This window comes from Ursus arctos, unplaced genomic scaffold, assembly GCF_023065955.2.
Source record: "Ursus arctos isolate Adak ecotype North America unplaced genomic scaffold, UrsArc2.0 scaffold_34, whole genome shotgun sequence".
In the NCBI taxonomy this organism is placed as follows: domain Eukaryota; kingdom Metazoa; phylum Chordata; class Mammalia; order Carnivora; family Ursidae; genus Ursus; species Ursus arctos.
The window spans coordinates 3,650,490-3,926,088 of NW_026623030.1; the positions used below are offsets into that span (position 1 = coordinate 3,650,490).

The following is a 275,599-nucleotide window of genomic DNA, read 5'->3' on the forward strand; positions in this document are numbered from 1 at the left end:
TGGATTTAAGTAAGGCAAAGTGCACAATCTGGATATGCAAATGGTGTGATTGGGTGGATTCCAAGACTTTGCAGAGAGTTGATGACTTCCTTCTCTGAAGGGAGTGAGTTCATTGTCATTGGAGAAGTTCTTTCTGGAACTGCATGCTTCCTTCTGGGATAGATTCTTGGGGGATTGCAGCATAGTGTGAACCTCTGTGCCCCTAATTTGAGATTTGATGCTTGTGTAATAGAAAACAGGACTTCAAGTTCTTGGTGTACTGTGCACTAGGATTTAGGGTAGATGGGACACTGAATTTCATTTGATTTTCCTCTATGTATTTGTGAGGATAATGTGTCTAAAATAGAACAAATAATGAATGACTGTACAGTTAGGTTCCTGGCAGGAAAGGTATAACGCAGTGAGAATACGTACTTTGAGGAGAATCTTTCAAAAGGTACTATCTATATAGCTGTGGGCAGGGTCTAAGGAAACCACCAAAGGCAGTGCAGTGTTGTAGCATCTGTGATGTCTGGTACCCTTTAACGCCCATCTTGGAAGGTGAGGTGAGGGAGTGGTTCCTAGAAGTTGAGAAGGCGGCTTTATGAAGAGCACTGACTGCTGAAAGTTTGTGGTCTTAACACACTCAAGGAACCCATGGCTTTCTGGCAGGGAGGGAGCCAGGGAGTGAGCACCCTAACCTCCCAGTCTCCTGCTGATGCCTGCCATTGGCTAAAGCAACCAGAAGCCAGGGACAAGGAAGCCCTTTTGATGCAGTCCACGTGGGCCAGCATTCCTGAGCACAGACCTAGATGGAGAAAAAGAGGGTAGATGTAGACGGGTAGATAGAAGACACACATACGGTGACCGGTGCCACTTGAACCGTGGTGACCCGTGTCCCAGTCCACTTTTCCTCCCCTAAGTCTATATTACCTGTTACCCTGTCTTTGGACAGGACACCATCAAGAACTAATATTCTTTAGATAGTAACTATGACTAGCCATAATGCGGAGTTTACTATTGACAGTACGTGTATATTAGCAAATACTTTTGTACAGGGGTTCAGTCTGGCACTTAGTACCTAGGGTGGTTTAGAGCATCTCAGTTTTCACAGTGACAAAAGGGTCACATAAGCCTTCTGGGAAAGGCTTGTAAAAGCTTTAGACACTGAAACATACATATATATGTTACTGCCATATATATGTTTTTCATGCCATATAGTGCTGATTGCCTTGCAAACAAGGAGGTCTCCATGTTTGTGTTCTGGTTCCCAGCGCGAGTGCATCTCTATCCACGTGGGGCAGGCAGGTGTCCAGATCGGCAATGCCTGCTGGGAACTGTACTGCCTTGAACATGGAATTCAGCCTGATGGTCAGATGCCAAGTGACAAAACCATCGGCGGTGGGGATGACTCGTTCAACACGTTCTTCAGCGAGACTGGGGCTGGCAAGCACGTGCCCAGAGCAGTGTTTGTGGACCTGGAACCCACCGTGGTCGGTCGGTACTGGGGCACTTGGGCGGCTTTCCTGGGACAGTGGGAGGGCCTCCTGAAGCCCCGTCCACATCCCCTGTGCTCCTTTGAACCCTTCCACAGAAAGGATGGGACGTGCAGGTATAACCCTGTGGCTGTGTTAGGTGAGAAACTACAGGGTTAGTGCTTCAAGGCTCCTCATTTAGGAGAACCTAATGTACAGAAAAAAGAGGGGCTGGTAATAGACTCGCTCGTGGCCACCTCAGACCCAGGCAGGTGGTTGCATAGACCCCCCCCCCCCCCCCGCAGGGTGCCTGGTCACGGCTCCCTCCTTAACCCTGTGCACATGGCCATGCTGGTGCACAAGAGTCGTGACCTGCATCTTAGACACAGAAGGTAAATAGAGGACATTCCTTGGGATCCTCCAGCTGAGAAGCCTGAGGTGGTGGTCAGGGAGAGCTGCACAGAAGGGCACCTTTCAGTGGCCACCCAGGAGAAGACAGAACGTCAGCCCAAAGTCTGTGAGACGCAGGCCCCCTAGGGTGCCCTGACGGGACTGCCTGGCGGAAGTCATGCTGACCTGGTGACCGTCTAGTATGTCAGGGCTTTTTAGTCACACTCTGACGTAGCTACAGTTGGGGAGAAATAATCACGGGTGTGCGGGTGTGAGCGCATCCCCTTCTTTGGGCACCAGTCAGAATGGACCTTGTACCTCCAGTTGACTTCACCTGCTAGAGCCACAGGTCGCCATTGTGGTCTGCATGTGACACAGAGACGTTTGCCGTAAGACACTGATGCTGCTGACCGCAAGGCACAGCATGTGTGTGGTAGATGCAAAGGGTCCCCGAAGCCCTCCCCCTCGGTGGGCTAACAACAGGCCTTAAAGACCCGCGGCCCACGCGTCCTCTTTGCAGATGAAGTGCGCACGGGGACCTACAGGCAGCTCTTCCACCCAGAGCAGCTGATCACCGGGAAGGAGGACGCAGCCAATAATTACGCCAGAGGCCATTACACCATCGGCAAGGAGATCGTCGACCTGGTCCTGGACCGGATCCGAAAACTGGTGAGGGGGCGCCGAGAGGGCTTCCTGTGGACGTCGCCCTGGACGGGAGGGTAGGCGGGGATGGGGACCGGGAGGTCACTTTGGCCAAACCCCAGGCCAGAATCTTGAGTCCACGTCTTCCTTCACGGGTGACTTCAGTGCAGCCATCGTCCGTCCATCTTAACGTCTGCCTTGCTTTGCTTCTGAGTGTCACGCGTGTGCGCTGCAGACGATTTGAACGCGTAGCGTCCTGCAGAGCAAAAGAGAAGTGACCGGGTCATTGGAGGTTGGGGGTGTGGCTTCTGCAGGCACTGACCCACGGTTTGTGATTTCTCTCAGGCGGATCTGTGCACGGGGCTGCAGGGCTTCCTCATCTTCCACAGTTTCGGGGGCGGCACCGGCTCTGGGTTCGCGTCTCTGCTCATGGAGCGGCTGTCGGTGGACTACGGCAAGAAGTCCAAGCTGGAATTTGCCATTTACCCAGCCCCCCAGGTGTCCACGGCCGTGGTGGAGCCCTACAACTCCATCCTGACCACGCACACGACCCTGGAGCATTCCGACTGTGCCTTCATGGTGGACAACGAAGCCATCTACGACATATGTCGGCGCAACCTGGATATCGAGCGGCCCACGTACACCAACCTCAATCGTCTGATCGGGCAGATCGTGTCCTCCATCACGGCCTCCCTGCGATTCGATGGGGCCCTGAACGTGGACTTGACGGAATTCCAGACCAACCTGGTCCCGTACCCCCGCATCCACTTTCCCCTGGCCACGTACGCCCCGGTCATCTCTGCCGAGAAGGCCTACCACGAGCAGCTGTCCGTGGCCGAGATCACCAATGCCTGCTTCGAGCCGGCCAACCAGATGGTCAAGTGTGACCCTCGGCACGGCAAGTACATGGCCTGCTGCATGTTGTACAGGGGGGACGTGGTCCCGAAAGATGTCAACGCAGCCATCGCCACCATCAAGACCAAGCGCACCATCCAGTTTGTGGATTGGTGCCCGACTGGATTTAAGGTAGGACTGGGCGCTGTGCAGTGGTTTTACCTGTCAGCAACAGCAGACCGAGCGCAGAATGCCCTTTGTGGGGCATACCCCCGTTCCTTGGCAGCCAGCCCCTTGGTCATAAATTAGTGAGCCAGAGTGAGAATTTATTCATTGGTGCGTTTTGAACTTCCTTCCTGAGTTATCACACTGTATACCTGTGGTGAGAATTTTTTTTAACAGAACAGGAAATTTTGGAACAATTTTTGTTCCTTTCTTTGGGTGGTGAATTAGAGTGTGGAAATGTAGTTTGGATTTAGAAATGTAGACATTTTCAAGGCATTTTGATAGTTTATGTGGATATTTGAAATTGGGGCATTACTATAAACATTGCTCTCACTAAAACCTACTTCATTCCACAGGCATATAGAAATTAAACCCAATTTAAATGTCCCATGCAGTGTTTGATTTAAAGAAAAACCTTGATGAATGTTTTGGGGGGAAAATGGCAACATATTTATTTGTCTTTTGGTAAGCTCAGCAATTTTGGCCTGAGTTTGCCTCCACCATAGTTTGTACCAACCTTCCATTTGATACAAGATAGGAAATTTGCTGTCATTTTGCAGCTTTGTCCAATACTTGAATACTAAACCCTGTCAGTGTTCTCCATAGGGTAAGATGGGCTTCTCTCTGCCTTGCTTTTCATGCCATCTCTGCTGGCTCAGACCTCACTGCTTCCTTAGCTAGCACTTTCTACTCTGGGATCAGGGGTCGGCACGGTTGGCAGACCAGCCACCTAATTTTATAAAAAATATTTTATGTGAACACAGCCACACCTGTTCATTGGTGTGTCATTGTGGCTGCTTTTGTACTGTATAGACAGAATTAGTAATCGTGACCGAGACCATGTGGCCTGCCCAGCATAGGATATGTGCTGTCTTGCCCTTCATAGACAATGTTTGCTGAGCCCGGTTCTAATTAATTGACCCTGTGTATTGCTGCCGAAAGCTCTGGTCACATTGTCCCCTGGTTTGGGAACTTGGAATGCCTCCCCTTTGGTCCCAGCCCTTGAATATCCCCTCCTTTCTCCTACTTACACACACATAGGCCACCTCCTGTTGCAGCGGTAGCTGACCTCTGACAGCGTTCCTGTCGTCCTGTGATGCACAGGCTGGCTCACTCGATGGGAAACGGGGGTATGATCTCCCCTCGTGATAAAACCTTAGCGCTCTGACTCGAGTGGAAGAGGTCTCAGCTACAGAAATGAATCCCCATCTGTGGAGAAAATAATATGTGAAAAATAGAAAGTAGTATCCCTTTTTAGAAGAAACAGTCCTGTTACCTGAGCATGTCCCATGGCTCAGGTTCTGGGATACAGCCCTTCAGGCAGCTTGGGCCTGAGCCAGGCTGGCCGGCTCCAGGGCTCTTTCTTCCCCATCGTCCTTGTGTAGAAACCAGCAGCCTGCTCACCTGACACCTCACCTGGCATGAAGAAGGCACCTACATGTCTTCTGTTTCCATGAAAGCAGCCACCATTTCTGGGTTTGACTGAAGCTTCACAGACTGCTTTCTTCCCCTTCTCTCACAGGTGGGCATCAACTACCAGCCCCCCACCGTCGTCCCCGGGGGGGACCTGGCCAAGGTGCAGCGGGCTGTGTGCATGCTGAGCAACACTACCGCCATTGCCGAGGCCTGGGCCCGCCTGGACCATAAGTTTGACCTCATGTACGCAAAGCGAGCCTTTGTGCACTGGTACGTGGGGGAGGGCATGGAGGAAGGGGAGTTCTCTGAGGCCCGGGAGGACCTGGCAGCTCTGGAGAAAGATTATGAAGAGGTGGGTGTGGATTCCGTGGAAGCAGAGGCCGAAGAAGGGGAAGAATACTGAGTGGGGGCGGGGCTGGCAGGTCTTCCTCTCCTCCCACCCCCTTCTGCCCCCCAGCAGCACATCTTGTTTCCAGTTGTTTCCAGTTAAATCTTCTGTACAGGGGGCGCCTGGGTAGTGCAGTCGTTAAGCGTCTGCCTTCAGCTCAGGGCGTGACCCCGGCGTTCCGGGATCGAGTCCCACATCGGGCTCCTCCGCTGGGAGCCTGCTTCTTCCTCTCCCACTCCCCTGCTGTGTTCCCTCTCTCGCTGGCTGTCTCTCTGTCACATAAATAAATAAAATCTTAAAAAAAAAAAAAGCTTCTGTACAAAACCTCTGTGAACTGTGGTGCACAGCAGGGCGCACTGCTCTGCCTCCAGGGATGGGTAGGACCGGAAGCCTGCTGGGCCACGTGGAAGGCTGTCCCAGGCTGCACTGTAGGACTACAGGGAGCACTGCTTACATCTGTAAGGAGCCACTGCTTATGTGACATGACCTGGGGGAAACAGTGTTTTCAAATCAAGGTTTCAGAGCCCAAAGATTTCCTACATCTAGGAAAATGGAGTTAGATTTTCAGTTGTGTTTGTCATTCCTCAGGTTTCTGTTAACGGCACATGGTATGAGTTTGGAACTGGAGTTTGAACATCTGAGGTCTGTGGAAGGGGTTGTTGACAAAGTCCCTAACGCTGTTGAGTCAAATGTGTAGGGTGAGGACATTTTTTAGGGGGGAAGGAGTCTTACTGGATTTTGCATGGCATTCGCAGCCCACGAGGTGAGCTCTAGGTTACAACACAATTCATCTTTGACTTTGCTGTGCCCGTACCCTGTATGACAACATCCCCCCTCCACACCAGACCCTTGCAGCTGAGCACCCTGGGAACAGTCTCAGCGAAAGCACTGCACCTTTACCTTTAACAAAACATGTTGACATCCATTTATAAAAGACCTAGGAATACAGTTGACCTTGAACAACAGGAGTTTGAATGGTGCAGGGCCAACTGTATGTGGATTTTTTACAGTATGGTAGTGTAAATGTATTTTCCTTATGATTTTCTTTTCTTTAGCTTCCTCTTATGGTAAGAAATACAGTATATAATCCATATACAAAGTACGTGTCAATCGACTTCATATTATTGGTAAGGCTTCCTGTTAACAGTAGGCTTTGGGGAATCAAAAGTTATACTCAGATTTTCAACTATGCAGGGGGTTGGTGCCCCTAACCCATGCGTTGTTAAAGGGCCAACTGTACAGATATTTTCTCTCCAACCTGACAATAAGGTACAGAAGGGTGAAATCACTGGTTTAAGTCACTTGGTTAGTTCAGCTGTAGCACAGCCAGGCCTACCAGGCAGAACTGATTGTACATCTTTACATATTAAAAAGGTAATAGAAAACAGCTTGGATGGACCCTCGGTTTTTCACAAAGCTTTATTACCAACTGGGGGAAGCCTGCGTAGCCTCTGCTAGGAGGCTGGCGAAGCCCACAGCTGGGCGGCGGGAGAAGTCTGCCCGTCTCAGGTGCTGCTCCGAGTGGGGCTCTTCCCCGGCCCGCCCCCCTTGGGCAGCCTGGTGGCACTGGGTTGTCGGGGCATCCTTTGGCCGGATCCTTCCCGGCCACCGCGCTCTGCCAGTGCTGGGCCTCCACTCAGAGCCGTGCTGCCTTTGTTTCTCCCTGAGCAGACACAGAACACAATCATTAGGAACCAGGGCAAACTCCACAGTGGGCACATTGACTACATTTGTGTTCTTTGCACATTACGTCTAGCACATCTCTGTCCGACCTTTGAGTCAGGAACCCTCTGTCAGCCCTGAGCCCTGAGGCTGAGGACTGCCTGGAGATGGCACATCCGAGAGAAGTCCTGGGCAGAGAGCAGGAGGCCCTCGGGCATAGGTCCTAGGACAGAAGCAGTGCAAGGAGCAATGGGGAAAGTCTGCAAGGCCCCTTTCGGGAAAGGTGAGCTCAGCTGGTTGACTCCTGCCCTGAAAAGTGAAAGGACTCGGCCGACCACCAGCAGTGCAGGAGGGCTCACCAGCTGGGCTGCTGCCTCCTGCCCCTCCTGGCGTTCCCCGCTCCAGATCGCCCACAGCTGAACTGATTGCAGTGATGGTGCAGGAGGCCCAACCATCAAGAGTGGAAGTCAGGCTTTTGGATTTGGGTCTCGGAAGCTCTTTCTCACAGGCGTTTCCCTACCTACCTCAAAGTATTTTGCAAACATTCGGAGGTCAAGCCTCTTGCTCTCAAGTTCAGCTACCGGATCCTGTGATTGGGTTCCTGCCAAGGCCTGAGTGCTCAACGAGACTTGCCCTGACCACAGGTAGTCACGTTCAGATGGAGACCACTGGCACAGATATCCCTTGACTTGTAATTTACTTACCTTACCCTCTTTCTGTGAAGACAGGAAAATCTGCAACCATACTTGGGCCAGAGCTTTATTTTAAAGGAATGGCTTCCCTGGCCTCAGGGTTTTGACAGCATTCATAAGACTGACAGGACACCACAGTAAACAAAACGTGCCCAGGGAGCAGGCTCACCCACTGGGTCAGTCACGGTCCATCCCTTGGCCAGGGCTCTTTTCCAGCCTGGCAGGGTCCACCCTGCAGACTCTGACCAGAGGATGTGTCCCGTGTTTGACCCTCAACTTCAATGTCAGTAGTCAAATAAATAGCCTACACTGAGGACATGTAGGTTTTTGGAGAAAAGACACCATGAGTTTTCTTGGGGGCCATGTGAAGTCATTCCTGTTTTCCTGTCTGTCATCTTGAACAAGGGGAGGCACCTGCATTTGCAGTACTGCAGACCCTGGCTCCTCCAGGACATCACACTTGCTTTCCAGGCTCTCTGCTACAACCACATTCTCCTCAGGATTCCTGCAGAGATGGGATAGCCCTCCTACAGAGCATTTCTGAACAGTTCCTCTCCAGAGCACAGGGGGTCTCTGCTGCCCAGTGGGCTGGAAAGGGTGACAGTGTTGGCACACTTGAAATTCTGACAGCTCAGATTTTCCCTTGCTTTGCCACCCTGAGCTTCACACTCAAGTGCTTGCATACAGTTGATTCAACAAAGATGTAATAACAGGTTACCCACGGCTGAGGGCACGTAGTGGGGTGAAGCTGGGCCAACTCAGCCTGCCGGTTACTCATTGAAAAGACAGACACAAAGTAGAGAGCTGTCACCACACATTTCCTTTTTCCTTTACAAATCCTGATATTCTACTCCTCACTGACTGGTCAGTGGGCAAGGATCCCGTCTCCTGCGAGGGCATGAGCCCCACCGCCTTGTAGCTCGCAACATGCTGTTGCCTACTCTGAGGCCATGTCCATCTCCAGGCTGGACCAGGCTGACTTAACTCCTATGTAGCCCCTGGCTTAATCCAGGGTACTTAGGTGCCCCGCAAACTCAGCTCGGGGCACTCGCTGAAGGACTTGCAAGTACAGCTCACCCCAGCAAATGGCAGGGTGGATCTCAGATGTGGGCCTGAGTCTGAACGTAGCTTTTCTTCAGCACGCCACACATCGGAATTTCCTCTCCCCCTCAGTATAGTGACCAGGGCCCTTCTGGAAACTCAAGGATGAGATTAAAGGAGAAAACAGCAAATAATGTTCATCTTTAACCTTGATGAGGCTGATAATCCCTGGAAATAAGACACCAATGTAACTTTGAGCCATAAAAGGCATTAAGAGCACCATCTAACAATGAAAGTAGACCATTTATCCAGCCCTGTGCAATTCTTAGAACCTTCAGGAATCATGTGCTCTCAGTTAGTGGGGAGACCCATGCAGGCCTCATTTTATGCAGAGCTGGGGAGGTTGAGGAGAGTGACATTCTGGTCTCAGGAAAATGGTGTGCAGGGCCTATCAGTGGTCAGACCTGCTCAGCCATGCACCCCTGGACCCTGCAAGAGACTTTCTGGAGCTGGTCCTATCTGCCCCAGGTCCCTGCATGGGGTAATTAGGGTCAGAGGGAATGGAGGACCAAGCTGAGCCAAAGGTGGGAGGGGTGATATGCCCCCAGGCCCCAATACCTGAGTGTCCCTCAAACAGTTGAAGACCATGACCACTGAAGGTTAAAAAGTCTGGCTTATTGTGTTATAAAGTTGGTGCTCCTCCTACCACTAAAATCTCACCGCATCCCACCCCAACCAAAACCCCAAATGCAACCCGAAACACATACCCCACAGCCGGGGAGCTGGCCCAGCCCGGTGGGACCCACTGTACCATTTACTTCTGGTGTGGCCCATGTGATCCTGACTCCCCATCCCCCGAAAGCCCTGCCAGCAGAGCTGGGGGGCTCAAGGGTTCACAGAAAGCCTGAGTGTGGACTGCTGCTCCCATCCTGCTTATGGTGCCCAGGAGCAGCCCTTCTCCTTCATGGTGCCAGTGCTCCCTTGTGCTCAAATGGGCTGGTGGGGCCGTTGAGGCCAAATATTAGTGACCATAAGTGCACCCCAGAAGCATACTGTGTGAGGAAGGAAAAGAACAGGGGCTGAGACAGCACAGCAGGCGCCCTGGATGGCTGACAAGGTCTGGTGGCCAGGGTGAGCGTGTGGCCAGGACCCTCCGTCACTGCTACTAGAGAGCCCGTGGGCAGGTCTACACCCACCAGCCAGTCCTGCTGCCCTTTCTGGCGGAGCACACAGGAGGAGCTTAACACATACAGAACGCAACGACAAGGACTCGTGTACCGTGGGCATGCACACATGCATCTTTAACGCTTACTGTAGCCTGTTTCTTGGGGGGGGGGGGTGACCCTTCCTGCATGTGTACATACAGCCCTGACTCAGAGTTTCGGGCAAAGTGTCGCCGTGATTTTTCTAGAATAGTGCTGTCCAATAGAAATATGATGTGAGCCACACAGGTCACTCATTTTCTTTTTTTTCTTTTTTTTTTTCTTTTTTAGGTCACTCATTTTCTACTAGCCACATTCAAAAGTGAAAAGAAACAGGAAATTAATTTAAATAATGTATTTTAATTACCCCAAATGTGCAATATTACCATTTCAACATGTAATCAGTATAAAAATTACTCGTGAGGTATTCTCTTTTTGTGCCAGTTCTTTGGCATCTGGGCATCTGATGTGTACGTAACCTTGCAGCGCGTCTCAGCTGCACCAGCCTTGGGGGGCCCGTGGCTTCCATACTGGACAATGAAGCTCTGTGTCGGGCTCACAGCTTCTGTACACCAAACTGCATCTTACATGCTCTGGGGGAACATCTTTTTAAAATACACAGTTTCCCTGGGCACCTGGGTGGCTCAGTTGGTTACATGGTCTGCCTTCGGCTTGGGTCCTGGGATCAAGCCCCGCGCTGGGCTCCCTGCTTGGTGGGGAGTCTGCTTCTCCCTCTGCCTCTGCACTCCCCCTGCCTCCCCCCCCCAGCTCGTGCTCTCTCTGTCTCAAAAAAATAAATAAAATCTTAAAAAAAAAAAGTATACAGTTTCCCTAAACTTCAACAGAGAACACTCAACCGAATTTTATTTTTCCTCAGTGACCACACCCCCACCAAGACAAGCATTTACGCCTCTGTGCTCTTGGGGTCTTCTGTTTCTCCATTTTCTGCCTGGTAAAGGCAGAAATGAGTGAGCTTATCAGCAACAGTCCCCAGAGGCCACCTGGATGGCCAGGGGACAGGAACCCAGATGACCTGCTGTGCCTGCTGCAGCTTATCAGATCAAACTCCTGAGTGGGGCCCTAGCCCCTGGTCTGCAGCAGCTCCACACCCAATTCCATGGGAAACCTAAGGCCAGTTAGCCCCAACAGCCCCAAACCTGCATCACAATCCTAGGCTACCACAGTCCCCCAGCTGATCACTCTGAGAACTCCCCTCGTTTTCTCCACCCTAGACCCTGCCCAAGCTCTGTGTGGATAGATTCTGTGCATGTGGCCTCAGAGCTCTTGGTCTCTGACAGCCTCTTCCTCTTGGCCACCACACGCTCCTGGCATGGCCTCTCAAGTGCCCTGTTCCCCTTCAGTGCCTCCCCACCAAACCCCCTTTCCAGGCTGCCCTCGACCCTCACTTGACATCTCTCCACAGCCTCCGTGTCCTCATATCCTGGTTGCTGGCTGCCCAACCCAGCAGACCCAAAGCCTAAGCACTTGAGAAAACCTCATGGGCCCCAGCACTCCACATGACTTCTATTCCTGTGCTTGGGCTCTCTCCCCACCTCCCTCAGAGCCCCTCTATGCCAGTGTTCCCAGTGCCAAACCCATAGTACCTCCTGACTCTCTCCCCTCCCCTCCCCTCCCCTTTTCCCTCCTCCAAGCTCAGGCCCACTCCCACCAGGGGCTTGGGCCTGCATCTCTGGCTGGGGCCCTCCCCACTCCCCCTACCTCAAAGGGCTGCAGGGCAACAGGACTCTGAACCCGCTTAATTCTTGCTGCTCCAGCGACACCAGCTACACTGGCTTCCTCCCATCTCTGCCACCACTGATTGATCTAGCCATCTCCCTCACTGGAAGGAGGACCTGTCCATCTCACAGCCCCCCTGAGTCCTCAGCCCTGAGAGCCAGCTTGGCACCCAGTCACTGGGTAAGCGAGCGGCAACACCCCCTCCAATGACGAGGGCTGTTTCCGGTTTCTCCCTCCTTCTGCCCATTGATTCCTCAACTCAGCCTTGTAGTCTACCCACCTCTGTCCTGACCTGCCCCTGGGCCCTCCCCCACCTGGCCGGCCTGAGCTCCAGGCAGCACCCACGACAGCAAGGTGGGTGACGTGAGGAGGAACATGGAGAGGACAGTCAGGGCACCCATAGGATCTCAGGCCCTCACACACCCCTGGCTCTGGGGCTCCAGCCTCATCACACGTGGCAATCCCTGGAAGGTACCCTTGGCTCAGGAAGCAGGCAGGAAAGGGCAATCCCAGCTTATCCTCTAGGCTACCTGTTCAGGTGGGCAACAGCATCTAAGAGGCCAAGGCATTTCTCACACCTAAGGCTTCATTCTCTATATCAAAGTAAAGGCTCTCCTGCCCCTCTGCCTATTGTCCTCCTCTGGAGTGAGGGCACCTCCACAGAGTACAAAGTCTCACCTCTGGGGAGCAGAGGGTGTTGGTCCCATTCTAGAAGTACTGCAGGTTGTCTCTAATAAACTGAGCCATGAAATCATGTCCCAGCCTCTAAGCTGTGTGGTAGGAATGGCCCATAAGGTCCTGCCCTTGCAGCTCGTCTCGAAGCTGCTCTGACTTTCTGGGGGCCACAGCAGTTTCCACAGAAACAAGAAAGAGCACCAACCCCCAGAGATAAACCAATAAACGCAACCTGCAAAAGGAGAGAACAGGCAGCAAGAGAACCGGAGGGAACCGGGGGGCCCTGGAGAGAGAGGCGAGTGCGTGGCAGCTGGGCCGTGGAGCAGAACCGGAGAGGCCGCAGGCCGCGGGGCCGAGGAAAAGGAGGGCCTTGCAGGGGGACTACAGTTCTTGGCAGAGAGAAAGGAGGCCTCTGGAGGTCAGAGAGAGACACAAAGAGAGTAGACAGAGCGTGGATCAGTAAGGAAGCCTGCGCTCCAGTGCCCAGGGCCTCTCAGGACAGGGGGCATGGGTACCCAGGGCCCTGGCACTCCCACCCACAGAGGCCCAGCCTGCCCCCAACCTGAACACCAGCCCCTTCTCAGGATGTCTGTGAATGCCTGAGCGCTTCTGGCCAAGCATTCAGAGCATGTCTGAAACTGGGAGCAGATGTGACACACCAGAAGGACGCAGCTGGAGCTCCACTGTGACACCCTTGTTGGCAGCACCTGCTTAGCCCCCAGTCGTGACTCTCAGGAGTGAGGAGGTCCCTGAAACTTGAGCCCAGTGTTGTGCCCACTCAGGCCTCTGTACCCCGTGTGTTTAGGGCAGCCTGGGGCTGCCATGCTGACCCGTGTCCTGCAATCTGAGAAAGGAAGCTCAGCTGCCTACGTTCCTGAGCAGCACCTGGGCCCAGATAGGGTACAGGCGAAGAGGGGGCAGGAAGGCCTCACCCTGGCCCACTCCCTGAGCACTTTCCTTGAGGCTGTACACACCATGAGAACAGGAACCAAAACCACCTTGTTCCTGTCTTTGCGGAATGGAAGCTCTTCTCCCCAAGGAGGTAGGCAGAAGCCTAGATGAGGCCTAGCCTGCTTGGGGCACCCTGGACACCCATTTTGCATCCACCTGATCTGAACTCGCACATGTGCACTCTCAAGGGTAGCAACGAAGATAAAGCTGGGGACTGGAAACCAAGAGGGGAGCCCTTGGATGGTCCCTGCGGGTCCGGGGAGAAGACCCACAGTAGGACCGGGCCACTCAGGGCCAAGCCTGCGTTGTGCCTGGCGCTGCCCACTTCCCTCCCCTGCCACCCACCCCCTGAGCCGCAGGGGCAGGGAGCACCGGGCCCAGATCTGACCTCGGGTCTCGGGCACGCTTGATGTGGGCAGAGACACGGCCGCAGGGTCCTGGGGCTCGCCCGCCAGCCTCTGCCCAGCACACATGGACTTGAGCATCTGGAAGACGGCGAGGGGCGCCACGTTCAGCTTCAGCAAGTCCACCAGGATCCTGGAGAGAACACACGCGGTGGGCAGTGAGCCCTCCTGACGCTCAGGCCTAGGAGGGCCACCTCCCTCAGGACGCCAACTCTACTCTGGACACCCAAAGGAGTCGGAAAAGGGCGGGAGGGCTCCTCCAGACCAAAGGCAAGGGCTGGGGGGCAGGGGAGCGGGGGAGCAGAGGCACAGGGTCTCTCGGGGTAGGACTAGCGCGCACTCCCACCGGCCCGCGCTCACTTGAACACGTCGGGGTCGATGGCGCCGCCCGCCGCCTGCGCCAGCTCGTACAGTTCCATCTCCTCGGCGCTCAGCACCTTCTTCCGCCGCAGCGCGAGCTTCTGCAGGGCCGCCTCCAGCCCCGGAGGCGCTCCCGGCCCGGGCCCTGCGCCCGGCGCAGCCATGTACCGGGCCAGCGGGAAGGTGAGCGCCTCGCTCTCCCCTCTGCCGCCGCCTCCGCCGCGCCCCTCCGCCGCCCCCACAGCGCCCTCTACTGGCCCCGCCGGCCTTTCCTTTCCCTGCGGCGCCGCAGAAGGCAGGGACCGGTTTGTCTCCTCTCTGCTCCTTGATCCGCGTTTACCTGCGGGATTAGACGGGATAAAAGCAGAAAGATGTTCATCTTTAGCCCCCAAGGCTGAACTATAACCTGCATAGTTTTGATAAGGATCAAATAAGTACCGGCTGCTACATTCTTGAAGGGTCTCATGACTGCCTGTATATCTCATCGACAGTTAATATCGCGCTGAATGATAAGCACCAGAGAAATCTTGCGAAACTAGCTTTAGGACCAGAAATTCCAAGAAGACATTTATGATCTAATACTGCCTGCACGCCTCCTCCGCCTTGAACACTAAGCATATAACCACCGGCTTCATACAGCAAAAGTGCAGCAGTTTCTGCCTATGGGTCCTGTCCCTGTGCTACTGCAACGAACTTTCTAAGTTGCACCAATAGTCTCAATTCTTTCTTGACGATTGCACTCAGTGATCCTACAATAGGGAGATATGTTAAGCGTGGGGAATACCCAGGCGGACCGCAGAGACCCGTTTCTGGGCCTTCAGGGTCAGACTGCATTGGTCATTATCACTTGGGCAGCAGCACCCAGCGCAGTGCCTGGCATATAGTAGGCGCTCAATAAATGCCTGTCCGAAGGTCAGTCATTGCAGCGTATAATTATTCTACGCCGGCTCCCCATTAGGGGGTGCTCCTCCAGGACCCTAATGAACAGCTTCTCCTTATGCGCATGCGCGCTCCTTACAGCTCCTACAGGCCGGAGAACTCAGGGTTAAGGGACGCTGCTGCCCTCGCTGCGCACGCGCCTTCGGAGATGTAACCCATAAACCCGGCCGGCCTTCACTTTGCGCACGCGCCTTTTGAGTTAACTGCCCGCGGCGTTGGTGGTGCGTTTCCCGCCAGGCCAGGGGAGGCGTGACGACAGGCGCAGCTTGATGACGACATTTCGGCGCCGGGTAGCCGAATGGCGGTCTCCGTCCCGCAGGCAAGCGACTTTATGGGCTCCACAGGTACGTGGTGGGAGCCGCGTGCGGGACGGCCGCATGTCTCGGCGGCCCCCCGAACCTCCGCTGAAGCCATCTCCGTTCCTACACGAGCCGCAGGCCTCGGGCCGGGCGTTGGTGTCTGTGCCCCGAGCCTGGCCGGTCGGCTGGAAACCCAAGGGCCCGGTTGCGCCCTCATTGCCATCTTCTTGGGCTGCGCCCTCATGCCACCTTCTCGCGCGCCTCGCACACCCGGTCCTGGTGGGTGCTCGGTTAACGTTCGTTGAAGGAGTTGGCGGAAGGAGAGAGTCGAGTTAAAGTTGAGCCTTGGGCTCAACAAGCTGTATGGGAGGAAGAGCCGGGTGTGGATTCTCACCGGCTTCTTCTTCCCTGTGTGGGTCGACCTTCCTGAGTCTCCGTTTCTTCATCTGTCATATGGAGATCCCGATGCTCACTTCGCAGGGCAGTCGTGAGCAACAAATGGGAGCATACTCCGCTTCTCAGAGCGCAGCCAGAGGGAGGCCTTGGCAGTAGAGTGATTTGCTTGGCATGATTGGCGTTCCCACTCTGAGAAGAAACCTCAAAACAAGGTCTGAAGCAGCCATTGAGGAAAGTGGCTGTAAAGTGGCGGATGAAGGGAACACTTGGTACATAGTGGAGAAGGGTGTGATGGAGGAGCCTGGCAGTGGCAGGGTTAGAGAACAGGGTGTTAAGAAACACTGCCCTCTCTCGGAAAGACTGCCCCTGGGTTTGGGGCCTCTGGGCCTGGGTCCTTGAGCTGATGCCAGTGTAGGCATCCTCTGAACAAGGAGGTACTTCCACCTCATCATCTCTAAAGCTCTGCCCTTTGCAAACAGGCCAGGATTTTATGCTGCTTTGACCATTTTGCTTTGGTCATTTTAATCCCAGTGTTCTCTTGGTTCAGGACTGAGGCCTTTTAGGTCTTCCTTAAAACTGAATTTGATAGCCTTTGTCATTCAGAATTGAAAAAACCCGGGAAGTGTTTCTATTGCCAAGAGGCAGAGATGCATCTCTCCTCTCAACTCCTCCACTGCCTCACAGCTTCCTTGCACCTAGTCTTTTCTTATCCACATACACTTCCGTTTGCTACCTCAGCACCTTACTCATGCTGTGGGCAGAGCTATGCCAGGAAAGCCATCATCAGTGGGACTGATGTGGCAGGCTCCCTTTCTGTTTAATCCACATCTGGATATTTTCAGTTTCTGACCTGGGTGGACAGAGATACAGGAATCTAGAGAGTTGCTCCTGATTTTCTGATGGCTTGTTCAAAAGGTCCTTCCGGTGAGCTTGCTTGTCCCCTCCATTCATTCTCATAGAGCACAGGTGACATACCTGTCTCTGTGGAAGTATGTTAGGAAGTCTGTGTATTAGAGTCTTGGCTCTGCCATCCACCAGCTAAGTGAGGCCAAGTGATTTACCTCCTCTCTGCTTCCACTTCTTTCTATCTGTATTGACCTCGGAGAATTGTTGAGAGGATATATGTATTTTCTGTTCCTCCTTAACAAACTTAGCAGCTTAAAATTGCATCCACTTATTAGCTCACAGTTATATAGTGCAGAAGTCTCAGCAGGCTCCGCTGGGTTCTCTACTTAGGATATCACAAGACTGAAATCAAGGTGTTGGTTGGCTTTGTTCTTTCCTAGAAGCCTTTGGAAAGAGTCTTTTTCCAAGTTTATTCATTGTTGCTGGCAGAATCCAGTTCTTTCAGGTTGTAGAGGTAAGGTCCCTGGTTCCTTACCGGCCGGCAGCTGGAACTGCTCTGTATCTTATGGTCTGCCCCCTTGAGACTTCAGTCATAACTGCAGAATTCCTTCATAAAACCTAGATGAGCATTTGACTGAATACGCAAGGATAGGAATCTTGGAGGGCTATCTTAAAATTCTGCCTACCCCTGAGGATTAAATGAGGAAATATACGGAGGGTCCTTAGAAGCAGGCATGGCACCTGGCAAGTGCCATACAAGCATCACCAAAGATTCGCCGCTGCACACTTGGCTCTGAAGCTGGCCACCGTGGACTGCGTCAGACTGGCATTTCTGTAAAACGTGGAGTTTGGCAGTGCAGACGTATTGAGTTATACGAATACTCTCTTGGGCATTGTGAGGCGATATAATCTGTTGTGTGGCAGATGTTGAGGTGTCACCTTTGTTTTTTCACAGTGGTTTCCTAAGACAGCCATTGTCAGTGGCCCCCAGGAGGCTGCTATGGCGTTCCCTCACCTGCAGCAGCCCAGCTTTCTTCTGGTAAGTACCAGCTGCCTGTGGGAGCGTCAGCCTGATGATAGTTCTATAGCTCAGGGACTTGCGAGTTCTTTCCCCTGACCTGAACTTCCTGCTGGTGGTTTTTTGAGGGGGTGTGAAGGAACTTGGCCTGGGAGTTAGAATCCTTAGACTTCACTCTGCCCCCTACTGGTGCGGGACGTTGGGTTTACTCAACTTCTGAGCCCTGGTTTTCTCATCTACAGATGAGTTTCTCACCTACAAGGTACGTTGATTGAATTGCCATTTTCACTAATTCCTGGGGCATGGGGAGGCTTATGTGAAAGGATATACATCAGAATTTTCACATCTTGTAAATCTTTACACACTTCATGGGGTATTGTAATAATCATAACTGTCATCCTGGGAAAATGGCAGGACCACACTCTCAGTATTAAACATGGTGCCGGGAAGTTATGTGTGAGGCAGAAGCCATGTTGAGGAGTCCTAATTTCAGTTCCCTCCCAGGAGATACTTTCTGTAAGCATTTATTCAGAAGGACATCCTGCCTTGGTGCCCCTTCTAGAGCCAACCATGCAATGCTACTGGCATCCAGTGGGTAGAGGCCAAGCATGCGGGGAACCTTCCCACAGTGCATGGCTGCGACAACCCAGATCTGTATCTCTGATTGAGACACCACCCTCATTTGGAGGTGGCTAAGACCTTAGATATCCTTGGGCAAAGCCCTCTAGGTTCAGATTCTGGTATTTTCTCCATATCTTAATCCACACCCCACAACCTTGGGTAGATTTTCTTCATTCTTGTCTTGAATGTTTCCCGGCCTGCCGCCTTCACAAATAGTGTCGACGTTTGGTTGAAGTCATCTGTCATTTCTATCCTGCCTTGTTTCTTAAGGTAACGAATTCATTTGGCTCATTATCTACTGAACAAAGGACAGCTTGATTGAGAGGGCTTCTGCTGTTTTCCTTATTTTGTTGGGCATCCTCACTGATGATCACAGTGGTGTCATCACGGGTGGTCATCACAGGGAAATTTCCAGGTCGTGTGTATAAACTCAGGGAGTACTCTGTGGTCTGTGAAGGGTGCCCTACACAGTAAGGGTCCTCTTCTGGCTGTGGGGCTGATTCTGGAGCTGACCCCCTGCTCTGGATTGGGTGGAATCCTGAAACCGTGTAACACCCTGCCGTAACTGGGGATACCTGACAGGGTGCAGGGAGGCAGCCTGAGAGTTGGCTGTCTGGACAGCAGAGTACCCCCACCTCTCCTAGTTGCTTCCTTTAGGCCACTGACACACGCATGACCTGACGCACAAGGTGCTGGGGAGCCATGCCCATGGTGTGTCTGACTCCTGCCCTCCACTTGGCTTTCTGTTTTGATTCGAGCCAGAATAACAGCAAAAGCTGCCAAGTGAATATGCTCATGATTTTTTTGGTTTGTTCTATCTTCTAGGCTAGCCTGAAAGCTGACTCTATAAATAAGCCGTTTGCACAGCGGTGCCAAGACTTGGTTAAAGTCATCGAGGATTTTCCAGCAAAGGTACAGTTCTGCTAGCATCTTTTTGGGGCATGTCTCATATACTCTTTGAAAAACATTCTTGTAGCCCCTGATTCCCAACTCTGAGCACTGCCCTGCACGGAGGCCTGACGCGATACTGTGACTGTCACCTTTATGGACACATTTAAACATCTCAACATGTGGACCAGGTGTTCTCAGCCACAGGTGCTTCTGTCCTGCATGAGACACTTGGCAACGTCTAGAGACATTTTTGGTTGTCACACAGGGGAGAGTGTTACTGGCATCGAGTGGGTAGAGGCCAGTGATGCTGGTCACTTTCCCAAATTGCACAGGACAATGCACCCCAACAAAGAAGGGTCCAGCCCAACAAATTGAGAAACCCTGGCTTTCCCACTGAAAACGCATATTTTATTTAAGTCACACCCAGAATTATCAAGTAGTAAGTGTAAGCCCAGGAAGCCAGCCTGGACAAAGATTCTCACCCTGGAAATTTCCAGTTCATGTGTACACATTCAGTGAAGGAAGTGGACAGCTTGGGGTGTGAGGCTGGACTGGACAAGAGGCCCACGTGGCACACAGCCCAGCAGTGGGCACTGGTCCTCAGCAAGCCTGCCCAAAGCCTCCCCTGCACACCATTTCAGGAGCTGCACACCATCTTCCCATGGCTGGTGGAGAGCATTTTTGGCAGCTTGGACGGTGTCCTTGTCGGCTGGAACCTCCGCTCTTTACACGGACGCATGAGTCCTGTGGAGTACAGCATTGCAATGGAATTTCTAGACCCTGGGTAGGTAGGTTTGTTACCTGAGAGGGGCTGGATGTTTCCTCACGGTGATCCCACTCTTAAAGCACTATATTTCTCAAAGAAAGAAACCATCAAAGCAAGATGGTTTGCAGTTCATTGCCCTCTTTTTGTTGGTTTAATTTCGTGTTCAGTGGCCCAATGATGAAGTTGGTTTATAAGCTTCAGGCCGAAGACTATAAGTTTGACTTTCCTGTCACCTTCCTGCCCGTAAGTAAGCCGTGGGGTGAGCATCATGCTTTGGACAGGGTGCCCTGCACAGCAGCTGGGGTGGTGGGGGCTGGGCAATGCTTGGGGGGCTGCGGCCCCGTGGGCAGGTATGCCATGGTGTCTGCTCAGGGCCCAGGAGGCATCATTCCCAACTCCGCCCATGGAGAAGGCACCACGCGAACTGGTTTGTTCCTGGCTGAGTGGCAGGCAGGGCTATGTGACCAGTTGCTCTATTTTTCTGAGTTTCCAGTCCTTCGGGTAAATTGAGGAGTGACTTGCTTGGTGGGTATGGGAGGCAAAGAAGATGGGGAACATGAATCTCTGGACGGGGCTCGGAAACTCACACAGCTGCTGCCCTTGCTGTTTGAGGGTCTTCCTGAGGGTAGTGTGAGTGATTTAGAGTGGTCCTCTTGCCCCAGTGCTACCCAGAGGACAGCACTGCTCCCCCAGGCGGGGTCTGTGTGCTGGTCGCCTCGGCAGCACCACTGCACGGGGGTGCCCTGCCGGAGCCTGCCCACAAGCCCAACGCCCTGTCTCCGCAGGGCCCTGTGAAGGCGTCCATCCAGGAGCGCGTGCTCCCCGACAGCCCTCTGTACCACAACAAGGTCCAGTTCCCCCCGACGGGGGGCCTCGGCCTGAACTTGGCCCTCAGTATCCTTTGTCAGCACCCCAGGGGTGGGGAGGCCCTGGGTGGCCGGGACATAGTACTGGGGGTGGCCCAGTAACCCTGCCCGTTTGCCGCCTGATGCTGCCATCAGATCCGTTCGAGTACTACATGTTCTTCTTTGCTTTGAGCCTCATCACGCAAAAGGTACGAGAGGGGTGCCCCCGAGTAGCTTTTCACCGAAGCTCCTGTGAAGGGTGGGGGCTGTGGCCCAGGATTTTCTTTATCGTTCACTGCTTTTCCCTTCCCGCCTCATTTCTCCGGCTCTTCCTTTGCCTCCTCCTCCAGCCTTTGCTCTTCAGGCCATCCTCACTTAGGATGACAGGCCGGTGGGCACACTTGACAGGCCATGTAGGGTGACCTGGGCACCTCGAGTGGTGGTTGGGGGGGCTTCCTGTGGGAAGTGCTTGCTGGGCACAGGGGCAGGGCAGGAAGCTTGCATGCTGAAAAGGACTTGGGGGTCTCGTCAGGCCTCCTGTGGTGGGAACTTTTCTCCTGGTGCTGCCCAGGGTGCTTGTGGTCCGGCCCCTGGGATGTGGCCCGTGTCCCAGGGCTCGTGTGCATTGATTTGAGCCCTGAGGCCACTGGAGTCCGCAGCCAGGGCGGCATCCAGAGCCACACACCAACGCAGATTTGCTTTTCCAGCCACTCCCTGGGGCTCTCCACATACGAACTTCAGACTGTGCATATTTCATCCTCGTGGACAGGTACCTGTCATGGTTCCTGCCCACAGAAGGCAGTGTGCTCCCCCCGCTCTCCTCCAGTCCCGGGGGGCCCAGCCCCTCACCAGCTCCCAGGTAAGGCTTTCTGGCTGCCCTGACTCTTGGCCTGGGGAGGCCCATCCCTGCAGCTAGCCTGTAAAGTCTGGTCCTTCCACAGGGGAGTGGCCTGGGCAGTGGGCGTTGCTCAGGGTGCCTCAACCCTAGCTGCCCTGGCTACAGACCAGAGGGTGGGGTGAGGAGGATGTCTGTGCCTGGGTTTTCAGTGAGCAGGTCGTGTGGCCCCATGGACAAGGCCTGGGTTTGGTTTGGAAGTGAGCTGTGTTCTGCCCATAGCAGCCCTCCCTACGTGTGGCATCCAAGCCCCACACGGAAGCAGTGGCAGGGGTTCGAAGCGATGTTGCCAGAGCTGATCGGTGGCACTGGGCAGGTGGTGCTGGAGAGAAAGGGCCTGCGGGCAGGCCACAGTAGGGCTGACGTGTGAGGATAAGAACAGGAGGAATCCGTGTAGGCTGCCGGACCAGGTCTTGGCCTGAGCCAGAGGCCCTGGGGTAAAGAGCCTTTTGTGCCACTCCAAACAGGCTGGGCTGCGGCTGGATCGTGCAGGAAGGGAGTGTGCAGCCAGCCTCGACCCGAGGGTGAACTGAGGCCTTGGGAGTTCTATAGCCAGGGGCCAACTGGCCACCTCTCCCCAGGAGACACTCGTCACCCGGGAGCTCCCACTTATGCTCCTCACCGTCCTCAGCCTAGCCGGTGCACCTTCTTCCCTGGGGGGCAGGTTCTTTCCTGCCAGCACAGGAATGCCTCCAAGGAGGGGGATTGAAAGGAGGAGGTGGGGGCATGGAAGTGGGCAGAGGCTGCCCAGGCATTGGTAAAATGCTGCAGCCGAGAAGGACCCCGGCTGTCCAGGTTCACGCCCTCTCAGAGGCAGGTTTCAGCTGCCAAGCTGCTTTCTGGGCCCAGTTTTGTTGACTTATTTTAATCTAGAATTTCAAACTTAAAACTTGCCATGAATAACAAAAAACTTCCATAGGTCTTTCACCTAGGTTTCTGAGTTGTTTTATTCTTTGTTTATCTGTATGTGTTTTTTCTAGGCTATTTGAATAAGTTCTAGGCACAACGCTTGGTATTTTTTAACATTTTGAAGTGTATTTCCTAAAAGCGAGTGTATTCCCCTACACAGCCACTGCGCTCTTATCCGAAGCAGGAAATTAGTATTGCTGCTAGGCCGCCATCTCATCCTCAGACCCCACTCGTGCTGCTCTGGCTACCCCACTAATGTCTGCTACCTGGCTGGGGTCCAACGCAGCCTCACTCACTGCGTTCGGTTGCCTCTGGTCCCCCTTTAGTCTGCAACAGTCCCTCAGCCTTCCCATGTCTTTCCTGACCTTGACACCTTTGACGCGTGCAGCCTGGGGATGTACAAAATGCCCTTATCTTGAGTTTTCTGGTGTTGTTCCCTAGCGATTAGGCCCAGCGGCCGTGGAATCTCTGTGCTGGAGACATTGTCTTGGTCACCGGGCCAGGGGGGTGTTGGCCAGATTTTCCTACTGTGAAATTAAATGGGTACTTTGTGCCAAGTTAATTAGCAAGAGGGATTTGTTGGGAAGATACACTAAGACTACGTTATTATTAGCGGTGTTAGTGTCCCTTGATTGTCGCCGGCCAAATCAGTTATTAATAGGATGGTTGCCTGAGGGCGGTTGTCTGCTTTCATCCCTTACATTGATCAGTGCGTGCTCTGCGTTAAGGAAGACTTTTCTTGTTCATTGATTGTGTGTGTCCATATGGATTTGGGGGCCATCCTGTGATTCAGCAGGTGGTAATGGCTACCGTTGCCACCAGTGTTCACGTTCAGATTGCCCCTGGTTGGGATCGGCAGGAGCCCCTAATGAAGGCCTGTTTCCCTGTGTCCCTCAGGACACCAGCCATGCCCTTCGCTTCCTATGGCCTCCATCACACCAGCCTCCTGAAGCGACACGTCTCTCATCAGACATCTGTGAACGCAGACCCCGCCTCCCATGAGATCTGGAGGTCCGAAACTCTGCTCCAGGTGAGAGTGAGGAGGCCCTTCTTGTCTTCTATTTCAAAATAAACTGCCTGGCCATCTTCCGACCCAGGGGCAGAGGCGTAAACACTGCCCTCAGTCTCACAGTGCTTCTACGTTGTTGGTTTTCCTGTTTGACGTGTAGAAATCAGAGACTAGAAGAAACGTGCCCACCTGTCTAAGCTGGGTGTCATTGGCAGTGCTTTTCATCCCGGGGTTCGCTGTCTGTGGAGTTTTGTCTTTCTCATGGTGGTGTGAGTGCTGGTCAGTTTCCAGTGGCTCCACATGAAGGCTTGCCCCACGCCCCACGCCTCCGATCTGCGCCCGCATTGCTGGAAAGATTTCCTGTGATCACCCTCATTGGCATAATAAGCCCCTGGCCCAGTAGCGTTTTTGTAACCCTGGCCGGAGAAGGCTTACAAAGCCTCCCACCTTGGCTGGCCGGCAGCCCCTATCCCTTCCGGGTTGGGGGATCCACGTGGGAGGTGGTAAGGCCCCTCGTCTGCCCTTGTGCAGGCTCCAGCCTCCCACGCAGGCTTGGGCTGGCACACTCCCAGAGTGCAGCGCTGCCCACCTCCCAGGCCAGGCTGTCTCTTCCAGACACGCCTTGGAGAGGTGCAGTTGTTTCTGACGCTCGACTCCGGGGCTCAGTTGGTAGCCATGAGCATCACTTACTGACAGCCTGACACGTGGATAAGATGGGATTCTGTCCTTCCTGCCTCGTCCATAACTCTTGGTGTATGGGCTGCTGTGCTTTCAGCGGCCATCGTGTTGTTGGTGAGACAGCACCGGGAGATCAGCCGGCTGGACTCGTCGTCCCTGTTTGCAGAGGGGCCCTGGTGCTTCAGATGGCTCCCAGCTAATGTGGACTCTGGGCTGTGCCAGCCCATGAGGAGGGCTGGTGGCCAGGACACGGGCTTATGGGGCAGAAATGCTGGAGGGTTGTTTTCTACACCAGAATGCTAATGTTTTGTTTTTTTTTTTTAATTAAAAAATTTCTTTGAATTGTAGTAAAATATACGTAACATAAAATTTACCTTCTTAAGTATTTCTTAGTATGCAGATCAGTAGCGTTACGTATATTCATATTGCTGCGGAAGGAATCTCCAGAACCTTCTCATCTTGTAACACTGAAGCTGCGCCCATTAAACAGAAGTTTCCCACACTCCGTCCTCCCAGCCCCGGGCCCCCTCTACTCTGCTCTTTGCGTGTAGGATTTTGACTACTCTAGGACCTCGTAAAAGTGGAATCATACAGTACTTACGCTTTTTATGACTGACTTATTTCACGTAGCAGAGTGCTGTCAGGGTTCATCCATGTGGGAGTATGTTGCCGAATTTCTTTTCTTTTTAAGGCTCAATAATAGTCTGTCACGTGGATCTACCATTTTCTGTGTTTCCGTTCACCTGTGGATGGCCACTGGGGTCGCTTGCACGTTTCAGCCATTGTGAATCGTTGTGTTGTGAACACGGATGTATAAAAGTCTCCTAGACACTCTGATTTCAATTTTTGTGGGTATATACCCTGAAGCAGAACTGCTGGATCGTGTGGTAATCCCGCCTGATGTGCTGAGGAAGCGCCGTACTGTGTTCCTTGGCGGCCGTACCTTAGAACGTCCCCATGTCCCCATGTCCCCACCGGTGGGTGCACAGCCATGATGTTCTGGTTTTGATTAGAGCGCCCCTAGCGGATGTGAGGCGGTGTCTCCCAGTGGCTTTGATTTGCACTTCCCTCATGGTTGGTGATGTTGAGCGTCTTTTCGTGTCCTTATTGGCCATCTGTATGTCGTCTGGCGAAATGTCTGTTCAAGTCCGTTGCCCATTTTTTAATTGAGTGGCTTTACTTATTTGTGGTTGGGTTGTAGGAGTTGTCTATATATTCTGGATATCCATTCCTCCTCACATACGTGATTTGTAAATACTTTCCCCCATCCGGTGGGGGGCCTTTTTCACTCTGGATAGTGTCTTCTATGTGCAGAATTTTTAAATTTTTCACGCAGTCTGATATACCTGTTTTCTTTTGTTGCCTGTGCTTTTAGAGCCTTAGCTAGGAAATCGCGGCCAAATCCAATGCTTTCTTCTAAGAGTTTTATAGTTTTAGCTCTTCATGTAGGTCTCTGATCCATTTTGAGTTATTTGTTGTTATTGATGGAAGGTAATGGTCTGGCTTCATTCTTTGCATGTAGATATCCAGTTTTCCCAACACTGTTTGTTGAAAAGAACTGCCTTTGAGTGGTCACAACACCCTAGATAAAAATCATTTGACCACCCAATGCTCTCTTGCAGGTTTTTGTTGAAATGTGGCTTCATCATTATTCCTTGGAGATGTACCAAAAAATGCAGTCCCCTCACGCCAAGGTACGTTGCCGCACTTTTTCGTCCCGTCTGCTCTGGCCCTGGTGTGCCTGGTCCACCTGCTACTTCTTGTCCTTTATCTCAGCTAGTTTTCAAGGGCTGGATGGTAGGAAGCAGAAACTCCCCACCACCGCTTACTCCAGTGCTGGGCAGCAGGTGGGTTTGGTTCTGTGGTGGGCTTCCACCGTGAGGGCTGGAGACCTGTCCTCTCTGGGGTCCTCCCCATGCTATTTCCAGAGCCCCCTCCCCGGCAGCTGGAATGGATGACGTTGTGGTGCTCGTGCTCTGGGGGCAGGAGAGTCATGGATGCCTCTGGGAGTCCTAGCTGGGTCTGTCCCCTCTACCGTGACAGTGTCTCCTGCTTTCCTGCTGAGGTGGCACCTGGCAGACCTCACTCCCCTTGGTGCCCACACTGCCCTCCCCCTCCTCCAGAGCGGTGGCAGGCAGCCATCTGTGCAGTGGGTGGGATCTGATGCCTTCCTGCATGTGGCCTGGCCTGTCTTCTCCTTTCCTTCCCCTCCCTCACAGGGCAGCATGCTCATTCGCAGAGGCATGGAGGCAGCTCTGTCCCCGAAACCTTCCCTGGGTCGCCGTCCCCAGTGCCGGCTGCCCCCTGGACTCGTCAGGGTAGAACAGCTCTGTTGGTTTAATAAGAGGCAGGGTGGGCACCTAGGTTCACGTTCCATGAAACAGCCTGAAATGCGCAAACCGGGCCCCTACAGGCCATCGGCCTGTAACCAGCTGCGCGATCCACGGCTTCTGTGCGCTTCTGGGCTGCCTCTTAGACGTTGCTTTTGTCGATGCCAGATGGAATGCTTGAGAGATTCCTTAAGAATTCAGACTCTCGGAGCCTGAAATGCATATGGGTGGCCCGTGACCTTCCCTCTGCGATCCCAGCACGGAGCAGTTGTTTTCCTGCTACAGAGTCTCGGGATCCATCTCTGCTTCCCTACTCTCTGCCGAGTACCGGTCTGGGGAGCAGCCCCCAACTACTGTTCTCCTAAAGTGCAGAGTACCCCAAATCCGTGTCCTTGGCTCCCCATGGCACAGAGGGAAAGCCAGGACTCCCTCGGGCCTCTTGCATCACTGAGTACCTGTGCTGCGATTCCTGCTTCCAGAGCAGGCTTGCACGTTCCCGGCTGGTGCACAGTGCTCTGGGGGCTCACGCAGCCCCTGTGCATGTGGCTTGGTCTTGCAGACGCAGAGGCTGTTTTGCTGCATTGCCTTCCTGGCCGCTCATGCTGTCTTCTGAGCTGGTGGGAGCTGTAATTTTTAGTGGATCTGCCGGTCACACAGGTCCTCTAGGCTATCTGTCACCTGGGCCGATGGTGGGCTGTACCTGCTGGGGCAGGGGGACCTTCCCCTTCTTCCCCACGTTTGCTTCCTCTTGGCCAGAACACAGGGCGGGTGAGAGCTGCTCAGAATGACTGGTAGTTGGGGGGACGACCGGGAAATCCCTACCAGGCACCCGGAGCGGGTTTGTATTTTTTGTTTGGGTTTTTTTTTACCTCCTATTGAGGCTGAAAACAAAACCTAAGTAAACCTGGTACGTGGGAAGTGGAGAAAGAAAGACAGCTGTGGAGGTCTCCTTCGTCCCAGGCTCCTTACCGTCTACCCAGGCCTGTGATGTGCCATGTGGAATCCTAGCCTTGGGGTCACTGTCTCCTGATGTTAGAGATGCAGGAAGTACAGCTGCAAGAGGTCCCACGGTGCTTCTGTGCCAACCTGCTCCCAGAGTGGATGCCTGCCTCTTAAGAGCCCGGGCCTCTGTTCCACCTTGGCTTCCCGAGCAGGGCCACTGGAGAGGCCGATGGTCACTGAAGTCCACACACTCCTGCAGGCCACTGTGGGGCCTGCCTGGTGTTCCCATAGGCTGGGCAGGTCCCCAACAGGGGAACCATGTGCTCCCCAATTCCCTCTGAACTCTGGCTGAGCCTGGGGTCTGGCCCAGAGGAAGGCCTTGAAGGGCAGACACCGCCTTGCTGTGCTCCTTCCTGCCCTTGCTCTGTGTGTCTCTGGCTGCGCCTGTCTCCTCAAGGCCTGGCACACGCATTCTGACCTCTCCTGTGTGCCGCATGGTCCTCAGTGGGAGGCCCTCACCGGGCTGGGTGTGTGCTTGGCCCTCACCGGGCAGGGTGTGTGCTTGGCTGAAGGGGACTGCTTTAACAGGCCTTGTCACTGCGGGGGGGGGGAGGGCAGAGGGTAGGGCCAGGGTGGACAGCTATGCCAACTCAGCTGTCATCGCCCATGTCCCAGGCTGTCCCAGCCTCAGCGTTCCAGCTGCCTTTGGGTGTGTGTGGCCATGGCCAGATTCTCGGGGCCTGTTGGGACTGGTGAAGGGCTCTGTGTGTCTGGATGCTGGGGAGTCCTGGTGAGGTGGGAGAGGTGGGTCTCCCAGAATTCGAACCCATGAGTGTTTGCGCCACCTTTAACAATTTCTGGAATGTGAGGTGTGGAGGGTGTCAGGCCTGGTGGGCTGAGCCTTGCTTGCCTCTATGCCACCCTGGGCATCACGCCCCACAGAGAGAACCATTCAGGAGGGGCCACTGATTGGATCTTTGATACCTAGGAACTGATCACATCATATATCAACTTGGTAAATTTCTCTTGGGACAACTCAGGGAAGTCCAGTAAATGACATATTTTTCTTTCCTGAGCAGAGAGGTCTCCATTAGGAACTGGCTTCTCAAAAGTTTATTTTCTGAGCCTCGTGGCCTTCAGGGCCTTGGTGGCTGGCGGTGTGTCCCCGCAAGGCCCCCGGGTCCTGGCGGGCTGCATCGCGCACATGCCGCACGCGCGGGGCTCGGGGACGGCAGGGCCTCTGGCAGGAAAGCGAGGCAGGCGGATCTCAGGGAGCTGGAGGGACCCTAGGGCCCCAGTGACGTGGGGGAGGCTGCCCAAGTGACCTTGGGTGTGCTCTCTCTGCCCGGCAGGTGGAGGAGCAGCCCTCAGGCCTGGCTCTGGTCGCCCACCAGCTGGGCCCCTGCGGGCTGCTGGCTGTGGGGCTCTCATTGCGTGGATTGGCACTGATGTGCTTTTGTTTTTGTTTTTTGTTTTCTCTCCTTACTTCTGGGCTCACTTTTGTCTTTCTCTCCCTGCTGTCCCCTCCCGGTCTCTCCCCTCCTGTCCCCTGCCCCGCCCTCTGCCCTCCCTGCCTCCTCCGGCTTCTCTGTTTTGTTGTCTCTCAGCTGGAGGTCCTGCACTACCGACTCAGTGTCTCCAGCGCCCTCCACAGCCCTGCCCAACCCAGCCTCCAGGCCCTCCACGCCTACCAAGTACTGGCTGCTCTCCTATTGTTCTGTTTCACCCCTGCCCTGTGGTGTGAGCCGTGGAGCGCGTGGCAGTGCAGTGGTAAAGCGAGGGGCCGGCTGGGGCCGGCTGGGGTGACTCAGACCAGTTCCAGACAGAGCAAGGCCAGTGTTGCGGGTGGTGGCGGGTGGCAGTCTTCAGCCTGCCTTGGCCCTCAGCTTGGCAGATTAGCCCAGGTTTGGGGTGTGGGGCCGCCAGATCTGCCTGGCCGAGCCCCAAGCCAGCCAGAGTTTGCAAGCTCTTGGGAGTTGGTAGCTTCTGTGCTTGGCCATGGTTGACGGGAGTGGAAACAGTGCAGCCTTTGCAGCGGCCTCCTCACCCGCAGTGCAGGCCTGGTGCTCAGGAGCCGACTGAGCACAGGGAGGCCCCAGGGCTCATGGCGGCGTGGCTCTGCCGACCCCAGAGGCTGTCGATCCCTGGGCACGCCGGGCCCTGGCCTCTTGTGGCCTTGTGCCCTTCTCCAGAGGCGGGCAAGAGTGGGCAAGAGCCTCATGGAGACGGGTCTCCTTTAGGCAGGGGGTGACCAGTGTGCACAGATTTGAGGTTGGTAGGTGGAGTTCAGACCTGAGGGCTGTTTCAGAGCTGGTGGAGTCTGGTAGCTCACAGATTCATGAGATGAACGCCAGGAAGTCTGGGCAGAAAGCATGCGTCTAGGTCCGTGCTCAAGGCTAGGGGTCTGTCCAGCTCCCCTTGGTGGGAGCACACAATAACACTTAACCTGGTGCTTGAGCGGAGGATGAGAAATGGGGTTTGCTGGGATGAGATGGCGAGCACACAGGGTTCCCGCTTAGAAGCAGCAGCTGCTGGGAGGAAGAAGAGAATGGTCCAGGAGGGCCCGCAGGGCAGGCTGAGCACAGAAGCGGGTGCTGGGGAAGGTCTCACTTGGCTAAGAGCAGGATCCCTAGAGAAACGTCCATAGCAGGAGGGGTTGCTTCGCCAAGGGCAGGGCCCAGTGAGAAATGCCACGGGCTTTGGGAAAGTGTCCCTAAAGGGCACGCAGCTGGAAGCAGCCATGTTCAGCTGTGGCCAGGCTTCTGTGGGGATTTGGCTCTGGAGGTGCGGAGGGGGTTGGGGAGGAGGTCTGAAGAAAGGTTTGGCTTCCCTCAGCGGGAAGACAGCCCGAGGGGCTTCCAGTGTGATGGGAAGGGCGTGGGGGTGGGGAGGCTGTTCTGGTTCAGTGCGGATGCTCTGTTTGTTGGGGAGACAGTGGCGGGGTTGGCTAGGGAGCAGGAATGAGAAAGGGGGAGGCTCCCAGGGCGGCGGGAGTTACAACCTGGCATCAGTGCCCTCTGAAATTTCGTGATTATGAAAGTATCTTCCAATTTTTTCTTGACGTGATGCAAATTCATTGCACAAAGCCTTAAACATACAGAGAAGCAGCAGCGGATCCCCTCACGAAGCCCCACAGGTCTCTGTGCAGGTGTACTGAGTCGTGGGGTGTGTTGCCTGGGCCTGGGAGGGCTGAGAGGACAGTGCTGCGAGCTGTGGCAGGGCGGCGGCTGCGTGCCCGGGCTGTGCCAGGAGGCATGGCCTCTGCCAGCCACAACATTGCTCAGGATTTGGACTAGGCTTCCGAAAGCTCCTGCATCAAGTCTGTGGGGGCCCCAGAGGCCTGGGGGGGTGTGAGTGTGGGGAGAGGAGCACGTCTGTCTGGGCGCCCCAGAGCTGGGAGCTGGCAGGTAGCAGGGCCTGCTCGTGCCATCCTCTGCCAGTCAGGAGACCACCCTGTTCTCCATCACGGAACAGCCAGCAGGCAGGCTGTCCTCTCAGGTCTGAGTCTTAAAGAGCCTGTGTGAACTTTGTGAATTGGAACTTCAGCCCGCAAGATTGAGAGTTCTCTTGTCTTGGGGGTCGTGCTGACCACAGGTCCGGTAGCCGTAGAGGAAGGGTCACCCAGGGCCGAGCCCCCAGCTGGCGGGTCCAGGACAGGGAGTGGATGGAAAGGTGGGGGTTGCAGCAGGAGAAGGAACTGGGGAGTGTTTCTGCCTGAAAGGGGGAGCCAGGGGCCCCAGGGAGCGGTCTCCACACACCTGGGAGGCAGCAGGAAACCCAGAGTCTAGATCCGGGGGGGTGCCGGCCTGCCTCGCTCTCTGCTGCTGCTCCGTCTGCCCAGGAGGTGGGGACCCCTGAGGACTTGGACGGGCAGCAATGATCCGAGTCAGCCGCGGAGGGTACAAAAACGGGTTTGAAGTGCACAGGGAAGCCCTTTGCAGGTGTTAGCTCCCTGCGCGGGCGTACTGAGCCGTGGGCGTGTTGCCTGGGCCCACGGGTGCCGTGCGTGGGCTTTGGTGCTCCCCGCAGCTCTCAGAGCCAGCGAGCCAGGCACCGGGAGGGCTCTGGGGGTGGCCCATGTGTCCTGTGGGGGAGAAACGGTTCTGGGCAGGACATGGGCAGACTGGGGGCCCCACCCTGGACTGGCCCGGGTCCTGACGCCACCCCCCCCCCCCAACGTCAGGAGTCCTTCACGCCCACCGAGGAGCACGTGCTGGTGGTGCGTCTGCTGCTAAAGCATCTGCACGCCTTCTCCAACAGCCTGAAGCCCGAACAGGTCTCTCCCTCCGCCCACTCGCATGCCACCAGCCCCCTGGAGGAGTTCAAACGGTGGGTACGGGGCCGTGGGCGGGGCTGCCATGGCCCTGGCTGTCACCGCCTCTTCCTGCACACACATGGCCCGCAGGGACCTGTCCCTGGGGTGCGAGGGACGGCCTGTGAGGCCTCAGCGGCGTGGGGCAGGTGGTAAATCACCTTGGGTTTATCTCCCCACCCCCACCCCGGCCTTTCCTTTGAGCCCTGCCCTCTTTGGTAGGAAGAGCCAGACTGGCCAGAGGGAGGCCCCGTCCTGCTGCCCTGCCTTGTCCCCCGCTCCCCAGCGGTGGGCAGAGTGGAGCTCTGCAGTGACCACGTTCCTCAGAACGCCCAGGAAAGCCAGTGGGCTGGGAGCCCCTTTGCTGCAAAGTGGTTCATTTGTCACTGGAGACTGAGCTCTGTGCCGCGCCCTCCCCCTTCTCTTCCTCTCTGCTCTTCCTCTCCCCCCATCAGGAGGGCTGGGATGGTGGCCTGATTCCTAGGCTGACTGGTGCCAGCAGAGCAGGTGACTCGTGTGTGGCGAGCCAAGCAGACGTGGTCACAGGAGCCTCACTAGATCGTCCACATGTGCTGTGTGTCCTTGGGACGTTACCTAACCTCTCTGAACTTTGGTTTCGTCTTCTGAAAATCGGGCCCCGAAGTAGGAGGCCTTACCTCCAGGGGGCGCCCACCCCTCACCCTTGCAGAGCTGGCCCTTGCAAACGGGAGCCACTGGGCTCACCTAGGAGGGGACCCTCTCCTCTCCTCTCTCCTGCAGGGCCGCCGTCCCGAGGTTTGTCCAGCAGAAGCTCTACCTCTTCCTGCAGCACTGCTTCGGCCACTGGCCCCTGGACGCGTCGTTCAGAGCTGTGAGTGTCAGCCCCGTCTTGCCGCCTTCGCCTTTGCCCTGTGTGTGCCTGGTGAGGGAGGTCCCAGGGGCGGACGCAGTGGGGAATCAGCTGTTACTGCCAAGGCCTGGTGAGGAGGCCCTGGGGGGTCACGTTCTGCTTGTTTGAATTTCCAAAGCCAACCCTCAGGTACAGAAAAGCTCTGTCCTTGCTAACTTTGACCCCAGGTGTCCACGCCGGGTGGGTTCCCAGCCTCACTGAGCTGCACCTGCCCCGCTCGGCCGAGCCAACACTCCATGTTCCGTGCTCCCGGAGGACTAGACGTCACGGGGCCTGACGCTGACGTAGCACTCTGTGTCAGCTACATGCACATTAAAAAATTGTTCCAACTGAAAAAAAACCACATCATGGGAGGGTGTGCGGAGTTCCCTCCTGGGCCCTCTGAGGGCAGTGGGAAGAAGCCAGAACTTGGTGGTGCCCGCAGGGGAACCGAAGCCCCACAGTTAGACTCACCCCCCGCTCACCCGAGCTGCCTCCCGGGAGCCGGGCTCCAGGCTGCGCCAGGATGCAGCCCAGAGCCCCAGGCCCACAGCCCACCGGAGTGCCGGCCGCGAGCCCCCAGCGCACACGTGTCTCCCCAGGTCCTGGAGATGTGGCTGAGCTACCTGCAGCCCTGGAGGTATGCGCCGGAGAAGCAGGCCCAGAGCAGCGACTGCCAGCCCCGCTGTGTGTCTGACAGATGGTGAGCCCAGCCCGGCACGCTATCCTCCCGGCGCGGGGAGGGGGCGACTGCTTCGGGGCGAGACAGGCCACCCCCTCCTTGACTGGGCTGTGTTGACTGGGCCCTGGGATTGCTCTCCCACAGAAACAGCTGGCGGCTCTCCTCTGCTCTGTCCCCCTGCCGTTCTTGTCCGCTCAGGTGTACGTTCACACTCACCCGCAAACCGCCCCTCGACCCCTCTACCCTTCTTCACTAGCGCTCTGCCACAGAGGCCTTGTCTTCGTGCGAAGGGCCTCACCCCGTGGAGGGCTGTTGTCCACAGGAGGCCTAGTTCTCTCCTGCCTCTCTGGCCCCTCAGCCACTGAGGTGGTGGCTGGGGAGAGTCCGGAACCCAGGGAAGAGCAGGGGGCGCCGTGGGAGGTGTGGCCCCTGACGCACCCCCTCGGTCCCCAGGGCGCCTTTTGTGCAGGAGAACTTGCTCATGTACACCAAGCTCTTTGTGGGCTTCCTGAGCCGCGCGCTACGCACCGACCTGGTCAGCCCCAAGAACGCACTCATGGTGTTCCGAGTGGCCAAAGTCTTTGCCCAGCCCAACCTGGCTGAAATGATCCAGAAAGGTAAGCCCTTAGCCAGCGGGGAGCAGCACTTAGAGAGGGACCCACAGACTGTGCCCGTGCCTCGCAGGCTTGTGGCGGCCTGGCCGAGGGGGTGCGGGGGCGGGGTGCAGGTCTGCGACTGGCTGGCTGTGCCTTCCCCGAGGCAGGCCTGTCGGCGGGAGCCGTGGGTGTGTGGGCGGGAGGGGAGGCAGAGGTCGAGCTCCGTCCACCGGTGACTCTCGGCGGTGGCATCGGAAAGCAGTGTTGGTTTCGGTCACGTCTTAGATGGCTCTGTCGGGCGTTAGCTTCTCTGGCTTTCCTGTGTGAACGTCGGCCTCCCCTTGGAGACCGGCGGGGGCTGCAGGGGCCTCGGGAGCTGGGCCCCTGCCCCTTGGGAGCCTCCGCAGGTGCCCGGGAAGCCTGCCAGCGGCGATGGGGTGTTGGGCGCTATGGAAGCTGAAGCCAGACTTGCGTTGTGCTTTCCAGGGGAGCAGCTGTTCCTGGAGCCCGAGCTCGTCATCCCACACCGCCAGCACCGCCTCTTCACGGCTCCCCCCTTCACTGGCAGCTTCCTGTCCTCGTGGCCGCCAGCTGTCACCGACACCTCCTTCAAGGTGAAGAGCCATGTCTACAGCCTGGAGGGCCAGGACTGCAAGTACACCCCGATGTTTGGGCCCGAGGTCCGGACACTGGTGAGTTGGGGCTCCCCAGGGCCACACAGCCATCCGGAAGCTGTGGGAAGGGCAGAGCCGGGGAGGGCCCACGCCCTTGCGGGGGGGAAGGAAGGGTGGGTGTTGCCTGCCCTTTTTTTCATTGAGGTCTAATTTTTTTCTGGTAATAAAGGCAACATTTGTTGGAAAGCTTCACATTTAGAATATACGTGTCTTAGTCTTGAAAACTCCTCGTCCCCTCCTGGCCACCTGGGGGCTCCCCCAGGGCTGCCTGCCAGTCCCCTGGTGGCTGGGCGGCACGAAGCAGCCCCCCCCCCGAGCTGGCTGACCTGCCCACGTGCCCCGCAGGTCTTGCGCCTGGCTCAGCTCATCACGCAGGCCAAGCAGACTGCCAAGTCCATCTCCGACCAGTGTGGGGAGAGCACGGCCGGCCGCCCCTTTCTGTCCTGGCTGGGCTTCTGCTCCACAGACACGAACGGCTGCTACCCAGCCAACGACCTGGACGAGATGGGCCAGGACAGCGTCCGCAAGACAGACGAGTACCTAGAGAAGGCGCTGGAGTACCTGTGCCAGATGTTCCGAGTACGAGCTGTGCGGGCCGCCCCTCCCTGGTGTTCGCTCCCACGCCCCCCGCCCCCGCGCAGCCCGTGGGGGTGTAGCCCGTAGCTGCGATGTCACACCCCCGGGGATGAAGCCCCGTCTCCCCCCGTCACTCGGCAAGTGAAAGGCAGCAGCGCAGCGGCCTCAGAGCGCTCCCTCCCTGACAGCTCAGTGAGGCCCAGCTCGCCCGGCTCGCACTCGCCACGGGGACAACGCGAGATGAGAACGGGAAGAAGCAGCTCCCGGACTGCATCGTGGGAGAGGACGGGCTCATCCTCACACCCCTGGGCCGGTACCAGGTAGGGTCCACGTCCCGGAGGGCCTCTCCCGTCCCCCGTCACCCCAGCAGCCCGTGCAGCAGAGACCACGCCGCTGACGCATCTGCCCGCCTGGCCCGGGTCTCCCCTGGGGCTCGCCTCTCGTCCTGCTTCTAGATCATTAATGGGCTGCGGAGGTTTGACATCGAATACCAGGGGGACTCGGAGCTGCAGCCCATCCGGAGCTACGAGATCGCCAGCCTGGTCCGCATGCTCTTCCGACTGTCATCCGCCATCAACCACAGGGTGAGTGCCGGGGGGGAGGCCGCCCTCGGGGAGAGGCCGGGTGAGCGTGCAGCCCTACCCGCGCCCACGTCCCACGCCTCTGTCTGCGCCCCAGTTTGCAGGCCAGATGGCAGCCCTGTGTTCCCGGGCCGACTTCCTCGGCAGCTTTTGTCGCTACCACCTCACGGAGCCCGGGCTGGCAAGCAGGCACCTGCTGAGCCCCGTGGCGCGCGGGTACGCGGCCAGCCGTGCCCGGGGCCCGAGGCTCAGCCTGCGCTTCCTGGGCAGCTACCGGACGCTGCTCTCGCTGCTTCTGGCCTTCTTCGTGGCCTCCCTGTTCCGTATTGGGCCCCTGCCCTGTGCCCTGCTCCTCATGCTGGGCTACCTCCTCTACGCTGTGGCCATGACGCTGCTGACCGAGCGCAGCAAACTGCACCAGCTCTGACCTCGGGCCGGGCGCCGAGCCTGGCCAAGTCAGCGAGACCGCCCCGCCACCGCGCCCTTGAGCCTGGGAGGCCGCCTCCGAGCGACGGGGCGCTTTCCTGCAGCCACAGAGCCCGTGCAAAAGAAGGAAGGGTGAGAAGTTAAAAGGGGAGAAGCTAGAATAGGAAGGGTGTGGTCCAGGCTTGGCAAGGACGAGTGTGGCATCAAGGGCTGTTAGTTTCGTGGGATAGCCCAGACCTGGCCGCTTGCGCCTCCCTGCGTCCCTCAGCCCCGGGCCCCGCAGTGACATGGCGCTCGAGGCTTTGCTCTGCTCTGACCGTCCTGGACTGAGCTGTGTGAAGCTGGGGAGGCAGCGCTTCCCGGATGGGGCCTCGCCGTCTGCAGGGTGGTAGGGTGCCGCGAGTCTCCTCTCCCTGGCGACAGCAGGGTGGGAGCTTGGCCTCTGGTTCCAGAGAAGAATCCAAAACCCTGGAGGTTCCTGAGAAAGTTAGAGGGTGGTTCTCTGAGTCTTCACTTTAAATCGAGATCCTCCCGTCACATTTGACAAACGAGGGTCACTTTGCACGTGTTCCCCAGCATTCCGGGGCTGGGCCATACGGTTCCACTTTGTAGGAGAAAAGATCCTCCAGGAGCACAGGTGCTCGGTGGGACGGACGTGCTTCGCTTCTGGCTCCCTCCTCGCCCCCAGGCCATTGAGCTTGCCGCTGGGTGGCGGCCCAGCCTCACTGCCTAGTCAGGACAGGCGCTCACGTCCCCTGGGTGGAGGGGACGTGGCAGGGCCGCGGGAGTCAGGCACCATCTGGTCTTCAGTAAAATCAGGTGCAAAGGCCCTAACTCTTTGATGACATTTAATATTCAATTTCATGTTTGTTGTCAGAAGTCATCCCCACGGGGTCTCAGGCACTTTCGTTCATTATACGGGTGACGCAGCAGAGAAAACATCACAACAGAGACTTTAAACCAAGCCCTTGTTTCTGTTTCTGTTTTTAAGTTTTCAAACTGTAAATGTTGAGTTGCATATTTCAATGTAAACTCAGAATAATGGCATTCTGGGGCCTGTGACCAAAAATCAAACCCAAGTTTGTAACGACCACGGATCTGAATAAAACCTGTTTTGTCTCCTGAGTCTTCCAGTGCTGGGGCGCAGTCGCCCTTACGGTCCCCCCCCCAAGATGGTTGGGGATGGTAGCGACCGGGGAGGCTACCGGGGAGGTGCCACAGTTCCTGTCCAGGGGGACAGTGGGTGGGTTTGTTTACATGTCAACAGACGGGGAAGACGGAGACAGTGAGGTGGCCATGATGGCAGAGGACAGGCTCCCCGGAGCCCTGGGAACCAGGCCCAGAGTCGGCCTCAGCCAGCACGGGCTCGAGCTGGGTCAAAGCTGGGAGAATTTTGCCTTCCATTCAGTATATCAGGGTTGGCCTTGATACGAAAAGCAAGTCGAGTTTTCTGTGGCTTCCGGAAGCTTGGAGGGTTGTGTGTACCACTGGGAGCTGAAATGTGCACCCACCAGCCTCGTTTGGGATGCTTGGCTAGGCGCAAGTGTCCCATGTCCCCCTGTCCCTGGACAGGACAGTTGCTTTTGTCAGATTGATGGAAATAAGATGTCATTTCTACAAGTTCGGTGGTAACAGATGAATGGCTTTTGTCCCCAGACTCGTTAAGGGATGTGAGCACACAGAGATGATGGTCTGGGGTCGGATGTCAGTGGCACCGTCTGCCCACGAGGCCTTCCCAGCTCCCTGTGACAGACGTCCACCCCTGCCCCCGAGGATGGGGTGTCCCCATCACCCTCTGCTTTTCCATGGCTTCCCTTGTCCACGTTTCTCTTGTGCCCTTTTTTCACCTGAGAACATTCTCCAACACCCTAAAAAGCAAAAACGGAACACCCCACCCATGTATCCATGAACTTGGAAGCAGCCACCTGCTGTGTGCGCCCTGCACGGAGCTTGGCACCCAGGGGGAACAGGCCGGAGCTCCCGCTGGCCCAGGACTTCGTGGTGTGGTCCAGCAGTCATAGCGAAGGTCAGGGAGGGTCTGGTTCCAGTGGTCTGGGCGGTGATGTCAGGACAGCGGGTGGCATGGGGTCGGCACAGCCCACCGCCCTCTGTGGCTTCCACCACAGGAGCAGAGCTGGTGGCTGGGTGGCTGCTATTCCAGGTGAGGACAATGGGGACCTTACCTTTGCGATGACCCCTCACCAAGTTAGTTTGCAAAGAGCTCTCATGGCACAGTTTGAGGGAGGGCTGTGGGGCAAGGGCAGGGGTGCAGGAGACCTGGAGTCCCAGCTGGGGGAACGGGGGCTGCAGAGCCTGGCTCGGGGGGTCAGATGGGGTTCCTGCTGCCCATGCACTCCTGCCTCCTGGAGTCTCACCTCCTGCTAACTGGCTTGCCCCTGCCACTCCTGCTCACCCCTCCGCCCCAACTGCCACCAGAGGGCTAGCCAAATCCAGACCCCTCAGGCGGCATGCACGGGCCTCCTGGTGGCATTCGGCACAGGAAACAGCTGCGCGACGCTCTGGAGGCTTCGCTCAGCCTCCCGCGCCTCTGAGACTCGCCAGCCTCTCAGGTGAGATGGTTCCCAGGAGCCCACGCTGCCCCACTGCCTTTCGACGCCGACTCCAGACCCCGAGGCTTCAGCCAGCTCCATCCCGGACCCCAGGTGGTTCAGGCTCTAACTGGTCAGTGTGAGAGACCCAAGGACTGAGGCTCTGGATTCAGGAGGAATCTGGTACTTCCTGCTTTGATGTCCAAGAGTAGGTTAGACCCTCCGGATGACCAGCCCTCAGTGATAACCCTGACGTCATCAATAGAGCTGAGAGGTGACTCACATAGCTTTCACTTTAAAAATTTAACTGGCTTTGTTTGACTCGGAAAACCAGAATTCCTACCATAATTTTCTCAAACATCTAGTGACCAAAATAGAGTGAATTATTTCCCAACCTCTCCCCCTCAAGAATTCCTACTTCCTCCCAACTGACAGTCCAGCTATGAGAACAGCCAGTGACTTTAATATCCACATGAGTTGCTACTGCCTTTTTAAAAAGATTTGATGTACTTATTTGAGAGAGCGAGTACTCACGCACACGAGCAGGGGGAGGGTCAGAGGGAGAGGCAGAAGCAGGCTCCCCGCTGAGCAGGGAGCCCAACATGAGGCTCCATCCCAGGACCCTGAGATCTGAAGCCAGACACTTAACTGACTCAGCCACTCATGTGCCCCTGCCTGTTTTCTTGTTTTTTTGCTTTTAAAGATTTATTTTAGAGCGAGAGTGGGGATGAGGCAGGGAGAGAGGGAGAGTCAGGCTGAGCATGGAGCCTGACGAGGGGCTCTGTCTCACTACCGTGCGATCATGACCTGACCCAAAACCAAGAGTCGGATGCTTAACCTACTGAGCCACCAGCCGACCGTGAGTCACTACTGCCTTAAGAGGTCAGAGAAGGGAGCAAATGCCTTCCAGCCTTAGTGTAAGGCTGACTTGGAAGAGCTGAGGCTTATTGCACCCAGAACGAGTGGCGGTGGGCGAAGGTGAAGGTCGGTCAACTGGACAACTGCTCTCACTTTCTCTTTTGTGTCTTCTCGCCACGACACATCTGCAGCCGCCTGCCTTTGGCAGCTGTGCTCACTCTCAGAGAACAGCCTCTTTAGGGAGAATGGGACCTCTGAGACCTGCCACTTGGCACCCATGCCCCCTGAGTGCCGACATGGCATTTCCCAGTGTGTACTCAGAGCACTTATTTCTTGTGATGCGCAGGTGGAAACTGCCCAACCCTGGAGAACTGTGGAATTCCCACAACATGATCTGGGAGGCTCTGACTTTGTGCATCTGAAATCTCATTGTTTAAGGGTCTACGTTCCAGGCGACACAGTACAGAGGGGGGAGCGAGCCTTCTGCCTGGGACGGCTCCAGACAGCCCGGCTCTTACTTCCCGCACCCTACCTTCCTGGGTGGGAGGACTGCTGTTTTCACCACACACGGCTCGGTGCTCCCTGCTGATGTGGACAGTCAGCTCCTCAGGCCAGGTCTCTGAAGGTCTGCTTGGTCCACATCCTTCCTCAGCCAGCTGACTCTCACCCATCCCGGAAGACCATCAGTCTCGTCACTTCCTCTAGGGAACCTTGCCTTGCCTCCACCCCCTCTTCTTCTCGGCTGGATTTAGTGCCCTAAGTCAAGAGGGATTGATTTATCACTTGCTTGGTGCTGGACACTTCGAAGTGCTGAATAAATATTTCTAAATGAATCTCCAGCGAGTGTGTTTAATCCTTGAAGACAAGTATATTTTACTCATCTTTCTAGCTCCAGCACCATGCAAGTACATAGCAGTTCCCCCAATAAGTACGTTTCACAGGATGGGGAGGGGCAGAGGGAGAGAGAGAATCTTAAGCAGGCTCCACGCCCAGCATGGAGCTCAAGCTCACAACTCTGAGATCATGACCTGAGCCGAAATCAAGAGTCAGACATTTAACCAACGGAGCCATTCAGGTGCCCCAACAAATTCTATACCTATTATATACACATCCAGCCCCTGATGCCTCAGGAATCACAGCGTAAATGGCTTGGATGAGTTAATTTCCACATGAGTAGAAAAGGATTGGGGTGGGGGAGGGGCTCTTCAGTCTAAGGTTGAACAAAAATCACTGGGGAAAAACACGATCGGGGCACTGGAAGAGACCTGTCCAATCATTCAGATCACAGACCCAGATAGAGGACCTACAATTATAAAACTGTGAGGAGAAAACGGAGAAGTAGATCTTCACGACCCTGCGTTAGTCAATAGTATTTTAGGTATGACACCAAAAGTACAAATGCCAAAGGAAAAAATAGGTAAATGGATTTTATGAAAACTAAAAAATTTTGTACTGAACAGTGACACTTTCAAAGTGAAAAGACAACCTACAGAATGGGAGAAAGTATTTCCAAATCATATATTTAATAAAGTGCTTATATTTAGAATCTACAAAGAGTTCTTAAAATTCAACAATAACAAAGTGAATAATCCAACTTAAAAATGGATGAAGGATTTGAATAAATGTTTCTCCAAAGAAGATGTACAAATGGCCGAAAAGCACAGGAAAAGATACTCAGCACCAGCAGCCACCGGGGAAATGCAATCAAAACCGCAATAAGACACCTACTTCACCGCCACCAGGATGGCTCGAATCAAAAGGGCAGACGATAGTAAGAGTTGGTGACGTGGAGAAGCTGCAACGCTCACACATTGCTGGTGAGAATGTAAAATGGTGCAACCTTTTTTGGCAATTCCTCAAAAAGGAAACATGGCCCAGCAATTCTGCTCCTAGTATATAATCCGAGAGAACTGAAAACCTAGGTCCACACAAAACGCACACACAAGTGTTCGTAGCAACATAGTCACAATAACCCCAAAGCAGAAACAACCCAAATGTCCACCAAGTGACGAATGGATAAACGACATGCAGTACAGCCATAACATGGGATATTATTTGGCCACAAAAAAGAAGAAAGTGCTGATACACAGTACAGTATGAGTGAATCTTTTTTCTAACTATTAATTAATTAATTTATTTATTTAATAAACTCTATTCCCAACGTGGGCAAACTCACAACCTTGAGATCAGGAGTCACGTCCTCCACTTACTGAGCCAGCCAGGCCCCCAAGTAAATCTTGAGAACATGATGCTAAGTAAAAGAAGCCATTCCCAAGAGATCACATATCGTGAGGTTCTGTTTCTTTCTTTTCCTTAAGATTTTATTTATTTATGTGCTTGAGAGAGAAATAGCGAGACAGAGCGCAAGCGGGGGGAGTGGCAGAAGGAGAGGGATAGAGAGAAGCTAACTTTCTGCTGAGCAGGGAGCCCAAGGCAGGGCTCGATCCCAGGACCCTGGGATCATGACCTGAGCCGAAGGCAGACGCCCAACCAACTAAGCCACCCAGGCGCCCTGTGAGATTCTATTCCTATGAAATGTCCAGAATAGGCAGACCTATGGAGACAGAAAGTAGATTACTGGTTACTTAGGACTGGGGCAAAGAGAGGCAATGAGGTGTGACAGCTAATGGGTACAGGGTTTCTTTAGAAGAACAAAAATGTTCCAAAATTAGATTGTTGGAGTGCCTGGCTTGTTCAGTCAGAAGAGCATGCAATTCTTGATCTCAGGGTTGTGAGTTTGAGCCCCACTGGGTGTGGAGATTACTTAAATAAATAAAAACTTTAAAAAATTGTTTATGGGCGCCTGGATGGCTCAGTTAGTTGAGCGTCTGATTCTTGATTTCGGCTCAGGTCATGATCTCAGGGTCCTTGGTTTGAGCCCTGTGTCGGGCTCCATGCACAGCGGGGAGTCTGCTTGAAGATTGTCTCTCTCCTTCTCCCTCTGCCCCTCACCCCAACTTGTTCACTCTCTCAAATAAATAAATAAATAAATAAATAAATAAATAAATAAAATCTTTAAAAAATTGTTTAAAAATTGTTAAAATTAGGTTATAATGATGTTTGCACAATTTTGTAATATACAAAAAATTGAATATGCTTTTAAATGGATGAATTGTAGGTAAGTTAATTATATCTCAACAAAACCATTTTTAAAATCATGGAACAGGTCAAATCCTAGGGCGTTTTAACTCTGAGATTGTATTCTGTGAACTTTATTGTACAGAAATTTTGCAGTGTTACTTTTTACTTAATTCAACAAATATCCAGATCCCCTAGCGAGTGCTGTGATATGATGGTGAACAGTACCAGACCCCAGATCTGGCCTCCAAAAGTTTAGAGTCAAAAAGCTAAATGTAAAAGTGAAACTTTGATAAACGCTCCAAAAATAGGTACACTGAAGCAAATAATAGGAAGATCTGACCCAACGGTGGATGTCAGAAAGCCCTATTTTTTTCAGAAGTATGACTGACCTAAGGTTTGAAGGAAGAGTATGTCTCACAGCACTGAAGAAAGGGGGATGTGTTTTAGGTAGAAGACGCAGCCCAAGGTGACCCAAGAGGGAGTGTGAGGGGCAGAGAGGATGAGAGGAAGCCTGGAGCAAACCAAGAGGTAGAGAGGAGCTAGCTTGCACAGAACAGTAAAGTCCGTGTCAGCCATTTGGTGTTCATCTTCAGAGCACCAGGAAGCCATTTTTTTAGTTTTAGATGAGGGGATTAATGCCATCAAATATTACTTTGAAGAGATCGCTCTGCCTTCTGACTCTTTCCTGCGGCCTTTTGTTGGCCGGGGTGCGCACAGCATCCATCACGAGGGGTAGTGTATGCAGCGCCGAGTACCCACGCCGTGCCGGGGGCAGCGGCAGAAGCAGAAGGAGGTGGTCATGCTGGCAGAAGGTGAACTTCTGCTTTGCAGGAAGTTTTCTTTCTTTCTCATGAACATAAACAGCTTTTTGAGTACTTTTGATAATATTATTATACTTATTTTTTAAGTCTTTTCCTGGTTGCTCTATTAGCTCTGTTTCCTCATGTGTTCATTCTTTTTATTGCATTTCTACTTTTATGATGTGTTTCCTCAAATACAGGGTGATTCTCTGTATTCTGTGTTTTTAAGGATCCTTATTTGTGGATGCAGCTTGCTGACAACAGCTCTGGGGGAGAAGGCAGTATTCTAACGTTAGAGAAGTTGTACTGGTAGGTTACTGATAAGGGGTTTATTAGTTTTCAGGGCACTTACTGACCTCTGCATCCCGAGTCCACAGTGTCTGCTTCATCCTGACAGCAAATGTCACTGTTGTCTGTTGCTCAGCCCAGTCTGAACCTGGCCGAACTGCTGTAAGAGCAATGCTCTAACGAATCACCCAGTAATTCTCCCTGGAGCCTCTCCAGGCACCTTTTATCCCCCTTGGGAATATACATCCTCCACTTTTGCAGAAGTTCTCTCTTGCACCTATTTTGGGTAAGGTTCCTTCTAGACTCATTACTCTATAAATGTGACGCTGTCCGCTTTCCCTCTTTCGTGAATTTCTCAGTTTTTAGTCTGCTGATGACACTTTCCCACTTGCCAGTGCATTGATAGCTTAGTGAAGTACTGTTAATCCTTGAACAACACTGGTTTGAACTGTGTGGGTCCACTTATATGCAGATTTTTAAAAAAGATTTAATTTATTTGAGAGAGAGAGAGAGAGCACAGGTGGGTGCAAGGGCAGAGGGAGAAGCAGACTCCCCGCTGAGCGGGAAGCCCAAGGTGGGGCTTGATCCCGGGATCCTGGGATCATGACCCAAGCTGAAGGCAGATGCTTAACCAACTGAGCCACCCAAGTGTCCCGCGGATTTTTTAAAAAAAATAAATACAGTATAGGGGCGCCTGGGTGGCGCAGTCGTTAAGCGTCTGCCTTTGGCTCAGGGCGTGATCCCGGTGTTCCGGGAACGAGTCCCACATCGGGCTCCTCTGCTGGGAGCCTGCTTCTTCCTCTCCCACTCCCCCTGCTGTGTTCCCTCTCTCACTGACTGTCTCTCTGTCACATAAATAAATAAAATCTTTAAAAATAAATAAATAAATACAGTACAGTAAACGTATTATCTCTTCTTTACGATTTTATTTTTTTAAGATTTTATTTTTAAGTAAGCTCTACATCCAACATGGGGCTCGAACTCATAACCCCAAGATCGAGTCGCATGCTCTCCTGACTGAGCCAGCCAGGCACCACTTCCTTATGATTTTCTTACTAGCAGTTTCGTTATTTACTTTATTGTAAGACTACAGTATATTATATAGGTATATAATATATTGTATATTATAGATGATATATGTATCATATATAAAATTTTAAAAACATAGGTTACAATATATATAACACACAAAATATGTGTTTATATGTGACTATTTATATTATCAGTAAGACTTCCCATCAGGAGTAGGATATTATTAGGGCTCCTGGCCGGCCAGTTGGAAGAGAATGCAACTCTTGATCTCGGGGTTGTAAGTTTGAGCTCCACATTTGGTGTAGAGATTACTTAAAAATAAAATATTTTGGGGGGCTCCTGGGTGGTTCAGTTGGTTAATCGTCCAACTCTTGATCTCTGCTCAGGTTGTGATCTCAGGGTTGTGAGCTCGAGCCCCGAGTCTGGCTCTGTGCTGGGTGTGGAGCCTGCTTAAGGTCCTCCCTCCCAGGACGCCTGGGTGGCTCAGATGGTTAAGTGTCTGCCTTTGGCTCAGGTCATGATCCCAGGGTCGTGGGATCGAGCCCTGCATCAGGCTCCTTGCTGTTTCTGCCTGTTGCTCTCTCTCTCTTCCTCCCTGACAATTAATAAATGAAGTCTTTAAAAAAAAAAAAAGATTCTCTCTCTCAGCACCACCTCTTTCTGCCCCCGTGCTTTAATAAAATCACCTTTTCTGCACCCCCCCCAAAAGAGAGACAGAGATAATAGGATATTTGTAGCTAAGTTTTAGGGGTTAAAGTGGACTTTCGACTGCTCGGGGTGTTGGTACGCCCCCCAACCCTGAGTTGTTCAAAGGTGCACCTTTGTTTTTCTGCAGCCGTTCCAAGGGATTTTGATTGACAGGAGGAGCTGACACCATAATAAACACAATTTAAATTTTCCTCCATGATATAGAAAGAAGTCTGGAATGTTGTGAATCTTCTGGCGCACCATTATGATGAGCACTTGTAAAGAGTGGCACACTCGGGGTGGGGGGGCCTGGGTGGCCCAGGCTGACTCTCGGTTTCAGCTCAAGTCGTGATCTCAGGGTCGTGAGACTGAGCCCCACGTCGGGCTCTGTGCTCAGTGTGGAGTCGGCTTCAGACTCTCTCCCTCTGCCCCTCCCCACTGTGCTCTCTCTCTCTCAAAAAAATACATCTACCAAAAAAAAACACAACCCCCACACACAAAAAACCACAATGAAGTGGCACACCCTGCAGTAGATCGAATGGCACTAAAAAGAACGTTCTGCTAAAAATAACACGTCCCACAGGAACTATACTCGTGTGCTTTTATAGACGAGGTTTCTTTGCAACATTTCACTGTAACATTTTCCAGGATAAAGCTGTTTCTTCCTTGTCAATACCCTGAGCCTGTAGGCTCACAGTGAAGAATTTCTGCAGCTGCTTGAGCAGATCTGATGATCTTGGCGGGGGGGCGGGGGGCTTATTTACCTGCATTAGCCTCACACACGGGAGTCTTTTGTGTCATCAAGAATGTAACCCAATCTCTCTCTCTCTCTCTCAAGATTTTATTTATTTATTTGACAGAGGGAGCAAGAGCACACAAGCAGTAGGGAAGAGGAGAGGGAGAAGCAGGCTCCCCACTGAGCAGAGAGCCCAATGCGGGGCTGGATCCCAGGACCCCGGGATCACGACCTGAGCCGAAGGCAGACGCTTAACCGGCGGAGCCACCCAGGCGCCCCTATAACCCAATCTCTTAAAATGCATGCAGTGTAACAAGTTGACCCTCTCCCCATGTGGTACCTAAAGCATTTTGTCCTGTATTTTTAGCCTAAATGAATCCCTGCAATCTAAGGGACTAGGACTAGGGCAACCATATAATTTATCACCCAGATGAGAACACTTTGAGGATAAAAGTAGCTGCTGTTTGTAACTACCCCCAGAAAACGGGCAGAAACTGGGACTGTTTCAGACAAACCAGGATGTTCCGTCACCCTGAATGAGGCCCAGGCCTTTCCAGCCTCTGACGAGAAGAGTCTGCTGTGCATGTTACATATTCTTTCTCCAACTCCTTTCCGCCAGTGTCAGTGGGCAGATGAATGGAAGACGGACATCTGTGTACAGGGCCGAGGCAGGAAACAGGAAAACGTCCTGTTTGTATAACAGGGAATGTTTGTATAACAGGAATTATCTACTTATTTATATAAGAGAATGTCGAATGGGAAAATCGCCACTGTCTTTTCAGCCGTATCTTGGGGTTGTGATGTGGAGGTAGCTTTCTTCTTTTTCATTTCTTTGTATTCACGTAAAGTGTTTAAGGTTCTCGTGCATTGTCTCATTGCGTCCTTGAAATAAATTCTGCCAGGCAAGTGTTATTGCATTTCCCATTTACTGAGAAAACAAGGTGCAAAGAAGTAAGTTAAAAAAAAAATCTCTGGGGTCCCTGGATGGTTCAGTCGGTTAAGCATCTGCCTTCAACTCAGGTCATGATCCCAGGGTCCTGGGATGGAGTCCGGCTGTTGGGCTCCCGGCTCAGCGGGGTGTCTGCTTCTCCCTCTCCCTCTCCCTCTGCCACCCACCCTGCTCGCGCTCTCTCTCTCGCGCGCGCGCGCGCGCGCAAAAAACCAAAACCAAACAAACAAACAAAATAAAGAAAAAAAGAGACCAAAAAAAAACCCCAAAACAAAAAACATAGTCTTTTTTTTTTTTAAGATTTTATTTATTTATTTGACAGAGAGAAAGACACAGCGAGAGAGGGAACACAAGCAGGGGGAGTGGGAGAGGAAGAAGCAGGCTTCCCGCTGAGCAGGGAGCCCAATGCAGGGCTTGATCCCAGAATGCTGGGATCGTCACATGAGTGGAAGGCAGATGCTTAACAACTGAGCCACCCAAGTGCCCCAAAAACCATACTCTTTAATACAGAGAACAAACGTGGTCACCAGAGGGGAGGTGGGTGGGGGATGGGTGAATTAGGTGAAGGGGATTAAGAGCACACTTCTCATGAGGAGCACTGAGTAGTGTATAGAATTGTTGAATCACTATGTTGTACACCTGAAACTAATATAACACTGTATCTTAATTATATTGGAATTATTTTAAAGAACACTTTTAATGAAAAAAAAGTCAAATAGTGCTCTGAGATGATAGGGAAAAAATAGCAGTGCAGCTTTCTACAAACAATCCCTCAACTCTTTAAACTGTTTCTTCTGCTATTTATCTCCATGTTTCTTATTTTATTTTATTTTATTTTTTCAAGTAATCTCTACCCCCATCATGGGGCTCGAACTCCTGACCCTGAGACCAAGAGTCTCATGCTCTGCTAACTGAGCCAGCCAGGAACCGCTAGCTCCATATTTCTACATAATGTTCTTTCATTTCTACTTCTTCCTTATTTTAAATATTTTTTACTGACTTCTGGTGGAACATAAGACATTATCACTCTTACAAAAATACCCACTCATCTCCCCGTCTCCCCCCGCCACTTGCACATGACCCCCCCTCCTCTACGGTGTGTCATAATTTCTGGCGAAATTGATATTTAGTATTGACATTACTAAGATGATGTCAGTCCTGTTCACTGACGAGCTATGTACTGTAGTACAATTATATTCCTTCTTATACATTTTGCTCTTCTAGGAGTTAGTAATGGGCCCACCTGTTCATTCACTTCAATTTCTATGGACTGTTACTAAATCTTCCCACACTTTCCCATAGAGCGGAAGAACGCGCCAGTGAGGACAAGCGCATCAGACCAACCGCTGACTCCACTGGTTTTCCCTTTGGGCCTCCTGTAGATTTTGATCCTTATGCCCCATCCGGCCAACCTGGTTCCAGGCCTCTCGCACAATGGCCACGCTAGGATTCCCTCCACCACCAGCCTGTAAATGCTTGGCCCCTTTCTCCTGCATTGGCTTCCTTGTTTCCCAGATTCTCTTTCTGTTTCTTTTTTTCTTTTTTTTTTTTTTTAAGATTTTATTTATTTATGTGACAGAGAGACAGCCAGCGAGAGAGGGAACACAGCAGGGGGAGTGAGAGAGGAAGAAGCAGGCTCCCAGCGGAGGAGCCCGATGTGGGACTCGATCCCAGAACGCCAGGATCACGCCCTGAGCCGAAGGCAGACGCTTTAACGACTGCGCTACCCAGGCGCCCCCCTCTCTTTCTGTTTCTTGGTTTTTGTTTGTTTATGCCCCCCCATTTCCTAATTTTGATGCCGCGTGTCCATCAGCAGCATCCTGAGAAAAAATGGACAAGAAGTAAAATTTTGCAACTTTGCATGTCTGAAAATGTCTTTATTTTACCCTATCGACGAATCATTTAGCTGGGTAGAGAATTCTGACCTGGAAATCAATTTCCCTTTGAATTTTGAAGGCTTTGCTCTATTATCTTCTAGCTTCCAATGTGGCTGTTGATACGTGTTCAATGCCATGCTGATTACTCATTCTTTGTAGGCAATCTGTCCTTTTCTCTCAGGAACTTCATTATTTTTTTAAATTTTTAAAAATTTTAAAAAATATATTTATTTATTTGAGAGAGAGAGAGAGCGAGTGCATGTGCATGCATAAGCAGGAGGGAGGAGCAGAAGGAGAGAGAGAAACAGGCTCCCTGCTGAGCCCCAACATGGGGCTCGATCCTGGGACCCTAAGATCATGACCTGAGCTGGAGGCAGATGCTTAACCGACTGAGCCATCAGGTGCCCCTCAGGAAGCTTTATAATCTTGTATCAGTCAGAGTACTGTCAGGACCATTAGGTATTCTGCGAACGACAGGAATTTAATATAGAATTAGAAACTTCCATGCGTGTTAGAAGAGCCGAAGGAGCAGAGGTTATGAGTGCTGTCTCCAAGTTCAAAGGAGCTATGCTAAAGACCTCAGCCTGAAGCACTGAGGTTCTTCAGAATCTCTGACAAGCTTCTCCCGATCATCTCAGAATTCAGTGATGAAGACGGTAGTGATCCCGGAAGCCACTGTGAATCTCTTGTTTATCCACACACTTGCCTGGGACTGATTCACCTCCAGCTTCCAAATCGCATACGACTTCCTCTCTGGGCTGCTCTACCTCAAAAGCGTATGGGAGGGGCTCCTGCGTGGCTCAGTCAGTTAAGCATCTGACTCTTGGTTTCAGCTCGGATCATGGTCTCAGGGTCCTGACATTGAACCCTGCATCGGGCTCCAGGCTCAGCATGGAGTCTGCTTCTTCCTCCCCACATTCTCTCATAAATAAATGAAATCTCAAAAAAAAAAAAAAAATAGGGGCTCCTGGGTGGCTCAGTCATTTAAGCATCTGCCTTCGGCTCGGGTTGTGATCCCGGAGTCCCGGAATCCAGTCCCGTGTCGGGCTCCCTGCTCAGTGGGGAGCCTGCTTCTCCCTCTCCCTCTGCCCTTCATCCTGCTTGGGCTCTCTCTTGCTCACTCTCTCTCTGTCTCTCAAATAAATAAATAAAATTGTTTTAAAAAAGATTGAAAAAAAAACATATGGGAAAGAAGATTCTGGAAAATACAGTTCCCTGCCTTAAAAGTGAGTGGTGGTGGTGCTACCAACCAACTCAGCACAATCTACCCTTTTGCCAGCTCGGCATCCAAATAACTCCTTTTCGACATTTTACTTCCAAGTAAAAGTATTCAGAACGCCGTGTTTTCACATTGTATGAGTCAGCTTTCCTTCCTAGAGCCAAACCCAAAGAAGAACCTAACATTTATCCATCTCTGAGCAAATGTTCCTTTATTTTCTGATTCTACTACCCTTTATTTTTAAAAAGATTTATTTATTTATTTGGGGGGGGCAGAGGGAGAGAGAAACTCAAGCCGACTCCGCACTGAGCACGGAGCCTAACTCCGGGCTTGATCCCACCACCTTGAGATCATGACCTGAGCCGAAAACCAAGAGTCAGATGCTCAACTGACTGTGCCACCCAGGAGCCCCTGATTATGCTATCCTATAACCTACTAATTTTTAAGAGATTTTATTTATTTATTTGAGAGAGAGAGAGAGAGAGCATGAGTGGGGGGGAGGGGCAGAGGGAGAGGGAAAAGCAGACTCCCCTCTGAGCAGGGAGCCCAATGTGGGGCTCAATCCTGGGACCCCGGGATCGAGACCTGAGCCAAAGGCAGACGCTTAACCAACTGCGCCACCCAGGTGCCCCCTTATAACCTACTATTGAGTTATAGAAATAACACATTAATACTATCAGGTAGGGGCGCCTGGGTGGCGCAGTCGTTAGGCGTCTGCCTTCGGCTCAGGGCGTTATCCCGGCGTTGTGGGATCGAGCCCCACATCAGGCTCCTCCGCTGGGAGCCTGCTTCTTCCTCTCCCACTCCCCCTGCTTGTGTTCCCTCTCGCTGGCTGTCTCTATCTCTGTCGAATAAATAAATAAAATCTTTAAAAAAAAACTATCAGGTAGCATGAGAATGAGAGAGGAGAAAAAGAAAAATATCAGGTTCAAAAGACACGGGGCATCTTTAACCACTACCATGCTTGCTTCCGTGATGGGTCACGTGACATGACTGGTGTTCTCCCACCACCCGTTCTATTTGTCCCTAGCGAGCTCCTCAGCCAGTCATATTTTTGGTGATGGTGGTGGGGGTAATACAGTGGGGTGACCTAGATCTTTATTCTTGAAGTTTCTGTGCCTTCCATGGTCCTGCCTGTTTTAGGTTGTTACAGTTTTCTGTAACAGACTGGGGGGGGGTACTAAGTAAGATTACCAAGAGAATCTCCTGGGTGTCCGGTATTCCTCCTGGCCTCCATTGTCGAGTAGCAAACCAATTTACCCTCGATCATCAAGACCAGTCGTCCCAACCAGCACAGCAACCCTCTTATTTGCCTGACAAAGTCACCAGGTGGCAGTCTCGGCTTCCTGTTCAGCAGGACCAGCGTGTCCCTTCCCATCCCTGGGAACCCAGACCTTGAAATCAGTAGAACCCAAAGTTGTGGGGATGGGAAGCCAAAACTTTACTGCAGGTCCACAATGAAAGGAGCTACTCCCATTTCTACCGCTTGACTCCTGAAATCTTTCGGTATCTTTGCCATGGGGAAATTTCACTCCACATCAGTCCCTGGTTCTGAGTATGTCCTGCGTCTCATGGGACATTCTGCCAGCTCCGCCAAGTGATTCCACCCAGCTGGCACCGTAACCACATCTTCAAAAGTCCATCCCGCCGCCCCATCAGGGCAAGCTTGAGAGTGATGGGAAACGCAGTAAGACCAGAGAATTCCAAGCAGAGGCATTGACAACATCATGCTTTCACGAGCCCCTGGCTACACTTCATTGGCTGTGAAATAAGGTAAAACCCAAAACGAAGATGTAAGATTACAAATATAAATAAGAGGGGCGCCTGGGTGGCACAGCGGTTAAGTGTCTGCCTTCGGCTCAGGGCGTGATCCCGGCGTTATGGGATCGAGCCCCACATCAGGCTCTTCCGCTATGAGCCTGCTTCTTCCTCTCCCACTCCCCCTGCTTGTGTTCCCTCTCTCGCTGGCTGTCTCTGTCTCTGTCGAATAAATAAATAAAATCTTTTTAAAAATATTTATTTGAGAGAGAGAGAGAGAGAGAGCAAGAGTGGGGGAGGGGCAGAAGGAGATGGAGAGGGAGAAGCAGGCTCCTCACTGAGCCACCCAGGTGCCCCCCATTTCTTTTCTAGCTTCTCTTGAACATGATTTCATTCACTTGTTCCTTAATCACTTTATGGGGTTAAACTTTATCTGTTATTATATTATTTGTCTCTTAATAATATGTAGGAATCAGTGACGTATTCTAGATATTAATTTGTTCTCTGTTATGTATGTTGCAAATATTTTTTCTAAGTCTTTGTCTTTTTAATTTTGAGGCACAGGAAATTTTTATAAAGTCAGAATTATCAGTCTTCTTTGTTATGGTTCCTATGTTTTGTATCTTATTTAAGAAGATCTTCCCTAACTGAGGTTAAAAACAATTTTAGAGGCCCCTGGGTGGCTCAGTCAGTTAAGCACCTGCCTTCGGCTCAGGTCATGATCCCAAGATCCTGGGATCAAGCTCCGCATCCGGCTCCCTGTTCAGCGAAGAGCCTGCTTCTCTCTCTCCCTCTGCCTGCCGCTCTGCCTACTTGTGGTCTCTCTCCTTCTCTCTGTCAAATAAATAAATAAAATCTTAAAAAAAATTTTTTTAGGGGCGCCTGGGTGGCACAGCAGATAAGCATCTGCCTTCAACTCAGGGCGTGATCCGGGCGTTCTGGGATCGAGCCCCACATCAGGCTCCTCCGCTATGAGCCTGCTTCTTCCTCTCCCACTCCCCCTGCTTGTGTTCCCTCTCTTGCTGGCTGTCTCTATCTCTGTCAAATAAATAAATAAAATCTTAAAAAAAAAACATATGAAAATCCTTTAAAAATTTTTTAAAAAATATTTTATGCATTCTGTACTATAAATTTTCCTCTGCAAACTGCTTTACCCTAACATCTCCCAAATTTCATTAAGTTGTATTTTCATTTTCATTTAGTTGAAAATAGTTTTAGAATTTCACTCGAGACTTCTTTTTTGACCAATGTGTCATTTAGAAGTATGCTCTTTAATCTCCAAGTGTTTTGGTATTTCCCAGCTATCTTTCTGTTATTGATCCGTAGTTTAATTCCTTTGTGTTCTGAAAGCATACATTGTATGATTTCTGTTCTTTTAAATCTGTTCAGGAGTGTCTCATAGCCCGGAAGGTGGTCTGTCTTGGTGAATGTTATATATAAGCTCGAGAAGAAGGTGTCCTCTGCTGTTGTTGGATGAAGTACTCTATCGGTGTCGATTCGTTGATTTATGGTGCTGTCGAGTTCAACTATATCCTTACTATTTTTCTGCCTGCTGGATCCGTCCATTACTGATAGACCAGCACTGAAATCTCCAACCGTAAGAGTGGATTCATTGATTTCTCCCTGAAGTTCTATCAGTTTTTGCCTCACATATTTTACCGTCCTCTTGTTAGGCTCATATGTATTCAAGATTGGTGTTGTTACGGAACCCCAAGTTCAGTTGCCCATTGCTGTAAAGGCCAAAACTCAAGAGAGGAGGGGTTTTATTGTTGTTGCTGTTTTTGTTTGTTTCCAAGAGTTTTGATTGGAAAGGAATATGAGCTTTATTCAGGAGGCTGGCCACCTAGGGAAAAGGGGGACTCTTGTCCAAAGGCCAACTCCAAGTCTTCTGCCTGGGCCAGAGATTTTGAAAGGGATTTTTTTTTTTTATTAATAATGATTTTTTATTATATTATGTTAGTCACCATACAGTACATCCCCGGTTTTTGATGTAAGGCTCGATGATTCATTAGTTGTGTATAACACCCAGTGCACCATGCAATATGTGCCCTCCTTACTACCCATCACCGGTCTATCCCATTCCCCCACCCCCCTCCCCTCTGTAGCCCTCAGTTTGTTTCTCATAGTCCATAGTTGAAAGGGATTTTTATCAGTTAAGGGAGTGCAGTGGTCTGTGACATTTCTTGATTCTGTGCAGACTCGATGATGTCAGCTACAGAGTCATCTCAGTGCTCAGTGTTGTGACAGAAGGTCTGGTTCCTTGGTACCCAGGGGTTGTGCAAGAGTACTCTGTTCTGGGGCGCCTGGGTGGCACAGCGGTTAAGCGTCTGCCTTCGGCTCAGGGCGTGATCCCGGTGTTATGGGATCGAGCCCCACATCAGGCTCCTCCGCTATGAGCCTGCTTCTTCCTCTCCCACTCCCCCTGCTTGTGTTCCCTCTCTCGCTGGCTGTCTCTATCTCTGTCGAATAAGTAAATAAAATCTTAAAAAAAAATTAAAAAAAAAAAAGAGTACTCTGTTCTTTCTGCAGTGGAGGCAAGGTCTGCATATGTTCAAAGGGAGGTCAGTAAAGTCATTTGTGTGAGCTTAAAAAGGAAAAAACGTTTTGCTACAAGACTACTGTGCTGATCAGAAAGCTAAGGGGTCTTCAGACAGACTTGCTAACCTCTGTGGCCTGGGAATGTCCCCTGTTCTGGTCCCTTACTCCCCAAGGCCAGTGGTCTGCAAATCTCAAAGAAAGTTAAATTAGTTCTGTTACAGACCAAGGGCCTTAAGTCAGCAAGCAACCAGTGTGTTAACCTTAAGACCAGCTGGAGTGCTGTTACAGTATGTCTTCTTGGAGAAATGACTCCCTTATCATTATGTAATGCCACTCTGTTGGCATTATCCCTGTAAATTTTCCTTTCTCAGAAGTTGGCTTTCTCTGAAATTATAGCTACTGTAGCTTTCTTTTAATTAGCATTAGCATGATATATCTTTCTCCATCCCTTTTCTTTTCATTTATCTGTGTTTTCTATTTAACGTGGGTTTCTTGGCACCTGGCTGGCTCAGTCAGTAAAGCACATGACTTTTGATCTTGGGGTTGTGAGTTCAAGCCTCACATTGGGCATTAGATTACTTTAAAAATAAATAAGTGAATGAAGTTGGGTTTCTTGTTAGGCAATATAAAATTATGTCTCATTTTTTTTTTTAAGAGAGAGAAAGAGTGGGGGGGGGAGGGGCAGAGGGAGAGGAAAGGGAAGTATCTTAAGCAGGCTCCACGCCCAGCATGGAGCCCAGTGTGGAGCTCACGACTCTGGATCACGACCTGAGCCAAAATGAGGAGTCAGATGCTTAACCAACTGAGCCACCCAGGCGCGCCTAAGCTTCATTTTTGTCTACTCTGGTGGTCTATGTCTTTCAACTGGTAAAGGTGTGGCATTGCTATTTAATGTGATAGTTAAATACATGTATTACTATCTACCATATTTGTTACTGTTTTCTGTTCATTGTTCTTTGTTTCTCTTTTCGTCTTCCACTCTTTCCCCATCTTGTCTGCTTTTAACTGAGCCTTTTTTTTTTTTTTATTTACTTCTAAGTAATCTCTACACCCAATATGGAGCTTAAACTCATGACCCCGAGATCGAGTCGCAAGCTCTGCTGACTGAGCCAGCTGGGTGCTCCTTTAACTGAGAGTTTTATATTACTCCATCTCACTTCCCTTAGCATGCCAATTATACTGTTTATTTAGATTTACTTTAATGGTTGCCTTTGAGTACACACTGACAGAGAATCCAAGTTCTCTTTAGGATAACACCATACCACTTCATGGTAGTGCAAGACTTTAGAATATTTCCAATTTCTCCCTCCCTCGCAGATAAGACTGCTGCCATTCATTTCACTTATCGATACGCTGTAATTACCAAATGCATTGTTGCTATGATTAAACAAAGCGATTCATTAAGAATATGAAAAAGAAGGGGCCCATGGCTGGCTCAGTTGGTGGAACATGCAGCTCTTGTTCTTGGGGTCGTGAGTTTGAGCCCCACGTTGGGTCTGGAGCCTACTTAAAAAAAATAAAAACAAAAAAGTCTTAAGAATATGAAAAAGAAAATATTTTTTTACTTTCCTTTATTCCTCTCTAATGTTCTTCTTTATGTAGATCTGAGTTTTGGACCTATGTCATTTTCCTCCTTTCTGAAGAATTTCTTTTAACATTTCTTGCAAAGCAGACTACTGGCAACAAAGTTCCTCCATTTTTGTTTGTTTGGGAAAGTCTTTATTATTTCTCCTTCACTTTGGAAGGAACATGTAGCTAGATACAGTGCACTAGGTTTGTGGCCTTTTTCTTTCCACGTGAAACGTCTTCCGTTCTCTCACTGCTTGCATGGTTTCTGAGGAGAAGTCCAATGTAATTCTGTCTTTGCTTCTTCCTAGATAAGGGTTGGTTGGTTTGTTTGGGTGGGTGGTTTTTTCTCCTCTGGTTTCTCTCAAGATTTTCTCCATCTTCAGTTTTCTTCAGTTGGAATATGATATGCCTAGGAGTAGATTTTTGTGTGTGCTTATTCTCCCTAGTGTTCCCTTTGCCTCATGGATCGGTGATTTGTTGTCTTTCATTAGTTTTTTGAAATTAGCAGTCATTATTGCTTTAAATATTTCTTTTGCACCTTTGTGTCTTCACCTTCTGGTATTCCCAGCATGCATATGCTGCACCCTTTGTAATAGTCACAACATTTGTGGACGTTCTGTTCTTTTTCATTCATTCTTCTATTTACATTTCAATTCTGGAAGTTTCTCTTGACATATCTTCAAGTTAATTGATTCTTTCCCCCACCATGTTGAAGGCATTCTTCACTTCTGTTACAGAGTTGCTGTTTTTTTAAACAATTTTTTTAAAGGATTTTATTTATTTATTTGAGACAGAGAAATACAGAGAGAGAGCATGAGCAGGGGGAGAGGCAAAAGGAGAGGGAGAAGCAGACTCGCAGCTGAGCCAGGAGCCTGATGTGGGGCTCGATCCCAGGACACTGGGATCATGACCTGAGCCAAAGGCAGATGCTTAACCATCTGAGCCACCCAGGTGCCCCGGTTACGTTGTTTTTGATTTCTCACATTTCCTTTTTATTCTTAGAGTTTTCATCTCTCTGCTTACATTACCCATCTGTTCTTTCATATTGTCCACTTTTTCCATTAGAGCCATTGGTATATTCATCATAGTTGTTTTAAATTCCCAATCTGATAATTCCAACATCTTTGCCAGATCCAAGTCTAGCTCTGATGCTTGCTGTCTCTTCAAACTGTGTTTTTCGTCTTTTAGTATGCCTTATAATTTTTTTGTTGAAAGTTGGACATGATGCATTGCGTGGAAGAAACTGAGGTAAACAGACTTTTCATGTGAAATTTTATATTTATCTTGCTAGGGTTTGGTCCACGTTTATTGTTTGCTATAGCCATAGGTGTCAGAAGCAAAACATTCCTTTGGTGCCTTCAATTTGTCTTGTTATCTTTGGGTTTTCCTAGAAACTTCTTTTTAAATTAGGTCTGAGGTGGGCAATTCTTTCACTTGTATCCCATTTTTATACAGGAGCCCCACTGATGTGGTGGAAAGGTGTGGAGAGAGGGGAAGGCTTGAGGGGGCTAGAGAGGTATTTCTTTTCCTCCAGGTCTGGTTTGGCGTTTGGGGCCATCCTAGCTTCTTTTGAGGGCAAGCCATGTAAAGAAGAACAGAATGCTCTGAGCAATATTTCAGAATGGCTACTTTACCCTCCTCCTGCTGGGATCACAAGGGGATTTTTTCCCCCATTCTTCCTTGTGAGAATCTGGTAGCACCCCTCAAGGTTAAACTCACAAAGGTGTGAGGGTCCCTTAAGATTGGACCCCCACCTGGGATTTTTTTAAACTTTCAAACTTGTCCACACTGAGCCACACCCAGCAATTCATCAATTACAGTTTAGATCTTCTTCCCCTGGTAGTGTTTCCTACAGAGGTTTCTGCTGCAGCGAATTGTGATTCTGTTTCCGCCTGCCTGTCCCTCCAACTTTGGGGCAGCAGTTTGTCCTGTGATCTCAGTCCTCTGATGGAGCCAAGAAGAGTTGTTGCTTTTCACCTTGTTCAGCTATTTTCTTTCTTGTGTTCGATGGGAGTGATGATTTCCAATGCCAGACCAGGAAACCAGAAGTTCAGAGAGGTTTGTAATTCTAGGATTTCCTTTTTTTTTTTTCTCCCAATACTTTATCAATCATTTAAAAAAACTCTCCACGACCAAGCACTACAGCCATCTTTTTTTCTGTAGATTTTAATCATATTTATTATAAAGTACTTTCCTATAAATTTTATTATCTAGAATTATTTGCAGATCTATTTCTGTTGACTGAATCTGAATTTTTTTTGAATTGTTTTCTCTTGACTCAGTCACATTTGTCTGTTTCTTTGCATGTCCAGTATTTATTATTTATATCGGACATCATGGATGGTGTGACACAGACTCTGGGTTCTGTTATAATTCTCTGAAGAATGTTGAGTTTTGTTCTTCAGGTGGTTGAATTATGGAACATCACCCAAAACTTGTGGAGGCTGGGTTTTAAGTTTAATGAGGGCGGATATATTTTGATTTTGCCCTTAGTTCTACCGCAAATCTCATTTCTAGAACATAGCCTTCCTTCCCAAGGTGTGGCCCTTTTGGGGTTTAGAAGGAAAACCGAGGCTCCTCTGTCAGACTCCAGACTCAGTCTACCCAGGAACTGGTGGCAAATGAATCTCCTCAGCTTTTGGCTTTCCAGCTCTTTGTCTTTCTCCGGAGTCCCGGGAATTGTGCCCACACGTGGGCAGTTCAGGCCGGCCACGTATTTGAAGCTTGTAGCTGCCGGCTCCTCACCCGCAGAGGCTCCAACTTCCCAGTGTTGCCCCCTGTTTCCAGCTGCAGTGGCCTTCCCACCCTCTGCCTCTTCAGCCAGTGGGCCCCTGACTTCCTGTTTGACGTCTGGCTGACTAGAGAGAGCCCTCAGGGGAAAGAGGCTCTTCCCTCAAGAGCTGCCTTCGCCCAGTTTCTGTGTGCGTGTTCTTCCCCGGTGTGCTTTCAGGCATTTGTTTCATATATTTTGCGCACATTTCATAAAGCAGAGGGTTTTGTAATTACTGGAAGTGGAAACTCAACCTTTTTCATTTTTGAATCTACAATCCGTATCATCTATTCAAAAAGTGAACTGTTAAAACAAGCAAGCATACAAAATTAGATATTAAGACGTACTATAAAGGCAGACGACAATCTCACCTTAATTCAGAGGATGCCTTTTAAGTCAGGGTATTCGAGTTGAGGCGGACCTTGACGCAGGCCCCGCCCCCACAATCAGCCCCGCCCCTCGGTCGGCCCCGCCCCGCCCCCGCACGCCCCGCCCCCTCGCTCGCTCCCGTTTCCATGGCGACGCGGCGCTAGGCCGGGGCGGCCCAGCCACCGAGTGGGCGGGCGGCGGCGGCAGCGGCTACATGAGCGCCGGGGTGGCGGCGGCCGGGCAGCGGCCCCCCAGCTCGGGGCTCCCGGGCTCCCGCGGCGCATTGCGCCCGCGCCCCCGCCCGCCCGCAGTCCTCCAGCACCCGGGACAGCACGGCGCGCAGGCTGGGCACAGCGAGGCGCAGAAGCGGATCCTGGACTTGGAGAAGAGCCTGCAGTTCCTGCAGCAGCAGCACGCCGAGATGCTGGTCAAGCTCCACGAGGAGATCGAGTACCTCAGGCGGGAGAACAAGGGTGAGTCCGGGCGGCGGGGCCGCGGGTGGGATGCCCACCGCGGCTGGAGCCCGAGGGAGACGCAGACCTGCCGCTCCCGGGTGCCTCCAGCACGGACACACGCGTGGACTCTAGAACACGGAGGGTTTTAAGGGGGACACAGGGCAGCAAGCCCCACCCCGGGTGCTGCCACGCGGGGCTCGGACTCCCCCCGCCACCGGCCCCCAAACCGGGGTCGTCTTGGGGGTGGGGGTGCGTCAGGGCCATCGCGCCGTCTGGCAGGGCAGCCTGTCGGTGGCATTTTCCACAGTAAGCCCGGCCGCAGTCTCGTCCCTAGGCAAGTCAGGCCCGCCTGTTCTAAAAAAACTTTTTGTGGAAGTAGAAAGTGCTAGCATAAGGGCTCAGTGGTTTTCACAAACTAAACGCACCCAAATCAAGGGCCTACATGCCCGGCACCATCCAGATCTCCCGCGCACACGTGTCTCCTCAGGGCAAGGCCTTCTTAACCTGCCCCGCAGGTGGCTCCTCACCACCACGGGCCAGACCTGAAGGGGAACCTAAGGCCTTTTACTTGGCTTCCCTCTCTCTTCTCCCTTATGTTTTAGCTGGAGCTCCTCCCCCCACACACCGAGTCCTGCCTCAGTTTCTCCCCGCCTTTCTCCTGCTGTCTTTATTTGAAGTGCTAAGTATGAGATCAAGGGTATCCATCGTGTCAGGACTCCCCCCTCTTGACATAAGGAGTTTCGCGTCTCGCCCCTGTCCCTCCCTGATGCTCAGTCTGGATGTGGCCAGCCCACGTCCTGGGTGTCATTTGATCATCGCTCTGACCACGTTGCACATCCATGGCTAGGGGCTCTTGGAGGGCTGGGTCATCCTGACTCACCTCTTGTTCTCCTAGAGCGGGGGGCCCCACCTAGCAGAGGGTGCCCTATAGATGTCATGGGCAGATGGGTGGATTTCTGCCGAGGCTCTCACCCAAAGGCTCTGGCTCAAGAACAGCCGGAGGGATTCCTGGTCCTAGGGCACCCAGGGCAAAGACTTGGCCCATGGGCAGGGTCCTGGCTGCCAAGGTCATGTGTGAAGTCAGCTGGAAGGGAGTGCCCAGGGCAAAGCAAACCTCTTCTCTCAAGTGGCAGCAGCTTCAAAAATGACCGGAGCATGTGTTTGCTTTCAGATCTCCATTACAAGCTAATAATGAATCAGAAGGCAAAGATAGGTAAGATGAGGCCCTCAGGTGCCTGATGGGATGTTACTGGTGCCTGGAGCAGCCCCTGGGTGTCTTGTATCCGCACAGCTAGCCGCACTGGCCTGTCCCAGTGGGGAGGGGTCCTGGGGGACCTGGACAGGCGCCACTGCCCCCAGCCATGCTCTGAGTGACTGTGCACCCAAGCACAGCAGGTGGGGCTCTCGGGGATCCCGAGGCCTGAGGTCTGTGCAGTGAGGGAAGCAGGCGGAGCAGCTGCCCTCCTAGCCTTGCTGCTCTGATGGATTCTTTTGCTTGGATTGCTGCTATGGCAGGCCCCAGGCTCCCTCTGAAACCCTGGCAAGCACTTCCCAGCCCTGTGCCTCTGGTCCATCACTCCTGGCACGGAAGGCTCTGGGCACAGTCCTTCCCGGAAGCCTCCCTGCCATCTCCCACAGTGACCTAGAGGGCTGGGGGAAGGAAGTGGAAACACAGAGACTTACAGCCCCTATCCACGGCCCTTCCTCATCCTGATAGTAGCCCTTTCACTTTGCGGGTTCCCCACCCCAGCCCAGGGAGACTCGGGCTGTCTTGGGCCTGATCTCCCCACTTACCTTTGGGGCCAAGTCTGAGTGGTGCTAGCCTGGAATGCCCCAGTCATGGGGGGTGTCCAGGGCTCCTTTCCTAGGAGACACAGAGAATGGGGTGGTGGTGGGCCCTCCTCTGACAGGGCAAGAGCAGTTCTAGTGAACTTGGCAAGTGGCAGGGCCTGTTTGTGGTCCCAGTCCTGCGGTGCCTGGGGTCCCCAGTGGGACATCAGAAGAGGTCATCCTCCTTCAGGGCTTCTTTGGGTTCAAGCCCCCTGCTTTCTGGATGGCCCTTCAAGAAATCACCACCCCTCCCCACCTTGGCTCTGCCTCACCAGAGTGGGGGAGGGCCGTGCATGAACACACAGGCCTGCAGGGCCAGAAGGCGGGCACAGGTGGCCAGCCCCTCACCCATGGAGGGGAGGGGGCGCGGAAGTGTCTGGAGACACTAGGAAGGAAGTGGCATTCCTGCCATCTCCAGCTGGCCCTGTGCGTTCACCCAGAGGCAGAATTTCCAATTCCAGCTTTCAGTCCATCAAGTCTGTCTCAAATTCGACGTCAGGTGAGCACGCCAGCACCCTCCGTGAACTCAGGGTCAAGGGAGGGGCGCACGCCCCACTGGGGCCCTGGGCCTAATGGCTAGTGCGGGGCGCTGACCAGGTTGTTGAAAACCCCTAGTGGTCTTTTGCTGGACACACCTCAGGGGAGCACCTTTAGCCAGGCTCTGTGGGTGGCTCAAGGGAGCCAAGGAGGGTGACCCCCAGGTACCGTGAGCTGACAGGAGCAGGAGTGGGCTGGGGCAGGGTGTGACAGGACTTTGGGCTGCCCAGAGGGAGGCTACAAAAGCCCGGTGGGTTTGGCTGCAAGGGGAGTGAACACCAACGTGGGGCACAAGGCCCTACGGCAGATGCACCCCGACACAGAGAGAGAGGAACCTCTGAGCCTCCCTAAGTGGTCTTCCAGGGTGGGGCGGCACACAGAAGACCTGGCAGAAGCCCTGCTCATCGTGTCCCCCAAGCAGGCAGGAAGCAGAGGGGACGGCCCTGCCTCGAGTTCTGGGCTCGTGGTGTCCTTTGCAGAGTGAGGGAGCCGATGGCCTCTTCTCCCGCTCGGCCTTCCTGAGGCTGGGAGTCCTCCCAGGAGCAGCCCTTGCCCTTTCTATGCGGGGCCCAGGCAGGCAGTGGGCCTTGTCCTTGGGAAGGAAACCTGTGCGGGTCTGGTCCCAGACCCTCATTCAGTGTCATTTTGCCCAAAATGGGGTGCTGCTTCGGAGTCCGGGAACAGCTGTGGGGCCACCCCCAGCCGTGGCCTTCACTGAGTACACGTGGGGCCGGCCCGCTTCACGGAGGCGGCTTCTACCGCAGTCAGCAGGCGCCACCCACAGACCCTCAGAGCCTCGTTCGGGTCTCCCAGCAGCCCCCCGATGGGGGTTCTGTTACCATCTTTCCTTTCCAAGGCGGAAACTGAGGCAGGGGGCGGGGGGACTTAGGCCCTGGTTCTCGGCGCTCACACTGACTGCCCTGGCTGCAGCCAACTCTCAAGGCAAGGCCAGGACCCAGCTCAGCTTCTCCAAGAAGCAAGACTCGAAAGCTGACGTTCCCCAGAAGATGGACCTGGAAGAGGAGACCCCAGCTGCCGCCCTGTTTCACAACAGCAAGCCGGACAAAGCCACAGGAATGCAGGGGCCGGCCAAGTAAGGGCTTGCCCGGACCCCGTGGGCCCAGCGCCGCACTTAGTAGGTTCACATTCTGCAACCAGCCAGCTGCTTTGCCTTCCAAATGGGCCAGTCTCCTGGTGAAAGCAGTTGCTCCAGGCTTGCCCATCTGGTGAGCACTGCCTTCCCCCTTCCCCTGAGGGCCTGCAGGGTCCCTGTGCTGACCCGAGCCCACGCGAGCGTGCCAACAACAGCTCTGAAACCATTTGCTCACAGAAACAAAACAAAGTAAATTGGCCTTTAAATTAACTTGCATTTCACCAAGGGAACAGTAAGTCGGGCTCCTGGGCTCCCCCCGGGGAAGTGTGCTTGGCCTCTACAAGGCACAGAGCCAGCAGGCCAGAGCAAGACTGGGGCTGACACCTGAGTTTCTGGGACTTCCCTGGAAAGCAGCAAGGAACCTGGACTTTGCATCTGAAACGGAGGCCCCGTTGTCCCCTGGGTAGCGCGACCAGCAGGACAGGCTCCCGCTTCTCTGCACAGTCCTTAGATGCTCTCTCAACCAGCTCCACAGGCGTGGGGTCAGGACTGAGGGTAGCCACGCAGCTTGAACCCCATCTGACCCTCAGTGCACCTTGAGAGAGGAGGAAGGCATGGGCCCAGGTCACAGCTGGCACCGGAGACCCCCACCTCGTGCCGGGAGCACCCCAGTCGGCAGAAGGGAACCAGGCCCTGAGGAGGTGGTGTGGACACCCCTAATCCCCGCACCAGCCTCACACTGGTGCCGGTGTGGCCCGGAAGAGAGGTGGGGGGGGGTTAGACCAACCCTGGCAGGTTAGCTGTGGGCTGCTGCAGTGACTGTTGCAGACATGAAGAAGTGGAGACCTCCGGTGCCGTGGCCACCTCGGCGGCAGGCAACCAGCACAGGGGCAAGCAGCCCCCCGCCATGAGCCTGCCCCCGTACCTGCGCAAGCCCACCACGCTTCAGCAGTGTGAGGTGGTCATCCGCCGGCTGTGGAACGCCAACCTCCTGCAGGCCCAAGAGGTGAGGATCAGGCCGCGGGGCTCCAGCGCCTCTGCGGGCCCCGCCCACTGCCCCTCTGCTCCCTGCCTTCCAGTTGCAGCACCTCAAGGCCCTTCTGGAAGGGAATCAGAGACCCAAGGCTGCCCCCGAGGAGGCTGGGCCCAGCTCTCCCAAGTGAGTGACCCCTCGCAGCCCCCACCCCATCCCAGCAAGGTCTGCTCCGCTGAGGCTCACTGCTGACTCCTCCTTCACCAGGGACCCGGAGGCCCTTCACCCGGGAGCCACGCAGCTCCCTAAGGTCCCCACCAAGGGCGTCCCCAAGAAATGGTGAGTCCCACTGGTGGGGGGAAGGTAGGGTGGCCTCCGAGCCCAGGACGGAAGGGACCGGACAGCTCAGCGCTTTGTCTGGGGCCGAACTGCCAGCCACGTCTCGGCGCCTGCCCCCGAGGGCGCCTGCAGTGACCTGCAGTCCCTCCGCCCAACAGCCTGATTCTGAGCCCGATGCCGGTGGCGGAGCGTTCCGCCCTGCCGGCGCTGAGGCAGACCCTGAAGAGCAGCTTCACCGAGCGGCAGAAACGGCTGCAGGCGGTGAAGAGCCGGCGGCTGCACCGCTCTGCGCTCTGAGGCCAGCAGCACCGGCCCGTCTGCGCAGCAGGGCTCGGCCAGGCCCGTGACCCCCGCTGGAGACGCCCACCTCTCCAGACAGCGCTTAGGCCAAGCGAAATTCCAGACAAATAAAACTCGTGGCAGATAAAGTGCTTGGTCTCAGAACTGGGAAATGTTTTATTTTCTTGCTCAGTATTTTGTATTCTGCGTTTACATGAAAACACGTTATGAAATAAGTATTAGCCTACCTGTTCAAGACTGGAAATAAAGCTTGTTTCTCCACTTGTGCGTCTCACCCCTCACTGCTGTCGGGCATCACTGCCCTGCTCTGCGCCCCAGCTCTGCTCCCTGCAGAGGGGCCGGCTGGGCGGTCCCGGCACGCTCTCCCTTCTCAGAGCACAGGGCCTCCACACTGACGGGCACAGCTAAGCCGTCCTGCCGAGCCTGCCTTCCACGGCGGAGGGCCACGGCCACGGGAGAGCGGTGCTCTCAGGGCTCTGGGGCCCCACCCTGTGACACTCCAGCCCACGAGGGCCTCACAGCCACAGCTTCCTACGGCTCACGGGGCGGTCAGTTTCGTGTCCACCTGCCCCTGGCAGGACCGTGCTCCTGGCCCACTGGCCGTTTCCTCAGTGCTCCCCTCTGCCTCTTCTCGCTTCGGGCAGCAGGAACTTGGCCAGAAACCTGGGTGGGGTTGACGCACTGACACTCACAAAAGGCTGAACTAAGGTCTGGGTGTCCCTGGCCACCTCTAAGGTGGGGAATCTGGCTCAGCCCTGTCAGCATTCCTCACTGGACAGCGGTCCCCAGACTTTTGGAGGGGAGGGGACACAGGGACAAATTCATGACAAACACAGGAATAATAAATTTATTGTAAGAACCACAGATGACACGGTAGTGCACATAGAAAAGGGGAAACCTCTCATCACCCGAGGGCCGGTGCACTGACGCTGTCAGGGAGCCTTCCCTCTCTGGAGTGGCTCTGAGGATGCCAGGTCCCGAGGACACCGCCCTGACCCAGGAGTGGGCACGGTGCCAGAGACAGGTGGATCCAGGATTAGCAGGAAAGCTAATCTAAGCCCAGGCTCTCTAAGGATCCACCCAGGTGCCCCTGCTCCCCAGGCACCCCCACAGTGCTGAGCAGACCCCCATGGCTTTAAGGGAGATTGCCATGAGTTATGAGGCCTGGGCGATGGCAGGGGACTTGCAACTGCCTGCAGGCTGACCTTCCCTCTGAGACGCGGCCAGTGCCCTTGGATCCAGGAGCTTCCCTGTGGCTTGCCCCACATGCCAATGGTGGCAGGGTCTGAACCGTGCCAGAGAATTGTGTGTGTGTTTTCAGGGTTTCCTATGCTCGCTCTCCATGTTCCCCTACAGAAACAGGAAGTGTTTTCTGGTACACACACAAGAGGCTCTAACAAGACCCTGAGTTCTCCCCCGTGCTACTGAGGAAGGACACGGGCCTTGGAGAGGCCAGGGGACAGCAGCCCAGGGAGGAGCGCACAGGGCTGTGGCGTGTCCCACTCCCTGGGGGACGTCCCAACCCCCACCGCTGATGCAGCCAGCTCCACGCCACCTGCCCCAGTCATGTACAAGTGTGGGAGGATGTTTGGCAGGTCCCCAAGGTAGAAGATAAAAGCAGGAAAGCTAATCTAAGCCCAGGCTCTCTAAGGGAGCCAACACCTAGAAATGTCCGACACGAGGTGCATGTCCTCTGTGGCCCTGACAGGGCTGCCGGCTCTCCCCGTGGTCCCCGGTGGCTGGGGAGCTAGGCGGCTGAGAGGCAGGCCTGGTGGATGCTCTGTGCCCAGGTGTTGAGCAGGGCTGTGACTGAGTGCTTGTCAGGGAGCTGCAGCAGCCTCGAGGTCATGCACCGGTGCACCGACTGCAGGAAGGGGTTGGCGTCTGCAACAGAGCAGTGAGCCATGAGTGCTGCTGGGCTTGACACTGGGCCATACGGCAACTCTATGAACAGGTTGCCCCACAGACACAGGGCTGGCGTCTGGGGCATTCCACCCAGCCAGCATAACCAGGGATGCCATCTCCCACACACAGAGCGGGGTGGCCAACGGCCTCCCCTCCTAGGCAAACGTGTCAGTGGAGAACTAGAATGTGAACAGGTCTGGAGCCCAGGACTCTGTCTTGGGGACAGCCTTGGGATCCCAGCCCTATGCACCAGCTCTGAGCTGCAGGGGCACTGGTCCCCATCAATAGGGCTCTCTCAGGGCCTCTGGTTTGAAGCCATGTCACCCATATGGGTCCCCAGGAGCCCTAAGTCCTTCTGTGCTCCCCTATTAGCCTTGCAGAGGCCCCCAGGGGTGGCTGGGCCTGCTCACTCCTCACCCACTAACCATGGCTGTCCTGAAGATGGAAGACAGACAGAAGAACACCATAGCTACAGAGACCCCTTTCTCTCTAAGTGATTTCTGGGCAACCCACTCCTGTCCACAAAGGGGCAGCCAGAGAAAGGGGAGGAGGGGCCTCCGCTGCGGGAGCCCTGGTTGTTCAGAGCTGACCCCCACATGCCAGGGCCCCATAAGACCACAGCCATAAGGCCTCGCCACGGCTGTCCTCTTGGCTCACCCACCGTACTGCCACTGCCGGTCGATCCACAGCGGGCTCTGGGCGGGGTAGTCAGCAGGGACACTGAGCTCCAGCGGCGGCACACTCGGGAGATCCTTGTCATCTGGAACACACGTGGCCGTGCCTGTGACCTGGCCCTAGGCCCCAGCCTGCCCTGCTTCACAGCCCTGCTCCAAACAGGGCCCCTCATATCCCAAAAGGTTTTGGTGAGCCTTGCTGCAAAGTCTGGAGGTCGAGCTGACTCCCGGGCTTCCATCTGCCTAGGAACTTGGGCTCCATATACCGGGAGGGCAGGGAGGGGGCTTCCCCGGCAGGCGGTGAGAGGTGAGAGGGTGTGGGCTCAGGGAGGATGTGGGGATGGTGGGCCTCGGGGTACGGTGTGAGTGTGCCTATTTGTGGGAGGCCAAGTGCACATCTGGATGGAGCATGCGGGCCTGGGCTGGGCCTGCTCTGGGGCCAGGGGCAGTGGCAGAGCCCTGGGGCTGGAGTTCAGGACTCACTCTCCCACAGCACCAGCCCCGCCTCCCTGGTACGCACCCAACTTGCATATCAGGTGGACGGTGCCATTGTTACTGCAGTGGGAAGGATCCAAATTCACCAAGAACTTAGGGTCTAATCTGGCCACCTCCCCCTGGAGCACGTTGGGGATGCTCTGCCGCTCATCGTCTTCAAACCTGCGCTTCCGGGTACACACGACCGGGGCTCTGGAGGAGGCAGCTGTGGTCACCACACTGGGCTAGGCTGTGGCCCGTAGCCCACGGCCCACAGCCCACTGCCCACCATCCAGTGTGAGGCTGAGCCCTGGGCTATACGTACGTGATGGGTGGGCCGTGGATGGCTGTCATGGCCGGCACGAATGTGCGGTACAGGGAATGGTTAAAGACGGGTGAGCGGATATTGGCCAGGACAGCATCAAGGAGCGGCTGGCACAGGTACTGCTGTTTGGTTGGCGGCACCGGAGGTGGTGGGGGCGTGGGCTGGGGCAGGACAGTGGGGTCAGCAGCCCACTCTTGGGGAGCTTTCCAGACCCTGAGGTCCTCATCCTCCCAGCCAGACTTCCACGGCTTCCCCACCACCTCTGCCCCCTAGAGACAAATACAGCTGATCCTGGATGCATTCTCCTGCCTCCTGCAGCCCTGACCTTCCCCAGAGGCCCCTCCCCCAAAGGCTTGGCCTTGTGCTGGGCAGGGGCGGGTGAAGCATGATGGTGGAGATGGGCATACACAAAACTCCGCGAACCTGAGGGATGGAGGGAACACCCACAGACCACAGCTGGAGGGTGACTTCTCCCATGTTCCCACACATGCTCTCCTTCCTCACAGCCAACCTGACCTTGAAGACTCCTGGGCAAGGACCCCAGGCTGAGTGGTGTGCCCCCTCTACCCACTCCTAACTGTGAAGGCTTCTCCTAGCTTGTGGTTCTGAGTTGCTGTGTGGTGAGGCCCAGTTTTCCCAAAGATGCCTGCGGCCCTTTGAACACCACCAGGCCACAGTGCCCCACTCACCACTGCCATGTCATTCTTGAGCTTCTCCAGGGCAATCTCACACTTCTGCAGTGTTTTCAGGGGGCACCTGTAGGGAGAGGGATGTGGCTGACCCTCCGTGCTTGAGGATGGGGCGCTGGTGGCTCTCGGGTGCTGATTCCAACCACCGCCCTGCTGGCTTCCCCTGGTGTGGATGGAGCCAGCCTCGGTCACCAGAACCCTCCACAGGAGCCCCAGCCATTGACTAGCTGTTCCTAGATCCAAAGTAGAAAGTAGATTGTCCCGTCCCCAGGAGTGGCCCAGTCCTGACTGGCAGAATGGGGCATAAATGTGATGGGTCAGGGGGGAGGGACAGAGGCCAGGCCCCTGTGCCCCACCCCTATAATCCCAATGAGGGATCAATCCAAGAGGGCTTAGAGGGCAGTCCAGATCCAAGAGGCCTAGTTCTACAGTTTCCAGCATTTTGCCCAGTAAATGGAACAGAAAAGATCTTCTAGAAGGGAGCACGGCCTAAGCTGAGGCAGGGAGAGGGACATAACCCAAAGACCAGTCCACGTGCGCAGTTCAGCAGCGCTGGCCAAGCGCTGGTGCTCACAGCAGCCCCGGGACCGGCAGGCAAGGGCGTGCATGCTGTGCTGAGAAGCTAGGGCTCCACTGCCTTACAAGCACTTCTCGAGGCAGCACCTGCTTTCATTTTCCCAGCCAACCCGGCTGAGCCACAACTGCCCCTTTTTGCGGACGGGGTAACTGATACGGAGCCACTTGCCCAAGGCCACTGGTAAGAGAGGGGCAGGGCAAAGGTAGGGGGCCAGGGGCTTGGAGCCCCAGCAGACACACCTAAGTGGAGCCCTAAGGCCCTGTCTCTAAACGCCACATCACCACCAAATGCCCATCCAAGGCTGGGCCAACCAAGCAGCCGGACATGGGCACAGCATCATCCTTCCCCCAGGAGCCTGGGGGCAAAGCTCACCGCTTAGAGGGGTCTGTCAGGATGTCCAGAAGGCTCTTCATCTTACTCAGGTCCTTTTTTCTGTCTGGGACAGAGAGGGGCCACTAAGACACGTGCCTGGGGTATTCACCCCCCCCAAACACGCTGTGCCCCTGCTCCGGCCCAGCCTCACCTTCGTTCTTATCGATCTTGTTGATCATACGGCGCAGGGGCTCGATGTACTTGGACAGCTGCTTCAGCTTGTCTAGGTACTGCTGCTCCTCGGCCTGGCTGGAGCCAGCTGGGCTCATGACCGAGCTGGGATTCACTGCAGGATACAACGTGGTGAGCGTGGCTCCAGCCCTCAAGGCCGGGGTCTCGCAAACCCTCAAGGTGGGGGGATCTGGAGCTCAAGCAGAGGCCTCCAGAGGGTGAGGGGCGAACCACACACCTCAACCTGCAGGGCTGTGTGTGGGTTACACGATGGGTTCTCGTCCTCGGATCACACCCACCCCGGGCCCGACTTACCGGGGGTGTTTAAAGGTCCCGGGGAAGGGACGCTGAAGTTCTGCGGGGTGCGGGCCGTCACTGGACTCTGGGAGGGCTGTGGTGAGGGGCTCGGCAGGAAGCTACTGGGGGAAGGGGCAGGGCCGGAGCTGCAGCAAAGCAAAAGCAGGTGCACCTGTGAGCTGGGGCACAAGGTGGGGCCCGCCCTGGGAGCCAGGTGGGGAGGGCCACCCCGGCCAGGCCTACCTGACGTTGGAGTTGGGCTGTGAGCTGGGCTGGCCAGGCTGCGGGGACGGCTGGGGGGGAGGGGGCATCGACTGGGGGGTCTGCACCTGCTGGCCCGGCGACGGCGAGGACAGCATGGTGAGGCTGTTCTGGCTGACCTGGAAGTGGAGGGGGCAGCCTGCTCGCCTGCCACATGCTCTCACTCCTGCTGCGCCCTTGCTCCCACCCCCCACTCCAGTCGCACAAACCCCATCTGCACACAGAAGCCCCCTCACCCTCTCAGCCTCACCCGAACACACTTTCTTTCAGACACCCTGCCCCATGAATACCAACACAGACACAGACCCCCACACAAGTCCGCGATCACTGAGCTGCTGGCAGAAAGGCCAGGCTGGGTAGCTCTTGCTCCTTGGCAAGGAGACCATGACGTCCACAGGCTTCTGGGCTGGGACAGGACTTCCCCTTGTTTCTGTTTGACAGGTGGGGGAGCCAGAAAAGGCCTATGGCCTTGGATGGTGCCGCCTGGCCTCCCCAGCCTACGATGCTCTCTTGTGTGTGCCAGTGAGGACCCCGCTCTGTGACAGATGGTGCCATGTTCCCACATGCTTCCACGAGCCCCCTCAGCTCTCAGGCCACAGAGGGAGGCTGTCTCATGTTTAATGGGAGCAAAGCGGCCCCGTGTCAGTCCTTGCCAGCACGTGTGGCCCAAGGATCCTCGGTCTGGTGGCTGAGCAGCCTGCCCTCAACTGGTAGAGTGAGCCCCCTAGAGAGCTGCCTCGCCCAGGACATGGTGATGGTGGCGTAAGGGCCCGGCCAGGACCAGCCCAAAGGCCCTGCCAGCTTCAGGGCTTCCAAGGTCAGTGGAGGTGGCTTCTCTCACATCCTAGTCAAGCTCCTACATGCTGAGCGCCCCCTCAGAGCCTGCTTCCTAGAGCCTAGCCCCCCCGCCCCCGGCCCCCTGCTAACTCTTGGACCGTTCAGTTCTGCAGACCAACTCTGGTGCTTCTCCCAGGGCACTCCAGACCCTGGAGCCATCTGGGGCCATGGCTTCATGCCTCCCTCCCACACACTCCTCTGCCATGGGAGTGGAGGGGCAGGAACATGCAAGCTCAGGCCTCCAGCTGCTGGGCCCAGTTCTTCTACCAAGTGAAGCAAACTGGTCCCAGGGGTTCACACTGATGCCAGCAAGGGCTGAAATGGGGTCTGGAGCAGCTTAGTTTGCTGAGCCGGACTGAGTGCAGCAAGCTTCTCCTAGGCAGGACTGGCCTTCACAGTGCTGGGCTACACGGAGTCCCAGGGCGGACAGCATGCCCCTGCACTGGAAAAGAGGCTCTAGAATCCACCCAAGTACCAACAAACTCCCAGGACTAGGAAGGTGAACAGGCCATCTCAGAAGAGCCCATGCCGAGAAGCAGACGGCGCCAAGGAGGGAGAACTACAGGCCTTGGGCCGCCACACCTTGGGCCTGGCTTGCTAGGCCTTGGAACTCTCCCTGGAGTGGTTTCCTGAAAAGCCCCTGCTGTCACCTCCCCTTTCCCTCTCCCCGACTTGCTGCCACACACTGCCCTGCACTCCCTGATGCTGCCTCTTGACATGCCCTCTTCCTGCCTGAGCTGAAACCTCCTTAACCTGGCCTCTCCCTGATGGCCTGGGCCCCCCTCTGCCCTCACCTGCCCCAGCGAGGAGCCTCAGCCTTAGCTTCTGCTCTGGCCGGTGTCCCTTCTAGAGGATGTCTGGTTCTTGTTTGTAGTTTAAAGCTGGTGCTTCTATGAAGGGAAATGAGGTGTGTGAGGGCACCACGGCCAGCACAAAGCCGCTGTAATGAGAAGGCCACTGCACAGCTCACGTCCCACCTAAATGTCCGAAGCTGTATTTTAGAAGGCACTCTCAGCACTCCGACCACGGGGAAACAGGGCACACACCACACACCCTCTGCTTCTGGGTTCCATGGAGCCACGGAACACCCATGGCTCCCCTGGGCATTAGAGTCCACAAGACACAGGCAAGAGTGGTCTGCCCAGGCCCAGGGCACAAGCTCAATGCTTCCGCTTCCTCCTGCGAACCCGTCTCTTCTGTCCAGCCACGGGCTCTCCTCGGCCACTCTCCAGGGCACTACAGGAAACCCCTAGGCCTTCGACATCCAATCCAGATCTGTTTACATCTGACAACTCCTCTGGAAAAATGCCTGATTCAGTTGAAGTAAACATAGTCCCCTTCCGAGGCCTTCAAGATCCCCTCCCAAGTCAGCCCGAGGCTCCTAGGCCTCCCAAATCCTGAGATGCCACAGACACATGCAGGATGACGGGCAGCAACCCAAAGGCCTCTGTCAAGAAAGAAATGGCCGGGGTGCCTGGGTGGCACAGCGGTTAAGCATCTGTCTTCGGCTCAGGGTGTGATCCCGGCGTTATGGGATCGAGCCCCACATCAGGCTCTTCCACTATGAGCCTGCTTCTTCCTCTCCCACTCCCCCTGCTTGTGTTCCCTCTCTCGCTGGCTGTCTCTATCTCTGTCGAATAAATAAATAAAATCTTTAAAAAAAAAAAAAAGAAAGAAAGAAATGGCCAACCAAGGAGGCTAATGAGACAGAACCCCCCGTCTTCAGGTTTATGTTCCGTCCAGCTGGCTTCTGGGGCAGAGGGGAGTGAGACAGCTGTGCCCATGAGTGACACAGCAAGCCGTCAGAGGGGAGAACCGCTGCCCCGACTCTGCATTCTCCCTCCCTGGGCATGTTCTGCCAGAGGTGCAGGCATATCTGTCACAGTGGCCAGCACACACCACGTGACCCTAATGCTGCGCCGGCCAGAGGTCACCTGCATATCACACAGAGGAAGTGGGAACTAAGAGGGAAGTGACTTGCTCAAGATCACTCGGCCAGTAGAGGAGTTCAGGCATCTCAGCGCCATCTACTTTCCTAGGGAGCAAGGACAAGTGTCTGGGAAGAGACCCTGTACAACAGCCTGAAGGGAGGAGGGGCGGAGGCAAGGTTCAAGCAGAGGGGACACAGCGAGAGCACAGGCGAGTGGCAGGGCCAGGCTGCTGGGCAAACATCCATTTGGGGAGCTAAGTTATGAAGAAACCTCAGGGGAGGCTGGTAGCACCACACCCTCTAGCCCTCTCAGGACCACCCACGCCCACCAGACATCCCTGGAACTGCCCCTTACTCCTGGCCCCTGCACATGACATGTCCCCAGGAATCTCTCTCCAGAGCAAAGAGGAATATGGACCCCACCGTGGCACCACCTGCTTACACTGCCAGGGACCCCATGTCACCCTCGGACTCCTACGCAGGGCACTGCGTCCAGCGTGTGTCCAGCACAGAATCCTGCTCTGTCATGGGTGTTGGGGTCATGAGGTGTTCCCCCACCATATGAAGACGCAGCCATGGGACATGCTGCAGGGTTGGGGACAGACAAGTGGCTGAGATGAAAGTCCTGTTTCCTGAAGGGCCAAGAGAAGAGACCTTCTATTCTGCCCATTTTCCTGACCCCGGTTTGTTGCCACGAGGAAGGAAGAAAGCAGATGGGAACCATGGGCACGGGGCCCTCATGCCAGGGCCCGGAGCCGCCGGCTGCCAAGAGCGCCGCTGGGACGCCTGCTGGATGGCAGGGGCAGCTCTATGCTATAATGATGCATTTCTGGAATAAGCGAGCTTTTCTCAGGAGGGACAAGATTAGAAAGACAGAGACACAAGAGCAGCTGCACACAGATTCTGGACCCGGGTCTGTGGCCAGCCAAATGCCCACAGGGGGCCTGCCACTGCTACAGGGGTAGAGAGAGGCAGGGGAGAATAGGTGTGAGCCTAGAAGCCAGGACCCTGCCAAGAGGCCAGGGTGGGAAGGGGGAAGCTGCGGAGCCTGGGCCGAGGATTTAATGGAGTGTCTGGGCCCGTTTTACAGGGGGTGGGGGATTCTCTGGCCTCCAGCTCCGCCGGGGGCCCAGCAGTGGAAACTTACCTCCACTGAGGGGGGTGAAATGGGAAGTTCTCCTACAGGCGTGAACTGTGACCTGCTGCAGTGAGAATGAACAAGTCCACAGACACAAGTAATTCAAGGCCTGGCATGTGCCACATACTCAAAATGTTAGGGACTTCTACTGTTCTTATAAAAATCAGCCCTGCATGTCGATGCCAAGGGCATTCCCCCAACCCCGACAACCCAACCTGTCAACCCAATGGATACTGAGCCAGAGGCTGTAGGAAAGGGAACAGAGATGAGAATCAAAGGGACCAGGAGGGGGACACTCACTAGTGACAGGTGCGCAGGTAACGGGGCTGGGGGAGCTGGGGGTGCCTGATGCACCAAGGGATGGAGCCCCGAGCCAGGAGTCACGCAAAGGACCCCATGTAGCCTTAGGTTATGAGGAGCTGCGCCTGGGCTCCGTCCCGCCCAGCCCGCTGTGCCACCTCAGTTAACGGACCACTGTCCTGCCCCACAAACTTGCTTGTCTAGCGAGCGCTCAGAAGGCCTTCATACCAGCAGATTCCAGCCACTTCTGCCTCCGCTATGCAATGACAACCAAAAGGGAGGCCAATGCCAAAGAACTCACACTCCAGTCAGTGAGACTCTGCTATTGGCACATTTGGGGTAACAATCTTAGGGGTCAGGAGGCAGGAAGGTTACAATAGACCATGCTGCCAAATGGCAACGCCTCGGCCTCACGAAGGCCCCTGCCACTGTCTCGGTGGCGTGTGGTGGAGAGGCGCAGGGCCTGGGGCCAGCAGCCCGTGGCCGCCTTGCACAGATTGCCCACCTCATGGGTGGCAATGGTGTTGTCTGCACATGGGCCCTCAGGGAGGGGGAGGACTGTCTGCTAGGGTTACAGATGCAGCTGCCTCCCGAGAGAAATGGCACTGTCCAGTTCTGGCAAATCTGAGGTGTTCACAGCAAACCCACTAAAACGGAGAGCCCATCAGACTAGGGAACCTTCTTGCCATTTTATTCTCAGAGACCTAGAAAAGGGCCTGGCCCACAGAATGCACATCACAACAATTTGTTAAACAAATGACTACACCATGGGAGAATTCCAGATGTCATACAGTAATGGAGAGCCAGGAGCTCATCTCTCTGAAAAAATGTACACAGGAGTCTTCATACACCCAGAAGGGAGTGCATGTAGTAAATTCTACACTCCGCACAGTAAACTCTAGAACAGCACAGTGCTACAGAACTTTCCACCACAACAGACTTCCCTATAATCTGTGCTGCCAGGCACAGGAGCCACTGGCTTCCCCATGACACCCCTGGGCACTTGACACGTAACTGAATTTCAACTTCAGGGACTGAATTTTTAGTTTTACGTAATTTTAACTAATTTAAATACCTACATGTGGCCGAGGATTATATAGTATCAATAGCACAGCTCAAGAAAGCAAAACTCTCTGCTTCCCTTCGGTTTCATTTTACCACAAAAAAGACACCACCATAACTATCTAAAGCACTAAAACTTTAAAATTTTTTTTTAAAGTAAACTCTACCCCCAACGTAGGGCTTGAACTCATGACCGTGGGATCAAGAGTCACATGATCCACCAACAGAGCCAGCCAGGCGCCCCTAAACATTAAACTTTTTCAAAAGAAAGTTAGCTCCCATCTTCTCCAGCAAATGAAAACACTAGAACAATCCAAAATACTGAAATGAAAATAAACCCAGCTATTTACTCATATATCCTCAAGAAACACAAGCTGGGTTTGGCTCATGTGAGGTGGGTTAGTCACTCTGAGAATCACAGTGAAGGAAGTCACCGGCGATTACAATGTTCCCACAGAGGTGCTCAGAGGACCTTGGGTGCTGCCCCATAAACACCTATGATGAGGGCTATCTGCCCAAAGGGGTGACACATTACGGGGTGGCAGCTGGGGGTGGTGGGCAGGAACTGGGCTCCTACTTGCATTCCACCTCGGGGCCAAGGCTGTGGTGACCATCTTGAGGTAGGGGGAAAACAAAGTGATCCCACCACCAAAGAAACACAGTGTGTGGGCAAGTAGAGAGGGATGTGCAGCCTCTGAGGCAAGGAGCACCCATGGGTGAGGGGTCTTTGGGGCTCGGGGCAGCCTGGCCTACATGTCACAGCCTACAACACTGAGGCCTGTGTAGGCATCAAGAGTCTGCCGGAGCCTCCACGAATGTTGCCTCCAGACCTCTCTGTCCTGTTGGCTGCGCTCCTTCAACAAACCTCTGATCTGCTGACGGGCCCACAGAGCCGTCGGGGCCAGACCTCATGGGCCATGGGGGTGGTTCTGGGACACTAGGCTCTGGGGACAGACTCTGAAAGATAGCACTCCACCCAAGTGGCTGTGAGAAGTCGACCATCCTTAAAACAGAAGAGTCCACAGAAGCTAGCTCGTAGCACCTCTCCTTCTTAGGGGTACACTGCCTGATCAAAACGCCTCTGAGGGCCTGAGCTCAAACCATCCTCCTCTCCTCAGGCCTCTGGGCAGCTTCCAGGGAGCTGGTTTCCCTCTGTAAGGACAATCACTATGGGAGGACAAGAGAAGGCTGGCATTCTGCTCCTCCCAAGTACCTCTATAAGGATGCCAATCAGGTCTGTCCTAAGCATCCACGATGCCTGCAGCCTCCAGAACTCCAGCATGCTCTGGAACTGCTCTCCTCAGCCACACAGACTTCTAGGAGCATAAAGGTGGCGAGGCAGGCTGAACACTGCTGTGAGTCTGGGCCTGGCTTGTGCTGATGGGAACCCGGTGGTCTCCCATGGCCTTGGCACCCTAGCTCTGGGCTCTGAGTCGGGGGCTGGAGCCAGCACCTGATCCCTGGAGAGCAGAATCTGCATGCACTCACAAGTGTTAAGATGAAACCAACTAAAACAGCAGGGCCAGGCAGAAAGGAAGCAGATCTGAGAAAAATCCAAACCAAAACCTCTGTGACGGGAGGCTTGTGAGCTGGTCCCTGAGACCAGGGTGGCATGGATGGCCATTCAGTCCCTATGGCAGGTATGCCAGGGACAGGGCTCTGAAGCAAGACAAAGGCCTGCTCTTCCAAGAAGTCCCTGGCATCACATGTGTGTTCCACACGCACACCCACTGGTCACATGCATCAGACACTGGGGGCGACGCGAGCAGTGGCAGATGCCAACCTGCTGGGCTGGGGAGCAGGTGCTCCTACAGCCACACAACAAAGAACCTGCCAGGGTGGGAGGCCAGGAAGCCACTCTCTCTTGGTGTCTGCCAAAACTGCACAGTCCCATAGAGCCCACCAGCCCGTCAGACACGAAGTGGAACATTAGTGGGGTGTGCGGGCACTCACAGGGTACTCGGGGCAACATGCCTGTCCTCCCCTGGAGGGCTCACTGCCCGCACTGAATGGGGCCGAAAGTAAGTGTCCCTGGGACTGGCTCTCCAGCCTGTGGGCAGCTGGGGCAACAGCGAACAGTGTCCATTTACAACCAGCACTGCACTCAGAGAAGCCCATGGGCAACTCAACAGCGCCCCTTCCAGAGGAAGAAAGGCCTTGAGAAGTCAGTCAGGCTGTATGAGAGAGGCAGAAACTTTTTTCCAGGAAAAAACAAAAGTAATAAGGAATGAAAAGCTTAAATCTAATCTGCTACTGACTGTTCTTCTTGTAACTGAGAACTCCTGAGAGGGAAAGTTCATTTGCTTTTTTTTTTTTTTTTTTTTAAAGATTTTTATTTATTTATTCGACAGAGATAGAGACAGCCAGCGAGAGAGGGAACACAAGCAGGGGGAATGGGAGAGGAAGAAGCAGGCTCATAGTGGAGGAGCCTGATGTGGGGCTCGATCCCGGAACGCCGGGATCACGCCCTGAGCCGAAGGCAGACGCTTAACCGCTGTGACACCCAGGCGCCCCTAAAGTTCATTTGCTTTTAACCACAAATCCAAATGGAAAACACACTGGTAGTGTTCACTGGATCACGTGAGCCGCAAAGCCAACAACCAGCAACTCTTTGCATTTTCACGAGCAGCTATGTTCACTACTCCCAACACACATCTACCCAGGAAGGAATTCAAACTCCACTCCACAGGCTATAGGCCTGCTCCCCTGCAGGGCACTGGGCTACAGGGCCCGGGAAGAGGAGACTGAGGCTTGAAAAGCGCAACAAGGCTCAGGGCGAGATCACTGTCCAGCAGCCGGGTTACCTGCACACGAACCAGGGAAGTGTGCCTTTGAGGACAATTCTTTGTAACTTGAGAACTGTAGTTAAATTTCCATATACTAACAGAATAGAAGGTTAAGAGACAAAAGCCTAGGCATTTTGGGAAATGAAGGCATATTCTGTTCTGGATTTATCTACAGTCATAGATAAAGTTCAGGGGAGAAAAGGAAGTTAATGCAGCTCTCCTGTCGTGTTCTAGTAAACCCCACTATGGGTGACGATGATAGCACCTTTCATTTACACAACTAATGTCAGATAAAACAGAGACTGGGCTCAGGGCTCACCGATTTTCCTGGAACACCAAAATACTAACCTTCACCCCGGGGTGAGAGCCCTAGTCACCCATCAGGGTCACAGCACTGGTGAGCGTGACAGGGCGCCTCTCCTCTGCTCTGTCTGGGAGGGGTGTGTGCTCGGGCCCCCTGCCCCCAGCGCTTCCCTTACAGAACCACCAGAACCTGGCCATGCATCAGGACACGCATTATCAATAACAGCAAAAAACCGGAAATCATTTCAGGGTCCAAGAACAAGACAGTAATTAAAAACAGAATACATTCATAAGCATTCAGCATAAAGCAACACCGAGGGTTTTTAATTATAGGAGAGGGGCGCCTGGCTGGCTTAGTCGGCAGAGCATGTGACTCTTGATCTCAGGGTTGTGAGTTTAAACCCCATGTTGGGCATGGAGCCTACTTAAGAAAAAAAAAATTTACAGAATGGTTTACTTCTGTTGTAATGTGAACAGGAAAGAAGCCATCATAAAATCCCATGTACTTCCTATGATGACCTCAACTACGTAAGAGAACCGGAAAGAAAAAAAGCCAAACTGTCCTGTGCTAGAATGTTTCCCTTATTTATATATCCCTCTGCTTTCTATCTTTTATAGTCACCACATTCTTTTAAGTTTTTGGGTCAGGGGGTGCTTGGGTGGGTCAGGGGGTGCTTGGGTGGCTCAGTTGGTTAAGTATCTGACTACTGGTTTCGGCTCAGGTCATGATCTCAGGGTCGTGAGACTGAGTCCCGCACCAGGCTCTGCTCTGGGCGTGAAGCCTGCTTGGGATTTTCTATCTCCCTCTCCCTCTGCTCCTCCCCTTGCTAGCGTGTGCATGTTCTCTCTCTAAATAAATAAATAAAATCTTAAAAAAAAAAAAAAAGTTTTCGGGTCAGGGTGCCTGGCTGGCTCAGCCAGTACAGCGTGTGATTCTTGACTTCCGGGTCATGAGTTCAAGCCCCACATTAGGTGGGGAGCCTACTTGAAAAAACAATAATAAATAAATTAAAGATTTTGGGTGAGATATCTGCAGCCTTGTCTTGTCCACTGTGCCAACCCAGGCTGCAAAGGAAGGCTGTGAATCCAGAGATGCTCCCAAGAAGGCCTGTCACACCCCAGGGACCCCGCTGCTACTAGAACAACACAGCGAGGCAAGCCCAAGTGCAGAGACAAACCAGCAGACCAGCAGCAGAGGCCCTCGGGGTGCGGCCACTGGGGTGAGAGGCACAGCACAAGTGCGTTGTGTGCATGGCTGGGCTTCAAGAATGTTCCCTCTGCTGCCAGCACCTGGGAATCCCACTCCATGGCCTCGCAGCACAGAGCAGAGCCTCTCAGCCGCTCCCCAAGGCTGGTCTGTGACACGTGAGAGAGGTGGACATCACTCCTGAAAAACCTGAAGGCGCATGCCTCATAAAAGCAAACCCACCCGTGAATACTCAAGTAATGACCCCCTCATCCTCCCCAGCTACCAGAGTCCCACAGTCTTCCCAGTGTCCCCACCTAAAAAGCAGAATCCCGGGCCCACCTTAGTCCTGCCTTAGCAGAACTCCACTGAGGGGGTTAGAAGGTGACATATCAAGGTTACTCTAGAGGTGACTGAGCCCACAGTCCAGCTCCCACGCTGGCTCAGCTGGGTCCTCCAGCAGAAGCAGAGCAGGGTAACTGCCAGGAAGAAGAGCCCTAAACATGGGCTATGTGCGGGGTCCTGAATACACAGAGCACATATGCTTTAGGGCTTAGCTACATGCAAACACGTCAGGTCCCTCCACTGGCACACTTCTCCTCAGGCAGCTTCCTGTGGAGTGGAGCAACGTGGCTAGGACCAGACAGGACCAATTTTGAGCCTCCTTCATCGTGAGATGTCATCAAACACGAACAGCACACACACTATCCCCGAGCGCTCAGCATGTGCTGGATACCCGACAAGGTGCTTGGCTGACTCACTGGTAATGAGCAGGGCAGGAGCGCAGCCGCGTGGCGGCAGCAGCCCACCCCGGGGCAGCACCTGGACAGGTGGCACTTCACCTAGCAGGTCTGTTCTGTCTAAAGCCAACACTCTCTCCTGAGCCAATGTTCCCACTGCCAGGTGGAGACAGAAAGAACCAAGGCCCCAGACTAGACGTTTCCCCTCCTTGGCACCAGCGGGAGGTGGCGGGGGGGCAGTCTGTGGAAAAATCACGAGGCCCGATCCCCAACCCCAAACACCAACAAGCATCTGGCCTCTAATAGGAAAGGCTGGGCAAGGCCTACTCTGCCCCATCAACATCCAATACACAGAGGGTGGGCATGGAAGGCCTCAGGTACACTTCTCGGCACAGAGGGCCAGCCCTGGCAGCCAGCCAGGCGAGGGGCTGCAGCACAAGCCTGTGCAGTCCACTGGCGCCAGGCGCCATCATGCTGGCGCTCTTCCATTTCCAGAGCGCTACTGTACACGGGCCGCCAGCCCTGCACTCCCAGCCGCGGCTAGGCTGAGACCACAGTGCTCTCCTCTCCAACACGTGTTCTCAGAGAAGGAGGGAAGGGGGAAGACGGAAGGTGTCCGAAGAGAGGTAGGGGGCTCAGATAGGACCAAGCCGAGCTGGCCACCTCGAGGACCCCAAGGACTGGCTCCCAGACTGCCCCTGATCCAACCAGGCCCCTCACTGTAGGGTGCCTGACATCCAGCTCCACACACAGGCCGACAGGCACCTGCCAGCAATTATGGGAGCCCTTGGCCACAAAGGCCCTCACCTGCACTCCAGAGCCCACAATCTGGGAGGCCTGCGCAGTCGGTACTGCCGTCTGCTGCTGCACCTGCGGCTGCACCTGCTGCACCTGGGGCTGCACCTGCGGCTGCTGCACCACCATCGGAGTTCGCACCTGAGGGAGGAAGGGAGAATGCGATCTGGACACTACCTCTGCAGGAGCTTTGAATCTTGAAGCTTTCCATGAGAAGGGACGGGATGGTCATGACTTCACTGGCTCTGAAGTCACCTTGCTGGCCCTACCCATATCTCATTAGAAATGTCCCATCCCAGCCTGGCTCTGAGCCGAGCCCCACCTCCCCTGACTATGATGAGCAGCATGGCCCTTCCACTGGGGTGTCACCATGCAGCCACCACTACCATCTACTGCTACAAGCAAAGCGATGGCTCCCAAGGCCAAGTGCAAAGAGCCCAGCCTGCTCGACTTCTGGGCCAAGCATGCTGATGGTCTGTGAGAGCCCCACTTAAGGCCCCTACTCCTCAAATGAAACTAGGGCTGGTCCCCAGGTGACAGGTGTGACCGTATCTTGCTCCTCACGACCCTCCCCAGCCTTCCAGCCAGATCCTGTGGGCCTCCCATTTGCCCGCCACTCAGTTTAAGCATGGCCTATCCCCACTCCACTCAATGAATCAAAAACAGCAAAGTCCATGAAAACCAAGGAAACGAGCCGAAAAAACTATTAAAACGGCCCCTTGACACAGCTCCCCGACTTGACGCCAATACTGTGTCCTCTGTATAAATGTCACTGACTGGATTGGCTTTGTACAGAGATGCATAATAAGACTGACAATAACACTATTTTCTATTAACACCTTTCTTCAAAAATACGGTAACGACAGGGGTCTTTGCTCAGAACGTAATTCTGAGCACTTGGCAGCCGCACACCCTCCCTCACGGCGAGAACACGCGTGCTGCTGTCCTCCTGATCACAAAGCCTTAAAACACCATGGCCGCTGCCAAAATCAGGCAGGCTGCTTGGAAGAACACCGTCGCCCAGCAGCAGGGGTGCCTCCATGCAGGGTACAGCAGCTCTTGGAACGCACGCTCCCTTGCCGAGCTGGATGCAGAGGCCGGCGTGGGGAAGAGCCACCTACACCCCAGTGCTTGAGAGGACATGCTGGCTCTAGCCACGGAGGCCCGGAAACAGCTGCCGGCCACCTGCTGCACCAAGAGAAGGGCCTCCGCCCACAAGCCACCGGTACTCACGAGTTTCAGCTGCGGCTGGGCATACAGCATCTGTCCAGGGAGGGCCGGAGCCTGGGATACCAGAGGCTGGGTCTGTGACTGCGGCGGGAGCTGCGATGGCTGGTTCGGAGCGACTGGTGGCTGCTGGGGCTGCGGTGGCGGCTGGTGGTGCTGCGGGTGGTGCATGGGCTGCAGCTGCTGGGGCAGGGCCTGGGAGGGGGGAGGCTGGGGCTGCTGCATGGGCGGCTGCTGGAGCGGCGGCTGGGCCTGCAGAGCCTGCTGTTGCTGCTGCTGCTGCTGCTGCTGTTGCTGCTGCAGCTGCAGCTGTGCCATCCGCTGTAGCTGCTGCTGCTGCTGTATCTACGGGCAGAAGGAGCCAGACTCGGTCACCCCACCCGCCTCCGGGCCCTGTGTCAGCCTCGGCCCGGGGAGCCGGTCTGGGCTGCCCTCGCAGGACACCAAGGACACGCCACGTGTGTGCCGGTGCCCTCGCCACCGGACACTGGCCGCACCGGAGTCTGAGAGAATGGAGGTGCGAGGGAAGGATCCAGAGGGTTTTCGGAAGGGTTACACAGAGGTGCAGCCCCACAGAAGCTGGGGTAAAAGCTCAGGTGTCTGCAGACCTTGAGGCCTCCCCCAGGATGCCTGTCTGGTCACTAGAGTGGGCAACAGTACGAGCCTTGGCAAGACAGCCAACATTCGCTTTCCAGGATGAGGGGGGAAAGTGAGACTGAGGACCACAGTCAGCTCTGGGGGAGGGGGCTCCCAAGACCCAGGAAGGTGGCCGCTGGGAAATGGAGGCAGCCAGCCAAGGCCTGGGGAGGGTGGGCAAGTGGAGAGGTCCCCTCAGGTCTTCCCTCCCTCATCCAAGAGCAGACCTGAAGACGGATGCTTAATATGCCTAGATGCTGCCTGCCAACCACAGGAGGAAGAAAACAGTTTCTTCTAAGCAGAGCTTCTACTGTGACACTGCCATCCCCCCACTGGAGAGATGAGGTCCGGTTAGAGCTGTGTCCAGACACCAAAACGCTCAGAGACAAACAGGAGGCATGCAAGTACTCAACAGAAACACGCTCACAGGACGGCTCAGGCATTCCTGCACCTTGGAGTGCTCTTCTCACTTCTTGCTTCGGTTAACTCCTACACGAATTGCTTGCACCCAGAAGCCTCCATGGATCCAGGGGCCCCCCCACCCCCGGCACACAGTAGGCCCACAGCCAGACACCAAGCCTGACAGAGAGGCCTTCCTCGTGCCATCCCAGTGCCCTCCTGACAAATTGGGGCCTCTCTCTCCTCCTTACCCCAGGCTCTGCGGGAAGCTCCCAGCAGAGGAAGCCCGGGCACTGGGCATCAGGAGGAGCCGCGGCCGCCTCTGGGTCCCTGCACCCAGCACTGTGGCTGGTGCGTGTCCAGGGCTCCAGGGCCCCAGGGCTGGGCGGGGGTGGGGGGGTGGGGTGGGCAGAGGCTGAGCAGGGGAGCCGGGGCACCTAGTACCTGCTGCTGGTTTTGATGATGCAATTTAATCAGGTGTTGCTGCTGCTGCTGCTGCTGCTGGAGCTGCTGCTGCTGCTGCACCACCGCCTGGAACTGCTGCTGCATGGCATTCTGCTGGGCCTGGAACTGCTGCTGCTGCTGCTGCTGCTGTTGCTGCTGCTGTTGCAGCGCCACCTGCTGCTGCTGGAACTGCTGCTGCTGCTGCTGCAGCGCCACCTGCTGGAGCTGCAGCTGGGCTGGAGGCAGAGCGGCGAGTCAGGCGGGCGCGGCGCACGGGGAGGGCGGGCCCGGGGCCAAGGCCCCCCCAGACGCTGGAGCCCCCCCAGGCGCTGGAGCCCGACACCTCATTTAGGAGAGACCCACGGGGGCAGCGTTCGTGTTGATTACGGAACTTATTATTCTGAATTTCTGACAATAGAGAGGAGAGAAAAGGGCCAAGTCTCTCAAATGGCCAAGAGGCCCAGCCTCTGGCAACCACTAAGCTACTTTCGGTCTCTATGGAGTTGCCTATTCTGGACAGTTCTTATCAATGGAATCTCGCAGTATGTGGTCTTTGTCACTGGCTTCTTTTGTTTAGAGTAATATTTACAGGGTGCACCTGCCTTTCATTTCTCTTTGTTGCCTAATAGTATTCCACAATACAGATACATTTTGTTTATGCCCCCATCAGCGGATGGACACCTGGACTGTTTCCACCTTTTGGTGGTTATGAATCATGCTGATACGAGCAAACGTAAGATCTTCTGTGATGTGGTTTCTTTTGGGGTGATGAAAATGTCCTAAAATTGTGGTGTTCAAATCTTGCACAACTCTGTGAATATGCTTAAAAATCACTGAACATGGGGCACCTGGGTGGCTCAGTCAGTTAAGCCTCTGCCTTCAGCTCAGGTCATGATCCCAGGGTGCTGGGATCGAGCCCCGAGTGGGGCTCCCTGCTCAGCGGGGAGTCCGCTTCCCCTCTCCCTCTGCCTGCCACTCCCCCAGCTTGTGAGCTCGTGCATGCGTGCGCGCGCTTTCTCTCAAATAAAATCTTAAAATCACTGAACGTTGCACTTTAAATGGGTGAACCACAAGAATATGAATTATATTTCCATAAACTTGTTATTAAAAAAAAAAAAAAGAAATAATCCAGAGTGATCCTTTGTACACTTCGCCCAGTTTCCCTGAGGGTACCATTTCGTAAAATTGTAACATCATAATACAATCTGAATGTGTGCTCATTTGTGTGGGTGTGTATATAAAGCTCTACACAATTTCCTCACCTGGGTAGATTCAGCCACTATGGGAATCAAGATACTGAACAGTTCCAACACCCCAGGGATACCCCAGTGCCACCTGGTGTCACCCCCTTTGGCACCCCAGGCAACCGCTGAGCGGTCCTCTGTTTCTAACATATTGTCACTTCAAAAATGTTATGGAAGTGGGGGCTCTATAAGATGACCGGCTTTTTCATTTAGCACGATTCCCTAAGATCATCCAGGATGTAATGAGTATCAGTAGCTCTTTCCTCTTCACTGCCAAGTTGTCTCCCATGCTATGGGTATCTCCGTTCAACCATTCACACCATAGAGGGCATTTGGAAATGATCACAGATTTGGACTATCGTAATGCTGCCATGAACATTCGTGTACAGGTTTTTGTGGGAATATAAGTTTTCATGGGTCTGGGACAGATGCCCAAGAGCACGACTGCAGAGTTGTATGTTGAATTTTTAAAGGCACTGAACCATTTTACATTCCCACCAGCAGTGTGTGAGCGGTCCAGTTTCTTCTCATCCTTGCCAGCATTTGGGAGTGTTATTTTAGCCATTCTGCTGGTGTTTGAATTTTTAAATTTATCTTTTCGTTACAGACTTCTGTTTGACGGAGAGAAGATATTGTGTGTATGGCGGCACTACTCTGAGAGCGTTGAGGCTTGCTTTATGGTTTACTCTTGTAAGTATATTTGTTCCCTCCACATGCCGAGATGATGACTGTTCAAATCTTCGCTAAATGCACCCCCTGTTCTCTGCTTAACTATCAATAACTGAGAGTTACATCAATACACCTTTCATTTTAAATTCTTTTCGTATCTTATATTCTAGGTGGGTTTCTTGTAAAGATAATACAGCTGTACTGTTGCCTCTCATTTACACTCTCTCACATTTCCCATCTTTTAGTAGGAAAGTTTTGTCCACTCACGTATATTGCGATTGCTTGTATTTTCCAACTTGTTTGTATGTCTTCCCTTTTCTAAGCTTCTTTCCCTCCGTTTTTTTTGTTTTCCAGCTTTATTGAGGTATAACTGACAAATTTTTTCCTCCTTTTCTGAATTTTATAGATTTTATTTTTAAGTAATCTCTACAGCCAAAGCAGAGCTCGAACACAACCTTGAGAGTTACACACCCCACCGACAACCAGCCAGGCGCCCTCGGGGTTATATTTTTGTTGGGTGGTTGAGCTACATTGTGCATGTCGTTTGGAGTTTTGGTTTTTTCTTATTCCACTTTTTCCTATTGGAAATTGGGATTTACAAATATTTCTATTGTTTTGGCAATTACTTTTTCCTTTTTTTTATGGAAAATTTAATTATTTTTTCAATTTCATCATGCATATTTAACTTACCAAAGTATAAACTATACCCATATTTTAACCTCTTCCCCACACACAAGAACCTCAGAACACTCTGTTTTTTAAAGTAGGTTCCACATGCACATGATAGACCTGGTGTTTATCCTTGGATACACTTCCCAACTTCCATTTAGTTTGGCTCCTGTTTATCTTCTTACACCCACATAGCACACTTACATTAAGAGGCAGGAGAGTGGGGTGCCTGGGTGGCTCAGTTGGTTGTGTCTGCCTTGGGCTCAGGTCATGATCTTGGGGTCCTGGGATCGAGCCCCGCATCAGGTTCCCTGCTCATCAGGGAGCCTGCTTCGCCTTCTTCCTCTGCCCCTCCCCCTCACTCAAGATCTGCCCCCCTCAAATAAATAAATAAAATCTTTTAAAAAATAAATTAATTTTAAGAAAAAAGAGGCAGGACAAAATAATGGCTGGGGTACAGACTCTGATCCAGACTGCCTGCACTTAAATCCCAGGCTGTCACTGCTCTGTGCCTCAGTCTCCTCAGCTGTGGAAAAGAGACAATAATAGTACCTACACGCACTAAGAATTAAAAATCTGTTACAGATAAAGCGCTCCAAATAGTGCTTGGAATGTGGCATGTCTGTATAGTTAACTGGGAGCATTATTACTTACAGAGGTGATTTTTGTTTATAAACCACCAAGGATTCTCAACCTTGTCCTGACCAACATTTTGAGAAAGACAATTCTATGTTGTGGGGGGCTGTCCTGTGCACTTAAGGGGTTTAGCAGCATCTGTGGCCTCTACGCTAGACACCAGTAGCACCCCCGCAGTTGCGACATCCAAAATGGCTCCAAACATTGCCAAATATCCCCCACGGTACAAAACAGATGAGAATCACTGGGTTAGATTTACACACACTTGCTACCTTACATAAAAACATTTCTTCTCCCATTTTACATCTGGCATCACAGGAAGGACAGTCTGAGAGGTAAGAGGAAATGGTGAGCAAATAAAACACCTTTTAGTGAAGGTCTCCTGGGCTTTGTTTATCTAAAATGTCTCCTTCACCCTAGTCCTTGGGAGTTTTGCTGGGATACAACTGTGGTCGGCAGCTCTATCCCCAAGGCTCTAACAACCTCCTATTCTCTTCTTGACACCATCACCAAGTCCACTGAGTCTACTTCTTGCTCCTTTCTAGAAACTGGCTATTTCTAAGATATTCCTCTGGCCTTTAGTGTTCTGTGATTTCCCCAAAATAGGTTAAGGCATGGATGCCTTATTTATCCTGGACGGGACCTCAGGGCTTTTCCAGCCACCATCTACACATACTGGTGTGTTTCTGTTCTCTCCACTTGGTCCTTTTATTAGTTGTCAGACTCTGATTTTATCCTCTGCATTTCTTTGGGGCGGAGGGCAGAGAATCTTAGGCAGGCTCCATGCCCAGCGTGAAGCCCGACATGGGGCTTGATCTCACGACCCTGAGATCATGACCTGAGCCAGCCAGCTGCCCCTTGTCCACTGCATTTCTTACCCTCCTATTTTCCTTGTCCCCCTCTCTGGGCTCCATTCTAGATAATTTCTTCAAATGCTGTCTCCAGTTCACAAATTCTTTCTTCAGTTGTTATCTAATCCCTTGTTCATTCATCTCCACTTCCTAGTTTCAATAATTTTATTTCTCATTTCTACAAGTTCTACTTGGTTCCTTCTCAAAGCCACTTGGTCAGTCCACGAGGCATCACACTGCCTGCTCATTTGGAATTCCATTCTTTATTTCTTTAATCAGGCTAACAATGGTTATGTGTGTGGTCCCTGGGCACCTCCACATCTGTTTATCGTTTCTATTCCTCCTCATGGTGTCTCTGCTTTCTTTCAGGCCTGCTGGTCTTTGTGTGCTCACTGCTTGACTTTCCTATGCAATTCCCACAGGCCTAAACTGGGGGCACTGTCCTCCAATCTGCCCTTGCTTCCAGGGGAGCTAGGGATGCCAAAGGCCCCAGCACAAATCCCGCTACACAGAGGGATGCCAGACTTACTTTCCCCAATCTTGTAGTGGGCCAAGGCACAGCAGGCAAACCCCACTACCTTCTGCGGGCCCAACAATCCAAAATGCAGCTAGGATCTAGTTGTCTAGAAGGAGGATGGTTCCTCAATATTCAGTCTGTCAAACAGCCAGAAATAGGACTTATTTTCAAAGTTGGTTTTAAAGGCACATGATATAAAATTCACTGAGGAACAGAAATGTAGAGTGAAAAGTACGTCTCCCTTCTAATGCTGTATTCAAGCCCCCAGCCTCACCTACCGTAAGTGATTTGTTTCCAGGACTGATCCAGGCCACCTGGCAACTATCACAGTGTACCCTAGACTATCCTTTAAGAACCTTTGCAAAACCTCTGACCCAGGCCCTGCCCTGAAGCTGCCTTAATCACACAGTGGCATTTGGAGAAAATGTCAGAAGGGAGTAACAAAGGCCCATACGGCCACGACACCTATTTCAGGTACACCAGGCAGGCAACAGCTTCCAAGGCAGACCAGGTGGGGGACTCTGGAAGGCAGCAGTAGGACACGAAAGTAGAGAACCCAGATCCACCTACACAGAAGACCAGGTCCCTCCGAAGCTGAAAACAGGATGTGGGCCAAGGTCAGACTGGGGAGGGTGTGGGCAGGATGCCCAAGCTTTGCCACTGAACTGACAAAGTCTTAGAAGTGAAACTACAAGGCAAATAATGGTAGCATTCTAAACTCATACACTTTTAAACTGTTTTTTATTATAAAATATAAGTCTGTGATTTAAAAAAAAAAGTTCAACCAAGCATAACATAAAGAGCCAGAAGCGGTACTTCTCCTGGGCATCCTTCCACAAGCCACCCTGCATGTGTGTCAGGTATGCTACTAGAAAGGAGGGGACACAAGAGCTGGAGATGAACAATAAAGCAAAGAGATGAGTGTCAGATGGCAAGACATCAGTGAGGAAAAGGGGATGCCTGGGGAAGAGGGCTCCAGTGCAGGAGTGGGAGGGAATGAGGCTGCACATGACCTCTGTGAGAGCAAAGTGACGCTGCCACAGGAAACTCAAACAAAGAACGGGGGTGCTCAGGTCAGGCAGCGTGGGCTCAACCCTAGCTGTAGTGGGCAAAGCAGACGCAAGGACACTGCCCTCTTCGGAGGGTTACTAGGAGAGATGCGTGAGAAAAATACATCAAAAGATCACAACCTGTACATGAATCATGGACACAGCAGCTTTATTTGTTACAGCCCAAACCTGGAAACGACCCAACGTCCTTCAAGGGTGAGTGGATAAGTAAACCGTGGTACACCCCCGGTCCATGGAATACAATTCAGCAATGAACAGGAACGATTTACTGCTGAAACGTGGAGCATCTCAAAGGCATTACACTGAGTGAAAAAAACCAGTCTCAAATGTCAAACATTGTGGGATTCCACTGATGTAACATTTGCAAAGTGACATAATTGTAGCAACGGGGAATAGTTCCGTGGTTGCCAGGGCTTGAAGTTGGAGGGGGGGTGGGATTATTAAGAAATAACACAACAGCTTGCTACTGGTGATGGAACAGTCCTGCATGCTGCCTGTGGTGGTGACACCACATGTGATAAAATCTCATGGAATTACACGCACGTTAGCAACAATGCATGTAAAAACTGGTGATGTGGGAAAAAAGGCCACCTGGGTGGCAGCATCATCCCAACGTTCATTTCTCGGTTTTGACAATGTAGTAAGAGGTTAGCATCGGGGAAGCTGGGTGAAGGGCACATGGGTACTCTCTATGCCACTCTGCAACTTCCTGTGACTCTTAAACTATTTTGAAAAATACATACAAAAAAATAAATACGAAGGGGGAAAAAGTACCAAAACACTCTGCAGTACTGAAGTACACCCCGAGTGCTGAATCACTGTTTATGAAAATCAAAGGGCTAATAAGACAGGCCCTGGAAAGAAGAGGGAGACCGGAGCCACACACACACTCCCAGCTGGAGTAGCTGCACAGAGGGGACAAGGGGCTGGGTCCTGCAGGGAAGCACAAAGAGAGAGAGGCACCTCCTATCAGGGAAGGGAAGCCTGGCCAAGGGGCAAGGGCAGCACTGGAAGAAATGGCTCCTGAGATGGAAGCCTTCTGGGCGCTGCGGGGTGCTGACAGCACTGCTTTGTGGGTGACAACAGCCTGAGACATGACTGTGTCTATTTCAGCTACAAAACACAACCCCCTGGATGGAGTCCCAGACTACTCCAACCTCCTCTGAGTCCTCCACTCCTGCTCAGGGGCAGGAGGAGGGCCTCGGTGTCACTTAACCCTTCTGATAGCCCGAAGGAGATCTGGAACTTTTTCTCTCCATACACAATAAAGATGAAAAGACGGAGCTACCTGCAATTTCTCCAAGCTTTTCTCAATACCATCCTAAGCAAAGGAATAAAATGCGCATCATCACCTGCAAAGGAAGCGGCACGGTACTCACTCTGTGGCGCTGCTGTAGACACAACAGCCATGCCGTGGGGGGCCATCCCCGAGGTGCCGGGGGGTGGCTGCCCTGAGAGGGGCATCGGCTGCCCCATGGTGCCAAGGCCACCCATCCCGCCCAGAGACTGTCCTGGGCCCCGAGAAGGCATGCCGATTCCAGCTGCTCCCGCAGCAGGCCCGCCAGTCAGGCTCTGTAGCGCATTCATAGGGTCTGTGGGAACACAAGGGCACAGAGTCTCAGCCGAATGCCAGCTGAACCACAAGGTCCGCCGAAGGCTAGGAGGCCTCAGAGAGCACACACTTCCTTCCACCTACAGGCACGACTCCCTCAAAGCCCCAAGCGGTGAAAGGCCGGAATCCCGGGAGCCTCTGGGCCCACAATTGCCCATCACACCCCAGGAGCCCAAATGCCAGTGTGTATGTCTTTGCTCCTGGATCGTGAGCCCTCCCAGGCAGGGAACACATCTCAAACCCTAGGATGGCGTGTGCCAGGGTCCTAATGCTGAGGGACAAATGAGCCCTTGAAGGCATGGGGCAGCCCGCACCCCTCCTGGCTATACACCCCTCCTGTTGGGTGAGACACAGATGGGAACCCCAAAGACAAGAAAGGACAGCAGGTCCTTCTTCATGGTAAGAAAGACCCTGTGGGCCAGAGAACCGAGGGGGCACAGACAGATGTTCTCTCGGGGAAGTTACAAGTTTCCCTGTACACCAGAAGCCCATCTCTGCTAAGTCTGTGTGGACCCCAACTAAGGAGTTCTCAGGACACCACACTGAAACAAGCTAAGGTGTGCAGGAGGGCTGGGGAAAGGGTCCACAGAGTGCCACGAGGCACAGGGACGCTTGCCAGGAGGCACTGGACTCCGCTCAGTGAGCAATGCCATGACCTGGAACAAGGAGCCCAAGACTCTCGTCAGAACAGTGTAAACTCACGGCAAGTATAGACAGGTATGGCCCAGCCAGGGTACCCTGCACACAACTGGGTGCCAAAGGAACCTATGCTCTAAGGCCAAGAACCCAGACATTTTCCTGGCCACATGCTCTTTATCCCATCCAGCCCTGGCTGGCAGATCATCCCTGCCCATGCCAAGAGAACTCAGCAGGGAGAGGGGGCCCACACAGACAGGGGCAGCCAGCTCGGCCGAGGCAAGCCTGGGCACCCAGCATTTACAGCTCTGCTGCCTGTGGTAAGACAAACAGCATGCCGGGCTGGCTCCCTTCCGGACAGATCAGAACTCAGCTGGCTGTCATGGATTCGCTAAACCCCTTCACTGGCAGCTCAGTCAGCAAGACCAGTGCCGAATCAACAGAGTTCCCATGTGATAAAGTCTTGAAATTTAAAAAAAAAAAAAAAAAAAAAAGTAATTCTTAACTTACAAAGAAACTTTGTAACTTGAGGAAGTGAATTCACAGCTACTCTCTAAAAAAATACTACTACAGATTATTATAGTAAATAGATCATGGTAATTTTCTTCCAGAGAGCTCAAAATTTTAGATGATGTCTCCATAATTGTGGGAGTTTTTAATCAGCTTTTTGCTGGACAAAAACAGTATTTGAGTGACATGGGATGGGGAGGTCTCTGACTTCAGCCGCCCAGGAAGAGGAAGCTCGGAGGAGGGCCGGGCGTGGCTCGCAGTTCTCACCGCCACCCAGAGCTCTTCTTTCTGTGAACTTTCTCCTCTAATAACAGCTTAACCCAGGCACATGCAGCATCCACAATCGCATTCTTGCCGCCCCCAACCCAAGGCTGGGATAAAACTTTAATTCAAACAGGAAAAACTCTTACCACTGACGGAAGCTTGAGATTTTTTGTTATCTGTATTTAAGAAAACAAAAACAAAAAATAGAGTAAACAAGGTTTTATATAACCACATATTTCAACGGTAAGTCAGCTTTGTAGGCATTTGCCTAGAGGTCATCTGCTGAAACTAAACACAAGACAGAAGATCTCTCAAGTGTGCATGCATGCATGCGTGCACACATGTGTGTCCACTCCTGGCGGAGCTGACACTCAAGGGGGTCCGAGGGAAGACGGTACAGAACCACCCAAGGTCAACCCAGGGCCTCGGAGAACTGCCCCCAGGCAGCAGCCCGCTGTGGGCCTACTCTGGCTCTCCCTCCTTCCCAGGTGCAGGGTCTCAGTGGGGCCCCGAGTAACAAACACGAGAGCTGTAGGGATCCACGATGGTCCAGAGTGGCGCTGAGACTTCCACGACGCATCCTTTTTCAGCCCGCTCTGATGAGGCAGCATCCCTACTTTCTCCGTGAGGAAAGTGAGTCTGTCCAAGGCTGGCTAGAAGCCGTATCTATAGCTGCTCCTAGCACCAGGGGACAAGCGCTGCAACAGGGCCTCCCTCCCCGGGTGAGTGATGAGCGGCAAGCAGGCGGGGCACACGCCTGGCCCCCAGGGCTGTGTGCTGCTGTGCCAGGGCCGCCTCCCAAACAGGCCAGGACAACCCAGCCCCAATAAGCAGAGCCACTTGCCAGGACAAACCAAGGCATCTCATCCAGGCTGCTCATTCCCCAGGCTCCTAGTTTCAACAATTTGTTCTAAACACCGTAGGACCTTCCCAAACATGCCAAAGAAAGTAGAATCAAGTGAAGTTCCTCTGGCTGGCCATTCTGGTAAAAAGTTAGTATGGAAAGAAGCAAAACCTATGGGCCACACAGGGACTCTGGGGTTTGTAACATCTCCTTTTGTCTGAGATTACTGACTAAAGCTGTTGCCACCTCTACAAGCACGGGTAGAAACCACCGGACGTGCCAAGTGTGCACTCCACAGACAGGCTGTGTCAAGAGGAGCCCATCTCCTGGTCACACAACTGCAGGCAGGCAGGCAGGAGGCACTGTTGGCTGAAACCGCAGAGGGCCCCGCCGACCTGGTTTCCTTCAGAGACTGTGACCGACCATCCAGGAATACTCACTGTCCTCCATGCTTATGTATAACACACAAAAGACCACCAAGATCCCTGAGCCCAGTCTACAAGGACACACACTTAGAGCCACTGCTGCCGCCAGGCTGGTCTGACAGGATCCCAGCAACCCCAGCAAGACCCTGTGAATCAGAGGCAGTGGAATGCAGCAGGCGCCAGGCGACCCTCAGCAGGGCAGGGAGCCAGAGGCAAGACTCATGAAGTTCCAGCCTGACAGGAACATGCATTTAGGTCAGACCCCCATGGGTCAATAAAACCGACTCCTAGGGAAGGAAGTTTCTTTTCCAGGGTAAACCTGGCTTATTTAAGAACTGCCTAGAGACAAAGGCAACAGTCTTTTGAAAAAGGAGATGTCCATGGACAAGCAAAAATAGCAGGCCAGACCACGTGGAGGCTAACATTTCCATTATGCCAAAATCAGCAATTTTGAGGTTGAGGCTCTGAGGAGATGGGAAACGGAATAAAATGCAAAGCAATGCAGAACTTCCCAGAAAGCAGGAGCTTTTTAATACAGACATTCTGCCGTAGGCACTGTGGCCAAGAAAGCCCCCACGGTCCCAAGAAAGGGCCAGCCCCTCCTGGCCATCAAAACCACCCAGATATGTAAATTTTTACTTACGAATGTCTCGAAAATGGATAATGAGCCTGGCCACGAGAGAAAGGTATTCGTCCTAAAAGTAAAAACAGGAAGCAGTTTAATCCCAGATGAAGAAGTGAAGCCGTGTAACGCCCCTTCCCGCCCCCCTGCACTGCCGTGTCACCGAGCACAGGGTTCTTCCTGAAAGGCTGCTGGCCCGCCTGGCTCAGCCTCTGGAATCCATCTCTCAGAGAAGAGCTGTCAGTGCTCGGCTACAGCAGGCCAACAAAAAGCACAAAGAAACAAAAAGCCAAAAGGGATACGGAGAGGCATCAAACCGCTGCTCCTTCCACCCTGGGGTAAATGCTCCACCAAGAGGGCCGCCAGCCAGCTCAGCCACCCCTCCTTTCACAGAGGGGACGAGGGGCCAGCCTGAGGTCACAAGGCACATCAGCAGTAGATATGCGCAGGCCGCTTTTGTCTTTGCACCATTTGTATCCAAGTACTTTCGCTTTTAATACCCGGCCTGTTGCTCTTTCACTGCTGACGTGCTTGCATGCCAATCTGGATGTGCGCCCCTGGTTGTGCTTTTCAGAGATCTGTGCGAATCTGAATTTACTGCACAGGCAAGGGAGAGGGCACAAGGCCACTCAAGGGTGGCAGGAGGCGGTGGCTGCTGCTGAGCGCCCTCTTCTTCCCAGCTGCTGGGTTTCTGGAACTGTACAGCAGGACCTGCCTTCTACCGATTGTCCTCTTTGCAAACCAAGAACACTCGCTCCTTGGGGTTTTGGGGAAATCACCACTGTGAGTTTGTCCTGTGGTCAACGAAGGCATGTCTGAGTTAAAATCTTATTTCAGAGAAGCTGTACCATCCTTCCCCCCCGCCCGCCCCCCCGAAGTACCCATCCTTCCGGCAAGGCATCCCTGCATGGGAAAAGCCTTTGCTCTCTGCCCTGTTCACACAACCCTCCTTCCTAAGTCACTGCAACACTGAGAGTCCACTCAACAGCAGGCTGATGGTATGACACCCACACAACCCAGGCCCCAGCCACGCCACCTGCGGTGCTACTACTACCCTGGGGACAAAGGCCAGTGAGCCGAAGCACAAACAGTAAACCTATGTCATAAGAGACACCTTCAGGGAAAAGCGGTCTCAGGCGAATACAAAAATATAAGCACACTGTAAATCTTCATTGCCCTTTACCTACCTCCAAACTTCAGCCCACCACTCTCTTTTGTCCAGGGGAATCAGCAGAGGCAAACATGAGGGGAAAAGGCCCGGGGGAAAGGCAAAGCCGGGATGGTAAGCACATGCAAAGGGGGTAGATACAGGAAGAGGGACAGTGAACCTCTGCTGGAGCAAAGGGACGAATAGCAGCTATTGTCAACACTCCCCATTGCCAACTGCCCCCACCAATTTCTGATGGGAAAGACAATGTGCTAGGGGTGAAGGAAGCCCCCTGCAGTTGGGGCTTGAAGGACAGTGGTGTGGTGAGCAGGGAGCAAGGAAGGTGGGGAGCCTGAAGGAAGTTCAGGAAATGAGGTGGCCAAGGACAAGGGAACGAGGACTGGGAGCTTTCCAGGTCAATTTCTGACGTCTTGCTAAGGCCATGGGCCATCTATTAAATTGGGGATACCTTAAAAGAATCTGTAAAGTTTTCTCCACTTCCAAAAAAGATAAAACGAGGAAATAGGTTGAAAAAGCAACCAGATACTTTTATTCAGACACAAGATACAGTAAAAATGGAGCCCAGGAGCATGTCCCCAAAGCCTTTAATATAGAACCAGGACGAGGTGCTCAGAGCCCTGCTGCAGTCCTGAGCCCAGACCTGGATGGCCAACGTGATCTGCTCTCAGCTGGGGCCACCCACTGCCAGACCAGACCAGCATGATAGGCCTGGGGGACAGGGGAGGAAGGAGGGGGGAACGTGGACACCTGACAGGAGACATGGGCAGAGGAAGCAGTTAGTCCTACAGCCACCAAGAGGTTTTCTTGCAGGTTAAACACATCTCCAAGATTCCTGCAAAGGCCAGGCCCCCCAGGAACCACTGTGAGCTGAGGGCTGCGTATCCACTGCCAGTGTTTCTCCCTCAGAAGGCCCCGGGGTCCGAGACTGCACCTCTCGTGTCCCCCAGGGTGGGCTGCTTCACTCCCCTGGCTCCTAACTCCGAAGTCCTGACTGACCTGCCCCCGTGTGAGAATTCCCAGGCTCTGCCACCCTCTTCTGCTCTAAGACATCCCACCTCTCTGGGACTGCCCCAGACAAAGGGCTGAAGAACATGTGACGTCCCTTACCTTCACTCAGTCTTGACCATCTCCCCCACTCAACATCAAAAATCTAAGTGTCACAGCTACAACATGAGGCTGGGTGCTACCAAACCAAGGTAATAGCAGCTAACACTCTGGCACTTAACGTGGTGCCAGGCACGGCTCTAAACCTTCACATATATCAATGCATTTAATTCTTCCAACCACCTACTGAGGCAGGTGCATGGCGCCTGGTTTGCAAATGAGAAGACAGGAACGTGTGGGGAAAAGCTTTATAGTTTAAACCCTTGCTTGACCTGTGCAAGACTAGCATGAAGGCCCAACGACAAGGGTGAGGGATGCCTCCCCACATGGATGTGGAGGGAGCAACAGGAGCAGGGACACACACAGGCTCCATATAAAATTCCAGGCACCACACGCTACCTTTTGTATAAGACATGGGAAATCTGAAAACATATATGCGCTTGTATCTGCAAAAACAAATGCTGGAAGGATAAACCAAAATCGGAGATAAACAGTTACCGCCAGAAGTCTCAGGGACTGGACTGAAAATGAGATTTCACACCTTGTTATATGATTTTCACACTGGAAGCATGTACATCTTTTTAATCAAACTGAACATAAAGCTAAACCAAAAGAAAAAGTACAATTCCTAGAAATTCAAAATAAGCTGAAATGTATGAGCTCACTATCAAGTTGGTATCAGAATCATAGAGGGAAACCAGCCCTTTGAGTGATCATTTAAAAAAAAACAAAAAAGCAAACAAAACAAAAAACTGCATGTCCTTAGTGGAAGGGATACACTTTAAGGACTAACAGAGGTGCAAAGAAATCTTACACTTCATTCCACATTTTGTTACTATTTGTTACCAATATTAGCGATAATATTAATCTGTTCATTTCAAAAGTATTTTATGTTTTTAAGTTTACTTTTTTTAGTAATCTCCACAGCCATTGTGGGGCCCGAACTCACAACCCCGAGATCAAGAGTTGCATGCTCCTGAGTCAGCCAGGTGCCCCCCAAAAGTATTTTAGAGTAGAGCAAGTAATTATGCTAATGATATTAGAAGCCAAGACAGTCACGTTAAGAGAAAAGATACATGTTTAAAATGAAAGTAAAACCCTGTAAGGTTAAACTGGAATGGGAAATATCAGTGTGAAATTATGGGGGTTTTGAGGTTGTTGCTTGTTATCACCAAAACATATTACTTCTTAGCTCTGTTCACAAAAAGGTGCAGAAGCCATTAGCACCAGTGCCCACACTGCATGCTCTAAATACCATTTCACCCTCAAAAAGGAACCAGGGCTCCATAGAGGAACGGCCCATTCCAGGACCAAGACGCAAGTAAGCTGCAAAAGACGAAAGGAGTTGTGATAAGGGGCCCTAAGAGGGACAAAGGGTGCTTGGGGGCTGCCCCTGGGTGAGGAAGGGACCACAGAAGCATCGAAATGAACCACGGCAATGGACTGAAACACACAAGATGCAGAGCCCCAAGCTCGTAATAGTCACAGGAAGAGAACGCACCCTCACTCCTATCCCCAAGCTCTACTGATTACCCCTGGGGTTAACCAAGGGTAGCAAGTCCTTGGGCTACAAAGGGACAACGGACAGGAAAGCATTCCTGGTCACCCAGAAGAGGCTGTGTTTCAAGCAACCAAGAAGTCTTGGTTGATGAAAAAAACGCCTTTGCAGAAAAATTCCTTCTAATAAATGTGTAAGGAAATGTGTCCGGAATTAAGGACAATTACCATTTTGCAACATCCCATTAAATGGCGGAACCATCAGATGCCAAGTGGATGGGGAACTTTTCAGAAGAGTCAGGCTGTCACTCTCTGAACTCCCGACCAACTGTGGTCTCGTGGGGAAATATGAATGCAGGGCACCACTTCAGACATATTCTTACTCATGACACCACTGCAATCCTGAGCTCTTCCCATCTAACACCCAGTTCACAAGAAATAAGGAGCAAAAAGGAGGGAGTCAGACAATAGGGGAAACTGTTGGTAGAAACACACATGCCAAAGACTCAGCCACTTAGGACTCACAGGGAAGTGAGGAATCTGGCAGAGAAAGCTCCATATCATCTTAAAGAATACATGTGTATCATCAAAACCAGAATGCTGGTAGAAAGATGAATGTTACAGGTGTTTCTGAGGAGGGCTCAGAGAAAATGAGGAACATGTCATTGGAAACTGATGCAGAGAGAATCCTTGGTATCTAGTGGCAGAAGTCTGGCTGAATTGTATCCTAGTTGTGTGGAAGGCAGAACTTGAACTTGTAAGCAATGAATTTGGAGATTTGGCTGAGCAGACTTCCAAGCAAAATGTTGAAGGCTTCTTGCTGCTCAGAGTAAAATGCGGGAGGAGACAGAGAAACTGAGGTAAGAACTATTAAGCAAAAAGGAACCTGGACTTGGGTTTGGGAAACTCCTAGGCTATGCAAATCGGGGAAAGAAAAAAAAAAATCAAGCTAAACTGAGGAGGTTCACTGTTACGAAGGTGCACTCCTGCAGAAAAAGCCAGGGTGTGGCTGGACACAAATTCTGCTAGTGCCAGAGAGAGTGGGCACGAACTCAGGGATCCCCTCAATCATGAATCTTCTCACAGAAGACAAGGGCAGGGACGAAATCATACAGGAAAGATCGGTGGAGAAACCCCTTGTCTAATGGTGTGAATCCTGTCACATACATGGGAAACCCAAGAAAGCATGTGAGCGTTACACCCGCAGAAACCCTGACAGTTTGGCCTGAAAAGGAGAGAGACTGGATGAAATCAAAGAAGGGTGTCAGATTCCCAAAATTCCATAGGCAGGAAACAGGCTGATAAAATGACTCAGCTGTAAACACGTGCTACTCTTCAAGAAAAGGAAAGATGATCACAAGGGCAGAGCTTCAGGCCAAGAGGCCAAAGCCAGGAGCCCGGAGATTGGAGCCTCCAAGTCTGGTAATTAGTTACAACAGCTATAGGAAACTAATACACTGTCCCTATCGATTTGCCTATCCTGGGTATTTTACACACACAAAAAAAATTATGACTGTTTTATTACACTTAGCATGGTGTTTTCGAGATTCATCCGTGTTACAGCATGTATCAGTATTTCATTTCCGTTGTATGAATATACCTCCTTTTGTTTTGTTTATCCATTCATCAGTTGATAAACATTTCGGTTATTTCCACTTTTTGGCCATTATGAATGATGTTATGAATATTTGTATACAAGTTTTTATGGACATTTGGTAACTGTTTAATTTTTTGAGGAATCATCACACTGTTTTCCACAGTGACCGCACCATTTTACACTCCTTCCAGCAACGTAGGAGGTTCCAAGGTCTCCAGCCATCATGAGTGTGAAGTGGTGTCTCCTTGTGATTTTGATTTGCATTTCCCTAATGACAAGTGATGCTGAGCAGCTTTTCATGTACTTCTTGGCCATTTGTAGGCCTTCTTTGGAGATATGTCTGTTAGAGTCCTTTACCCCTTTTTTTTTAAATTAGGTTTTTTGTTGTTATTGTTTAGTTGGAGAAGTTCTTTATATATACTCTGGATACCAGCCCCTTATTAGATCAATGATCTGCAAATATTTTCTCCCATTCCATGGGTTGTCTTTTCACTCTTGATGGTGTCCTTTGAGGTGCAATAGTTTTTAATTCTTTTTAATAGTTTTTAATTTTGATGAGTCAAACTAACCTAGGTTTTCTTTTGTTGTTTGTGCTTTTAGTGTCACATGTCAGAAACTGTTGTCTAATCCAAGGTCACAAGGATTTATGCCTACATTTTCTTATAAGAGCTTTATAGTTTTAGCTCTTAAATTTAGGCCTTTGATTCTGAGTTAATTTTTTGATTCTGAGTTAATTTTTGTAAATGGTGTGAAGATGGGATCTAACCTTGATATTTTATATATGGTAATCCAGTTGTCCCAGCACCATTTGTTGAAAAGACGATTTCTCCCCACTGAAATCTTTTAGCACCCAGGTCAAAAAAAATCTATTAACTGTAAACACAAAGGCTTATTTGTAGATTCTCATTTCTACCCCATTGATTAGTATGTTCGTCCTTACGCTAGTATGACCTCGTTTTGATCACCGTAGCTTTGTAGTACATTTAACAATTCACAAGTAGGGGGCGCCTGGGTGGCACAGCGGTTAAGCGTCTGCCTTCGGCTCAGGGTGTGATCCCGGCGTTCTGGGATCGAGCCCCACATCAGGCTCCTCGGCTGGGAGCCTGCTTCTTCCTCTCCCACTCCCCTGCTTGTGTTCCCTCTCTCGCTGGCTGTCTCTATCTCTGTCGAATAAATAAATAAAATCTTTAAAAAAAAAATTCACAAGTAGGAGTCTTCTGTTTTCTTTTCCAAGATTGTTTTGAGTATTCTGGGTCCCTTGAATTTCCTTAGGATCAGTTTGTCAGTTTCTACAAAGTCTGTTTGAAAGTTTTCCTCATATATTGAAAAATGTATCAAATCCCAGAGCAGGTACCCCAGAGCCAGTGCTCTTGACAAAAGGAGGCCTTTGATAAGTATCGCATTGGGAGTCATGGGTTTTAACATTTTATTTTTATATATTCTAAAATATTTTAGACATACAAAAAATGAATAATAAAACAAATGCCAGTGGTCTCCTTACCCAGCTTACATGTAAAAATAAGACAGAGGGGCAACCGTCTGGCTCAGCTGGTAAAGCATGCAACTCCTGATCTCAGGATCATGAGTTCAGGCCACAGGCTGGGCATGCAGCCTACTTAAAAATAAAACAACAACAACAACACACCCCAAAACCAAAAATAAATAAAAATTAAAATTAAAAATAAAAATAACAGAAAAGAAAGCAAGTGAACAAGCAAGCTAGCTCTCCATACTACAAATGACTTGCCCTATATAGCTGTTTCTTCACAGGTAAACAGGAGAAAATGTCACAAGGGCTAACGTGTGTATTTCTCTCAGCCTCAAAACACGCTACAGCAAACATAGCTGGTGAAAACGAAACAATCAGAACTGACAGAGAGGCTTCTGAACAAGTATGCTTACTAAGGATGGTGCAGGAGTCCCGACTGTCACACATTTTGGACAGAACGGAGGGAAGGAGCACTGCCTACTAGACCTTTCTCATGAACCAGCTACACCCAGCTAGGCTTTCCTAGCAGATCTCAGCAATTGTTAAGAAAATGCTAATCTGGAGGCGCCCGGCTACCTCAGTTGGTAGAGCATGCAACTCTTGATCTCAGGGTCGTTGAGTTCAGGCCCCATGTTGGGTGTAGGGCTTACTTTAAAAGAAAAAAAGAAAGAAAATGCCTGTCTTTTCATGTGCTCACATTTCTCAGTGTGCACAGCTGTGCTTCTCTCAGCTCCAAGATGCAGTGCTTCTAATGCCTGAATTCTTGGGCGGTCCAGTAGCTGCTCTTCATGAAACAGGGACAGCAGAAGGTATATTCAGATTCAGTCAAAGCCAGACTCCAGGCTTGTGAGGTCCCTTAAAAAGGCTGAAGGTAGGAAAACACCTCCTTTTATCAGATGTACGTAGACATGCTCCTCTTCCCTTGCTGGGAGCATGGCTGCGCTTGATCCTATTTCCCAGGCTGTGCTGGTCCGCATTTATTCCAGCTGGCTGGCTGCTCAGCTCAGGCCCTCCTCTTTGGCTAATCCCAAGGTAGTTTCCCACTTCTGATGCTCAGTCTCCCTGGTCCCCGTGTTTCACTCTGGCCTCCCAGTGGGGTTTTAGTTCTGTACTAGTCCTTTCTACACTGTAAACCAGAAACATGTACTATTTTTGCATAATACTGATTAAATGCAAAAGAGTACATGAGTGTTTAACTTACAGGCTTAATGTAAAAACAACCAAGTAATAAGCAAAGGTTCGGAAATGCACCCAGCTTTAGTAAGCATCACTACACACTGCCACAGTAGGCACCGACACAGAGCTCCTGGGACCCCTGACTGTGCTCTCATTCAGTGGATGCCAAATCTGCTTCACAGGCTCGTTCAAGTGTTCGGAGTTGCCACTCTCACAACCCACCGTCCCCAGGCACAATTATTTTTGCTTCCATCAGCCTCCTTTAGGCAGAGAGTAGTCCCATCTGTAGGAATCAAAGGTGTTAAGGAATTAAAGTGGCTGTTTGGGTATCTTTTGCTATGACAGATGGGAGGCAGTAAAAGAAGTGGTTAAGAGTGTGGTGACACCAGACCATCTGGGTTCCATTCCCTGCTCTACCTCCACCCAGATCTGTGACCTCCTGGCTAAGTTAACTAGCACCTGCATGCCAGAGCCTCCTTCTCTGAAACTGGGGAGAGTGGTACTGTATTTGCTTCATACAGCTGATGTGGGATACAGAACAGGGCCTTGGGGTATACACTAGGCAGCCTGAGGTATCCATTAGCACCCCAGTTTCCTTCAGGGTGGACACCTCTGGACCTGCCAGCTTGCCAGGATTCCCCAGGAAGGTCAGCCCCTTCACTGTGGCCTCTTACACCTCTCAGTCCCTCCTAGAATCCAGAAACAGAGAAATTACTCTTCTCCGTCCTTCTCCCTGCTCTAGGGCCCCACTTCTTTCACAGTTGTTCTGATGGAGTCTCAGATGGGAAGGGCGGGCAACAAGAGTGCCCGGGCTGCCATCCAACCAGTCCTCACTGAAGGGCCTCACTGCACTGACTGGCACCCAGCTCTACAAGGAGCTTAGGCAGTAGTAAAAAGCCGGGCATCAGACAACAGTGCCCAAGCAGTATGTCTGTCTCTGTAAAAAAGACAGGAAATTTTCAACACCTGTTAAAAATACTTCTCTTCCAAATAGTTGGGGGAGGGGGGCTCTCCTCTTTGGAGTTAGGGATTTAGAATCGGCTTGACCAAAGGAAATGGGACTGCGGTCATTAAGGTTCAGAGTGTGGGCGAGGCAGAGGCTGAGACAGTGAGGGGGCTGTTGTGCTGCTCGATGCCGTCTTTGGGATGGAAAGCATCCCAGATGATAGGAGAGTGTCTGTGACAGCCGATCTCCAAGAGGGCCACCAATAATCACTGGCCTCCCTGTACAAACAGGCAACTGCTCACATCAAAAGACAGATGAGGGGCGCCTGGCTGGCTCAGTTGGTGGAGCATGCAACTCTTGATCTCAGGGCAGTGGGTTCGAGCCCCACGTTGGGTGTAGAGATTGCTTAAAAATAAAAAAATAAAAAAATAAAAAAAAGGAGGTAATTCCTACTGCCCTTAGGACCTGCTGTATCAGAGTGATGTTCTAGGACTTCTGAGGACAGGTAGCTTCCACATCCCCCTCCTCAAAAGCCAGTTGCCAGGTAGTAAGAAGTGCAGGCTGTACTGCTGGAGACACCACGTGGAGGCCACGTGGTAAAACTGACGTGCAGATACAGGAGTGAAGCCTTGATGGACCTTCCAGGTCAGCACAGCCGCCTGCTGAATATAGCTGCATGAGAGCTCACGCGGGAGGTCAGCAGGACGGTCAGCTAGGCAATGCCAACTGCCCTGGCTGCTGACCTGCAGAATCAGGAGAAATACTTTATTGCCTTAGGTCACTAAGTTTTATGGTAGTTCCTTATCAAACAACAGATAACAAACAATAAGGAACCAACAAGTTCTCCATTTCGAAAGCTGAAATAGTTCAATAAGCCCTCACCAAAGTTCTTTTAATTCTAAGAAAATACAAACAAAACCAGTAAGAACATTCCATCCCCCCCAAATATTTGCAAATTCTACATCTAATAAGAGACTTAGATCCAAAACACATTAAAAATTCTTACAATCAATTAAAAAAAAAACCAAGAACTCAATTTTAAAATGGGCAAAGGATCTGAATAAACATTTCTCCAAAGAAAATACACAAAGGATCAACAAGTACATGAAGATACTCAGCACCGTTTGTCACCAGGGAAATGCAAATCAAAACCGCAATTTCTGTGAAATACTACTTCACACTCATTATGATGGGTATAATAAAAAAGACAAACAATAATCAGTGTTGGTAAGGATGTGAAGAAATGGGAATCGCATACCCTGTCAGTGGGAGTGTAAAATGATACAGCTGCTTTCAAAAACAGTGTGGCTGTTACGTTACCATCTGATTCAGCAGTTCCACTCCTAGGTATCTACCCAAGAGAAATGAAAATGTTAGGTCCACAGGAAAGCTTCTACACACGATTTTGGTTTTGTTTTGTTTTGAAGATTTTATTTTTATGAAATCTCTACTCCCAACGTGGGGCTCGAACTCACAACCCGGAGATCAAGAGTCGCACATTTCGCTGATTGAGCCAGCCAGGTGCCCCTTGTACACAAATGTGTACAGCATTATTGGTAACAGCCCCAAAGTGGAAGCGAGCCAAATGACCATCAACTGATAAACATAAATAAGATGCAGTGTATCCACACGACAGAATATTATTCAGCAGTAAAATGGAATAAACGACATGCAACGAAATGGTCCGTGGATGAAATCTGCAAATATTATCCTAAGTGAAAGAATCCAGTCACAAAAACATTTACTGTATGATTCCATTTATATGAAATGTTCAGAAAAGACAAATCCATAGCAACAGAAAGCAGGAAGTGGTGGCCTAGGGCTGGGAAAATGGGGAGCGCCAGCCCACGGGAATGGATTTTATTTTAGAAAATGTTCTACAATTCAGATTGTGGTGATGGTTGTACCACTCTGTGAATATCCTTAAGCCCACTGAATTACACACTTTAAATGGGTGAATTGTGCAGTATATGAAACAGATCTCAATAAAGTTATTAAAACAAAGGAAAATGTTTATTATGTATATCCAGAGTGCAGAGCCCCTGCGCCTCAGTGCTCAGAGCTCTTCTTTACACTTCCATGTGGTCACAAACACTCACCTGTGTGCTCTAACCTCTAAGACCAGATCATGCAGGTGGCTTCTCTTCTGGATACTGCTTTCTCCAGCTGGTGACCTCTATCTTTCTATTTTGAAAAATATTCACCTCATCTCAACACTCAGACCAAGTCCAAATCTCCTGAATTGACCTTTCTATGTCTTGACAGTTGGTTTATCCAAACCAGTATCCCATCAAGGGCTATAAGTAGGATCAGCTTTTAATTCTTGATGCACAAGGATGTCCTAGAACTCCCAATACCACACTCAGGCACAAAGTGCTGAGGAGCAGACCCAGCGCAGCTGAGGGACTGCACGGTCAGGATATGCAAGGCAGGCAGGGCAGGTGCGGTGCAGAAGAAAAGACGCGGGCATCAGCCCCTCCTTGCGCAAGCTGGGTAACCCTACACAAGTCCCTGGCTTCCTTGTGCCTGTTCTGCTTCATTTCTACTAAAACAGCTCTGCCCTGGGGAGAACACTCTGATGAAAGGAAGAAAGGAGGTGGTCACATGAAGCCCATGGCACCCAGCCCAGGACAAGAGCTCACACAGCTGAAATCCTTCCCAACTACTCCACCTGTGACATTCCTAGGCTCAAGGCCTCAACCTCGACAAGCATCGCCTTTAGCACTTAACAAAGCAGGATGGGAACGCTTGTGGGCACACGTGTCAGGGCCCTGTGGAGCTTTAGTGAGGACCCCCTGGGGAGCATTCTTATTCAGAGGACCTCCGTGAGCACCCTACAAGATTCCTGGGAGCTGACCATGAATGGAAGGTGTTGGCAACAGGGTTGTGGTCAAGGCTGGGCCTGTATCCTGCATGTCCCCCCAAGTACCCTCCCTATAACTGTACCATGAACGTGTGGGAAGACCCACAGCATGCTGTAGGTAAAGCTGATGGTGCCCATGGTCAATCAGCGAGTGGCCACCCCACCCCCACTCCGCAGACAGAGAGATTCCAGAGTCTGCCTTGTACCCTCCCCTTCCTGAGCCTCTGAGCTTTCTGCTCCACCCACCAGGGCCTTACCCGGGTCTTGGCCTTCAGGAACACATGGCTCTCCATATCCTTGCTGGATTTACTGTGGGCCACACCAGCTTTCCTCATGGCATCCTCACTGTAACACAGAAGAAAAAAAGATGTTCACACATACCTGTAAGTCTGCTCCTGTAGGTTTCCTGGCCAGCAGGCCCTGCTCAGCAGCTGCCCCTGGGTGGAAGAGGTACTGTCCTCCAGCGTAACAGCCTGGCTAAGGTCCAGGAGAGGCATATAAGGAGGGACTCTCAGCAGAGCGATAAAAGGCAAGCTGAGCAAGGTAAGGGGGAAGAGCCATGAGAAGGAAGAAACAGGAAAGGCAGACACCACAAAGCAAAGCAGCTACCCGGGGCAGAAAGGATGAGAGGAGCCAGGCCCTAGGAGTTGCTCACAACAAGCACAAAATCAGGTATACGCAGATGGCTGAGGGGCCAGCACCCTCTATTTCCTACCCTCTGAGTGGCCTGGGTGTGTCCCCCCCCCCCCCCGCCCCGCCAACTCTGGCATTAAGAACAGTGGGACCCCGGCTCCGGTCTCCTCCTCTATAAAACAAAGGGGCCATGCAATGTCAACTCATAGTCCCTCCCAAGGTGAAGGTCCTTTTTTTTTTTTTTTTTTTGAAGATTTTATTTATTTATTTGTCAGAGAAAGAGAGAGAGCACAAGCAGGGGGAGCGGCAGGCAGAGGGAGAAGCAGGCTCCCCACTAAGCAAGGAGCCCAGTGCGGAACTTGATCCCAGGACCCAGAATCATGACCTGAGCCAAAGCCAGATGCTTAACGGACTGAGCCACCCAGGTGTCCCAAAGTAAAGGTCCTTATGTAGGATGTGCAGGTTCTCCAAGTGGAACTAAGGAAATAAACCTCACAAATGTGGAAACTACTTAAAAACACATTTGCCAACAAGCACCTGGGTAGCTCAGTCAGTTAACTGACCCTTGATTTGGGCTTCGGTCATGTCTCAGGGTTGTGAGATCAGGCTCCATCCTCTGTGCAGAGTATGCTTGAGATGCTCTCTCTCTCCCTCTGCTCCACCACCCCCACGCTCTAAATCAGTCAATCTTAAAAACCAAAAAACCAAAAAAACACATATTTGCCAAACATGTCCAATCAGAGATGGAAGGCGATCACTAGTTTTCACCGGCTGATGCTCTGCTAGGAGGGAGCCACGCACACCAGCAAGCTTGAGCTCCCTGTGAATGGCAGCACACAGCCCGAGAAACACACACAAAGCCAAGAACAGGTGTGCGTCTCTTAGAAAGGAAGGGGCACGCTACACTTGGGCCTCTCAGGGCCTGGCGCGTCCGCTCACAGCCTGCCTTCCTCCCAGGGCTGAGCACGCTGGTAAACAAATGAACGAGCATGTCAAAGCTCTGTTGCCTCACCCCAAGAGAATTAAACAAACAGTCCAGCTGGTGCCAGACAGCCTTCTGACCACTCCAAACAAACGAAAAAGCAAACCAACCAACCCCAGGATGCTGAAAGAGCGGGCACATGGGGCTGCATGGTCATGTTTGTGACCCTTAAAGAAATCACGAAAGGAGTCTCGGTGCTGAGACTTGGACAAATCTGTATTAATGTGTAAAGAAACATAAAATGACCTTGACCCCCCACACTGCTGGATAACTCATTAAACACATGAGTGCAGAGTCTCTACCCCCGTCTGCTTCCTCAAGCTGCACCGAGGCAAAGCAGGAGCAACGAGTTCCTGTTGGCAAGGCAGCCAGGATGGAGCAGACACCCCCATGAGGAGCAATGTGATCACGGCCAAAAGAGCAGGGTGAAAGGAACAATGTAGGAGGACAACGCAGTACCCAACTCTCAGGGAAGCGAGAGAGGCAGGCACGGAGGAGCTAGCCAGTGTGAGGCGGGAGTCCACACACACAGATCGAGAGTCGTCACTTGGTTAGGCTCTAAGTCGCTGAGCATCTCCGACAAGAGAAGTGACTGAGCAAACCAGCTTTCAGAAGGGTGCCTCACCTGTGTCCCCCAGGGCCATACCTGTTCCCTTCCCCACTTTCCAAGAGCAGTGGGAGGCAAACCCTGTCATGGAGGCTTCCCAGGACTGAGGGCCACAAAGCTGCAGACCAACGGAGAGAGCGATGGACACAGCCAAGAGGGCACTTGCTAGGCCGTGGGACGTGCTGGAGGCTGGCTGAGGGGAAGTGGAGAGGTCATGGTAGAAGGTGGAGCCAGGACCAAGGTGTGAAGCACAAAAAGGCAGAGAGGGGGCCTGAGAGCTCCGAGATGGGACTCAGTTATGCACATGGGCTCTGTGCCCAAGATGAGCAATCCCCGAGGGCTCAGGCAGGCTCCTGGCTGGCTAAAGGCAGCCCTCCCCAAGCTGCTGGCTGGCCACTTTGATGGAGTCGGCAGACTCACAGGCCCCACACAAACTCTGTGAACCCTGACTGCAGCAAAGACACCTGGCACAATCCCCAGAGACAAGACACAGACACCAGCCTAAGAGCTTTGAGGTGGGGGGACCTCGCCAGGCCCGAAGGCACCAGATGCCAAGGGATGTGCTGGAGGAGAAACCCTGTCCCCTCCGGGTCCATGCAACATCACTGATGACACAGACATTGGGGGCACTGGCTGTTATGTGACTGAAAGAGCCTGAGGAAGACTGTCAGGACAGGGGGCCAGAATCAGGCCTGTCTTGACAAGGCAGAATACACACCTTAGCAAGAGGAAACACACCTGGGGTAAACACCCATGAAGGGGCTGCGCAGCTACGGAGCCGAGGAGGAAGGCTGCTCTTCAGCCAGGCGCCAGGGCTCTGCGAGACAGCACCGTGCCCGTGTCTCGTACGTGTCCCTTCCATGGCTGCACACCACGTCTGCCCAAACAGGCCCTGCATGTTTGTTGGCTGAAGACTGAACAGGCGCCCTGAGCACTGTTTTCAGTTCTGCAAACCGTATTTTAAAAAATGTTTTTGCTCCTGTTTCTAGTCTGCAGATCATGCTCCACAAAATAGAAGATGAAGCAAACAAGAAACCTGGCAGTTCTGCTCTCTGTTACCATTTGCACGTTTGCCCCCAAGGAGGCCCTGTCCTTTCCTTTTCAGCCGGCTCAGCATCTTGTCAAGGGCGCCCATCCATTATCTGGTTCTAACTGCACAGGGAAGAGCTTCTCGCATCAGTGCTTACGGGTGGTGGCCCTCCCTCCTTCCGTACCAAGTACCAGCATGCCCACTGCATGAGCCTGTTGTGGGTCCCAGCCCCACATTCAGGGCAGCCCCCGCACAGATGCAGGACCGGCTGCTCTCCCCCTCTGCTCTGTCCCCGGGATGCCTACAGGAGCAGCTGGACCTGGATGGCCATTCCTCAGCCTCTGTGTCCAGAAAACAAAACCCTTCCAGCAACCGTCACTAAACAAAAGCAAACTAGCACACAAAAAGACAGCCCTAAAGACAGAGTGGTGGTTACAGCCTCAGAGAAACAACTTAGAAGAACCAGCAAGTCCTAGTGAGCTCCACCCACACACAAGCAAGCCTGAGGTCAGTGCCGGGAATACAAGGGCCTGCCCAGTCAGGGGAGGTCAGGAAGCAAAACCAAGGTCAGTTCACAAGGGTGGACCCTAACTGTGGCTATCGTGCCACAGTTCCAATACCAAGGCAGTTGTCCCCAAACCTGAGGCCACCAGGAAGGCGCCAGCACGACAACAGAGGGGCCTGTCTCCTGGCCAGTGCCTGGGCGTGCCCAGCCCTCTGAGAAGATAGATGGAGGACTGACACTGGCTCAGAGCTCGCAGCCCCCTGCTTCAACCCGGGCTCCCCAGCTCCCCAGGTACAGCTTCTTCCTGGTCGCCATGGCTACACCGGTCTGCCTGGTCAGGGTTCAACTGGTATCTGGTTTAGACTTGAGTCTCCTGGGGGGGGACCTGATCCACCCCACAGGCCCTGTGAACTCCACCACCACGAGGTAGCAGAAGGTCCTTCCTGTCCAGACCCCTCCTGAGCAGAGGGCAGTGACACACCAAAAACAAAACAAAACAAAACAAAACAAAACAAAAAAAACAGTCTGTAACCTTAGCTCTGTGTCCACCGAATGCGCACACTGGAAACCTGGGAACCCCCTCTTCACTTCCCAATTCTGACTGCTGTTCCTTGAAGTTTAAACCCTCACCTCATTTCTCACTGCACCTGTGGTGGTCCTTCCTGATGGGCCTCTGTCTCCACCCCCAACACCTCCACCAGCACCAAGCCAGCAGGAGTAGGAAGCGGCCCGGGCTATGTTCCTGCCTGCCTCAAGGGCCTTACTCCTTACCAGCAAGGCAGGCAGCCATGGAGCCCACTCCCTCACTCTTCCAGGGCCCTGCTGCCAAGCATGCTGATGCTCAACCATCCCACCAGCCTGTCAAGCCCTCCGGCCGTGCTCCTACCGAGGCACCCCACTTTCTGCCTCACAGAAACCTTGTGGTCACCCTGGCCACACCCGTGGCACCTCCTGGGGGAACTGCTGGCTCCCTGCTGGTCGGCGCTGCCGTCCTACAAACACCTTGAGAGCCGGGACTGTAATTGGCACCAGACAAATAACTGGCTATTTTTAACACAAGGAGTGGTAATGCCACGCATTTTGATGGGACATGATGTGCAGAACCGAAAATCAGTGTGATAGGAATAGGGAAACCGGGCCTTGAATGAGCATGTCCAGACAGCAGAGGTCAGGGTGATGGGAAAGTATGTGCTGGGGTGGGCGAAGTGCTGGGCACTGGACCCTGCAGGAAGTAGACAGAGGAGGAAGGGCTTGGGCTCCAGAATCAGACAGACCTCACACAGACCGGGGCTCAAATTCCGACCTGGCCACTGGCCAGCTTGGGTCTTGGGAGAGACGCTCTATCCCCCACACACATGCTCCTCATAAAGGAGCTCTCTGAAAGGGCTGTGGCCAGGATGAAGGGAGGTGCACAGAGGTGGCCAGGGTGTGAGGCCAGGCCCAGCCTCGGCCCAGACTGCAGCTCCTGTCCAGTATCTGTCTGCTCTGCTGCCTCACCTCTTCCCTGTCCCCAAATTGGGAAACTCAGTTCATCACCTGGAGCTGGTTCCTAGTCTTTGTAATCTGAATCAGTGCAAGATAAAGCTAAAAAACTAGCAAACTGTGTGTGCTGGGAAGGTACACATGGCTGTAAGCTGCAAGTATGCTAATGCTCCAGCCTGCCCCTCGCCACTCCACCCCCAAGCCGGTGACCCTGGATAAGGCATCACCTTGCGGGGCCTGCACGTTCTCACCTCCAGGGCTGGTCTGAGGATTATAGTAGTTAACGACGTCAGGCACTTGGCACGTAGGAAGCAGTAGGGTGTGTTACAGAAATACAGAAATTTACTGTGCCTAACTGCACAGTAAGACTGCATCCCAAAATACCTCCAACGTTCAATGACGTTGGTGTCGCCCCCTTCCTAGCAGATGACAGCAGTGAGTGTGTGCGGCTCCCTCAGGCAGAGCTGCTGTCCCCCTGAAGCTGAGCCACCTGGAAGCATGCCCTCAGCTGCCCAGCCAGCAAAACACTTCTCAGAAAGGGCCTGTGCACAGGTACGCTGATGAGAAGCATTCAGCGGCCTTCTCTGCCCTCCAGCTGCCTGGCCCTCCCCTCGTGCTCCATTCCAAAGGGCCACATGCAGGGGCCTTCCCACCTCTCCTGACAGCACCCTCCTCAACACCGCCCCTTCTCCAGGTTCAACCTCCTTTTCCATTGCTGAACATGTGCCTGCATTCGCAGGAGAGCAAGGCCATCTGGTTGGTCTCCTGCTGCTGTCTAAACCAGGAAGGTGTTTTCCTCTCTGCGTCAGACTCACCCTCCTGCCCCAGGTGGACAAGATGCCCACCCATCCGTGGGAGGTTTTTGTTCTGCCCAGAGGAAGCCTCCCCTCTTTTGAGAACCACACACTCATCAACCAACTGACCTCTCATGGGGCAGGAGTTTTGCCAGCCCTGCCTCACCCCACCCTACAAGAGAAGCTTCCAGATGAAGTGGCACCTGTGTGTGCCAAGAGTCAGTTCACCCACCTGGGACGGACCTTGCAGCTTGCCTCGGTGACCCTTCACCCTATATGTGTAAAAGCCCCAATCATAAAAGTGCCAGACAACAACAGGAGAATAGTTATATAATATTGGGCTGAGGAAGGCTTTCCTAAGCACACCATCAAAAGTAGATACCATATAGGGAAAAAGATCTTGCCAAGTTAAAAAAGATTCCTACCACATTTTTAAAAAAGGTTTTATTTATTTATTTGACAGAGAAAGAGCACAGCAGGGGGAACAGCAAGCAGAGGGAGAGGGAGAAGCAGGCTCCCTGTTGAGCAGGGAGCCTGAAGCAGGGCTTGATCCCAGGACCCCAGGATCATGACCTGAGCCGAAGGCAGATGCTTAAAATAAGGAAAAAGTACCTTGATACTCCCAGCCCTCAGCAGCTCAAGCCCGCCCCTGATGTCTGAGAAGGAAGGCTCTGGCAGCCCTGCTTCCCTATCAGGCGCTCAGGGCAGTACCCACCCCCCGCACCCCATTCCTGTGCAATGGCCCTGTATGTTTGGAAGTAAGCTCCCAGCACTTGTGGCACAGCCTAGGAGTACTCTATGTTTGGTAAACCAGAGCTCGGGCCAGCACAAGAGAGAACTGTTCCACCCTCTCTAAATGCCAGCTGGGTCCAAGCATTGCCATGGTTGAGGCCTAGCCCAAAGCTTCTGCCCTGCCCCAGCGTCAAGGAATCCTGTGAGCCTGCCCCCAGGAGAAGGGCCAGGAAATGAAGACAGACCAGAAGGAAAGCAAATCGCTACACTGGCCCTGAGCAGCATACACAGTATGCCACAACTTTGACTTAAATTAAGCTAGCTTAAGCCACAGTCTAAATAAATATGTTCCCTACAACAATTTCATTTAAAAATAAAATTAAATGAGATATGAACCTCTAGGCTGGCATAAGGAACTGAACTTGCATGTCTAATTTTGTTGCTCTCAAAACCCCACTAAAACTACAGAAAAGGGGGGATTTTGTTTTTCTTTAACACAAACTCACAAAGCCAGGAAGGTCAGAAGTGATGGCTCCAACAACAGGATTTTAGAATCTGGAACACTGATGGCCCAGTGGTGATGGACATAGCAAGCCAACCAAGAAAGCAGAGTCCTAAGTAAGTGACAGTGAGGAGGGCTGAGAGCCAATCCAGTGCCAGCCCCAGATCTTCGTAAGGCTCTGGATGGGCGTGCCAGGCACTCAGGGACCAGAGACAAATGGAAAGATTCCTGGGTGAAAGGCTTCTCAGTATCCCCTCCTCCACTTCACACTGCTGGGTAACCACTTCCACACTAGCAGACACCAGAGATTTATTCTCTGGAAAAGCATAAAATGGAGAGTCATTGGACTGTGAGGGGGGGCAACCCACCCAGCTGAGAAGGCACGGGGAGGATAATGAAAGAAGCAGACTATGTGGCCACTGAGTATCTAGATCCACACTAACTGCTGACGCCTTCCCGCCTGCCCTTCTGCCCACCTGTGGCCTCCTCCAGGGTGGCACCCAGGTCTTCACCCTACAGCCCAGTGTTTGGAAGACCATGTTCTGGAGGAAAGACCCAGAACCTGAAGCTACATGAGCCTCCGGGGAAGCTGGCAGTGGACAAGCCCCTCGTGCTCAGAGTGTCCACCTGTCTTCCCCATACCCCTCTCTTAGAGTGAGCCACCAACCAAGGGCTCCCAGACACCCTCACACGGCAGATAAAGACCCCATGAGAAAAAAATGCCAAAATAAAATCTTTATTTTCCAAAGAAATAAGACATTGCATCCATTTAACAAGAACAGGATTCTAAAAACAGGAAGTCAGATTAACAAAAAAAAGAGAGAGAGAAAGGAAAAAAAAAAGAAAGAAAGAAAGCAAAGAAAGAGTTCTCTAAAAGCATGTCGGTAGTGAAAGGCCAGAGATAAAATGGAAGGAATCCCCCAGAGAGTGACGCCAAAAGACAAAACGATGGATACAGGAGACAAAAGATAAAGTAGAAGAGGACGGAGGGGCCAACATTCAGACACAGGGGGCAGAGGAAACACAGGGAGCGGAGGAAACGCGGCTCCCTGACACATGATTCGAAGAAACTTGCACTGCAGCGCTGGACAGGAGGCCTGCGAGTGAGGCAAGCTGCCCTCAGCTTACCAGAAGTGCTGGGCTGCACAGCAGCAGCACCACAAACAGCAACGCAGCGGGACGTGCTTCTCAATCCCTGACCCAGCATTTCCGACCTAGAAGCCCATGTGCACCCAAATGGACATGGTCTCCAGAAATTGAGTTCTTTTTCTAGAAGCTAGTGGAAGGAAGGAACCAAAAAGAACACACCACAGGATACAGGAAACAAGAAACCAAGCACCGGAGCCATGCAACTTGAGAGACTAACGCTGCCTCTGGCCTGTGCCCTGAGAGTTCCAGAAGAGAAAAAGCTGGAGCTGACAGCCAGCCTGGCAGCACTGAGCACGGGGATAACTATACTGAGAGGCAACTGGAAAGTACGGGAAAAGTGAGCCACAGGTACACAGAAAGCTGGGCACATTTTTAAGAAGGCAATTTTATTCTGGAGAAAAAAATTTTAAAAAACGGCTTATCACAGTATGCCACAAAGGTCGCCCGTAGAGTATCATTTGTGTGGGCATAAGCGTCAGTATTCCTTACAGATTGACCCAGGAGGTAAAATACAGGTAGAACAGGGGGCAGCAGAGATAATGGCTCTGTAAAGGAAGCTACAGAGAAAGTCAATACATAATTCATGAAACTCATCAACGTGATGCCCCGAGACAGCAGGACGTGCACATGACTCAGAATCACAGGCACACACCGGGAGAAAGAGCGGAGTTGCAGAGGAGGACTCAGCGAGTGGGGACACACCATGGTTTCAGGGGGGGGGGTTGTTCTTTGTTTTTAAAGATTTTATTTATTTTAGAGAGAGAGAGAGGAGGAAGAGAGTGAGTGCACATGCACGAGCTGGGGGAGAGGCAGAGGGAGAGAGAATCTCAAGCAGACTCCCCACTGAGTGTGGAGCCCAACATGGAGCTCAATTTCAAGACCCTGAGATCATGACCCGTGCCAAAGTCAAGAGATGGAGGCTTAACAGACTGAGCCACCCAGGTACCCCGGTTTCATGTTTTATTTTGTTTTTTAACCACTCCTTGACTTTTAATACTTACATGCATATATATTACTTTGATAAAATAAGAATTAAAAGTTAAATGACAAAATGCACATAAAAAGTGTGCCACAGACTCTGCCATACAGAAATACTTGGTGAGCGCCATACGTTAATAAAGGCCTCCTAGAGGTGCAGGGCGGGCTCAGTGGGTAGAAAAGCAACAGTGCTTGATCTCAGGGTCCCGAGTCCAAGCCCCATGTGGGGCATAGAGTTTACTTAAAAAGAAAAAAAAAAAAGAAAAAGAAAAAGGTCACCTTCACCTTTCTAAACCTTAGAAATTAGGCAACCTGGAGACAGGATGCTCATACTTCATTGGCAATTCTGACCCCGGGAGCATTCCAGAAAACCCTACCACACATTCTACCGTTCTCTCTCTCACGGTCAGAGAGGCCGTGGGCAAAGGAGTCCCCTGCATCCCCCATCTGGCTGGAAAAGCCCCTTCCCTGTCCCCTACCAGTGAAGGACTGTTCAGTGGGTCTTCCGACCTTCACCAAGCTCTTAGAAAGCTCCAGAGCAGCCTCCCGTGCTTCCGTTGGGCTCCCCTCCTCTTGGTTCCCCAGTGGCAGTTTACTGCCCCATTGCCTCAGGTGCTTTCATCTCGGAGGCAGGAAATGACTAGACACACCAGTTGTTCAATTCCCAACAGGAACCAATGCAAACACCTGGTCTCAACAGGGAGCGGGCCTTCCTGACCTCACAGGTAGCCGTTAGCATGTCTGCCAAACCGTGACCCAGACTGCAAATGCCTCCTTGTCTTTGTCGGCACCCTTCTGCATTCTGGTTCTCCGACTTCTTGAAGAAACATAAAGTGTTTTCTAACCAGATAAAAATATGTATTTCAAAATTTAACCAGCCACCTACATGTAGGAAAGAGTATTTTAGTCTTGCAGAAAGAAATTTCTTAATCATACAAACACAAGAGACTGAAAGCACTTTCTTTTCACATTCCTCTTGGTTTGTTTGATCAAGCTCTCCAAATTCTGCTCTTAAGATTTCTCAATCCCCAACGAACTAGATCAATGGAAGAACTACTAAAGAGAATACCACTGCTCTTAAAAGGGAATGCTGTTATTTGAGCTAGTTCAGAAGACTACACAAGTTTTGTCATTTACTCCAATCTGCTGGTTTGCCCTCCACAGGACCAGGAGACTGGAGAACCCTTGAGATCCCTATTCAGGTGCTGGCCTCTGGGCTCCAGGCCTGGGACCATGCCAGCAGCCCCAGTTCCTGCCCCCAGCACATCCCACTCACCACCAGGCAACCACGTGGTGAGGACACTCTCCGCCAACCCAAGAATTTATTAAAACGCTTATCTCACATGATTTTGTGGTATCTGGGGGAGAGGAAAGCCCTATCTTCTAGAGATCTGCACTCAAGCACTGGCAGTTGAAATCATATGGTGTCTGGAATGTGATTGAAAATAGTCCAGGAGGGGGTGGAGAGGGATGGGTGAAACTGGCCATATGTTGCTAACTCTCCAAGTACCTGGGAGATCATTCTTCCATCTCTACTTCTGTGAATGTTTGGAAAAGGCCATAATGGAACTTTTAACAAGATAGTAAATAAAATGCTCATGTCAAGTATGCAGGATGACTGTTCAGAGGAGCCTGGAGGAGGCTTACTCCCAAGAGCGCCCCACTGTGAGGCCATCCTGGCTGTCACACAGGGAGTCACCATGCACTCTGAGTCATCCCGGCTGCAGAGTGCACACCCCCCCAAGCCTGGAGAAGCTTGGCCCTCTGGAGGGCAGTAACCAATAAAAGTCTTAAGAAATCTGCTTCCAGGGGCGCCTGGGTGGCACAGCGGTTAAGCGTCTGCCTTCGGCTCAGGGCGTGATCCTAGCGTTATGGAATCGAGCCCCACATCAGGCTCCTCCGCTTTGAGCCGGCTTCTTCATCTCCCACTCCCCCTGCTGTGTCCTTCTTTCGCTGGCTGTCTCTATCTCTGTTGAATAAATAAATAAAATCTTTAAAAAAAAAAAAAAAAAAAAAAGAAATCTGCTTCCACACCAGAGGTCAGTCCAGTCCCTCACTACCCAGACAGAGCCCAACTATGGGAAGAGTCCCATCAGCCAGAAGTCTAGCTGTGCCCGTGCCTTGTATGAACCAGGGACATAAGCATACAGGTCCCAGCCAGAGTCACCCCCCCAGGAGACAAACACAATCTGAGCTGTGAAAAAGCCAAAACTCAAACTGACCTCCAGTCTAACTCCACTTAAAAAATACTGGTATATACATATACTTACTTATTTAAAATACATACATATCAAGATATCCACCCACAGACACAGGACTGGAGGGCAAAAATCAAATGTCACCAATAGCCATCTCTGGGCAGAAAGACTATGGAAAACATCTTCCTGTTTTGAAATCCTCTATAATGTTATCTGAAAAGGAATCAAGTACTGCATCCACCAGTACTGAACACAGGGACCAAAACAGAAGACAGAGGCGGGCCCAAGCTGCTGGGACTGGCTTCCCGTGCCCACACCGCCTTACCTCAGTCTCTCCACTCACCTACTCTGCCCACCACAGCCACCGCCAGGGCCTTCTGCTCAGCCTCTTCTGCCGCCCCCACCCACTTCACTCCTGCAGCTGACTGCTCTTCCAGGTTCGCTCCCTGCACCACCCACTGGCTGCTGGACTCTCTCCTTGGAAGGGCTGACACCCCCGCACACTCCACACACCATCACCTTGTACACCACCCCTCAGAAGCAGCGCAGAATCACGGTCCCTCTCCCTCAGGGTGCATACCTGCGTCTCTCTCCTCCCCTCCTCCTGCGTGAACACACACACAGTCACCAAATTCCAAAGCTTCTTTCTTTACAGGCTCTCTCCGTCCTAAACCACCCTCTCCATTCCCATTGTTATGGCACCCAGTAGGTCTCAAATTTGAGTGTGCTTTCAAAATCAACAAGGGTGCCTGTTATTAAAGGCAGGTTCCTTGACAATGCCCGATGTTGGCGAGGATGTCTGACAGGAGAACTCCCCCATATGGCTGGGAGGAATGTAAATGGGTACATACCGCTTGGGAAAACCAGCTGGCAGACCGCAGTGATGCTGAATTCAGGCCACTCCTCTCAACCCAGCCTGGATGCACAGCCCGGAGAGTAAGTGCATATACCCACCAGAAGACATGACCCCGAACACCCCTGGCATTGTCTTCACATAACCAACAACTAGAATTAACCCCAACAGCCATCAAGCACAGGACAGAAAAGTAACCTGGGGTAGAGTCACATAACAGACGGCACACGGCGTAAATAAGAACAACTGCTACCCGTTAGGATGATCACCCATCACAGACATGATGCTGAATGTAAGAAGCCACAGTTTGGACTCCAATGACAGGAAATTTAAGAACACATGTCTCCATGGTCTGGAAGCCAGAAGAGTGGGGGCAGAATCTGCACTGGCTAAAGCTCAAGGAGAGGAGCCTGCTGGGTGCCAGGCCTGTTCCAGATGCAGGCCCAGGCTACTCATCTGGCGGCATCATGCTGAAGATATGTCCTTGTGTCATTCACTGAGGTAGGTCTGTTATACTTCAATATAAAGAAGCACTGGGCGCCTGGGTGGCTCAGTCAATTAAGCCTCAGCCTCTTAATTTCAGCTCAGGTCATGATCTCAGGGTCCTAAGATCCAGCCTCACATCAGGCTCCATGTTCAGAGGGGAATCTGCTTCTTTCCCTCTCCCTTTCTTCCTCCGCCCCTCCCCTGCTCGCGTGCTAGCTCATGCACGAGCGCGTACACGCTAAAATCCATCAATCAATCAATCAAAAAAAAAAAAAAAAAAAAAAAGCACCATGTGAAATGACCAGAGCTCCTAAGCCCTGACCCCATCCCTGGGTTTGGACTGGAAAGGCCTTGTGCCTGAATTGTGAGTACAGAGCGAGTCCCTCTGCACTTTCATAAGCATTAATACTCCCCAACATGAATCAAAGCAGACCCTAACTTTTGAAGGGCCCCGGGTGATCCATCAGAGCTTCTCAAGGCAAATCTGGCATTCTTTCTAGTTTACAACAGGAGCTCCATCCCATACACAGTGGCTGGATCACCTCCTCAAACATCACCTCTGAGGAGGGCTGAAGCAAAGGAATTTTTTTGTTTTGTTTTGTTTTTTAAGATTATTTATTTATTTGAGAGAGAGAGAGAGAGAGCGCATGCACACAAGCAGGGGAGGGGCAGAGGGAGAGGGAGAAGCAGACTCCCTGCTGAGCAGGGAGCCCGATGCAGGCCTATCTCAGGACCCTGAGATCATGACCTGAGCGGAAGGCAGACACAAACCCAACTGACTGAGCCACCAGGTGCCCCAGGACTGAAGCAAAGTTGGAAAGGGGTGGGGAGCAGAAAAGAAAGACAGTGGGGATGGGAATGAGCCACTTCTTAACCAACAAGCATCCCCTCCACACCTCCAGACTTCCGTCTCCTGGACTGGAATCAAGTGGCTCAGCTCAAAGGCTAACCAGCAGCCAGGTCACTCCTGTTCACTACCCGCTCCCACCCCTCCAGCAGATTCCCAGGCAGAGAACTCAGAAAAGCCTGTGGGGCCAAGGGTTAAGAGGAAACAGGGTCCAGACGGCGGAGGGAGCAAGACAGAACTCAGCTGCTATCCACCAAGTACGAGCACTGAGATGTGTGTAGATGAGAGAATGCGTAAGTCTATACTATCCTTACAACTCTGCATGTTTGGAACACTCTCAAAATAGAAAGTTCAAAGTAAGGACAATGGGGACTTCCAGAGGTCTAATGTTTTCTCCAAGGACTCACTGCCCTAAGTAACAGCTACTCCTCCTCAAGATACTTAACCCATTCAATCAGGGATCTTTATTAACCCCCCCCCAGGTTATCAAGAGTCATTATTAAAGTGGAAGAGAGCATCTCCCTCACAGGGTGGGTTTCAAGATCGTTACACCTGGGCTTCTGGTATATTCTCTGTGCTCTCCAGGACTGGGTACTCACTTATTTATCTGTTAAAGAGAACCACCTTGTAACTAACTGTTCCAGATTCCGTCTTCAAATAAATGTCTCCGATTAAAAAAAAAGGGGGGGGGCGCCTGGGTGGCACAGCGGTTAAGCGCCTGCCTTCGGCTCAGGGCGTGATCCTGGCGTTATGGGATCGAGCCCCACATCAGGCTCTTCCGCTATGAGCCTGCTTCTTCCTCTCCCACTCCCCCTGCTTGTGTTCCCTCTCTCGCTGGCTGTCTCTGTCTCTGTCGAATAAATAAATAAAATCTTAAAAAAAAAAAAAAAGGCTCCAAATGAGAAGTGGTTCAATGTGGAGGAGTACTGATGAGAGAAACCCCTGGAAGGCCACCAGAAAAGAAGCCAGCACTGTTTTCCACCACCCTACCTGCGATTATGATGCACCTCTTATCCAAGCCAAGGCACAATGCCAGGAGCTCAACAAGAGGCAGAAGTATAAGATCCGGTCCTACCCTCAAGGAATTTATAATAATTGATGGCAAGGCATAAAAATAATAATGAGTGTAAAACCAGCAAAAAAGAATTCATCTATTCAGTACATGCAGGATGTACCCAGTGTGGGCCCTACAAACTCAAGAGGAAGTAAGAACTACCATGGGCTGAGCCATCAGGGCTCATGAGGAGATGGGGCTAAGGCCAAACCTCCAATGGGGAAGAGAAAGAACAGAAAAGAGTGAAACCAGAGGGCCTGGCATGGAGCAGGGAGCATCTGGCTAGGCCTCACATACCAGCACGGAGGGAAGGCCATCTGAAAGGACAGTTTCAGATTGAAAGGAGAATGCCTCCTAGCAGGGGCAGAAAGGAAAGAATCATCTTAGGAAGGCTGTGGTGGCACTCAGGGCCCTGGTGAGGGCCACCCTGAAGGCTGAGCACATGTGATTTTTCACATTATGGTAAGCTATCTGTGACCATGGCTCCCTCCTCCTCATGGGTAAGCAGGGCCCACCTCTTCTTCAAGACTTCTGACTACAAAAGGAACATATGTTTATTGTTAACAAAAATACACATATACTGAAAGTTACAAAGAAAATGAAAATTACTCAGATAACCAGCTAACAATGTCTATTTAACAAAAACTTACTCCAGGAGCGCCTGGATGGCTCAGTCAGTTGAGCATCTGTCTGCCTTTGGCTCAGGTCATGATCCCAGGATCCTGGGATAGAGCCCCGAGTTGGGGTTCCTGCTCAGTGGGGAGTTTCTCCCCCTTCCTCTGCCCCTCTACCCACTTGTGTATGCACTCTCGCTCTCTCAAATAAATAAATAAAATATTTAATTAAAAAAAAAACAAACCTCACTCTGGACCACGTGTCCTGCTTGTTAACCTGCTCTTCTCAGTATTGACGGGTTATGGAACATCTCCCATGTCCTTTTTTTTTTTTTTAAAGATTTTATTTTTAAGTAATCACTACACCCAAAGTGGGGCTCAAATTTACAACCCCAAGATCAAGAGTAACATGCTCCACCGACTGAGCCAGCCGGGTGTCATTTTTTTTTTTTTTTTTTGAGACTTATTTACTTATTTGAGAGAAGGAGAGAGGGAGAGAGAGAGACAGAGTGTGAGCATGAGCGGGGGGAGGGGCAGAGGGAGAGAAACTCAAGCAAACTCCCCACCAAGCGGGGAGCCTGACACGGTGCTGAATCTCAGGACCCCAAGATAACGACCTGGGCCAAAATCAAGAGTCGGAGGCTTAACCAACTGAGGCACCCAGGTGCCCCTCTCCCATGTCATTTTTAACAGCAGCATTGAACCTGCCATCTCCAGCTCCCACAACAAATCTAAGCCAGCTCCACTGCTGGCTTATCTCCCCCTGTTCCACTCCTGACTTGATGTGGATATAAGCATCCACACTGCCAACAGGCTTTGAATACTCTCCTGCGTATGGCCTTGGAGGAAATGCCTAAGGAAGTAGACATTTTAAGATTACTGGAATAAACAGTATTGCCAAACAGGCTTCCAGAAAAATGGCCTCATTTACCTGCCTCCAGCAGCAGCTTGTGAGGATGTCGTTTTGCCTGCATCTTCCCATGCACAGTGTTAAAACTTTCTCCAACCTGGGGGACCACCTGGTTCAGGCCAAGGAGCATGCGACTCTTGATCTCAAGGTTGTAAGTTCGAGCCCCACATTGTATATAGAGATTACTTAAAAATAAGGGGCACCTGGGTGGCTGAGCCAGTTGAGTGTCAACTCTTGTTCTCAGCTCAGGTCTTGATCTAAGTCATGAATTCAAGCCCCGCATTGGGCTCCACGCCGGGCGTGGAGCCTACTTAAAAATAAATAAATAAATGAATAAAGAAATAAAATCTTGGGGTGCCTGGCTGGCTCAGTCAGAAGAGCGTGGGACTCTAGATCTCAGGGTCATGAGTTCAAGCCCTACGTTGGGTGTGAGATTACTTAAAAAAAAAAAAAATCGTAAAAAAAAAAAAAAGACTTTCTCCAATTCTGAAGTGAACACCCATCAAGTTAGACCACTATCACCACTGAGCTTGAACAGACCTCTGGCAGTGCTTCGGAATCCACTTGCCTTGTGAGGCAGGAATCCCCATGAAGAATTCAGACCGTAGGGAAATGAGTGTTCAAACTATTCAAGTGCAAACTGGTAACTCTTCACAGAATGTGAGGAGGGACCAGCGGTAGCCTGGTGTCCTGGAAGGGTGAGTGGGATGGGACCACAATGTTCAGCCATGATGGGGATGGTTCTCTCAGGCAGGGGAACAAACAGGACACAGAACAGCCAGGGAAAGAAAGAGCTGGGTTCTTCTGAAGATCCACAGGCAGCCAGTACAGTGGGCCAGACCCTGGAGGAGGAAGTCAGGCTCAGAGCTGAACCCCTAAGTGGTGGGCGGCCTCTCAAACATTCCCAGCATCAACATAATTGGGGGCAGGGGGTGGAGTCCATGAAGCAAGAATTGATAGCTTGAAGCTGAATGTAGATACATGGGCATGGGGTCTTTACACTACTTGGTTTTAGGATTTAAACTTTCCATTTTGAATTTTTAAAAATTCATCACAATTCCTCAAAAAATGTACCCTCTGGTATGTAACCAACATTATTACCCTGAAGAATGCTTTAAAGTGACAGTGATAGGGAGATGATCATGTGACCACCCAGGAATGTCCCACACGGAGCCTGGACTAACCACAGCCACCTTGTCACAAATGGCAGTAAGAGTTGGGAGACTTCTGGTCAGAAACGGATGCAAGGGCTGCAGGTGTGGTAGGTGGGTGGGGTCTCTTACAAAAGGTTGCTGGTGAGGCTGGGAGGCTGGCTATAGCCTGTGCCGAGGCCAAAGATCATCAGAGGCTCGCTGGCTGGCCCTTCTGCCACTGTTAAGGCCCCACTGACTCATGGGGAGTTGCTCGAACTGCCAACAGGATTCCCCTCAGCACTTGGCTTGGGTTAACTTCCAGCTGCCATCTTCCCTCTACCCCAAAAGGCACGACATGTCTTTCAAAAATTAAAAGGCAGTTTGCCTCTCTTGTCCTGCTATGGTGCACCAAGCATTCATTTGTAACATGCAGAGTATAACTATAAGCAGCAGTGACCTTTCCTCTACACCTCAGTTTCTTCATCTTAAAAATGGGAGTAACAAGTACATCAACTGACAGTGCAAGTGGGAAGTCAACAAGCTAACAGACGTCAACTCTTGCAGTGAGGGTTCATATCAGCTGCTGTTGTTGCTGTTGTTGAGAAAATCCTGAACCCTGAGCAGATGAGGGCCCACGTCCCCTCAGGTCACTGTCACTCCTGGTCAAGAGGCAGTAGGGCCAAGGTTCAGAACTCTGAAGTCAACAGCTCCACAATCACTTCCTGATTGCCATCAGGGGCACTAAGGCTTGGAGGTGGTCAGAGAGACAGCTCCTTGCCTCAGGGAATGGACATTTTAGTGGTGGCTTATACACAGAAGGCCGTGAGCCAGCCCAGTTGTTTAGATACCAACCAGGCTACGAAGAAAGCAGCGGGGCTCAGGAGCTTCCCCACTGGAAAACGGGCCAGAATCACACCAGGAGGGCATGGGGCTGTTGGGAAGCCTGAGTGGGATAAGCCACAGAAAAGGCTCAGGCAAGACTCCCTCACTTCTGCTTGGAGGATAGAACATAACCCACAGGGGGCCACTGGGTGGCTCAGTCGGTTATACACCTGCCTTCGGTTCAGGTCATGATCCTGGGGTCCTGGGGTCAATCCCCACGTCAGGATCCTGTTTGGCAGGGAGTCCACTTCTCCCTCTGCTTGTGCTCTGTCTCTCTCAAATAAATAAATAAAATCTTTAAAAAGAAAACAAAACAAAAGAACATAACCCACAGGCAGAATCTAAACATGCAAGTTTCAGGGCACTTCCCACTGTCCTAAGGCCTCTCCAGGCCCTTGGAAGTTGCTGTTCAGTTGTCTGTTCTTTGTTCCTTATGGGTTTTTTTGCTTTGTTTCACTATGCTTCTAGCTAAAGAGCACTCAACTTTCTCCTTACAGCCCAGGCAGAAAGCTCTGCATCTCCTAGGTCCCAACCTGGAGCTCACATCTCCTTTGGGGGCTTCACCAGACGAAGACGAGATGGCTGACCTGTCTGCCCTGACTCTGCTCCATGCTCCCTATCTCCTGGCACTTGAGTAGAGCCCTGATACACACTGCCCTTCCCCACCGCCCACTCCCCCCTCCCCGGATCTCCTCCCCTTTGCAATCTGTTCAGCCCAACAGACATTTATTTATTTCACTTCTATATATGCAATCTGCTGTACTGAGAGGTGGGAGGCATAAAAGTCTCAAGAATAAGATGGCAGGAAAATGTAAAAGAACGGGAAGAATTGATTGACGAAGTCCTTTCATTCATTCACTACTTACCCACTCTATGTCAGGTGCAGTGCCAGCTACTACAGATACTTGCTTGCTCTCCGGAATCCTACAGATCACACACATGTTCAACACTAACCCAACAATCCCCCCAGGAAGGCCCAAGACCCACAAAGGCCACCTGAGAACTCTAAAGGGGGGGGGGGCTTCCCCTGCAGTGCTGTGGGGAGAGTGGATATTCAATGAAGAGATGATTTGAACTCACCAACAGTGCCACAACTACCCTCCCCACAGGCTCCTTAGAGTGTCATCAACTCGCCTAACCAGGCTTGGGGATTTCTCCTTCACCTTCTAAGGCTCCTACTCCTGCAAGAACCTAAGGAGAAGGCATTTGCTAGGGCTCAGGTGGAGGTCTTTTCATTTTCCCCCCATCTTCCCTGTGAAACAGACTGGACTCCAGTCATTTCACAGATAAGGAAGATGATCTAGAAAGGTTAGGTATCCTGCCCACGGTCACTTGGCTAACAAGTGGAGAAAGTGGGGGTTCCAGAGCTTCACAATGCTTGCTGGCACAGGTAAAGAAGACCACTATAGTATGAGAGGCAGCACACACAGCCCTCAGGAAAACACGTACTCTTGCACACTTCAACAAGTGTTTAATATGCCTGGTGCCAGGCTTCATAGGACTGGGGTCCTATGGGAAACTACAAGGGGCTGAGATCCAAGATATCAGAGCCGGTGACCCACTTTAAGCAGGATAGGCAGGGAAGGATCTGAAGTATTTGGTATTTAAGCAGACATCTAAAGAAAAGGAAGAGAAACTGGTCATAAATGTAGTAGGGGGAAGTCTACCTATTGTTAAATACCCTAAATACTTGATAATAACTTGTTTAAAAAGAGAGGGGGGAAAAAAAAAAGAACTTGGAATGTTCAAGAAGCTGAAAGACCAGAGAGGCTGGAGCAAACTGGGGGGATTGAAAAGAGGTAGCTAGGCCAGGCCATGGTGAGGGGCTGGGAGGGTGGGCCATCTGGAGTCTTGTTTGATGCTAAGAGAAGTCACGACTGGCAGCAGTCCAGCATGGGTCCAGATGAGGTAGAGGTAGAGGAGGGCTAAGAAGAGATTATACGGAGTCCCTGCAAGGACTCTCCTAACCAGCCCCAAATCAAAACCGCTTTTTCTCATGGTAGCCAAGAGACGAGATTATTATTGGGCCTGCGATCTCAAGCACTGTTCTCTCTTGGTAGATACTCAAGAGCCAGGTGGAGACAGTAAACCAGCTATCAGATGTTTCTCCTTTTGTTGAAACTCCCCAGTGCTTCACTATGATTTCTTTACTCCCTCATCTATACAAATTACTTGGGTTCAAAACATTTCCCAAGATACCCACCTTCAAGCAACAGCATAAATATCAGAGGAAGGTAGAATTAACCCTGTGAACACAACAAATCAAGGCACCAAGATTCATGACTTTCAAGGTGAACCCTGGAGAGAAAACACACATATCTGAGAACTGAGAACACCACATCGTGTCAGGCAGACAACCTCTGAAACCCCAAAGGGCTCCCCAAAGATGTCCATGCCCTAATCCCAGGAACCTGGGCACATGCTACGTTATATGGCAGAAGGGACTTTCCAGATGGAATAAAAGTTATAGACTTTAAAATAGGAACATCATCCTGGATTATCTGAGCGGACCCAATCTAACCTAGAGAATTTTCTTGGCTGAAGTCAGAAAGATGCAGCCGAAGAACCCATCCCTGATGGAGGGGGCCACATAGAAAGTATGAGACCAAATACAGGCCGCCTCTAGGAACAAAAACTGACCACTGGCTGACAAATAGTAAGGTACAAGAACACCTCAGTCCTACAACCTCATGGACTGAATTTGGCCAACAACCTGAATGGGCTTGAAAGCAAATTCTACCACAGAGCCTCTAGAAGAAATGCACACCTAACCAACATCTTGATTTCAGTCCTGTAAGACCCTAAGTGGAAGACTCAGCTGAATCCACCTAGACCTTGCATCTACAGAAACTGCCACGTAATACATTTGTGTTGTTTTAAGCCAGTATATTTGTGGTCATTTGTTATGGCAGCAAGAGAAAAGCTAATACACAGGCAGCAATCTGGCAAATAAAGGAAAGAATCCAGCTTGCCTAGAAGCAGAAGGAAGTTCGTGTATGAAGTATCCAGTCAGTCCTTGACACCCAGAGACTCTTCAATTGCCCTCCTGCCCTCTGACTCTCCCCCACCCTCCCCAATTTCCTCTGATGGCAACTCATTCTTCTGGTTCTTTGGTCTCCCCAAACCTGAAGAAGAATCTTTGCCCTGAGGGCTTTTCTTGCTGAGCCCTGAAGCAGGCCATCCCTCAAGATTTCATCTATAGGGGCGCTTGGGTGGCTCAGTTGGTTGGGCGATCTGCCTTCGGCTCAAGTCATGATCCTAGGGTCCTGGGATCGAGCCCCGCTTCAGGCTCTCTGATCAGCAGGGAGCCTGCTTCTCCCTCTCCCTCTGCCCTTCCACCTGTTTGTGCTCGCTCTCTCAAATAAATAAATAAAATCTTTTTAAAAAATCTCATCTATAGACAACTCCAGGGGATCCACTCCCCCCCCCCAAAAAAAACCCCAACACAACGTTTACTAATTCTGCACTATCTGCAGAATTGTCCCCAGACTATTCCATAGGAGTGCCCAGAGCCACTAATTCTACACTCCCCACGCCTTCCACTGTACTAAGAGGCTTCCCAGCATTCCGTCCCACTTCCTTCCGCACTGCTGCACTCCACCCCCTGCATCCAGTTTAGTCATCAAGGACTGTCTATGCTTGCTCTCCCCTTTCTCTGGAATGGTCTTCCTCTTTCAGTTTCTACCACTGTCTAGTGCAGGCCTTTATAATCTCTTGTTGATTAGGTCCTTCCACAACCATTTTATGGAGCAATGTGACAGGCAGTGATCTAGCAGAAGGAACAGAGTGATGAAAAACGACAGGTCCCCAAACCCCAAGAGTTCAAAACTCATAATGGCCTAACTGGCCTCTCTCCTCTGTTCTTGATCCATCTCCAGGGATTCAGGGAATCTTCCCAACTCTGGCATTTCACTACCTCAAAGCAGGCCACATGCCAAATACAAGCTCAACTCCTTAGCACAGCACTCCCACCACTAACATGTTAGCACCTGCTCACCCTCATTCCATTACCATCTCCTGAACCTCCTTTCCCCTCAATCCCCAGAACTCAGTCTATAGCAATGTCCTCCAATGCAGTGAGAGTTCACACTTCCCTACCACTCAGCTTGGAATGATGGCCTTTCACACTCCTACTTGTCTTTTTAGGGCTCAATTTACTCGCCACCTACTCCAGAAGGCTCCTTCTGCCCGGCTCAAGCAAACTGTCAGTTTTTTCTAGGAGAAAGACTGTATCGTAACTGCTCCTTTATGGTAGTGCGTTTCCTGAGGGCAGGGGCTGTCTCAGGCAAATTTGTGGCTAGCATACCAGTAAGCTCAGTAAAAGACTGCTAAATGAAACAAGCAGTGGGTGGTGAGGAGCTGGAGTTCCACTAGGTGAAGCCTAGAGCGCACTAGGAGGCCCTGCATTGAGGGGTTCAGCAGCTGAAACTGTGGGGAAGAGGTATTAACCCCAGCTCTTCACTCCCTCCTCCCAACCGACGATCGCTTCCTTACAGCTTCTTCCTGCCACCCTTAGCAAAATCCACACTGGGGAGGGAGTGGGGGGCGGGGAAGGCAGGATACCCGTAGATTCTCCAACCCCCACCGCCCACAGCCCCAAGTACCTAGCCTCCCAACCTCATCTTCCATCCACCCCTTCAATCTCTTTCTCTCACTCTGATGCGCTTTTCTTAAAGACGAATCACAAAACACCCAGATGTGCCAAAGCCGCCACGGGCTGCCCCTTTCCTTTTTCGAATTCAGTGTGATTCAAAGCAGGGGAAAGTCTGCAACCAAAGCACACAAATGACGAATGAGAAAGCTCAGGACGATGACTCATAAGCCAGGGCTCCCTGGTTTGCAGAGTTCGGCCCCGGGAAAGGTAAAGAACAGTCTATATCAGCCAAGAACGGAAGGGACGGCCGAAGGCTCAGCCGGGCCCTGCGACTCACGCGAGTCCCTGGAGCCTTCGGCCTCTTGGCGCCCCCAGGCCCCAGTGGGTCCTGGTGCCCTAGGTCTCCCGCGAGTCCGACCCGGGCCTCGCCCTCCGCGCGCGGAAGGGCTGAGGGGGGGAGGTCCGGAGATTTCGCCCTCTAGCCCGGCCCCTACTCACATTTGACTAACCAACTTCTGCCGGAAGGCGGGGCTCCGCCAGTCGGTCTCCTGCCCCGAAACGTCCATGCCGGTCCCTCCGCTCCACCGCCCGCGTCCCACTCTGCCGCCGCCGCCGCCGCCGCCGCCGCCGCCGCCGCCGCCGCCGCCTCTACCGCAGCGCCAGGCCCAAACCCGGAAGCCGTCGGAGGCGCCTCCGCCGCGCCGGAAGCCGAGCGGGAATTGTGGGAAATGGAGTCGTGCGCACGGGCCTGTGGGAAATGGAGTTTCCGGGCCTCACGGGGCGTCATCTCGGCAGCCCCACTCCTGCGTACCTCAAAGGCCCTGGCCTTTTTCCCAGCGCAGTGTCGCGCGGGACGGGGACTCCATATGCTCCGGGCTGACCAGATCGGGTGTGGGAGAGCCATGGCTGCATAATACTCCTGATACTGCCTGCAGCAGGCCCACGCTGGCCACCTGAATTTCATGTGACCCTACTGTGTGCTGGCCTCACTGACTCCACGAGATCCGCACCCTCGGCCGAGCTGCTAGCAATCTCCAACGGATGCCATGGAGAGATTGTTTATTTATCAACTATTTCTCAGCACCTGCTGTGGGCCGAGTACTGTGCCAGCATGATCCAGGCTTTGCTTTCCCGCCACTTCCTTACAGCGGCACATCAAACTGTGGCCAGATAGACTTTCGTCACTGCTCTCTGTTAAACAGACTTTTGGATTCTCATATCCCACTGTATTTTGTAGGGGCTGGTGATATAAGGAGCCTAAGACACATTTATTAAAAAACAGACATGGGCAATCTTGCTTGGCCCAATAGCCATGTCCTGTTTGACACACAAACTTGGGTGGAGGCAAGTGATCTGGAGGTAGGATGCAAGGGGGTGGGGGAGCCTGAGGATCATTTTAGGAGGATAAGAGTTCTGCCGGATGGAATCTATGTGGCCGTTGTCTGCACCTCTGGGGTTTGGAGTTGGGGAGGGGTGTGTGTGGCAAAAATCCTAAGCCCAAATGGCCCACAAGTGCCAAGTGGGCAATCACCAACATAGGCTTCAGAGACTGTGAACTGGCATCTACTGATGCATGTTAAGTGCCAGGCCCAGGCTAGGCTGTGTACACCCCTTGCCTCCGTGTACCAGGCAGGAGCTTAGGGTGGGGTGGGGTGGAGCACAGGGAGAGAGAATGTGAGCAGGTACCCCAGATGGGCCCCTCTTGCCCACAGGGTTTTAGGTCTTGTGTTAATAGGACACCTTTTCACATCTTCAAACTTTTTTGTTCATTCTCCTAAAAATAATTTTTTAAAACTCTGTATTTAGGATGATCAACTTGTTCTGGAACGTTTCCTTAGGACTCTCTGGGTTTTAGCTACAGGAGTCCTGCATCCCTGAAACCCCCTGGAATCCCAGGCGAACTGGCATGATTGATCACCCTATCTATATCTCTCTTGCACATTAAAAAAAAAAAAAACCCTGAGATATAATTCACCTTTTTACAGTATACATTTCGCTGTTTCTTAGTATTATTAACATATTCATAAGATTATACAACTATTACCGCTCTCTTGCACATTTTTAACTTTTTTTTTTTTTTTTTTTAAGTAGGCTTCAGGGATGCCTGGGTGGTTCAGTCAGTTAAGCAGCTGCCTTCGGCTTGGGTCATGATCCTGGGATCCTGGTATCAAGTCCCATCAGGCTCCTTGCTCAGCGGGGAGCCTGCTTCTCCCTCTGCCTGCTGTTCCCCCTGCTTCTGCTCTCTCTCTCTCTGACAAATAAATAAATAAAATCTTTGAAAAATAAAATAAATAAAATAAAATAAAAATAGGCTTCACAGCCAACATAGCGCTTGAATTCATGACCACCAGAGCAAGAGTCACATGCTCTACCGACTGAGCCAGCTTGCACATTTTTAGGTTGACCTCTAAATATTTTCCTAAATACCTTTCTAATGATGTGACTGCAGTGTATCCTATATTGTATATGGGCTTCAAATGCATTTTGTTATTTAGATCCTTGGCCCTGCACATTCCGTTCATCAATTTATGGAAAATATTGGCCGTAACCTCATTGGCAAAACCAGTCCTCGTTGTCAAACCCTTGGGCAAATGAGACTCCCTGGGGCTCTGGAAGAAAAGGGTGGACTTCATATCACATTCAATCCAACTGAGCATGTGAATAGGATCCCTAGGACATCTTTTCCCCGTCTGCACTCTGGTTTTGGAAAGCTGATAGAGCCACAGACACACAGATTCACAGAGAGACAGAGGCTGGGAGACTGCCAAGAGTTTGTCACTGGGATAAAATTAAGTGCTACCCCCTTTGATATTTGCTCCAGAGCTCTATTTCTACTTGTCCCTTTGTTTGAGGCCCAGAAGTGGTGACTCCTAGGGCAATGGTCTTTAGTTAGAATCTGGATGGGTGACAAGGGAAGGAGAGGAGGTAGAGATAGCCACAGACCTCCTAGCCTCAGGGGAAAAAAGAAGTCCAAGGGAAGGTGGATCCTGAAATGGATCTGCACTCTCTCAACACCCACAGACGCTCCTGGGGACCCTAGTGTGAATATGGGTGGTTTAGACCCTGAGAGGGAATGATGGAGGGAGCTGAAGCTATAAAGCTTGACCTGTATCCCATACCACTCGAGGGTGGTTAAGTTTCAGCCCTCCTGGTTCCTGCAGGCTACCTTGCCATTGCTGGATCCTGTCCCTAGTCACACACTTTGTGAATACCATCCAGGGCTCTGCAGGAGCTGGGAGCTGGGAACTAGAAGCTTCTGGGGCAGATGAAACTTCCCTCTGGGGAGACTTGTACATGCTCTTTGAGCCTCTGTCTCTGTGTCCCTTCAGCTGGACTTGAGAACCTCTCCGATTCCCTTCCTTGCTTTGGTACTCAGTCCATGGATGGTGCTCACCTGCCCCTCCTTCCACCCTAGCACCTGCCCAGTGTAACCCTTCTGCTGTGGTTAGCCTAGAGCATGCAATCATTTCTGTGTGTGGATGGTGGGGGAGGGGTGTGGTGCAGGCAGCAGCGGTGATATTTCTTCTAAAAGCAATACATGGGGGTGCCTGGGTGGCTCGGATGGTTAAGCGTCTGCTTTCAGCTCGGGTCATGATCCCAGTGTCCTGGGATTGAGCCCCACATCCGGCTCCTGGCTCAGCTGGGAGTCTGCTTCTCCCTCTCCCTCTGCCCCTCCTACTCATGCTCTCTCTCTCTCTCTCCCTCTGTTTCTAAAATAAATAAATAAATCTTAAAAGCAAGCAAGCTGGTAACATCTTACCAGTTTTTTAGTATTGGGGAATATTACAATGAATATGTAAGTGAGACGAAACTGGCCTCTCCTACAGTGAGGGAGGGAAATCATTTGAATCTCTGCCAGGTATGATTTGCATGTCTATGGATAAGAATTATTTTGCCCTGCTATTATCTACATTGTACAGTTGTAAATCAGCTAGGGCAAGGAAAGACTGGAATCTGATAGATGAGAAGGGTGTATTCTATACAAAGCATAATACCGCCTTGAAGTATGAATTTCCTTAAGGACCCATCACATAATTTTTACAATTTTTTACCTTTTTTCTAAGAAGGGAGCACTTTGCATACCCACCAGCTGTGGTCACATTATAGACTACATACTTCAGTCTGGGTGAAGCTACAGACCGAAGGACCTGGTTTCTTCAACAAGAAGGAAAATACGAGATGGAAGGGAACCCAATGATTAAAAGAGACTTTTAAAGTATCCCAACTGCACGCAGTGTGACGTCCTTGTTTGGATCTTGATTCAAATAAACTTTAAAGCAACACAAAACAAAACCAAAACCTAAGGGGCAGCTGGGTGGCTCAGTCGGTTAAGCATCTGACTCTTGATCTCAGCTCAGGTCTTGATCTCAGGGCTGTGAGCTCAAGCCCCGAGTTGGGCTTGATGCTGGGGGTGGAACCTAGTTTAAAAAAAAAATAGAAATTTGGGGCGCCTGGGTGGCACAGCGGTTAAGTGTCTGCCTTCGGCTCAGGGCGTGATCCCGGCGTTATGGGATCGAGCCCCACATCAGGCTCCTCCGCTATGAGCCTGCTTCTTCCTCTCCCACTCCCCCTGCTCGTGTTCCCTCTCTTGCTGGCTGTCTCTATCTCTGTCGAATAAATAAATAAAATCTTTAAAAGTATATATATATATATAGAAATTAAAAAACAAACACCCAAAAAACCAACAAAGAAGGACATGTGTAGGATAATTGGGAAATGTGACCACTTGACTACTTGGTGATATTAAGAAATTGTTGATTGTGTGTGTGAGAATGGAATTGTGTGGGGCGAGGAGGTCAAAGGCAGGATGTTTATACAGTGGACCCTTGAACCAGTCAAGGGTTAGAGGTGCCAACTCCACACAGTTGAAAATCTGCATATAATTTTTGAGTAACTACTGACAGCCTAGGTTTGACCAGGACTCTTACAGATAACAGGATCAATTAACGCATATTTACATGTTATACTTATTATATACCTTATTCTTACAACAAAGTAGGCTAGAGAAAAGAAAATGTTAAGAAAATAGTAAGAGGGGGTGCCTGACTGGCTCAGTCGATAGAGCGCGCAACTCTTGGTCTCAGGGTTGTGAGTTCAAGCCCCACTTTGTGCATGGAGCCTACTTAAAAATAAATAAGTAATTAATTAATTTTTTAAAAATCATAAGAGGAAGTACATTTTATAGTACTCTATGGTAAAAAATCAACATGTAAGTGGACCCGTGGAGCTGAAAACCAAGTTGTTCAAAGGTCAACTGTATTTATAAAGGAGGGGAGGCAGGTCTTTCAACGTTGCAGCCAGAGTAGAATGGGGCAGAACTCCTGGTATATAATAGTTCAGGAGTGATGGGTACAGCCAGAGGAGGTTTGGAAGCAGCCCTGAAGAGTCAACAGGCTTGAAGGCATCCTATTTTGAGCTGTTGTTCCGACATAGGACTATTCCTTGTGATGGTGGCTCACTGAGTAACCTATTGTTCAGATAGATGGATTCTCAGGAAGTTCCTGAAAGAAACAATAGAGTTATTCACAACTTCATCCTTCTGGATAAAGTCCTATTCACCTAGTATGGCACAATAAGTTGTCTTGACGGAGACAGTAAACTAAAGTTTAGGATGGCTTCGGTCCTCAAACGCTGGGTGTTTTCTGCATCAATGATAGCATATGTATCTTTCCACAATTTGTCCTTGTCACTTAATAGAAGTTATTGCTACACCCCCGCCCGCCCCAGATCACCTGCTGCAGGTCATTCACAGTAGCAATGAACCGTGGTTTGTTTATGGACATTCACTTTGATTCTGCTTTTTCACAGCTGAAAACATGCTGCAATGAACATCCTGCACCATGTTGTCTTGCCTCCTTCTGGGAGTATTTCTCCAATACAGACAGCCAGAAGTGGAATCATTGGTTTGCAGAGAGCCACTTTATATTTTATTTTATTTCTTACTTTTTTTAAAAAAGATTTTATTTATTTATTTATTTGACAGAGAGAGACAGGCAGCGAGAGAGGGAACACAAGCAGGGGGAGTGGGAGAGGAAGAAGCAGGCTCCCAGTGGAGGAGACCGATGTGGGGCTCGATCCCAGAATGCCGGGATCACGCCCTGAGCCGAAGGCAGACACCTAACGACTCCGCTACTCAGGTGCCCCAAGAGCCACTTTATATTTTATTTAAATGTTCATAGCTACTGCCAGTTGTAATGGGGTATTAGTTATTTAATGCTGCTGCATAGCAAATTACTCCACAGCCAAGCTGCTTAAAATGACAGTAATCAACATTTATTATCTTTCACATTTTTTATGGGTCAGGAACTCAGGGGAGGTTTAGCCAGGTCCTGGTTCAGTGTCTCCTGAGGTTCCAGGCAGATGTGGGACTTCAGAAAACTATGGCCTGGCTGAGACGGGGGGATCTGCCTCCAGTGCAGCCCATGCATGGCTGGAAGTCAGTACTGGCTTTGACAGTGATCTCGGTTCCATGGAGGCCTCTCCTTAGGGCTGCTTGCGTGTCTTCATGACATAGTGGCTTGCTTCCTGCAGACTGAGCAAGACAGAAGCTGCAACACCTTTTGTGACCTGGCCTTGAAACCCACAGGCTTTTTCTTCTGCCCCATTCTGTTCCTTAGAAGTCACAGTCACTAAGTCCAGCCCACATTCAAGGGGAGGAGGTTGGGCTTTACCTTTGGAAGGGAAGAGAGTCAAAGAATTTGCAGATATATTTTGGAAACAATGTATGCTCCAAATTAGCTGTTCCGATTTACCTTCTCGTCAGCAATGTATGTACATTTCCGTCCTCACCAACCAACACTGGATTTCGTCTTATTAATATTTGCCGTGCAGATGTTGACAAAGCTTGACCAAACTTTAGTCAGGTTCGTCTGAGCGCTCTTTTTTTTTTTTCTTTAAAGATTTTATTTTATTTATTTATGTGACAGAGAGACAGCCAGCGAGAGAGGGAACACAGCAGGGGAGCGGGAGAGGAAGAAGCAGGCTCCCAGCGGAGGAGCCCGATGTGGGGACTCGATGTGGGACTCGATGTGGGACTCGATGTGGGACTCGATGTGGGACTCGATGTGGGACTCGATGTGGGACTCGATCCCAGAATGCCAGGATCATGCCCTGAGCGGAAGGCAGACGCTTAACGACTGCGCTACCCAGGCGCCCCCGTCTGAGCGCTGTTCTTAACCAGGCCTCAACATTGGCCTGTCTAGCTCAGTCTTAACAAAGAATTCTACTAAATCAGTTCAGGGAGCCTCCCCCCCCCCCCCCCCCGCCTTTGATATCTAGTCAGGTTCCTCATCCTCCAGCTCTGATAAGACCCTTAGGACAGTTTAGCAAGAATCCCCCTCCCCTGAGGTCTAGTGTTAGTAAACTTACATCTGCTGATCCCCTCAGTCTGCTCTTTAGCTATAAATCCCCAGCTGTCTTTCTTGTATTCAGTGTTCAGCCGGATCTCTCTCCCTCTTGACATATCCCTGTTGCGATAGTCTTCCTGAATAGTCTTCCTTCCTGTTTTAACATGATTTTTTTCTTTAACAATGTATGAAAATGTGGTGTATTATTTGCATTTCCAGATGATTAATGAGATTGAACTTGACTTCTTTTGTTTATATCCACTGGGACCTCCTTTTCTGTGAGTTTCTAGTAAATATCTTTTACCAGATATTTAGCCGGTTGACTAATTATTGGTTTTTAGAAGTTCTTTATATATTCTGGATAATAGTCTTTTGTCTGTTGTATATGTCTTTATATCTTTATATATGTTGTAAAATTATTTTTTTTAAAGATTTTATTTATTTATGTGACAGAGAGACAGCCAGTGAGAGAAGGAACACAAGCAGGGGGAGTGGGAGAGGAAGAAGCAGGCTCCCAGCGGAGGAGCCTGATGTGGAACTCGATCCTGGAACGTCGGGATCACGCCCTGAGCCGAAGGCAGACGCTTAATGACTGTGCTACCCAGGCGTCCCGTAAAATTATTTTTATATATGTTGTAAAATTATTCACTGATATATTGTATCATTTGCTTTTTTTTTTTTTTACTTTCACTGATGTTGATGATTCTCTCAGGTATTAAATGATTTGTTTATTCTCTTTTGAGTATTATCTATTCATGTCCATTTCCACCTATCTAATGGAATCCTAATATCCTTTTTATTGTTTTGTATGAATTTTTAAAAAAGATTTTATTTCTTTATTTATTATATTTGAGAGAGAGAATGAGAAAGGGCACAAGCAGGGAGAGGGAGAAGCAGATTTCCTATTGAGCAGGGAAGCCTGATGTGGGGCTTGATTCCAGGACCCCAAGATCATGACCTAAGCTGAAGGCAGACGCTTAACCAACTGAGTCACCCAGGCACCCCTTGCATGAATTTTTTAATATAATATTTGTACTTGCTCTTGAGTTTGTTGCAAATGTTTCCTCAATTGTTTTTCATTTAGGATGTCTGTGATCAAATTGTGTAGCAGACAAGTGTGTTTGTATCTTCCATTGGGTTGAAGCTTGGAAAGTCTTCCATTATCTCTATCAATTCTTTAACCAGTCTCTCAGCTTCTTATTTCTCTCCAATTCCTTCTACTTTTATTTACTTAGAACCTATTGAGTGGTAGCTCTGTTTTAGGTTCTGGGAATATAGCCATAAAGGAGCGGGCAGAAGTTCGTATGCTCAGGGAACACAGGATCTCCTTGGAAGCAAACACATCCATGGGAGGACACCAGATGATCCTGCACACCATTGCACCTGGGCGTCCTCTTATCTTGCCACTCCCCTCCTCTAGAATTTTCCAGCCGGAAAGCTGCTGACTTGATCTGGATGTATTTTGAGGTGATGGTCCCTCTAGCTCTGAAGACTGGGGAATGTCCTGTCCTCTCAGTCCTGGCCAGCACCCCACCTTGCTCCTGGCCTTCTCCCCTTCACTCATCCTCATCCTCACCCTCCAGCTCCTTTCTCTTCCCTGAAGGTGCTCTCTTCATTCTCTCCTCTCAAGCTGTGGTCCCATCTGTCCTCATCTCAGAGGCTAGACCCACCCTGGCAGTCTTCTTGTCCTCCTCTCCTTTCTTACCTCAGTCACTGCAGGCTGGCTTCTGCCACTCCAAGGAAAGTGCTCCTGTGAACACACCAAAGGCCTCCCTGTAGCAGATCCAGGGGCTTTGCCTCCTCTCCCCTCTGGGGCCACCCTCACCCCTAGCCCCATTGGACCTTTGAGATTACTCCTCCCGTCTCCTCTGTGGGTTCCTGCTCTCTGGGTGTCCCCTGGAACACCAGTGCGCCTTGTACCCTGTCCTCAACTTGCTCTCCTTTTCCTCATACTTTTTTTTTTAAGAGATTTCTTTTAAAGATTTTATTTATTTATGTGACAGAGAGACAGCCAGCGAGAGAGGGAACACAAGCAGGGGGAGTGGGAGAGGAAGAAGCAGGCTCCCAGCGGAGGAGCCCGATGTGGGGATCGATCCCAGATCGCCGGGATCACGCCCTGAGCCGAAGGCAGACGCTTAACGACTGTGCTACCCAGGCGCCCCTCCTTTTCCTCATACTTGTTCTGGTTCAGTGCATCACCTCTGGCTGAAGTGTATGCTATGTCCGTGACTTTACCTCAAGCCGAAAAGGTCCTTAGCTGGACATCTGCTGTCTCTTTACCCTGCCTGGGGCCAAAGTGAGCCTTGCCTTCCCCCAAACCTGCTCTTCCTCCAATCTCCTTGTGATGGGGGTAGCCTCATTGTTCCCCATCATCTCTTGGGCTCACTCTTCCTCACCCATCACTCACGTGTAGTGGAGAACTTGCCTCCTTCTCAGGTTTCCAGCCAGCACCTCCCTGTCCCCACTCCCTGCCCACCTGAGGCTATAGCTTCACTGCTGCCCCCATACTCAGCCTCCTCCCACCCTCTAGTCCAGGCTGCAACCTGCTTTGGCATCTGCCAGGACTGGCGGAAGGCCGCCCTCAGAGCCACATCCACCCACACCTCCAGAGGTAGGGTCTGCTTTCCAGTGTTCCCTTCAGACTCAGAAACTTCTGGTGGCCTCGACTACTCACTTTGCAGGATCTCATCTCCATGCTTTTGCTGACACTGCCCTTCCTGGAATGCTTTCCCCATGCCCCAAAAGTTCTCATCCCTTATGTAGCTAGTCTGTCACTTCCTCCAGAGTCTTCTCAGAGGCTCATTCCTGTTGGAACCCCTGGTCCTGGAGTCTGGTCCTACTCTCCTGGCCCTTGTCTGGACCTAGGGCAGCTCTCTGGAATCAGCCAGGATAGTGCTTCTGTTTCATTTACTTTCTTCCTCATTTCCGTACACCTTTTTTAACCATGAGCCATCCCTAGCCACGTCCTTCCCCCACACTCCATAAACGCCTCTTATAAACAGCAGTGCAGGACAGCCCGACTTTATTGATCGGGAGACTCTGCTGGCTGGAACCTCTGGCTGGACACGGCAATTACAAATCAGCCTCGGAGGGCGGGATCCTCTTGCAGGTGAGGCGTAGGAAAATGAATACCAAGAGCCTCCTGGCGGACTTCTGGGTCCAGCCCTTTGGGATGGGAACTGGATTTACTCCAGAATCTCAGTAAACAGGAAAACACCCATTCACACTGGCAGTTTATTCCCTCTCCCCAACATCCAGCAGAGGGCAGGCGATCAGCAGAAGCACTGTGAGCTAATGGGACCGCGAGAGAGGGGCGGAATGAGTGAGTGAGTGAGAGAGCCAATGAATGAGGGAAGGAGTAGGTGAGAGAGGTAATGAGGAGGAAAGGAATAAAGGAGGGAAGGGATGGAAGGAATGAGTGAGTGAGGGAATGAATAAATGAGAGAACGAAGGAGAGGAAACGAGAGAAGGACGGAGGAAATCGATTTATAGGGCGCGACCCTTCCCAAAAGACACTGCTTCATTTATTCACTCATTCATTCGTTCAACCCGCCAGGTGCCAGGAGCTATGCCAGGTGTAGAGACGCACGGTCACCCAGGCGGCTGTAGCTCTTCTCCGCTGAGCCAAGACCAGAGCCGCGCCCGCGGAAGAGCTGCTTCGGGCGGCGCCCCTCCCCCAGCCCCCCAGCGAGGCGCCCCCGGCCTCCGTCTACACCCGCCTGGCGCCTGCGCGGCGCGGACACGTGACTCGCCGAGGCCCCGCCCCGCGGCCGCCCGCCCGCCCCGCCCCCGCCTCCGGCGAGTGCGGCCTCAGCTTGCGGCGGCACCAGGTGAACTGCCAGGCGCGGGCCGGGCGGGCGGGATGGCAGCAAGCGCGGGTGGCGGGCAGCGGGCGGCGGGCGGCAGCGGGGCCCGGGCAAGCAGCTCTGGGAGCGCGGGAACGCAGGGGCGGGCGCGGGCGGGAGGCGCGGGAGTGGCGGCCTGAGGCGAGCCCGCGGCCTGACGTGGCGGGGGCGCGGCGGGCGGGACCCCCGGGCGCGGCTGGGCGGGGAGCTGGCGCTAGCAGAGATACTGGGCCTCGGCGCGGCTGCGGGGCCCGCGGGCCTCCTAGCCCTTGGGCTGGCCTGTCGCCCGTGGCGGGACTGAGCGCGGCCTTCCCAGCCGCGACCCTCTGTGCTGTGCGCGGGCGGGTCCTGCAACAGGCGGGTGGGGCGGGGCCGGGCTGCCACCACCTGGTGTGACCTTGGATCTTGGCCTTTGAGCCTCAGTTTCCCCAGCAGCTCACCGGGGCAGGGGGTCGGGGGACCCGCGGGCTGCAGCCGTGGGAGTCCAACCTCGCCAGCTCGCGCGGTTTCCAAAGAGAAGCTGGAGATCGCGCTGTCATTGCAAAATCTTCGGGTCCCGAAGCGTCGGCCGCGATTTCTGACTACTTCCAATGTTGGGCGGGCCGGAGTCTGGGGGTCGCCATCACCTTATGCCTAGGGTCCTTTTCGCGCCGGCCTTGGGCCGCAGGTTTGGCGCGCCAAGATGCCCCAACTCAAGCTTTCTGGATGGAAGACTCATTCCAGAGCTCATTCGAGTTGGCACTCTTGTGATGGCTCCCCATTCTGGAAATTAGTACCTGCTCCTTCCTCTCCTCTTCCCAACTGTCCCTTTTCCCTTTGTTGCAGACCTTGCTTCAGTGCTGCCAAGAATTTGGGTTCGTTGAAGGCAGACAATGTTTTGGGGCGCTTCAGAGGACTGAGGGGTGCCTGCTCAGTAAATGGTGTTGAGTTGAAAATTCTTCAAAAATACTTTTGACTTTGTCATCCATGAATTCACAGAAAATCATTTTACGTCCTTCAGTTTGTACCTACTTGGGACATAAAGCTTCCTTCCTGCTCCCCTCAAAAGCTTTGAACAGCACAGAATGGAGGGGCCTTGCTTGTGATGAGTAGAACAGAAATGTTATGGAGCTGGAGGGAACTCAATCTAGGGAAAGACTTCATGATAGAGTAATCCCTGTAAAATGAATAGGAGAAAGAAGGTGCCACCAAGTGAGCTCCCAAGAACATTCATGGGGAAGGAATCACAAAAGAAGTGTTGCATTTGACTTAATTCTTTATTTTTTGAAATTTTACTAATTACCAAAACGTAGTTGCACTGTGAAATGCTGTTTTTCATCTAAGCATTGGTGGGCTAGATAGTGGTTAGAACTAGGTTCTTTTTTTTTTTTTTTTTTAAGATTTTATTTATTTATTTGACAGAGATAGAGACAGCCAGCGAGAGAGGGAACACAAGCAGGGGGAGTGGGAGAGGAAGAAGCGGGCTCATAGCGGAGGAGCCTGATGTGGGGCTCCATCCCATAACACCGGGATCACGCCCTGAGCCGAAGGCAGACGCTTAACTGCTGTGCCACCCAGGTGCCCCTGGAACTAGGTTCTCATACTTTGCTGGTGGGAGAATAAATTAGTATAACCTCTAATGGAGGGCAGTTTGGCAATATACATTCAAATGACAAACATTAAAATTAGTATGATCCAGCAGTTATGTATCTAGACAGTTTTCCTCAGATAACTGCTGCATATGTGGTATATCTAAATGATTTTCAGTGTGTAACTGTTTGCAAAAGCAAACAATTGGAGGAAACCCAGATGTCTCTGTGAAAAGGATTGGTTAAATAACGTGGTTATCCATACAGTGGACTGTGGGAAGGATATTAAGTTTTCATATCCAGAAGTTAACGAAGGGGGGAAATGGTGTAGATTTACAGATGTGCCTTTGAATCTGTAGATGTCCCCTACCAGAGAAGGTAGAATTGTAGTTTTCTTGTGGGAGAGGATCTGGTTGGGGCATAAGTGGAAGGAAAATTTAAGTTTCATAACCTACCTTTCTGTGCCTTTTGAATTTGAATGTGAACATATTAAAAAATAAGTTTGAGAATTTAGTTTTTAAATATTTCGTACTAACGGAAAAGTTACCACCTCTCTCTATCAGATCCTAATGTTTTGTCTTCTTTGTTTTTGTTTGTTTGTTTTGAAGAAATAAAACATTCCCTTTTTCCTTCCTGGAGAAAATCATGATCCTGAATTCCTTTAATGTGCCCATGCTATGTTCTACTGTAACGCCTATCTATAAGCAAAATTGGACGGTATTTTGTTGTGTGATTTCAAACTTTTTGTATTATATGTATTCTGCAGTGTGCTTTTTTTCCCCCTCTGCGTGGCTGTGAGATTTCTGCACATTGATGACCATAGCTTGAGCTCTAGTTTGCCCATTTTAACTGTTGTCTAGTATTCTGTTGGCTCACAGTGTTGCCGCATTCATTCCTCTGAGGATGGACATTTTGGTCGTGGCCGGTGCTTGCTTTATGAACAAGGCTCTGAAGCATGATCTTGAATATGTTGCACTCTGAACTGTGCTCTTGCAGAGCAGGGAATTGGTTCGTTTTCTTCACACCACTCTCAGCACCTAGCTTAGCTCCTTAAATTGTGCTTGATAAATGTGCTTTGCCTGCCCAAGGAGGCAGTCTTCTCCTACTGTATTCTGTACTCTATAGTAAGTGTAGCTGCCACGGGTTCCTTCCCAAAGGGGCAGAAGTGCTAATGTGGGTTGTGGACCCACCACTGATTGATGTCTGTTGGAGCAGTCAGTCCCCGCTGCCACCCTTAGAGAAGGAAGCCCTCTCGACTCCCTGGTGGTCATGGTGGTGAGGAGGAGGCTTAGATTTGGAGATAATGAGCTAAGTGCTCAGAGTCATGTGGTTACAAGCGGTACAAACAGTCATGGAGTTTTGCGATGTGGGTGAGATAAAGCCCTAACTGGTGAGTAGATAGGCCGGCTTCAGTGATGGAGCATGCCTGTTGTGTTCTTGATACAGTGACGGAGAAGTGATCGAACTAGACCTCGACCAATATGAGGTTATAAAGAGGTCTGGTGGGAGTCTGATGGTGTTTAGAGGATGACAGGTGTCCCTTTTGGTCTAAGGGCTAGTGACAGGGTACAGGGGAAAGGAACATTTGAGCCAGATCATGGGGAGACCTAAGCGGAAAGCAGTAGGGAGCCACTGCTTGGGAAGCCAGGCTTCTGGGCATTTGGGGACCCCCTGCGGCCTGAGCAGGGGAGCTGGGGGGGATGGGACAGGAGGACGAAAGCCAGTTGGGAGTGTCATTGCTGTGGTCTGACCCAGAGTGGTGGCCATGGAGAATAAGTGGATGGCATCTGAGATGGGAGAGAATGAATCAGAACTAGAGGGTCTGATAGACACAGGTATAAAAAGGAAAAGTGATCATTGAAACCATGAGGTTTCTGATGTGGAAATCGTGGCTGTATGGATAAGTAAACTAGACCAGTGGGGAAGGGTGTTGGCTGGATTAGGCATCAAGCTGGAGGTGCATTTGGGAATATAGGGTAGATTCTTGGGAAAGAGGGGTGGGCTGGGGTAGAGTGTGTTGGTTGAAGGGATCAGAAAAGAGAGCATTGACATGGGGCAGAGTTTCAAGTCAAGAGAGGTAGTTATTAGGGGGCTACCCCTTGGCCCCGGCTGTCTGTGTGTGAGCCAGTCCAGGGTGCGGACGAAGCAGTGGGTAGGTGGGTGAAGGTCCCAAATCAGGAGGCACACTGAGGGGCCAGCACAGAGAGGAATGGAGCATGTTGGATGGGAAGCAGCAGAGAGTCCAAAGCAGTCAGGTGTGCTCCTAAGCTGTTGTGGTGAGGACAGAGGCCTCTTCTTTTTGGCAAGGTTTTTTTGTTTGTTCGTTTGTTTAAATAGGCTCCACACCCAGCGTGGAGCCCAATGCGGGGCTTGACCTCTCCACCCTGAAATCAAGACCTGAGCTGAGATCAAGAGTCAGGTGCTTAACCACCTGAGCCACCCAGGCGCCCCAGTTTGGCAAGTTTTATAGTAGAATCTGTTTTTCTCCCCTCCCCCCTTTTTAAAAAATTTTAAGTAGGCTCCACAGCCAGGATGGGACTTGAACTCACAACCCTGAGATTAAGAGTCCCATGCTCTACTGACTGAATTAGCGAGGTGCCCCTTTCATTTTTTTCTCTTAAAGATACAGTAGAGGGAATTGGAGAAGGAACTAATTTGGGAGAGGGGATAGTGGAATGCCATAGGTGGTGAAGGCAGATGTTCACAGGCAGTGTGGCAGGTGACACCTGGCTGGGTGACAGTGCTGTGGCTAGAGTGCTTAGCTAAGGCCCGGAGTGCAGTGCAGGACTGGCTCCCCCTGACTCAGAATGCATGGCCAAAGTGTGTTTAAGGTAGGTTTATTTTACCGATTGGGTTTCTGAGGCTTCAACTCAAATCATTGTGCATGTTTTGAATGTACTCAATTATTACAAAGTAACCTGGAGCTAAAAACATGCTGCAGATGATCTTGAATGCACCAGCTCTAGTTGAAATTACTGTGCTTGACTCTCAGAATCTTGGTAAAAGAAGACAGGTCCTGGACCCTCCCCTGGGTCTCTCTCTTTTTAATTTTTTATTTATTTTTAAGATTTTATTTATTTATTTATTTGACGAGGAGGGGAGAGAGAGAGAATAAGCAGGGGGAGTGGCAGAGGGAGAGGGAGAAGCAGGCTCCCCACTGAGCAGGGAGCCCAACTCAGGGCTCAATCCCAGGACCCTGGGATCATGACCTGAGCTCAAGGCAGACGCTTAACCGACTGAGCCACCCAGGCACCTCTTTCTCTCTCTTTTTTTTAAGTAAACTCTGTTCCCAGTGTGGGGCTCGAACTCACCACCTGGAGATTAAGAGTCGCATGCTCTACCAACTGAGCCAGCCAGGTTTTGTTTCGTTCTTTCTCAATGGGAGAGAGGAAGAGCTGTTGAGAACCTGGTCTGTGCTGGTGCTTTATATTCATCGTTTACCAATTTTAGATTTCCCCAACGGGCAGGGTGCTTTTATTTCCCTTTTTTCATTTGAGGAACCCGAGACTCAGGTTGGTCATGTGGTGAGTCCATGGGAGGGCCGGGGCCCCAACCAAGGTCAGTCTGTCTCCAGAACCCTTCTGTGTCCCAGAGACGTTAAAGGAGATAAAATTTAATGAAGAATTTTGGCGATGAAGGGACATAGGTCTTCAGGAGGGAGTCCCCAAGTCTGGGGAAGCAGTGGGAGGGGAGAGGGAATTCGTGGATTTTAGACCACAGGGAAAGCACAGGTGAGCTGGTGGGAGGAGCAGAAGCGCCGTGAGCAGCACGTGCCACTGGGCCAGTCTGTGCGCTGCGTGGTGTTGCTTCCCCGGCTTACTCCCTGTCCCCTCTGTCTTGCCAGCTGACAGCCGCAGCGGTGAGGTCTGGTGTGGTGGTCAGGATGGCGGAGGAGCAGGCGTTCACCCAGCTGTGCAAGTTGCCTGTGCAGCCCTCACACCCACATTGTGTCAACAACACCTACCGGAGTGCACAGCACTCCCAGGCCTTGCTCCGGGGGCTGCTGGCTCTCCGGGACAGCGGCATCCTCTTTGATGTTGTCCTGGTGGTGGAGGGGAGACACATTGAGGCCCATCGAATCTTGCTGGCTGCGTCCTGTGATTACTTCAGGTGAGTTACATGCACATGTTCTCACAAGTAAAGTAACACAGGTAATCCTCGTTCCACTAGGTGTTTGTGTTGGCACCACAGTGACCGGGTGGGAGGAACCAGTCGGAAGCTGCCAAGTCCCCTGCTCTCCCCGAGCTCCTCCCACTGCTTGTTGTAGTGACTCACCAACACTGAGCGGGACTGAGGGGTCTTTGAATCTGTTTTTCTTTTTTACTTTATTATTTTTTTAACATTTTATTTATTTGAGAGAGAGAGCGAGCGAGAGAGAGCAGAGCACAAGCCAGGGGAAGGGCAGAGGGAGAGGGAAGAGCAGACTCCCTGCTGAGCAGGGAGCCTGACACGGGGCTTGATCCCAGGGATCATGACCTGAGTTGAAGGCAGACGCTTAACTGACTGAGCCACCCAGGCACCCTTGAATCTGTTTTTCTTTCAGCTCTTCTGGGACATGTTCTCCCCCCCCCTTTTTTTAAGTTTATTTACTTACTTATTTTTAAGTAATCTCTAGCCAGCGTGGGTGGGGCTGGAATTCACAACGCTGAGATCAAGAGTGGCATGCTCTTCCGAGCCAGCCAGCCTCCCCCCGCTTTTTTCCTATTTTTTAAAAAGACAACACGCTTGACTTTACTTTTCCTTTTGGATTTTATAAAATGAATTTTCTGTATCTTGGTATAAAACAGATTTTCTTTCTATTTATTCTGGTTTCCCCAGCATTTCATTTTGAGAAATTTCAGATCTGTGGAAAGTTGAAAGAATAATATTACGAACACCTGAATACCAGTTGTTACCATTTTACCATATTTCCTTTCTCTTCACACACAAAGACATATACACGCCTTTTTTAAGATATTGGCGCTTTATGCCTTAGTCTTTCAGTGCCCCCCCCATGCCCCCCCAGTGGTATTCTTATAATGCTAACTGGAAGCCTGGATGAGCCCTGTGGGTGCTGAGGCCAAGGCCAGGTGGTCAGTTGTGTATACACATTGTCCACACAGCCATGTGATGTGTGAAGTTGTGCCTTTTGTGCCCCTTCCCTGGCCCACACCTTCTCATCTTTTTTTTCTTTTTTTGGTTAAGATTGTATTTATTTGAGAGAGAGCGAGCGTGCATGAGACAGGGGAGGGGCAGAGGGACAAGCAGATTCCCTGCTGAGTGCAGAGCCCCACTCAGCCCAGTCTCGGGACCCCGAGATCATGACCCTAGCAGAAGTCAGATGTTAACCGACTGAGCCACCCAGGCGCCCCATACCTTCTCATCTTGAGTGCCTAAGCCTCTGACCTTCCTCCCTGCCCCCCACCGTGGATTCTTGGTCCCTCGGGGTTTCTGTGGCCTCCTTCATCCCAGCCACTGGCATATTGGGAAGATTTGGTGCTGCTACCCTCCTTGTGAGAGGAGGCTCAGGAATGAGCCTCAGCCATGGCCACCTGCTTCCCATTCCAGCTCTGATTCTGTTTTATTGTTTCATCTTCAAGTATTGGTTATAGTTCTCGGCTTGTTGTTTTTTGTTCTTTTTTTTTTTTTTTTTTTTAAGATTTTGTTTATTTGAGAGAGAGAGGGAGTATGTTGGGGGGGGTGGAAGTGGGAGGGGAGGGGCAGAGGGGGAAGGAGAGAAAATCTGAAGCGGACTATACTCAGCATAGAGCCTGATGTGGGGCTCAGTCCCACGACCGCGAGATCATGACCTGAGCCAAAACCAAGAGTTGGATGCTTAACCTACTGAGCCACTCAGGCGCCCCTGTTTGTTTTTTAAGTAATCGCTATTCCCAGCGTGAGGCTGGAACTCATGACCCTGAGGTCAAGAGTTGCATGCTCCACTGACTGAGCCAGTCAGGCACCCCAGTTCTCATTTTTTGATTTTAGGAACTATCAAGTGAAATATTTCTTCATGATATAAGTACCTCCTGTTCTCCAGAAGGAGTTTATAGAGTATGACCAGTGGTGGCCTAGGACAGATATGGCCAGGCTTTCTTGCCTGTACTTTTGCTGTTACTCAGCAGTGCTGCCCGCCCTTCTCTGCCTTTCCTGCCCTGCAGTGTTATCTTCTGGGTCTGGCTGAGGTGCCTCTTCCTCTGGGTAGCTTTCTCTAGTTGTCGTGTATCCTTTCCCAGGCTCTGGCTCTCAGGGCTGGCTCTTCCCTGCAGGAGGCCGTTGACCCCTTGGGGATGGAGAGCTGCACGGCCCTGGATCACCCTTGTCTTGGGAGGCACCCCCTGCAGAGATCCTCCTTTGGTGTGTACTCTGTGCAGGGTTTAGGGATTGACTAAACCGTGCATCTTGGGTCTTGTTTTTTGATTTGTAATGACTGTCCACTGTACTAATCTTCTGGCTCCCATGGCCCTCTCCTGCTTTGCCCTGTCTACTTCTCCTGTGCTGGTTCCTGTGCTCCCCACCCCTATGTGTCAGGTGGCACAAGTGTTCTGTCCTATGTGTGATGGCCACCCTGGGTCATATATCTCTCCCTCAGTTTTCCTACTGTGAATTATAAGGCAGTCACTTATATTCACCTCAGTGCCTGTGATTTTGAAAATTTGGATAACATTGATGGTTTTGTAGAAAGTGTATATTGACAGAACTTCACTCCTAAAAAGAAAGTTTTATTCTCCACAAAAACACGAGGCCCAGACGTGTCCGGGGAGTTGTACCTTTTATGAACAGACTCTAATGCCATTTAAACTTTCAGAGCAGATAAAGAAAAAAGAAGTCTCCAAAAGATTTTTTCCTTAAGATTTTATTCATTTATTTGACAGCACAGGAAGGGGGAGTGGTGGAAGGAGAGGGAGAAGCAGGTTCCCCGCTGAGCAGGGAGCCAAGGATGAGGGGCTTGATCTCAGGACCCTGGAATCATGACCTGAGCCAAAGGCAGACACTTAACCAACTAAGCCACCCAGGCCTCCCTCCAAAAAAAATTTTTTTAAAGATTTTATTTCTTCATTTATTGAGCAAGTGAGAGAAAGCACGAGTTATGGGGGGAGGAGCAGAGGGAGAGGGACAAGCAGACTCTGTGCTGAGCACCGAGCCTGATGGGGGTTTGTTTCCACTACCCCGAGATCCTGAGTTTGAAATCAGGAGTCAGACACTTAACGGACTGAGCCATCCAGGTGCCCCTGTGAGTTTCTAAATTTCTTTTAAAGAGAGTTACGTAACATTGGCATCAAAATCGGACAGATAGCCAACACACAAGAAGATTGCAGCTCGTTTGTGATTGACAGTGTGGAGTCTTCAGTGAGATCTCGGTGCAGAGCTCTGCAGCAGCACCATCCCGTAGCCCAGGGGGGCTTTGTTCCATGTTGTTCACTCAAAGGGGGACCTTGCCTGTAGCGCTTTACAGATATCAGTATCCATTCCAGGAGCTAAAATGCTTTTTTTTTTTTTTTAAGATTTTATTTATTTATCTTTGGGAGAGTACACGCATGCAGGTGCACAAGCAGGGGGAGCGGCGGGCAGAGGGAGAAGCAGGCTCCCCGCTGAGCAGGGAGCCCGATGCGGGACTCCATCCCAGGACCCTGGGATCATGACCTGAGCTGAAGGCAGACGCTTCACCGACTGAGCCACCCAGGTGTCCCTAAAATACTTTTTGAATTGGTGAAAAAAAGTTGAAGGCACCAGTTTACCCCTGCCCTCCCACATCATCTCCCCACCTCACCGCCCACGCCATGGTAACTATTTTCCAAAGTTCCTCTTCATCCATACACTGTTGCTTTTTGCAGATACTAGTCCAGAGTACTGAAACCCCCAAAGCCCCGAAATATGAAAGTTGTTTTATTTTGGTTTTTTGTTCCACTGTGTTGCTAAAACGTCACTAAGTGTATTCAGGGGATCTCCTAGAGCTGTTTTTTGTTAGTTGGTAGCTGTCCAGTCATTAATTTTGTGGGGGGATGGGGAAAGCTGGGTTCTCCCACATTGCCATTTTTTCCATGAGTTTTTATTTTTGTTTTTTAAATTTTGGTACAAGTCTATTAAACTATAAAACCTGCCCTAAACTGATGTGAGGCTAATTTTATGTTTATCCTATTTAGTGTATGTCTTTTACATTTTGCTTCGGAAATACTAAGGAGTCTGGATGTGAGGTACTGACCCAGACCCTGCACGGCTGTGACATCATACACGACATGGGCGCCGTGTTTCTCCAGTGGAAACCTTTTGAATTCTGAGACATACTTGGCCTCCAGGGTTTGGACCAGGGATTGGGGGCCTGAACAAGGTGATGTAGGGAATGTTCCCCACTGTACATCAGAGGGCGCTCACTGGACATCTGGTTATGGTACCCTAGCGGCAGAGGCGGCCCTCATTCTGCAGAGTTTTCTGTGTTGTTCATGCCCTCCACTTACTTTGTTGGTGCCCTGCTGTGATTTTAAACACATGATAAGATTTACCATCTTAACCATTTTTAAGTGTACAGCTGAGTAGTATTAAGTGTGTTCGTGCTGTTGCAGAAGGGGTCTCCAGAACTTTCTCATCTTCCCAAACTGAAACTCTGTACCCATTAAACAACAACTCTCTATACCCCTCCTTTTGGCCCCTGGTAACCACCATTCCACTTTCTGTTTCCATGAATTTGACTACTCTAGGAACATTTTATAAGTGAAATCATATATATTTGTCCTTCTGTGACTGGTTTCTTTCACTTAACATAATGTCCTCAGGGTTCATCCATGTTGTAGCATGTGTCAGAATTTCCTTCCTCTTTAAGGTTGAACAGTATCCCGCTGTGTGAATAGACCATTTTGTTAATCCATTCATCTGTGGAGAGACACTTGCATTGTTTCCACCTCTTGGCTATTGTGAATAATGCTGCTATGAACGTGGATGTTTATATATCTTCTTGAGACCCTGCTTTCAGTTCTTCTGGGTGTATACCCAGAAGTAGAATTGCTGGGTTATATGTTAATTCTGTATCGAATTGAGGAGCGTCTATACTGTTCTCTGCAGTAGCTGCCACCATTTCACATTCCCACCAGCAGTGCACAAGGGTTCCATTATCTCTGTATTCTCACCAACACGTGTTATTTTCTGTTTGTGTGTGTGTGTGTGTTTGTTTTGTTTTGTTTTGTTTTTGGGTAGTGGCCATCCTAATGGTTATGAGGTATGGACATCATTTTTTTCTTTTTTTTTTTTCTTTTTTTTTTACGATTTATTTATTTTAGAGAGAGGAGCACATTCACGGGGGTGGTGGGTAGAGTCTTAGGCACACTCCACGCTGAGCACAGAGTCCGACACGGGGCTTGATATCACACCCTGAGGTCACAACCTGAGCTGAAATCAAGAGTTGGATGCTTCATTGACTGCGCCACTCAGGCACTCCTGGGCATCATTTTAAAGTTTTTCCCCTTTTCAGTTTTTATCTTCTCATAACTTCAGTGTTACAGAAAAGTAGTAAGACTATGATAAAGAATTAGGCATCCGTTTTTGGTTAAAAACAACAAAAACAAAAGGAGCGGGTATATATTTCATTTTTCTTTCAACCTTTTTTCCTCGCTAACTCTCATTTTGAAGGATGTCAGGGACGCCTGGGTGGCTCAGTTGGTTCGGCTCAGGTCACGATCTCAGGGTCCTGGGATCGAGTCCCAAGTTGGATTCACTGCCCAGTGGTGAGCCTGCTTGTCCCTCTCCCTGCTCTCGTGCTCTTGCTCTCTCTCTCCCTCATCAATAAATAAGTAAATGCTTAAAAAAAAAAAAAAAGATGTCAATCCTATAGAAAAGCTGAAAGATCGGTATCATGAACAACCTTGCCCTTCACCCAGATTCATCAGTTAGCATTTTGCATATTCGCTTCAGAATAACTTGAGGATATAACAGCTTATCTGGAAATACTTCACTGCACTTCCAAGGATAAGAGCCTTCTGTAGGGGCGCCTGGGTGGCTCAGTCGTTAAGCGTCTGCCTTCAGCTCGGGGCGTGATCCCGGCGTTCTGGGATCGAGCCCCGCATCAGGCTCCTCCGCTGGAAGCCTGCTTCTTCCTCTCCCACTCCCCCTGCTTGTGTTCCCTCTCTCGCTGGCTGTCTCTCTCTCTCTGTCGAATAAATAAATAAAATCTTAAAAAAAAAAAGAGTCTTCTGTAATATATCTGTAATAACATTATAAATCTAAGAACATTTATAGTCCTTCCATAATTTTATCTTATATGGAGTCCATATTCAAATTTTCCAATTGTCCCCAAAATGTCTTCTGTCTCCTTCCTTCTTCCCCTCTCCATTCTGGATTCAGTCAAGGTCCACACATTGCATGGACACCCCAAAGAGTGAGTCCATGTACCACAGAGCACAGGAAAGCACCCTGAGGGGGTGCGTGTGGAGTAAAACGTCTAGTAGTAAACGTAACGTGTGAGTGCCAGGTCTGTGAGAGGCTGGCTTGTGAGATAGAAGAGCCCATCGTGTCCATCACAGGGATGCTAGCTCTCGCTCCATCAGTCTATATGTGTAATGCATTCCCAATAAAAATACCAACAGACTTTATGGGGGGTGGGAGGATTGCACAAACTGATTCTAAAGTCCGAATTTTCAAAAGCAAGCAATGGCCAGGAAATTATTGGGAAGGTAATAAAAGGAGACTGGTTCTACCCTGCGGTCACACGTGTTACGGAGCTGCAGGAATCCAAGCTGCTTCTGGTGCCTGAGGAGATACGGGAACGTTGTTGGGAAAGGAGTGACTTTGAACACAGACACAAGCCTGACAGGAGCTTGGTGTTTTATTAAAGATGGCATCCCAGGTGGGGGAAGGTGATGATGGGGTGTCCCTCTCGAAAAACAAAGTTGCCCCTTGTCTCACACGTTGTACCAAAATAAACTTCAGGTGGATCGATTTGTTGTTGTTAAATGATCTGTTATTGAAATATTTTCCTTTGTAGTTCTTAACTAGCTGGCCATTCCAGTAACCTCTGTTGATGTCACCTGTGGTGTCACGAGGGTGGCGGCCAAAGGCATTGCAGGCCACAGCCTGGGCAGTCCCCAGGATCACTTTAATGGCTCCAGAGAATGAGTTCTCTGGCTAAAAACGCTGCCGCATCTATCAGGCAGTGTTGATACTCTCATCAAAAGTGATGGTTCCACTGTGCTTAATGTTTTTCTGCTTCTTTCTGTCTCTTGGTGGTTCCTTGAGGGGTTTGATAATCAGAGCAGAGGTAAAAGGTACCACTTCAATCTAGGCCTATCTGTTCTGTGTTTGTTTGTTTGTTTTAAATTTTAAGTAGGTTCCAAGCCCAGCCTGGGACTCTAACTCACAACCCTGAGATCAAGACCTGGGCGCTTAACCAACTGAGCCACCCAGGCATCCTGGGGCCTGTGTGTTCTGAACTGTCAGTTTCACTGTAATCCTCAGACCCTTCCAATCACTGGTTGCCTTGGTGATGTCATCACTAACCTTTTTTGGAGACAGCCCCAGGGGGCCGGTCTTGGGGGCCAGGGCAGACATGGCACCGACTTCCCCACCAGCGCACCTCAGGTGTAAGACCTTGATCTCATTGGGGTCAAACTTGGTGGACGGAGCATGGGCGGAGGTGGCTGGTGTCATATGAACCTGGATTCAGGATGACCAAAGAGAGTTGTGCCTCAAGTGGTTCAGCAGTTTTTCTTTTTTTTAAGTAGGCTCCACACCCAACGTGGGGCTTGAACTCAGGACTCTGAGGTCAAGAGTCGCATGCTCTACCAACTGAGCCAGCCCGGTACCCCAATCAACAATTAAAAAAACTATAGAGGATAGCATGGGAAAAAATTTTTTTTAAGATTTATTTATTTATTTGAGAGAGTGCGCTCACAAGCATGCGAGCGGGGGGTGGGTTACAAGGGGCAGAGGGAAAGGGAAAGAGAATCCTAAGCAGATTCCACGCTCAGCACAGAGCTCGACATGGGGGCTTGATATCACAACCCCGAGATCATGACTGAGCCGAAACCAAGAGTCTGATTTCTCAACTGACCGAGCCACCCCGGCACCCCGGGGAAATGTTTTTTAATGTTATCTCAGAGAGAAAAGCCTTTCTAAGTCTGGTAAAACTCACAGGCAAAAAAGAAAACGAGAAATTTGCATTCAAAACAGACAAACTTCTGCATGGCAAACAGCATCGTCAAATCAAAAGATCCGAGGGAGGAAAAAAATTTCAACTCATTCGAAAAAGGGCAGATTTTGTCAAATTGACAAGACAGAGTCTAATAGAAATTGGACAAAGAATCTGGACTGTTCAAAAAAAAAGCATAGAAATGGCACTTTAAAGGGTGCCTGGCTAGCTCGGTTGGGTCTCAGGGTCATGAGATTGAGCCCCACGTCGGGTTCTGTGCTGAGCGTAGAGCCTGCTTGGGATTCTCCCTCCCTTTTCTCTCTAAGGAACAAAAATAGGTAACCTGAGTGTGTTGCAGCCGCAGGTTAAATCAAGCATGACAGCCTTTACAGGAAGAGGGGCAGCCCTATGTATAGCTAAGGAGCCATTTCCAAGATGCATTGTTAAGTCAAAATGGGATGTAGAGTATAAGATACATGGACTGCCTTTGGGTGTAGTGCTGCCCTGGGAGGGGGAGCTGCTGGCCTGGAGCAGAGCAGAGGAGGGAGGGGAAGAGCGAAACTTTCACCCTGGTGTATATTTAAAGTCTTGCACTGCTATATATATTACCTAGTTGAAAAATAAACAGAATGTAAAAATAGCTACTCTGTCCCCTGTATGTGGCTGTCATATTTCAGCCCTGCTGCCTCCCCTGATGACCAGCCGCTTTCCCCCTGAACAACTAATTAACTGGCTTCCCTGGGATGCGTCAGGGGCATCTCACTGATGGTGACTCCGACCTCACTCTCTGACCCCGTTCCTCCCAAGTTCCTGTCAGTCCAGCTAACCCAGCCAAGGGCTCGGGTTCCTCCAGTGCTCTCCTAGATTCAGTCCTTCAGCATGTTCCCTCTGCCACCGCCCCCCCCACCCCGGGCCCACAAGAACCCTCTTGCCTGAAAAGTCTGCTCACACCACCCTCCTGTGTAAAATTCCCCGACAGCGCTTCATTGTGCTTGGATTTCAATCCTGACTCAGTTTTGACCTGGGGGAAGCAGGCTCTGGCCCTGTCTCACCTGCTCACTTCCTCCTTGTGCTGGCCTTGCTGTCTTGCATACTGAACTCATCCCTGCCCCAGGACTTGAGGTCCTGTCTCCGCCGCCTGGAATGCCATCCACTGGCTGGTGAGGTACCACCCAACCCCGTCGCGGCCTGTCCTTGCTCCTCATCACAGTCCACCTGCTCCCCCCCTCCCGGCTGGGCGCTCCTAGATCCGGTGCCTTGTTGTGCTTCTTTCTAGCATTTCCTCACTCAGAAATGCCCTATTCTCCTCCCTAGCATCAAACTCCTTGTAAGTAGGAGTCTTAACTACTTTACTTGACTATTAATCCTCTGACCCTAAATGGTACTTGGCATTTAGTTTTTCAGTATATTTTGGATGAAATGACTTTTATGACTTGTTTCCCATTTATTTATTCATCCATTCATTCATGACATGCTCTGGGCTGCTGCTGTGATCCAGGAAGTATATTGTGGATGCAGCAGGAAGCAAGCCAGACGTTGTCCTTGGCTCCAAGAGGCTCAGGTGCCACACCCTGCAGCACGTGAAACACAGACAGTGATTTCTAGGATGGCTGTCCAAACTTGATCAGGAGCTGGTGGGCACCTTCTGTGGCTAGACTCAGAGCACAGAGCGAACCAGTGTTCTGTTGCTCATCACTGCTGGGTGATGCTCCCTGCTCCCTCTCACTCTCTGCGGCCTGGGCTGGTGTCCTGATTGATACAGATTTGCTCATTGTGGGGCTTGAACTCATGACCCTGAGATCAAGACCTGAGCTGAGATCAAGAGTCGGACGCTTAACAGACTGAGCCACCCAGGCGCCCTTATCGTTGATAAAGATTGATACGACAGCACTGTTTCATGTTTTTACTTTGCAGAGGAATGTTTGCTGGGGGATTGAAGGAGATGGAGCAGGAAGAGGTCCTGATCCACGGCGTGTCCTACAATGCCATGTGCCAAATCCTGCATTTCATTTATACCTCTGAGTTGGAGCTCAGCCTCAGCAATGTCCAGGAGACGCTGGTCGCCGCCTGCCAGCTGCAGGTGAGGCTGCCCTTGCTCCAGCAAGGCAGACCCAAACCCAGGGGGTGAGCCCCGGGTGTCTGCTGGGCAGTAGCGTGAGCGGGATCAGAGGCGAGGATACCAGGCAGCAAAGGAGACTGCCGGTAGGGCAGAGGCTCTAGGGTGTTGCACGGCTCAGCCAGCCCCGGGCGCCAAACCATAGCTGCTCCAGACCCCTCCAGGCCCAGGCTCCTCTGCCCTCTGCTCTTCTGCTGGTTCCTTTCCTTCTGCCTGGGTCTCCCCGCCCCGGAGAAGATCCCTCATGTAAACATGGGGGCCAACCCCGAGGCAGGTGTGTGGCGTCCCACGTGCCCTGGTGTCTGATGAAGCTGAGCTGTCCCCACAGCTGCGCAGGCCTTTTCGCTCATCCACTTGGCCTCGTCAGTCTCTTCGAACCTACTTTCCTTTTTGTCATTGAATGTTGAATACTTGTGTTCCTACAGAACTCAGAAAGTTTTCTGAGGCTTTGACAGCGTGACTTACGTTTTGGAAGGCTGTGTTACCTCGGTGCGTTGGTGCAGTCACTCAAGGGCTGGGCCTACACGTGCCTTTGCTTTCAGGAGCCGTTGTCAGACGGTCTCATCTGGCTGAAGAGACGTCTCATCTTACATTTGTTGAAAATGAAAATGAAATACTATGCTGAATTCATTATCCTGACCTTTTTTCAGGTCAGAACACGTTTGGGGCCATCAAAAAAACCTCAAGTCAGGAAAACCAACCTGTTCAAGGGTGTTCGGGGCCCCAGCAGTTCCTGCGCCGTTCCTCTCAGATGGGCAGGGGGAGGTGCTTGGCCTGTGCTTGTTGGGTTGGTTTGACCATGGCTCACCATATGCAGTGAGTAGATGGAGTTGAGCCAGTGCTCCTGAGCACTTCAGCACTTTCTGAGGCCATTGCGGGGGGCAGCATGGGATGGGGAGCCCCTGCTTTACCTTGAGCAGCCCAGCTTTTGGGGATTTTATTTTTAACATAGTGGGCTTATCTATGCAGTGTTGTTTTTAAAGCGAGTGTTACTTGGTATACCAGTTCCAAGTCCATAGGCCCACGAGGGTCATGTTTGTTCGTGTAGCCAGTACCACATGCCCCCACATGCTGTGCCTTGCACTCACTAGCTCAGGATCAGACTATTGGTGGTGTCCCCAGAGACCTGGATCTGAATCCCGGCAAGACTGTCACACAGGGTAACCCGCAGCAAGGGTTCCTTTCTCCGAGCCTCTCCTGGGGCTCCTGCACTGGGCAGACCTGGGGTGATTACTCCGAGTGTCCCTAGCAGAGGGCCCCCTGCTGTGACAATGAGGATGGGAAGGAGAGGGTGACACGGTCCCTGGGTTCTTCAGGAGCTGCTTCTCATGCCCACTGAGGGCTGTTTGCTCTCACTTCCTCCCCAGAACCTGGTCCTCAGTGTCCTGGCCCATGACAGATCAGAAGTAGTATTTTAGGAAGAAGAGGCAAAGCACAAGTGCCTGCCGAGGGAGAAAATGGGTAGTTGAGTGAAGACTTTCAGGACCTAACAGAGCCCTATGGGGATGTTCCATCTGGGGCAGACACATGCCTGGCACTTTGCAGGTTTCCATTGAGTGCTTAGCTAATGACCTGGCAAGTATGGAGTATCTTTGGAATGAGAAAAAAATAAAGATAAAAAGATTTTAAACGTGTATTAATAAGCTTCACATACCAGCAGAATCACTGTGTGTGTACTGGTTAATTTGTTGATGATGAGTGAGGTATTCCCATTTTTAGAGCAATTTCAAAATCCTGTTTTTCTAAACAACTTAGCAACGTCTGGGCCGCTTTCCCTAGAGCCCTCCTCTCTGTCTCCTTCACCCTGCCAGCCTCTGACTGTCTAATCATGGGATGGCCTCTAAGCCTGTGGCTCATTTCTCGGCTCCCACCTCAGCACTATTCTGTCTTGCCCTCTTTTCAAACCACCAGTTCTTCTGCATGATGGGAAAAGGGCAGATGTCAGCCACCCGGGACCCCTGTGCTAGCCAGAGTCATGCAGGCCTCTGCCCAGGCAGGATGGCCTCCAGCCTTTCAAGAACTGTGTGGGGTTCCCAGGAAGGGTGCTGGGTGAGCATCTGAAATGCCATACTGGCAGTTCTTAGCTTGTGGGTGGTTCAGGGCCCTGCTCCTGGGGTGGGGGGTGGGTTCCCTGGGGCTGCAGGCTGCAGCTGCGGGGGTTGTGGCAGGAGAAGAGAACTGGATGTCTCGTAGAAAGCCTGGGCTCCCAGGTGCCTTCCAGAGCATGGGTGGCTAATGTGGTGGCCACTGTGCTGCTTCCTGATTCTCTGGAGATTCACTGCTTTTGATCTGAAAGGGTCCGCTCTGTGCCAGGTAGTTTCTGGGTACGGTCTCGTTTTCAATTTATTCCTCTCTGCTTATAGAGGAGGAAACCGAGGCTCAGAGCAGTTAAGAACGTGCCACAGACCTCTTCCAAGCCTGGATTTAAACCCAGTCAGTCTGCAGTGAGTCCCCGTCGCCTCTAGAGTTGGGGGAGAGCAGCTGCGCCACGCCTCCACTTCAGGAAAGGTTGGGGGGTGTGGCGAGGGGCCAGCTGTAGCCAACGGCTGTTATCCTCTGTCTCCCTCACCCAGACACTGTTCCCAGCCCGGGCTTGAACGGGGCTTATTCTCTTCACAGATTCCAGAAATCATCCATTTCTGCTGTGATTTTCTCATGTCCTGGGTGGATGAAGAGAACATCCTTGATGTCTACCGGCTGGCGGAGCTGTTTGACTTGAGCCGTCTGACCGAGCAGCTGGACACCTACATCCTCAAAAACTTCGTGGCCTTCTCTCGGACTGACAAGTACCGCCAGCTTCCCCTGGAGAAGGTCTATTCCCTCCTCAGCAGCAACCGTCTGGAGGTCTCCTGCGAGACCGAGGTTTACGAGGGCGCCCTGCTCTACCATTACACCCTGGAGCAGGTGCAGGCCGACCAGATCTCACTGCACGAGCCCCCCAAGCTCCTCGAGACAGTGCGTTTTCCTCTGATGGAAGCTGAGGTCCTCCAGCGGCTGCACGATAAGCTGGACCCCAGCCCGCTGAGGGACACGGTGGCCAACGCCCTCATGTACCACCGCAACGAGAGCCTGCAGCCCAGCTTGCAGGGCCCTCAGACAGAGCTGCGGTCGGACTTCCAGTGCGTCGTGGGCTTTGGGGGCATTCACTCCACACCGTCCACTGTCCTCAGTGACCAGGCCAAGTACCTGAACCCCCTACTGGGAGAGTGGAAGCACTTCACCGCCTCCCTGGCCCCCCGCATGTCCAACCAGGGCATCGCGGTGCTCAACAACTTTGTGTACCTGATTGGAGGGGACAACAATGTCCAGGGCTTCCGCGCCGAGTCCCGGTGCTGGAGGTAGGCAAGGGTGCTGGGCTGAGACGTGGTCTGTGGATGACGCTGTGGTGCGGGAGTTATGGGCTCAAGAGACTGCTCATGGGGTGGGTTCTGCGAGGGCTGAGGCAGTAGCCTTTTAAGTTCATCTTGTGGCTTGTCGGGGTACACCTGTCTTATGAAGTAAAGTCCAGGTTAATTTGGAGAGTACGGGCCACGATGAGGCAAGGAAGAGGGGACCGGGCATGCTTGTTTTCGCTCTTGTCCTCTTCTCAGACCCACTCACCGTGCGTCACACCCCGCTGTCTTGTGGGTGAGGAGCTAGGTTGTGAATGACTGTGCACTTGGACTGGCTGAGCACAGGGATCAGCCTCGGAAAGAGGGGACCGTGTTGCCAGGAGCACTGGGCGGGGCAGCTGCTCCTTCCATCTTGCCCTCTCCAGCTTTGACATGTCTCATCCCAGGCTCCCTTTGCCCATCAGCTGTGCTCTGCTCTCTTAACCACAAGCCCTTGGTGGAAGAGGGCGTCCTGTCCTCCCTCCCTCTTTGGTAGTATACAGTCCTCAGCCCAGGGTACCCAAAAAGCCAACAGGCATGGCTGAGCCTCATACCAGATTTCATTACCCCTGCCTGCCCTAGCATCAGTAGTGTTGGCGGGCATGGGGTCCCCCTGAGGTCTTCTGAGCAGGCAGTTTTCCAAGAGCAGGAGGGTTATTATGAGGTACTATATATGTTTTTTTCTATATCTGAGGTCTTTATACAGAATTCCTGGTTCATAGCTTCCAAAACCCTCGGAATTTCCTGAGAGGAGCCGCTAATTTGTCTTTTGTTATGTTAATGAGAGAGTTAATGCGAGAGTGGCACCTCCAGGCGCCTTCCCTAGGAACTACACTCAGCATTTCAGCATCAAGTGGCCAGAGCTTTGAACTCTGTGACTCTAAGAATCCCGAGTGCGAGGGGTTGCTGGTCACCAGAAGAACCAGTCCTGCCGTTAGAGGGTTGGAATTTTAGTCGTGCCCTCTGACCTTGGGGAGAGGAGAAGGGACTGTGGTTGAATCAGTTGCCAATGGCCAGTGATTTAATCAACAGTGCCTCCGTAGTGAAGCCTTTAAAAACCCAAAAGGAGAGGGTTGGGGTAGGTGACCACCCGGTGGTTGGAGGTGCCGGGAGAGTGGCGCATCTACCTGGAGGGGGCATGGAACTCCCTGCCCATTCCGCAGACCTTGCTCTGTGCATCTCTTCTGTTTGGCTGTTTCTCATTTATATCTTTTTATAATAAATGGGTAATCTAGTAAGTGTAATGTTTCTCTGAGTTCTGTGAACTGCTCTAGCAGATTAAGGAAACCCAAGGAAGGAGGTCTTGGGAACCTCTGATTTATAGCCAGTTGGTTGGAGGCACAGCCTGGTGCTTATGATTGGCATTCTGAGCTGGAGGGGGTCGTTGGAACCTCCCGTTGGTAGCCTGTAGGTCAGAGCATAGGTAACAGCCTGGGCTTGTGACTAGTGTCTGAAATGGGGACAGGTGGGGCGGGGTGGTACCGTCTTGTAGAGTGAGCCCTCACCCTGTGGGATCTGATGCTATCTCCAGGTCGATAGTGTTGGGATTGAGTTGAATTGTGGGCACTTAGTTGGTGTCTACAGAATTGCTTATTGGTGTGGAGAAAATGTCATGCCCCCGCCCCAACATGCACATTGGAGTTGAGTACAGGAACCCAAAAGGAGGGGTTTTGTGGACTGTCCTGTCTGTAGGATGCTTCCAGCTCTGTCAGCGTATCGAGCTGTGATCCCACAAATCCATTTTTGGGGGTAGAACAAAGGAATCAGGGTAGGTCCCCACAGCCTCAGCCACCATTAGGTGTCCAGGGCCCCTGCACTGTGCTTTGGTTTGATTTCGTGGGATTCGACGTATGTGGGAAGTCTCCATCTTCTGCAAGCTGAAAGGAAGCTGGGTATTGCAGGGAGATTGCCAGCTGCTTCCGTGGCTGTGCGTTAGGTACTGACCAAGTTCATGTTCACGTTTCCATCTTCGAGGGCGGGGGTGGGGTCTGGCCTGCCCATGCCTCTCGGAAGTGAGCATGAGGTGACCATGGCCCAGCTGCTTCTGCTTTCTGGACCCCAGGAAGCAGCCACCCCTGTTAAACTGAAGAGACCCAAAGCTTGGCACCTCAACTGCAGTTAAATACAGGACAGGCTGAGTTCAGAAAGGAGGAAACAGTATGTTCATTTTCTCCCTAACCAAATACCCTCCACAGTGGGGGTGGCAGCACCAGGTTCAGCCTTCCCTTGAAAAGCCTTCAAAGCTTCTTATTTAGGGGCCTATTTCCCCGTTAGAGGGCCAAGGCGAAACCTCTCTGCTGAGAGCAACCCACAGACCTGCAAAAGAGACCTCTCTAGGGTGTTGTGGTCACCAGCCCTTAGCATACAGTGGGGTGGTTGTGTGCCCACAGGGAGGCCGTGGAGCTTTCCCACAGGGGGGGCCACTGCCTGCCCTTTGTCTGCCCTTTTACTGCCTTGCTGTCAGTTTCACTCAAGACCGGTCCAAATCTCTCGTTGGTGAACATGTGCTGTGAGCGCCATGCCAAACTCTGGACAATGCTAGTATCAGCACCAGTGTTTGATAACCGCAGCTTCAAACTCCAGTGACAAGGTTGGATCATTGTAGCCGGTGGGGTGGGTGAGACCTGCCTGGCAGGGGAGGCAGTGCAAAGGGGTTGGGGTGCAGTGTCTGCCTGGGTGGTGGGGAGGACCCTGGGGTGTCATCTCTACAGGGTGAGAGTTCCATTAATCCCCTCATAGACTTAAAACTGCCAGATGGATCTTAACTTGAATGGTCTAAAGAGTGTGGTCGTCTCCCTTCTCCCCTTCCTTAATTTTCGAGCCTTGGGATCTACAGACTCTCGGAATACAAGAAGACAAAATTTGCAGTTAGGGTTTGCATTTGGGGTGTTGGAGACTTACCAGGTTGTATCACAGCATCGGTACAACGGGAACTGCATATGAGAAGTTAGATGTCTTGGAGCAAATTGTATTTGTACTCCCCCCCCCCCCCCGCTTTTCAAAGTCTGCGTTACTCCACTTTGCTTTTGTGAAAGACCTACATTAGTGCCTGTTGTCGCTAGCCAGTAGATTCCAAAGAGGATTTTCGCTTTTACAAAAAGAAGATGAAAAGCGAAGATAGCGTTTCAGCATTGGTTTTACAGCGAGCTTTTACAGAGAGACAGCACGCACCCTGAGCGAGAGTGGCACCTCCAGGCGCCTTCCCTAGGAACCACGCTCAGCATTTCAGCGTCCAGCTGTGAGTTTTGAACTCTGTGAGCATCTGTGGTTATCTCTGTGCGTCCGTTAGCAAGGAGTGACCTAAGGTATCAGAAAAGCCCTGAGAGTGGTTATTTTTTGGGTCTGGGAACGCTCAAATTTTTTTCCACGTGAATTAATGCTGTTTGCTTTGTTTTATGCCATTTCAGCTTTTGAGAGGTTTCCAAGGAACAGCCTGCTTTCAGATGGGGGGACCTGTACTGACTGCCCGCCTTGCCCATGGCCTGTTGGACTCTACTTAGGGTAGCAACTTGTTTTCGCCCTTAGGCATTTCCGTGGCTGTTCATATTTCAAAAGATATTTTAAAAAATTTCTTGGATTGTAATGGACTTCATTACTAGTCATGGAAATGCTTAAGTTGTGGAAACACAGAAGAAAAATGGTCTGCTCAATTTAACAAAGACCTCCGAGCATCTTGTATTAACTCTAGCTTGCGCTTCTGAGTTTGCAGTAAGGCGATCCAAAATCTGCCTTAAAGTGACGAAAACGGTTGATATCCTTATATAGCTAGTTTTTATTAGAAAAAACATTACTTGAGGATTTATTCCAACACAGTAGAAAATCAATCCAATAAAGAGGGAAATCTGGGGAGTAAGAAGTGGGCGCAACTGTGGTTGCGTCTAAATTATGGATGTATGGTGTATGTGTAGTGCGTGTGTGGTGTGTGCTCATGTGTGTTAAATCTGAAACCACAAATCCATATGAATGCATCCGAGGAAGCCGTGAGGTCAGGAGACCAGAAGGAAGCAAGCGGAACTATCTGGTGGGTCTTGTCTCACTCTGGTGGAAGATGCTGACTTGCACTTGACTGGAAGCGGGGGTGGGGGGGACATGTACGTGAATGAGTGTCGTGCACAGGAAAGGTAGTGGGAAGTGCCCATCCCAGTCAGTTGGCACGGCCTCCATGAGTGCTGAGCCCCTGGACTAGCCTGGGCTGCCTGTCCCCACCTAGACCTTCAACTGGCTGAGTCCCTGGCCAGTGAGTTCTTAAATGGCAGGCCCTTCCTGGTCTCCATGAGAGAGCTCTGCCCTCCCAGCCCCTGCTGCCCAGTAGATCATGACTTCTGGATAGATCACCCCATCTGTACCTCCACAGTGGCAAGAAGGGTACTTGTCTGGCGTTTCCCTTGGGATTCCCTGCACTGAGCACCATGCCTGATCCACGTTGGGTGGCCAGCGAATATTTGCAGAGTGACCAAATGGTTTCACTGCTGGTAATCTTTGTTTAGTTCATCGAGTAGACGGTGAGTGATCTGCCCTGAGCTACATTGAAGTCTAGGAATACAGACCTGAACCAGTCCTTTACAAACTCCCTTCTGGTTTAACAAGGACCCTTTTCATGTGCATTGTCCTTTCTGAGCCCTCGTGATAGCTTTTGTAGGCAGGTGGCATCCTCCCCTCGGCCAGGTGTGGAAACTAATGCCGGAGAGGAGAACCAATACCTGCGTGCATCCGACTGAACAGGGACAGACAGCTCTCGAACCTGGGTCTGCGTGACCTGTGCGCATGTTTTTTCTCTCCTGTTAGCCCCAGCCCCTGAGGTTTCCTGTCATTCCAAGAGCTGGCCAAAAGGCGCGGGCAGGAAGGAGCAGCTGCAGAGCACATCTAACCTGTGCTTTGGGGTAAAGGATGAAACCCGTCTCTTCACCGACCCGTATATGGCACTGATCAAAGAAAACTCTGTTCGTTCTCTAATGAGCCAGTTGAAGTTCAGCTTATCCCCTTGGAGTTGGTCTGTCTGTGGAGAAATAAAAACTACTTATCTGAAAGTGGCTATAATTATGCACGAGCTGTTGAGCAGGGAGGCTTCAGAAGCAGGCACTCAGGTGCTGGTGCCTGAGTGAATGTCCAGTGGAAAGGGCCTGACACAGGTTGGGGGGAGAGTGGACTTTGGGGCTCGGGCTGATAGGGTCCTGGTCACTCAAGGCTCTGTAATCCTCTGTATTTATCCAAATAGCAGAGTGCCATGCCATTCACCATGTCCTGCAGAGTGCCAGGCCTGGGGCATGGAGTGGGGCAGGGCTGAGTGCTGGCAAGGTCAGTGTGGACTGGCTTGTGAAGGGCCTCAGGTGCTAGGCTAAGTGAGGATTTTGGTATGAGTGGGGGCTTGCTGGTGAGTGTGGGATCGGGTGAGCAGAGGGAGCACGGGGTTCCATTCAGGACCAGTGAGCAGCCAGCTGGAGATGGCTAGGAGGACTTTGCTCTGTGGGTCCGACATGCGGGAGGAAGAAGTGAGGGGTGATAGTTGGTCTCCTGGGATGGCTGAAATCGCATGGGTTGAGCATGTGAAGGCCTTCATTAGCGAACGAAGGGCAGAGCGGCCTCAGGGGTGTGGGAGGGGGTAGTTGCACAAAGGAGCTCAGAATGAAGCTGCTGCTTGGGGATATGACTTTTTTAAAAGGTTGATGGAGAAAGAGGCAGGGTTGGGGACAGCTGTGTCTCCCAGGAAAGGGGCGTGAATGTGGCCCTAGTGTCGGGAGAGCGAGCTTTGCAGCGCTGGGGCTCAGCAGGAGCTCCGGAGAAGCTCAGCGGTGGTCAGCTTCCCTGACCGCCTCTAGCTGCTCTCCTGGGAAGCCCTTCAGTACAGCAGTGCTCCTCTGGCCTCGTGGGCCTGCTGCAGCCAGTCCAGCATGGGAGATAATTCTCACTCCTGGCAACAGGACAGCTTAGGAGAGGCACATGAATTGATGGAGGGGTGGGCTGTGACAGGAGCCTGGCAGACCACCCCAGAGGGAGTGTTGGCATTGACTGGAGGCTGGGAGGTGTTGTGTCTGTCCAGGGGCGGGGCCATAAGTGGGCGTTCCTGAATGAGGACAGGGCCATGGGGACCATGGATTTGGATAGGTGAGATGGAGGTGGCTGTAGGAACAGCCATGGGACAACCTGGGGTGGACAGATGAGTGGGCTAGAAACCACCCCCCCATGAGATTGCCCCTAGAAGGTGCTGGCATTTTGGGCAGAAACCCGAGGGGCTCCTGGCCATGCCTTCCAGGCTCAGTGCTGGGGACACACCCATGTTCCGGCATGTAGCGGCCTGCTGGTATGGTTGTGGGTAGGCATGTGCTGGTGTGTCAGGGCAGCTGGTGGGGGTGTGCTTCGGCGTACAGTGGCAGGCTTTCTGGCCTATCAGTGATGCAGCTGCCCTCATGTTCTCTCAAAAGGTATGACCCAAGGCACAACCGCTGGTTCCAGATCCAGTCGCTGCAGCAGGAGCACGCCGACTTGTGTGTGTGTGTTGTGGGCAGGTACATCTATGCGGTGGCGGGCCGAGACTACCATAATGATCTGAATGCTGTGGAGCGCTACGATCCCGCCACCAACTCCTGGGCTTACGTGGCTCCGCTCAAGAGGGAGGTAAGGAAACCCCTCCAAGGGGGGCCTTTTCCTGCCCGCTTTCCTTCCGGGGTATGCAGAGAGTGGATGGTCAAGCCAGGAAACCGGGCCTAGTGGGCACCTCCAAAGACTCTGCACTGTGATTGGGGCAGGGGACCCCTGAGGTTCGGCCAGCCCCCTGGGGAGATCCTCCCCAAGTGTACACCAGATCCCATTCCCCAGAATTTCATCCCCATCTTGGTCTCACCACCTTGGTCCCAGGAAGCTGCTTTATTTTTTATTTTTTATTTTCTTAAAGATCTTATTTATTTGAGAGAGAGAATCTGAGGCAGACTCAGATCATGGAGCCCGACATGGGGCTCGATCATGGAGCTTGACACGGGGCTCCATCCTATCACTGCAAGATCAGAACCTGAGCTGAAACCAAGAGTTGGAGGTTCACCCAACTGAGCCATCCAGGTGCCCCCCCCCCCCCCCGGAAGCTGCTTTAACCTTGCAGTTCAAATGTAGACAGAAGCCTTCCCCTGGTCTGTCCCTCAGCACAGCTGAGCTGAGGTGAAATGTGTCCAAAGATGTTGTCAAACAGGAGGGAAACTGTGATAGAGGAGGGCTCAGGAGCCTCAGACTTCTCCATGGGCCTCCTGGAAGGTGAGGCCTTTGAAAAGCCAAAAACCCACTTTAGAAGTTGTAGTTCATATTTGTTTGCTTGGTTTTAAAGATCAGGTGTACCCAGGGGTACCCCTGGGCACTCCAGAGGTAGAGGATGGCGTGGGGACCCATGTGGGGGCTGTTGTCCGGGCTCTGCCACAAGAGCTCCTGCCTTTCTGAACCTCTTTCCACATCTCCTCTCTTTATCTCTCACCCCTCTCCAATCCCCCCCAAGGCTGTAGTCTTTGACGTCAGGGGGCTGAGGTCTCCTTGATGGGTGCAGCTCTTCTCCATGGCCCATAAGGCCTCTGAGGCCAGGGGTTCTCTCCCAGGCAGGGAAAGCTGGTCTGCTCTGTGCTCCTCTGCTTCCCTGGGGAAGGAAACGCCTCTGCTGGGGTACTCCCTACCCTTATTCTGGAGAAAGAAAGAGATTTTTGCATGGGAAAGATCAGGGGGTCCTTGAGACCTGGTAGACCTCTGAATTCTGTTCTGGAAAGGAGTGAGTAGGAATGGGGGGTGTTGGGCTCCAGGGAGTGTTTGTCTGGAAGCTGCAGTTCTCCGATGTGGCCACAGAGGGGCAGCCTCGGCCTTCAACCAGGTTCATTCTGTCACTGTTCTTCCTTCTTTCATACCATTCATTTATACAGCTACTATTTATTAAGCACCTACCATATACCAAGCCCGGGGATCCAATGGTGATAAAAGATGAGAAAAGTTCCCCTCCAGATCACGGTGTCCACAGCCTAATAGGAGAGACCACTCTTAACCACTGAACAAATCAGTGAAGTAATTGCCGATTGTGCTAAGTGTGATGAAGGAAATGGAGAGGGTTGAGCTCAGCATTGCGCAGGGTGGGGGCTCTGGCAGGACTAATCAGAAAAGACTGGGGAAGGTCCATCTGAAGAGATGTTGAGTAGACCAAGGGAGAGGGAAGAAGGAGCTCCCAGGCTAGGAGGGGGACTTCCCAATTCTGAGAAAGAGGGTTGGCATGAGGAGGGATTGTGAAGAGACAGGATGGAGAGGAGCAGCTCCTGAGCCATCTGGTGGACCAGGTGGGGGCGATGGTGGCTTGTCCTAGGGTAGAGGCTATGGGGAAGAAGAGAGATGGGCAGGTTCGAGGTGTAGTTTGGAGGTAAACGGACCAGACTTGTTGATGGATCAGATGTTAGAGAATGAAAGATAGATCATGGAAGACACCCAGGCTCCAGATTTGAGCACCTGGGTGGATGGCTAAGCCGCTGACCAGGAGGACAAATGGGTTTGGGAATGAAAAAGAAAAGGAAGGGTTCCATGTAGAACATGATAACTATTCCAATGGGAAATGTCAGTTTGACATTAAAAGTCAAGCTCGGGAGTGGTCAGCCAGGAGATAGGTGGAGGATTTGTCAGGACATGATGGTGTGCTGGCAGTGGGAACAGCTGTGATCAGCTCAGAGGAGGAGGGACTATGAGAGGGTTGTGGAGGGGCGGCCAGGGAGATAGATGGGAAACCTGCCAGAGAGCAAGGGCGTTTTCTCCTGTGTGCAGAGGGGGCCCACAGGTCCTGGAGAAGGCAGATAGGCAGCCCACATTGCTAATTTAGAACCCACAGTCAGACATAGTAAATGACTGAGGGAAAAGGCTGTCACACAGCCTCATCAGTTTGTCACATTCTCTTACCTGTTTCTTAGGGACCCATATAATGCCGAGTCCCACCAGTGTGGCATTATTAACAACTGGTTGCTGACATGCCCCCCACAGACCATGAACTCCCTGGCCTACTTCCTGTGTTCCAGAGGAGAAAAAGGGGATCTCTGCAGGGAACTCTCTCACTTAAAAACCTCCCCAGAGAACTCACACCTCTGGGAAGATAGAGTAGATGTATTCTTCCTAATTAATTCCTCTTGCTAAGTACAACTCAAAACTCTGGACACTAGAGTTTTGCTGGACACTCTCTCTATATATACATAAAAAACCCTTAAGATCATAATGGTTGAGAGAAGACAGTTCATCTAGGGATCTCAGGACCTGAGAAACAACACCGTACAGTAATGTGTTCCCTGGGTTTTCTTTTTGTCTCGTATACCCCAGTCTTGTAAGTACAGAGGCTGATAGCACCCATGGGAGGCCAACTTTGATAAATGTATAAAAATTGAAACCCTCACTGTGTTCTCTGTCTCAGATGGACTCAGACTAGAAATCACCAACAGAAAGTTAACAGGGGGAAAAAAAGTTAACAGGAAAATCTCCAAACAGTCGGAAACTAAACACACGTCTAAATAATCCACAGGTCAAGGGGGGATAATAAAATACCATGAAGCGAATGAAAATGGAAAGTGAGCATGTCAGCATTGGTGGCATCAAGCTATAGCTGTGCTGAGAGAGAAATTTGTGACACTAAAAGCATACATTAAAGAAGAAAAATCAACAATATAAGCTGCTATCTTAAGAATTTGGGGGGGGGGAGAGCAAAATAAAACCAAACCAAGCAAAAGAAATATTAAAGAGCAGAAATCAGTGAAGTTCAAACCATAAAAACAAGAGAGAAAATCAATGAAACAGCTGGCTCTTAGGGCGCCTGGGTGACTCAGTCGTTAAGCGTCTGCCTTTGGCTCAGGTCATGATCCCAGGGTCCTGGGATCGAGCCCCGCATCGTGCTCCCTGCTCAGTGGGAAGCCTGCTTCTCCCTCTTCTACTCCCCCTGCTTGTGTTCCCTCTCTCACTGTGTCTCTCTGTCAAATAAATAAAATCTTACAAAGAAAAAAAAAAAAAAAGAACTGGCTCTTAACAAGATAAATAAAATTGACAAACCTCTAGAAAGAGAAGTCACAATTTAAAATATCAAGAGAAATGGGACATTACTACAAACCCTGCAGACATCAAAGTATGAGAAGGGAATACTGTGAACAACCCTACATGTGTAAACTTGGTTACAGATGAATTCCTCAAAAAGTACAATGTAACACAACTGACTCAAAGCTAAATAGATAATTTGAATAATCCTCTACCTGTTAAGGAAATTGAACTTCCCAAAAAGAAATATCCAGGCCTAGATAGTTTTATTGAGGAATTCTACTAAACATTTGAAAGTTAACAATTCTGCATATTTTTTTTTTCCAGAAAATGGAAGAGGAGGGAATACTTCCCAGTTCATCTTATGAGGTTAACATTAACTTGATAACAAAACCACACAAAGACAGCCCCCCAAAAAGACAAATCTCCCATAAATCTACATATGAATGTCCTTCCTTAAATCTTAGCAAATAGAATTATCCCCCTCAATAAAAGAAATGCATGACAAATGGAGTTGATTACAGAGATGGGAGGCTAGTTCCATATTTGAAATTAAATCAGTGTATAATCCACCATGTTAAAAATCATACAATCAGGGGCGCCTGGGTGGCACAGAGGTTAAGCGTCTGCCTTCGGCTCAGGGCGTGATCCCGGTGTTATGGGATCGAGCCCCACATCAGGCTCTTCTGCTATGAGCCTGCTTCTTCCTCTCCCACTCCCCCTGCTTGTGTTCCCTCTCTCGCTGGCTGTCTCTATCTCTGTCAAATAAATAAATAAAATCTTTTTTAAAAAATCATGCAATCATATCAGTCAAAGCAGGAAAAGGATTTGACAATATTTTGCCTCCGTTCATGATCAAACTAAAAAAATAAGAATAGAGACGAGTTTCCTTAACTTGATGAAGAGCATCTACTAAAATCCTACTGCTAATATTGTGTTTAATGGTGAAAGACTGAGTTGAATGTTTTTCCTAAGATGGGGAGCAGGGCAAGGATGTCTGCTCTCACCACTCTTATCCGTCATAGTCCTGGAGGGTCTAGCCAGTGAAACATGGCAAGAAAAGAAAAGAATACATCCAGATTGAAAAGGAAGAAGTAAAACTGACCCTAAAGATGAATAAATTGCCCAAAGTGTAACGGAATCTACAGGGGCACCTGGGTGGCTCAGTTAGTTAGGTGTCCAACTCTTGATTTTGGTTCAGGTCGTGATCTCAGGGTCATGAGATCGATTCCCACATCGGGCTCCACACTCAGCACAGAGTCTGCCTGAGGTTCTCTCTCTCCCTCTCCCCCTCCCCTGCTTACATATTTTCTCTTTCTCTCAAATAAATAAATAAATAAAAATCTTAAAGGAATCTATAAAAAAAAAAATCCTAGCACTAATAAGGGAGTTCAGTGAGATTGTAGGATATGAGATAAACCTGCAGAAATGAATTGCATTTTTGTATATTTAGCAATGAATATGTGGACACTGAAATGGAAAGTACTATTTATAATTGCTCAAAAAAATGAAATGCTTAGGTGTAAATTTAACAACACTTATAGAATTTATATGCTCAAAGTTATAAAATGCTGATGAAAGAAATAAAAGAAGATGTAAATAAGGGGGGAGACATACCATGTACATGGATTGGAAGACTCAAGTAATAAAGATGTCAATTCTTCCCAAATTGATATATGGTGTTTAACTCAATTCCTATCAAAATTCCAGCAGCAGTTTTTATAGATATAGATGAGACTATTCTGAGATTTATGTGGAAAGGCAAAGGATCTAGAATACCTCAGTTTTGTAAAGGAATAAAGTGGGAAGGGGGTGGTTGGGTGGCTCAGTCTGTTAAGTGTCTGCCTTCAGCTCAGGTCATGATCCCGGGGTCCTGGGATCGAGTCCTGCATCGGGCTCCCTGCTCAGTGGGGAGTCTGCTTCTCCCTCTGCCTTCCCCCCTGGCTTGTGCTCTCTCTCTCACTCACTCTCTGTCTGTCTCAAATAAATATTTGACAGAGACACAGTGAGAGAAGGAACACAAGCAGGGGGAGTAGGAGAGGCAGATGCATAACGACTGAGCCACCCAGGGGACCCTAAGTAAAATCTTCAAAAAGCAAAGAATGTAAAGGAATACAATGGGAAGAATCAATCTACCCAATTTCAAGACTTACTACATAGCTACGGTGTCACAACCGTGGTGTTGGCACAGGGATGCACACGTAGATCAGTGCAACAGAATGGAGAGCCCACACAGATGTGTCCCTCTGATTTTTGACAAAGGTGCAAAAGCAATTGAATGGAAAAAAGATAACTTTCCAACAAATTATACGAGAACAGCTGGAATCCACAAGCAGAGAAAATGAACATCGACCCAAGTCTCATACTTCATACAAAAATTAACTCAAAGTGGTTTACGAGCTTAGCTGTAAAATGTAAATCTATACAGTACTTAGGGGAAAAAAGTAGAAGAAAATCTTTGGGATCTAGGCCTGGGCCACAAGTACTTAGACATGACCCCCAAATCATGAGCCATAAAAAGAAAAATCGATAAATGGGACTTCATGAGAACTACGGAGGGGGGATATCAGACGGCAAACAAGCACGTGAGAAGATGTTCAACATCATTAGCCATTAGGGAAGCGCATTTCAGACCCACAGTGAGAAAACCCCGCCATCGGGGTGGCTAAACGAAAAACTAGTGGCAGCAGCCAGTGCTGGCGGGGCTGCAGAGAAGCCAGGTGGCCCGTACGTGGCTGTTGGGAATGTAAAATGGCACAGCTGCACTGGGAAGGAATAACACAAGGTCTTTAAATAGTTAACTTGCAACTACCATGCAACCCAGCAGTTGCCGTCCTGGGCATTTATCCCAGAAAGATGGAAACTGTATGCAAACATGTATAGCGGTTTAGTGGTAACAGCCAGAAACTGGAAACAAAGCTGGTGTCCTGCAACAGGTGAATGGCTAAGCAAAGTGTAGCAGATGCGCAGCTGGAATTCTACTGAGCAATAAAAACGGACAATGGTCTAAACCCGAGGTAGCATAGAAAGCCCGTTTCAAAAGGTCACGTGCTGCGTGATTCCATTCATATGATACTCTTGAAATGACGGAATTATAGAAATAGGGAAACAGATTGGTGGTTGACAGGGATTAAAGAGGGGGTTCGGGGCGGGGGGAGGGTTGTGGCTGTGATTACGAACAGGCAGCAGAAGGGAGCCTAGTGGAGATGGAGGTGTCCTGTGTCTTGACTGTGTCAGCGTCAGCATCCTGGTTGTGTCCTTGTGCTAGAGTTATGCCAGCTCCTGTCATTGGGGAGCCTGGGTAAAGGGTACGTGGGCATCTGTAGTATTTTCTTACAACTACGTGTGAATCTACGCTTACTTCAAAATGAAAAGCTTAGTTAAACAAACAAACCCAAGGGACGCCTGGGTGGCTCAGTCGGTTAAGCATCTGCTTTTGGCTCAGGTCATGATCCCGGGGTTCTAGGATCGAGTCCTGCATCAGGCTCCTTGCTCAGTGAGGAGCCTGCCTCTCCCCTGCCTGCCTGTCCCTCTGCTTGTACGCTCCTCTCCTTCTCCCTCTCTCTCTCTCTCTCTCTCTCTCTCTCTCTCTCTCTCTGCGTGTGTGTCAAATCAATCAATCAGATAAATCTTAAACAAAAACGCAAACACCAAAACCTCCCTAGGTCCCCACCATTGGTGAGAGAAGACCCAAGCCCTTGGTTTATGTCCTGCCCACTGCTCTGTCCCCTGCCTAAGTCTGAGGACCAAAATCAAAAGCAGGGTGGTGTATTTTCTTCCCCCACACATAACCATCACTAAAATGGCGTTGTTCTCTGTGTTTGATTTTGCATCTCACTTTCCTCCTCACCATATCGTTAGATATTATTTGTGAACAGATTGTGAAAGTGGAGTCAACAGGCCTGGAGGATTGGCTGGTCATGGGGAGTGGGGGAGAAGTGGAGGCCACTGAAGGTGGGTTAGGTAATCGCGGAAGTGCTGTCTCCTCCTGTGACGGGCTCAACAGGCTGTGCTTTGATTGCTTTGAGCCCCCCTGCAGATGTCTCCTTTAAGGCAAGGGAAAGGGGGGCGCCTGGGTGGCTCAGTCGTTAAGCGTCTGCCTTCGGCTCAGGGCGTGATCCTGGCGTTCTGGGATCGAGCCCCACATCAGGCTCCTCCGCTGGGGGCCTGCTTCTTCCTCTCCCACTCCCCCTGCTTGTGTTCCCTCTCTCGCTGGCTGTTTTCTGTCAAATAAATAAAATCTTTTTAAAAAAAAAAATAAGGCAAGGGACAGGCATAGATTTTGTTCTCCCCCTTGTAGAAGCTCAGAGTCACTTCTGGGTCCGTAGACTCGTCCCCTATTGGGGTAAGGTCAGGCTGGATGACTAGGACCGAATCAGGGAGCGTTCTCAGCAGAATGTGAGGTGGAAGCTGGGGACACCACGAGGGATGGTGTGCAGCTGTGGGGTATGAGCGGCCTCAGTGAGGGCCCCTGGTTGCCTTCCCTCACGGCACTCTTACCCCCTCCCCACACCCCCCCGGTTCTTTGGTGGCAGGTGTATGCCCACGCGGGCGCCACGCTGGAGGGGAAGATGTACGTTACCTGTGGTCGCAGAGGAGAGGACTACCTGAAGGAGACGCACTGCTATGACCCCGACAGCAACACCTGGCACAGCCTGGCTGATGGGCCCGTGCGGCGGGCCTGGCACGGCATGGCCACGCTCCTGGACAAGCTGTACGTGATCGGGGGCAGCAACAATGACGCTGGCTACAGGAGAGATGTGCACCAGGTGAGCAGAGCTGGGCTGCCCGTGCGCGTGTTCTTCTCATCCCTTCCAGTTGTTCCAGGTGAAAAATTAATTGCAGCATGTATGCCTTTGTATTAAATAGGCTGTATTTTTTATAGCAGTTTTAGGTTCCCAGCAAAACTGAACAGAAGGTGCAGAGATTTGCCATATACCCCCATCCCTGCACACGTGGTCTCCCCCACCATCAACATCCCCCACCAGAGTGGGACATTTGTTACAATCCATGAACCCACCATGACACGTTCTACGCCAAACCCATAGTTTACATCAGGGTTCGCTCTTGGGTGGTCTGCATTCCCTGGATTTGGACCAATGACATGTATCCACCATCATAGCATCAGGCAGGGTGCTTTCATTTGTTTTTATTATTAAAAACATTAATTATAAAGTTAGTATAACCGCATTGCAGGTCCTTTGAATAATGGATAAGGCTGAGGAAAAGCACCCATAATTCTGCTCAGTGCCACTGCTTTTTAGTCCTGCCTGTGCATGGTTTCCACCTAATTGTAGGTAAAGAGCATTCCATTCTGCTTCTGGCTGAAGTTTGTCGTTTTACAACTGTTGTCCAGTTTAATACTCGATTTCCATAGCCCACCTCAGCGGCCATGCAGTATTCTGTCACGTGGGTACGTCATTTGGCTTGGTCCAAGTTTTGACTATTCCAAGTAACAAAAGTAATATTTACTTTGTAGTGCGTTTCAGGTATTTTGGATTGCTTTCTTAGGTGAGAGCTCTGTTTCTCAAAGTGTGGTCCCAGACCAGCAGCATCCGCATCACTGGGAACTTGTTAGAAATGCAGGTTCTCAGGCCCCAGCCCAGACCCACTGACCTGGAAGGTCCAGGGGCGGGGCACAGCGGTGTGTCTTAACAGGCCCCAAGTGGAGAGAAGCCCTGGGCCCTCCTGGATCAGTTTCCTATGGCTGCCATGACAAATCACCACCAACTTACTAACTTGACACAATGTAAGCGTATTCTTACAGTTTGTACGTCCTAAGTCTGATGTGGTCTCACTGGCTAAAATCCAGATGTCCTTTTTGGGGCACCAGGGGAGAATCTGGCTCCTTGCTCACTCAGGTTATCAGTTCACTTCCCTGCGTGTGTAGAACTAAGGTCCCTGTTTCTTTGCTGGCTGTCGGCTAAAGGCCCTTCTTGGCTTCTAGAGGCCTCTGCGTTCCCTGGCCTGGGCCCGCTTCGTCCTCAGCCAGCAACGGCAGGTTGTCCTTCTGACTTCTCTTCTCTCCTGGTAGACTTTCCCCTCTGCTTTCAAGGACTTGTGCAATTAGACGGGCTGCCCGGCGAGTCCAGGATAACCTCCCCACCTCGAGGTCCATACCCTGAAGCATGTCTGCAGAGTTCCTTTTGCCACGTAAAGTAACACAAGTTCTAGAGATTTAGGACACGGACTTCTTTAGAGGTCATTTCTTTGCCTACCACGGAGGGAGAACCAAAGGTGGTTATTAAGTCAAAAAGATAAGATTTTTGTGGCTCTTAATACATATTGTCAGACAGCTTTCCTGGAGTGTCAGACCAGCACAGAGACGAACGGCTTCATTGCGCATCTGTCAGCACTGGGCCTTGTGATTTTTCTTACCCCAGTGGCAGCTAGTTGTCAGGGACACATTTAACTCCGGTTTTCCATTTCTTGATTACGAGTAAGTGAAACATTTTCCCACGTGTTTGTTTACCGTTTGGGGGAATTTTGGAGACGTGAGACCGTTGATGGTCAGCAAGCTGACTATTTCCACATTTTATCTGCACTTCCCCCTGGAGTTGGTGCTGTGAGGGAGTTAGCTGGGGCCCATGTCTTTGGTCAGTTTCAGTCTTGTGGAGGGGAGAGAACCCCAGACCTTAGAGAAGAGTAGCGTGCCAGTGGGGAGGTGCCACACACCTGGGTCCGCAGGCTGGCCGAGGGCCTTGGAGGTGGGACAGAGCGTCAGCCTGGCCCATGGACAGGACATTTTGACGCTGGCCCCAGACTCTTCCTCCAGGGGAGCCTGGCTGTGTCCCTCAGCCTTGGTCTGAATCCAGGATCTGGCCGAGAGTGCTGCCCTGCCCAGCTGGCCCAGGGCGGCCCGGCAGCCCTGTCCTGGCAGGTGCCCAGCTTTACTGTGACCTTGGCTTTGCAGGTGGCTTGCTACAGCTGCACGTCTGGGCAGTGGTCATCCGTGTGCCCGCTCCCAGCCGGGCACGGTGAGCCTGGCATTGCTGTGCTGGACACCAGGATCTACGTGCTGGGTGGCCGCTCGCACAACCGAGGCAGCCGCACGGGCTACGTGCACATCTACGATGTGGAGAAGGACTGTTGGGAGGAGGGGCCGCAGCTAGACAACTCCATCTCAGGCCTGGCAGCCTGCGTACTCACCCTGCCCCGCTCCCTGCTCCTGGAGCCACCTCGTGGGACCCCTGACCGCAGCCAGGCCGACCCGGACTTTGCCTCCGAGGTGATGAGCGTGTCTGACTGGGAGGAATTTGACAACTCAAGCGAGGACTAGGGCTCTGGCACCTGGTGTCACAGGGGAAGGTGGCAGGAGCTCTGAGGGCAGTGGGCCCCCAGGCGGCCCCCCCTGCTGGCACTGCCTGCTTGCCGGCTTCTGCTACCCATCCTTCCCACCAGTCTGCCCGCCAGTCTACAGCGGTGATTTGGGGAGCTCAGCGGACCCGGGGCTGTGATCACCCTGCAGTGGGGAATGCTTGCAGAGGGCTCTGGTTCTCTGGAGGAGTTTACCGGGCCCACTCCTCAGCTTGGACTGGGCATGGTGTCACCAGCTGTCTTGGACTCCCCAGTGCCTGGTTCTACTCCCTGCTGGGCTGAGAGGGCACCCTTCTCCAAAGGGACCCGGGGACTGGCCCCGTGGGTGAGGGGGCCGAGGCACACCGCGCCCCTTTCCATGGGCAGGGAAGGGGTCGAGTGAGCCTGTGGCCTGCCTAGCATCCAGAGGCTCGAGCTATTGCAAGCTCCCAAAGCTTGGAAAAGGAACAGAGTTACATAGAGTTGCCCGAGACTGGTTCTAGTAATAAAAGGATCCCCTACAGCTGGGCTTTTCTGACCCCATGTTGTTGATAAGTGAAATAAATCATCTTACAAAAGGTGTGAATTGTCTTCCTGTGGCCGTGGCCTCACCACCATCCATTCACAGCCTGTGCAAGGCCATCGTCTATGGGTGCCTGTGGGCTTCCGGGCTCAGAGCTGCTGAGTGGCAGTGGCAGGCCAGGAGCCCCCACCCGGGGGAAAAGCACAGTACACCCCCAACTAGCAAGGCTGTTACTGGGATACCTGGAAACCCACCCTGGTCTGCTGAGAGGCAGTCACCCGGCCTGCCCGAGCACCTTCTCTGGTGAGGTGCTCTTTGAACCTCAGTCCAGCTCGGGGAGCAATCTCGTGGCCCCGAGTAAAGCCCAGCCCCATGCCTGGGGAGGGAGACCCAGTCACCACAGGCTCCTGCCTGCTTGCTGGATCTGAGTGTGGCCGCTGCATTTCCTATAGGTTCGCTGGCTGAGTTCTCAGCACATCGTCTCAAGGGTCATGCTGGTACAGCGGATGGCAGCCTCGGAGCCACCCGGGAATGGGCTGGGCTTCCAGCACCTACCTGGCTTCTGCACAGCCGAGCTTCCACCTGAACACCCTCTCCTCCCCCTCCCGCCGCAGCTTCTGCTCTTGCAAACCCTCCACGGCGGGGAGCAACCTGCAGATGATCTGTGACTTCCCAAGTCTCCTGGGCAGAGCATGAGGACTCCTGGGTCTACTTTCAGTACCCCAGTGCCTTGCCCAGAGCCTGTGGCAGCTGACACTCTGTCGTGGGTGGGGGAGAGCAGAGGGGCAGTATGTGCCGCTTGATGGGAGGAAGGGGGTAGGGTCCAGATGCCCTAAAGACTTTGGGGGGTGGTATGAGGCCAGTGGGAGTTGCTTCGTGCCCCTCAGGGCCATGTGTGTGATCTTCCTGTCTGTCTCCTGGGGCTTGTACACCTGCAAAAATAAACCCCAATTCCCCAACCCCAGTGCGACATCATGCATTTCTAGCTCGGGTGGCAGTCCCAGTATTAACCCTAATGGGTCACTTCCAGTATGACAGGGTGGCCACATTCTTCAGTGTCATCTCCCCTGCTCAGGGGCTCACAGTAGGGAGCCAGCATTTCCTGTCTCTGCCACTACCTTGCAGGCCAGGGCAGCAGTTCTTGCAGACCCCAGAGTTCCTGGGAAGAAGCACCAGAGATGCCCACCCCCCTCCAGTGGTGTCATCGCCCCCACCCAGAGCCATCAGGGTGCGGCCACAGCTTTGTAAGAGCTCTGCTCTGCGGTGGGGGAGAGGAGAGGAGGGTCTGTGAGGCCCTGTGGAGCATGGGGTGTGGTAGACAACGAGCCCTGAAAGGAGTCCCGCCACTGTGCAGCCTGGAGGCCTTCATGGCTTTCCCGCCCAGCACCTGTCCCAGGACCTAGGCAGCCCGGGCTCTCCAGCCTGGCGGGCTCTCAGAGAGGCCCTGCAGCATTTCTTCACTCAGCTCGGTGCTCATCCCCTTCCTCCTGCAAAATCCTCACCCTCTCAACTCCCCCTGGGAAGCCATCCTTCCTGGAACCAGTCAGCCCAGGCTCCAGACCCCTATGGTGTGTCTGTGTGGTGGTGAGTCGTCTGTGGGTGCCTGTGAAGCCACAGCTTCCTCATCGTGTTATTCACCTGGCACCAGGCCAGCCATACGGATGGTCGCTGACCCGCACTGCTCAGTGTCCTGGTCAGGGTGTGATGGTGGCTGGGACAGCCATGAGCCCTGCATTCGACACCTGCATTTGCCATCAACGGGGAGGTGGCTGTGATGGGACACATGTGGAGGACTGCTGTGGGTCTTGAGTGAGATAAGGCTGGGGACAGTCCTGTGAGCAGTGGGGGGGTAGCCAGATGTGATTGGAAAGACTGCTCTGGGTGAAACAGTGATGGGGTAGGTAGAGATTTGAGATATTTGTGAGGTCCAGGTGTTGGCATGGAGTGGGGGCATCATCCAGCCGGTGCCCTTCACAGAGGAGGGGATTTGGGGGTGGCAAGCCACTCTGAGGGAAGGGAAAGAAGGTGAGGAAGTTTGAGGTGCCTGTCCATGAACTCAGTCCTGCTGGGGTGAGCGCCCGAAGCCCTGGGGCGCATGCTTCTAAAGCCAGGAGCTCGGCTGCCATGAGCTGCTGGGCAGACCCTGAAGCCACATGGACCTCTGTTGGCCCCTCTTGCTGGCAGTCTATGGGGGCCTCTTGGGAGGGCCCCCGGCACTGGGAGGCCACCGCTGAGGTCAGGGCCATGCCCAGGCGGAGCTGCCCACAAGTGGCTGGCCTGTTTACTTGTCCCCAAGAAGTGTTTGCATTTGTGATCTCAGGCGTGCAACTTCCCCTTCCAGTCCACCCAGCTGTTGCCTGCCTCTGACCTCCCTTCTGCACCAGCATAGCTGAGGGAGGGGCCCTAACCTCCCAAGTTCCCTATTCTGCTCCTACCCTCCACCAGCCTGCCCTGGACAGGCCTCTGGCCCAGCCAGCCTGGTGATGTCCACAGCCTTAGGCCTTTCAGTGGCCGTTATCTCAAGCCCCTCCTTCAGCACCCCCTTCCACTCTGACCACCTCCACCTGACTGAGGAAGGACACCATCTCTCCCTCCTCCTCAGGGAGCCTGTATGCAGCCTGTTCTCCAAGAAAAGGCAGGTGCCCTCTCCCCGCACAGGCCTTCCCAAGTCTGCAAAAGACAAGTTCATCTTTTTGCTGGGACCTGGATGCCCCCCTTTTTGTTCCATACCCTGGCCTGCCCACCTTTTCCCAATCCATGGTCTCTGGGATTGGGTCTGTGTCCCAGAGCACCGGCAACTCCTCTGCTTGGCAGGCCCCAGTTCTCTTCCTCACTGTCCCCTTTCGCCCTGTTCCTCTCCCCATTGCTCCCCTCCCCCACTGCCCCTGCTCTATGCTGTCACCCCACTCTTCCTGATGCAGGAGCCCCCAAGCCGCCACCCCTGATGCCGCCTTCTGGACTTTTACCTCTGGTGATCCAACAGCCTTCTCAAGTAGAATTTCTCTCCCAAACTCCCCTTTCACCACTGGAGGAGGATTGCAGGGTCTCTCAGTCCTGGAGAACCCCCTCCTCCTCTCTCTGCCTTTGCCCCCACCTGCCTTTCCCTCCACATTCTATCAGAGCCCACTGCTGGGCCATTCTACCTTCCGCTGAGACACCCTTTGCCCAGGTCTCAGGTGCAGACCGAGTGGACCCATAGGCCTCTAGCATCCTGTTCGGGGGCCCTCTGCAGCCTTCGTGAGCCTGAGGAGCCAACATCACAGCCCCGCTCTACAAGGGATTCGCGTGTGGGAGCGGAGGCCGGCTTGCGGCCTCAATCGGCGGTCCTCGGGCCGCCCTCCCCGGGCCGGTTCCGAGGCGCAGCGGGCCGGGGGAGCTTTGGGGCGTCGCGTTCTTGTCCCCCACCCCCTTTCCCGCCCCGGGCCTGGCCGCGCATTGAGCGCGCAGGGGTGACTTCTCTGTTGGGTGTCTGGAGAGGGAAGGGAAAGGCTCGGGGACAGGGGGATTCCTTGGGCGGGCCCCCCTCCGGCCTCGGCCCCTCCCTCTCCCAATGCTCCGCGGGCCTCCTCCAAGTTCGCCCCCAAGTTTGCGAGCGGCCGCGTGGAGGCGGGGGCCGCGCGGAGGGGCGGCGGCGCGGCCGGAGGGTGGGGTCTGGCGCGCGGGGCGGGCGCTGCCGCCTGGCCGGCCGCGGCTGGCCCGGGATCAGGGAGCCGATGTGGAATTTCCTGCCCGGCCCGGCGCCCCTCCTGCCGCCCCCCGCCCGGCCGCGCACTCCGCTTCCGGCCGCTCTCGCTGCGGCCGCACCCGCGCCCGCCCCGCGCCTGCCCCGCGCCGCATGGAGGGCGCAGGGCCCCGGGGGGCCGGGCCGGCGCGGCGCCGGCGAGCCGGGGGGCCGCCGTCGCCGCTGCTGCCGCCGCTGCTGCTGCTGCTGCTCTGGCTGCTGCCCGGCCCCGCGGCGCCCCAGGAGCTGAACCCGCGCGGCCGCAACGTGTGCCGCGCGCCCGGGTAGGAGCCCGGCCTGGCTGGGGGAGGGGGCCGAGGGGGACGCTAGGGGCCGAGGGGAGGGGGGCGTCCGGAACCTTCCTAAGCTAAACGCTCTAGTCCTTTCCGCCGCCCTCGCCGACGCCGACTCCTCTCCAGGCCGAGCCTGGGCGCCGGGCCACGACGGTGCATCCGAGGATACCCCAGACGCGAAGTCAGCCGAGGGGAGAACGGAGTGCAGTGGGCGCCCCGAGGGGTGACATACCGTGTCTGAGATTTCAGACCTCGAAAAAAGGAGTGCTTGGGCTGAATTGCGAAGGCGTAGGGAGAAGTCGGGGAAGGGCGTTCCAAGCCGATGGAAGGGCATTTGCAAAGGCCCCGGGCACGAGTGTGGCTCGAGTTTGGAGGGTGGGTGAGGGTCGAGTGGAGATGGAGCAGCGCTCCTGAGAGGTGGGAGCCGGTGGATCTTGACGCTGGCGCGACTCGGAAGGACGGATTTGTGTCTTAGAGGTAGGCGCGAGTGGGAAGAGGGTGGTGATGGAGGTGGGCACTGAGGAGCCTGCGCTCAAAGTGGACCAGAGGCAGGATTCGAAAGGACAATGACGTGCACTGGGGTCCGACGGATATGGAACTCCCGGGTGGGGATACTGAGTGCTCGGAGGGGCCGCGCAGACGTGGGACTCCACGAGGTGCCGGCTGGGGAAGCCAGCGTGGGACAGGCAGCGGGCAGGCCCGGCCGGAGAGCGGCCGGCCGAAGACCTTGCGCCGAGGGAAAAGAGCGGAGGACAGGACGCTAGGAGTGGGCGCAGGGGTCGGAGGACTTGGTCGGCCGGTCAGAGGCCACAGCGAGGTCAAGGGCATCTCCACCCGGGGCCAAGGAGCCGGCGTGTGGGGGTGCCTTGGCGCAAGCTGGGGGGGCGGTAAGCTGGAGAGGCGGCCCCAGGCTGCGTCCCGTCGGGGAGCCCTGAGCCGCAGGGCCCTGGGAGGCCGCGTCCGGGGGCTTGGCGGTCGCCGCAGACAAGGGGCTGCGAGGGGGCCGCGCGGGGTTTCCGAGCTCGGATCCCGAGGCACGCAGACCCCTCCCCACTGCGAGCCCCGCCTCCGGGGCGGGGGCCGGCCTGGCCCGCCATCTGCTTCACATCGACGCCGCCGCCGCCTCCCGGGCCTCCCCGGCCCCAGGAATGCAGTGGCAGTGGCGGGCGGGGCCGTGTCTGGAGAGGGGGAGGGCGCGATCGCTGCCGGCCCTGTCTCTCCGCCTCAGCTCTCCTTCCCCGATGGGGCTCCGTGCTGGGGGATCTGGTGGCAGGCTCGAGCTGTCGGGAGCCTGAACCCTTCGCTCCCCCGTCCCGTTGCCCGGGCACCTCCGCAAGAGGAGGCCTGTTTCAGTAGCCCAGACACCGGGTTTGGGTTTCCGGTCCTGGTGCCACTGCTCCCCACCTGTGCGGACCAGGACAAATCGCTTAACCTTTCTGGGACTGTCTCTGCCTCTGTCAAATGGGGTTGTTGGTAGTACCCCCCTCATGGAGGGGAGAGGGGATGATTGTGATGATGTGTGGAGCTGGTTTATGGGAAGGACAGCCACCTCTGGGCACTGCCCACCCAGGGTCTGGGCCATCTCCTTCATTACTGGTCCAAGGCTTCCACCAGGGGTTCCTCTTCCCCAGGGGCAGGAGAACTGGAAGAGGGGAGCATACACCCAGCCAGTAAAATCCCATGCACCTACTGTATGTGCCAGGCCTGTGGTTTGTGCTGCCATAGAGCGGCTGAGACAAATACCACTGTCCCTGCAGTGGCGGAGACTTACAGCAAGTCATCTGACACCTAGCAAGGTGTTCAGTTGGGGAGTGCTGTGTGCTTTAGGGTGATCTGGGGAGACCCACTGAGGGGTGATGAGTGGGCAGGAGAGAAGGTGGAGCTGTTCGGTGTCTGGGGGCAAGCTCTAAGTGCAAAGGGCTTCTGGAAGCACAGAAAAGAGCCATAGGGGCTGGGCAGAGCCTGGGAGGGGGATGGTGGAGGAGAGGCCAAAGAATGAGGGTGGGCAGGCCATAGAGGGTCTGCCCCACTGCTCTGACGACCTGGGCTTTTTCTTTGAGGGCTGTGGGAATCCCCAGGGGCATTACACGGAGGAGGGGTGGGATCTGACCAGGTTTGGCTGCCAGGTGGGAGATAAACTTGGCTCAGGAGGGTAAAGGAGAAACCAGTTAGGAAGTCAGTCAGGAGAAACCGGGAAGAGTGAGGGAGGCTCTCGCAAGGATGGGGCAGAGTAGGGAGAAGTGGCTCATCCCATCCGAGATCCAGTTTGGAAGGTAGAGCGGCGTGTTTCTCCATGAATCAGGGGTGTGCTGTCTGAATCACTGTAGAGCTGATGCCTCCGGGGTTTCAGGCTCCCAACCTGGAAGGACAGCACTACCTGAGATGGGGAAGGCTTCGGCTGCGGCTGCGGGAGGCTAGGCATTCAGTCTGGGGAGGTGGGCCCCACTGGAAGGCTCCGAGGGTTTTCAGCATCTCGTCTAGCTCCCCGGGGAGCTGCCTGAGGGTGATGACAGAGGCAAGGAGGGGGGCAGAAACTGGAGGAGGGGTTTTGGGGGGGTGCAGGAGGAGAGCAGGGAAGTATGGGAACCCCAGTGGTACGGTGGGCAGAGGAGCTCCAGGCTGGGTTGGAGAGAGAATGGGGACTTTGGCATAGGGAGTGAGCGGTTCTCCCGGGCTGCTTTGCTGCATTGGCATGGGCAGGTTCAAGATCACACAGTTTGAATCATGACGGTTTTGTTTGCAATGATTGTGATCTCTAGAGGGGGCAGCCCGAAGCAAGGCCTGCTTGCTAAGGGGCCTGGCCCCGCCTTTGGCCTGGCTCCCTAGGGTCTCGCTAACTTCTAGCTCAAGTGTGGGAACTGTCCTCTGCGCCAGGCCATTTTTCTCCTCATCTCACTTTTGTAAGCTCTTGAGAGGGTGGGCTTGCCACCCAGCCCGGCCTCGTCTGCCAGCCCTCCCAGAAGGAAAGACAGCCTCCCACGGCCTCACCCTCATGTTCTTGCTGAACCCACGTGCGCTCCATCCTGCCCGGGATAGAGGGTGTTAGCTCTGCTGGGTGGGGCCTAGGTGCCAGCCATGCTGGGGGGGGGGGACCAGGGGAACTCAGGGGCTTCCTTGAACCTCAGGGCATGGGCTGGAGAGCAGTCTGCAGCCTTGGCTGAGCTCTTCGCTTGTGCCAAACGCTTGACATCTTGGCTTTCTTAATACTCCCTCCAGACCCGTGGGCCCCATTCTACAAATAAGGAGTCTGAAAGTCAGAGAGGTTAAGTTCTGTGCCCAAAGTCACACAGGCATCAAATCCAGCTTCGTGTGGCTGTAAAACCAGACCCCCAACCACAGGGCCATGTGGCCAGGGCCACCCCAGCTGGCTATCTGGCAAGGCCGCCTATAGGAGGGACACCTGCAAAGGTCTGCACCCAGGGATCTAGGTTCAGAACTAGCGGGAAGGGCAGGAGGGTGATAGGCTGGCACATCTGGCTCTACCTGCAGATGGGCACCTACGAGTCCTGTGGCTGGGCTGGGTGGCTGGAAACAATGGTGGGGGCCAAGCCTGCTTTGTGTTCTCGGGCCTGGTTTCCTGTTTCATTTGTAGAAAAGAAGCTGGGTCCACCCCTTGCAGTTCGGGATTTTATGGTTCCTGTTCCCAAGGTTCCTCCTCTTTGGCCTGAAGGACAATCAAACCCTTTGGGTTTGGGGGAGCCCATCCAGGGTGTGGTGATGCTCTGGGGTGGGGAATGGCCGGGGTGGGCACTTCCCAGCCAGTTCTACCCACCAGGGTCTCAGGCCTCTTTCCAACTTCCTTCCAACACCACATGCTGGTTCTGGATCAGACCCCTCTGAAGGAGCACCCTCCTTTTTCTCTGAAGTATGAATGGCTGCTGTGGGCCTTTAGGATCTGGGCGAAGTTCTAGGTCTGATGGGACCCACAAACCTGCAGCCTGAGTGTCTTTTCCTTCTCAGACTCCTTGGCTCCCCAAATGTGGGCACAGCCCATCTCAACCTTCATGCGCCCTCTCCGGTGGTATGCGTCACTCTGGCAGGGCCTCCAGACTTCTGTGCCCCAAGTTGGGGAGGCCGTACTACCCTGAAATGCAACAGGCCCAAGTTATTTCCCTCCTACTGAGGTAACCATGTACCTTGTAAAACCAAATAAAATTAAAACAAGATTTTTAAAACACATAAGTAGAGGCTGTAATATCTCCCCTCCTCGATTCCAAGTCTTGCCCTGGTGCTCTGGACCCCTCACGTTTTGCTTTCCTTGCTGCCGTGGAGGACTCGCCCCGGGGTGCCCTGCCCCTCCACTGAGTGACACCTCTATCAGAGGCTGCACATCTGACAACTGGGTATCCAGGTGTGCGCATCGGGTCCCACCAGTCCCTGCTGTCCAGGACATGTCACATCTAGATCCTGACACCCATCTGGCCGCGCCCCCACAGCCTGCGATGCCGCTTTAAGCAGGTCCCAGAGATTCAAGGACCTCTCACCAGCCCCTTTTGGGATACCTGGGGTTCTTTTCTCAGGCCTAGTTGGGGAGGGGTGGTGTCACAGAGGAGTTAGGTGGAATGGGGAGGGGAGGGAAGGCCCTTCCTAGAGGGGACTGCGAAGTTCTTGGAGGTTAGATCCCTTGGTGGTCCGTCCTCTGCTGCCTCCCAGTGTCTGCTCCGCAGGGCTGGAGTCTGTGTCTCATTTGCTGGGAGTCTCCCGAACTTATATCGGTCCCTGGCATGTGGCAGGGCCTCCATAACCACCTCCTGTGGGTAGGGTGGAGGTTGCTGGGGAGCCCTAGCAAGCACAGAGCTTGGGGCTCAGGCTCAGGAGCCCTTTCTCTGCCTGCAGCTCCCAGGAGCCCACATGCTGTGCCGGATGGAGGCAGCAGGGCGACGAGTGTGGGGTCGGTGAGTGGGGCACCCTGGGGACCTGGGCAGTGGGCAGGGACACGGAAAGGAGGGGATAGTTTGGGGGCAGGTCACCCACAGCAGCTCAGGCGCGTCTTGTCCGCAGCGGTGTGCGAAGGCAACTCCACGTGCTCGGAGAATGAAGTGTGCGTGCGGCCGGGCGAGTGCCGCTGCCGCCATGGCTACTTCGGTGCCAACTGTGACACCAGTGAGCAAGGGTGGGGGGGGGGGCGCTGGGCAGTGGGGCAGGGCCCGTGAATGGGGAGGGATCTGATCCGGAGAGGGGATCCAGCATGGGGGAGGGTCCCCAAAGGCGGAGGGCGGGACGCTGGTAGGTTTGGGCTGGCTCCGGGCTCCCTCGCGAGCACCCTGGCCTGACAACCTCCGTGCCCGGCCCTGCAGAGTGCCCGCGCCAGTTCTGGGGCCCCGACTGCAAGGAGCTGTGTATCTGCCACCCGCATGGGCAGTGCGAGGACGTGACAGGCCAGTGTACGTGTCACGCGCGGCGCTGGGGCGCACGCTGCGAGCATGCGTGCCAGTGCCAGCATGGCGTGTGCCACCCGCGGAGCGGCGCGTGTCGCTGCGAGCCTGGCTGGTGGGGCGCGCAGTGCGCCAGCGCGTGTTACTGCAGCGCCACGTCGCGCTGTGACCCACAGACGGGCGCGTGCCTGTGCCACGCAGGCTGGTGGGGCCGCAGCTGCAACAATCAGTGCGCCTGCAACACGTCTCCGTGCGAGCAACAGAGCGGCCGCTGCCAGTGTCGCGAGCGCACGTTTGGCGCGCGCTGCGAGCGCTACTGTCAGTGCTTTCGCGGCCGCTGCCACCCTGTGGACGGCACGTGCGCCTGCGAGCCGGGCTACCGGGGCAAGTACTGCCGGGAGCCGTGCCCTGCCGGCTTCTACGGCCTGGGCTGCCGCCGCCGGTAAGCGCGGGCCCCTGACCTGGGAGGAGGGGAGCGGGGCGGGGCGCCGAAGGGGACTGGGGGGGGGGGGGTGGGCGGAGCGGGGTGGGTGAGGCTGCTCTGGGCCCCGCCTAGCCTCCCGCCCCTTCCCCAGATGCGGCCAGTGCAAAGGCCAGCAGCCTTGCACGGTGGCCGAGGGCCGCTGCCTGACTTGCGAGCCCGGCTGGAACGGCACCAAGTGCGACCAGCCGTGCGCCACCGGCTTCTATGGCGAGGGCTGCGGCCACCGCTGCCCGCCCTGCCGCGACGGGCATGCCTGCAACCACGTCACTGGCAAGTGCACACGCTGCAACGCGGGCTGGATCGGCGACCGGTGAGCAAGCAGCCCAGGCCCAAATGTGTCCCAGGCACGCAGCCTCCTAGCCCCGCCAATCCCCTAATGCTCTCCGCGGAGGGCAGTATGGGCTTTGGGGTCATTTGCTCCCATTTCCTCTGACTCCCTCTCCTCCGCGTTCCAAGGTGCGAGACCAAGTGCAGCAACGGCACTTACGGCGAGGACTGTGCATTTGTGTGCGCCGACTGCGGCAGCGGCCACTGCGACTTCCAATCGGGGCGTTGCCTGTGCAGCCCGGGCGTCCACGGGCCCCAGTGAGTGCCGGAGACCCAAATGGGGTTAGCGGATACGTACATGTCACGGGGATCCAGCCAGACCCCAGGTGCTGCTAATGGTGGCCGACTAGATGAGACCCAGGCATGGCCCTTCAGCCTAGGTCCTCTTACCGCATCTAGGGAGTGCTGTCAGGCTCTTTGGGGGCAGTTTCCTGCCAAGGGTGAAGCGGGCTCTCAGAGCGGGATCTGGTAACCTGTTCAACCCGCGGTCAGTGGGTTTCTGAGGACTGCAGGGTTGAGGTGACCCCGAGCTAGTGCAGAGAGAGCAGAGACCTCCACTTAGAGCCAGGAGTTCTGTGGCAGCCCCTCTTCTCACCCACCCAAGAGTCAGCCCCAAAGGTGGACACTGAGGCCGAGTGGCCACAGGCCTTGTCCCCCAGATCCCATCCCGCTGGTTGTGCAACACGTTCATTTCCAAAACATTTATCATTCAGTGTATGCCCCACGGTGCTGGTGGGCATCAAACCCTAGAGGATGGAGATAGAGAACCCGCCTCTGGGACCGGGGCTGGCTGGCGGCAGGCGCGAGGGCGAGGGGCATCACGGAGGGCTGCCGTGGTCCTTCCTGACCCCGTGCCCCCGCAGCTGTAACCTGACGTGCCCGCCTGGGCTCCACGGTGTGGACTGCGCCCATGCCTGCAGCTGCCACGAGGACTCGTGCGATCCTGTCACTGGTGCCTGTCGCCTGGGTAAGTCGTTGAGGGGGCTTCCTGTTGAAGGGGATGCCAGGGGTGCCGGCACCCTCGCTGACCCCTGTGCCTTCCCACAGAGACCAACCAGCGCAAGGGCGTGATGGGCGCGGGTGCGTTGCTTGCTCTGCTCCTCGGCCTGCTGCTCTCGCTGCTCGGCTGCTGCTGCGCCTGCCGCGGCAAGGACCCGGCGCGCCGGTGAGGCCCGACGCGGTCCGGCTGTCCTGGGTTCAGGCCGCACCCGGTCTGCTGCGCTGCGCGCCCTTCCCCAGGCTGGAGCCCAGGCCCCCGCCCCGCCACGGGGTGTGGGACTGCCTATCTTTAGCTCAGGCCCCGCCCTTCCTGAGTCAGGGCTCCCGCGGAGATCCAACTGTCCCATCCAGGCCCCGCCCCTTTACTCAGGCCCCGCCCCCGCAGGGAGCTCACGCTCGGGAGGAAGAAGGCGCCGCAGCGATTGTGCGGTCGCTTTAGCCGCATCAGCATGAAGCTGCCTCGGATTCCGCTCCGGAGGCAGAAGCTGCCGAAGGTCGTAGGTAAGGATATCGGCCCGGGGTCTCTGGGGGATCACCTCCCGATGCAGGAAATACGGGGCCTTGAGTGTTGTTGTGGGTGGGCTGGGGAGGGACGCAAAGAGGGGCTTCTGATACCGGCGAGCCCGGGGAGGAAGCCTGGAGTCCTAGGTGTGCAGGCAGGTATGAGGGCGTGTGTGGGAGGTTTGGGCCATGTTGCGGTGCGTGGGAGTGATTGCATCTGGAGTGTGTGGACATCCTGGTGGGCAGGACCCTTACGATCTGTAGGAGTGCAATGTAAGTCCTGGTGGGTAGCCGCAGGTGAACGCGGGCTGGGGAATAGTGGTGGTGGTAGGTGGGACCTGTGCATGGCAACCCAGCAACAAGGAGCGCCCCCCACCCGCCGGGATCCCCTGCAGTGCTCTGGGTCATTTCTGGAAGGTGGGCAGGCTGGGATGGGACCCAGATGGGAGGGAGGTGCTTCTCTCCGTCTGTCTGCACTGATCCACACCAGGAGTGTGGACTCTCCCTCTTTGCCACTTGTTTCTGAAGATGAAGGGCGGGGAGACTCATCTTCTGGGAGGTAAAGATGGAGATAGCTGGAGCCCTGGGTGGCTCAGTCAGTTAAGCGTCTGCCTTCCGTTCAGGTCATGATCCTGGGTCTCTGCTCAGCAGGGAGCGTGTTTCTCTGTCTCCCTCTGCCTGCTGCTTCCCCTGCTTGTGCTCTCTCTCTCTCTGTCAAATAAATAAATAAAATCTTAAAAAAAAAAAAAAAAAGATGGAGACAGCTGATAAAACCCCTTGTGCCCCACTCAGCAGAGTGGGATCTCTGGACACGAGTGTGGGGGCTGGACCCCACATCCCAACTATGAAGGGGGGACAGGCCAGCCAGCCTCTGAGATTCCCCCATTGTGGGATCTGCATTCATGGAGGCCGAGGCCTGGGGGTTCAGCCAGCTGAGACGGGCTGAGCCAAAGGGTGGCCTTGCCACTGCACATTTGGGCTGAAAAAGCGCTTCAAGGCTCCCTGGGTCCCACAAGGGAGGGTCTGAACATGGCTTGGAGGCCCTGATGGCCTGGCCTAGCCAAGGGTTCTCTCTGGCTCTCTTTTTCCAGTACTTCACCCCATCCTTGTTCAGCTTCCTGGCTGCACACACTGGCCTTGCACCTTTGACTACCTTGTTCCCCCTTCTCTCTGTTTACCAGTTCACCTCTACTGAAACTCCCATCCTGGTCTAGTGTCACTCTGCCTGTTGAATTAATTGCCTGTTCCACCCACAGTCTTAGGGTAGGGCTGGTCTTGGTTACTCCATCATTTGTTGCAGAGGGCTAGTGGGGGCACAGGCCAGGGCAGGGTGGGGGCCCCTGGCAGCTGTGCCTCCCTCCTTCTCCAGTGGCCCATCACGACCTGGATAACACACTCAACTGTAGCTTCTTGGAGCCACCGTCCGGGCTGGAGCAGCCCTCGCCATCATGGTCCTCCCGGGCTTCCTTCTCCTCCTTTGACACCACTGATGAGGGCCCCGTGTACTGTGTACCCCACGAGGGTGAGTAGGGCTCTGCTTGGGCCTCCCTGCAGGCAAGTGAAATGTTCCAGTTGAAAAGAGCTCTGTGCTCCAAGGGACAGGCAGCATGGGGAGGAAGGGTGTGGTGGTGCTCTTAACTGGGGGTTGGACACAGAGCTGAGGCTATGGAGTGGGGTTCTGTGCTGCTTAGAGCTGGACTGGGGTAAGGTCTGGGGAGATGGGTGGGCTGTCCTGTCTCTAGCCACAGTCGATTCACTTCTTGGGGAGACCATTCACAGAGAAGGTTCTGGGCCTGGGTAGGAGATGGCAGAGGAGGTAGGAGCTGATGGCCTACGGGATATGGGGCACACTTTTGCCTGAAGTTTTGGCCCACAGACATCTGGAAGGAGCCTGACTGGCTGGTTTTCTGGCCTTGGCCTCTCTCCTCCCCTGGCTATCCCCCCTGGGGCACCTTGGGCAGGTGACTAACCTCTCTGAGCCTTAGAAGCCTTATCTCTTAATGAGGATTAACGAATCCCTTTGGAGGTGTCCCAGGGTCATATCTGATGATGTGCCCCCCCCCCCCGGTTGGTGATGTGGTGGGGTAGGGGTGCAAGGCCAGGTCAAGGTTGGGGCTTCAGTCCCATGAATGTTGCCCCTCACCCCCCCCCCCCCAGCACTGGGCAGCACAGCCTGGGGGCTCAGAACTAAGTTTGTGGTTGGTGTTGTGATTTCTCCAGGCATGTCTAGATGCCAGGGCGACTGAGCATCAGCTGGGGCGGGGAAGAGGAGGAGGAAGGTGAGGGTTTTGCCTGAGGGCTGGACAGCGGATCTCCCTGTGGAGGCCGTGACAGTCAGCTCTTTTTGCCTTGTCAGAGACCGCAACCGAGAGCCGGGACGCGGAGCCCCCCACCTCCCCTACAGAGGCGCTGGCGTCATCCCCCGGGCCGGTGACCACTCCGGCGACGGCAGAGGAGGCGACGCCCCTCCCCGTGTCCTCTGACAGTGAGCGGTCGGCGTCGAGCGTGGAGGGGCCTGGCGGGGCGCTGTATGCGCGCGTGGCCCGGCGCGAGGCCCGGCCGGCCCGGGCCCGGGGTGAGGCTGGGGGCCTGTCGCTTTCGCCATCTCCCGAGCGCAGGAAGCCGCCTCCACCCGACCCTGCCACCAAGCCCAAGGTGTCCTGGATCCACGGCAAGCACGGCGCCGCTGCCGCTGCCCGTGCGCCGTCACCGCCACTCTCGGGACCCGACGCCGCGCCCAGTCCCAGCAAGAGGAAACGGACGCCCAGCGACACGTCGGCGCGGCCGGAGGAGCCCGGCAGCCCCCGGGCCCGCGACCCGACGCCGAGGCCCCCGGGGCTGGCGGAGGAGGGGCCAGCCCTCGCCTCCCCCTCGCCGCCTAGGGCTCGGGCGCGGGGTCGCGGCCCTGGCCTCTCGGAGCCCACGGACGCTGGCGGTCCCCCGCGCAGCGCGCCCGAGGCCGCCTCCATGCTGGCCGCGGAGCTGCGCGACAAGACTCGCAGCCTGGGCCGCGCCGAAGGGGCTCCAGGTGCGCAGGGCCCGCGAGAGAAGCCGGCGCCGCCGCAGAAGGCCAAGCGTTCGGTGCTGCCCGCCTCGCCGGCCCGCGCGTCCCCTGCGCCCGAGGCCCCGGGGCCCGAGAAGGTGGCGGCCGGAGCGCCCGCGCCCGACACCCCCCGGAAGAAGACCCCCATCCAGAAGCCGCCTCGCAAGAAGAGCCGGGAAGCGGCGGGCGAGCTGGGCAGGGCGGGCGCGCCCACCCTGTAGCAGGCGGTGGCCCGGCCGTGCCCGCAGGTTCCCCAGGCTTAGCAGCGCTGCTTGCCACCCCACGTTCCGCGCCCGCCCGACATGCCCCGCGGCGGCCGGGCCACGGCGGGCTCCCGGGACCTCGGCCCGGGGCAGCCAGGCGGGAGGCTGCGTCTCATTGGCTCAGGCTCCAGCAGCGGCTCCTTGATTGGAGCCCTGATCTCGGGTGGGAAGACCCCATTCCATTGGTCGAGGCCTGACAGGCGCTTAGCAGGCGACTCCCTTCCCATTGGCCGAGGGCTCCGACCAGCCAGGGTCTCAAAGGCCGAGAGACCACCTCTTACTGGCCCAGGGTGCACTTGGCTGGGGTACCTCCTCATTAGTTGAGGCCAGAAGCACTTGTGTCTCGGCTGCCTCTCATTGGCCAGGGCCTGGCGCCTCTGGCTAGAGGCTTCTTTCCTTGACCGTAGCCGAAGGCTACTTCCACTGGCCAGGCCCCAGGGCATCTGGTTGACTGGAGCCTGGGGAGGAGGGCTGGTCTCTACTCCTCAGGGGGCTCAGCGTCCCCTGGGCCCGGCCTGTCTCCCCCCCTTCCCCTCCGTGCGCCCCCAGCCCCAGCCCCCCTAGCCCTGGCCCCTCCGCTGTCGAGCTGGTTTTGATGGCCTCCCCCCACCCCCCATGCCGCGGGAATCCGAGGGGCGACTCCAGTGGTCTGAGGAGATGTATTTATAGGCCCCCGGCAGGGCTGCTCCCCCCCCATCCGGGTGCCCCAGGATGGGCTCCTCCCGGCAGGGGCTTGGCCAAAGCTTTCTTAATAAAGTGCCTTTTTTTCCTCCTGTGCTTTGTTTGCTTCCTATCTGCGCTTCCTCGTGCAAAGATCTTCCCTCAAAGAATTCTTGTGACGTCTTCCAGCCTGCACTCACGCCCAAGATTCCTCTACCTAAGCGGAGCCTGGAAGCCCAGGTGTGGGTCTCTTGGGGCCAAGTTGGAAGTGGGTTGTGTCCATTGGGGCATCATTTATTTATCAAGTTTTTTGGGCACCCACCTTGGCCCACGCCATGTTCGACTGGATGAACGATGGGCCAGAACAGATAGGGAGGAGCCCCTTGGCTACAGGGAGCTTGCGCCTGGGGCTGCTTCTGACCTGTGCTGCTCCCACGGGCCACTGCTGTTACACTTGGGGGCTCCGAGCTGTTTGGTGTGGCTGGGCAGGTCAGAGGCTGGGGCCGGGGGGCAGTGGGCCACAGGCACAGCTCCAGCTGGGCCTCGTCAGGCACAAACAAGATGGTCTGGCCCTGCACAGAGCCCCGCTGTCTGCCTCAATGGGCTCCTTGTCCTCCGCCAGAAACTTCCACCCGCCCTCCCCGCCAGGCTAAGAGAGGCGGGGGAGAGGGACGGGAGCGTGCCTGGCCCAGAGCCCTGGCTGGCCTTGCAGGCAGTCCCTGCTCTGGCCCAGCCTTCTATCTGTGACCATTTGCCACCCCCCGCCCCAGCCCCAGTGTCTTCACTGCTTCTGGCCCTCTGGCAGGCCTCCCAAGTGACCTTCCTGGGCTACAAAGCCTTACCTTTCTAGGGTACCCACTGGCCTCTGTCCATCCGGGTTCCTCCCATCCCCTGCCTCTGCCCAGCAGGTCTCTTTCCATCTTGATGCCCACAGTTTTGATCAGGAGTCTGCCAAGATCCTCCAATTGTCTCCCCAGCCCCACCCTGCAGCCCCCAGCGTAGCATAGGGTCTAACCGACACTGGCAGCTCAGGGATCTCTCCTGGCAAGTCTCATGCCTCCTGGCCAGATACCACACTGGGTCAATCTCAGTGACCCATACAGAGGCTCGGCCACCTGAGTGGAGATGGCCTCATGCCATGGACGGGACATCTGATGTGGCTTGCATGGACATCGTCCCGGCATTTGGCCTGGTCAGGCAGCACGTGGAATACAGGCTTCCCTCTGGCCAGCCGGGCACCCTCCCAGCCGTGGCCCTGAGGCTGGCCGCCTTGGATGCTTTCGGGCACCAGGCCATGCTGGCTGCTGGGGTTGAGGACACAGGCTTAAAGTTGGCCAGGAGGGGCAGATGCCCAGCTGAGCCCAGCAAAGGCAGGGTAGTGACTGAGGGTGGTCGGGGCGGGCAGTTCAGTGGTTGAGGTGACGGTCTTGCTCTGCACCCCACACCCCCAGAGAGGCCCACATTAACACTTGCCGACCCCCAAGCCTTAGCTCTAGCTCTCCCCCTCCCCGCAGTCTGGGTCAGCATGGTGTGGGGCAACCAGAGTGGTCGCATAGACGGGGCCTTTCCTAGGGCCGCTGCTCTCCCTGCCCTGGGAACCCTCCAGGTGCCCAAGACCCTGACCTTCGGGAGCCCCTTTGAGTGGGTGTCTCACAGAGCAGGGGCACCTCCTGTACTTCCAGCAGCCAGCCTCTACCGCCTGTTCCCACTGCGGGCAGGATGCTGTGGCCTGGGGGCCAGGCAGGAACCAGGCCAAGAAACCCCCCAGGATGATCCGGGTAGCCACCCGGGGAGGGAGCTGCCAGGACCCCTCAACAACCCCTCGTCCCGGCCCGACAGCCGCTTCCTCCCCACCCCCTCGGGCCTGCGGCAGTGCCAACTTCCAGGGAAGGCGCCACAGAAGGGAACCGCGGCTGCTGGAACCTCCGTTGCCATGGGGATGGGGACCACAGGACCCACATCTGGTAGCGATTGAGGAGGAAAAATTATGAGTCGTGGAAAATGCAAATATTTTTTGTAGCACAGAGCACAAAGGAGCGGGAGGAATGTGGGTCTGGAGAAGGCCTGAGCCAGGCCGGGTTTCACATGGGGACGCAGCTCACATCACAGAGAGTCAGAGCGACACACACGCACCCCGCCACACACACAGAAACATGGAGCCCAGCATCCTACAACACGCAGGCTGCCACACACATGGTGCACGGAGAGAGCTCCACACTCACGTCACCCAGGCGGAGCCACGCACGCACCCCGCCGCACATGCAGACGCACAAAGACGGTCACCTGGAGCAACACACACCCCACCGCACACACACCAACCCTGAGACAGACACGCGCTGTGACATACACACACACACACACACACACACACACACACACTCTACCTGACAGAAAGAGGCACTCTCTCTCCAACACAAACACGCAACTCAGCACGCATGGACACGCTGAGACAGAAACATAGCCAGCAACACTGCAACCGGCCCCAGGCACACACCGCCGCAGCCACACACACAGCCAGCCCGCAGGAAGACGGCGAGCACACGCAGCCCGGAAGTCACACACATGACGTCCAGCCGACGCGCAGAAGCAGAGAGAGACTCAGCCCACAACCTGCACCACCAGCCCCAGGAGCCGAGGCGGATACTCCCTGCAGCTCGCACACATCCTCGCCACAAAGAAACCGCGAGACACACAACCCTGCAACGCAGGAACTCCCGCCACCAAGTGTCGGAAGCCCAGAGAGACACACACACCGCCAGAGCCACAGAGGCACCGCGAGCCGTTCACGCTGCCATCGCGTACACCCTCCACCGGGGATGCCCAGAGGGACACCCGCCAACACACACACACACACACACACACACACACACACACACACATTCCACCAGATTCACAGAACCAATGAGACGTACACCTGATAAACACGCGCCTCACCTGACACAGGCCCACGTGGAGACAGACACACAGGACACACACCCCCTGCAGCATGCAAAACACAGGAATGGACAGAGAGCCTCCAACAGCCCTGCAGAGCCCACCAGCCCCGGCCAGATGCCGAGGTGGTCCCTCACGCTAACACACACACGCACACTCCTCTGGAAACACAGATACGAGACCCGCTCACACCCTGCATACACACAAGCACACAACCGGGCACACAGAGCATTAGGACAGGCTGACGGAATTTCTCCGGGCCCTGTGCTCCAGAAAAGCATGGATTTTGAGAATGCCCATCCTTCTGTGCTCCAAGAAATGGCTAACTCTAAAAGACCACCTCATACACGCAAACCCCCCTCCACTCTTCATGACTCCCTGGTCTACCCGCTTCTAGAAAAACCCAAGCCCCATCCTTGCCGAGTGGACTTTCCCCATCAGTGAACTTTCTTCTCGTTGCTATAGCCTGAATGAAATCATCTACCTCATGGTCCGTGACATTCCCCCCCCCCCCCGCTGTTCTGGTGCCCTGACTGGTGCGGACTGGACCAATCTTAGGACCCCTCGTGTGCCGCTGCGGACTAGCTGTCCGGGCCCCACAGGACTCCTGCTCTGGGCCTGTGCTCTCTGGGCTTGGGTCCATTGGAAGCATGCCAAGAATTTGCTGTTGATTCTTTCTGAGGACTCCGTTGACTTTTGGTGCCAGATTCTTCTGGTTTCATGGTCTGACCAGTTGGTTTTGTTTCTGTTACCCTTTCCTGTTTGTCTATTTTTTTGGAGCTTAAATCAATTAAGAGTTCGTACCCACTGGGAAGATGGTTTAGAGATGTGGCCAATAACAGATGGAAAGAGTGGTCTTGAAGGTTTTCTTACGAGTGGTCAGAGAGGCTGAGATAGGAAGGGGTAAGCAAGCAGGGGCCTGTGACGCACCCAGCAGCCAGCACGCTCTTGGGAGGCTCACCCACATGCTTGGCAATGCCTCGAGAGAGGGCAGTGGTGTACGGGGTGGGGCGAGGAAAGCAGAGGCCTGGCGGCAAAGCAAGAGTTGAAAAGCAGGTGAAGGTGTCGTCGGAGGTCAGGGCCCACGCAGAGGAGAGGAGGGAGGGGAGGAAGAGCATCTAGGTGGAGGAGACATCTGCTGGGGCACAGTGGGGCACGGATGGGGCACCTGGGGTCATTATCAGGGACAATCCCTCTTTGGGTGAGGTCAATGGAGGATGAGCCCAGCTGCAGGGCTGAGGTCACCTGGTTTAGTCAAGAAGTTGGTTAGTTTCACTACAGTTAATATGTGGAAACAGCCCGAGTGTCCCATCGATGGATAAATGGATAAACAAAACGTGTTCCATGCACACAACAGAATATTATTCAGCTTTAAAAACAGAAGTTCTGACACCTGCTGCAACGTGGATGAACCTTGAGGACATTGTAAGTAATGAAGTAAGCCAATCACGAAAAGACAATTACTGTATGATTCCATTTATACGAGGCACCAAGAGTAGTCAAATTCGTAGAGATAGAATACGGTGGTGCCGGGGGCTGGGGGAGGGGAGAATAAGGGGACAGAGTTCCAGGGTTCTTTTTGGTATTTATTTATTTGAGGGAGAGAGAGAGAGAGAGAGAGAGCACGAGCAGGGGAAGTGGCAGAGGGAGAGGGAGAAGCTGAGCAGGGAGCCAGATGTAGGACTCGATCCCAGGACCCTAAGATCATGACCTGGGCTGAAACCAAGAGTTGGATGCTTAACCGACTGAGCCACCAAGGTGCTCCCAGAGTTTCAGTTTTACAAGATGCAGACAGTTCTGCTGATGGGTAGTGCTGATGCCTGCACCACGATGCGAATGTATTTCATACCCCTGACCTGTACATTTAAAAATGGTTTAAGATGGTAAATTTTATGTTATGTATATTTCAACCCAACAACCAAAAGAAGGAAAAAAAAAAAAAAGGAAAAAGAAGTTGGTTAGAGGCAGGTCAGGGGCCTCACTGGGTTGGTAATGACCTTGCGCTGAACCCTGGGACCCAGAGGCCGTGGTTGGTCTGGGAGTCATGGGTCTGTGTCTGTAGCACGGCGGTGATCACAGTGGGAAACAGAGGAGGCCACTGGTGGGGATATGGTCATGCCATAGGCGCCCACAGCATACACGCACCCCCATGTGAGACATGCCACCGGCTATTTATTTATTTATTTTTAAACATGGGGATGCTTTTTAAAAAAGATTTTATTTTTGTGAGAGAGGGAGAGAGAGATGTCACAAGCAGTGGGGAGGGGCAGAGGTAGAGGGAGAAGCAGACTTCCCACCGAGCAGGGAGCCCGATGCAGGACTCAATTCTAGGACCCTGGGATCATGACCTGCCCCCAAGGCAGATGCTTAACCGACTGAGACACCCAGGCGCCCCCCAGTGGCTTTTTCTTCCACTTCATTTTTTTAAAGATTTTTTTTAATTTTTTAAGTAATCATACCCAACGTGGGGCTCAAACCCACAACCCCAAGATCAAGAGTCACACGCTCCACTGTCTGAGCCAGGTAGGTGCCCCGATTCCACTTCGAATTAAAACTTTAATGTTCATCTATTTGTGAATATGCTGGTATTAACAAAAAAAAAAAAGCCAATTTATTTGCCTAAGAGTATTATTATTTTTTTTTAAAGATTTTATTTATTTATTTGACAGAGATAGAGACAGCCAGCGAGAGAGGGAACACAAGCAGGGGGAGTGGGAGAGGAAGAAGCAGGCTCACAGCAGAGGAGCCTGATGTGGGGCTCGATCCCATGACGCCGGGATCACGCCCTGAGCCGAAGGCAGACGCTTAACGACTGCGCCACCCAGGTGCCCCTGCCTAAGAGTATTATTGACAGAGTTCAGCTGATTAGAGTTAATGATAATTTCTTACAGTCATGGAACTTTCATTCAGTCAGGAATTCTAGAACCCCAGAAATTATGTTGAATCAGATGTTCAGCATTTAGCCTTCCAAGACCAAGGTCAGAGCTAAGTGGCAGAATACAGTTTAATAGAAAGACAAAGCACCACTGAGCCCCCCAGGTGCCCCTAGGGCTCCCTCTTGATGTTGCACTTTCTGTGGCTATGGACAAATGTATAATGACATGTATTCGTCATCATAGTATCACAGAGGGTATTTTCCGCTGCCCTCAGAATCCTCTGTGCTCCGGCTATTCATCCCTCCTCCCCGTAACCCCTGGCAACCACTGATCTTTTAACTGTCTCCGTAGTTTCGCCTTTTCCAGAATGTCCTATAGTTATACAGTTGTAGCCTTTTCAGATTGGCTCCTTTCACTTAAGAATATGCATTTAAGTTTCCTCCATGTCTTTTCGTGGCTTGATAGCTCTTTTTTTTTTTTTAATTCAGTACTGATAATATTCCGTTTTCTGCATGTACCACAGTTTACTTGTCCATCCCCTACCGAAGCACATCTTGGTTGTTTCTCATGGCTTTTTTTAATGCTCTGACATGCATTTTGCGAAGCGAGGTGTGAGCATGGGGCATTCATTCGAGAGACCTAACAATGGGCGTTCGGAGTACTTGTGATGCCTTCTGTCAGGTGGCCTCCCTAGTGAAATTAGAACAGCCACTGGGACCACCTTCAACACGGCAGAGACCGGGAGGTGGAAACGGACAGATGGTGCCATCTAGTGGTTGGTTGTGGCAGCAGCGTGAGAAGCCCAAATAAGCGAGGAGGACAGAGCCCAGCAGCTCTGGTGTTGCCAGATGGCCTCCCCAGTGGGATGAAGTGTCCCAAGCCCAGATTATTCCCCAGAGTAGGCATAGTCAGCTGAGAAAAGCCAGAAGGCCGAGTGATAGCATTTGCATCACGTGGGTGCCAGAGAGCTTGAGACGTTGGCCAGACCCGGATCTACGTGGGTGTACTGGGGACCAACTGATGTGTAAGAATTTCACCTGAGACCCAGGGCCCTGACCCTCATGTGGTATGATATCCCATCTCCCCCTCCATGTTCTATGTAAAAGTGTCCCCAATTCTTCCCGTCATGGTTCTGCGGGCACAGGAGTGGTTACCCCATAAGGCAATCAAGTAATGGAGTATTGTGTCCCTTCTAGAAGGAACTAGAAAAACAAGTGAATGCGAGTAGCATCTAAGAGGCTGTTGGAACAAGGGCTGTATAGACTATATTGGGCAGATTAGAACAACAGGGTACTGGCCAGTGGAAGATTGAATGGCTAGCATCATTCCAGCTGTGTGAGGGATAGGACCTTAGTTGACCACTGATTAAGGTCGCAGCAATTCACAGCGAGGTGCTCTTTGTACTCTCTGGGTTGAAAAAAAAAGCTAAACTGGCCTGTTAAATGGAGAAAGAGTGGGCCCTTCTCTTAATACACCTTGTGTAGCTGGTCTCGGCCTTAAAGTCCCCGTTTTGATGAAGATTAGGCCGTATTAAACAATCTTAACGGCCGAGGCAAGTCCTCAGGGTCCAATCTGATAAGGCCAAGAGTAAGGGGCAGATGTTTAATTTTATTCCTGTTAGAACTTCCATCCCATAGTGGGGAATCCTGGGGGAAAGGAAGCCACAACCACTGGAATAATACGGTAGCTTGTCCACTTCTGTTTTGTGTGTGGTAATGTCCTGGAGGACATTAGGGGTCCACCTTTAAATTCAGCGGGATCTTCAGGATCCAGTATCAATGAAGACCAAAAAGGTTGCTTGGTGTGTGCAGCCCAATGGACCCCCATGTTTGTACTGCATAATTGTCCCCAGTGGAGGCCGGGGCCCAGGGGCTTGTTGTGTCCCTAACAAGGCTGGAGTGGTTGCCTGAGTTCAGGGGCTACAATGGGGGTCGTATACCTTGAAGATTTGGTCCTACACCTTGAAGAGAAGGTTGGATGTTCTTTATAACTTGTTTTAAGAGAGCCTGGAACTCCTGGGGTCTTTTTTTTTTTTTTAATAAAGTTTTTTTTTTTTTTTTAAAGATTCCATTCCCAGTGTGGAGCCCAACGCAGGGCCTGAACTCACAACTTTGAGATCCAGACCTAAGCGGAGATCAAGAGTCATATGCTCCACTGACTGAGGCAGCCAGGAGCCCCATCGCAGGGTCTTGTCTGAAATCTGATTATTGGGGAAGCCTGTGTTGGAAATTTGCCAGTACCAGGCGTGGTGGGGGGCAGGCAGAGGGGGAGTTGGCAGGTTGGGGCCCAGGGGCCAAATCTGGCCCGTCGCAAGTTTTCATAAATACAGGTTGACTGAAAGCACGCTCGCGCACGGGCGGGCGTGCGCGCACACACACACACACACACACACACACACACACACACAGTGCCTGCTCAGGCCGTGCTTTGGCTCCCAGTCGTTGGAGTGCTCAGTAAAACCATGTACCCACTGAACTACGCCAGGTTGCTTCAATAATTGGCATTTCCCCTCTAAAGTACCCATGGGGTGAGGACACACACATCAGTGTCTGTGGCAGGAGGGCGGGCCGGTTTCCAGGCCACACTCGACCGATGAAACAAGGGAAATGCCAAGGTCATGGCCACGAACCCTGGGACGCGTGGGCAGGACGGGTCCATTTCTGTGCGTCTAGTGGATCCCATATAGCAAATTACTGGTTTGTGGGGTCATGAGATTCGCTGGCCAATCAGGGCGTCTTGGCAGAGTTTAAAGTTAGTTCAGAGCCAGTATATTGCAGGTGCAGAAGCCAGCAGTGCTCTTTTCCTGGTCTAAATCCAAAACTGTTTATTAAACATTGAAAATTGGATGGAACCAAATCACAGACCTGTCCTTCTAAGACAGGGAAACTGAAGGATGCCACCAAAACCTGCTTTTGCTCCTAATTCCTGCTTCTATTCTTTTTTTTTTTTTTAAGATTTTATTTATTTATTCGACAGAGATAGAGACAGCCAGTGAGAGAGGGAACACAAGCAGGGGGAGTGGGAGAGGAAGAAGCAGGCTCATAGCGGAGGAGCCTGATGTGGGGCTCGATCCCATGTCGCCGGGATCACACCTTGAGCCCAAGGCAGACGCTTAACCGCTGTGCCACCCAGGCGCCCCCCTGCTTCTATTCTTGCCGGGACCGGCAACCGCACTTTGCACGGGCCTCAGAATGCACATAGTGTACGTCCTTGTAAGGGACGAGGCGTTAATGATTTCGCTAGAACAGATAACATCTAAGGAAGGACCAGGTGAGAATGACCAGACAGAGCCGTCATATGTGCCTTCCAGAGCGCCGGCGCTAGACATCTCGTCGCCACGACTCCCTAGATCCCAGGACTGACACCTGGGCTCTTGTTTTTGCTCTAACCAGTTCCTGGATGCCTGAGAAGACTCACACATTGGACCATGATCCGCAATAAAAAGGCCCCAGACCCCAAACAAAGACGAGGCTCATGCTTCTTTCCCTCCTTAGCCTCCTGGATGCTCCGTCTCAATCTGCTCTCTCTCTTTATCTTCAATTAATTCTGCTCTCCCCCCCTGCTGGCTTGTGCGTGAGCTCCGTCCTCGGACCAAGCCTGCTGGCATCACTTCTCCCCTGGTAGAGGGTGTGTGTGGTCTGAGGATATGCTTCAGAGACACCCGGTAGCTTCTATAGTTCTCTCAGGATGTGCTCATGGCTGTGGGTGGCCCCTGCCAGGGCCTAGCATCAGTATTAGGGCACCCCCCCCCCACCAGCGGTGATTACTACCTTGTTGACTTTAAGGGCCCAGGCCTAACCTGGGAGCCGAGATGCCCTTTAGCACAATTACTAAATGTCGGTCCATTTTACAATGATCTCCATCGGGTTATGGTGTCACGGGGCCCTTTAGAAAGGTCCCGGGGTGAAACAGGCCACGTTTTTTAAAAAATAGAATTGATTTATTTTATCTCAGGGTCGTGGGATTGAGCCCCGCGGCGGCTCCCCGTCAGGCTCTGTGCTCAGCGTCGGGTCTGCCTAAGACTCTCCCTCTGTCCCTCCCCCTGTTCTCTGTCAAATAAATAAATAAATCTTTAAGAAATATTTTTAATACCACCACTCAGAGACTTGAGCCAGGAGCACCCACCCGCCTTTCTCCCGGCTGCCCCTGCTGGTCTGGATGAGTGAGCATACGGGCTCCTCCAAGGCCTTTTCATTCTCGCTGGAGTTTTCTGCATAAGCTTATGGCTCTTTATATTTAAACAAATTCAGCGTCGATCAGGGGGAGATGGCATTTGTAGCCACCCATGAGACATCAGTCCGTTGAGTGTTTTTTCCAGCTCTGCCAAGCAATGACCCGGAAGCAGTGTCAGACCCCAAAGGTGCAGGGCCCAGTGCTGCCCCTGCCCTTATTTCAGGCGCCAACCACAGGTCCCGTATCACCTGGGTTTCTGACCAAGGTCGCCGCAGCCCCTTCCTTGAGATGGAAGAATTTGCTAGAGTGGCTTCCAGGACTCAGGAAAACAGCTATTTACTAGATCACTGGTTTATTATAAAAGCATATAGCTCAGGGACAGCCAGATGGAAGAAATGCGGAGGGCCAGGTGTGGGGAACGGGCACAGAGCCTCCACGCGCTCCGAATGTGCCACTCTCTCCCGGATCCCCGCGGCCTCAACTGGGCAGGTTCTGCTAGGTTTCTATGGAGGCTTTGTTATGTAGCATGACTGATTAAGTCATTGGCCATTGGTGGTTGATCTCAATCTCCAGGCTCTCCCCCCTCCCAGGAGGTTGAGGGGTGGGACTGTCAGTTCCAACCCTGTCGTCTTATGGTTGGTTCCCCGGCAAACCAGCCCCCATCTTTAGATGCTTCCAAAAGTCACCTCAAGAACATAAGACACCTTTATGGTTCTCATTTCTTAGGAAAGTCCTAAAAACACAGCTTTAGGAGCCTTGTACCTGGAATGGGAACAAAGTCCAAATACGTATTTATTATCAATCACTTGCGGCGCCTGGGTGCCTTGGCGGTGAAGCGGCTGGCTCTTGGTTTCGGCCGGGTCATCATCTCAGGGTCCTGGGATCAAGCCCCTCTTCGGGCTCGAGTTAGGTGGAGAGCCTTCAGGACTCTCTCTCCCTCTGCCCCTACCCACCGTCTGCTCACACACACTCTCTCTCTCAAATAAATAAGTAAATCTTTTTAAAAAATCACAGTATCATAATCAGAGAATTGAACATTTTTGATGTTTTCCTGCTGATAGCGGTCAAGACTCACCTTGCCTCCGGCCCTACATCAGGACCGGCTGATACAAAAGCCCTCCTGTTCCCTCCTGTCCCTGTGGAACATTAAACCTTGGGACAGCCCAGCCCCCACTTGGGAACTTGCCCTAGTTCCCCTCCCGGCCACTATGAAGGCCCGATGCACCCTTGGGGGGAGCGGCTTTCTCTCCCCATGAATTCCTTGCGTGACTAATAAGCTTTCTTTCAAATGTTCCTGTTGTGTGTAATGTCCCCGGGATCCGCGTCTGGCCTACTGATTACCGGTGAGTCCATCACGCTTTTGTGGGTGACCACAAAATAATTACCTCATAGCTGGAGTGGTTCGGGCTGGGACGGCCACCTTCTTAGATCCTTCTTTTCATGCTCATGGTCATGGAGTACATACCCCTGCTGGTGGGCTGTGGCTCCCTGTGTGGGCTCCTCCCACGGAGTCTTTGCCACAGATTTATGACCTGAATCACCTTTGGGGGAAGAGGACAAGATTGCGGCCCTCCTTATCAGATCGGGTTGGGGAGGGTTTTGCCTCTAGTATAAAGGGTCAGGGGAAGGTCTGTGAGCATTGGGTGTGTGTCTCAAGCAGGCAGTGACCCCTGTTCTACAGGGTGCTGATACCGAGTCGTATGGGACCATTGGGAGGGCACTGTGAGGAAAAGCAATCACCAGATGATGTGCTAAGGGCCACAGTCTTACGAGCAGACGGCTCATTGCGACGCTTTGAGGCCGAAATGCCTTTGCTCTACTGCGCAGAGATCCTGATTCTTCGCACAGTAGGTGCAAATGTGTGAGGCATTCCGTGGCACAATCTCTTAAGGAAAATGGCCCCGCACGTTTTCCCCTGGGCCCTTCTGAAGAGCCGGAGGACACCTGGCAGGGAAGCACTGACTCAGCAGGCCTGGGTTGCTCAAACCCTGCACATTCCAAAGAAAGGCCTGTCTTCAGATCTCCTCTGAGCCCTTAGACTGTTCTGTCGGTCAGTGTTCGCATAGGCCCGAGGCCTCGGGCTCTGTGTCTCAGTTTGACCAGAGAAGCTGAATCAACTACGACTGTTTCCGAGTCTCATGAGTCCTTCTTTTTTATCATCAAGCCTGAGGGAGCCCAGGGGACCCTGACACAACTCATCTTAAGTCAGTGGGGTCACCCACAGTGACTGTGAGTCCTCGGCAGTACAGGGGCAGGTCAACACGCTAAAGGGCTTCTCTGCTCCCAGACTCACCCCGGGGCCAAGACAGCCAAGGAGGTGATAATCGCCATTGTGTGCCCCTAATACTGGTGCTGTTGACTAGAGTCCCTGCAGGACGATGTACCCTACCAGGGGCAGGGGAGAGCACCCCCCGAGCACACCTCGTAACCACCCCCAAAATGATTCCATAAGAGGAGGAAACTGAAATGGAAACAGACATCTCCGACTTGACTCAATTGGAAATTCAAAATCTTATCGACAGTATTTACACAGAGTATGGAAAGGGCGCCAGTTGGCTTTTGTGCCTAAATGATACTGGCTTGGAATTCACTGTAACTTCCGCTGAGATGGGCGGATTGGCCTGCAAATCTGTGGTCCTCAAATGAGTAATTATGGGCCCGTGGGACTTAGGGACCCAGATGTGCAATTCCATTCGGCCCCAGCACTCATAGGCGTGAGCAAGGCATCCTTTTCCTTGCTCTAAAAGGTATTCATGGCATGAAAAATAGTGCACCCTAATTCTAACCCCAACTCCCACCCCAGTCCTCAACCGCACCCTATTCCCAACCCCCCAAACACAGCCTGAACCACAACCCTACCTGGGGTCTCCTGACCAGCACAGCCTCTTTGACCTCTGGGGCCATGGTGCCGACTCTGTCTTTTGTCCCACTGCCCTCATTCTTAGCTGGCGCTCTCTGCCTGTGGCTCCCGCTAGCACCGCCTCCCTGGAGGCAGACTGGCAAGGAGCGAGGCTTGCTGCCAGCCCCGGGGTGGAGGGGTGGGTTCGGCTGGGACAAGGCTTGTGTTCCTGGGCTCTCGTTCCTGTGTCTGCTGGTCACGTCACAGCTTTGGTCAGGGTAGGAACAGCAGTGTCATTCTGGAGAATTTGCTAGCGGAAGAGCTATGGACCCTATAATTTATTGTTCAAAGCGGAAATTGCTCATTGTACTAGTTACAAAATCAGTATCTGCTGTTTGAAGAGTTCAGAAGATTAAGTCGGTCCGAACTCATCATCTAGAAATCGGTAGCATCTGGCGCATCTCCTTGCAGACACCCTGTAAATTAGGGGATCTTCCATGGCTTCCATCCCCGCCACCATGCCATGTTCTCGGGGAGGCCCAACCCACTTCTTCTTTTTTTTTTTTTTGGAGCAAGCGGAAGAACGATCCTAGCAGTGGTGTCAAGCCACTGAGAGGAGCTGAATTTGGGGCAACCCTTCCTGCTGAGTGCAGGAGTACTTCCCATCCCAGGCTGTTCACTGCCGGGCAAAACCTGAATGAAATCTGGGCTCCCTGTGGAACAATTCTGCTTGTTGCACCCAAAGCCCTAGAGAAGTGAGTTCATGTGTAGTAATGTTAACGTACCCTTGGGTGAATGGGGTTTATTTTAATAATGCAGAGAAGATATAATGTTCAAAAATCTTTTTATAAATCCAATTATATCTCAAGGTAGGAAACCCATATAATCACTTTTGAGGTATGCCAAGAAGGTGTTTGGTAAAAATCAGGATCCAGTCCTGATGTTTTGAAGTCTTAGCAAATCAGATCTATAAAGATAGTTCATTAACGTGATAAGCAAGCAGTGACGGCCAACGGCTGGCATTTCACCTAACAGTGAAAGAACAGATCTCTCTCCTTTCCAGTCAAGATAAAGATCCAAATGCTGTGCCAGTGAGGAATGAAACAACTGTGAGGAATGACAAATGGACTTAAATTGTTTATTTTCTTATACAACAAGAACTCAGAAAGTTGAATGGTGGTGGCTGAAAGAGCTGCTCAAAAATTTCATCCAAGGCCTAGGATCCTTCTATTTTTCCATTCCACTACATGTGACCTTTGTCATCAACTGTCTCATGGTTACAGGATGGCTACTACACCTCCAGGCATTGCATCCAAGTTCTAGGCAGGAAGAAGGGGGAGGGGGAGGAATACAAAGCAGAGACTTTCCCCAGATCTTAGCAGATTTCCACTTGAGCCTTATTGTTCACAATTGGGCCATGCGGTCACCCCAGCTGTAACACAGTCTTTAGAGGCCAAAGTGTTTTGAGGTGACACATGCTGGTCTCCTACTCCACAGAGAATCTGCCACAGATGATCACTGCCACCAACACTGAGTGCTGCTCTGGAAGTGCTAGCCAATGGTGGGTCTTAAAGGGAAACAAAATAAAAGGCTACCTATACGAAAAGGAGAGGCAAGCTTTTTATTTCCAGGTTATATGACAGATTACCTAGAAAGCCCAATAAAGTAGTAAATTGTTAGAGACCGCAAATAATTCAATGAAGTTGCTAGTTATAAAATAAATATACAAAAAGATATATACAATCAATAGATGTCCTATATAAAACAGAAAGACTCGACTTAGAAACCCCACAAAAGTAGAATGAACTTAAGAATAAACACATGTATTGAACATACATGTAAGAACACCGACGAAGAAAACCTACACAGCTGTTCTGAAGGTTGGAGGCAGATTAGAATGACTGGTGCTTTGATGTGGAGACTGAATATCATAGAGAACTACAGGAATTCTTCACAAACTAGTTAATTCTAATCAAAATCCCAATGAGGTGTGCAGGGGCAAGAAGAGGTTGAGCTCTGAGAAAAAGAATCCTGGGTTATCCGGAAGAATAGATTTTTAAAAGCCTTTTTTAAAAAACCTACTGAAAATACTGTCCTGGTCAGTCCTACTACATATGAAATAAATTATGAAGCTACAAACAGAAAAGAGAGGTCTAAGGAACAGTGAAGAACGCCATTCTAGAATGGCGCAGGGACCTTGGAAGTTACACCCCAAACAGACGGATGTTAAGAGTTAAATGCAAAATGTGGAACCAAAAAAGGATTTAAAGAAGGGGCTTCCTAAGGAAAAATACAAAGAAAAAGACCTTTGGTCTTTTTACACAGAATTTGAACATCTCCGTACGTTAAAAATGTGGTAACAAAGATAAAAATGTATGTGTCAAAGCGATTTCTGTGTGTGTGTGTGTGTGTGTGTGTGTGTGTATAAAGAACAAAGAATGGAATAGACAATTCATATGAAGAGAAGAAAAAGGTCAAAAAACAAGAACCAATAACACTCCTGATGTATCAAAAATGGTAAATATAAAAAGCGGAGATGACGCCGAGTGCAGGGGTGCAGGAACGGGATGCCCTTGGGGCCCACGTGGGGGAATTAAGGATGTCGTGCAATGATTGTGAGCTCTCTGCATGAACTCCACTTCTCAGCATTTATTCTGAGGAAATGATCGAGGGGCAAAATGGGTTTATGTTTCAGAATTAGTTATAGGTACAGATAATGATGTTCAACAATAAAGGAACAGATCAGTCACGACACAATGAGAAGACAGAGAAAGACACAGCCATCGATAATGTTTCTGGAAAATATTTTGTAATGTGGAAAATGTTCATCATAAAACATTAGATGGAAAAAGAGAGAAATAACATGCAAAGAATGAATCCAGTTTTGCTTTAAAAGTAAAGGCATATTGGGGCGCCTGGGTGGCACAGCGGTTAAGCGCCTGCCTTCGGCTCAGGGCGTGATCCCGGCGTTCTGGGATCTAGTCCCACATCGGGCTCCTCCGTTGTGGGCCTGCTTCTTCCTCTCCCACTCCCCCTGCTTGTGTCCCTCTCTCGCTGGCTGTCTCTATCTCTGTCAAATAAATAAATAAAATCTTTAAAAAAAAAAATAAATAAATAAAAGTAAAGGCATATTACATGCGCACAGAAAAAAACCAGAAGTAAGTGTAGCGCTGGCAGTGGCCTAGGAACTGATACTGAGGGGTCCTCTCGTTCTTAAAATTTCCTGAACCTTTTCCCAAATTTCTTCGGCATATACATATTGCTTGTATAATCAGGAAAAGAAGTGTATATGTAAATGAAAGAGAAACATCAAGTCTCCAATGAAAAGAGGGGGAAGGGTAAATTCAAATCATTTCAAGACAAAAGACCAGGAATCAAAACATGTTCCCTGTTCAGCCTCGTTAGTGACCGAAGGCAAAGTCCAGCGGTAACGAGGCGCGGGGACGCACGCTGCAGGCCGACAGCAGCCAGCGGCCGGGGCCCTACAGAGATGGCTTCGTTTTCAGTTCTTTTGAAGTAAGAAGAAAAATGAGTGTGATCCTGATGAACTAAGCCCAGATTGTGTTTGTCTTTTACAAATGCAGCTGCAAAATAGGACTTTTCCTACTTGTCACGTAAGCGCCTGTGACTGCCACGACCGGGCCCCGGGGACCGCGGAACGGGAGGCCGGCTGGCACACCCGGGAGGAATGCAGTGCAGTGGCACGTGCCCCGGAGCACCGCTGTGTTGTCACCACGCCCTGAACGAAGACTGGATGCCCCGCTTTGAGCAGGGAGTCCCCCGTCTCTGGGAGACGCCGCGCAGGGGACGTTCCTGCCTGACCACTCACTATGGCTGACCGATTTCTTCATAATGAAACGGTGTGACTTTACACACCACCTAAACCATACAAAAATGATTCCTCAAGTTGTTTATTTCCTTTATCTCAAAATTTTCACTGTTAGAAATCTAAGAAAACGCTGAAGTAGAATGCAAAAAGATGCTCTGTGAAGAATGGTTTATAACAGTGAAATGATCTATAATAATGAAAACATGGAAATAACTTCAACCTCCAAGAGAAGAACATCTAAAGGAATACTGCGCCTCCACTGAGAGTTAACTCCAGACAGTTCCCTGGAACAATTCTGCTACGCAGCCAGGTGGGAAAAAAGATTAAAACGATATACACACCACATTTGCAGTAGTGTAAAAATCCACTTTGAAACAAGCAGAAGGTAATGTATCAAAGTGCGAAATGCAGTTTATCAGGAATTATGGGGGCCTTGTTCCTTACTTCCACATTTCCCGAAATATGGTTATTTTGCTGCCATAATTAAAAAGCATACTAAAAAGCATTTGATAAACTATAGCTCTCTATGTAAATGTGAAGTATTATCACTGAGAAAGCAGCTTAGACTTGCTCAGGACTGAGCGTAACGGACATTAATTCCCGACGAAGACCGCCCACCGCTGCAGAGAGCGCGGGGACAGATCCCACGGAGGGGCCCCTCCTGCAGGGCTGAGCCCGCGAGCTGAGCTCACTGGAGCAGAGGGACGCCCTGCAGGGTGAAGGCGCGCTTCTAGACACATTCCCGACACCAGACCTGGATGGACGCCGAGCACCCACCTGTGCGCTAGCTGTTTCCCGGCGGGGACTAGACGGCCAGGCCCGACGCCGGCGTGTCAGGACCTAGCTGCGCCGAAGCCTGGCCCTGCTCCTGAGACGGAGGTGCCGTCACTACCAGATGACTCTGCAGCAGACCTGCTTTGTGCGGTGAGTCCAGGAAATCGGCCTTTTCCTAAACCCCCACCATTCAAGATCATTCTCCCCTCCTGGAATATGCCAGTGTTCACTTGGAAGTAATACTGTTCATAATTCTTCTGTTTTTATTATCATTATTATCATTCTAAACATTAACAGTGTACAAAGGAAATTCCTGATTGAAATCATGCCAGGAGCCCGTCTGAGGACACAATGATCCTTATACCTTCTTTCTGTCTGCAGGAAAAACCTAGTCCCCGCGTCGGCGTCTTGCAAGCCCATTAAGGAAAGGAGGATGACGAGACATTCTCAGACAGCCCTTGCCTCTTCTCTCCTACAGCGGCGTGCTTCCTGGGGCGGCGATGACCTCTGAGAGAGTTGTCCTGGCGTGTGGGACGTGGGCACGGGTGGCAGGGCCGGTCTCTCATCTGGAGGCCTGGGCGGGCTGTGCATACCCAGCAGCTGCGCTTTCTGGGGAAGGAGCGAGGCCAAGGGCGGGCACGCCGCACTAATTTCCCGGCTTGCTGCCCAGAGGGGAAGTCCTGCCGGCCGCGGGCTGCACCGCACACAGGAGCTTTGCCACGTCCAGGGCATCGATCGGGTCCACGCCGCTCACGCCCGCGCCCCCCGCGCCCAGCAGGCCGCCCGGCACGTAGTAGGTGCTCAGCAGGTGCTTGTTGAACTGGATGGCAAAGGGCTTCTCCTCGCTGTGTCTTCTCTGGTGTTCCGTGAGGTGGGCGCTCCAGCCGAACATTTCCCCACACTCGTCACATCTGAATGACTTCTCCCCGGAGTGGATCTTCTGATGTTTGATGAGACAGTGATTCTGGCTGAAGGCTTTGCCGCACTCGCCACATTTGTAGGGCTTCTCCCCGGTGTGGATGCGCTGGTGCACGATGAGAGACGAGTGGCAGCTGAAGGCCTTCCAGCAGCGGCTGCAGTCAAAGGGCTTCTCCCCGGTGTGGATGCGCTGGTGCACGATGAGGTAGGAGTGGGAGCTGAAGGCCTTGCCGCACTCGTTGCACTTGAAGGGCTTCTCGCCGCTGTGGATGCGCTGGTGCACGACGAGGTAGGAGTGGCAGCTGAAGGCCTTGCCGCACTGGCTGCACTTGAAGGGCTTCTCGCCCGTGTGGATGCGCTGGTGCAGGGTGAGGCGCGAACGGCTGCTGAAGGCCTTGCCGCACTCGCCGCACTTGAACGGCTTGTCCCCGTTGTGGATCTTCTCGTGCACGGTCAGGGACGAGTGGCAGGTGAAGGCCTTGCCGCATGCGCCGCACTGGTAGGGCTTCTCGCCGGTGTGGATGCGCTGGTGGCGCGTCAGGTGCGTCCTCTGGTTGAAGGCCTTGCCGCACGCGCCGCACCGGTAGGGCTTCTCGCCCGTGTGCACGCGCAGGTGCATGTTGAGCAGCGAGCTGCAGCTGAAGGCCTTCTCGCAGGCGCCGCACTTGTAGGGCCGCTCGCCCGTGTGGATGCGCTGGTGCACGTTCAGCGACGAGTGGCAGCTGAAGGCCTTGCCGCACTCGCCGCAGAAGAACGGCTTCTCGCCCGTGTGGATGCGCCGGTGCTCGATGAGGTTGGTGCTCCAGGTGAAGGCCTTGCCGCACTCGTGGCACTTGTAGGCCTTCTCCCGGGCGTGCCACCGCCGGTGCAGGGTCAGCGACGAGCTCTGCCCGAAGGCCTTCCCGCACTCGCCGCACGCGAAGAGGCCCTCCCCGGCCGCCGCCCCGCGCCGCCCGCTCGCTGGGGGGAGCTCGACGCGGTCGCCGGACCTGCCGGGGCCTCTCCCCGGGCCCGCTCTCCGCTGCCTGGGGGCCGCCCCGCCGGACTGGAAGCTCTCGGTGGGCCCGTCGGGAGGGTCTCCTTCTGCAGGAATGGTCTGGGGGGTGAAGAGGCTGCACCCAGGGGGGAGATCCTTCTCAGATGCCTCGTGGCCTTGCCAGCGCCCCTCTGGGGGAACGTCCCCCCACCTGCCTGGTGCTGGCCTCCGCGGCGCAGCCTCGCCCCTCACCGGAGCAGCCGCGCAGCCCTCTCGGGCCCACCCTTCGCCCAGACCGGGGCTGTGGACACTGGCTCTCCCCAGTGGCTCGGTGATCGGCTCCTGGCAAGGCTCTTTCTTGTAAACGCCCTGCTGTTGACACGACTGGTCCTTCACCCCAGGCCTGGGCTCCCCTTCTATAAGAAACAGGAGATGCAATCTTCTGTAATCAGGCAGAGGCATGGCCCTAGAGCCCAGACTAAGGTCTGACAGGGGTTCGCACAGGCACAGAGAAGAGAGGACAGGCCAACAGCCAGAGCGTGCGAAGGCCAGCCAAGGGGTACGCATCTCAGGTGAGATGGGCCGCAAGCCCACAAGGCGGGGGAGGAGGAGACAGGGAACTCCAAATCGAGCCACGGGGGTCGAGGGACAGAGCAGAGCTCACAGGGCCTGGCAGTTGGACACGATTCGTTTACTGAGACATTGAATGAGACATGCTGTGTCAGAACCAGGTCGGGGCTGGGTGTGAACACGGGGTAAACACAAGTCCAGAAATGATAATGACATCTCAATTCTCCCTCGTGCCAGAAGGGAAAAGAATGCCCCAGACCGCCTCTCGTTGGTCTCTCCTTTAGAGCACTTGCAGCCGGAGGGTGTGCTCCCGCCCGGAGATGCATGTACATTTCTCTAAAAGCTTAATTCGTCTCTTATCAGCTTCGTATCCCTGGAGGGCCGACCCCTCGGAGCCACCTCCGCAAACTGTGATCCCCACCTCTCCACACCCCCAGGCTGACTCTGCCCCCTTCTCGGTTCATACATACTCCCCGCCCCGTCCATCCAACAAGGGCCCCTTGTGAAATGTTTCCAGACACAGACATGATTTCTGCCTCCCGCCAGTCGAAGGCAGATGTCTTTGCCTGTTCAGCTCACCGCTGTATTCCCACCACAGTTCCCCACATACAGTCGGTGCTCTGCGTGTGCTAAAGGAAGGCAGGGAAGCACAACCACATGGAGGCAGCGTGTGGGGTGGTCTTGGGAGCCAGGAGCCTGCATATCCCCCCACTGCGTCCCCCACTCACCTAAATAAGCCCCTCCAGGGACTTCTCTGGGCATCTGCCACGGCTCCTCGCCTCGTTCCAGGTGGGAGATCACATCCGGCTTGCAGACTGGGGGTCCTGCTTGCAGGGAGGAAGCAGTGTGTGTGGTTCTGTGTGCTGTGGTTCCCCAGGGCAGGGCTGTCAGGGCCAGCACCGAGAGGTGTGTGCCATCCCCAGGGACTGGCGGGGGGGGTGTCTTACATGCAGAACCCAAACTGAAGTGTGCACTCTGAGGACCCCCATGGGTACTGACACCCCTGCCCTGTCTCCCTTGGAAAGCTCCAGCGCAGGCTGGGCTCCCAGGCCCCAGTCAACCCCCTCCCTCTCTTCTGGCCCCACCCCAGGACCAGCCCCACCTCCAAGCAAGGATGCTGGTAGTTACATGTAGTGCCCAGCCCCAACATGAGTGCAGTGGCCACATCTCCCACATCCTGCAGGGCCTGCACCAAGGCCGGCACTGAAGGCATGCTTGGTAATACTTACAGCATGCAGAATGGCCAGACTGCACACTGAGCTTTGAGGAGCTGTCTTACCCAGGGCAAGAAGGTTCTGGTAGTTCTCCAGCATCACATCACGGTACAAGGCCCTCTGAGGGGAGTCTAGCTGGACCCACTCTTCCTGGGTGAAGTCTACAGCGACATCCTTGAAAGTCACTGATTCCTGGAATGACATGCACATTCTCATTCACCCAGGATGGGACTGATTCGGACTGTGTTCATGGTTCCAAGGGAGCAACATGTTGATTGAGGACCTTAGGAATGAAGGATTAACCTCTGGTGACCTTCTTCTGAGTATGGAAGGTTGTGCTATAGGCCCATCTATCATACAACCCCAACATACACACCATGCCTGGGCCGGGAATCGCCAAGCAGACCTGGCCTTCTGGACTGGGAGGGCCAGGCTACCTGGCCAGCTTGGATGTGGGTGCCTCTGTGGGCTGAAGGCTGCTGTAAGTTCTGGGGAAGATGCTATGCTTCCCAGGGTTAAGAATGTCCAACTTAAGAACTTGAAAGAATAGTACAAAGAACCCAGAATCCCTCTTCAAACCTCACCATCGCAAAAGGACCCTACTCTGGACAGGAAGCCATTATCACACCCTAAGGAAGGAAACTCTGTACTTACCAGCAAGTTCTGTCAGCAAGAGACCAAGGGAGCCACACTCTTCTTCCTGCCAGCCTCCCACACCTTCCCGCGGGACCCCTGCTCCCCTGCCCTCCCTGGGCCCATGTACTGACCTGCTCCCACCCTCCCCAGCACTGGTCACTGACAATTGCACACACTCCTGTTCTAGAACCCCAGGCTCTTCTGCTGACCGGGGCTTCTCACCCACTCTGGAGCCTCCAGGCTGTCACCCCCAGTGTTCCTCTTGCTCTCCACACTCCAAGCCCACCCAGCAAATAAGCGAGTCTCAAAGCCCATCAGGGTGCCGACCTAAGGTGACAAGGGTGGTTCCTTCTTCAAAGATGCGGCTGCCATCGGAGCCTGGCTTAAATCGTAGACAGGGCATCACATTAGACATAAGAATGAAGACTAAACCAAGCTGGGGTGGCCTGGCTCCCACCTACCTGTTTGCTGGGAGTGACTGGCATGCGGCCAAGCTCCCAGGGATCACCAGGTTTCTCTGGAAACCCTGGGTCTGCATCAGCAGCCATGGTCAGGCACGGGGGTGTGGAACGTCCAGCCCCGAGAGGCCTTGTGCCTACCAGGCAGTCGGGAAGAGTAGGGACATCCTTTGGGGTCACAAGAGCTTTGACTTTTAGCTCTAAAAGTGTTTTATACTTTTAGATAGTTCTCAGTGTTTCTGCAGACTAAACTGTGTCCCCCTGAAATTCCTATGTGGAAGCCCTCCCTTCCAGTGTGATTGTGTTTGGAGACAGGGGCTTTAGGAGGTAACTGAGGTTACTGGGGTCATAAAGGTGGGCCCTGATCTGACAAGGCTGGTGGCCTCCGAGAAGAGGACAAAAGAGATCTCTCTCCCCACTGTGCATTCTGAGGACACGCCTGAGAGCACGGTGAGGGCCAGGTGGAGAGCCGAAGCAAACCGGACCCTGCCGGCACCCTGATCTCAGACTTCCTGCCTCCAGAACTGTGAGGAAATCAATTTCTGTTGTTGAAGCTGCTAAGTCAGCGGAATTTTGTTATGGCGGCCTGAGCCAAGACAAACGCCAGCATAAAACAGTAGGAAAGATAAAGCCCCTCTTTATACCATACACAAAACACAACTCCAGGTGCAGCAAGGATCTAAATGTGGGGGCTTCTGGGAGACAATTCCGAAAGTCCCTGCCTGGCATGTTAGCAAACCCGGAGACCAGGAGGAGAAGATTTACGTTTGCTTCATGAAAGTTTACATTTTCTTTCTTTCTTTCTTTCTTTCTTTCTTTCTTTCTTTCTTTCTTTCTTTCTTTTCTTTTCTTTTCTTTCTTTCTCTTTCTTTCTCTTTCTTTTCTCCTTTCTTTCTCTTTCTTTCTTTCTTTTTCTTTCTTTCTTTCTCTTTCCTTCCTTCCTTCCTTCCTTCCTTCCTTCCTTCCTTCCTTCCTTCCCTCCTTCCTTTAGATTTTATTTATTTGACAGAGAGAGAGCACGAGTGGGCAGAGGCGGAGAGGGAGAAGCAGAGTCCCCACGGAGCAGGGAGCCCGACACGGGGCTTGATCCCAGGACCCTGGGATCATGACCTGAGCTGAAGGCAGATGCTTAATCGACTGAGCTGCCCAGGAGCCCCACAAGTTTATGTTTTCTGCAGGCAACACTGACAAATTGCTAAGAAGAAAGGAAAAAAAGAAAATGCGCATAGGGTATAAGCAGACAATTCACAGAAAACTGACAAATGACTAAGAAGCACGTGAGGAGACGATCACACTAGACATCCCGAAATGAGAAATAAAACAGAAAGATACCATTTCGCATGTAGCAGAGAGGCAAAATGTTTAAAGCCTGGAAATACCACGTGTGGGATGGTCCCTGGGGAAATGGGATGGTCTTACACCGTTGGACAGGTGTAAGGGGGACATTCATTTTGGAAAGCAAAACCTATTCTACTATCTCTAGTAAAGCTGAGAGTGTGGGTTCCCTGTGCCTTGAAAGTCCACTATGAGAGTCCTATCCAGCCTAGAGTGTGGGCTGGAGGAGTGAAGCAGCAGGCTGGTCAAAATTGGGTTTCCTGTTCTGCTTCCAGACACAAAACAGTAACAAGGACCAGATTTGCCCTCCTACCTCAAACAACTAGTAAACTGGGCAAACATATAAAACAATGATTGATTTCAAGACACTGGACAAGCTGCAGCTCAGAACACAGACCACGGAGAGAAGGGAAACAAAATGAGCCCTACAACCACCCCGTCTTCCTACCTAGATGCAGTTTCCAGATGGCATTGTGGGGAGGTGATACCCAGACAGAGCCTGTGGTCTTAAGTTGAAGAAGAACAGAGTTTAGGGAGTCCAGGAGATTAAAATCTCTAGGGCAACATGCCAGAGCAGAGGGAATTTCACAGACTCAGATCCCTGGATCCACTTGAGACTGACTGAGGACCAACAGGCATGTGCCTGGGAAGAAACAACCCCAAACCAGGAAAAGAAACACCAGAAAGAAGTAGGCAGAGCAATCATTAAAACTCACACAAGGCTGGGAGTAGTTTATGTTCTGACCAGCCAGAGTGGAACGTCTTCCTGCTATATGGGCACTCAGTAAAGTCCCCAGGAGAGGATAGCCACAGTGGTCTGACAAAATTAGCCCAAGACTAAAGGCTTAAAAACAAAGAGAAAGGTAGATTAAAAGTGGACGAATAGGAAAAGATATACTCTGCAAATACTAATCAAAAGAAAGCTGAAGTGGCTATATTAACATTAGACAAAGCAGATTTCAAAGCAAAGGACATCATCAGAGACAAAGAGAGGTGTTATATAATAATCGTTACGTGATTATGTAATGGTCATTATCACAACAGCAATTCATTAAGAGCTCACAACAATCTTAAATATAGATGTTCCTACCAACAGAGCTTCAAAATACATAAAACAAAAACTTGATAGAACTGAAGAGAAACAGACAAACCCATGATTATACTTGGTAATTTCAAAGTAATCTCTCTCAATACTTGATAGAACACATAAGCAGAAAATATGTAAGGATACAAAACAATTGATTAACACATCATTCGACTTGACTTAACTGACATTCACAGAACACTCTAGCTGACAAAAGCAGAAGGCACATTCTTTTCAAGTGCATACAGAACATTTACCAAGATAAACCACATTCTGGGCAATAAAATAAATCTTAGTAAATTTGAAAAAATTCAAATCATACAAAGTTCCTTCTCTAACTTCAACAGAATTAAATTAGAAATCTATAATAGAAAGATACCTAGAAAAAAATCCTCCAAATATTTGGAAATTAAACACATTCCTAAAAAACACATGGTTGCAGAAGAAATCATAACAGAAACTGGAACTATTTTGAACTGAATAAAAATGAAAATACAATATAAAATTTGTGGGATGTAGCTAAGGCAGTGCTTAGAGGAAAATTTATAGCATCGGATGCTATATGAGAAAAGAAGAAAGGTGGCAAATCAATATCTGAGTTTCAACTTTAAGAAACCAAAATAAGTAAAGGAAAGAAATAGTAAGGATCTGAAATAAATGAAGTAGGAATAGAAAAGCAATAGAGAAAATCAATGAAACGAAAAGATGGCTCTCGGAAATGATCAATAAAATCGATAATTAAATATATATTTACTATCTGATTCAGCAGTTCTTAGATATTTATTCAAGAGAAATTAAAACACATGTCTATACTTGTACTCCAATATTTATAGCAGGTTGACTTGTAATAGCCAAAACTGGGAAACAACCTAATGCCCCTCAGCTGGTGGATGGATGAACAAATTGTAAATACCCATACAGTGGTGTTTTGTGCTGAGTTGTGACCCCTCCAAATTCATAGGTTGAAGTCCCAGCCCTCAGTACCTCAGAAAAATGACTATACTGAGAGATAGGGTCTTTAAAGAGATAATAAGGTAAAGTGAGGTCATTATGGTGAGCCATCATCCAATAGGACTGGTGTCCTTATTTAAAAAAAAAAAAAAAGGAAATTTAGAGCCAGACACATACAGAGAAAGACCATATGAAGACACTGGGAGAAGGTACCTTCACAAACCCAGAAGAGAGGCCTTAGAAGAAACCAACCCTGCTGACATGTTGATCTTCAACTTCCAGAATTAAGACAATAAATTTCTGTTGTTTAAGCCATCTATGGCACTTTGCTACGGCAGCCCTTGTAAACTAATACAAATGGTATATTATTCAGCAGTAAAAAGGAAAAAACTACTGATTCACATAAAGACATGAACTCAAAAGCATTATGCTAAGTGAAATTAGAAACCAAAGACTACTTGGAGCAACTGGCTGGTTCAGCTTGTAGAGCAAGTGACTCTTGATCTCTGGGTTGTGGGTTCGATCCCCACATTGGGTATAGAGATTACTTAAAAATAAAATCTTTTAAAAAAGAAACCAAAGTCTACATACTATATTATTTCCATAAGAAATTCTTTAAAAGGCAAAATTGTGGTTGCCAAGGAGCAGGGGAGAGAACTGACTGCAAAGGGGCATGAAGGAACTTTTTGGTTGATGGAAACATTCTAGGTTATGATTGTGCTGGCTACACAACCGTACACATTTGCTAAAACTCATCAAATCCTCTACTTAAAATCGGAGAACTTTATGTAAATTATATCTCAATAAATGTGATTCAAAAAACCCACTGGATTTCAAGATGATGAGAAGGTGGGGGTCATGACACATGCTGAGAACATGCCCATAACTGAGGCATGCAGGAATGAAGCATAATGGTCATGGCAGAGGAAAGGAAAAACATGGGCAGAAACAAAGCTCCAGAGACGTCAGAATGTGGTGCTGGAGAAAGAGGGCTATCAGAGGCCGCATGGCTTCTGTGTGCGGGTGTCAACTGGCAAGGGCAGGGTAGGATTTGAGCCTTGCACAGGCCTGTCTGGGGGCTATTCCCACTGGGTGAAGCCCATGTCCCGTGCATCTTCATTCTGTAGGATAGGAAACAATTGCAGGGGGCAGGTGTGGGAATCAAATGCAGATGTGTGGTAATGAAACTAGTGCGAAGTCAGAACAGATCATGTGGGATGTCCCAGGAGAGCAAAACACTTGACTGTGAGTCTGAATGGGACTGCCAGGTGAGAAGAGTACTCAGGAGAGGAGGACCAGTTACTCAAGGATCTAAGAACCTGATCTAGGAATAACACCCATGCACAAGAAGGGTACTGCCTTGAGGCAGTCACTCACAAGGACATGCGCAGACACGCACATGCACTTTTTGCTGAGCCATCTGAAGGTAAGTTGCAGATATCACGGCATCTCACACTATAGGCTTCACCTTGTATATCCTAAGTATATTCTTTTATCCAATCACAGTGGGATCATCATACCCCCAAAATTTAATGTTGATCATATAGATGATCTAAGATAAATCCATTTTCAAATTTCCTCAATTGTCCCAAACTGCCTTTATTGGGTTTTTGGATCTATGGCCTGTCAAAGATCATATACTACATCTGACTGTCATGTCTCTTGAGTGTATCATAGAACGAGAGAACATTCTAACACATTACAGAAGTTAGGCACATCTCATAATGTGTTTTATAGTTACTTCTATTTTTCTGTAATCAGACCCCTTTCAAATGGGAGGTTAACAGAATCACAAAATCCTGAGTCACAGGACCCTTAACCCTCCAGACTTTTTCACTACTGCAAACTCTCCTTATCAACGGTACCCTTTTAAATACTATGAGGGATGGGGGTGGTTTAGGCGGTAGAACAAAATGAGAAACAAAACCCAAAGTCTGTGAAAGGAGGGATTTGGGCCCTAACTTAGCTGCAGAAGTGGCCCCAGGGCCAATTCCTTGCTGAGCTCCCAGATCCTCTAATAAAACTCCAGGTTTTTCCTTGACTGCCCCATTTCAGGGTGCATGCACAGAGGAAAAGCGCACAGGGACACACCCCCTACCATCACTCTTACCCTGGTGCTGCAACGCAGGCTTCCTTCAGTGCTTTCACCATCGCCCCGCCCCCCGCCCGATTCCATCCCAGGAAAGTCTCCCAGATGAGGAGCATCCCCTAGGTCTGCCTGTGGAAATGACTGAAGTGATCTCATGTGAGCTGTCATCCATGTGCTGGGGTTCCACTAAAACCACTCCTCAGAGCTCCTGGTATAGTGCTGGGCAAACAGTCCTGCAAACGACCCACCCATTGGGCGTAATGAGGCTGGAAGGGACACTCATTTCAAGGGCACACCTGGACTCTCTTCAATCCAAGCTGTTCCCATGCCCTGAGCTTCCTGAGGAAGGGAGAGCAGGGCCCCAGATTAGGAGCGGGGGAGAGGGGTCTTCGGATGACTGAAGATCCTGGGCAGGGGGAAAATGCCAACCCTCTTCATCAAGAACAAGATGTTCAGAAGGAAGAAAAGACAACCACTCACCTCGGACCTGGCTTCCGGGAGACCCTGACCCAATTGGTCTGGATTCTTTTTGAGTGCAAGAGCAGGCTCCTGAGAGGGCAGAGCTGGGGAGGAGAAATGAGTCAAAGGGGCTGTTCTGTCCATAGCCACCAGGTGCATGGCTGAGCTAAAGCCCACTCCACCCCCGGCATCGGGCTGGATCAGAGCGCAGTCAGGAACCGCCCCCCGCAGGTGAGGAGGGGAGCGAGCCCCAATATCCGGCACAATCTGAAGGGAAAACTGCCATTCCCTTCCTCCTCAGCATGCTTGAGAAGTGGAAACAAACGGGTGTGCACGGTGAAGAGGCAGGAGGCCTGACTCGGCTAGGTGCTTGCTTCTGGGAAACTAGCCTGACCTGTCAGTCTCCTCAAGCGTAAGTCCACAGACCCAGTGACTAGAAGAGCCAACTGTACCTGTCTCCTGGGGCTTCGGGGCAGGGGTCTCCATGGCGCCCCTCGGCAGCGTTCCCCGGAGGCGTGGGCAGCTCTGCAGCCTCCTGGGCCCCAGGCCAGGCCCAGAGGCGCGGGTCCCGCTCCTGGGGCTCAGGGACAGCCTGTAGGGGAGCCCCGTGGGGTCGCACCCGCACTCCCGGCTGCACGGTCACGCACGCGGAGCCCCCTGCGTCCCCCCACCCAAGGTCGGGGTCAGGCAGGCTCAGCGAGCGCCCCACACCCCAGGCTGCGCTCACGTCCCATCACCCGCGCCCCACGCAGCGGGTCGCACACCGCCCGGGACACTGAGGGCCTGGACCAGGGCCGGCCTCAGGCTCAGCCGTCAGGAGCCGGCGGCAGCACAGCTCGGCCGGCAGACAGACCCCGCGGCGCACGGACAGACCGACCAACGGTCGGAGGGATGCGCGAGCAAGCGGACCGGCCTCCTACAAAAGCCGACCGACTACCACAAAGGAGCAACCCGGCGACCGTCGCGGAAAAGTGCGCCTGCGCGGACCGGACGCGAACTACAACTTCCGGTAGCCCTTGCGTCGCGTGGGCGCGGACTCCATTTCCCAGAGGGCGTCGGGATCCCGGAGCTGCCCTTGCGCCCTGACGCAATGGGCGTATTGCAGAGCCTTCTGGGAAATGTAGTTCCCGGCATAGCAACCCAGGGCTCTGGCCCCGCCCCACTCTCCTTCACACCCGTTGCTGCAAAAGGCGCTTGTATCTCGGTGAGTGTGTGTTTATGTGGGGCGGTGTTTGTGTTTCATTGAGGGTGCGAGAGAGCGGTGCCCAGAAATGTGGAATGATCTTGTCAGTTCGTTCATGTCTCCAGGTGGAGTCGGGTGGGCTCCGACCCACATTCATCTTTGTGAAAAGACTCAGGCTTCTGGCCTTAGGGACCCTAGAGGTGGTGGTCGTGCACCTGGGACCCCGGAGGAGGGAAAGCCCCAGCCCAGTTGTCAGGCCTGGTGGCTTCCCACACTCAGGAGCTTGGGAAGGAGGGTCTGGGCTGTGGTGAGCTCTGGCCCAGTGTTCTAACTTTAACACGGTGATGACGCCAATATTTATGGAGCACCAGCCACAGGCCGGGCATGTTTCCTGCCTGGAAAGGCCATGACATGTATTTTCTGGCAGAACATTCACAATAGCTCAGTGAAGTTTGGTAACTATTATTACCTTCATTTTAGAGATGGAGAAAATTGGGCACAGAGTGGTGGGGTAACTTGTCCCAGGTCACACAGCCAGGAGAAGGTGGAGCCAGGCTTTGAACCCAGGTGAGTAACTCCAGAAGAAAGTTCATTACCAGGTTCTTACTGAAAGCTAGTTTGGGGTCGGGCAGAAGGGATGCAGACTGGAAACTTTTCAGACCCCCACCTTGACTCCAGATAGGCTTGGCCATAGGTTCTCACTTGATACCAGTGAGCTGTGCCCAGTGCAGGAACAGTGTTCAATAGCAACCCCAGGGCACGAACCTGGGTGGCTGTGGGACTGTGTGCACCTGAATCTCACAAATCTGGTTGTGAGTCTGTGAGTGCAGTGGTGAGTGGCTGTTGCGTTACAGGGCTGGTTAATGTGTGAATCCTTGTGTGTAGGTGAACCTGTGTATGTATTTATGTCTCTAGGGGGTCTACAGACCTGGGTGAGTTTGTTTCTATCTGTATGCGGCAGTGCGTACATGTCTTGTGCAGGTGAATCTGTAAACCTGTGTGTGTGTGTGTGTGTGTCGCTGTTCTCTCACAATTCTGGTTTGTGCCTTGGTGGGTATCACAGGTCCAGTGTGACTGTGTGTGTGCTGTATATGTTCCTCTGTATGTCACTCAGTGTGTCTGTGTGTACCCACAGTGTTCACCAGTGTGTGCATCTTTGTGAATCTGTGCCCCTGTGTACATATTTATGTCACTGTGGGTCTCATGGATCTGGTTGTGTGACCGTATGTAAGTCAGTACAGTCCCAGGAATTCCATATTGTGTGCTCTGTCTACCCATATCCCTGCCTACCAGTCCTGAAGAGTAACAAAATAGTAGGTACAGGGATATGTCCAGCCTAAATTAAGGAAGTGGATGGGAGGTACAGTTATTGCTCTATACTGACTGTAGAATTCTGGAGCTGTGAAAGGCATTTAATTGAGAATAGGTAGTGTAAAACTCTCACTGGATAAAGAGATGGCCTAGGTTACTTTCTGAATCCTTAAGGTCATCCATGTAAAATCCCAAGGGCTGATTAGCAGGGCCATGTGGAGTTCCAGAGAAATATGGGTATATATACCATTCTAAAAGTAAAAAGCTCACAGTATGTACAAATGTCAACTTACTATGTTATATGCTTAGAACTAATGTATTATTGTATGTCAATTATACCTCAATAAAAAAAATAAAAAGCACTTAAAATTGGAAGATCTTAAAGACCAGAACACATTAAAGACATTAATGTAATGTCTCATTACATTACTGTTTGGGGTTATAACCTAAATACCTGTACCAAGTACCTGTACAGGTAGCTTGTATCAGACTAATCCTCTTGTCAATAATAGTTATAAACTTGCACAAAGAAAGAGATCTCGACAGGATAATGGGCTGCTGATACAGAGGCCAGAGTTTCAGGGCTTTCAGAATGGTTCTAAATTGAGAGGGGAAAAAAAACCCCAGGAATTTGGAGATAGCCAAATAGGGATAAGCCTCAAAATCTGCATAAAAATTCCCCTTAAATTCTTTTTTTTTTTTTTAAGATTTTATTTATTTATTTGACAGAGATAGAGACAGCCAGCAAGAGAGGGAACACAAGCAGGGGGAGTGGGAGAGGAAGAAGCAGGCTCCCAGCAGAGGAGCCTGATGGGCTGGATCCCATAACGCCAGGATCACGCCCTGAGCCGAAGGCAGACGCCCAACCGCTGTGCCACCCAGGCGCCCCTCCCCTTAAATTCTTGAGTGACTCCTAAACTGCATACAACTCCAAGGACGCTTTCCTCTAAGCATCATTTGGAAGGCTAAAAAGCTGAGTGGAGAGTTCACAGAGTTTGGTATTTAACTCTCACCAAAGGATTTATTAAATACATGGAGCTTTCCCCTGGAGTCCCAGAAGGTGCAGGCCTTAGTGGTAAAGATATAGCCCAATGTTAAGGGATATGTCCTAGGACTAAGGGCAAAACTAAAATAGACCTACCTTAAAAAAACCTAAAACCAAGATCTCACAGGATCATTGTGAACAGTTTAGCTGCCTGCCTGAATGAAACCCAACACTCTTTAAAGGAAGATAACAGAATCCAGAGTCCTTTACCAGCATCATCAACAATGGCCATTATAAAATAAAAAATTACTAGACATGCAAAAAAGCAGAAAAGCATGACCCATAGTCGAGAAAAAAAAAAGCCTACGTAAAGAAACCTACAGGGGCTCAGATGAAGGATTTAGCTAAGAGTTTAACAAAACTACTATAATTATGTGAGAGAATTTACAAGAAAATATAGTTCGAACAAGTAAATGGATGAGGAAGCTCAGCAAAGTAATGGACCTTTAAAAAGAACCAAGTTGAAAAACTCATTGATGCGAATGGGTCAGTAGAAATTATCCGAACTGATATACAGAGAACAAAATGAAGTGGAAATAAAAGTGAAAGAAAGCAGAACAAATCATCTGAGATTTGTGAGACAATGTGATCATGGTCCAACACAATAGTTTTCCACTTTTTGGTCTTAGGAGCCCTTTACACTCTTAAAATTACTGAGAACCCTAAAGTGTTTTTGCTTATGTGAGTTATATCTATCTATATTTACTGCATTTGAAATTAAAACAGAGGGTATTAGAAATATTTATTAATTCAATAAAATAATAAGCCAAATACATGTTGTATTAGTTTCCCAGCACTGCCGTAGCAAAATACCGTAAACTAAGTGGTTTAAACAACAGAAATGTATTGCCTCATTGTTCTGGAGGCTAGAAATCTGAGATCAACGTGTCAGCAGGGCTGGTTCCTTCTGAGGATTATGAGGAAGAATCTGTTCTATGACTCTCCCATAGCTTCTGGTGGTTTGCTTCAATCTTTCTTATTTCCTGGCTTGTAGAAGCATCACTCCAGTTCCTGCCTTCATCTTCACATGGCATGCTTCCTGTGTATGTGTCTGTCTCCACATTTTCCCTTTCCTTTTTTTTTTTTTTAAAGATTTTATTTATTTATTTGACAGAGAGAGAGACAGACAGCCAGCGAGAGAGGGAACACAGGCATGGGGAGTGGGAGAGGAAGAAGCAGCCTCCCAGTGTAGGAGCCTGACGTGGGGCTCGATCCCATAACGCCAGGATCACGCCCTGAGCTGAAGGCAGACACTTAACGACTGAGCCACCCAAGTGCCCCCAAATTTCCCCTTTCCTATAAGGATACTAGTAATATTGGATTGGGTCCACTCTAAAGACCTCATTATATTTTATTTTGAAAAAAGATTTATTTATTTGAGAAAGGGCGAGGGAGAGAGAGAATCTCCAGCAGACTCCCCACTGAATGAGGAGCCCAACGTGGGGCTCGACCCCATGACCCTGAGATCATGACTGAACTGAAATCAAGAGTCGGATGCTTAACCAACTTCATTTTAATTTGAATGCCTCTGCAAAGACCTTATCCTAAGTAAGGTCACATTCTCACATACCAGGCATTAGGACCTCAACATATGAATTTTGGGGGAGCACACAACCCATAACAATTTTAACATAAGTGACATATTTTAAAAATGGAATACAAATCCTGTATTTTCCAAAACAAAAGTAGTGAGAAGAGTGACATTGACATCCCCCCCCAATCTCTTTAATGTAATAGAAAATAGCTGGATCCTCATACCTGCTTCAGCCTTCAATCTTTTGTGATAGCACACATCACACAGATTCTAGAAAACTGCATTGGACACTTATGAGAGTATCCTTAAGAAAAAAAAATTATCCTGTGGATCTCCTGAAAGGGTCTTGAAGACTTCCAGAATCCCAAACCACATTTCACTTTGAGAATCACTGATCTGATGCATATGTAATTGGAGTCTTAGAAGGGGAGGAAAGAATGGAGCAGAAGAATTATCTGAAGAGACAACAGCCATATTTTTCCCAAACTGAAAAAGACATCAACCCTGAAATCCAAAAAACTTAGTGAACTCCAGAAAGGGTAAACACAAAGAAGATCACACCTAGTCAAACTACCAAAAACAAAGGATGGAAAGAAAAAATAACAACAAAGAGACAGTCCATTAGGGAAATAGTAAAAAGAATTACAGAATTACTTCTCATCAGAAACGATGGCAGCCAGAAGACAATTAAATAAAATCTTCAGTGCTATAAGAATAACCCCCCCAACTTGTCAACTAAGAATCCTATGTTCAGCAGAACTTATTCAAAAGTGAAAAGCAATATATATTGAGATATTTCAGAAAATCAAAGCCTCACAGAATTCATTAAAAGCAATATTCAGATGCCAACAAATTTCTCTGGCTGAAGGAAAATTTTCTCAGATAATTTTCTCAGGTCTTCAGGAAGGAATGGAGATTACTAAAGGATAAACTTGTGAGTACATGGCAAATTCTATTTTTCTTAAGTTTTAAAAAATCTATTAATTGTTTAAGGCAAAAACATAATAAAGTACTATAGGGCTTATAACATATGAAGACATAAAATAAATGGCAATAATAGCACAAGGGAGTAAATGGAAGTATATTGTAATGTAAGTTTGTTTTCTGTAAAGTAGCATAATATTAATTTAAGCTATTGTGATAAACTAAAAATGTATATTATAATACAACTGCAAAAAATTATGAGGTATACTTAAAAAACCAACAAATGAGATAAAATTGAACCCTACAAATTACTTGATTAATCCAAAAGAAGGTATAAAAGGTGAAGCAAAGAAACAAAAAAGGGACACAGACATAACAAATAGAAAGTAGACATTAAAGTTAGTGGGCTAAATACACTATCTAAAAGGCAGAGATCATTGGGGTGCCTGGCTGGCTCAGTCAGTGGACTGTGCAACTTGATCTTGGGGTTGTGGGTTTGACCCCCATGTTGAGTGTAGAGATTATTTAAAATAAAATCTTTTTTTAAAAGGCAGAGATGATCATACTGCATTAAAAAAGAAAAAGATACAACTGTATGCCCTTTATAAAAGATACCCTCTAGTTATAAAGGCACAGAGAAATAAAAAGGAAAAGGATGAAAGAAAGATATCTTGTGAAACAATCATCACAAGAAAGCTGGAGTGGGTACTGATATAAGACAAAGTAGACCTAAAGATAAGGAATATCACCAGATATTAAGAAGGACATTTAATAATGATAAGAGACTGTGTTCTTCCTGAAGATATAATCCAAAATGTTTATATACCTAATAATATAGTTTCAAAATACATTAAGTAAAAATTGACATAAAAGAAGAAACAGACCAGTCTGCAAACATTTCAAGGACATTTGAACAATTCTCTCAGTGACTGATAAAACAGGTGGGCCAAAACCATAAGAATTCAGAGAATTAAACAATACTGTTAATCACCTTGACCTAATTGACATGTATAGAGGACCATACCCAACAATGGCAGGATACACATTCCTTTCAAATTAATATGGAACATACATCAAGATAAACTAATGCTGACCTGTTAGACAAGTTTAATACTCTCAAAATAATTGAAATCATGCACAGTTTGTTCTTAGACCATAATGGAATTAAAATAGATATCAAAAGCAAAAAATATAACTAATATCCCCAATATCCCCAAATACTTAGAAATTAAAGAACACAACCACCTAGCAAAGAAGAAATCCCAAGGGAAACATTTTTAAATAAATTATAATAAAAATGTATTTCAAAATTCATGAGACGCTGCTAAAACAGTACTTAGAGGAAACTCATATTAGAAAAGAAAAAAAATGGTTAAAAAACATAATTTAAGAAGTGCCCCAGTGGCCCAGTCCATTAAACGTCTGACTTTTGATTTTGGCTCAGGTCATGATTGCAGAGTCAAGAGATTGAGCCCCACTTTGGGCTCTGTGCTCAGCACGGAGTCTGCTTGTCCCTCTCCCCCCGCTCTGACCTTCCCCCATGTGTATGTGTGCTCACATGCACTTGCTCTCTTAAATAAATAAATAAATAAATAAATAAATAAATAAATAAATAAAATCTTTAAACAAAACAATTTAAGCTAGTAACTAAAAATAACAACAACAACAACAAAGAACCCAAAGAAAGAAAAAAACCCCTAAGAGCAGAAATCAATGAAATAGAAAACAGATGAATAATCAAATCCAACAAAGCCAAAGAAGATGACTGAACTGATAAACCCCTGTAAAACTGATCAAGAAAGAGAGAAAACACAAATTACCTGTATAAAGAAAGAGTGAAAGAGGAGACATACCTATACTCTTGGCATTAGAAGAATAACAAGGGAGTGATATTAACACATTTAGCAACAAATTGCCAACAATTTGACAACCTAGGTAAAATTGACAATTCCTTGAAAAATGGAATTTGTCAAATCTAACAAAGAAAAAAAATTGGAATAGCCCTATAACTAAAACAAAACAAAACAAACTAAAACCCTCTAAAACTGTAATTTAAAACAGAGGCTTAAATAATCCTAATGCCAAAACCTCACAAGGACATTACAAGGAAAGAAAATTACAGAACAATGCAAGAACATAGAAGTGAAAGTCTTAAAATAGCAAATCCATTCCAGCAACACTTTAGAAAGGATAATATATCACGACCAAGTGGAGTTTAGTCAAGGAATGAAAAGTTGGTTTAATATTTCAAAATCAATCAATGTAATTAGCCTACTTAACACAGTAAATGAGAAAAAAGTATCCTCAATAGATACAGAAAATGCATTTGATAAAATAATACAGTTTCTAGGGATAGAAATGGACAAGCTCACTCTAAAATTTTAGCAGGAAAGCAAAGGACCAAGAAAAGTTGGGGTCACTTGGAAGAAGTATGCAGTTGAAAAAGTTATGTGAAAAAAGTTGGTGTAATGAGGGTTTGCTCCTAGTAAGGCAAATTAGATTAGTAGTACAAGACGGCAGACTTTCCCCTGACCAGCTTGGTTTCTAATGCTGTGTGTGAAAATTGAAATTTCACCATTGCGTGGACATCTTTGAGCCTCACAGGGCCCCCAAGCCTAACTGTGGATCCCCTTGCTCTTGCCAATATGCCCACTGACCAACAGGAAAGGCTCCTAATCCAGGTAGTTTCCCTATCACCTGGACTAGCGTTCCATCCTCACCCTGCTAGCCCATGAATTATCAACACAAGCCAATCACATTCTCTTGTGGAAAACGGAATACCTCACTCTCTCACTACTCCAAACCTGCTTCCCATTGGTCCTACTGGTTCGCTCTCCTCCTGAGTGCAACCCATGTGTGGTGTTTGTGTGGTGTGGTGTGCGGTGTCCTTCCCTGGACTGGGATTATATGTGACCAATAAACTTCTGTCAGCCATCAGGCCAGTGTCAGGTGTTGTGCATTTAGCTATCTTGTATTATGGAGGGTGGAAGATCCCACCCTCACCAATGGGATAAATAGGAGGTGATCTGAATGGTGTTTGCTACAAAAATTATGAATTGGAGAAGTCACAGAGTTAACTTTAAAGAAACATGTCTGTGTGGCGCCTGGGTAGCGCAGCCGTTAAGCGTCTGCCTTCGGCTCAGGGCGTGATCCTGGCGTTCCGGGATCGAGTCCTACATCGGGCTCCTCGGCTGGGAGCCTGCTTCTTCCTCTCCCTCTCCCCTGCTGTGTTCCCTCTCCCGCTGGCTGTCTGTCACATAAATAAATAAAATCTTAAAAAAAAAAAAAGAAACATGTCTGCCTTCTATTTTCCAGAAAAAAAGATCCCTTCTCTAATTTTTGCAAAATAATTAAACAATTACAAAACAGTCGGGTTCTCTGTATGGTACAATTTATGACTACTATGCTGCCCTAACTTATTATTATTATTATTTTTAGAAATCTATATACAGTGTAGAATGTTGACATATTATAGTTGGTTATCTATACCCTCAGGTTTAGGAAATTTATTCTGTAAAGGGCTAGAGAGTATTTTAGGCTTTGCAGCCTTGTTAAGGACAGAGTTGTGTTCCCTCCAAATACATATGTTGAAGCCTGCTATGGTCTGAATGTTTGTGTCCTACCAAAATTCATGTTGAAATCCTGACCTCAAAAGTCATGGTACTAGGAAGTGGGGGGCTTTGGGAGGTGAGAGGTCATGAAGGTAAAGCCCTCATGAATAGGATTAGCACCCTTGTAAGAGACCCCAGAGAGATTCCTCACCTTTCCCACCATGCGAGGGCACAACAAAAAGATGGCCATCTATGAACTTGAAAGTGGGCTCTCACCAAACACTGAATCTGCCAACACTTAGACTTTTCAGCCTCCAGAAGTGTGAGAAATAAGTTTCTGTTGTTTATGAGCCACCCAGTCTACCGTATATCTGTTACAGCAACCTGAACAAATTAAACCAAATCCCTGAACCTCAATGTGACCATTTCAAGACAGGGTCTTTAACGGGGTGATCATAGTCAAATGAGGTCATAAGGATGGGGCCATAATCCAAAATGACTGGTGTCCTTATAAGAAAAGGAAGAGATACCAAGGATGAATGCACAAAGGAAAGGTCATGTAAGGACACAGCAAGAAGCCAAGGAGAGGAGACTCAGAAGAAACTAAACTTGCCAGCACCCTGATCTTGGACATCAGCCTCCCAAACTGTGAGAGAATAAATTTCAGTTGTTTATATAAACGAATCGATGTGACTGTGTTCCAATACAATTTTATTTATAACAACAGGTACAGGCTGGATTTGGCCCATGGGCCACGGTTTGCTGTCCCTTGATCTACGGTATTTAAAGCTCTGTATATATACAGTGAGACATCAGATTTGAAGGGTGAGCCTCCTTATATATAATGTCATTTAGAGATTCAACAGACATTACTACTGTACCTGTTCTAGAAATTGCGCATGATAGAGAAAAAGGTTTAACTTTCATGTGTGACTGTGGTTTTAAAGATGTTATTTACACGGTTCTCCTCAGCATTTTTCCTTTAACTTACAGTAAGAGGTCGTATCACATTGAAACATTTAACACATTTTCCACTTTTTTAGTTTTATGATGGACCTGATGAGCTTATTAGTATTCTAGCATTCGTGGCATGCTAGAAGTGAAGTGTTTTCCACAGTTCTATTTATAGGAGTTCTCTCTTTTATTAATTTATTCATGTTGAGGAATGCCCACGTTTATGCTGCAGTATTTCCCACATCAGACACATTTGTTGAATTTCTTTCCAGCCAGAATTTCTTTGTGATTGGCACCTAATAAAGGCTCCTTTCTCTTGTGAATCCTTTGATGTTGAGCAAGGTACGCATTTACAGTGAAGGCCTTTCCACATTCCTCACACTGACAGGGTTTTTCTCCAGAATGCATCCTCTGGTGTTGAGTCAGATATGCACTCTGACCAAAGGTTTTCCCACACTCGTTACACTTGTAGGGTTTCTCTTCAGTATGAATTCTCTGATGTTGATTAAGGTGTGTACTTCTGCTGAAAGATTTGTCACATTTTTTGCATTTGTAAGGTTTCTCTCCAGTATGAATTCTCTGGTGCTGAGTAAGGTGTGTGTTCCATCGGAAAGCTTTCCCACATTCATTACATTCAAAGGGTTTTCTCCAGTATGGATCCTCTTATGTTGAATAAGGGATGACCTGACTGTAGGCTTTGCCACATGCGGTGCATTCATAGGGTTTCTCTCCAGTATGTGTTCTCAGATGTAAAGTAAGCTGAATGCTCTGGGTAAAGGCTTTTCCACATTCTTTACATTCAAAGGGTTTTTCTGCAGTATGACTCCTCTTGTGTTGCATTAGGGATGAGCTATGACTGTAGGTTTTACCGCATTCAGTACATTCATAAGGTTTTTCTCCAGAATGAGTTCTCAGATGCAGAGTAAGTTGAATGCTCTGAATAAAGGCTTTGCCACACTGATTACATTCATAGGGTTTCTCCCCAGTATGAGTTTTCTGATGCAGAGTTAGATGCGAACTTTGGCTAAAGGCCTTCCCACACTGATGACATTCATAAGGTTTCTCGCCTGTATGAATCCTCAGATGCTGTGTGAGGCACGTACTTTGGCTGAAGGCCTTCCCACATTCACTACACTCATAGCGTTTTTCTCCAGTGTGAGTTCTCTGATGTAGAATGAGGGATGAGTCCCAGCTGAACGACTTCCCACATACGTTACACTCATGTGGTCGCTCCCCTGTGTGACATCTTTCATGTTGTATAAGGTGTGTCCCCCTGCTAAAAGATTTGCCACAGTTTCTGCATTTGAAGGGCTTTTCTCTAGCACCAAATTTCTGATCTCTAATAAGGTACGGGTTAACTCCAGTATGAGTACTCTGGCGTTGAGTGAGATCCAAGCCACAGCTAAAGTATTTCCCACACTGATCACACTTGTATGGCTTTTCACTTGTGTGGATTCTCTGATGATTACTTAGACCAAGGTTATGCAAAAAGCTCCTGCCATAACTGTCATCTTTACACATTGTTTCCCCTGAAGGAATTGTGCTTTGAGTAATGAAGTTTGATTGCTGTCTCAACTCAAATCCGTTATCTTCGTGAATGTTCTCCTGAGTCAGGACTTCCGTAAGGGTAAATGCCGTCTGCCCCGGATGGCTCTCTAAACAGCTAAGAGATTCTGGGACTTCTCTGGCGGGGTAACAGACTCCATTCCTTTTACCTTTGTTGATTATCATAGTCTGGGAAAATTCTTCAGAAATTACTTGCTTCAGGTTTGACTTTGCAATTCTAGATCTTGTCTCTTGGTCTGAAAGAAATTGAAAATGGAGGATATTTGACCATTTAGAGAGACAAAAATTGTGAGCTAGTCAAAGCTACATATAATATGCTACTATTACTTTTATTCTTTGACTCCCCAAACAGAGGTATGGTGCTTTGACTGATTTCAAATGTCATGTAAGTCAAGAGCCACTGTGCACGGCAGCAAGGAAGAAGTGACAGGGACACACGAGTGGTTATGGGGTGCTGCTCAGTGACACAAATGAGGACTGCCTTTCTGGAATGACTGAAGGGTAAAAATGGGGACTGAGAATAGACAAGGGGGCAGTAATGAGGGGAATCCCTGGAATAAGGACCAGCAGAAAAGCAGATCAGGGTATAACCCAACATCACTGTGTGCCTGGGTCACTGTGAAGTGTCACCACTAACCTCTCAGTCTCCAACCTCCTCTCCCTATTTGCCCATTTTATAAGTTGCCACACTTAACTTCCCTGAAACACCAACTGACCAGGTCTGTAAGGACAGTCCCATACCACCCATTTTCCTGGTGCTATGAGAGGCAATGCATGGTCACTGTTGAATTGAGTCGGGGGGTCAGAGTTAACAAGTGGGCACAAAGGACTCATGCAGAATCCAATACAGTTGAGGGGGTGTGAGAAGACAAGAAACAGAGAAGTTGAGTGAAGTGGAGAGTGATTACGGAAAGTCCTGCTGAGGCTGAATGCAGCAGGAAGCAGAAAACCACGCTGTGGATGCTGGCAGGTGGTGGACGTGGTTACCGGGCCATTCCAATAGACTTACCTGACATTCAAGGTAGATTAAGAGGGAAGGAATGGTGATCAAACAGATGACAGGAAAAAGAGGGAGGTGAAAGTGGCATCACTGCTAACCGAGGGGCTTCTCTAGAGAGGGCAGAATGCCTGGCAGCACAGGGGACGGGGCACACCCCCGTGGGAAGAAGAAAGCCAGAACAGTTGGGGGGGGTTGTTGGGGAGAGGCCCAGGTGGCCAGTACATTCCCTGCAGGGGCAGGACTCATGCAGGAGAGAACAGGAGCTTCTGTGCAGGGATTATTCTTGAGGCAGCCCTGATTTCCCCTGGGATTTCTCCTATGCTTCCAGAAACTACTGGCTTCCTGGACAGCCTTCTGCATGAGCCTCCGGGCCTCCTTCCCATCTCTTCACCTGGAGAGGGGTCCCTAGGGACGTCCCTCCACACCATCCATGGCGATCCACCTTGCTCCAACTGGGAGATCACATCAGGCTTGAAATCCTGGCACCCTGCTTGGGAAAGGCAAGAGGTGCAGGTGTTGGGACAGTGACAAGCATGTGCCCAGGGCCCTACCCCTATTTCCCTGTCTTCAGGACCTTTGCAGCAGGAATGACGGGTGACCCCAGGGCGGGGTGGGGCAGCCTCAGCCTCCTGCTCCCTACCATGCAGAGGACAAGCAGTGGAAATGCCTTGAGTCTGTGTCCTCTGAACATCAAAATATGGCCCCATGGGTCAGAGACCTCAGGGCCTTGGGACTCACAGTTCGAATAGAGACGAGAAAGCAGACTCCTCATTCACCAACTCATATTGGCAGGGTAGGTACACACAGGCCTTCAAGGACTGTTAGTGACTGTGCCTCTCAGAGTCTAAAACCCCGTTCCAGTCTCTGTTGCATCTTTTAAAATCATGCATATTTTCATTACAATCTATTACATCTGTGTTTATTTAATATAAAAATAATCACTTATCAAGTTAACTTACCTAACATCTCCCCTCTTCCCATCAGCTAAGCAGACAACCTGAGCAGATGGCACCTGTGTGCCCCATGCCTCCTGGGGTGCTGCCTGGTGCTGCTCCCCAGGCTGGTGCACATGGTGGGCCCAGGGCCACTCTTACCCAGGGAGGCCAGGCTCCTGTAGTTCTCCAGCATGACCTCTCGGTACAGTGCCCTCTGATAGGTGTCCAGATGCTCCCACTCTCCCCGGGTGAACTCTACAGTCACGTCCTGGAATGTCACTGGGTCCTGAGACATTACAAGAGGCAGTGTTAGCAGTGGGAATGGCATGCACAGGACATCACAGCGTGCAGCATCCGGCAGGCAGGGGAAGGTAGATACAAAGAAACCACTGGCTAATATCGTGCTGAACACAAGCCGTGAGTGTGTCTGGTTCAAGCAAGAACAAGACACCAACACTGAATCGGCTACTCTGATATTCTCCTGGAAGTTCTAGTCTGTGCAGTAAGAAATTCCAGAAGGGTAATGACAGCCACAGACAGTTGTGGGACTCCCTGGAAGTGATGTCAAGGGCAAAGAAGCAAACTGTAGTTGAATCCATGGAATATGCATTTATTCAGGGTTACAGACTGAATCGTGCTCACACGTCATACGTTGAAGCCCCAACCCCAAAACGCCACTGTATTTGTAGATATGGCCTTTAAAGAGACAGTTCAGGTTAAATGAAGCCATAAGGGCAGCGCCCTAATCTGATGGGTCCTTGTAAGGAGAGGAAGAGACACCAGGAGCGCATGCACACAGAGGAGAAGCCACGTGAGGACACAGAGAGAACGTGGCCCTCTACAAGCCAGGAGGCGAGCTTTCACCATAAACCCTGATGGCACCTTGATCTTGGGCCTCCAGCCTCTGGGACTGTGAGAAAATGAATTTCTGTTGTTTAAGCCGTGCAGTTGGCGGTATTTTGTTATGGGAGCCCTGGCAGATTAAGAGTTCAAACATGTGGATTTGAAGAGTCTGTTGTTTAGGGAGGTATGTGGTAGACCATGAAGAAGAGCCAGAAGAAGATTCCTACAAATTCCAGGGTAGAGACTGTGTATGAAGGAGGAGGGAGAGGGATGTTGTTTTTAAGCTGAAGAGACAGATAAAGAGGAAGTATGTCTACTAAGTGATTTGGAAGAGGACAAAAGATTTCCTGGAAGGAAAGCTCATCCGGGCAAACAAGAGGGACCTACGTGCTGTGATGTGCGGAGCGATGCTGAGGGACCGCTCCTCTGTGGCTCTGCGTCTCAGCCGTGTGTGTCTTCCTTAGTCTTCCACCTGCATGCAGCACACTCTCCTGGTCCTTCCTGCTCAGACCCCTGGGTCCTCCCCATTTTCTCCTCCTCAAATGACAGGCGTCCACAGTCCTCTGTCCCGCCCCCCTTCCACCAGATTCCTTTCTTCCCCTCCTGGGGATTTCCCTGGGCTCATTCTCTCCTGTGACCTAAGGACCATTTTTTGCCCCCAGCTCCCAACATAGGCTTTCAGGTCTGAATACCTGAGTTGTCAGAACAGAGTGAGAAGGGAAGAGGAAGTCAAGGGTGAAGCTGGGCCAAACAGTGTCATTTCCATCACTGGAGGACATGCCCTCCCCTACAGAGGTGGAGACCCCACGGGTAGAAATTCCCCAGGTAATAGTGGGCTCGTCACCACAGCTGGAGACCCCATTGGGGGTGGGGACTCTCTTCTCCATAAGACAGAGATTTTACAAGTGGTGGTGCCCACCTTGCCATGAATGGAGCCTCCTTACCAAAGAAGATCCACTGATTTTGCCCATGGCCCAGGGCAGCAGAGGCCAGGGGGCCAGACCAAGTGTGAGGGCTGAGTCACATTATCGTAGGGCATCCTCACCAAAGCCATGAGAGGACAAAGCCTGAGAGATCCGACCAGTCAGAGCCATAGTCACCGGAGCAGACACCCACGCAATCCCAAAATACAAGAGGGCAAAAGGACAAAAGCAGCCTGTTCACCAGCTGAGAACATGACCCCCCAGCCTAGTCAGACAATGGCTGAGTAAACACCACATTCTGCTTCATCTGGTTTAGTCCATCCAACAAGTACAAGCTTGCTGTAATCCCAGTAATGAGAAGTGAATTCAACTAAATACCGAAGACTTTAAATTTTTGCAGATGATCCACTTGAGATTTTTTTTAAAGATTTTATTTATTTATTTGACAGAGAGAGATACAGCGAGATACATTTATTGGACAGAGAGAGATACAGCGAGAGAGGGAGCACAAGCAGGGGGAGTGGGAGAGGAAGAGCAGGCTCCCAGCAGAGGAGTCTGATGTGGGGCTCGATCCCAGAACGCCAGGATCACGCCCTGAGCCGAAGGCAGACGCTTAACGACTGAGCCACCCAGGCCCCCCAACTTGAAAATTTTTTTTTTTTTTTAAAGATTTTATTTATTTATTTGACAGACATAGAGACAGCCAGCGAGAGAGGGAACACAAGCAGGGGGAGTGGGAGAGGAAGAAGCAGGCTCATAGCGGAGGAGCCTGATGTGGGGCTCGATCCCATAACGCCAGGATCACGCCCTGAGCCGAAGGCAGATGCTTTAACCGCTGTGCCACCCAGGCGCCCCCCAACTTGAAAATTTTTAAAAGACATTTTTAATTTGTAATAAAAAATTTACAACCTGATTTTACAAAAGTAAAAAACAACAAGTGCCTATTAATAGTTTTAAATGATTTTAATTAGTAAGAATGAGTCAGGAAAGGATGAGTACGCAACATAATTGTTACCAAAAAAATCACTTGTTCTTCAAACAAAATACCCACGTGGGCAGCAGACTTTGAAAATTAATGAATCCATTTATGGAGACACAGACACTTGGTTTGGCTGTAAATTGAGTCTTTGCTTCTGGTTAAATATGTACGACACATATGATAAGAAATTATCTTATGTTCATAATTCCTTTCAGAAGTTCTAGTATCTGAAGTATCTAAAGTATCTAAAATAGAAAGGCACTTTTAGGGGCATCTGGGTGGCTCAGTCGTTGGGCATCTGCCTTTGGCTCAGGTCATGATCCCAGGGTCCTGGGATCGAGCCCCGCATCAGGCTCCCTGCTCAGCGGGAAGCCTGCTTCTCCCTCTCCCACTCCCCCTGCTGGTGTCCCCTCTCTCGCTGTATCTCTCTCTGTCCAATAAATAAATAAATAAAATCTTAAAAAAAGAAAAAAAGAAAGGCACTTTTAAAGATAGTGGTCACTCCCTTAACCATGTACTTGAAGAATAAAGTCTTCAGGAAAGATCACAGAGGGAGACCGACATTGTATATTTGTGTGTTGATTTTTCATTAAGAAAACATGGAATGAAAGAATAGAAACTTTCAGTAATTGGGTAATATAATGAAAAATATTTTGTTGAACATAGTTTTCCAAATATTTGACTTTAGGTTCATCTGGAGAATATTAATAATGGCTACCAGTAATAAAACCTACTAAATGTGGGGGGGGGGAAGGATTTAAGTGCAAACAAACCAAGATTTTTTTTTGTTATTGTTTATTTTTTTGCTTTTAATAAAAGAAGCCAGGGATGCCTGAGTGGCTCAGTCTGTTAAGTGTCTGCCTTCAACTCAGGTCATGATCCCAGAGTCCTGGGATCGAGTCTCGAATCGGGCTCCCTGCTTAGCGGGGAGCTGGCTTCTCCCTCTGGCTGCCGCTCTCCCTGCTTGTGCTTGCTCTCTATCTCTGTCTCTCTGACAAATATAATAAAATCTTAAAAAAAATAAAAGAAGCCAAACGAAGGAGACTTGCCCAATTAGGTACTGGTCCAAAACTATGATTATTAAAACAACATTATATTCATGAAACCAGACAGCCCAGATGGCCTGGAAATAGGGGCCAATTTAGATGCATATGTGGCCTTTTTAGGCAGCAAGGGGAGATGGATCATTCAAAAATGGTACTGGACAACTGGCTAACCACCTGGAAAAAATAAAAAGAAGATACTCACACTAGTCTTTTTTTTTTTTTTTTGAGAGAGAGAGTGTGTGGGAGTGGGGGTGGAGGAGGGATAGAGGGAGGGGGAGAGAGAGAATCTCAAGCTGAGCATGCTGAGCGTGGAGCCTGACATGGGGCTTGATCTCACAGCCCTGAGACCATGATCTGAGCCGAAATCAAGAGTCAGACACTTAAATGACTGAGCCACCCAGGCACCCCTTTCACACCATTCTTAAGGATAAAATATATTAGTTTTTAAAGCTATAGTAGTCACAATAGTTATAAGGAATTCCAGCCTTTTGAAAAGAATAACCTTGGGGAAGGCTGACACCAAGGCCAGGATCCATTCTAAAACCAGAGGCACACTGGAAAACAAAGAAATCCAGGTTTTCTGTACAACCTAAAAAAGTTTGAATTTTCTGGGCTGAGAAAAGGAATTTGCAATATGTATTATTTTCAAAGGATTGATAATCTTCTATGTAAAAAGTTCTTGTAAATCAATAAGAATAAAACAAATAAGAAAATCGACATAAGATATGAGTGATTCACAGAAGAAATTCAAATGGCTAATAAATATATGAAAAGATGTGGGCGCCGAGATGGCTCAGTTGGTTAAGTGGCCAACTCTTGATTTTGACTCAGGTCATGATCTCAGGGTCCTGGAATCGAGCCCTGCATTGGGCTCCTCATTCAGTGAGGAGTCTACTTGAGGTTATTTGCTCTCTCTCCCTTTGCCCCTCCCTCGGCTCACACACTGTCTCTCTAAAATAAATAAGTAAATCTTTAAAAAAAGAAAAGAAATATATGAAAAGATGTTCAACCACACTAATGAGAACTTGAAATGGAAATTAAAAGAGTAACTTTTTCCCTTTACCTGTTAAATTGGCAAAGATTAAAAAATTTGCTAGATTTCCGTTTCCAGTAATGGACTGAGTATCCAAAAGTGATCTTCCAGCTGAGAACAAATAAAAATCCCGGATAAAATGTCTTTTCAGAAAAAAATATAAAACTTTACTGAGACATAAGAAGACTGATTACTAAAATGGCATACATTCTTTGTAAATTTATGATAAAATTAACTAAACTGCAAAATGAAAGTTTTACTTTGCTAAAAAAAAGACAAAAAATTCACCTGGGAGAAAAATTAGGGCAAAAGAAGTTTACAAAGCTAAAATTATTAAATTACTTTTGCTTCAGTTCAAAAACTGCTTTCATTTAAAAACAAATAGTGGGCTGAACAGATAACTCCCAAACCTGGTTCTTGTAATATCATAAAGGTGATATTACAAATATCTGGAGGGCAAATTATTCAATAGATAGTGCTGAAGTCACGTGTATGCCACAAATTGGATAGCCCAGATGAACTGAACAAATTTCTAGAAACATCCAAACTACTAAAACTGATCCAAGAAAAAATTTCAAAACCTGAATAAGTAAGGAAATTGAATCAGTAATCAAAAATCTCCCAACAGGGGCGCCTGGGTGGCACAGCGGTTAAGCGTCTGCCTTCGGCTCAGGGCGTGATCCCGGCGTTCTGGGATCGAGCCCCACGTCAGGCTCCTCCACTATGAGCCTGCTTCTTCCTCTCCCACTCCCCCTGCTTGTGTTCCCTCTCTCGCTGGCTGGTCTCTCTGTCTGTCAAATAAATAAATAAAATATTAAAAAAAAAACAAAAACAAAAACAAAAAAAACTCACAAAAATCTCCCAACAGATTTCTCTGCTTTTCAGCCCAGGATCAGATGGCCTCACTGGTGAATTCTACCAAACACATGAAGAAGGATTAACACTAGTTCTTCCAAAAATTGAATAGAAAGCAATGCTTCCTAACTCAGCCTATGAGGCTAGATTTACCCTGATACTGAACCAGACAAAGAAACTATAAGATAAGAAAACGATAGATCTTTACAAATAAAGATGCAAAAACCCTTAATAAAACACTAGAAAATCAAATTCAGCAGCATATTACAAGGACTATACAACATGACTAAGTGGGATTAATCCCAGAAATGTAAGGGTGGCTCAACATACAAAAACCAATCACTGTAATACACCACATTAATGGAACAAAGGAAGAAAATTACATGAGATCTTAATTGATTCAGAGAAAGGATGTGACAAAATCTATCACCCTTTCATGATGACAACACAGCTAGGAATAGACGGGAACTTCCTCAACATGGTATAGGCCATATGTAAAAAACCAACAGCTAACATCATACTTAATGGTAAAGTCTGAAAGTTTTAACCCCCAAGACGAGGAATAAGACAAGAAGGCCACTCTTGCCATTTCTATTCAACATACTACTACGAGTTCTAGAGAAGGCAAGAAAAGGCAAGGAAAAAATTACAATGTATCCAAACTGGAAAGGAAGACGTAAAACCATCTGCAGAAAACATGATCTGAGATGCAGACATGCCTAACGATTCCACAAAAAAACTCACCAAAGTTTTAGGATATAAAATTAACCCGGAAAAATTGGTTATACTTCAGATGAAGAAAAAGCATGTGACAAAATTCAACATCTGTTCGTGATAAAAACTCAACAAAGTGTGTACAGAAGGAATATTCATACTTAACAGTGAAAAGCTGACAGCCTTTCCTCTAAGATCAGGAACAATACAAGGATGCCCATCCTTGCCACTGTACTTAACACAGTACTGGAATTCCTAGCCAAAACTGGGCAAGAAAAAGAAATGAAAGGCATCCAAACTGGAAAGGAAGGCGTAAAACTGTCATTATTTGCAAATGACATGGTATCGTATATAGAAAACCCTAAGGATGTCGTCAAAAAACTGTTAGAATTAATAAACAAATTCAGTAAAGATGCATGATCAACACAAAAAATCTCTTGTGTTTCTATACACTAATAATGAATTATCAGGGAAATTAGGAAAACAATCCCATGTATGATTACATCAAAAAGAATAAAACATCTAGGAATAAATTTAACCAAGGAGGTAAAAGATGCATGTATGGAAAACTACAAGACATTAAGGAAAGAAAGAAAACACAAATAAATGGAAAGATATTTTGTGCTCATAGGCTGGAAGAATTAATATTGTTAAAATGTCCGTACTACCCAAAGCAATATACAGATTCCATGCAATCCCTATCAAAATTCCAACGTGAAGGGGCGCCTGGGTGGCACAGCGGTTAAGCGTCTGCCTTCAGCTCAGGGCGTGATCCCGGCATTCTGGGATCGAGCCCCACATCAGGCTCTTCTGCTGTGAGCCTGCTTCTTCCTCTCCCACTCCCCCTGACTGTGTTCCCTCTCTCGCTGGCTGTCTCTATCTCTGTCGAATAAATAAATAAATAAAATCTTTAAAAAAAAAATTCCAATGTGAAAATTCTATTTTTACAGAAATAGAATAATCCTAAAATTTCTATGATACCATAAAAGACCCCAAATAGCCAAAGCAATGTTGAGAAAGAGCAAGGCTGGAGGCATTGTGCACCTTGATTTCAAACTATATTACAAAGCCACTTTAATTAAAACAGTATGGTATTGGCATAAAAACAGACAAACAGATCAGTGGAACAGAGTACAGAGAGCAGAAATAAACCCATGCTTATATGGTCAATTTATTTGTGACAAAGGAACCAAGAAAATACAATGGGGGAAAGGACAGTCTTTAATAAATGGTGCTGGGAAACCTGGACAGCCACACACAAAAGAATGAAATTGGACCACTATCTTACATCATACACAAAAGTTAACTCAAAATGGATTAAAGCCTTGAATTAACACTTGAAACCCTTGAAAACTGTAACTGGGTGTTATACGCAAGTAATGAATCGTGGAACACTACATCAAAAACTAAGGATGTACTGTATGGTGACTGACATAACATAATAAAAAATCATTATTAAAAAAAAAAAGAAAACATTTGAATCTGACACCAAAAGCAAAAACTACAAAAGCAAAAATAAACAGGTGGGACTACATCAAAGTAAAGAGCTTCTGGATAGCCAAGGAAACCCTCAACAAAATGAAAAGGCAACCTACTGATTGGGAGAAAATATTTGCAAATATATATTTGATGAGGGACTAATATCCAAAATATATAAAGAACTCCTATAGTTCAGTAGTAAAAAAAAAAACCCCAAATAATCAGATTAAAACATGGGTAGAAGGGGGCGCCTGGGTGGCACAGCGGTTAAGCGTTTGCCTTCGGCTCAGGGCGTGATCCCGGTGTTATGGGATCGAGCCCCACATCAGGCTCCTTCGCTATGAGCCTGCTTCTCCCTCTCCCACTCCCCCTGCTTGTGTTCCCTCTCTCGCTGGCTGTCTCTATCTCTGTCAAATAAATAAATAAAATCTTAAAAAAAAAACATGTGTAGAAGATCTAAGTAGACATTTTTCTAAAAACATACAGATGGCAAAGCAACAGGCACAGGAAAAGATGCTCTACATCACTCATCATCAGGGAAATGCAAATCAGAACCACAAGGAGATATCACCTCACACCTGCTAGAACGGCTGTTATCAAACAGACTAGAAATAACAAGTGTGGGTGAGGACGTGGAGAAAAGGGAACCCTCATGCACTGTTGGTGGGAATGTAAATTGGTGCAGCCACTGTGGAAAACAGTATGGAAGTTCCTCAACAAGTTAAAAGTAGAACTACCATAGGATCCAGCGATTCCACTTCTGGGTAGTTATCCAAAGGAAACAAAAGCACTAGCTCAAAAAGATATCTATACCCCTGTATCCATTGCAGCATCATTTACAATAGCCAAGGTACGTAAGCAATATGTGTCCATCAACAGGTAATGGATAAAGATGTGGTGTATATATACAATGGAATATTACTCAGCCACAAAAAAAACCCCACGCAATGCCATTTGTGACATGGATGGACCTTGAGGGAATTGTGGTAGGTGAAATAAGTCAGGCAGAGACAAATACCAAATTATCTGTCTTAATGTAGAAAATAAATTTTAGGGGCGCCTGGGTGGCACAGCAGTTAGGCGTCTGCCTTCGGCTCAGGGTGTGATCCTGGCGTTATGGGATCGAGCCCCGCATCAGGCTCCTCTGCTGTGAGCCTGCTTCTTCCTCTCCCACTCCCCCTGCTTGTGTTCCCTCTCTTGCTGGCTGTCTCTATCTCTGTCGAATAAATAAATAAATAAAATCTTAAAAAAAAAAAAAGAAAAGAAATTTTAAAAAATCACCAAGCTCATAGATACAGAGAACAGGTCAGTGGTTGCCAGAGGTGGGGAGGGTGAGGGGTGGGAGAAATGGGTGAACTGTTTGTTTTTTGTTTGAGTTTAAATAAATTAGCTTTCTTTTTAAAAAATTTTTTATTTATATGAGAGAGAGAGAGCACATGTATGTGTATGCGAGCAGGGGTGGGGGTGGGGAGGGGCAGAGGGAGAGGGAGAGAATCCTCAAGCAGACTCCTGGCTGAGCCTGGAGCTCCATGCGGGGCTCAATCCCAGGACCCTGTGAGATCATGACCTGAGCTGAAATCAAGAGTTGGCCACTTAACTGATTGAGCCACCCAGGTGTCCCTAAATAAATTAACTTTCTAGAAAAGAAAAATTAGTTGTATTTCAACATACCACTAATGAAAAATACGAAAAAGAAACTAAGAGCATGATTCCATTGATAATAGCATCAAAGAATAAAATACTCGGGAATAAATTTAACCAAGGAGGTATAAGACTTGTACACTGACAACTACAAAACACTGCTGAAAGAAATTAAAGAAGACCAAAAGAAATGGAAAGACATCCTGTTCTCATGGATCGGAAGATTTAATATCACTAAGATGTCTGTATTACCCAAAGCAATGTAAGATTCAAGGCAATCCCTATCAAGATCCCCATGGTGTTTTTGCAAAAATGGAAAAACCTATCCTAAAATTCATACACAAGGTCAAGGAAACCAGAATAGCTCAAACAACCTTGAGAAGGAAAAACGAAGTTGGAGGACTCATACTTCCTGATTTTGAAAAGTACTGCACAACTACAAGAATCAAAAGAGTGTGGTACTGGTATAAGGACAGACACCTAGACCAACGGAATGGCACTGAGAGCCCAGAAATAAACTCTCGTCTTTATGGCCAACTGAAGGCGCCAAGACTATTCAATGGGACAAGAGGCAGTGCAGGAAAAACTGGATGCCTACGTGCAAAAGAATGAAGATAGACCCTTACCTTACACCAAATACAAATATTAACGTAAAGTTAATGGAGGACATAAATTTAAGAGCTAAAATGATAAAATTCAGGAAAAAAAACCCATAAAGGCAAATCCTCATGACTATGGGTTTGGCAGAGTTCCTGACATATAACATCAGAAGGGCAGGCAATAAAATTTAAAAATAAATAAACCGGACTTCCCCCAAATTTAAAAGTTTTGTGCATCAAAGGATACTACCAGGAGAGCAAAAAGGCGACTCACAGAATGGGAGAAAACATTTGCAAATCACATATCTAGTAAGTGCTTAATATCAACAATATGTAAAGAACACATACAAATTAACAACCACCAAAAGAAAAACCAACACCCAAGTTAAAAATGGACAAGGGTACCTAAGTGGCTCAGCCGGTTAAGCATCCGACTCTTGATTTCGACTCAGGTCATGATCTCAGGGTCCTCAGTGTGGAGTCTGCCTGGTATTCTATCTCTCCCTCTGCCCTTCCCCATGTCCATGCTCTCTCTCTCTCTCTCCAATAAAATCTTTAAGTAAAAATAGGCAAAAGACTTAAATAGACATTTCTCCAAAGAATATCTGTATGTATACGTCTATGTGTATGTATATATACGGCCAATAAATACAGGAAAAAAAGCTCAACATCATTTGTTATTAGGGAAATGCATATCAAAACCATAATGAAATTTTACTTCACATCTACCAAGATGGTTATAATAAAAGCAACGGAAAATACCAAGTGTTGGTGAGACATGGAGAAACTGAAACACTTACGCACAGCTGGTGGGAATGTATAAAGGTACAGTTGCTGTGGAAAACAGTTTGGTGATTCCTCAAAAAGTTAAAGTTAAACGCAGAACTACCATATACCCCAACAATTCCACTCTTAGGTATATGCCTCGAAGAATGGAAAACAGGGACTCAGACAGATACCTGTACCCCAGTGTTCACAACACCATTATTCACAATAGCTAACAAGTGGAAACAGTCCAAGTGTCCATTAACGGACGACCGGATAAAACAAATAAGGTGTACGTATCCAATGAAATATTATCCCACCATAAAACGGAGTTCAGTTCTGACATATGCTACAACATATATTATATGTTAAGAGTGAGGAATTATGGGGCGCCTGGGTGGCACAGTGGTTAAGCGTCTGCCTTCGGCTCAGGGCGTGATCCCGGCGTTCTGGGATCGAGCCCCACATCGGGCTCCTCCGCTATGAGCCTGCTTCTTCCTCTCTCACTCCCCCTGCTTGTGTTCCCTCTCTCGCTGGCTGTCTCTATCTCTGTCGAATAAATAAATAAAATCTTTAAAAAAAAAAAAAAAGAGTGAGGAATTATTTCTTAATTTATCTTTTAAAAGATTTTATTTATTTGTTTGTTTGTTTCGAGCGAACAGGGGAGAGGCAAAGGGAGAGGAAGAGAGAATCTCAAGCAGACGCCACACTAAACGTGGAGCCCAACGCAGGGCACGATCCCACGACCCTGAGATCATGAGCTGAGCCAAAACCAAGAGTTGGACACTCAACAGACTGAGCCACCCAGGCACCCCTATTTCTTAGTTTAGTTTATATGGTTTCTGTTTGGCTTGATGGTAATTGGGTGGTGCTAATTGGTGACAAGTGTACAATACTGTGAAGGTAATTAATTCGCACTGGAGTGTATGCTAAGAAACAGTTAAAATGGCAAATTTTAGGTTATGTATATCTTGCCACAATAGAAAATAGTGAAGCGATAACCTGTGTTTGTAGCATTCTACCCCTTGGGTGCAAAAGAAATGGATGAAGGATACAAATTCCGATGGTTGCATATGTATAAATTACCTCTAAAAGAATACACAAGAAGTTGTCTAGAGAGGAAGACTGAGGGGCTGCGGGCTGAAGTAGAAGACTTGCATTTCTCTGTTCACCCTTTCGTATGTTTGAATTCTCAATTACGTGCAGGTATCACTTATTCGAAAATCTGATTACTTAAAAAATTCACAGAAGTGGGTTTTAAATAAACATTATGACCCCAATAAATAACCATGCAAAAGTCAGAACAGTTGATTCAGAAAAGAATAGACACACCCTCCCTGACTCCCACCTGCACAGAAAGTGAAGTCCTCAGCATCACCTGTGCCTTGGCCATGTCCTTTCCTTCAGGAAGAGCTGCAGAGAGAGAGAGAGAGAGGGAGGGAGGACACATGAGTGCCTGCTCTGTGGGGCTCAGAACTGTCCAGAGAGGACCGCTCACCTCGCCCCTGGCACCCCAACAGGGGCACAAAGGACACGACCACATGTGCAACTGTGGCTCCATACTGTGAAGAAAGAGTGGGGCTTTTTCCTTGGGTTTCTTGTCTTTTCTGACCTCTCTGAGGCATTGACAGTGTAGACCCCCTCTCTCTCAGGACCAGCTCCTCCCATAAAGAAAATTCCAGGCCCAGATGGTTTTCAATGATGAAAGAATGCTCTCAAACATTTAAAGGCAAAATACACAAACTCTATGAGAAAATCGAAAAGAAGGGAATGCTTCCTCACTCATTTTATGAGGCCAAAACAACCTTGCTCTTCAAACTTGACAAATCATCACAAGACAATTAAAGACCAGTATCAGGAACATAGAAAAACATAAGGAATCCACAGTACGACTTTAAAAATGAATAACTAAACTAAGCAAGGTCATAGGATGTGGGCGTCTCCTGATTTCTTACTAACCTTAATACTCCAGTCCCACGCCATAGTTGAAATTCTTTATCCTACACTTTCCCTGTAAATAAATATTATTGTGCAGTTTCTGTCTCCCGGTTGGATACGTCTTTTTTTTTTTTTGGTAAGTTTTATTTATTTATTTGACACAGAGAGAGAGACAGCCAGCGAGAGAGAGAACACAAGCAGGGGGAGTGGGAGAGGAAGAAGCAGGCTCCCAGCGGAGCAGGGAGCCCGATGCAGGGATCAATCCCAGGATCCCGGGTTCACGCCCTGAGCGGAAGGTAGACGCTTAACGACTGAGCCACCCAGGCGCCCCTCCTGGTTGGATACTTCTTAATGCAACTGTCAGGGTACAAAATTACTCTTGACCTCTACTTCACTACACACAAAACATTAATTTGAATTATATTGTAGATGTAAACAGAAAAGCTAAAACTATAAAGTCTCCAGAAGAAAATATAGGAGGAAATCATTGTGACCTTGTGGTAGGCAAAGAATTCTTAACTAGGACACAAAAATCACTAAGTATAAAAGTTGATAAATTGAACTTCGTCAAAATTTAAAAAAATGTCTGCTCTATAAAAGCCATCATTAAGAAAATAAAAAGGCAAGCGGGTAGCAAAGGGTTAACTCTACATGCCTAGTTTGCTCACACCCTGCACATTCCCAAGAAAGGCATGTTTTCAGAACTGGCCCTTGGATAGCTCCTGGGCACTGAGTTCCTAGACTGTTCTGTTGGATAAGAAGAGTGTTTTTGCAAGCCTGATGCCTTGAGCCACCCCGTGCCAGATTGTCCAGACAGCTTACACTAACAGTGTGATTCATGGTGAACACCTCCTTCCCATCTGGGGGCCTGGAGCTTTAGTAGCTGAGGTCAGCCATGCAGCACCGTATGCCCACATGGCTGACCGCCGATAAAAACACTGGACACTTAGACTTGGGTAAGTTTCCATGGTTGGTGACACTTTGCACATGTCACACATTACTGCTAAGGAAATTAGGTATATGCCTTGCCTCTCCACTGGGAGGGGACACGTGGAAGGTTGCGCATGGTTTCTTCTAGACTTTGCCCCATGCATCTTTTCCTTGTGCTGATCTTACTGTGCCTTCCTTTGGCGTTAATAGGCACTAACCATGAGGCAATAATTTCTGAGTCCTGTGAGAGCCCTTCCAGTGAAACATCAAGGCTGAGGGTGGCCCTGGGGATCCTTGAGATGGCAAGCCACAGACAGCAAGGAAATATTCACTAGACATACGGTAATGAGGACATAATACATATAGACATATAAATAGAACACATACAGGACACACACATGGTAACACATACATATACACATATAACACATACGTGATAAGGTCTTATATCTAGAATATAGAAAGAGTTCGTAGAGCTCAAAAACAAGAGATTGACCAACCCAATAAAAAACGGGCAAGGGACTTAGGCCTTCATAAAATGAGATATAAAAATGATAACAAGCATATGAAAATATGCTCACCATCATAGCCATCAGGAAAATCCAAAAGAAAGACATCGTGATGGGGCGCCTGGGTGGCACAGCGGTTAAGCGTCTGCCTTCGGCTCAGGGCGTGATCCCGGCATTCTGGGATCGAGCCCCACATCGGGCTCTTCCGCTATGAGCCTGCTTCTTCCTCTCCCACTCCCCCTGCTTGTGTTCCCTCTCTCGCTGGCTGTCTCTATCTCTGTCAAATAAATAAATAAATAAATAATCTTAAAAAAAAAAGAAAGAAAGACATCGTGAGTCGGCACCATACCATTAGAAGGGCCATGATTAAAAAGACTGACAATACCAAGTGTTAGCAAAGACCTGGAGCAAACACAACGCTTGCATATTGTTAGTGGGAATGTAAAATGGATCAGCCACTTTGGAAGTTTCAGAGTTTTTTTTTACAAAGCTAAACATACACCTATCATATGAGCCAGCAGCCATTCCACTGCTAGCTGTTTGCCCAAGAGAAATAAAATATATGTCCACAGAAAGGGCTTGCATGCAAATGATCACAGCAGCTACACTCCTAAAAGCTAAAAACTAGAAGCTACTCAAATGCCCCCTGACAGGTGAATGAATATACAAACAGTGGTATGTTCATACAAAGAGGAACACAGAGTAATAAAAATGAATGAACTGCTAATACACACGTGATATGGAAGAATCGGAGAGACATTTAGTTGAAGGAAAAATTTTAAAAAGCCAGATGAAAAATGGTACATATAATATGGTGGAATTTCATGAACTTTGTTTTTTTTTTTTTTTTAATTGAAGTATAGTTGACACACAATCCATGAAGCTCTCAAGCAAAGTTCTATGATGACAGAAATCAGCCCGGTGGTGGCCTGAGGTGAGGAACACTAGGAACTGACAGAGAGAAGCGTAAAGGAACTTCCAGGGATGTCAAAAATGTTCCCTGTCTTAACTGGGGTGGTGGGGACACAGATTTATACGCCACATCCCATCATCGTATCTAAGTTACATGGCAATAAGTCGGTTAAAAAGAAACTAGCTCCCTGGGGCGCCTGGGTGGCTCGGTCGGTTAAGTGTCTGACTCTTGGTTTCCGGTCAGATCATGATCTCAGGGTCGTGGGCTCCAGCCCCACGGCAGGCTCTGTGCTCAGCGCAGAGTCTGCTGGAGATTCTCTCTCTCCCTCTCCCCTCATTCATGCTCCTTCTAAAATAAACAAAAATTTTTTTTTAAAAAGTGATGAGACAAATCACATGGGTACATGGGTATCTGGGAGAAGTGTGAAAGCATGCCTAGTGAGTTCCAGATACAGCTGAGAGGCGGGTGTGGCTGGAGCAGAGTGACCGAAGATGAGGTTGGAACTCAGAACTGGACTCCAGATGGCACAGGACCTCACAGGCCATGGTGAGGTTCATTCTGGGACAGGAACATCTGGCTGCCAGAGCAGAAGCAGCAGAAGCAGGGAGACCAAGGAGGCGCTATTCCAACAATCCAGGGAGAGATGGTGTCAGGCAGGGGAGAAGCTGAGAAGGGACAGAGTCTGGACACCTTGTGAAGAAAGACTTTGTGGCAGGGTTTGTGAATGAATCAAATGTGGGATGTGAGAAACAAGGCAGAGTCAAGAAGTACACCACGATTTTTGGACTGAGCAACTGGAAGAAAGGGATGATCATTTGTTAAGATGGGAAGGAGTGGAGGGGGAGGAGGAGGTCTCTGCAGAGAGCAGGAGTCCTTTTAGACATTAAGTGCCAGGGGGTATTAGATACCCAAATGGAAATGCCAAGTGGACAGTCAGGTAGTGAGCCTGGAGTTCAGAACGGAAATCGAAGCAGGAGACATACATGCGGGCATCAGCAGCCCATGGGCGGCAGCGAAACAACAAGGCTGGATGACGTTTCTCCGAAGTGAGCGCAGCCAGAGGAGAGGGGAGGCTTCTGCAGATCCAGCCCTGAGGCCCTCTAGTCTTCGGGAGAGACGTCTCTCATCTTCGGGGCAGATGAGGGCCCAGCAGCGGACACTGAGGAGTTCCTGGAGAGGCAGCCCGAAAACAAGGAGGGGCGCTGTCTCACCGCCAAGAGAAGACAGTGCTGACAGATGAGGCAACACCGAATTCGCCGGTGAACTTGACAAGGACAGTTGTACCACTGTAGGGGTATAAGCCTGCTTAGAGTGGGTTCAAGACAGACCTGGAGGAAAACAGTTAGGGACGGCAGACTTAAACAACTTTTCAGAGGAGCTCTGGTTTAAAGGCAAAAAAGAGGAATAGGGTGGTTGCTGGAAAGTGGGACAAGAGAGTTTTATTAATAGGGAGAAATAAAACTTTCAAGTTGGTAACTATCAACCTTACATCTGAGATCATTTTAGATTCTTGCTTAGTATTGTTCCTACATGAATGACTATTCCACTGGACTTACCAATTTGAAAGTATTACATAATTACTGAGATAATTAGCATAATATAAGTCTGGGGAAAGCCCACAAGAATGTTTGCCGAAAAGGTAAGAGGAGCTCTCTGGGACTCGGGGGGTTAATATTTATTGTGGTGTTTGGATTTTCCAACACTTTCCCAGCACCTCTGCATGACTTTATGGATGATTCTTTACAATAAAGCAGAGATAGTCTCAGCATGACTCATGAGACCCCCCTCATGGCCAATGTAGTTACCCAGACACTGTCACTATCTTTGGATATGCACATCTGTTCCCTCTGCCTGTGGGCCTACTGTCTACCAGGCCCAGCCCCAGCCGCTGCTCCCATTGGTCACTCAGGACCACGGCCCCCAACACAGTGCCTCACCCAAGTGCTTATGGAATGGATGGATAGCTAGATGGTGTCCCATTATCCCGGTTTTGGACCGTTGCTCCAAATACCTGGAAGAACTTCCGACTCTGAGCTCCTGACTCAAGCACCCCAGGTAGAAGGAAGAGAAACCCCAAGGCAGGGGTTTCAGGAGCAGGTTTCTCAGAGATGCCCTTCCTGGACCAGGGGAGGCTGTCAGAACCCCAACACAAGAAAGGAGACCCATCAGGGCATGAAAAGGCCCAGGCGATGCAGTGTTCTGTGGACTCCCAGGGTCTTTTCAACTGTTGTTCGCATTAACACCTTAATCATTATTTTACTAATGTTTTTTACATTTTTAAAAATTGTGGTAAAGATACACGTAACAAAAATATTCATTTTAACCATTTCTAAGTGTACAGTTCAGTAGCGCTAAATATATTCACATTGTTATACAACCAATCCCCAGAACTTTTTCATCTTGCAAAACTGAAACTCTGCACCCGTTAAACAACAGCTTGCTATACCCCCTGGTATATCCTATGTAAGTGGAATCATACGGTATTTGTTATTTTGAGATGGGGCTTATGTCCGTTAGCATAACATCTTCGAGCTTCATCCACGTTGGACCGTGTGTCAAAACTTCCTTTTTTAAGGCTGAATACCTTATTGCACTGTCTGGATAGACCAGTTTGTTCATCCATTGGTTTGTGGCTGGACGCATGGGTTGTTTCCACCTCTTGCGATTGTGGCTGGTGCTGCTGTAAGTGGTGTGCAAGTATCTCTTTCAGATCCTGCTTTCAATTCTTTTGGCTACATACCCAGAGATGATATGGTGGTTCTAGTTTTAATTTTTTAAATTAAAGTTAAAGAACTTCCATACTGTTTTCCACAGTGGCTGCACCATTTTACATTCTCAACAGCACAAAGGTTCCAATGTCTCCACATGCACACTAATGTGTTATTTTTTGTTTTGTTTTTGTTTTTCGTTTTTTATAATAGCCATTCTAATGGGTGCGTGGTTATCTTCAAAAGATTTTGATTGTGAAACACACATACAGAGCGTGCAAGACCCTTACGCTGGACCAGAGAGTTGTATAGAGAACATCCACGAAACTCTTGACACAGGTCATGAAATAAATACTAACGGTGGCCCGGAAACAGCTCCTGCCCTACTATCATCTCTTTCCCTCACCTCCCTACACTCCCCGGCTCAACACGCTGCTGGCTTTTACAGTAACAATTTCCTTGCTTAACTTTACAGTTTTATCACAACTTTGCACCCATAAACAGTTTCTACTTTGCCAGTATTTGACCTTGGTATAAACGTAATCGTTTTGTGTGTTACTTTGCTTAACTTTGGGTAGGTGAGATTCATCAACGTTCATGCAGCTCTCATTTCTGGGTTTTCCGTATAGAATTTCACAGCAGGAAAATTCACCCACAGTCTCTTCCAATACAAATCCACAGACAGAGTGACGCTGTACCTGTCTCCTGGGGCTTCGGGGCAGGGGTCTCCATGGTGCACCTCGGCAGCGTTCCCCGGAGGCGGGTCCCGCTCCTGGGGCTTAGGGACAGCCTGTAGGGGAGTCCCGTGGGGTCGCACCCGCACTCCCGGCTGCATAATCAGGCACGCGCAGCCCCCTGTGCCCCCCCTTAAAGTCGGGGTCAAGCAAGCTCTCCAAGCGCCCCGCACCCCAGGCTGCGCTCACGCCCCATCACCAGCGCCCCACACACTCAGGCCTGCTTCGAGCTCAGCTGCTCTTAACTAGAGAGCGCGGAGCGCGGCCCCACAGACGGGTCCTGGGGTTGACCGCCCTCCCGCAAAAGCCCAGGGACTCTCCACAAAATAGCACCCCGAAGACGGCTGTGGGAAAATGCGCCTGCGCAGACAGGGCGCGAACTACAATTCCCGGGAGCCTTTGCGCGGCGCAGACTGCGGACTCCCATTTCCCAGATGCTCTGACACTCCGATTCAGACGACCTTGTAGCACAGCCTTCTGGGAAGTGTAGTTCCGGTGTCATGCTGGACGGCGGCGTGTAAGTGTAATTGCAGGGGTGTCCAGAGGATGGTGCACAGGAACGTGGAATTATTCTGTCAGTTCGTCCACGTCTCCAGGTGGATTCGGGTGGGTTCCAGTTCATACCAGTCTTTGCAGAAAAGGCTCATGTACCTCATGCCCTAAGTATACTACTGGTGGTGGGTTTTACCAGACTTCCTGCCCCTGCTACCCTTAACCTGAGGTCCCAAGGAGGGACAGGGGAAGGGATTGGGAAATCCTCAGCCCTGCTCTCAGGCCCAGTGATCTTGATGCTGGTCCCTCCTCACGAGCAGGGGAAGGAGGGTCTGGTCCAGCCTTGACACAGTGCTCTAACAATTTCACCCTCCTTGACTTGAACCCCAGGTTCAGCTTTGGCCACAAGCTCTACCCAGCCAGCATCAGCGCATCATAGCTGTGCCCAGGCCCCCACCCCCGCTGTGGTTGCTGGCCTCCAGAATGGCCCCTATAGATCTTGTCTCCTGGTAGTCACATCTTTGTGTAGTACCTCCCAAACTGAGTAGGGATGACTTGTGTAACAAAAATAATATTGTGGATATACTGGTGTATGAATTTTGAAGCTAGGTCATGAAAGACATTGAAGCTTCAGCCTTGATGTCTTGGATCACTCACTCTGGGGGAAGCCAACACCACATCTTAAGAGTACTTGAGCAATCTGGAGAGTTCCTCATGGCAAGAAACTTCGGCCATCTGCCTACAGCCAGCACCAACTTGCCACCCACAGAAGGATTGATCTTGAAAGTGGACCCCCCAGTCCTCATTGACATTTTAACTGCAAACTTATAAAAGATCTTGAGCCAGAGCAATACAGGAATAGCCAGACGTGAGGTACAACAATATAAGTTTATTGTTTTAAGTCCCTAATTCAGGGCTAATCTGTTGTACAGCAATATATAACAAGTACAGATAAAAGTAGTATATATAATTAATGCAGATAACTAAATCCAGTATTTAGAAATAGGATGCTGTGGCAACAAAAACTGGAATGTGGGAGAAGTTTTGGAATAAGCAAAGAGCAGAAGCTAAAAGGACTTCAAGAAGAGTGGTAATGAAAGCATAATTGCCTTTGAAGGATCTATTTAGAAGAAGTCTGATGGCCTTGAAGGATACTTCAGATGATGGCTGGCTCAGTCAGAAGACCATGTGACTCTTGATCTTGGGGTCGTGAGTTCGAGCCCCATGTTGGGGGTAGAGATTACTTAAATAAATAAATATTTTTTAAAAAGGGTACTTTGGATGAGAGCTTAAAGGAAATGGGGGGAAATGTTTTTGGAAATTGGAGAGATGGGAATCCTTGCTGCATAGTGGCAGAAAGTTCAGCGATACAGTCACCTGTAGTACCATGGAAAGTAGAAGTGGTACCTAATAAACTGGGTGATCTAGCTAAGGAAATTTCCAGACAGAGTATTGAAAGTGCTTCCTGGCTTCTTGCTGCTCATAGGAACAGAGGAGAGGAGACAAATCCACTATTTTTTTTAAGATTTTATTTTTATTTATTTGAAGAGATAGAGACAGCCAGCGAGAGAGGGAACACAAGCAGGGGGAGTGCGAGAGGAAGAAGCAGGCTCCCAGCAGAAGAGCCCGACGTGGGGCTCGATCCCAGAACTCCGGGATCACTCCCTGAGCCGAAGGCAGACGCCCAATGACTGCACCACCCAGGCGCCCCGAGACAAATCCACTATTAAACAAAAAGGAGTGTGTATTGCTGGGTCTGAAAATCCTAGCCTCTCCAGATGGCAAATGATGCTGAAATCAAGAAATGGTTTCCAGGCAAAGATTAAATCTAGGGCACAGTCGAGAAAAATGCTATGAAGATGAAGTTGTATGAAAAGATGGTCAGGGGCGCCTGGGTAGCGCAGTAGTTAAGCATCTGCCTTCGGCTCAGGGTGTGATCCTGGCGTTCCGGGATCGAGTCCCACATCGGGCTCCTCGGCTGGGAGCCTGCTTCTTCCTTTCCCTCTCCCCTGCTGTGTTCCCTCTCTCACTGGCTGTCTCTCTGTCACATAAATAAATAAAATCTTAAAAAAAAAAAAAGATGGTCAACATCATTAGCCAACAGGGAAATCACAAAACTACTGAGATACCGCTTCACACCCCCTCCAGAACGGCTATAATAAAAAAGATGTAGTAACAAGTAGTGGTAAGGATGTGGAGAAATTGGTATCCTCATACATAGCTGTTGGGAAAGTAAAATGATACAAAAATGCTTTGGAAAACAGTCTGGCAGTACCTCAAAAGGCTAAAAATAGAGTTCCCATATAACACAGCAATTCCACTCTTAGGCATATACCTAAGACAAATGAAGACATATGTTCACACAGAAACTTGTACATGAATTTCATAGCTATACTATTCATAGTAGCCAAAAAGTGGCAACAACCCAAATGCCCACCAAATAATGAATGAGTAAATAAAATGAGGAATAGCCATACAATGGAATATTAGTCATCGTTAAAAAGGGATAAAATATTGATACGTGCTACAATATGGATGGATCTTGCAAATATTATAGTAAATGAAAGAAGCCAGTCATAAAAGACCACACATTGTATGGCTTCATTTATATAAAATGTACAGATTAGGCAAATCTATAGACGAAAGTAGATTAGTGGTTACCTAGGGCTGAGGGTCTGGGGAAAGTAGACAGTGATTGCTAATGATTCGGGGGTGGTATTTGTTTGAGAGGTGATGAAAATATTCGAAATTGACTGTGGTGATGGTTACACAACTCTGTGAATATACTAAAACCCATCAAATTGTTCATTTTAAATCAGTGAATTTTATGGAATGTGAGTTATATCTTAATAAAGCTTTTAAATTAAAAATGAAACTATAAAATTATTTGTTAAGAACTTAGAAAAATCTAAGTGTGGTGCCTCAGAAAGCTATTCAAACCAAAGAGCTTTTTAGAAGCTTAAGTATGTTGCCCTTTGGACAACTCAGTGTAAGGCCACAGTAAAAAAAAGGCTTACGTCAAAGAGACTTGTGGGTATGGATTTTGTCTAAGTGAGTAAGCTCCAATAAGATTCACAGGAGGCCTGCACTATTTTTAAGAGAAATATAGTGGCAAAAGTGCTACCAGCTTGGACAGAGATAGTACAAAAAGAAAAGAGGCCTTCTGATGATCAAACTTTTCTATAGGATGAGAATCGGACTGATAACACGTAAGACTACGCAGTTATAAACCCAAGAACCTTTCATGGAACAGCAACTCAGAGGGCTGAGCAAAATGCCATGAGGAATTATTCCTAGACCTTGAGGGCTAATCAAAGAACTTCCAACCTATACCTTTCCAGATTTCATAATTACTATGGACCAGTGATTCCTGCATACCTCCCATATCTGCCCCGCTTTTGAACAAGAGCATCCAGTTATCTTATGCCTGTCTCACCGTGTATATTGGGTGAGTAGTGGAGGGGGGCATTTGTGAGTTCACAGTTCTTTGGAGCAAGAGCAACAGCCTTCAAGGAGCTGAACTTGAGAAAATACTAATGCAGATCCACACGTGGACCTGATGTAGATGACAAGATTATAGAGTTTGAGCAGATGCAGTGACTGCATGACACTTTGGCAGACTCAAGAAAGCATGAGTGTATTTTGCATGTGGGAGAGATGTGAATCATTAGCGACTAGAGGTGGACTGTGGTAACGCTTATAAGATAGACGCCTATGATCCTTACCTCCTGGTGGTCATGCCCTTGTATAGTCCCCTCCCACACTGATTAGAGCTGACTTGTGTAAGCAATAGGATGTAGCAGAGATGACAATGTGTAAATTTTAAAGCTAGGTCATTAAAGGCATTACAGCTCAGCATTACTCTCTTATATTACCCACTCTGAGAAAAGCCAGCTGCTATGTCACAAAAACCCTCAAGAAGCCCTATTGAGAAGTCCACACAGTGAAGAACTGAGGCTCCTGCCAACAGCCAGCATGGACTTGCCAACCATTAGCGAACCGTCTTGGAAGTGGATTCTCCGGCCCCAGTCAAGCCTTCAGGTGAGTGCAGCCATGGTTGACATCTTGACTGAGACCCCAGGCTAGAACCACGCACCTAAGTCACTCTCAAATTTCTGATTCACAGAAACTGTGTGAAATAATAGCTGCCTGCTATTGTTTTAAGCCACTAAGTTTGAAGTTAATTTGTTGTACGGCTATAGATGATTAATACTGCTGCCAAGTGCAGGACCGATGTGAATCAGAAGTGATTGGATGGCAGGGATGTGTGTGTGTGTGTGTGTCTAAGTATGGAATGTGCCTCTGGGTGTGACAATCTGTGTGCACCTGTGCATGTGTGTATGTGTTCGTGTGTGTGCACGCATGACTGACCATGGGTTTCCCAGTGGGACTCTGTGTTTGTGGATGCTGGGTGGCGGGTCTAGTCTGTATGTCTTCATATGTTTGTGTTCTGTGTGAGTTTGTGCACCACCGCAGCTCTTACAGATCTGCTGGAATGATTGTGCATGTGCACTGTGGCCTCAGAGTTCTCGTCTGTGCTCTCTCTGGGGGCATGTGCTTCCATATGACACTGTAAGCATGTCCCTGTTTACAGGACAGAATGCGGGCCTGTGTTCCGGCTGATATCTTACAGTCTGATCTGTCTGGGGGTACGTGTGGCTGCGTGAGCATGCATCTGCATACAAGTGACATCATATCTGAGCATCTGGGCCATGTGTGACTCTGTGTGCTTCATCTTGTGACTTCTGTCTCATGGTCTGTACATACATGCACCTGAGTGTTATCTGATGGCTCTTGTCTCACAGTTATGGCTAGTGTCTCCCTGTGTGCAAGTGTGTGTGTGTGTGTGTGTGTGTGTGTGTGTGTGTGTGTGTGTACATGTGTGTGCTTGCTGGTGAGTGTGGAGAATACAGATCATGTGACCTCTGAGTGAGCAGGATAAGACTCCAGAGACACCTGCCAGGTCCTGAAGGACCCTGGCTATTGACCTACTCTTTGTTCCCATCCTCAAGGATAGGAGTGGGTCCATTTCTCTTTGCCCAGAAAATCAGGTCCTTTGCTTGGGGTCACCCAAAACAGGAAGTAAGGTTCATTCAGGAAGCCCAGCTGCTGCCCTTGACCCCTGGGCTTTTCTTCCGATGGCAGTGGGGGTGAGTTCTGAGGGGAGCAGTCTGCAGAGGTGCATAATTGCCCCAGCCTCCCTATCCTGGGTAGAAATGTGGCCACCCTGAGAGCCTGCCACACACATGAAAGGGTAAGACATCTGCTGGTTTTTTTCTGGGAACTGCCGTGGCAAGATGTGGGGACTCTGGGCACAGAAATAAGGACATAGGTGGGGGGGCGCCAGGGGGCCAGTACTGACTACGGCTCACTTGGTGGGGACTCAAGGCCAGTGTGCCAGACACTAGGGGCTGTCCAGCTAGAAGGAGGAAGCCAAATGCTTGTGCCATCCTGGGACAGGAGGGGCCATATAATCAAGAGACCTGGGACTAAGGCCCTTGCTTTGCTCACCAAGGACAAGTGAAGTTCAGTGAGAGTATCAGAAGCACATTTTTTGCTTTTCTCCCTGGAGTCCCTTAAGCACCAGGGCCAGGACATGATGGTGAGGGGCAGGCAGGTCTCCAGGCAGTTCCTGCTTTCACCTGCCTTTCCACGAGTCCTATGTACCTGAACACTTTGGGGTAGGCCCCAGATGAGAAAGTTCCTCACTGGGCAGAAACTCTATTCCCCTTCTCCCTGGGAGCAACTTGAGAACAAAGACAGAAAGAGAGGGGGGGGGAAGAAGAAGAAGAAGAAGAAGAAGAAGAAGAAGAAGAAGAAGAAGAAGAGGAGGAGGAGGAGGAGGAGGAGGAGGAGGAGGAGGAGGAGGGGGAAGAAGAAGAAGAAGAAGAAGAAGAAGAAGAAGAAGAAGAAGAAGAAGAAGAAGAAGAAGAAGAAGAAGAAGGAAGGAAGGAAGGAAAGAAGGAAGGAAGGAAGGAAGGAAGGAAGGAAGGAAGGAAGGAAGGAGGGAGGGAGGGAGGGAGGGGGGGGGGAGGGACTGGAAAATAAAATTTAGTTACCTCAGACATATAGGAAAGACCCAAAAAAAGTGATTACCAGCCAACAATGCCCATTTTTATTTCTTCCTGATCAAAAATATACCCACCCATCTGGATGACTGACATAGGTCAGAGTGCCTGCCCTGCCAGAGGACCCCCTTGCCTGGCCTTGGTTTGGGGGGCCAAAGGCAGAATTCTGATGGGAGCAGCCAGTGTGCCCAGTTGGACTGAGGGTCCTAGAGGACAGCAGGGCCAGGAGACATTAGAGGCTCCCACAAGAGGGCACATGGAGGAGGAGGACCTGTGCAGTCCCAGAGAGAGCAGGTCAGCACAGCCTTAATTCCTGCAGGCCCCATTCTCAGCTCCAGCCTGCAGGCACCTTGGCTCTACTTCCTGCCTCTGAATTCTGTGAGCCTCTCTTGAACCCCCAAAGTAAACTGTGTCTGTCTTAAACTAGCCTGAGACCCAAAGAGCTCTGTGGGTGATTATCAGTAAGACAGCTACTAACAATTCCTCCTTTCTCCCTATGTACAGGCTACATCTCCCTGCAGGAGGCTGTTCTGTTGCTATAAGAAAACCACCCCAAATTCAGTGATGTAAAACAACTACCATTTTATTGTGTTCATGGATTCTGTGGGTTAGGAATTAAGATGTGGCATGGGGGCTCATCTCTGCTCCACAATGAACAGACTGAGTTCTCAGCCATGTAGACTGTCATAGTTGGAGGTGACTTCATGATTGAGAGTTGGAATTATTTGGAGGCTTTATCACTGGCATGACTGACACCTGGGTGGGAAGACTCAAAGACGGGGCTCAGCCTGGACTCTCAACCTGAGAGCCTAGTCACGGTCCCTTCCTGTGGTGTGGGCTCCTGCCAGCATGGTGGCCAGGTTCTGGGGAGTGTCCTGCAAGAGAGCAAGTGTCCCGAGAAGCCACATAGACTCTTATGACTCGGTCTTGGGAGCCACACAGCATCTCTCCCACCATATTCTGTTGGTCAAAGCAGTCATGAAGCATGCCAGATTCAAAGGGGGCATAGAGTCCACCTCTCAGTGCGAGGCTTGTCAGAAAGTTTGTGGCCATTTCTCAAAACCACCACAGTTTACTCTCTGATCAAAAAGTATTTACATTCATTCTTCCCACATGCAAAATACACTCACCCCTTACAAATCCCACCCCCAAGTCTTACCCTATTATGGCACTGGGCTCAGGTTCAAGGTCCAGAATCTAAATCCAGTATCTAAATCAGGTACAGGTGCAGGTAAGGCTCCTCAGGCGCAGTTCTTGGTTTGACTTGAAGTGTGACTTCTCTTGATCTGAAGACCTGCAAATGGGGGTGGGGGGTTGGGTAGCCCAGTGATGGGTATTAAGGAGGGCACGTGTTGTAACGAGCACTGGGTGTTACACGCAAATAATGAATCATGGAACTCTATGTCAAAAACTAAAAAATAATTTTTAAAAAGAGTCCTTAACCACTTTACACTAAAAAAAAAAAAAAAAAAAAAAAAAAGAATGACGACCTGCAAATGAAAGAGATACATTAGCTGCCCTCTACCACCCAGCATTTGATGGAGGGACAAGCCTGGGATAAGTGCAGTCAACGCTACCATTCTGATAAAGAATGGGACACAACATTCACCATAGCGACCAGATGACCATAGGGATTCTAACATCCAGCTGAACACATGTCATTTCTTGATTAGGGTCCGATCCCGCTCCCTGGTCACAGCTGAGTGGTTCTCTCAGCCTGCTTTCTGCCCATAGAAGTTTGGGGATCCAAAAACATCTTTTCATTTTGTTCTTTCTATGTCCCTTTAAGTCCAAATTTATATCAGAATTACATCATTCTTTTGAAAAACTTTGTGGGTCTCTTACGTATCGAGTAATAAATCCATTTTTTAGACAAGCCAAGCGCCTAAAAATCTCGACATAACCCCTTTTCTACCTGGGCAGCATGTAAAGCTACTGTAGGACGCGCCTCATCAATCTTAGAAATCCTATTGTTTAACAAGGAGGATATGCAAAGCATGTCTTTAGGGAGGCCTTTTGCGGGACCCCAACTGAATTCTTAACAAAAGGTTTCGCAGCCCATCTCGGCTTCATCTTTACCATGAGACTGCGTTTTCCTGACAGTACCCTGGATTTGATCTGAGGCTCTTTCTTACCTTGAGACTCCTTTGCTGGCTGGAAAAACTGGCCGGGGCCCTTTACATCTCCTGCCAATGCTACTTGAAAACGAAGCAGCTCCTTTGCCACTTCATGCCTCTCCTCTCTCCTTCTATTGTGCACAGCTAGAGTCCAGGCAGCACCTCCAGCACTTGCTGAAAACTGCCTCAGCCAGATCCATGAGTCCATCCAGTATATTTGCTGTTCTCCACTTTGCCAAGGTGATGGTTTTGCCACATGTTCTGCCACTACGTACTAAAGGTTCCATTCCTCCAGGTTCCAATGACACATTCTTTGCTTTCCTTCAAGTCCTGAGCCGTAGCCTCTTCAAGGTCCATCGTGCTTCTGCCTACTGCTCAATCCCCAACTCAATGTCACAAGTCTTCTGTCTCATGAGTTAAGGAAGCACTCTGCTTGCAGATACCAAATCCTGTTCTGCTTATTCATGCCACGTAACACTCCACCCTCAACTTCTTGGTGTAAAATCTCCACTGAAGGAGACTCACGCATTCTCTGGGTCAAGAATTTGGACAGGGCATAGCAGGGCTGGCTTGTCTCCACCCACAAGTCCTGGAGTTTCGATAAGGATAACTCAGATGGCTGCAGTGACTCAAGCGGGGAAGGTGGGAAGGGCTGGAGACTTCCTCACTCATGTATCGGAAGCCTGGGCTGGGATGACTCAACAGCTGGGTTCAGCCGGAATTGCCAATTGAGCATTTATGCATGGCCTCCTCATGGGCTTGTTCTCACCGCATGAGAGTTAGTAACACCACAGGAAGCATCAGAACAGAGAGCATTCTAAGAGAACAAGCCAGAAGGTGCATGGCATACATGGTCTATCCTCCAAAGTCACATAGCCTCCCTTCCATCGTATCTATACACTGAAGCCCTCCAGATGCAAAAGGAGGGCACAGAGACTCCATCTCTCAATGGGAACGGTCTCAAGGAATTTGTAGCCATGTTTAAACTTCCACACAGGTGAAGGCTCTGTCCTCTTCTATTGAACCTGTGCTGGCTTTGTGACTTGCTTTGTCGACAGATTGTTCAGCTCTAAATGAGTGCAGGGTATATTGCTCGAGAAAGACCACATATTAAAAGAGAGAGTACATGGAAAGAGAGGCCACATGGAGGAGAACTAAGGGTCCCAGCCAATAGCTAGCCCAAGGCTCCAACGTATGAACGAGATGACTTAGACCTTCCATTTCTATGCAGCCACTGGCTGAATGCAGCCAAACCATTCCTGTTGAGTCCTGCTCAAATTTCTGACCCACACGATCACAGGTGAAAAAAATGGCATCTGTTTTCAGCCACTAATGTTTGGGTAATTCAAATAGTATAGCATCATTTGGTGTTCTGTTTTTTCTATTTTGATTTCTAAATCATCTCAATAAATTCTAGAAAAGAATTTGATAAAATTAAACATCCATTCCCGATTTTAAAAGACTGGTTTTTAGGGGTGCCGGGGTGGCTTAGTTGGTTGAGTTCTGGCTCTTGATTTTGGCTCAGGTCATGATCTCAGTGTCCTAGGATCAGCCCGGGTTGGGCTCTGTGCTTAGCACAGAGTCTGCTTGGGATTCTCTCACTCTCCCTCTGCCCTCACTCCCTGCTTGCACTCTCTCTCTAAAAAAGGGGGGGGGCAACCACCTCTTAGTAAGCCAGGCATTGAAGGATGCTTCATTAACTTGAGAAATAATATCTTGTTTTTTTGAGAGGGGTGGGGAAGGGCAGAGGGAGTGGGAGAGGGAGAGAGAATCTTAAGCAGGCTCCATGCCTAGCATGTGAGCACAAGTTGGGGCTCAGTCTCACAACCCAGAGATCATGACCTGAGCCCAAATCAAGAGTCAGATGCTTATGGGGCACCTGGGTGGCTCAGCTGGTTAAGTGTCTGCCTTAGACTCAGGTCACGATCCCAGGGTCTTGGAATCAAGCCCCACATCGGGCTCTGTTTTCAGTGGGGAGTCTGCTTCTCCCTCTGCCCCTCCCCCTGCCCATGCGCTTTCTCTCTCTCTCAAATAAATAAATAAAAATCTTTAAAAAAAAAAGAGTCAGACACTTAACCAACTGAGCCACCTAGGCACCCCAAGAATATCTATTTTAAACCAACAGCTAGTATTACACCTAATGGTAAAACACTAGACGAATTTCCATGAAAACTGTAAATTAGACAGAAAATCTGGATAAAATCATTATCATTTTCCATTATTTGAAAGTTTCAAGTGCCCGCAATAAAACTCAAACACAACAATGAGGCTTAATACTGGAAAGTAGAAAACAAAATTATACTTTCAGATATGTGACTATGTAACTAGAAAATCCAAGATGATGACCTTAAAATGATTAAATATAGATAACTCTTTTAAAATTTATTTTTATTTTTTAAAGATTATTTATTTATAAAAAATTTATTTATTTATTTATTTGTCAATTTATTTATTTGCTCAGTCCCAGGACCCTGGGATCATGACCTGAGCTGAAAGGAGATGCTTAACCGACTGAGCCACCCAGGCACCCCTAGTTAGATAACTCTTGAGTTTGCCAATTAGTAAAGAAATACAGAAAACAACAGTTTTTTTTATATTCCAGCAATACCTCTTGTAAAATATTGCAGAAAAGTATATTCATTTGCAATAGCACCAAAAATGTAAAAAAAAAAACCCAAAAAACCAAAAACCAAACGCCCAACTCTATTCATGTGTAACAAATCATGCGAAAGCTTAGCAGCTCAAGATGATGATTACTTCTGACAAAATTGCAGTGGACCGTGCAGTTCTCTGCTCTACATACATCAGCTGCCATATTCTGGAGCTTCTACTGGGCTGGAACTTCCACGATGGCACATTCACATAACTGGTGATGCTGCTGGTCTGCTAGCATGTTAGTGGAGACTGTTGACAGGCACCATATCGTCTCCTAGCTTCTCCAGCAGGCTTGGGCCCTCACATGACGACTGGTTTCCGAGAGGGGGCGCCAAAAAGTAAGCATTCCAAAAGACTCCTCCACAAGTCCTCTAATAACCTAATCTCTGAAGCCCAAAAGCATCACTTCCATGCATTCTATTGGTTGAGTCAAAAGACAGCAAGAAAAACAGTGATAACAGGAGGAGTGAAACATCTTCAGACATCTTTATCACACAAAGAAATAGAAATCTTAACAAAAGGGGGGAGGAGTTAAGATGGAGGAGGAGTAGGAGACCCCTTTTTCAGCCGGTCCCCCGAGTCGAGCTGGATAGGTACCAGACCAGCCTAAACAACCACGGAACCAGCCTGAGACGCAGGAAGATGCATCTGGATCTCTACAAATGAACATCTCCAGCGCTGAGTATTGAGGTACGAAGCGGGGAGCCATGAAACCGTGCACAGATATCGGAAGATAAACGGAAGGGGGAGGGAGCCGCCGCGTTCGGGTGCCGGGAAGCGGTAGCCACTTGCACGGGAGAGCGGGCGGGGCTCGCGGACGGCACCCGCAAAACAGCAGACTGAGACCAAGAGCCGGGTGCGCGCGCCACCAGGCATCTCGCGGAACCCCGGAATCCCGGTGCGCTCACTGGATCCAGACTGAGACCGGGAGATCCGGGAGCGCGCGCGGGGCGGCTGGCGGCTGGCGGCATTAGAAACACAAAGGACAGAGACGGGCCGGCCCTGGAAGTGAGGGCTGGGATGCCGGGTGTGGGGCGCACATCCCGGGACGCTGCAGGGTTGAGCAGCACCAACAGAAACAGAGTTAAAGTGGCCAGAACATTAGTAGAGAACGGGCCGCAATCCCTCTGTTCTGTGACAGAGGCTGAAATTCGGCCGCTGCTGCTCTGACTCTCAGAAGAGGCACAGCAAACCGCCAGGGAAAGCCGCCAGAGAACAAAAGCCTGGAAATACCGGCTCAGAGAGTGCCCATCCCCATCCCCCCTCGCAGGGGACACGGAGACTCTACCCAAACATGGCTGCCTGAGTATCGGCGCGGCAGGCCCCTCCCCCAGAAGGCAGGTGGAAAAATCAAGAAGCCCACAACCCGGGCGCCTGGGTGGCTCAGTCATTGAGCGCCTGCCTTCGGCTTAGGGCGTGATCCCGGCGTTCCGGAAAGGAGTCCCTCATCGGGCTCCTCCGCTGGGAGCCTGCTTCTTCCTCTCCCACTCCCCTGCTACTGTTCCCTCTCTCGCTGGTTGGCTGCCACATAAATAAATAAATAAAATCCTTAAAGAAGAAGCCCACATCCCTAAGATCCCTATAAAACAAGGGGCACGGCCTGGGACCCAGTCAATAATTTGGGCTCTGGAAACCCCGCAACCTCTCCTCATCAGAATGACAAGAAGGAGAAGCCCCCCCCCCCCAGCAAAGAAAAGACAGTGAGTCTGTGGCCTCTGCCACAGAAATAATGGATATGGATGTAACCAAAGTATCAGAAATGGAATTCAGAGTAACGATGGTCAAAATGATGAATAGAATTGAAAAAACTATTAACGAAAAGGTTACTGAGAATATAGAATCCCTAAGGACAGAAATGAGAGCGAATCTGACAGAAATTAAAAATTCTATGAGCCAAATGCAGGCAAAACTAGAGGCTCTGACAGCCAGGGTCACAGAAGCAGAGGAACGAGTTAGTGAATTGGAGGATGGGTTAAAGAGGAAAAAACGAAAATAGAAGCTGCTCTTAAAAAAATCCAAGCCCACGAATGTAGGTTATGGGAGATTACTGACTCAATGAAACGATCCAATGTTAGAATCATCGGCATCCCCGAGGGGGTGGAGAAAAACAGAGGTCTAGAAGAGATATTTGAACAAACTGTAGTTGAAAACTTCCCTAATCTAGCGAGGGAAACAAACATTCGTGTCCAAGAGGCAGAGAGGACCCCTCCCAAGCTCAACCACGACAAACCTACGCCACGTCACGTCATAGTGCAATTCACAAATATTAGATCCAAGGATACAGTATTGAAAGCGGCCAGGGCAAAGAAATTTCTCTCGTACCAAGGCAAAGGCATCAGAATTACGTCAGACCTGTCTACACAGACCTGGAATGAGAGAAAGGGTTGGGGGAGCATTTTTAAAGCTCTTTCAGAGATCATTTAAAAAATAAATAAATAAATAAATAAAGCTCTTTCAGAGAAAAACATGCAGCCAAGGATCCTTTATCCAGCAAGGCTGTCATTCAGAATTGATGGAGAAATAAAGACATTTCAGAATCGCCAGTCATTAACCAATTTCGTAACCACGAAACCAGGAGATATTAAGGGGGGTTCTATAAAGGTAAAAAGGCCCCAAGAGTGATACAGAACAGAAAGTCACAGCCAATACAAACAAAGACTTTACTGGCAACATGGCATCATTAAAATCATATCTCTCAGTACTCAGTCTTAATGTTAATGGCTTAATGCTCCCATAAGACGCCACAGGGTTGCAGATTGGATAAAAAGAAATGACCCATCCATTTGCTGTCTACAAGAGACTCATTTCGAACCCAAAGATGCATTCAGACTGAGAGTAAGGGGATGGAGTACCATCTTTCACGCAAATGGACCTCAAAAGAAAGCTGGTGTAGCAATTCTCATATCAGATAAATTGGATTTTAAACTACAGACTATAGTTAGAGACGCAGAAGGGCACTATATTATTCTTAAAGGAAGTATTCAACAAGTGGATATGACAATTATAAATATATATGCCCCCAACAGGGGAGCAGCAAGATACACAAGCCAACTCTTAACCAGAATAAAGAGACATATAAATAATAATACATTAATAGTAGGGGACCTCAACACTCCACTATCAGAAATAGACAGAACACCCTGGCAAAAACTAAGCAAAGAATCAAAGGCTTTGAATGTCATACTTGACGAGTTGGACCTCATAGATATATATAGAACACTACACCCCAGAACCAAAGAATACTCATTCTATTCTAATGCCCATGGAACATTCTCAAGAATAGACCATGTTCTGGGACACAAAACAGGTCTCAACTGATACCAAAAGATTGAAATTATCCCCTGCATATTCTCAGACCACAACGCTCTGAAATTGGAACTCAACCACAAGGAAAAATTTGGAAGAAACTCAAACACTTGGAGACTAAGAACCATCCTGGTCAGGAATGACTCGATAAACCAGGAAATCAAAAATCAAATTTATGGAGACCAATGAGAATGAAAATACAACAGTCCAAAACCTATGGGATACTGCAAAGGCAGTCCTAAGGGGGAAATACATAGCCATCCAAGCCTCACTCAAAAGAATAGAAAAATCTAAAATGCAGTTTTTATATTCTCACCTCAAGAAGCTGGAACAGCAACAGAGGGACAGGCCTAATCCACGCACGAGGAAGCAGTTGACCAAAATTAGAGCTGAAATCAATCAAGCAGAAACCAGAAGTACAGCAGAGCAGATCAACAGGACTAGAAGCTGGTTCTTTGAGAGAATCAATAAAATTGACAGACCACTAGCAAGACTTATCCAAAAGAAAAGAGAAAGGACCCAGATTATTAAAATTATGAATGAAAAAGGAGAGGTCACGACGAACACCATTGAAATTGGAAGGATTAGTAGAAATTTTTATCAACAGCTATATGCCAATAAACTAAGCAATTTGGAAGAGATGGAATCCTTCCTGGAAACCTATAAACTACCAAGATTGAAACAGGAAGAAATTGATTTCTTAAACAGGCCAATTAATTATGAAGAAATTGAGTCAGTGATAAACAACCTTCCAAATAACAAAACTCCAGGCCCGGATGGTTTTCCTGGGGAATTCTACCAAACATTCAAAGAAGAAATAATACCTATTCTCCTAAAGCTATTTCAAAAAATAGAAACAGAAGGAAAGCTACCAAACTCATTCTATGAGGCCAATATTACCTTGATCCCCAAACCAGGCAAAGACCCCCTCAAAAAGGAGAATTACAGACCGATTTCCCTAATGAATATGGACGCCAAAATCCTCAACAAGATACTTGCTAATAGAATCCAACAGTATATTAAAAGGATTATCCATCACGATCAAGTGGGATTCATACCTGGGATGCAAGCGTGGTTCAATATTCGCAAATCAATCAGCGTGATACATCATATCAACAAGAAAAGACTCAGGAACCATATGATCCTCTCAATTGATGCCGAAAAAGCATTTGACAAAATACAGCATCCTTTCCTGATTAAAACCCTTCAGAGTGTAAGAATAGAGGGTACATTTCTCAGTCTCATAAAAGCCATCTATGAAAAGCCTACTGCAAATATTATTCTCAATGGGGAAAAGCTGGAAGCCTTTCCCTTAAGATCAGGAACACGACAAGGATGCCCACTCTCGCCACTATTATTCAACATAGTACTAGAAGTCCTTGCAACAGCAATCAGACGACAAAAAGGGATCAAAGGTATTCAAATCGACAAAGAAGAAGTCAAAATGTCTCTCTTTGCAGATGACATGATACTCTATATGGAAAACCCAAAAGAAGCCACTCCCAAACTATTAGAAGTTATAGAGCAATTCAGTAACGTGGCGGGATACAAAATCAATGCTCAGAAATCAGTTGCATTTCTATACACGAATAACGAGACTGAAGAAAGAGAAATTAGGGAATCCATCCCATTTACAATAGCACCAAAAACCATACGTTACCTTGGAATTAACTTAACCAGAGACGTAAAGGACCTATATTCTAGAAACTATAAATCACTCTTGAAAGACATTGAGGAAGACATAAAAAGATGGAAAGATATTCCATGCTCATGGATCGGAAGAATTAACATAGTTAAAATGTCCATGCTACCCAGAGCAATCTACACTTTCAATGCTATCCCGATCAAAATACTGAGGACATTTTTCAAAGAACTGGAACAAATAGTCCTTAAATTTGTATGGAACCAGAAAAGGCCCCAAATCTCCAAGGAACTGTTGAAAAGGAAAAACAAACCTGGGGGCATCACAATGCCGGATTTCGAGCTGTACTACAAAGCTGTGATCACAAAGACAGCATGGTACTGGCACAAAAACAGACACATAGACCAGTGGAACAGAATAGAGAACCCAGAAAATGGACCCTCGGCTCTTTGGGCAACTAATATTTGATAAAGCAGGAAAAAACATCCGGTGGGAAAAAGACAGTCTCTTCAATAAATGGTGCTGGGAAAATTGGACAGCTACAAGCAAAAGAATGAAACTTGACCACTCTCTCACACCATACACAAAAATAAACTCCAAATGGATAAAAGACCTCGATGTGAGACAGGAATCCATCAAAATTCTAGAGGAGAACATAGGCAGCAACCCCTACAACATCGGCCAAAGCAACCTTTTTCATGATACATCCCCAAAGGCAAGAGAAACAAAAGATAAAATGAACTTATGGGACTTCATCAAGATAAAAGCTTCTGCACAGCCAAGGAAACAGTCAGAAAAACTAAGAGGCAGCCCACGGAATGGGAGAATATATTTGCAAAGGACACTATAGATAAAGGACTGGTATCCAAGATCTACAAAGAACTTCTCAAACTCAATACACGAGAAACAAATAATCAAATCAAAAAATGGGCAGAAGATTTGAACAGACACTTTTCCAATGAAGACATACAAATGGCTAACAGACACATGAAAAAATGTTCAAAATCATTAGCCATCAAGGAAATTCAAATAAAAACCACACTGAGATACCACCTTACGCCAGTTAGAATGGCAAAAATAGACGAGGCAAGAAACAACAATTGTTGGAGAGGATGTGGAGAAAGGGGATCCCTCCTACATTGTTGGTGGGAATGCAAGTTGTTACAGCCACTCTGGAAAACCGTGTGGAGGTCCCTTAAAAAGTTAAAAATTGAGCTACCCTATGATCCAGCCATTGCACTACTGGGTGTTTACCCCAAAGATACAGACGTAGTAAAGAGAAGGGCCATATGCACCCCAATGTTCATAGCAGCAATGTCCACAATAGCTAAATCGTGGAAGGAGCCGAGATGCCCTTCAACAGATGACTGGATTAAGAAGTTGTGGTCCATATATACAATGGAATATTACTCAGCTATCAGAAAGAACGAGTTCTCAACATTTGCTGCAACATGGACGGCACTGTAGGAGATAATGCTAAGTGAAATAAGTCAAGCAGAGAAAGACAACTATCATATGATTTCTCTCATCTATGGAACATAAGAACTAGGATGATCGGTAGGGGAAGAAAGGGATAAAGAAAGGGGGGTAATCAGAAGGGGGAATGAAACATGAGAGACTATGGACTATGAGAAACAAACTGGGACTTCAGAGGGGAGGGGGGTGGGGGAATGGGATAGACCGGTGATGGGTAGTAAGGAGGGCACGTATTGCATGGTGCACTGGGTGTTATACACAACTAATGAATCATCGAGCCTTACATCGGAAACCGGGGATGTACTCTATGGTGACTAACATAATATAATAAAAAATCATTAAAAAAAAAAAAAGAAAAAACAAAAAACAAAAAAAAAAAAAGAAAAAAGAAAAAAGAAAACCAAAACAACTCAATAGGAAAATGGGCAAAAGTCATGAACAAGCATTTCAGAGTCAGGATGATAAATGGTGAAAAGATGCACAACTTCACCAGTACTGACGGAAACACAGAGTAAAAGCACAGTGAAATATCAATGATCACTCGCTTGATTAGCGAAATATAAGAATCTTGTCAGGATCAAGTGTTAGATACTAGTGACTCAACAGAGATCCTCACATACTGCTGGTGAGGGTAGGAATTCATGAAAAATTTGGCATTTTCTGCCATACTTACGTGGTCTTACACCAGGTCCACACCCCAATATATTCCTGTGAGAAATTCTTGCTTATGGGTCCCAGGGGACAGGTAAAAAAATGTGCATAGAAGCACAGTAAGTAATAGCAAAAACCATGACTGATTCAAATACCCATTGACAGGGGCACCTGGGTGGCTCAGTCGCTAAGTGGCTGCCTTAGGCTCAGGGCGTGATCCTGGCGTTATGGGATTGAGACCTACATCAGGCTCCTCCTCTATGAGCCTGCTTCTTCCTCTCCCACTCCCCCTGCTTGTGTTCCCTCTCTCGCTGGCTGTCTCTCTCTCTGTCAAATAAATAAATAAATAAATAAATAATAATAATAATAATAAAAACAAACACCCATTGACAGGAGAGTGCACAAACCACCTGGAATATTATACAGCAGTGAAAAAGAACGAACACCAACTCCACCCCAGCAACCTGATGAATCTCAGAAGTAATGTTAGCTGTAGAAGACAAGACCCACAAGAGCACACGTGGTATAACGCCATTGTTATGTCACTCAAAGACAAGCGAAACCAAACGACACACTGTGTAGAGATACCTACATACAAGATACATATAAAAGCCAGGGAAACACGCAATTCAGCACAGCAGGTGCCTTTGGAGAGAAGGAGAGGAGTCACTGGTGCTGGAGCAATTCTTGGGTTGGGTACTTGATGCTTTTAGCAGACACGCATGTCACGTGGTATCTTGTGTGTTATCATACATGACATTAAACATATAATAAAGAGAAAATTTATCTCCTTCAAACTGAATTTTGAGACAGAAAGGTGTAGGGGAGAAACTTTGATGTGGGTGTTAGTTACAAGGGTAAACAGATGTCTGACATGAGCTAGTTCAAATTCTGGAAAGCAGTCTACACTCATACTCCCTTCTCTCCCTCATGCCAGACTCACGAAAGGACTCAGAGGGGGCTCAGTGGGGTGGGTGGGGGGTGGTAAGGGCTCCCCTCCTGTGACATGTGCCCTCTTGTACTGCCCCCAGTCCATCCCCCCAGTCCTGACACCACCTCCCTGCATGAATACCACGCCCAACTTCTTCCGCCTATGCAGCCCAGGCCCGCACCCTGACACCAACCCCCCCACTTTTTACTCTCCATCCCCTCCCCTGCCCACCCCATCCCATTGGGGAACGTTGAGGGTGAGGGCAGAGAGCCTGGCCAGGGCCAACTCCAGGAGGGGCGGGGAAACCCTAGGACTGGGCTGAGCGAGGACCCTGCCCTTCCTCAGGCCATCCCAGGCAGGGGACACTAGAGACACAGCCAGCCCTGCCATGAGCACCCCCAGCCCTGCAGGCCTGGAAAGAGCAAAGCCACACTCAATGCCAAGCCCAGTGCAGACACCTTCATTCACTGAGGGTGGATTTATGCCGTGCCTGCTGTGTGCCAGGCACTTTTCAGGACCTTGAAGATGCAGGGGTGTCCCTGCCCTATTGGAAGTCAAGTCCAAAGAAGGACAGAGACCAGAGACGCCACATTCCAGGAGGAAATGCAAAGCTTGGTGATTGCCAGGTAGGCAGATGCAAGGGCAGCATGGAGAAGGGCCCCCGGGTCAGGGCAGGCCTTTCTAGGAGGCCGCGTGAACTGTGACCTGAGGCAGAGGAAGCAGGACGTGCAGGCCCAGGGGTGAGGTGCTGGCATGGGGAGCAAGAGGAAGTGGGTCACTGAGGGGGCAGGTAGGACCCTGAGGCACGCAAGACCCCAGGCTCTTGCAGGTGTGAGACGGGAGCTTGTGGGGAATGTCGGGCAAAGGTGGCTCTTAATCAGAATTAGGTTGATCTGGGGCACCTGGGTGGCTCAGTTGTTAAGGGTCTGCCTTCGGCTCAGGTCATGATCCCAGGGTCCTGGGATCGAGCCCCACATCAGGCTCCCGGCTCTGCTGGAGGCCTGCTTCTCCCTCTTCCACTCCCCCTGCTGGTGTTCTCTCTCTCGCTGTGTCTCTCTCTGTCCAATAAATAAATAAAATCTTAAAAAAAAAAAAAAAGAACTAGGTTGATCAGACTCCCCCTGAGAAGACAAGGGTGAAGCCCGAGGCCTGGAGAAGTGAGGCAGGTGGGGGGTATGAGGGTCCAGGGGGATGGCATGGGAGTGAGAGGTGTCTGCCAGGGTCTGGGGTCACCAGGAGGGCGTGAGTAGGAGAGCACAGCCAGCTGTGTCAGCGCTGCTAAGAGAAGAAAAATGCCCTCTGGCCACAGGGAGGTGAGGGGACCCCAATGGGGCAGGCTGGCCCAGCCCTCAGCCCTCCTCACACTCCCCTATACCATGAATGACAAGATGAGGGGTCATTCCAGGGACCAGCGGTTGTGCGGATGGTCCTGACGTGCAGACCCCAGCCAGCTGGCAGAAGGGGAGCCTCTGAGGAGCCCTGTGTGGCCAGAGAGTGTCCCTCAGAGGCGGCCCTCCTCACTGTGGTCCATGCAGACCCTCTCGCCCCCACTGTGGGTGAGGGAGGGAGGCATAAGCGGTTAAAGGGTTCACTTGCCCAGGTTGTACACCTGGGGGGTGGTTGGGAACCCAGAAGGGTCCCACTGGGAGCCCAGGCTGGGCCCGCAGGGCACACAGATGCTGGCGGGCCTGATGCCCCAACTGGGGCGGGTTGGGAGGCTGGAGGCCATGGTCTGGACCGGTCAGAGCCACCCCAGGCCAGGTATTCCAGGGCTGCTGACGCCAGGATAAGGCAAACAAGGTCATTATCAGGTAGTGAGCTCATTACTGAGGTCAGGCAAGGTCATTACTAGGTGGTGAGTTGTCCCCCGCAGAGCGCCTTGCCCCAGGACAGCTCCTAGGGAATGCCTGGGTCATCAGAGCCACCAGGAGGCCAGGGATCAGTTCCAGCGCCTCGTAGCCAAGCGGTGTTCCGGGGGCAAAGTGTGCCCGCGTCCAGTCCCCACAGGAAGCTCCGG

General features: G+C 50.7%; 9 protein-coding genes across 30 annotated transcripts; 5 read left to right on the forward strand and 4 right to left on the reverse strand.

The window, feature by feature from the left end:
- The first annotated feature begins 1,265 nt into the window (after positions 1–1,265).
- On the forward strand, positions 1,266–5,627 carry LOC113245958 (tubulin alpha-3 chain). The gene is made up of 4 exons (XM_026486335.4): positions 1,266–1,476; positions 2,365–2,513; positions 2,832–3,512; positions 5,068–5,627. Exons 1-4 carry the CDS (start codon positions 1,356–1,358, stop codon positions 5,362–5,364), a joined length of 1,248 nt encoding a protein of 415 aa, XP_026342120.4. The 5' UTR covers positions 1,266–1,355; the 3' UTR covers positions 5,365–5,627.
- Positions 5,628–6,753: 1,126 nt separating this feature from the next.
- On the reverse strand, positions 6,754–14,309 carry LOC113245959 (mitotic-spindle organizing protein 2B). Of its 4 annotated transcripts, XM_026486339.4 has the most exons (4): positions 14,074–14,306; positions 13,698–13,846; positions 12,591–12,770; positions 6,754–7,012 (listed from the first exon to the last, which is right to left on the reverse strand). In XM_026486339.4, exons 1-4 carry the CDS (start codon positions 14,235–14,237, stop codon positions 6,855–6,857), a joined length of 651 nt encoding a protein of 216 aa, XP_026342124.1. In that variant the 5' UTR covers positions 14,238–14,306; the 3' UTR covers positions 6,754–6,854. The 4 variants fall into 4 exon arrangements, with proteins under 4 accessions (XP_026342124.1, XP_026342122.1, XP_057162027.1 ...); XM_026486337.4 differs by lacking the exon at positions 12,591–12,770; XM_044379541.3 differs by lacking the exon at positions 6,754–7,012 and having other exon boundaries at positions 11,950–12,770; positions 14,074–14,309.
- A 910-nt stretch (positions 14,310–15,219) lies between these two features.
- On the forward strand, positions 15,220–37,297 carry SMPD4 (sphingomyelin phosphodiesterase 4). Of its 7 annotated transcripts, XR_006408294.3 has the most exons (21): positions 15,247–15,356; positions 17,509–17,592; positions 19,018–19,104; positions 19,725–19,867; positions 20,017–20,092; positions 20,635–20,743; positions 20,851–20,903; positions 21,402–21,553; positions 23,396–23,528; positions 25,808–25,879; positions 29,065–29,151; positions 31,641–31,786; positions 32,529–32,619; positions 33,240–33,340; positions 33,773–33,936; positions 34,402–34,607; positions 34,935–35,168; positions 35,354–35,485; positions 35,621–35,749; positions 35,844–36,304; positions 37,050–37,297. XR_006408294.3 is itself a non-coding variant. In XM_026486347.4 (20 exons), the coding sequence occupies exons 1-20, from the start codon at positions 15,282–15,284 to the stop codon at positions 36,171–36,173; spliced, it is 2,604 nt and encodes an 867-aa protein (XP_026342132.3). In that variant the 5' UTR covers positions 15,220–15,281; the 3' UTR covers positions 36,174–37,297. The 7 variants fall into 7 exon arrangements, 5 of the variants coding, with proteins under 5 accessions (XP_026342132.3, XP_057162007.1, XP_057162008.1 ...); XM_026486347.4 differs by having other exon boundaries at positions 15,220–15,356; positions 35,844–37,297; XR_007190570.2 differs by lacking the exon at positions 29,065–29,151.
- Positions 37,298–38,234: 937 nt separating this feature from the next.
- CCDC74B (coiled-coil domain containing 74B) lies at positions 38,235–64,915 on the forward strand. Its single transcript, XM_048221295.2, has 10 exons — positions 38,235–38,333; positions 38,609–38,742; positions 59,334–59,725; positions 60,879–60,920; positions 61,980–62,036; positions 63,005–63,167; positions 63,996–64,173; positions 64,247–64,326; positions 64,408–64,479; positions 64,638–64,915. The coding sequence occupies exons 1-10, from the start codon at positions 38,235–38,237 to the stop codon at positions 64,774–64,776; spliced, it is 1,356 nt and encodes a 451-aa protein (XP_048077252.2). The 3' UTR covers positions 64,777–64,915.
- Positions 64,912–130,375, reverse strand: MED15 (mediator complex subunit 15). Of its 2 annotated transcripts, XM_026486236.4 has the most exons (17): positions 130,180–130,375; positions 106,974–107,061; positions 94,898–94,949; positions 93,132–93,161; positions 91,343–91,555; positions 84,308–84,543; positions 82,835–83,173; positions 81,614–81,742; positions 70,507–70,643; positions 70,282–70,409; positions 69,947–70,081; positions 69,796–69,859; positions 68,847–68,913; positions 68,158–68,318; positions 67,879–68,045; positions 67,346–67,444; positions 64,912–66,663 (listed from the first exon to the last, which is right to left on the reverse strand). In XM_026486236.4, the coding sequence occupies exons 1-17, from the start codon at positions 130,245–130,247 to the stop codon at positions 66,527–66,529; spliced, it is 2,250 nt and encodes a 749-aa protein (XP_026342021.2). In that variant the 5' UTR covers positions 130,248–130,375; the 3' UTR covers positions 64,912–66,526. The 2 variants fall into 2 exon arrangements, with proteins under 2 accessions (XP_026342021.2, XP_057161889.1); XM_057305906.1 differs by lacking the exons at positions 67,879–68,045; positions 68,158–68,318 and having other exon boundaries at positions 130,180–130,342.
- Positions 130,376–140,794: 10,419 nt separating this feature from the next.
- KLHL22 (kelch like family member 22) lies at positions 140,795–177,906 on the forward strand. 3 transcript variants are annotated; one of them, XM_044379531.3, is made up of 8 exons: positions 140,813–140,857; positions 143,049–143,157; positions 146,285–146,550; positions 156,449–156,614; positions 159,270–159,988; positions 166,441–166,633; positions 174,568–174,801; positions 176,946–177,906. In XM_044379531.3, the coding sequence occupies exons 2-8, from the start codon at positions 143,086–143,088 to the stop codon at positions 177,309–177,311; spliced, it is 2,016 nt and encodes a 671-aa protein (XP_044235466.1). In that variant the 5' UTR covers positions 140,813–140,857; positions 143,049–143,085; the 3' UTR covers positions 177,312–177,906. The 3 variants fall into 3 exon arrangements, with proteins under 3 accessions (XP_048077476.1, XP_044235466.1, XP_048077477.1); XM_048221519.2 differs by lacking the exon at positions 143,049–143,157 and having other exon boundaries at positions 140,795–140,857; XM_048221520.2 differs by lacking the exons at positions 174,568–174,801; positions 176,946–177,906 and adding an exon at positions 170,360–171,621 and having other exon boundaries at positions 140,817–140,857.
- A 3,780-nt stretch (positions 177,907–181,686) lies between these two features.
- On the forward strand, positions 181,687–193,651 carry SCARF2 (scavenger receptor class F member 2). 3 transcript variants are annotated; one of them, XM_048221638.2, is made up of 11 exons: positions 181,687–181,856; positions 186,702–186,760; positions 186,867–186,968; positions 187,163–187,682; positions 187,816–188,034; positions 188,181–188,309; positions 188,915–189,018; positions 189,099–189,216; positions 189,421–189,551; positions 190,921–191,073; positions 191,908–193,651. In XM_048221638.2, exons 1-11 carry the CDS (start codon positions 181,687–181,689, stop codon positions 192,813–192,815), a joined length of 2,613 nt encoding a protein of 870 aa, XP_048077595.1. In that variant the 3' UTR covers positions 192,816–193,651. The 3 variants fall into 3 exon arrangements, with proteins under 3 accessions (XP_048077595.1, XP_026342152.1, XP_057162045.1); XM_026486367.4 differs by having other exon boundaries at positions 189,436–189,551; XM_057306062.1 differs by lacking the exon at positions 181,687–181,856 and adding an exon at positions 184,989–185,989.
- A 13,812-nt stretch (positions 193,652–207,463) lies between these two features.
- ZNF74 (zinc finger protein 74) lies at positions 207,464–222,591 on the reverse strand. Of its 2 annotated transcripts, none has more exons than XM_026486341.4 (5): positions 222,085–222,591; positions 221,654–221,736; positions 214,686–214,812; positions 214,135–214,230; positions 207,464–213,252 (listed from the first exon to the last, which is right to left on the reverse strand). In XM_026486341.4, the coding sequence occupies exons 1-5, from the start codon at positions 222,116–222,118 to the stop codon at positions 211,589–211,591; spliced, it is 2,004 nt and encodes a 667-aa protein (XP_026342126.2). In that variant the 5' UTR covers positions 222,119–222,591; the 3' UTR covers positions 207,464–211,588. The 2 variants fall into 2 exon arrangements, with proteins under 2 accessions (XP_026342126.2, XP_026342125.2); XM_026486340.4 differs by having other exon boundaries at positions 214,135–214,233.
- Positions 222,592–231,874: 9,283 nt separating this feature from the next.
- LOC113245961 (zinc finger protein 135-like) lies at positions 231,875–254,590 on the reverse strand. 7 transcript variants are annotated; one of them, XM_048221642.1, is made up of 5 exons: positions 254,209–254,590; positions 247,861–247,925; positions 235,795–235,921; positions 235,092–235,187; positions 231,875–233,936 (listed from the first exon to the last, which is right to left on the reverse strand). In XM_048221642.1, exons 1-5 carry the CDS (start codon positions 254,240–254,242, stop codon positions 232,798–232,800), a joined length of 1,461 nt encoding a protein of 486 aa, XP_048077599.1. In that variant the 5' UTR covers positions 254,243–254,590; the 3' UTR covers positions 231,875–232,797. The 7 variants fall into 7 exon arrangements, with proteins under 7 accessions (XP_048077599.1, XP_048077598.1, XP_057162070.1 ...); XM_048221641.2 differs by having other exon boundaries at positions 235,092–235,190; XM_057306087.1 differs by lacking the exon at positions 254,209–254,590 and adding an exon at positions 249,962–250,117.
- Between the last annotated feature and the right edge of the window lie 21,009 nt (positions 254,591–275,599).

Excerpts from the sequence above, each read along its gene's own strand:
- LOC113245958 (XM_026486335.4), top strand. The coding sequence starts at position 1,356 with ATGCCAAGTGACAAAACCATCGGCGGTGGGGATGACTCGTTCAACACG. Across the intron at positions 2,514-2,831 it reads TGGACCGGATCCGAAAACTG|GCGGATCTGTGCACGGGGCT; the intron begins GTGAGGGGGCGC and ends GATTTCTCTCAG. Across the intron at positions 3,513-5,067 it reads GGTGCCCGACTGGATTTAAG|GTGGGCATCAACTACCAGCC; the intron begins GTAGGACTGGGC and ends CTTCTCTCACAG.
- LOC113245959 (XM_057306044.1), bottom strand. The coding sequence starts at position 14,237 with ATGGCTGCGCCGGGCGCAGGGCCCGGGCCGGGAGCGCCTCCGGGGCTG. Across the intron at positions 13,847-14,073 it reads ATCGACCCCGACGTGTTCAA|GATCCTGGTGGACTTGCTGA; the intron begins GTGAGCGCGGGC and ends TGTTCTCTCCAG.
- SMPD4 (XM_057306024.1), top strand. The coding sequence starts at position 15,282 with ATGACGACATTTCGGCGCCGGGTAGCCGAATGGCGGTCTCCGTCCCGC. Across the intron at positions 15,357-17,508 it reads CGACTTTATGGGCTCCACAG|TGGTTTCCTAAGACAGCCAT; the intron begins GTACGTGGTGGG and ends GTTTTTTCACAG. Across the intron at positions 33,937-34,401 it reads GGCTGAAATGATCCAGAAAG|GGGAGCAGCTGTTCCTGGAG; the intron begins GTAAGCCCTTAG and ends TGTGCTTTCCAG.
- CCDC74B (XM_048221295.2), top strand. The coding sequence starts at position 38,235 with ATGTCAGGACAGCGGGTGGCATGGGGTCGGCACAGCCCACCGCCCTCT. Across the intron at positions 59,726-60,878 it reads CCTCAGGCGGGAGAACAAGG|ATCTCCATTACAAGCTAATA; the intron begins GTGAGTCCGGGC and ends GTTTGCTTTCAG. Across the intron at positions 64,174-64,246 it reads ACCTCCTGCAGGCCCAAGAG|TTGCAGCACCTCAAGGCCCT; the intron begins GTGAGGATCAGG and ends CCTGCCTTCCAG.
- MED15 (XM_026486236.4), bottom strand. The coding sequence starts at position 130,247 with ATGGACGTTTCGGGGCAGGAGACCGACTGGCGGAGCCCCGCCTTCCGG. Across the intron at positions 94,950-106,973 it reads TCCTGAAGGCCAAGACCCGG|GACGAATACCTTTCTCTCGT; the intron begins GTAAGGCCCTGG and ends TTTTACTTTTAG. Across the intron at positions 83,174-84,307 it reads ATCATCAAAACCAGCAGCAG|ATACAGCAGCAGCAGCAGCT; the intron begins GTACTAGGTGCC and ends TTCTGCCCGTAG.
- KLHL22 (XM_044379531.3), top strand. The coding sequence starts at position 143,086 with ATGATCCTGAATTCCTTTAATGTGCCCATGCTATGTTCTACTGTAACG. Across the intron at positions 146,551-156,448 it reads GCGTCCTGTGATTACTTCAG|AGGAATGTTTGCTGGGGGAT; the intron begins GTGAGTTACATG and ends TTTACTTTGCAG. Across the intron at positions 166,634-174,567 it reads TGGCTCCGCTCAAGAGGGAG|GTGTATGCCCACGCGGGCGC; the intron begins GTAAGGAAACCC and ends CTTTGGTGGCAG.
- SCARF2 (XM_048221638.2), top strand. The coding sequence starts at position 181,687 with ATGGAGGGCGCAGGGCCCCGGGGGGCCGGGCCGGCGCGGCGCCGGCGA. Across the intron at positions 188,310-188,914 it reads CCGGGCGTCCACGGGCCCCA|CTGTAACCTGACGTGCCCGC; the intron begins GTGAGTGCCGGA and ends GTGCCCCCGCAG. Across the intron at positions 189,552-190,920 it reads GAAGCTGCCGAAGGTCGTAG|TGGCCCATCACGACCTGGAT; the intron begins GTAAGGATATCG and ends CTCCTTCTCCAG.
- ZNF74 (XM_026486340.4), bottom strand. The coding sequence starts at position 222,118 with ATGGAGACCCCTGCCCCGAAGCCCCAGGAGACAG. Across the intron at positions 221,737-222,084 it reads CCCGAAGCCCCAGGAGACAG|CTCTGCCCTCTCAGGAGCCT; the intron begins GTACAGTTGGCT and ends TCTCCTCCCCAG. Across the intron at positions 214,813-221,653 it reads TCCCGGAAGCCAGGTCCGAG|GAATCAGTGACTTTCAAGGA; the intron begins GTGAGTGGTTGT and ends ATGTCATTCCAG.
- LOC113245961 (XM_057306086.1), bottom strand. The coding sequence starts at position 250,085 with ATGTGGGGCTCGATCCCAGAATGCCGGGATCACGCCCTGAGCCGAAGG. Across the intron at positions 247,926-249,961 it reads TTTTCCTGATGGCTATGATG|CTCTTCCTGAAGGAAAGGAC; the intron begins GTGAGCATATTT and ends CTCTCTCTGCAG. Across the intron at positions 235,191-235,794 it reads CAGGAGCCTGGCCTCCCTGG|CAGGGTGCCAGGATTTCAAG; the intron begins GTAAGAGTGGCC and ends GCCTTTCCCAAG.